Source organism: Oncorhynchus nerka, linkage group LG5 (assembly GCF_034236695.1).
Source record: "Oncorhynchus nerka isolate Pitt River linkage group LG5, Oner_Uvic_2.0, whole genome shotgun sequence".
Taxonomy (NCBI): domain Eukaryota; kingdom Metazoa; phylum Chordata; class Actinopteri; order Salmoniformes; family Salmonidae; genus Oncorhynchus; species Oncorhynchus nerka.
Genome location: NC_088400.1, coordinates 45623856 through 45878267, shown reverse-complemented (window position 1 = coordinate 45878267; position 254412 = coordinate 45623856). Strand labels below are relative to the sequence as shown.

The 254412-nt window shown below is 42.2% G+C and overlaps 3 protein-coding genes and 1 pseudogene across 4 annotated transcripts; 1 reads left to right on the top strand and 3 right to left on the bottom strand.

The window, feature by feature from the left end:
• Positions 1–60770: 60770 nt before the first annotated feature.
• LOC115129598 (large ribosomal subunit protein eL42-like) lies at positions 60771–65243 on the bottom strand. Its single transcript, XM_029660143.2, has 5 exons — positions 65140–65243; positions 64338–64443; positions 64189–64256; positions 61396–61518; positions 60771–60852 (listed from the first exon to the last, which is right to left on the bottom strand). Exons 1-5 carry the CDS (start codon positions 65206–65208, stop codon positions 60832–60834), a joined length of 387 nt encoding a protein of 128 aa, XP_029516003.1. The 5' UTR covers positions 65209–65243; the 3' UTR covers positions 60771–60831.
• A 7206-nt stretch (positions 65244–72449) lies between these two features.
• On the top strand, positions 72450–73886 carry LOC115129599 (mitochondrial import inner membrane translocase subunit Tim8 A). Its single transcript, XM_029660144.2, has 2 exons — positions 72450–72649; positions 73032–73886. The coding sequence occupies exons 1-2, from the start codon at positions 72533–72535 to the stop codon at positions 73191–73193; spliced, it is 279 nt and encodes a 92-aa protein (XP_029516004.1). The 5' UTR covers positions 72450–72532; the 3' UTR covers positions 73194–73886.
• An 18284-nt stretch (positions 73887–92170) lies between these two features.
• On the bottom strand, positions 92171–175942 carry LOC115129600 (mediator of RNA polymerase II transcription subunit 12). 2 transcript variants are annotated; one of them, XM_029660146.2, is made up of 44 exons: positions 175588–175941; positions 173579–173683; positions 173274–173465; positions 172832–172991; positions 172411–172586; positions 171239–171349; positions 170207–170479; positions 167401–167547; positions 166582–166681; positions 166183–166319; positions 165505–165636; positions 164977–165103; positions 164112–164335; positions 163766–163825; positions 163466–163600; positions 159029–159173; positions 158129–158247; positions 157720–157863; positions 157392–157555; positions 156793–156924; positions 156171–156398; positions 155851–155995; positions 148953–149073; positions 141557–141667; positions 141319–141432; positions 138730–138884; positions 127962–128141; positions 127498–127569; positions 126840–127000; positions 124782–124943; positions 124397–124508; positions 124087–124176; positions 122743–122852; positions 122438–122573; positions 119823–119972; positions 119010–119375; positions 99392–99542; positions 98780–98985; positions 98224–98298; positions 97793–98022; positions 96767–96926; positions 96175–96381; positions 92895–92976; positions 92171–92627 (listed from the first exon to the last, which is right to left on the bottom strand). In XM_029660146.2, exons 1-44 carry the CDS (start codon positions 175687–175689, stop codon positions 92590–92592), a joined length of 6447 nt encoding a protein of 2148 aa, XP_029516006.2. In that variant the 5' UTR covers positions 175690–175941; the 3' UTR covers positions 92171–92589. The 2 variants fall into 2 exon arrangements, with proteins under 2 accessions (XP_029516006.2, XP_064874765.1); XM_065018693.1 differs by lacking the exons at positions 92171–92627; positions 92895–92976; positions 96175–96381 and adding an exon at positions 96388–96534 and having other exon boundaries at positions 175588–175942.
• A 13713-nt stretch (positions 175943–189655) lies between these two features.
• On the bottom strand, positions 189656–232521 carry LOC115129169 (ATP-binding cassette sub-family C member 5-like; annotated as a pseudogene).
• Between the last annotated feature and the right edge of the window lie 21891 nt (positions 232522–254412).

Here is a 254412-nt window from a genome sequence, read left to right as displayed (position 1 = left end):
GTTATGTAAATAAAGTATTTCTGTTTTTAATTATCAATAAATGAACAATTCTAAAAACCAGTTTTCACTTTGTTATTATGGGGTATTGTTTGTAGAGTGATGGGTAAAAACAATTCTTTAAATCAATTTTAGAAGGTTGTAATGTAACAAAATGTGGAAAAAGTCAAGCGGTCTGAATGCTTTCCGAAAGCACTGCATGTCTGTTTATATATACATACAGTACCCGTCAAAAGTTTGGACAAACCTACTGATTCAAGGGTTTTTCTTTATTTTTACTATTTTCTACATCAAAACTAGGAAATAACACATACGGAATCATGTTAAACAAAACAACATATATTTTATATTTGAGATTCTTCAAAGTAATCACCCTTTGCCTTGATGACAGCTATGCACACTCTTGGCATTTCTCAACCAGCTTCATGAGTTAGTCACCTGGAATGCATTTCAATTAACAGTTGTGCCTTGTTAAAAGTTCGTTTGTGAAATGTCCTTCCTTCTTAATGCGTTTGAGCCAATACAGAAGCCCAATTTGAATTGATTAAAGAACAAATCCGTATTATGGCAAGAACAACAACCAAACAGCAAAGAGAAACGACAATCCATCATTACTTTAAGACATGAATGGTTAGAACTTGTTCTCAACTTGCCTAACTGGTTCAATAAAAAAAATACGGAACATTTCAAGAACTTTGAAAGTTTCTTCAAGTGCAGTCTCAAAAACCATCAAGCTCTATGATGAAACTGTCTTTCATGACTACCGGCACAGGAAAGGGACGTCTGCAGCAGAGGATAAGTTCTTTAGAGTTACCAACCTCAGAAATCGGCAATTAACTGCATCTTAGATTGAAGCCCAAATAAATGCTTCAGAGTTCAACTAACAGAGACATCTCAACATCAACTGTTCAAATGAGACTGTGTGAATCAGGCGTTCATGGTTGAATGGCTGAAAATAAACCACTACTAAAGGACACAATAAGAAGAAGAGATTTGCTTGTGCCAAGAAACACAAGCAATAGACATCAGACCAGTGGAAATCTGTCCTTTTGGTTTGATGATTCCAAACTTGAGATTTTTGGTTCAAACAGCTGTGTCTTTGTGAGATGCAGAATAGGTGAAAGAGTGATCTCCACATGTGTGGTTCCCACCGTGAAGCAATGAGGAGGAGGTGTGGTGGTGCATTGCTGGTGACACTGCCTGAGATTTATTTAGAATTCAAGGCACACTTAAACTGCATAACTAACACAGCATTCTGCAGCGATACTCCATCACATCTGGTTTGTGCTTAGTGGGACTATCATTTGTTTTTCAACAGAACAATGACCCAACACACTTCGAGTCTGTGTAAGGGCGTTTTGACCAAGACGGAGAGTGATGGAGTGCTGCATCAGATGACCTGGCCTCCACAATCACCCGACCTCAACAAAGTTGAGATGATTTGGGATGAGTTGGACCATGGAGTGAAGGAAAAGCAGCTAACAAGTGCTCAGAATATGTGGGAATACATCCAAGACTGTTGGAAAATCATTCCATTCCAGGGCATTCCAAAGCTGGTTGACAGAATACCAAAAGTGTGCAAAGCTGTCATCAATGCAAAGGGTGGCTACTTTGAAAAATCTGAATCTATTTATAATAAATAAATCTATTTATTGGTTACAACATGATTCCAAATGTGTTATTTCATAGTTTTGACATCTTCACTATTATTCTAAAATGTAGATATTTGCAAGAACAAAGAAAAACACTTGAATGTGTAGGTGTGTCCAAACTATTGCAAGTTCTGTATATATAGAGTTGAAGTCGGAAGTTCACACACACTTAGTTGGAGTCTTAAAAATCGTTTTGGTCCACTCCACAAATTTCTGGTTAACAAACTATAGTCTTGGCAAGTCGGTTAGGACTACTTTGAGCATGACACAAGTAATTTTTCCAACAATTGTTTACAGACAGATTATTTCACAATTTCAGTGGGTCAGAACTTTACATACCCTAAATTGACTGTGCCTTTAAACAGCTTGGAAAATTCCAGAAAATTATGTCATGGCTTTAGAAGATAGTCTAATTGACATAATTTGAGTAAATTGGAGGTGTACCTGTGGATGTAATTCAACGACTACCTTCAAACTCAGTGCCTATTTGCTTGACATCATGTGAAAATCAAAAGAAATCAGCCAGGACCTCAGAAAAAATTGGTAGACCTCCACAAGTCTGGTTCATCCTTGGGAGCAATTACCAAACGCCTGAAGGTCCACGTTCATCTGCACAAACAATAGTACGCAAGTATAAACACCATGGGACCACGCAGCCTTCATACCGTTCAGGAAGGAGACGCGTTCTGGTGCGAAAGGGTGCGAAAAGTGCAAATCAATCCCAGAACAACAGCAAAGGACCTTGTGAAGATGCTGGAGGAAACAGGTTATTATCTATATTCACAGTAAACGAGCCCATATATCGACATAACCTGAAAGGCCGCTCAGCAAGGAAGAAGCCAGTGCTCCAACTGAACATGGGGTCAAAGATCGTACTTTTTGGAGAAATGTCCTCAGGTCTGATGAAACAAAAATAGAAGTGTGTTTGGCCATAATGACTATCTTTATGTTTGGAGGAAAAGGGAGGAGGATTTTAAGCCCGAAGAATACCATCCCAACCGTGAAGCACGGGGGTGGCAGCATCATATTGTGGGGGTGCTTTGCTGCAGGAGTGACTGGTGCACTTCACAAAATAGATGGCATCATGAGGGGGGGAAATTATGTGAAAATAAGAATTTGTTCTTGACTGACTTGCCTAGTTAAATAAAGGTTTTAAAAAAGTCAGGAAGTTAAAGCTTGGTCGCAAATGGGTCTTCCAAATGGACAATGACCCCAAGCATACTTCCAAAGTTGTGGCAAAATGGCTTAAGGACAACAAAGTCAAGGTATTGGAGTGGCCAAAGCACTGACCTCAATCCTATAGAAAATGTGTGGGCAGAACTGAAAAAGCGTGTGCGAGCAGGGAGGCCTACAAACCTGACTCAGTTACACCAGCTCTGTCAGGAGGAATGGGCCAAAATTCACCCAACTTATTGTGGGAAGATTATGGAAGGCTACCCGAAACGTTTGTCCTAAGTTACACATTTTACAGGCAATAATACCAAATACTAATTGAGTGTATGTAATCTTCAGACCCACTGGGAATGTGATGAATGAAATTAAAGCTGAAATAAATCATTCTCTAATATTGTTCTGACATTTCACATTCTTAAAATAAAGTAGTGATCCTAACTGACCTAAAACAGGGAATTTTTACTCTGATTAAATGTCAGGAATTGTGAAAAACTGAGTTTAGATGTATTTGGCTAAGGTGTATGTAAACTTCCGACTTCAACTATATATATACTCCGTTCAAAAGTTTGGCGTCATTTAGAAATGTCCTTCATTTTGAAAGATAAGTACTTTTTTTGTCTTTTTTTGTAAAGGTTTTGTCCTTCAAATAACATTAACTTGATCAGGAATACAGTATAGACATTGTTAATGTTGTAAATGACTATTGTAGCTGTTTTTCTGTGGAATATCTATGTAGGCGTACAGAGGCCCATTATCAGCAACCATTACTCCTGTGTTCCAATTGCACGTTGTGTTAGCTAATCCAAGTCGATCCTTTTAAAAGGCGAATTGATCATTAGAAAACCATTTTGCAATTATATTATAACAGCTGAAAACTGTTGTTCTGATTAACGATACAAAATAAAACTGGCCTTCTTTAGACTAGCTGAGTATCTGGAGCATCAGCATTTGCGGGTTCATGTTACAGGCTCGAAATGGCCAGAAACAAAGCCCTTTATTCTGAAACTGATAATGGGCCTCTGTACGCCTATGTAGATATTCCATGAAAAATCGGATGTTTCCAGCTCCAATAGTCATTTACCACAACATTAACAATGTCTACACTGTATTTCTGATCCATTTGATGTTATTTCAATGGACAAAAAAATGCTTTTCTTTCAAAAACAAGGACATTTCTAAGTGACCAAAATACGTTTGAACGGTAGTGTGTGTGTGTGTGTGTATATATATAATGTATGTACAAATGTATAAACTGTACATAAACAGAGTTGTTCGTCGATTGCACAGCACAGTATTTCTTTTTGTCTAACATTTGAATAAATGGATATTCTGCCAGGAAATAGTGATTGCTTTTGTTCCTCTGTCCCTGAATCTTTTTTTGGCAGAAGATAAAATACCTATAATACACCAAAGATTCAAGTCTGACTTTCAAAACACATATTCAGGAAATTCCTCAACAGATTTACAGCATCATAGACAATTGCTTCTGTTATAGTCTTCCATTAGTGTACACCAACGGCTGGCCAAATTCCATTAGGCAAATGCAAAATAGAAAAGTGACTCCACTATTTTGTTAAATTGTACAACTATTCCTCCTTGCAAATTAAACAAATTATGTCAACAGCTCACATCAACTTTTCTCATAGAAACATCACTGACAGAATCCTTGAGCAAAAACGTATAAAAGCTACCATTCATTTTTCAGTCCCCAGAGTGGCTTTGGAGGTTTGGAGAAATGGAAAAATAATTTGGGCATCGCTGACATGGGAGGATGAATTCATATTTTAAATAGGTAATCAGAATGTGTTTTTATCAACTAATGAGTTTGAAAAGGAGTCGACGTTTCACCGTTAATGAAAATCAATTTAGACTTGCAGCTTCAGTTTACTGTCCTTTGTCTTAGGTGAGGCATTCCTAATCAACACCTCTGGATGCTGTGCTACCACTGGTGGGAGAAGGCTGTTTGTGATTTGTGCCTAAATGTCTATATTAATGTAAGGTTACCCTCTGAGTGGGAGGCTGTGAACCCTTGATGAACCCATTTGTTAATCGATGCATGTGGGCAGACCCATTAGCACCAACTCTGTCAACTGCTGGACATTTTGAAAACCAGTACGCAAACCAATCTACTTGGGGGATAGCTGCATACAATCTCCATACAAGCTGATTTTGAAGGGTTATTTTCCCCTCTGATAGAGCTTATGGTTCTGAAATGACATATACACTTCCACATGCCCACTGCAGATTTAATCCAAGATTGTCCAAAACTCCAATAAAAAACACTGTCCTTACACATTGTGACAAGTTATGGACGAGAGCTCAAATCCCCTTGGTCTAGATGTAAAGTCTGTAAAGAAACATTGCAAATGGGGGAAGGCGAGGCACATCGGCTCAAAGAGTTTAAGGGTTTCTGGACATGAGAATGAATATAGTGGGTTGACACATTCGTTTAAGCCCTGTATATTCGTCTCGGACAGCTTAAGTATATTTCTCAAAAGGAAATCTGAGGGTGATAGGCAAATGTCAAAAATATTGGTTATTGTGCATGACTGGGAATAAATTTGCCAGATCAGAACTCCAAAATGAAGATTGCTGTCATTTACTGTAACAACCTTTGCAGCAATAATGTCTCCATTTTTTATTGTAGCTTTGTATAACATGAGAAGGTATTGTCTTATTGTGTGGAGAAAAACAATGCTTTTGTATCAGTTTAAGAGGCTTTTCTCAATCTGCAATCCATGACTGACACGCACAAAATATGTTTTTTGGCGCATCACTCCCATTACGCTCCCTCGCCACCTCCTGAAGGGAACATTTCTCCTCAGGGTCCCTTTACACAGGGAAATGGAGAGAGATTGAGGAGTGGGGATTCCAATAAAGCAGAATCTCACGGATGCCCCTGTTCGATGGCTCAGCGGGCCTTCCTCTTGACAAGCAGCCGGTATTCATAAACTAACTCTCATTACACACTAAATCCCTGGGAGCAAGGACTTTTACAAATGCCGCTCTCGCTCTCGATGAGAGAAGAATGATTGATCTTGGCGAGGTGACCTCCCAGGTTCTCCAGATTGGCATCACGGGTAAAGGTGGAACCGCAGAACACTCTAACGGTCTAATCAATAACCTAATCTTCCATTGTAATGATGCGTTCAACTTAGAATATTCATTCATTCATTCACTCGTCTGACAGTAAAAGCCGCTTGACGATGTCACGTTGTTCGATGACTTCTGTAGTGAGGTGTTTTTTTTATTTTATCTTCAGTCTATGAAAGCGGATTTGGCTCAACGAGGCACTTGAGTAAAGGATATGGGCTGTGTGTTCGTTCATGGCAGGCTTTCTCATTTCCTGGTTGTCCATGAGCATTCAACAACACAGGTAAACAGAGGACAGAGCTGTTGGTTTGATGAAGGCGTTAGTCAGCCATATCTCTCCTTTGGGGATGTTAGGTTCTAAATAAACAGAGTAAAAACTCACAGACGATTATTAAAGCTCAAACCAAGTTTATTCCCCCAATGGGTCAGACAGCTGAACAGACAAAGACATATTAACACAAGCACTGGTATTTAACCCTTCTTCCTATGTTGAGTCTCCTCCTTACACATCTGAACAGCCAATCCACCTCTGTTGCTAGACAGGACTTTAGTGATATGTTCTTCCTCTCTTCAACTGACCTAACCTCGGCCCAAATTCCTCACTCCTCCCCAACTAATGGCTGTCCTGTTGACTTGTACCAGACTGTGGCCCTTCTTCCTTTCCATTGGATACCTGATGTCTAACAATAACATGTTCTGACAGAATGTAAACGTTCTACATTCCCCTCTCTCCCTCAGTGACATGAATAAGGATATTTCATATTTTCAAGTTAAGAAGTCAGAACCCATCAGGGATAATCAACATTCTTACTTCACTTTATCTGAGTAGAATGTCAATAGGAGCCACAGGTAAAAACTGATGTATGAGCCACAATGGAGCATCCTGAGACTGATTTAATCAATACCTTTATCCTTTCGTCTTTCTTTACCATTTCTTTCACACGCACAAACAGAAACACATGAATATGCACTTATCAAACCACATATGATAAAATAGTGTGTACAGAGAGAATGTACAGAGAGAATTACTCCAAGCAGGGTTTTTAATGCAGACCTTGAAAAAGTCACCAGTTCGTCAAATACAGATATCCATGCATGGTGAATATACTTTATATGTGGTCACTTCAATGGCTCCCTTTATCTAGGGGCCAGGAGAGAGAAGTGATCCTATTTAGCGGTTTCTCTTCCTTTAGAAGTACCCTGACAACCTTATGAAGGTCTGTCTCCCCAACAATATTACATTTACATTAAACAAAATAGTCAGGACTTGACACCTCCTGCAGGAAAATCACAGAAAATTCTGTGCTGAGAAAAATGGCGCAAACTCACAACCCTCTGCACTGTCGTGACTTCGCTTTCATTAATCTGATGACTGTTATTTATTTAAATCAATTAACTATGTTTAATTGTTACCCGATGAAATTAATCATGGAACAATTAACTCATTGGATTTGGGGCACCACGAAAGCGGTTCTTTAAAGAGTTACCATCTCCCGAATTAAACTCTATTTCATCCATAAACAGTCAACTTACTAATCATAACCTCATATCATCATTCTGAACAGTTGCATTGTCCTTGCATCTACAAAAACCCCAGCCTTACTTATGATTCAGTACTACGCAAATTGGTTTAATTATTTATTTACTAGTTAACTAGACGGTAACACAGGATAAACATACATAATACATTAGAAACAGGTCCCTAGCAGACTGACAACAATATGGCAGCTTATTACAAAAGACATGGAGAGTGCGAGAGAGAGCCAGAGAGGGACAGAGACACTTAATTAAAGTTGGTACATTTTGAAACTACTGTCACTCGAACCGCCGCATGCCAGGAGTAAGAAATCATGATTGTATTTACGTGGAAATGCCTTGGTTCGCCATGTATCTCTTATCGGAACCTGACATTCCTGGAAAGGGAGTTGGATGGGCATTTTCGCGGCACGCTTGTAAGGCTTTGATTGTCCAAAAGTGGTCCCCACCTATTTTCTACTGTTGCTCTCCTCTGCAGTCATCCGGTATCCGGTGACTTGTCATGTAGTCCTGTTCAGAACTACAGAGTTTATGCTTCTTCCATTTGATCTGGAAGAAGCCTATTTTAAGGTAGGCTAGCCAGCCGTGTCAATGGTTATCAGTGGGGTGATGAGAGTAGCGTACTACGGTGATTTGAGAAGAGTAGTAGAATGGTCCCACTTAAATTCATTTTTCTGGATACTTTATTTAGGATAGCTAATCTGCCGTACCAGTCATTGTCCGGGAGGGAACTTTATTGTCTCTACCTTAAGATTCAGAGTTTGAACTACTTTGGATGTGAGCTGAAGCTTCATGTCTCTCTGGTCTGACATGTTAATTCTTAACACATAATTTTATGCGAATCAAATCAAATTGTATTGGTCCATACACATGGTTAGCAGATGTTAATGTGAGTGTAGCAAAATGCTTGTGCTTCTAGTTCTGATCGTGCAGTAATATCTAACAAGTAATCAAACAACTTCACAACAACTACCTTATACACACAAGCGTAAAGGAATTAATAAGAATATGTACATGTAAATATGGATGAGCGATGGCCGAACGGCATAGGCAAGATGCAGTAGATGGTATAGAGTACAGTATATACTCTACATATGAGATGAGTAATGTAGGGTATGTAAACATTGTATAAAGTGGCATTGTTTAAGTGACTAGTGATACATTTATTACATCCAATTATTAATTATTGAAGTGGCTAGAGATTGAGTCTGTATGTTGGCAGCAGGCACTCAATGTTAGTGATGGCTGTTTAACAGTCTGATGGCCTTGCGATAGAAGATGTTTTTCCTTGTCTCGGTCCTTGCTTTGGTGCACCGGCAGTGCAGTGGCTCAGGTGGTTTTTGTCCTTGATGATCTTTTTGGCCTTCCTTTGACATCGGATGATGTAGGTGTCCTGGAGGTCAGGTAGTTTGCCCCCGGTGATTGTGTGGTGCTGACCGCTCTACCCTCTGGAGAGCCTTACGGTTGTGGGTGGAGCAGTCACCGTACCAGGCGGTGATACAGCCCGACATGATGCTCTCAATTGTGCATCTGTAAAAGCTCTTTTTTTTCATGGTATCCAATTGTTAGTAGTTTCTATCTTGTCTCATTTCCACAACGGGCTCGGGAGAGATGAAGGTAGAAAGCCATGCGTCCTCCGAAACACAACCCAACCCAACCCAACCAAGCCGCAATACTTCTTAATTAACACAGCGCGCATCCAACCCGACCTGGTTAGCATGCACTGCGCCAGGCCCGCCACAGGAGTAGCTAGTGCGCGATGAGACAAGGATATCCCTACCGGCCAAGCCCTCCCTAACCCGGACGACGCTAGGCCAATTGTGCGACAGAGCCTGGGCTCGAACCCAGAGTCTCTTGTGGTACAGCTAGCACTGCGATGCAGTGCCCTAGACCACTGCACCACCCGGGAGGCCCACCATCTGTAAAAGTTTGCGTGTGTTTTTGGTGACAAGCCATTTCTTCAGCCTCCTGAGGTTGAAGAGGCGCTGTTGCACTGTCTTCACCACACTGTCTGTGTGGGTGGACCATTTCAGTTTGTTTGTGATGTGTACGCCGAGGAACTTAAAACTCTCCACCTTCTCCACTACTGTCCCCTCGATGTGGATAGGGGGGTGCTCCCTCTGCTGTTTCCTGAAGTCCACAATCATCTCCTTTGTTTTGTTGACATTGAGTGTGAGGTTGTTTTCCTGACACCACACTCTGAGGGCCCTCACCTTGATTGAGTTGGAGGCTTGCATGGCCACGCAGTCATTGGTGAACAGGGAGTACATGAGAGGGCTGAGAACACACCCTTGTGGGGGCTGTGTTTTGAGGATCATCGGGGTGGAGATGTTGTTTCCTACCCTCACCACCTGGGGGCGGCCCGTCAGGAAGTCCAGGACCCAGTTGCAAGGGGCCGGGGTTATGACGATTTTGGAGGGTACTATGGTGTTAAATGCTGAGATGTAGTCGATGAACCGCATTCTTACATAGGTATTCCTCTTGTCCAGATGGGTTAGGGCAGTGTGCAGTGTGATTGCGTCTTCTGTGGACCTATTGGGGCAGTAAGCAAATTGGAGTGGGTCTAGGGTGTCAGGTAGGGTGGAGGTGATATTATCCTTGATTAGTCTCTCAAAGCACTTCATGATGACGGAAGTGGGTGCTATGGGGCGATAGTCATTTAGCTCAGTTACCTTAGCTTTCTTGGGAACAGGAACAATGGTGGCCCTCTTGAAGCATGTGGGAACAGCAGACTGGGATAGGGATTGGTTGAATATGTCCGTAAACACACCAGCCAGCTGGTCTGTGCATGCTCTGAGGATGCGACTAGGGATGCCGTCTGGGCCTGCAGCCTTGTGAGCGTTTAAATGTTTTACTCACGTTGGCTGTGGTGAAGGAGAGCCCACAGGTTTTGGTAGCGGGCCATGTCAGTGGCACTGTATTTTTCTCAAAGCGAGCAAAGAAGTTGTTTAGTTTTTCTGGGAGCAAGACATCGCTGTCTGCGATGGGGCTGGTTTTCTTTCTGTAATCCGTGATTGACTGTAGACCCTGCCACATACATCTCGTGTCTGAGCCCTTTGAATTGCGACTCTACTTTGCCTCTATACTGATGCTTAGCTTGTTTGATTGCCTTGCGGGGGGAATATCCACACTGTTTGTATTTGGTCATGTTTCCGGTCGCCTTGCCATGATTAAAAGCAATGGTTCGCACTTTCAATTTCGCGCGAATGCTGCCATCAATCCACGGTTTCTGGTTGGGGAAGGTTTTAATAGTCACCGTGGGTACAACATGGACTTGCTAATAAACTCGCTCACCGAATCAGCATATACATCAATGTTGTTGTCCAATGCTGTCCCGAACATATCCCAGTCCACGTGAACGAAGCAATCTTGAAGCGTGGTATCAGATTGGTTGGACCAGCATTGTACAGAACTGAGCATGGGCGTTTCCTGTTTTCATTTATGTCTATAGGCTGGGATCGACATAATAATATAGCAATGATCCAGAATTTTGCCAGCCCAGGTCGCGCATTCGATATGCTGCTAAAATTTAGGGAGCCTTGTTTTCAGATTAGCCTTGTTAAAATCCCCAGCTACAATAAATGCAGCCTCAGGATGTGTGGTTTCCAGTTTACATAGAGTCCAATGAAGTTATTTCAGGACCGTTAAGGTGTCTGCTTGGGGGGATATACACGGCTGTGATTATAATCAAAGAAAATACTCTTGGTAGATAATTTACATTTACATTTAAGTCATTTAGCAGACGCTCTTATCCAGAGCGACTTACAAATTGGATAATACGGTCGGCATTTGATTGTAAGGAATTCTATATCAGGTGAACAAAAGGACTTGAGTTCCTGTATGAACTCACACCACGACTCGTTAATCATAAGGCATTCTCCCCCGCCCTTCTTCTTACCAGAGAGATGTTTGCTTCTGTTGGTGCGATGCGTGAAGAAACCGGGTGGCTGTACCAACTCTGATAACGTATCCCGAGTGCAGTTCGTTAAAGGGGGGCGGTTCCGTCAGGCTGACACGCTCTCTGACCTCACTCAAGGGCGCGACTTGTCACTCGTAGAAAGTTATGTAAAACTATTTTCTCTTATGGTTTATAAAATCATGTACTTCTCTTAACAAAAACACTTTCATCATTTTTCATATAGCATGCACAACGCAGAGGATAGAAACATTATACATATAGTATACATACTTACATACAAGTTACAGTATTTCCTCTATAACATTTTTAATGACATCACTAAATAACAACCAAACCGACATCAGTGTTCTTTTAGGTCGCCTATGATCCTTCCCCATGTTCGAAGTTAGAAGTATTGTTCCAGTATTCGCTTTAGAACGTGTTAGAGTTTCGGCGGGAACAGTGTGCTGAAACAAAGGCAAGGCATGATTTATATTTTTATTTCTGTGTTTTGTGTCGCGCCTGCAGGGTTGAAATATGTTTTCTCTCTTTTGTTTACGGAGGAGCTATCCTCAGATAATAGCATGGTTTGCTTTCACCAAAAATCCTTTTTGAACACTGACATGTTGGCTGGATTCACAACACGTGTAGCTTTAATTTGGTATCTTACATGTGTGATTTAATGAAAGTTAGATTTTTATAGGAATTTATTTGAATTTGGCGCTCTGCATTTTCTCTGGCTTTTGGCCAAGTGGGACGCTACCGTTCCACATATCCCAGAGAGGTTAATAACACACAACACTCACGCAATACATTATTACATTTCTTCCCCAAATGAGCTGCGTTGTGGCACTAACTGGTGGTTGTATGGGGAACTTGTTTATGGCAGTATCACTTCCTATGTGTCAAAGAAAATGAAATAAAATCAATAAAAACAAACAAAGAAATATACAAAATATAGTTACCACACCTTAATCATCTAATTGGACTCTATTCTATATACATCCACCGTCTTGGCTAAATTACTCTATTAACTTGTTATGGCTGCAATCCCCCTATCGGGATAAGTGTCATCAACAACCGCTGAATAGCATAGCGCTACATTCAATAAATATTACTACAAATATTTATATTCATGAAATCACAAGTGCAATATAGGAAACACAGCTTAGCCTTTTGTTAATCCACCTGTCGTGTCAGATTTTGAAATTATGCTTTCCAGCGGAGGCAATCCAAGCGTTTGCAATCAAATGAATAATTTACCTTTGATGATCTTCGGATGTTTCCACTCACGAGACTCCCAGTTACAAAACAAATGTTCCTTTTGTTCCATAAAGATTATTTTTATATGCAAAATACCTCCGTTTGTTTGTCGCGTTATGTTCAGAAATCCACAGGAAAGAGCGGTCACGACAACGCAGACGAAAATTCCAAATAGCTTCCATAATGTCCACAGAAACATGTCAAACGTTTTTTATAATCAATCCTCAGGTTGTTTTTAAAATATATAATCGATAATATATCAACCGCAAATGTCTTTCACAGTAGGAGAGGGAAAAACAATAGCTGTCCAAATTCTGTTGCGTGAGCAAAACTCATGTGACCACTTGACGCGATGTTATCGTTCTGGCTCATTTTTCAAAATAAAAGCCTGAAACTATGTCTGAAGACTGTTGACAGCTTGAGGAAGCGATAGGAAAAGGAATCTGGTTCATATCCCTTTAAATCCAGCAAAGGGAGGCTATGGAACATGGAGTTTTCAAAATAGAAGCCACTTCCTTGTTTGATTTTCTCAGGGTTTCGCCTGCAATATCAGTTCTGTTATACTCACAGACAATATTTTGACAGTTTTGGAAACTTTAGATTGTTTTCTATCCAATACTACTAATAATATGCATATATTAGCAACTGAGACTGAGGTGCTGGCCATTTACAATGGACACCTTTTCATCCAAGCTACTCAATACTGCCCCTGCAGCCATAAAAAGTTAAAGCATTTTGTCTAATGCCACATCTAGGCTGATCCTATCCTATTTTGCTCAGACCCTTAAGTGATCATAATATAAATCCGCATTAGATGTTCCGTTGTGCATATGTGCGTTTTATGCTTGCACAAGCGCACATGCCAAGGGCAAGAAAACCCAGTATCCTGGTAGGCTGCAACCTGGGCAGAATGAGTCTGCCCTCATCAGATCATTTCCATGTCAATGACCATGTGTCAGTAAGAATCGGTGCCGACCTCAAGCCGTATGCCATGGGGACCTGTAGTGGTTTTACTACAAATCAATGTGTCTTACACCATTTTAGTAGCGATAGGTATGAAGGAGTCTATTTCATAGCTATGTTATCCACGGACGAGCTAACTTCACGATGGAAGTAGTCTATGAGCACTGAACCAGTCGTACGCGGTGTGATAATGGTTCATGACTTCTAATACGTTTCCTCCTGAATGGAGGGTTCTATTTATTTGCGGCATGTGTGTTAACCATCAGAAGAAATATTCCCTTCCACATGGTGCAATCTGAGTGACTACTACCTCTGTCACTGTTGTCAAGTGCAATTCAACTTGTTAGGTCTCTAACCTTCTTACTGACTGGCTGGACTGACTGTTTCTGGCATCGGTACTGGTACCCAGCTATCCTACCAATTTATTCTGTAATGTTATCCTACCGGAACACATGATTGGAGCATTTTACTAGTTGCATTGAGTTGAGACTACGCATGGCAAGGAGTGACTATTGTTTAAAAAAAGAAATTATGACCAGTGTGGGACACCTCTGTGATATCTGAGATGTATTCTAAGGTTATCCCGTTGAGGGGCTTGTCCGCTCCTTTGTTTGTCGTGGGGAAGTTTACAACTTGATTTGTATCCTAATCGGGCGGCCTCGACAGTGTTGCATGAAGCCATGACCCACCCACTGGCATCGATGAGGCTCGTCATGGGTCTGGGCTAGTATAACCCCTCTTTGTGTCTCGGGATCCCCCCCCCCCTCCCACCAGTGATTGGTGTTGCTGTCCAAAGGCAACAAGCAAAAGGTTGGACCCTATGGATGAGTTGTCAGCAGCCGCGTTGTTAGTAAAGTGGCTGTAACCTTTCAACCAAATCTCAAATCAAATCAAATGTATTTATATAGCCCTTCGTACATCAGCTGATATCTCAAAGTACAGAAACCCAGCCTAAAACCCCAAACAGCAAGCAATGCAGGTGTAGAAGCACGGTATCTCCTGGTATTTGTGCTTCAAAACGCTCAGTGGCTGTCGAAGCCTGCCATTCACCACAGCGTACACGTGTGGCAAACGTTCCAGTACCTGCAAACTGAGACAAGGATATCTTTCGCCGTTATCGCACAGTGTTTCACCAGTGGTAGTCACCGGGTCAGTGGCGGGACTGACACCGTTCGTTTTATTGTAGGGGGTTTCAGTTGTCCCTCAAAGCAGAACATTTATCATCAGAAACAGAGTCCACTCTGAACATTTATGCTTTGATTTCTGACGGCTACGGTGCTTGCGGAAGTGTCTGAAGGACAAGAGAAGTTAGTCATAGCTACAGTATCGCATGACTCCAAGGAGGAGGGAAGGTGCTCACTCACAGAGACTGCTGGCTCAAAATCATGAAAATAATAGTCTATAATAATAATCAGGTTTGCTGATTGAATGTGACGAGATATCGTAATATCTGCTTGAGTCGGATTCTGCACCAAGAGGTGTCGAAACGAGCTGTCGACAGACATTCCTTGTTGATGACTGTGTTACTACAGCCAGCATTAGAATAACAGTGTGGTCAGTTGAGATGGCACGGTTACCTGTGACCACAATTGGTTGTTTTTCCAATCCATCAGTGGGACCAAACGATTAATCAAGTCTGCTCCGAGTAGCAGGTGTTCAGTTGAGGCTGGTAACATTCACAGGGTGAACAAGCGATATGTTTCGGAAGTGTCGTTTCTGTATGAGTCGCATTGTGAGAGATCAGGTAGTCTGAGTGAAACCTCCAAGTTTAGTGTCGCATCAATCTGTTTTTAACCAATGTTTAGCTGGGTTCACAGCCCTTTAGAGATCATTGAACAATGTTTGAAAGATTAGCAATATTGTCGAGCCCGAATCCATTAGCACATCACAGGTTTAGCAGGCCTCCAGGACTGTTTCCAGGTAGCAACTTGGCGTCGAGGTAGCGTTTTGCGGTCATATTCCCCACAAAGTGGAGTGATTGTTTGCAACGGCGTGATGTGTCATTTTGGTTTAATGGTTAAAACAGATCGACTTATCAGAGTTTGACTGGAATGCTATTGGATGTTGTTTACCTTGTGTGTCACAACTTTTGTATCTGAGTCTATAGTCGAAGCTCGTGGGCTTGTTTCTTGATAGAGCGTGCCCTGGATATGGTTTCGAGTGAGAGCGGGAGTAGTTCAATTGTTTACATCTTCGCAAATGGTGTTCATTTTGGCGGACCTGTGCCCCCCGGCAATTCCACGCCTAGTCATGGTGACTTATCTTTTTTTTTGTGCTTTTGTACTTCTCTTAGCAGAGCTTCCAGAGAATATTAGTCTACGTTTTGATCGTCATTGAACCCATTCTTACCCTTGTGCCCTGACATTTTGTGTGGGTTGGGTGCAGGAACGCAGTGATCAGGTTGATTGCAGCAGTAGTCATTTCGCTGGCGACGTTATTTATAGTTATTTTGACCTTGGCAGTTAGTGGTATCGTGGTTTCGTGGTAGATACCGTTGTTGTGCGTCATCTCTCAATGCTCCTTTCCCTGATAATGCACCCTCTAACTGGAGTGAGCGCACCTGTTCGATATTGAAAACCGAGATGTCAGGGCGCTTAGCGTGGCACAATTTTGATTCCTCAAAAGCTGTGCTCGCTAGCTCTCTGAGTTCTGAGATTTGTAAACCAACGTGGGCTGTAGGGCCCAAGTAGTTAATGAAGTGGGGATACATGTTGGTAATAGTAAAGAATGGTAATAGTAAAGATGAAAATGAGCTTATCAAGGTGTCAAGCTCATTGAGGAACTCTCTAAGGGCACCTGGTGGGCAATAGATGACAACAATGTTAAGCTTGAGTGGATAAGTGACAGTGACTGCATGGAATTAAAATTTAGGAAATGGACAGGAGAGAGTGAGAAAAGAGAAAATCTCCATTTAGGAGAAATGAGTAGCCCTGTACCACCACTGCGATGACAAGATGCTCTCGGACTATGAGATAAATTGTAGTCAGGTGAAGAGAGAGCAGCTAGAGGGAAGGCAGTTAGCCTAGTGGTTAGAGCATTGGGCTAGTAACAAAAGGTTGCTGGATTGAATCCCTGAGCTGACAAGGTAAAAATATGTTGTTCTGCCCCTGAACAAGGCAGTTAACCCACTGTTCCCTGGTAGGCTGTCATTGTAAATAAGAATTTGTTCTTAAATGAGTTTCCTAGTTAAATAGAAAGAGTAGAAGTGTCCTCTGGGGTGATCCATGTCTCAGTCAGGGCCAAAAAGACAAGGGACTGAAGGGCAGCATAGGCTGAGATCTATTCAGTGTTCTTGACCACAGATCGGCAGTCCCAAATGCTACCAGAGACCAGGAATTCCACATGGGTTGTGCGTGCAGGGTACACTAAATTAGAAGGGTTGCAGCCATGGGGTGGAGAGCGTCTGTAAAGCCTACAGGGAGAGGAGTGAACTGAGATAGAAAACACACACATAGTTGCCAAAGCTACAAAAGAGCAAAATGCGAATCTGAAGTGAGAGTGTGGTGTGGAGCCTTCTCTTTCCTTCTTCGAATAACTCGGCAGAACCATCTTAGTTATGCAATGAGCTGCCGCTGAGAAAACAGGGGAGACTGAAGTACTAATACTAATTCAATTGCAAAAGGTGAAGAGCACACCTCCCGGTACTAATTTCTTATTGTCTAGGAGAAGAGAAACCACTCCTCCAACACAGCCACTGATTACGAAAACAACAAGTCACAAATTGCCCTGCCGCTTAATCCTGGTTGTGTGTCAACAATCATCGGAAAATTAACAGCAGTCAGCAGTTCACACACCAAGTAGGCTACTGGGAAGACAGGCAGCACTTAAAGTAGATGGACCAAGCTAACAACAACAGATAAAGACAAAACGTATAGTTCACTCCTGGAGATAACAGGAGTCCTCTGGCTATAGAATGAAGCACCCAACAGAAAAAACTAATCTGAAAAAGAATTGAAGAACTAAACAGAGCTTTTGACTGTTGTTGAAAGGCAAAATAAAGCTAATCCCAAGAAGAGACTAAATCTATTCTAATCTCATTAAAGCTCAAACGGAACTGGTAGATTTGCTGAACAAAAAAGTAACATTTTCTTTAAACTCAGATCCAAGAACTGTCATATTTAGGAGACAAAGCTGGTAAACAATTAGCTCACAGACTCCCTGCTATTTCATCCACTGATATGAATATACTCACAGATCCAAGCGTGATAGAAGATTTAAGGACTACCATGCAGACCTATTCAAAGCTGAATACAGTCCATCACATGTAGATTTAGATGATTTAAAAAAAAGAAAATCACCAAACTGCCATTTGATGATAGAGACACAGAGGGAGATAAATAGATTGAGGAGGTTACCAAAGCAATTCAATTACTCACTAATAATAAAGTCCCGGGTGATGACGGTTTCTCTGTTCATTTTTATAAAACCCTTATTGATACTGTAATTCCAGATAAACTACTCAAGGTATACCACAAGACTAAAGAGAGAGGCACTTTTCCAAAACCATTGAACTCCTCGATAATAGCCCTATTGCCCAAAACAAATAACAACCTGTTAGAATGCAGCAGTTACAAACCAATTAAACTTTTAAACATGAATAATAATATATTTGGGAAGATATTAGCTGGAAGATTAGATTTTACAGTAATTAATCCGATTAGTGTTCTTCAGGTCACTGCACCTGACCAAGGATCAGACTTTACAAAAAGCAGGCAAGGCCAGCAATACAGCCAGCCTGATCAAAGGCTCCCTGTTAACTAGCTATACTTTTGATTCAAGTTAGTATTGAACGCCCTCACCTTTTCATCTGCCTTCATGAAACTGATCTCAGGCAAAGGTCGACCCTCGCTTTTAATTCGCACATTTTTCTTGTACACCAGAGAATGAAAGGGGTTCTACAACACATATCACCCTCACAATGCTCTGTGGCACAATCCCAATATAACTCACTATGTTTGTTTTCTGATCCTAATTCTATGACTGGATGGACAACATGTCAGTTCATAATGCAAAAGCTTTGATTGGTTGGAGGACGTTCTCCTGAAGGTCATAATTACCATGTACACTAGCGTTCAAAAGTTTTGGGTCACTTAGACATGTCCTTGTTTTGGAAAGAAAAGCACATTTTTTGTCCATTAAAATAACAGGAAATTGATCAGAAATACAGTGTAGACATTGTTAATGTTGTAAATGACTATTGTACCTGGAAATGGCAGATTTTTTAAATGGAATATCTACGTAGGCGTACAGAGGCCCATTATCAGCATCCATCACTCCTGTGTTCGAATGGCACGTTGTGTTAGCTAATCCAAGTTGATCATTTTAAAATTGATCATTAGAAAACCCTTTTGCAATTATGTTAGCACAGCTGAAAATTGTTGGTCTGATTAAAGAAGCAATAAAACTGGCCTTCTTTAGACTAGTTGAGTATTTGGAGCCTCAGCATTTGTGTGTTTGATTACAGGCTCAAAATGGCCAGAAACAAATAACTTTCTTCTGAAACTCATCAGTCTATTCTTGTTCTGAGAGATGAATGCTATTCCATACAATAAATTTCCAAGAAACTGAAGAACAGCGCTAACTGGCTTTAACCAGAATATAATAGAAAGAGGAGTGGGAGGCCCCGGTGCACAACTGAGCAAGAGGACAAGTAGTGTATCTAGTTTGAGAAACATCACAAGTCCACAACTGGCAGCTTCATTAAATAGTACCAGAAAAACACCAGTCTCAACGTCAACAGTGAAGAGGCGACTCCGGGATACTGGCCTTCTAGGTTGAGTTCCTCTGTCCAGTGTCTGTGTTCTTTTGCCCATCTTAATATTTTCTATTTTATTGGCCAGTCTGAGATATGGCTTTTTCTTTGCAACTCTGCCTAGAAGGCCAGCATCCCGGAGTCGCCTCTTCACTGTTGACGTTGAGACATGTTTTGCGGGTACTATTTAATGAAGCTGTCAGTTGAGGACTTGTGAGGTGTCTGTTTCTCAAACTAGACATTTTTAACTGACCCCAAACTTTTGAACGGTACTGTATGTCTATGGAAGGGGGTGAGACCTATGAGCCTCTTAGGTTTTATGTTGAAGTCAATGTAGCGAGAGGAGGACAGATTGTAGATGTCGTCCGGCTACACCATGGTGCTACCCCAGACAGTGCTGTTGAAGTTACTGTAGACCTTCATTGCAAAACATTGTATTTTAATCAATTATTTGGTGACATATGAATATGTTTAGTCTAAAAAGGATAACTTTTTTAATGTTTCACTATTTTTATGAAATTTCACTGAGGAGGATGGTCCTCCCCTTCCTCCTCTGAGGAGCCTCCACTGGATGACAAGCATGCAGATGAGCTTCCCTGAGACAGTTTCTGACAGTTTGTGCAGAAATCCTTTGGTTGTGCAAACCCACAGTTTCATCAACTGTCTGGGTGGCAGGTCTCAGACAATCCCGCAGGTGAAGAAGCTTGTTATGGAGGTCCTGGGCTGGCGTGGTTGCAGTTATTAGGCCGGTTGGATGTACTGCCAAATTCTCTATAATGGCATGTATGGTAGAAAAATGAAAATTTTCTGTCAACAGCTCTGATGGACTTTCTTGTAGTCAGCATGCTAATTGCATGCTCCCTCAAAACTTGGCGCTGTGTGACAAAACTGCCCATTTTAGAGTGGCCTTTTATTGCCCCCAGCACAAGGTGCACCTGTGTAATGATCGTGCTGTTTAATCAGATTCTTGATATTCAATCAGATTCTTGGATTATCTTGGCAAAAGAAAAATTCTCACTAACATGGATGTAAACAAATGTGTGAACAAAATTTGAAAAAAGTAAGCTTTTTGTGCGTATGGAGCACTTATGTGTTAAACGTCTCCTTGCATTAAATTAGAAGAACATTGAAGTTGTTACAGAGGAAACATCTGAACCACATTACCTCTGTAACAACATCAATGTTCTTCTAATTTAATGCAAGGAGACGTTTAACACACATGCACGCAAGGGAGATCAACTTATTTTGTTAACGCAAAATGTAAAGTGCTAGTCCCATGATACAAGAGCTGAAATAAAAGATCACATTTACAGTTGAAGTCGGAAGTTTACATATGCTTAGGTTGGAGTCATTAAAACTTGTTTTTAAACCACTCCACAAATGTCTTGTTACAAACTATAGTCTTGGCAAGTCGGTAAGGACATCTACTTTGTGCATGACACAAGTAATTTTTCCAACAATTGTTTACAGACAGATTATTTCACTTATAATTAACTGTATCACAATTCCAGTGGTCAGAAGTTTACATACACTAAGTTGACTGTGCCTTTAAACAGCTTTGAAAATTCCAGAAAATGATGTCATGGCTTTAGAAGCTTCTGATAGTCTAATTGACATTTGAGTCAATTGGAGGTGTACCTGTGGATGTATTTCAAGGCCTACCTTCAAAAGCAGTGCCCCTTTGCTTGACATCATGGAAAAAAAAAAAGAAAAAAAAAAAGAAATCAGCCAAAACCTCAGAACATTTTTTTAGTCCTCCACAAGTCTGGTTCATCCTTGGGAGCAATTTCAAAACGCCTGAAGGTACCATGTTCATCTGCACATACAATAGTACGCAAGTATAAACACAATGGGACCACGCAGCCATCATACCGCTCAGGAAGGAGACGTGTTCTGTCTTCTAGAAATTAACGTAATTTGGTGCGAAAAGTGAAAATCAATCCCAGAACAGCAAAGGACCTTGTGAAGATGCTGGAGGAAACAGGTACAAAAGTATCTACAGTATATCCACAGTAAAACGAGTCCTATATCGACATAACCTGAAAGGCCGCTCAGCAAGGAAGAGGCCACTGCTCCAAAACCGCCATAAAAAAGACAGACTATGGTTTGCAACTGCACATGGGGACAAAGATCGTACTTTTGGAGAAATGTCCTCTGGTCTGATGAAACAAGAATAGAACTGCTTGCCAATAATGGCCATCGTTATGTTTGGAGGAAAAAGAGGAATGCTTGCAAGTCGAAGAACACCATTCAAACCGTGAAGATCGGGGATGGCAGCATCATATTGTGGGGGTGCTTTGCTGCAGGAGGGACTGTTGCACTTCACAAAATAGAATGCATCATGAGGGAGGAAAATTATGTGGATATATTGAAGCAACATCTCAAGACATCAGTCAGGAAGTTAAAGCTTGGTCGCAAATGGGTCTTCCAAATGGACAATGACCCCAAGCATACTTCCAAAGTTGTGGCAAAATGGCTTAAGGACAACAAAGTCAAGGTATTGGAGTGGCCATCACAAAGCCCTGACATCAATCCTATAGATAATTTGTGGGCAGAACTGAAAAAGTTACACCAGCTCTGTCAGGAGGAATGGGCCAAAATTCACCCAACTTATTGTGGGAAGCTTGTGGAAGTCTACCCGAAACGTTTGACCCAAGTTAAACAATTTAAAGGCAATGCTACCAAATTCTAATTGAGTGTATGTAAACGTCTGGTCCACTGGGAATATGATGAAAGAAATAAAAGCTGAAATAAATCTTTCTCTCTACTATTATTCTGACATTTCACATTCTTAAAATAAAGTGGTGATCCTAACTGACCTAAAACAGGGAATTTTTACTAGGATTAAATGTAATTAATTGTGATAAACTGAGTTTAAATGTATTTGACTAAGGTGTATGTAATCTTCCGACTTCAACTGTATGTTGGAAAACCTTTTCTGTAATTTGAATGCCGTTTATTCACGTGGTAATGAGACTTGGTATGCAATTTCAGGCCTGATTTATGATGCCCACCTCTTCTAATAACTGAGTGGGTTGATGTGTTGATGCCTGAGGGAAGGATTCCTGGACATGAATTGGTCCTGGTCTGAGAAGCACTCTGGAAACCTTCTTTGGATGTTCTTTCTCGCCCTTGGGCTACGCCTGGCCTGTGTCCGTTGGGACCGGCCCTGGATGTTTATGTATTTATATGGGTATTTATGTGCATGTATGTGTGAGCAGTCCTGTAGATGCTTTGAGCGTTTATGTCAATCTTAGGAAAAATCACCCATTCACCCCTTCCTTCTGTTGTGACGTATTACTGTTAAAGTGACATGCTATTTATTGAATAATTACCTATGTTTATAATTAAGTGATTAAATTAATCAGGTAACCATTAACGCTGTAACCTGGGGCACCACGGGAAAAGTTTGTTTAATGAGTTACCGTTTTCCGATTTAACTCAAAGAATATTGACTTCATAGCAGTCACCAATTCATTACTTTACTCATCAGTCTCATTCTGAACGTTGCATAATTCGTAAGTATGCACAAATCTGGGTCTCACTAATCATTCCGTACCACACAAATTGAGTTGATTATTTTTTCACTAACAAGCTAAATGATAACATAAGATACACATACACAAACAGTCTAGGTTATTGGCTAGAACTTAATACAATGGCAACAGGTCCCTAGAGGACCAAGACAATATGACAACACAAGATGGAGATTTAAAGAAAGAGAGAGAGAGAGAGAGCGAAAGTGCAACAGAGAAAAGCCCACTTGGATATATTTGTAAACTATGCTTAGTCTAGCCCTAACACCTTGCCCGAACTGCCGCTCTTATTTGTCAGAATTATAATGCATGTATTTACATGTTGAAGGTCTCCGTTGGGTATCTCTTTATCTGGCCTTTCGTCTTCATTTGTGAGTCTCTGAATGTCCACACGATTTCACAAGGTCCTTTCTCTTGGTTGTCTGTTTCCTTGCATTCGTTCTGTGAGAGGGGTCTTCTTAGGTGGCTAATCAGCCGTGTCGACGCTCCCAGCTTGGGTAGGAGGGCCGTGTAAGACAACCAATGATTTGAAGAGAATAACCGGTTGGTCCTTCTTGAATTCACCTTCTTAGATACAGTACTTAGATACAGAATAGCTACTCCACCATAAACTTAATTGTTCAGAGATTTTCTTTGTCTTTAACCTTGTGTTGCGTTTCGGGGTCAAGACTAGTCGTAAAACCTTGACTACAGTGCGTGGTAAACTTAGTCTGATATGTAAATTCTAAACTCATGTTTTATACCCTAGAGTAGAAAGGGGTGTTTCCGTCTTTATGATACGCTCTCTGGGTTCCCTGGGGCATAGCTAGTAGGATATTCGGATTTACTACGATCTCATTTAGACAAGTAAAATCACAATCTTATCGTCAGCAAAACATTCTCTTTCATCTGGATATTTTCTACACAACATAAAGTATGTAAACATCGCATATACACTACCGGTCAAAAACACCTACTCATTCAAGGGTTTTTCTTTATTTTTTTCTATTTTCTACATTGTACGAAATAACACATATGGAATCATGTAGTAACCGAAAAAAGTGTTTAAAAAATCCAAATGTATTTTATATTTGAGATTCTTCAAATAGCTACCCATTGCCTTGATGACAGCTTTGCATACTCTTGGCATTCTCTCAACCAGCTTCATGAGGTAGTCACCTGGAATGCATTTCAGTTAACAGGTGTGCCTTCCTAAAAGTTAATTTGTAGAATGTATTTCCTCCTTAAGGCGTTTGAGCAAATTATTTGTGTTGTGACAAGGTGGGGGAGGTATACAGAAAATAGCTCTATTTGGTAAAAAAAACTAAGTCCATATTATAGCAAGAACAGCTCAAATAAGCAAAGGGAAACAACAGTCCATCATTACTTTAAGACATGAAGGTCAGTCAATACGGAACATATCAAGAACTTTGAAAGTTTCTTCAAGTGCAGTCGCAAAAACCATTAAGCGCTACAATGAAACTGGCACTCATGAGGACCGCCACAGGAATGGAAGACTTAGAGTTACCTTTGCTGCAGAGGATAAGTTCATTAGTGTAACCAGACTCAGAAATTGCAGCCCAAATAAATGCTTCAGTGTTCAAGTAACAGACATCTCTAACATCAACTGTTCAGAGGAGACTGTGTGAATCAGGCCTGTTGGGGAATAATCAGAATTAGTTGGTAACATAGGTAAGATGTTTTATATTCATCATATGTTTGTAAGTTACTTCTCATCAGAATGTTATTTTTGTATAATACTGTGGCAGGGTTGCAGTATCTGTTCTATGTCAAGACTAAGTTGCTTGGGCCGGAGAGAGGGGAGAGGTCAAGTGTGTATCTCTTGGCTCCACAATGTCTGTGTGCCAGTCAGTGTGTCTCTGTGATCTTGTCAAGATAGGATGGATTTGATATATGCCTGTTGATATGGAGGATTGGTTTATGGTTTTGAGAAAAGGACATAGTTTAGGAGACAAAGCTGAACGATAAATTATGCCTATGCTGTCTGGCTATGTGTGTGTCTTTGCTATAAAGGATCTCAGTTACAATGTGTAAGGGACTCTCAGAGAATTCATTGATAGACACTGAATTGATCTGAGAGTCACAGGGTTGTGATAACGCTCATATAATTAAAGATGGACTTTGTGATAACTAACTCTGACTTGTGTGTGGTTTGCTCTCATGATTTGGTAAATAGAGGAAATTTCCACGACAGGCCTTCATGGTCAAATTGCTACAAAGAGACCACTACTAAAGGACACCAATAATAAGAAGAGACTTGCTTGGGCCAAGAAACACGATCATTGGACAATAGACATTAATACAATGGAAATTTGTCCTTTGGTCTGAGTCCAAATTTGAGATTTTTGGTTCCAACCGCTGTGTCTTTGTGAGATGCGGTGTGGGTGAATGGATGATCTCTGCATGTGTGGTTCCCACCGTGAAGCACGGAGGAGGAGGTGTTATGGTGTGGGGGTGCCTTACTGGTGACACTGTGATTTATTTAACAAGCATGGCTACCACAGCAGTCTGCAGCGATAGCCATCCAATCTGGTTTGAGCTTAGTGGGACCATCATTTGATTTTCAACAGGACAATGACCCAACACACCTCCACGCTGTGTAAGGGCTATTTTACCAAGAAGGGGAGTGATGGAGTGCTGCATCAGATGACCTGGCCTCCACAATCCCCCTACCTCAACCAAATTGAGATGGTTTGGGATGAGCCGGACCGCAGAGTGAAGGAAAAGCAGCCAACAAGTGCTCAGAATACGTGGGAACTCTTTCAAGACTATTGGAAAAGCATTCCAGGTAAAGCTGGTTGAGAAATGCCAAGAGTGTGCAAAAGTGTCATCAAGGCAAACGGTGTCTATTTGAAGAATCTCAAATTTAGAAAACATTTTCATTTGTTTAACACCTTTTTGGTTACTACATGATTCCACATGTGTTATTTCATAGTTTTGACGTCTTCACTATTATTCTACTATGTCGAAATGAGTAAAAATCAAGAAAAACCCTTAAATGAGTAGGTGTTCTAAAACTTTTGACCGGTGGTGTACATTATGAAAACTCTTCAAGTTACAATGTTTTTGTTATATCATCCTCATTTAACTTTTAATAACATCATAAATTATACATACATTTTCATATTCCATCCATCATTGTTTCCACCATTTGGCTGATGAAATATAATGTCCCAATGTCCATTTATTGCATGTTGCAGTTCTGAGGTAGATTCTCTATAAGGCCCAAACAGACATTCCAGTCCCAAACACTAAAGGACAAAGGATTCGTCTGCTGCCTCAAGTTTTACAATCTTAAGGCTGGAGGGAGTGATATCGCTGTAGATCCACTGTAACCTGATCCCCACAGGCCAGTTATGACAATTCCCTTTCCCATATTCTAGGATGTTAACCATATATGATGATATATGAGAACGTATGAAATGCTTTTGTTTTGTAAAGTGACACATTTATTGAATTTGTTGAGAAAACAAGATATACTACAACACAACCATTAACCTGTTAGCGTTAGCTAGCTACTAGGGGAAATAATTTCAGCTAAAAGTGAGCTATAGAGATTTGCAACCATGTCTAAGAGACAAAAACTGTCAGGAAGCTAATAAAAAAGAATGAGAAAAGAGGCACAATCTCTAAACAAAAGAGATTTGCTGCTGAAATGTATCAGCGTGCCACAATGTGGAGGTGTGGAGAACAACAAGCCTCCGAGGTCAGGCCGTTCATTCGCTGAGACGGACGAGACTCCCCCCGTTCGCTGGATCTAGCAGCGAAGAGGGCGAACTAGGAGGAGTCCGAGCCATTCACTTCCACCAATGACAGCTCTCTGGGTGGACAAGAACAGGTGGTTGCACCAGGCCTAGCCACACCTCCAAACAGAGCACTTACTGGAGTTGCTTGGTGCAACGGGGTCAGACAGAGTAGCTCATCTCAAAGCTACAGGAACATGGCATCGCCATCATGGACATAAGAGGGAATTGTTTTTGTGCCATGCAGCGCGAACTTGCGGAACATGGTTCTCTCTGATGCAGCATCGTGTTGCTTGGAGGCGGCTGAATTTTTAACACCATACAAGAGTTATACATTTTTATCCAGATATACAGTACACACCACTGAGATGTGCTGAAAGAGCACATAAAAGACTGACTCACAGTGAATTCCATCAGCACCACGAGATGGGAAAGCCGGGCGGAGCCTATGAAACCTGAGCGTTACAAAATCAACCTCCAAGTAGCCGTGCATGCTTTTGCTGCCAGGAAGGCCAGGTGAGTCAACTTGTCCTTGGATAAAAGGTAAGGGTTGATCATAAACTCGCATGAATTCTATCGCCAAGTCATTTTGTATTTTTATTACCCAATTATCTATCACCTGTTTACTCTATAATTGTTTTACTGGAATTCTCTTTATCTCATCGCTGACTGTAAAGCAGCACCACAGCAGGGGAAAGAGGCCACTAAGGCAGGCCACGAAATGTTGAAACTGATGTTGGATTAAGGGGTCATGCCATGTGTGATAACAGGTGTCATATTACTAATAAGAAACTCTGTTTCCTACTATAGGCCGCTGGCTGCATTGTAGTGATTGCAACATTGTAACTCTCCAATGCAGGGGTTAAAGTCAAATGTATTTCTGCCCGGTAAGGGACATCCTATATGTGCATGTGCGCACCAACATTTTGTATGGGCCTAATAGAATTAAAAAATGTTATTGTCCATCCAGGAGGAACATTTTTCTTTGGCATGACATTCCATTAAAAAGATCATATACACATTTAAACCAATCAGTCCATCATGTTGCATACACTAAAAACATAGAGGACATTGATACATTCACTCACAACTGACTGGATAGATAAGTACATATTCTGATACAATTTACTTTGCATTAAGTCGTCCAACAGCACAAGGAACACATTAATGTTTGAACACCTTCTTGGCCATGGGCATTCTGAAGAGCTGGCCAGAGGGAAGCCTCTCAAACTGAGGGTGTAGAGGGTGTGAGGGGTAGCCCATGACAACCAATGCCTTCCTTTTGGTTGTCTTGTGGAACAGACTGCTCAAATGTGCCTGTGGTCGACCAATTACTTTGCTGGCTGTGTTTACTATTCTTGTCAGTTAGCTTTTTCTCCTCCTGCTCAAATTACCATACCAGACTGTCATATTGAACATGAGGATGCTTTCTCCATCACCATGTTCACTAAGGTCATCCTCAGTCCCCCTCTGTGGCTTATAGGCTAACTGTAACGGGTCTAGTTGATCTGCTATGGACAGGGTAATGTGCTTACTAACAACCCTTTCCATGCATTTGGCCAGAAAGGGGCATGAGGGCTACAGGTCGAAAGTGATTTGGCCCCTGACTTTGTAGGCACTTGTACAATGGTCGACACCTTCCAGGAGTTTGGCACTGTACAGGTGCTCAGCAGGAGTTGAAACACTCGTATGAAGATTCCCTTGAGCTGGTCAGCGCAGACCTTCAGTACATTGCCCCGTAGTCCGTCTGGGCCTGGTGCTTTGTGTGGTTTAATATGTGGCAAGCATAAGGCCACCTCGTTCTCTGTTATCAAGACAGGGAGGAGTTTCTCCATTACAGCACAGTATTTCCTTTCAGGAATGCAAACTTCCTTTCATTGAGGCACATTTATAAGTCCGTAGACATCCAGGGCTTGTTGAGGGGAAATAATCTGTCAGTTTTTGTGTTAATGACAGTATCCTCGTAGAACTGGATGTATGATGTGATGCATTCTGTCAACTGCTGGGGATCCCTGCGCGAGTCAAAGAACACCTCCCAGTTTGACGTCAAAGCAATCTTTGAGCTCCTAATCATAGAATGACACATAGAATTGGAGCCTATTTCTTCCTATCCAAAAATGTGGTAGGCCTGCCTACGTGGTAGGCGTACCTGACAAACACAATTATGCTATCCATAGATGTCGGTATAGCCAAATTCTCCAATACTGTCGCATGCACTCCTTAATAAATACCTCATTGTCTGGGAAAGGCTTGGTGTGTTTGGGTGTTTTGTCTCGAATTGCGTGACGGGATCCCATACCCTTTGTTAAAGAAAAGGGCAAGAAGGATAACTATTGATAGTTTTATATTTACATTGCATTCGGAAAGTATTCAGACCCCTTTACTTTTTCCACATTTTGTTACATTACAGCCTTATCCTAAAAAGGATTAAATAGTTTTATTACCTCATCCATCTACAAAAATACCCTATAATAACAAAGGGGAAAAAATGTATTTCTTAATTGTTAGCAAATGACAAAATAAAAAAAAACTGAAATATTACATTTACATAAGTATTCAGTATGCAGTACTTTGTTGAAGCACCTTTGGCAGCAATGACAGCCTAGATTCTGCTAGGGTATGACGCTACAAGCTCGGCACACCTGTATTTGGAGAGTTTCTCCCATTCTTCTCTGCAGATCCTCTCAAAGTCTGTCAGGTTGGATGGTGTGCGTCGCCGCACAGCTATTTTCAGGTCTCTCCAGAGATGTTCAAGTTCTGGCTCTGGCTGTGCCACTCAAGGACATTCAGAGACTTGTCCCGAAGCCAATTCTGTGTTTTGTAGGCTGTATGCTTATTGTCATTCCCCTGTTGGATGGTGAACCTTCACCCCAGTAGGAGGTCCTGAGTGCTCTGGAGCAGGTTTTCATCAAGGATCTCTCTGTACCTTCCCTCGATTCTGACTAGTCTCCCGGTTCCTGCCTCTGAAAAACATCCCAACAGCAGGATACTGCCACCACCATGCTTCACCATAGGGATGGTGCCAGGTTTATAAATAGCTCTCTGATTATGCCTACCCAATTTGTGCATTCTACTATTACAGCTTCAAGAGTAAGTTGAAAGCCGGACCGAGTTCCTAAAAAAAAAAAAAAGAAGATGTGCACTACGTCATCACGCACAGCCTTTTATCCCCAACGAGTCAATCTGATGGAAACACATCTCTGGTTAGTGATAGAAACTTGGGTACGCCCTGCCGGAAGATTGACAGCAACATATCGTGATGCGCTAGAGACTAGTCAAACATGTTGCAACCGTGTCTGCATATTAACAAGGAAGCGGACTTCACAGGTGGGTGTCATGTGGTTGCTTGATGACATGGTTTGTAACAGAGATAGATCATCTTTGAATTACAAGCAGTTCTCTATTATAGTGGCCGCTCTAACGATGGAAATGCATGTCCTTAATGATTGAAGGCAGGTGAGATCAGGTGGGACCATTCTAGCCAATGAGAGGGCAGATATGCATGTAAACAAGCACAACAGTTGTTTTTCTCAAGTTACCAGAACGTCACATGCATCCATTTGTAACAGCCTTAACATTACAAAACTTGTATCCGATCGAATAAGATTAATGTAATTCGACACTCACAGACCTCCATACAAAAAAGGGCTTATCTCACGCAGACAGATTTTGGGCAGAGTAAATCATCTGGCCTTGCCTCTTCCTCTTGGGTGTAATTCAACATGTTTGCCTGTAACTTGTGATGTGGTCGTAGCCAATGTTCTCTAACAAATGTGACGTTATGAAAATGTTTACTGTGAACACTGTGGCTGGACCCGCTTTACGTTACAGTTTAATAAACAGTGGCCATGTAGACTACTGTGGCTATTTGATCATAATGTAGGCCTACCAGAGTGGCCTACTATCAAAAACATTAGAAAAAATGCATCCCATAACATTTTAACATGGAAATTGCTGTTTAGCCTACAGTAGCAGCCAAAGTGTGGTGTTCAATGTAGGCCTACCTTCCATGAGAAATTTTGAAAAACAAACATACAGGGCTTCTTGACACCTGTTTATCAAGTGACTGGAAATGTTGTTGTGTTGTTTGATGCAAGAAACCACTTTACAGAATAAAATAGATTATTATTCCCTTACCATTATTACAGATAATCAGACAAATTATGCTACCCTCTGCCTATTGGCTACTTAGCTTGTTCAAGCCTGTCTCAAAATACAATACTGCCCCTTTAAGACAACAAAAAAATACAGCTGGGCTAATAACTCACTAACTAGCAAAGGATATGAAGAAAATGTTACAGATACAGCTCTCGCTTTGATCTCAAAACAAGTTAATCTACTCACGACTGCTCATGCTGTTAACACATTCCAGTTCAAAGTAAATGGCACATATCCATGTATGTTATTGGTCTATTTGCATATAGGCCTACTGCAGCTCTGATATTGTGTTGATTTGATCACAATTGCCACAGTAAAGGAAAATGTTGATAGTGTTAACAGGGAAAACTAGAACAGTGGTCACCAACCTTTTCTGAGTCAAGATCACTTTGAGTCAAAATGCAAGTAGAGATCTACCGCTCACATTTATTTTTTACGTGACTTAAAAAACGTAAGCCTATGTAACATTGATCAATTAAAACAGTACTGTAGCAATGAGGTTTGTGCAGTAAGCTTTAGGCCCAATACATTATCACCTCTTATTGTCTTTGCTTGAATTGCCCTGCCAATGCATTGTTGTTTGGGCCAATTTGAGGTAGGTTATATGATCACAATGGTAACAGATCCGTTGTTGTATTACAGCTGAGTGAGCGTACATTTAAATAATTCAATTTTTATTTCATTGGGCTGATGGTGCCTGCATCTGATGGTCAGTCTCACTGGCAGGAGAGAGCAGCAGACTGAGGGTCCGCCTCTCAACATCCCACAACTCTCCCTTACCAAAAAGTGACACTGTCTTCCAGGTGATAGCGTAACTCGAATCGCACCACATTATTTCTGCCTCATGCACAAAGTCATGTTGTTACTGCTGTACAGACAAAGTGAAATATTCCTGGATACTATAGATATACTTCCTGACTCATTCATTAGTGCTGCAGTGCTTGTTGTAGCCCTGAGTGGAAATAAGAAGAATGTGCATTTTATGGCTTATAAAAGTGTTGACATTGCTGAGTAACAACTTAAACATGAACTCCCTCATAAAAACATGACGTCTCCCTCATGACAATCTCTCTCTAGTCATGGTTTTAAACGTTTTGAAATCTCACAGTATCAACTTTGCTGTAGCTTTCCTTCATGCCTGCTACATTACTGCAGACACGGTCAACTGAGCCATGCGATTGGCCAGCGGTAGGTCTATAGTGCACTTGAATCACTTTCTGGGCCTGCCAACACATGAAATGTTTCAAAGTGCAACAGTTCTCCTACCCGGCGCGCAGGGCAGCTGAATCGGGTGCACCTACAGCCAACAGCCCGAGACAACAAACAAATCTAAAATAGTGACACAAGGCTTTATCGTTGGGTTTTTTACAGAAATGTTCGGCGATCGACTAGGAATGCCTTGGAGATGGCGATCGACCGGTTGGTGAACACTGCTCTAGAAAGTTAAGGGGAAGTTCAATCTCGTGCTTCTCTCTGTGGGCTAATATTCATTTGTGGGCTAATATTTCTGCAAGGCAGTCCCGGGGCTACTGCGAGCGTGCGCAGCTTAGAGGGACCATTGCTCATAGCCATATCTTCCGAAACCTGTTGCTAGGTTCACAACGTATGATTTAATGTTTTACCAACCTCTCATGCGCATTTCAACGAGATTATAAATGTTCACACTTTGGCAGCATCAGAGAAGCAGCAGCCATACCCATGCGATGACGCAACTATTTAGCCGCTTTGGAATCTGAGGTCATGGAAACACACATTCTAAGTCAAACGCAGCATCAGCAAAGAGACCTTGTCCGACTGTCATCAGTCAGACAGTCAATATCATCTGTCATGAAAAATTACAAGGGTGCCTATAAATGTAGAAACAGCATTACTTGATTATTGCCTAGTGATATGGTCAAGTGCTGCAAGGAAGGACCTAGAAAAGCTGCAGCTGGCCCAGAACAGAGCATTCTTGCCCTTTAATGTACAGAGAGGGCTAATGTCAACAGTATGCATGTCAGTCTCTTGGCTCAAGGTAGTCCAAATTGTGCTCTGACAGACATACTTAACCCACCAGGGTTCTCTTCACAGTCCCCAAATCCAGAATGAATTCAAGGCAATTCACAGTTCTATATAGAGCCATGATCACATGGAATTCCTGTCCATCTCAAAACACTCAAACAAACAGTACAATTTGCTTTAAAAAAACAAAAAGGGAAAGGAAAGGGGGATACCTAGTCAATTGACCAACTGAATGCATTCAACTGAAATGTGCTAAAAGCATGACCCTCGTGATGAAAGTGTCTGCCCAGCCCCTGCGCCTGTGCGCTCGCTGGGGCCTGCTGCTGTAGCTTTCTGTATGTATTTTTATTTCTCAACATTCAGCTCAATAGCAACTATTTTACAACCAATATATTTAATATGGCTTTGAGATATGGAGCGGTGCACATGCGAGGGCATGTGTCTTATGGGTAGTAGCCTACAACTTTTTTTAGGAGATTACATTTACTGTTGGATGAATACATGGCTACTAGCAGTGGGTATGATATTTAGAGTTAGCAATCTAGTTAATATGTTTTGAGTTTCCACTTCCTCAGGTGTTGAACCCCAAATTAATTAGCCTATGATATTAGTTAGTGCACATAAAAATGTAATCAATTATGTCTATTGAACCCCAAAACAAATTCCTATTTTGACAGTAAAATATGGCAATTATAGTCTAGAGTGCGCAGTAATGTGAGCCGGTGTGGATAAAATGCCAGGGCCGAATTCTTGTCCCAGTCCACCCCTGAGGCTATCCCTTCGTTGGCCTATCAAGGGGCACGTATAACCTGGACTCGGGGGTAGATGTAACATAGTCCATTTTGATCTGGGACACTCCAATTAGTGTGACCTATTACGTTTCGTATGGTCTGTATCAATTTGTGGATGTCCATCATCCATTTCATATGTTAAGAATTTCAATTCGTACAATATTTTACGAATATCAGCTCATACAATATGTTATAAATTTGCAAAACGTATGATATGTTATGAATACCAATTTGTTGAGGCTAACATTAACAAGGTGGCTATGTGGCTAATGCTAATGTTAGCTAGGCTAGGGATTAGAGTTAAGGTTATAAATTAGATTAAAGGGTTCGGGGAAGGTGTTAGCTAACATGCTAAGTAGTTGCAAAGTAGTAAGTCGTTGAAAAGGGTGATAATGAACTAAAATGATGTCCTTGATGATATTAGAACAAACAACCTTTGGGTTGCTAGATGTTCGCGTTATATGCGCATCCATGACAACCAACCACCTTACCTTTATTTTTGCCTTAAGTAGCCTTCTGTCTTATTTAACCATACCAAATGTAACATACAGTATCATACTAATTTCATCATCATTGCCAAAATCCCAAATTATCCCTTTAAACATTTTATTTTATTTGTTTGAACAGGCCAAGGCCTACACAATGATCACCACCAAAAACACAATTACAACTTGACTGGTAAACACCCTACACTGTAAACAAGCAAGGTAGAATTCTTGAGATGGCATAACCCCAGAGGATCACAATAATGCCTGTCCCTGTGCTGCCATGGGTTTAGAAAGTGAGCATCATATAATGAACACAAAACCTGACCTTTGCAAATGACAAGGGGGTGTATTTCAATCCTAAACATCATCAGAGGCCATACGAAGAGGGACAGGCCTGATAAAAATAAAAAAAACTATTTGTCACTCGTTGTCGTTCATTTCAGAGAGCTTGGGCAAAGGCGTCAGATTTCAATTTGACTCGGCCCACCTGATGGATGGACCATTCGACTTACTTGGTTACAAATCTAGTTTCCTCACTGTAAAAAGGATCTCGTTCGCAGCCACAGCAGTGATAGATTCTCCAATTTTTTGTTTGTGGGATTTCTTGAAAGTTAGGGCGGGGGCCCTGTCCCGACTGGGTTTGTGATTGTTTGTCAGATGGGGAGCGCAGGTTGTCTGCCCTCCTCCCCAGATCAGTCTATCAATCTATCACACACCATTCTCCAACCGTGTCACATAATTGAAGAGATCGTCACTGCTGATTTATGCAGCCTAATCAACTTTGTTATATGAGGCCAGTGGGGACCAAATAAAAAAGAAAGATGTAGCTAATATGCTGCTCCCCAGAGGTTTCTCCTGTTTACATTATTGTAGCTATTGATCTACACCGGATTGATCCCTCCGCCACCCCCAAGACTTAACATATTCAATATTTCAGACAATGACCTATCAACCTTTTATCTAATGAAGTATGGCAAAGTGTAGACAGAGATTGAATCTTCATAAGCACTTTAAAGGCTTCAGAATTGTTTCAATTTAGTTCATGTTTCAAAAGTGTAGTATACCATTCATGACTTTCCTTTTTACATATGTGTAAAATGCCACCAAAATACTATTTAAAGTATTTATTCACTCTTAATTACTTGTCCATTTCGATAAAGAACAGATTGTTCTAGGGTCAGACACTTTCTGTGAATCAATTTTGTGTGGCTACACATGACTCCAACACCATTATCAAATTTGCTGACGACATAACGGTGGCAGGCCTGATCACCGATGAGTCAGCCTACAGCAGTGGTTCCCAAACTTTTTATAGTCCCGTACTCCTTCAAACAAACAGCTGCGTACCCCCCTCTAGCTCCAGGGTCAGCGTACTCTCAAATGTATTTTGCCATCATTGTAAGCCTGCCACACACACGTTATACGATACATTTATTAAACATAAGAATGAGTGTGTTTTGTCACAACCTGGCTAGTGGGAAGTGACAAGGCACAAATAATAATAATATAATAATAATCAATAATTTTGCTCTTTATTTAGCCATCTTACATATAAAACCTTATTTGTTCATCAAATATTGTGAATAACAATGAGAAGGGTATGCGAAGGGTATGCTTGAAAGAATGCACATAACACATACTGTACATAATTTTCCACACACAGTCTGTGCCTGTATTTAGTTTTCATACTAGTGAGGGCAGAGAATCCAGTCACATAGGTATGTGGTTGCAAAGGGCATCTGTGTCTTAACGTGATTTGCCAAGGCAAGGAACTCTGAGCGCAGCCCTATCCAAATCTGGCAGAGGCTTTTGAATTAAATAACATTTTCATAGAACCGTGTGTTGCAATTTCGATGAGGCTCTCTTGTTCAGATATCAGTAAGTGGCCTGGAGGCAGGGCATGAAAGGCATAACGAATCCAGTTGTTTGTGTCTTCCGTTTCGAGAAAGTACCTGCGTAATTGCGCACCCAGCTCACTCAGGTGCTTCGCAATATCACATTTGACATTGTCCGTAAGCTTGAGTTCATTTGCACACAAAAAAAATCATACAATGATGGAAATACCTGTGTGTTGTTCTTGTTAATGCAGAAAGAAAAGAGCTCCAACTTCTTAATCATAGCCTCAATTTTGTCCCGCACGTTGAATATAGTTGTAATCCTAGATTCAGATCATTCAGGCGAGAAAAAAACATCACCCAGATACGTCAGTTGTGTGAGAAACTTGTCATCATGCAAGCGGTCAGACAAGTGAAAATGATGGTCAGTAAAGAAAACTTTAAGCTCGTCTCTCAATTTAAAAAAAAATGTGTCAATACTTTGCCCCTTGATAACCAGCAGTATGTTGTAACACCGTTACATGGTCGCTGCCCATATCATTGCATAATGAAGAAAATACACGAGAGTTCAGGGGCCTTGCTTTAACAAAGTTACCATTTTCACTGTCTTTCAAGCTGTCAGCCATTCCCTTGGCAGCAAGAGCGTGTCGGTGGATGCTACAGTTGCACGCGCATTACCACTCCACTCGGTCTCCTTGTCATGGCTTTTGCGCCATCAGTACCAACACATCTTGACCACCAAAGTCCATTTGATGTCAAAAATCTGTCCAGTACTTTAAAATATCTTATCGTGCTGTCGTGGTTTGCAGAAGAGAATGTCTTACTTAATTGACCCCCATAAACATAATGGACATACCAGGAGCTGTTCCAAGCCCGCCATGTCTGTTGACTCATCCAGCTGTAAAGATTATAATTCACTGGCTTGTATGCGAAGCAGTAATTGTTTCAAAACATCTCCTGCCATGTCACTGATGCGTCGTGAAACAATGTTGTTTGATGAAGGCATTGTCTGTATAGTTTTCTTTGGCCTTTTCCCCCAGCATTGTCCCAGCCATATCTGTGGCAGCAGGAATAATGAAGTCCTCCACAATTGTATGGGGCTTGCCTGTCCTAGCCACTCGTAAGCTTACCATATAAGATGCTTCTAGCCCCTTCTTATTAATGGTATCGGTTGCTTTTATACATGTCTTACTACTCAAAAGGGGTATTTTTTCTCGCTCAAAAAAGTCCTGTGGCTTATTTTTCAAATTGTCATGTTTCGTTTCTAAATGTCTGTGCAAGAGTGAAGGTTTCCCGTGAGAGAGTAACGGTTAATGTGATTGGATGTTAATTATTTGACTAGGCTACCTGTATTTGACATTGTGTTGTTATTTTGCTTATTTCGGTATGACGGCTGAGCGGTCCCATGGTGTTTATACTTGCATACTATTGTTTGTGCAGATGAATGTGGTACCTTCAGGCATTTGGAAATTGCTCCAAATTGCTCCAAGGATGAACCAGACTTGTGGAGGTCCACAATTTTTCTGAGATCTTGAGTGATTTCTTTTGATTTTCCCATGAAGTCAAGCAAAGAGGCACTGAGTTTGAAGGTAGGCCTTGAAATACGTCCACAGGTACAACTCCAATTGACTCAAAGTATGTCAATTAGCCTATCAGAAGCTTCTAAAGCCATGATATCATTTTCTGGAGTTTTCCATGCTGTTTAAAGGCACAGTCAACTTAGTGTATGTAAACTTCTGACCCACTGGAATTGTGATACAGTGAATTATAAGTGAAATGATCTGTCTGTAAACAATTGTTGGAATAATTACTTGCACAAAGTCGATGTCCTAACCGACTTGCCAAAACTATAGTTTGTTAACAAGAAATTTGCGGAGTGGTTGAAAAGCGAGTTTTAATGACTCCAACCTAAGTGTATGTAAACATCCGACTTCATCTGTACTACCTCAACTAACTGATGCCCACGCACATTGACTCTGTATCGGAACCCCCCTGTATATAGTCCCGCTATTGTATTTTAATGCTGCTCTTTAATTACTTGTTACTTTTATCTCTTATCCATATTTTTTGTTAACTGCATTGTTGATTAAGGGCTCGTAAGTAAGCATTTCACTGTTGTTTTCGGCGCATGTGACTAATAAAATTTGATTTAATATCGATATATTCTTGAGTTAATTTAGGAAACGGTAACTCATTAATAAACTTTTTCCGTGGTGCCCCAAATTCCTAATGAGTTCATTCTTACATGAATAATTTAATAGAGCAATAATTAAACGTAGTAGGTAATTATTCAAAGAATAGCATTCGTCACGTTAATGAGTCACGTCACGACATTATGTTCCGGCCCCCTGACCATCCGCTCAAGAAAAAAATCACCTGCAGTTGAATCTAGTTGATCGTCCCTGCCATAAGTGCTGTTGGGGGAGAAGGGGTGGGGAGAAGAGGAGAAGTTGGAGAAGATGTGACTGGAACCATGCTGAATTGAGCTCATGAAACATTTCTTCTCCCCACTCACAATCCCCCATAGACAACCAAAATTCCTGACATCATCATCACCATCAACAATATTTGTCTCCACTGGGGCCTCCATCATAAAAGGAGGAGCCTTGCTGCACCGCTCCTGGTGTGTAGAGTGTTTGGGAGGAGGTGGAGGGCTGCGTAGGGGCGGGCTGGCCCACCAATTGGTGGATGGAGAGGCCCAGGAAGGCAAGGCTCCGGAGGTGCTCCTTTGCCCCATTATTCACAGTCTGCGCACTGTCAGAAGTGCCACATGCTGCTGGTTGCCCATCCAGTCTAGTCATCCCACTACTTGGCATAAAATCCCACTGACACACCATCTCATCGGACAATGTGTCAACTTAACTACCGGGCATAAAATGTGCTGTACAAACTAAAATTTGTCTGGGGCCCTACCATGGATCATAATGTACATAACTATCGCAGATGTAGAAAATGATGCCTTGAATGCCATTTGTCAAGCACCCAAGTTATAAAAGTTATTACTTTTCCCTAGGCTAAACAAAATGTTTGACTGTGTTCACTACTCTTCTCTACATTCTAGTACTTGAACTTAAACTAATTTAAACTGAACTGAATTATTCATTAATATATGTTTTATTTGTATTCATAGACAACAATAAGAGGTACCTGAGAACATTGTTTGACTGAATCAATCGTTTATAGGGCTTGAAGCGCCAGCCCTGGAATTTTCATTAATGAGAAACGTGGAGAGAATTGATTATCGGCATCAGCTTCCAAGCTCAACTTTTATGTTTACCATTGATGGAGCAAAATCTTGTCGGCTACATATTGTCCGTTTTCTTGTTAGTTTTCTGGCAGGGAAAGAGTTATTTACTGGTTTACTGGTGGTTGCAAATATAAAACCAGTTGTTGTTTTTTACAAGAGGTTTCTTACTGCTGAAAACCCCCTGAGCATGTTTGACGCTTCACACAAAACTCGTAAAGAAATTGAGGCACTCACACTTCTTAAAAACTGTTAGCAATTTATTTTCTTCTCCCCTCTAAGGACAGAGAAGAAATAGCACACTACTACATTGGATCTTGCTCTTTTTTCAAGAGAAAAATTCATACTGTACAAAATAATATTTTACCACCCCAAGGCAAGGTGTTATAACACGGATAATGGTTGCAGTTTTCAACATCACAGTCTTATCCCCATGTGTGTAATGCCACAAGAATGAAAATCAAATCATCAGCCATGGGGACAAACTGCTTCCATGGAACATACATTTCAATGATTTTACCTCCTCTAGTTTCCATAGTGATTTCCATTGTGATCCCTACTGTCATTATACCAAGTGCTATATAGGTCTATAGAGATATACAGTACACGTTCCGGATATATTTGTTGATGATCATTTGTGTTCTATAGTAAATAATTTTAGAACCTACTTACTCGCTCCTTCTCCATTTTACAACCAGTGTGTTGATTTACAAGGGCTATTGCTTGCACCATCATTTTTTATCTCAGAATGAGTACTCCATCACACGGATGCAGCAAACTGTTCTACGAATCATGAGACAATGAGTATCTTATTCTGGCAAAAATCACTTGCTTTGTGCCATATGGCAAGGTTAGGTGATAGAGGGACAGAGCATTCTACAGTGTGACCGCCGTCTCCGCTCTGTCAGGCAACACAATAATTATCCAATAAAAAAAATCACCTACGGATATTATTTATCTCATCAGTTAGTGAGCACAAAAACAAAGATCATGCTGAAGCAGCTTACTCAGCGTGAAGGACCAGTGGTGTAAAGTTCAGTTTGACAGTAGCTGGATTACACAAAGGACTAGGAAGTGATGCACCCATCAGTCTCCCATCAAAGCCTTCTGGCGGAAATATTTTTTTTCTTCTTCCGTTTCACATTCTTTGTGAAACATTAAAACAAGCATCACACAGTATAAGTGAGGTGGCAAGTAGCCTAGTGGTTAAAGTGTTGGACTAGTAACCGAAAGGTTGCAAGATTGAATCCTTGAGCAGACAAGGTAAAAATCTGTCTTTCTGCCCCTGAACAAGGCAGTTATCCCACTGTTCCTAGGCCGTCATTGAAAATAAGATAAGTTCTTAATTGACTTGAATAGTTAAATAAAGGTAAAATAAAAAAGTTGGTATCAGGTAGTTGCTAATCATGTTGAATTATTTGAAGTGAAATCCCTCAATGCCATACCAGGCACAAATACTACCTCCCTGAAATAGCAGAGGTCTAGGACTATAAAATAGTGTTACCAGTACCTGCAAATCTACCTGTCTATTCAAGTCCTACTTGGACAGAGATTATTTGTAACTGTGCTGGAGAACAATAAGCTCAGACAAACCTTGGAAGACTGTCTGCAGAGATCCTTGAGCTACTCTCTCCACCAGCCTGTCTGCAGCCTATTTCTGTGGGAAACATATTGCTTGTCGTTTGCTGTGGAGCTTCGTTTCCCAGCTCCTACTCCAGCAATAAGCAGTAATATGGAAATGTAATTATTACAGGAGGCATGAGATTTCCGTCAAGGCCCCTTACAGTTGAAATTAGTCATGGCAATCCTACAGTACAATGCTGCGAATGATAATCACTGTACTCTCACTCTTTAAGGGACTACAAGCTGAATAATGTATCGATTACACTATTAAAATAGATTTATATTTTTCTAATATACTAAAAGGCCCTTCACCGAGGCCTTGTAACTCTCCGTTGAGGTACAGTCTTTCGACTCGCTCTGCTAAATCATTACTAATAATATTTTAGATTATAATCATGAGAAAGACATTATTGAAAACCATTTTCATAACAGCGACCAATATAGAAGCGCATTCGGTCTTCAGTTTTAGAACTGTCAAGTTGGCATGAAGGATCGGGAGACAGGTGCAGGAATGCCTAAAAGTGTTTTTTATTTAGCCCAAATTACGGCGTGCCGTGCAAAGGCACAAGGACGAAGATCAAACAAACACGTAACAAAAACACAAGGTTGAAACCCAAACACAAGAGCGAGGAGTATCTTAAATTTAAAAAACAAATCAAATCAAATGTATTTATATAGCCCTTGTTACATCAGCTGATATATCAACGTGCTGTACAGAAACCCAGCCTAAAACCCCAAACAGCAAGCAATGCAGGTGTAGAAGCATGGTGGCTAGGATAAACTCCATAGAAAGGCCAAAACCTAGGAAGAAACCTAGAGGGGAACCAGGCTATGAGGGGTGGCCAGTCCTCTTCTGGATGTGCCGGGTGGAGATTATAACAGAACATGGCCAAGATGTTCAAATGTTCATAAATGACCAGCAGGGTAAAATAATAGTAATTACAGTGAACAGGTCAGGGTTCCATAGCCGCAGGCAGAACAGTTGAAGCTGGAGCAGCAGCACAGCCAGGTGGACTGGGGACAACAAGGAGTCATCATGCCAGGTAGTCCTGAGGCATGGTCCTAGGGCTCAGGTCCTCCAAGAGAGAGAGAGAGAGAAAGAAAGAAAGAGAGAAAGAGAGAATTAGAGAGAACATACTTAAATTCACACAGGACACCGGATAAGACAGGAGAAATACTCCAGATATAACAGACTGACCCTACTGCAGCATAAATACTGGAGGCTGAGACAGGAGGGGTCAGGAGACATTGTGGGGGGGGGGGGGGGGGGTAGCTATTTGAAGAATCTCAAATATTAAATATATTTTGATTTGTTTAACACTTTTTTGGTTACTACGTGATTCCATATGCATTATTTCATAGTTTTGATGTCTTTGCCATTATTCTTCAATGTAGAACATAACAATAAAGAAAAACCCTTGAATGAGTAGGTCTTCTAAAACTTTTGAACGAAGAGTTGGTGTCAAAAGTACATCATCACTAAGCTTCAGACGTGGCTTTCACCTACCCTGTTTTCAGATCTGTGCTGAATGAGTGAAGGAGACTAACGGTCGTCTTATGAAGGAGAGGACCCAAAGCGCAGCGTGGTAAGTGTTCATCTTGATTTTTAATACGAATAGTGAACACTGAAACAAAAACAATAAAACGACAAACGAACAGTCCTGAACGGTGAAATAAAACACAGAACAGAAAATAAACACCCATGAAACACAAGTGGGAAAAGGCTACCTAAGTATGATTCTCAATCAGAGACAACTAACGACACCTGCCTCTGATTGAGAACCATACCAGGCCAAACGCAAACACAACATAGAAAACGGAATATAGACACCCACCCAACTCACGCCCTGACCATACTAAAACAAAGACATAACAAAAGAACTACGGTCAGAACGTGACAGAGACGATTAAACGATGCCACTATTGAGACTCACTCTTGGTTGAAAAGCATGCGTGTGTGTTTCCGCCTACTACATTTGCATTGAATAATTGATACAAATGAATTGCCTGACAAAAGCAGAGGCAACACATCTGCAGTGTATTTGGGAAGTCACCAATAAAATATTGGAGACATTACCAACATTAGAACCAAAATCAAATTTTATTTGTCACATGCACCGAATGCAACTGGTGTAGCCTTTACTGTGAAACGTTTGCTTTCGAGCGCTTCCCAACAACGCAGAGTTTTAAAATAAAATAGTAACATGAGGAAAAAAATAAAATACACAAGAATGGGGCTACAGTATATACAGGGAGTACCAAATCAATATGCAGAGGTACAAGGATTATGTACAAGAAGGCAGGTTAAAGTGACTAGGCATCAAGATAGATAATAATAATAATAATAACTCATAATAATAATAATAAAAGTCAAATAAAGAAGTCGGAAGTTTACATACACTAGGTTGGAGTCATTAAAACTAGTTTTTCAACCACTCCACACATTTCTCGTTAACACCTTTATTTTACTAGGCAAGTCAGTTAAGAACAAATTCTTATTTTCAATGATAGCCTAGGAACAGTGGGTTAACTGCCTTGTTCATGGGCAGAATGACAGATTTGTACCTTGTCAGTTTGGGGACTTGATCTTGCATCCTTTTGGTTGCTAGTCCAACGCTCTAACCACTAGGCTACGCTGCCGCCCCAAACTAGTTTTGGCAAGTTGGTTAGGACATCTACTGTGTGCATGACACACGTCATTTTTCCAACAATTGTTTAAACAGATTACTTCACTTACAATTCACTGTATCACAATTCCAGTGGGACAGAAGTTTACATACACTAAGTTGACTGTGCCTTTAAATAACTTGGAAAATTCCAGAAAATGATGTCATGGCTTTATAAGCTTTTGAGTCAATTGGAGGTGTACCTGTGGATGTATTTCAAGGCCTACCTTTAAACTCAGTGCCTCTTTGCTTGACATCATGGGAAAATCAAAAGAAATCTGCCAAGACCTCAGAATTATTTTTTTAGACCTCCACATGTCTGGTTCATCCTTGGGAGCAATTTCCAAACGCCTGAAAGTACCACGTTCATCTGTACAAACTATAGTACGCAAGTATAAACACCATGGGACCACGCAGCCATCATACCACTCATGGTTTGCAAGCACTCCCAAATCCGACGAGCATCAGAGCCGGTGTTGTACGATTTGATCTTAGTCCTGTATTGATGCTTTTCCTGTTTGATGGTTAGTCAGAGGGCATAGCAGGATTTTATTATTACTTATTGACAAAGCCAATGACTGATGTGGTGTACTCCTCAATGCCATCGGAGGAATCCCGGAACATATATACCAGAACAGTCTGTGCTAGCAAAACAGTCCTGTAGCTTAGCATCTGCTTCCTCTGACCACATTTTTGTTTATCTAGTCACTGGTGCTTCCTGCTTTAATTTGCTTGTAAACAGGAATCAGGAAGATCGAATTATGGTCTGATTTGCCAAATGGAGGGTGAGGGAGAGCTTTGTATGTGTCTTTGTGTGTGGAGTATAGGTGGTCCAGAGTTCTTTTTCCTCTGGTTGCACATTTAACATGCTGATAGAAATTTGGATAAATGGATTTAAGTTTCCCTGCATTAAAGTCCCTGGCTACTACGAGAGCCGCCTCTGGCATTTTCTTGTTTGCTTATGGCGGAATACAGCTCATTCAATGCTGTCTTATAGTGCCAGCCTCTGACTGTGGTGGTATGTAAAACAGCTACAAAGAATAAAGATGAAAATTCACTCGGTAGGTGTGGTCTACAGCTTATCATGAGATACTCTACCTCAGGCGAGCAATAGCTCGAAACTTCCTTAGATATTGTGCACCAGCTGTTGTTAACAAAAATACATAGACCGCCGCCCCTTGTCTTACCAGACACCGCTATTCTATCCTGCCGGTACATCGTATAACCAGCCAGCTGTCGGTTGATATTGTCGTCGTTCAGCCACGACTCCGTGAAGCATAAGATGTTACAGTTTATAATCTCCCATTGATAGTTTAATCTTCCGCGTAACTTGTAGATTTTATTCTCTAAAAATGGCACGTTTGCTAGCAGAATGGAGGGAAGTGGGGGTTTATTCAATCGTCTACAAATTCTCAGAAGGCAGCCCGACCTTCGGCTCCTCTTTCTCCGCCTCATCTTCTCGCAGATCACTGGGATCGGGGCCTGTTCCCTAGGAAGCAGTATATTCTTCACGTCGGGCTCGTCAGAGTCATGAAAGGAAAAAAAGGATTCTGCTAGTCCGTGGTGAGTAATCCCAGTCCTGATGTCTAGAAGTTATTTTCGGTCATAAGCGACGGTAGACGCAACATTATGTACAAAATAAGTACAAAAATAAGTTATAAACAAACTAAAAAAAACATAATCGGCTGGGGGCACGTCTACCTTCTTCTGCGGCGCAATCATTCTGAATGTTGTTGACTTCATAAATCTGCACGAACCCTAACCTAAGTGATGAACCAGCGATACACAAATTTACTTAATTATTTATTTAGTAACTAACTAAATAATCACACAGAAATACATAAACACACACGGTATAGGTTATCGATTACTAACCAAATGCATTGAGCGCAGTCCCTAGTGGACTGACCCGATATGATGGCTTGTTGGAGAGGGTAGTAAGATTTAAGTTCCTCGGCATACACATCACAGACAAACTGAATTGGTCCACTCACACAGACAGCATCGTGAAGAAGGCGCAGCAGCGCCTCTTCAACCTCAGGACGCTGAAGAAATTCGGCTTGTCACCAAAAGCACTCACAAACTTCTACAGATGCACAATCGAGAGCATCCTGGCGGGCTGTATCACCGCCTGGTACAGCAACTGCTCCGCCCACAACCGTAAGGCTCTCCAGAGGGTAGTGAGGTCTGCACAACGCATCACCGGGGGCAAACTACCTGCCCTCCAGGACACCTACACCACCCGATGTTACAGGAAGGCCATAAAGATCATCAAGGACAACAACCACCCGAGCCACTGCCTGTTCACCCCGCTATCATCCAGAAGGCGAGGTCAGTACAGGTGCATCAAAGCTGGGACCGAGAGACTGAAAAACAGCTTCTATCTCAAGGCCATCAGACTGTTAAACAGCCACCACTAACATTGAGTGGCTGCTGCCAACACACTGACACTGACTCAACTCCAGCCACTTTAATAATGGGAATTGATGGGAAATGATGTAAAATATATCACTAGCCACTTTAAACAATGCTACCTAATATAATGTTACATACCCTACATTATTCATCTCATATGCATACGTATATACTGTACTCTATATCATCTACTGCATCCTTATGTAATACATGTATCACTAGCCACTTTAACTATGCCACTTTGTTTACATACTCATCTCATATGTATATACTGTACTCGATACCATCTACTGTATCTTGCCTATGCTGCTCTGTACCATCACTCATTCATATATCTTTATGTACATATTCTTTATCCCCTTACACTGTGTATAAGACAGTAGTTTTGGAATTGTTAGTTAGATTACTCGTTGGTTATTACTGCATTGTCGGAACTAGAAGCACAAGCATTTCGCTACACTCGCATTAACATCTGCTAACCATGTGTATGTGACAAATAACATTTGATTTGATTTGATCTGTTACACAATGAAAAGGGAGTGTGGAAAGATAAAAAGCGAGAGAGACAAAGAGAGTGGATTTATCGTACATACATTTGGAAACTACACTCACCGTAAATATTAATATTTAGCACCCTAAAAAAACGCTCATTTGGATTAGAAATGCAACATATATTTACGTCTAGAGGTCTTTCTCTGTCGTCTCTGTTTAAACCACTCAGTCTGTCTATGGTAAGTAGATCGGTGTAAGTCTCTGGTTGTCCACCAGAGATCATAATGTCCTTCTTAGTTGTAAACCGTTTTTCAATGTTTTGGTACTACTATTGGAGAGCCCTTCTTTGTCTACACCCATTCAGCATTGTTCACACCCTCTTAAGCCTTAGCCTCACCCATCTCTTTAAGGGTTAATCCAACTGTTCTGTACTAACTTGCCAGTTACTTCCAGACATCTAAGAGAGAGAGAACAGCTCACTGAACATTTCTCGCCCTATCTGGGGTTTCGCACACTGGTCGCTCTGGCCAATAAGTAGGGTTGTTCCGAAAGCTCTGACCTCACAACAACAGTCAAGCACCCAAGCTAACTGGCTAGCTACTTCCAGACACTGACTAGCTACTTCCAGACACATAATGAGAGAACACCCCACTCTGACCATTTTACTCGCCCTAGCAGAGCCGGTTAGGCTTTTTCATGTTATCCAGAGCATTGGTCACTAACTGTGATGCTGGCAACAATTGAATTACGCTTTGTTGCCATTTACTGACACCGGACATGTTCTGGCACACTAAGACGAGAGTCTTTTGTTAAGAAACTTAGCTAGATAGCGAGCTAGGTAAAGCATGAATCCCAATGCCAGCCAGCTAATGTTAGGTAGCTAGCTAACAGTACACTTTAACTTGAAATTAAAATACTTTGTCAAATTTAGAGTGGAGTCTTTTGATAAGACATGAATTTAGCTAGCTAGATAAACAATAGACCATAATCACAACTCACGACTTTACTGCCCTGCATGAATCTGCTGGTAGCTAACCAACCAGGTTCTATGGCTATAACTAGTCAAGCAAATGTGTCTGAGAAACGAAGAATAAGATTATACACATAGCGTTAGCTCGCGACTCAGTACACTTGAAATTAAACCACTTTCTGCCAAAATTAGAAACATGTAATATCTGAAACTCTTACCAGTATACATCATGGTTGGACGCGTCTCCTGTCTGATGCCATGAATGGTTGCCCTTAGTTTGACGATGTAATCCAGACTGGTGTTTTCTCCTTAGCTATCATACTCGAATTCCACTGATTTAAAAACTTGGTCCTCCAGAAAGTGGAGCGCATACACATAATGTTAGCTTGCGAGCCAGCCAGCTAATGTTAGCTTGCTAATAGTACACCTTAACTTGACATTAGGTTTATGCAGTTTTACCAGGTGATAGTTTTTTTTTAAAGCCACATTTGACACAATTACCTAAGCATACTGACCAGCTCCAATAGACAGACGCTGTAGCTAAACCAACTGGGCTCGTAATTTAACCATTTTAATCGTAATTACAGATGGCATACAAGTTTGATATTTAGGCACAAGAAAGTTCACATGTTCAAGAAGGCATTTCTGCAAAAACAACATATTTTGATGAAAAAAACATTTTTCACATTCAAACAGCTCTCCTGTGAAGTCGTGACTTGCAACATACGCCTAGTTTCCTGAATCGGGTCACATTTTCTGGTCTTGTAGTTTTAACCATTTCAACGTGTGGACCACATCTAAACGTTCTCTGGTCTATATTTAAATGATCAGCGAGTCCTTTTAAGCACTCTGGCCTCGGAGGACGTTCCATCCTGTTGACACAATGTCTGTGCTCACGTGGGTGTGGTTATTGACTGGCCCCAGGTTTATATGAAAAGCCATTTTCTAATTGAAAAGCCTTAAATCACATTTCTATCTTTTCAAAAGTATTCTTATAATTAATAATTTATTTTATACAACATTTAGATGCGAACCTGATGACTAGGATGTGTACACTTTCAGAGTTACAGTTATCTTGATATACATCACAAAATAGACATACATTTTCCATATTCCATCCCCCATCATCCCCAACATTTGGATGTTGAAATATATGGTCCCAGTGTCTGTTGTTTTGATGTTGAAGTTGTGGCAAGAGTCTCTCTCTACACAGAGCACATTCCTTTGTTCAATACTCCAGGGCAAGAGAGAGAAAGTTTACAACCAGCATTGTCATAAAACCAGCCCAACTCCCCCCTCTTGTGGGAGAGAGGAGAGTCTGGCTATCTGTCAGCTCTGTGCCGAGCTGATCTGGCGTCTTTGATCCTCACCAAGGAGAGATAGTCATGACAATAATTACAAATAATTTGTTAACAGCAAATTGACCACAAAAAGCCAAACAGGTAGAATATTTGACTAAAACATAATCATTTCAAACCTTGCTTACATTTGTATACAATTATATCTCTCTATTATGCATATAATACTCTGGAACAGATTTCCAAAATTAAAATCACTTGGAGCTGATTTGCTGGTGTTTTAAAGTCTTTTATGTTCAACAATAAAATAAAACCTTTTTTTTTTTTGCTCAGAAAACGTGTGGGGACAAATAAAATCACCTGTGGGCCTAAGAATTACTACCTCCTAGCTTCTTAGCAGGCCCTTGTTTCCAAGGCAACAAGATGTTGCCGTGTATCTGGGAGGCTTGTCTAGTCTAGACAATCATCATTATTTTGGTAACCACAGATAAGAGAAGCAAAGGCTTGATAGAGAAAATGAATGTTACAACTTTAGATAATGTTAAACAATACAAGGCATCTTACATTTCCAACTCTTTTGTCTTCTCTAATGACTCAAACCTCTTTTCGGTAGATGTATAGCTGCAGTGTAGATGAAGGAACGAGGTTCTTATCAATGCTCTTCCTCAATTAGTTTGACACTCGAAAAGAAAACCACCAAGTATTAGCTGGCAGGGGACTTCTCCAAACTTCCTTTATCAGAAAAACAAAGCAGCAGTTCAAATGAAATGAACAGTAAAAGAAATCAAAACAAACCATTAATCTTCTCATTAACGGAGTCCAGACGTTTTGATCTTCTGTAACAAACTCCTTTTCCTTGCAGAAGTGTCGATAGTTTTGTAGCAGAGAAGAGCAGAAGGTGAGAACAGGATTTCAAGACGAAGTGATAGGTCTTACAAAACTGATTAACTAACATGCTAATATTGTTGCATCTATGTGAGAAATCAGCTCATTAGGGCCGTGCCCCCCCCCCCATATCATAACATAATACAAATCACCCTTCTAAGTTTGACTCTTTTACCTAAAATAAGGGCTCTATTCAATCCGTATTGCGAAAGTTGAGCACTGAAGCCCTATTGAAATTTTAAGACAATGTTAACACGTTGATGGAAACTGCATTCACGGTAAACGCTGCATACCGTATGTCGGCTTAATCGGAAATGGCCTTCAAATGTATATCGCACAATCAGTAACGCTTCAGCCCTAAGGCTCAGTTTAGGAAAAACTCTCTCTAGATATTTTGGGCGAGGTCACACTAATTTGACTATCTTACCTAGATTAATTGCATGTTTTTCACTTTCCCAGTTCAACTTATTCCGAGTCCTATCTCAAACAAACAAACACCGTGTTTGGGTGACATTCGTTAATTAAATCCTCCTTGTGTATTGATTAAATGCAGGCAAGGAGTAAAAAAAATACCCTAGCTGAGACTAAACCTAGTATGAGAGGATCCTCTTCCTTATTGCCTCGCCTGTCACCTGTCTGTGGAAACAAGCATGAGGACGACGCGAACGGACAGGCTAACCTTAAGAAACATTGCCATTGCTCATTATCATGCAGTGTGGCATTCACAGGGATCCAATGTGATATTTAGCAGAGGGACTTTTACCCCCCCCCCCCAACCCTGGTAATTAGCATGGAGAAAGTGACTGAAAGATGCTTGTATGGCCACATCTTTTGAAAGACTCTTAGCATACTAAACCATTCAAGTACATGAAACTCTGAGAGAAGCCTGAGGAGTCAGACAGTCATCACTTTCACTATTAAGAGATTGAATATGCTGTTTTATACTTGATGAATAAGAGGTTTGAACTTTGAAGACTGCATTTAAAGAGCTGGGAATTGCCAGGGACCTTGCAATATTGCATATTCATGATACTTCAGTGCCGATACGATATGTATTGCGATTCTCATCAATCTCACGATTCTATATGCATTGCGATTCAATACTGTGATTTTGTTGCGATTTGATGTTCCAAACATATTGCTTACCATAGGTCTGCTGTAGAGGGACAAGAGGGAGCTATGAGAAAACAAGTTTTGATCAGTCATGGGAATAAAAGTGCTGAAGAAAACATATTGTCTCCCTATTTAAAAAGAAGATACTGGAGTTTTGATGCAGGTACAGCCAACTAGTGCAAAAATAATATTGCGATATTGTCAAAACGATACGATATATCATCAGAAATAATATCCCAATATGTAACTGTATTGATTTCCTCCCCCCATCACTATACATTTAGATGTCATTACCCTCTCTGTCTACTCTATGGTTATTGTACAGTAGGCAGGCAAGGTATGAACTTTTAAGAGAGCCCAACTGGCAAAGTATAAAGGATTGACAGTGTCCCTGTCCAGTCTGACAAACTCTGATGTGTACAGTATGTCTCGTATATTCTTGACACCAAGTCTGCCCCCGCAATAAAGGGAATCATAGAGAACGGTAGTCAATTGGAATCAAAGCACAGACATGTACCCTCCCTTCAGTGACCGACATTTGCCATTGTGAGACAGACAGACTGACACACTGTAATGGTCATCACTCAGTGGTGTGGTAATGAGAGGTGAGCCAGAGGAAGGGGGTGGGGGTGTTCTCCATATTTCCTTTGCAAGGAGGCAAGGTGTTTAGCTGTGTTACTTTAACCCTGTGCTGTGTGTCTGAGCTTAAGGAACAGTGAGCCACACACACCCATGCACACACACACACACATCTGTCCCAGGGAAATGATTATTTCCCCCCTTTGATCGCCTCTCTCTCGACCCAAACCTACAGCACTGAATCGTGTCAGAGTGTCAGTGGAAAGCGGCAAGGGGCTGTCTCACTTGCCCGTTCTCCTGGGCATTTACACCAGTGTGAGCGATGTCAGACTGCAGTGGGAGAGAGGAGAAGAACTGGTGGTAGACATAAGAGTGTAGGTGGATGAGGGCTGAGTTGGACACACTGTAGAAAGAGAGAGAGTCAGGCAGAGGCAGCAGCATATGCATTGTACCTGCTTACCTCCCCCTCCTTTCAAAACTGTCAAAGTTCCCAGGTCTAGCCACCTACCTGCAGGCTGCTTAAATAAGCTCAGTTAATAAAATAGTGCCTGGGCAGATGGAGAGAACGAGAGGAAAGAGGGGAATTAACCGACACAAGGGGAGGTGGAGGGAAGAAGGAAGGAAGGGAGAGATTCCGGAGTGCCGGTCCGTTCCTTGTCTGCATGGTTCAGCGTAAACAGATCCCCTGAGATTTGTTATTAAAAAGAGAGGATTTTTTCTCTCTTTTAATAATGTATCAGTTTGTTCAACTTCTGCTCTTTTCAGAGCCATGGGAGGAAGTTTGGAGAGGGGAGAGATGTGCTGTGAATCTAATTCAGTTAGAGGTTAGATGAATAAATGTAATCCCTGACATTGCATGCTCTCCCGTTCTACTTTGTGGCCTGTGAAACACGTTGACATAGCATCACCAAATGTTATCTGTCACATGCGCCGAATACAACAGTGAAATGCTTTACAACCTTACAGTGAAATGCTTACTTACAAGCCCATAACCAACAATGCAGTTTTAAGATAAATAAGTGTTAAGAAAGATGTAAATGTAGAAAAATGTATTTGTTGTGGAGGTGCTGACTAATGGTGAATAAACTATAAACTATCAAAATAAAGAAAGTCACACGTTCCATGCATAAACTCTCAGAAATGTATTGGGTATTTACCAATGTTTCGCACCACTGTGCCTTCCTCAGGGTAATGTCATGAATACTTAGGTTATGTAGACAAACAGTGCAATTAGTGCCAATGACAATAGTGACAATGGTGAGGGGTGTGTCATAATGATTAAGTTAATTCAAATGAATTAGTGACATTGTTAAAAAAAAACAATATAGTTTATGACATATTAAATATATTACGCTATTGTTATCATATAGAAACATGGTCAAAATATTGGAGATAGCTTGGTGAGATCTGACATGCCTCCTGAGCCCACTCAGACACTCTTGACACCTATCCCAAATGGGAACTACAAATGTGGCTCATGCGCACAGTGCATTAGCACTATAAAAACATATTTCGTCAGACACCCACATACAGGCCGAAAAATCCCTGTTTGGGGTATAATCTCATGCAAGTCCAAGGGAGTAATCCATCTCATCACCTGTTCATGTGGAAAAGCCTACGTAGGACAAACAAAAAGACAATTAAAACAACGCATAGCTGAACACCGCAGCTCAAATCAGGTGTAAGAACATTGACTATCCAGTAGCAGCTCACTTTTTTGAAGCTAACCATTCAATCTCCTCCCTCAAATACACAGGCATCGAGCATGTTGCTCTACCAAGGAGAGGAGGTAACGTCGAGATCCTACTACTACAAAGGGAGGTTTACTGATCTCAGGCCCTTCTTATGATCAAATCTCAAGTCTTATAAATTGATATATTCTTTCTACAGCTTATTAGCCAACATCAAATATGTTCCCCCTGTTGATGATGCTCATGATACATTCAGGTTGAACCAAAAGATTACATGTAACAAAAAGAAAAAAGAAATGAAAAGAAAAGAAATACGAAACGATTATGTGAAATTGAATGAAACAATAATGTATGTTGATGCTAATATGATGTACAGTATTCAATTATGTTTCTATATGATAACAATAGCGTAATATATTTAATATGCCATAAACTATTTTTTTAACAGTTTCACTAATTCATTTGAATTAACTTAATCATTGTCATTGGTTGCACTAATTGCACTGTTTGTCTACATAACCTGGTTCAAGTATTCATGGCATTACCCTGAGGAAGGCACAGTGATGCGAAACGTTGGTAAATACCCATTAAATTGCTGTTTATAGTTTATACATGGAGTGTCCGACTTTCTTAATTTTGATAGTTTAAAGAAGGTATTTGCTATAATAACCTGAAATAAACAATAAATAAATACAAATTAAATTGAAGAAAATAGAAAAATAATAAATCATTAAAGCGCAACAAAAAAATAACAGTTGCGATGCTATATACAGGGGGTACCGGTACAGAGTCAATGTGCGGGGGCACAGGTTAGTCGAGGTAATTGAGGTCATTCAATTACCTCGACTAGCTGGCCATTCAGGTGTATTATCAAAGGGATTTTTTGAGGATGGCTCAGTTTAGTTCTTGATAATATTGTGAATTTACATATCATGATAGTTGTGCTTTCCACATAGAATCCGTTTCTGCTTTGTTAGGTGGAGAGTTTTTACATTATGTGGGTTTTGTTGTCCATACCATGACCTACTCTCCTTATTTGGATTCAACTGAAAACAGATATTCCACCTAATGTTCTAGACTCTGCTCTCTCCCTGACTTTCATCATGTGAGGGGCCTGGCAGTCATTTTGGTGATTCTTTTCCACAACATTGAAGGATTTGCCAAGGTGCTAATTCTGCTTCTTTCCTGATCTCACACAAAGAGCGGAAGAGTAGTGGGAACAAATGCCTATAACCATTCCATGTAAACCGTGAAGCATATATACTGAACAAAAAAATAAACTCAACATGCAACAATTGCAAAGATTTTACTGAGGAAATCAGACAATTGAAATGAATTAATTTGGCCCTAATCTGTGGATTTCACAAGACTGGGCAGAGGTGCAGCCATGGGTGGGCTGGGAGGGCATATGCCCACCCATTTGGCAGCCAGGCCCAGTCAATCAGAAATAGTTTTTCCACACAAAAGGGCTTTATTACATACAGAATTACTCCTCAGCACCACCCCTGCCTCAGCCGGCTCAGCAGGCTCTCCTACCTCAGCCGGTCTGTCAGGTTCCTGCGTCCCAGCCGGCGTCAGGTTCCCGCACATCAGCAAGGGGTGACCGATCCACTCTTGTTCCCCGGGATAGTCCTTGGGTTGGCGTCCTGCGGCTGGAGCCGAACGTGCCGGGGAGGCGGTACCGTCACATATGCTCTCTCTCCAGCGTTCTAGGTCGCCATGCTCCCGCGTCTCAGCTGGACTGACAGGTTTCCCGCGTCTCAGCAGAGGTGACCGGTCCGCTCCTGACCCCCGGGTTTGTCATTTTGGTGGTCATTTTGGTCAGCGTCCTGCAGCCGGAGCTGCACGTCGGGAGGAGGTACTGTCACCTGTGCTCCCTCTCCGGCTTCTAGGTCACCAGGCTGCTCATTATGGCGCACCCCTGTCACCATTGTTACACGCATCTGCGCGTCATCACTCACCTGGACTCCCTCATTTTTTTGATTACCTGCCCTATATGTCACTCCCTTTAGTTACTTCCCCAGGCGTCATTGTTTCTGTTTCCTGTCTGTGAGTTGTTCGTGTTTCTTGTTTTATATTACGTTTCATTTATTTATTAAAACATTCATTCCCCGACTCTCAGCGCACATCGTTACAAGAGCCTCGAAATTGAGTTTCTGCCTCATTAATGGTTGTATTTGTAGTATATATTTTTAAACCATACAGTAGTTTATGGGAAGATTCATTTTTTATTAATGTTTCATAATTGGATAATCCCAGTGAACTTCAGGAGAAGTGGGAATGGGGTGGAGCAATGGCTGCAGCAATGTCTATGAGCTGATGGCTGGGGCACCGCCAGCGGTGTAGTAGCCAATCAGGGGCTCCTGAGGGCTGCAGCCAGTTTCCAAAATGCTGCTCCATATTCAGTGGTGCAGTCTAATCTTGCCTAATGGGAGGGTCTCGCACTCAAGCCTAAAATATGTGGGCTGCATTGGGAGAGATACATGTGCAATGTCGACTGTGACACGGGACCATAGTAATTGCATCAAAGGGTGGCTACTTTGAAGAACCTCAAATATAAAATATATTTTGATTTGTTTAACACTTTTTGGGTTACTACACGATTCCATGTGTTATTTCATAGTTTTGATGTCTTCACTATTATTCCACAATATAGTAAAAATTAATTAATAAATTCTTATTTACAATGACGGCCTACACCGGCCAAACCAGACGACGCTGGGCCAATTGTGCGCCGCCCTATGGAACTCCCAATCACTTCCTGGTTGTGATACAGCCTAGAATAAAACCAGGGTGTCTGTCGTGATGCCTCTAGCACTGAGATGCAGTGCCTTAGACCGCTGCGACACTCGTGAGCCCCTAAGCGAATGCCTCACAGATACCTTAAAAAAAGTAGGGGCATGGATCAGAAAACCAGTCAGTATCTGGTATGACCACACATCTCCTTTGCATAGAGTTGATCAGGATGTTGATTGTGGCCCGTGGAATGTTATCCCACTCCTCTTCAATGGATGTGCGAAGTTGCTGATATGGTTGGGAACTAGACACGTTGTCGATCCAGAGTATCCCAAACATGCTCAATGGGTGACATGTCTGAGTATGTAGGCCATGGAAGAACTGGGACATTTTCAGCTTCCAGGAATTGTTTACAGATCCTTTGGACATGGGGCCATGCATTATCATGGTGAAACATGAGGTGATGGCAGGGGATGAATGGCACAAACAATAAGACTCCGGATCTCAATAAAATGCAATTGTGTTCGTTGTCTGTACCTTATGCCTGCCCATAACATAAGCCCACCGCCACCATGGTGAACTCTGTTCACAACGTTGACATCAGCAAACCCCTCACACATACGTCTGCCATCTGCCCAGTATAGTTGAAAACAAGATTCATCTGTGAAGAGTACACTTCTACAGCGTGCCAGTGGCCATCGAAGGTGAGCATTTGCCCACTGAAGTCGGTTACAATGCCGAACTGCAGTCAGGTCAAGGACGATGAGCATGCAGATGAGCTTTCCTGAGACGGTTTCTGACAGTTTGTGCAGAAATTCTTCAGTTGTGCAATCCCAGTTGTCAGCTGTCCAGGTGGCTGGTCACAGACGATAACAGAGGTGAAGAAGCCAGATGTGGAGCTCCTGGGCTGGAATGGTTACACATAGTCCGCAGTTAAGGCCAGTTGGACGTACTGTCACTCACTAAAACGATGCTGGAGGCAGCTTATGGTAGAGGAATGAACATGAAATGATCTGGTGCCAAACAGCTCTGGTGGACATTCCTGCAGACAGCATGCAAATTGTACTCTCCCTCAAAACATCTGTAGCATTGTGTTGTGTAACAAAACTGAGTGGTCTTTTGTCCCCAGTACAAGGTATGCCTGTGTAATGATCATGCTGTTTAATCCATTCACCTGTCAAGTGGATGGATTATTTTGGAAAAGGAGAAACGCTCAGTAAAAGGGATGTAAACACTTGTGCACAGAATGAGAGAAATACACTTTGTGCATATGGAACATTTCTGGTGTATTTTAGTTCAGCTCATGGGACCAATACTTTACATGTTTACAAATGGTTTTGTTCAGTGTAATATCATGCATACAGCATTAACCTGTAGCGCAGCAACATCAAACATTCAAGCGGTCTTTGTATATACTGCCATCTATTGGCAATATGATACTGCCTATAAAGCACAGTACACTGTAAAATTGACAAATGCAAAAGTCGCATTCAGTGGCTTTGTAGCTTTTATTGTGTAAACTCCCTACAGTCCGTACTATTAACTCTTTTTTTTGGTGTCTGTACTTCACTATATTTTTGACAATTTTTACTTTACTACATTCCCTTAGGAAATAATGTACTTACATTTACATTTAAGTCATTTAGCAGACGCTCTTATCATTTTTCCTGACACCCAAAAGTACTCGTTACATTTGGAATGCTTAGCAGGACAGGAAAATGTCCAATTAAAATTCAAGACAACACATGGTCATCCCTTCTGCCTCTGATCTGGCGGTCTCACTAAACAAATGCATATTCTGTAAATGATGTCTTGAGTGTTGGAGTGTGCCCCTGGCTATCCATACATTTTAAAAATAAGAAAATGGTCCTGCCTGCCATAATAGAAGGAATTTGAAATTGTTCATACTTCCTTTTGATACTTCAGTAACTTTCTATTAAGGTATCTATACTTTTACTCAAGTATGACAATTGGGAACTTTTACACCACTGCCTACAGTTCACATCATGTGTATATACACTGCTCAAAAAAATAAAGGGAACACTAAAATAACACATCCTAGATCTGAATGAATGAAATATTCTTATTAAATACTTTTTTCTTTACATAGTTGAATGTGCTGACAACAAAATTACACAAAAATGATCAATGGAAATCAAATTTATCAACCCATGGAGGTCTGGATTTGGAGTCACACTCAAAATTAAAGTGGAAAACCACACTACAGGCTGATCCAACTTTGATGTAATGTCCTTAAAACAAGTCAAAATGAGGTTCAGTAGTGTGTGTGGCCTCCACGTGCCTGTATGACCTCCCTACAACGCCTGGGCATGCTCCTGATGAGGTGGCGGATGGTCTCCTGAGGGATCTCCTCCCAGACCTGGACTAAAGCATCCGCCAACTCCTGGTAGATGGAGCGAGACATGATGTCCCAGATGTGCTCAATTGGATTCAGGTCTGGGGAACGGGCGGGCCAGTCCATAGCATCAATGCCTTCCTCTTGCAGGAACTGCTGACACACTTCAGCCACATGAGGTCTAGCATTGTCTTGCATTAGGAGGAACCCAGGGCCAACCGCACCGGCATATTGTCTCACAAGGGGTCTAAGGATCTCATCTCGGTACCTAACGGCAGTCAGGCTACCTCTGGCGAGCACATGGAGGGCCGTGCAGCCCCCCAAAGAAATTCCACCCCACACCATGACTGACCCACCGCCAAACCGGTCATGCTGGAGGATGTTGCAGGCAGCGGAACGTTCTCCACGGCATATCCAGACTGTCTCGTCTGTCACGTGCTCAGTGTGAACCTGCTTTCATCTGTGAAGAGCACAGGGTGCCAGTGGCGAATTTGCCAATCTTGGTGTTCTCTGGCAAATGCCAAACGTCCTGCACGGTGTTGGGCTGTAAGCACAACCCCCACCTGTGGACGTCGGGCCCTCATGGAGTCTGTTTCTGACCGTTTGAGCAGACACATGCACATTTGTGGCCTGCTGGAGGTCATTTTGCAGGGCTCTGGCAGTGCTCCTCCTTGCACAAAGGCGGAGGTAGCGGTCCTGCTGCTGGGTTGTTTGCCCTCCTCCACATCTCCTGATGTACTGGCCTGTCTCCTGGTAGCGCCTCCATGCTCTGGACACTACGCTGACAGACACAGCAAACCTTCTTGCCACATCTCGCATAGATGTTCCATCCTGGATGAGCTGCACTACCTGAGCCACTTGTGTGAGTTGTAGACTCCGTCTCATGCTCCCACCAAAGTGAAAGCACCGCCAGCATTCAAAAGTGACCAAAACATCAGCCAGGAAGCATAGGAACTGAGAAGTGGTCTGTGGTCCCCACCTGCAGAACCACTCCTTTATTGGGGGTGTCTTGCTAAATGCCTATAATTTCCACCTGTTGTCTATTCCATTTGCACAACAGCATGTGAAATTGATTGTCAATCAGTGTTGCTTCCTAAGTGGACAGTTTGATTTCACAGAAGTGTGATTGACTTGGAGTTATAGTGTGTTGTTTAAGTGTTCCCTTTATTTTTTTGAGCAGTATATATATATATATATATAAATCAGGTGTGGGAGAGATTCTTGTCTGGCGGCCGGTCGGCTCTGGCAGTGATGAACAAGCAGATGGCGGTTCCAATGGCTCTCCCCACACCCTTCCCACAGTGCCTAGCTGGAAGATCTGACACCCCAGTGTGTCACCAGGTCCTGCCAAGCTACAAGGAGCTACGGGTCCTAACCCTCAGCAAACTGGTAGTGGTTGTCAACCCTTCTGGCAAAGCACTGTCAACTGTCACTCCCATCACGGGTGACTTCAAGACCCAATGGCAATTATGAAAGGACATGTCAAACACACAACTCAGTTCTTTAGTATGATCTTGCTAGCGGATAAGCATATGGGCCCTGGCTCAGCACTAACTCACAGGCACAGAAAGGCTGTGTTTACATAAGCAGCCTAATTGTTCCATTTCCAAACTAATTGGTCATCAGATCTTTTTCAGAGCTGATCCAACTGGTCAATTGAGAAAATATCAGAATCGGGGTGCCTGTGTAAATGCAGCTGAAGTTACATTGCCTTTTTATGTTGTTATTCTAGTTGGTGTTTACTTGCTAAAGAGACATGTATACGCCCTCTAGAATAGGTTATTTGTTGGAATCCCTGCCCTAGAAAGATTGAACCTCAAGTCCCGAGTAAAAAAAAAAAAAGCTACTTTAAATGTAAAATTAAGTAAATAAAAAATGAAGTACGGGATGAGTTAGTAAATTGTCCATGTCCTGTATTCCAATCGTTCTGGTCACAAAAAGGGAGATTTGCTGGCTGGCTTAACACCTGAATGTTCAGATATCAAATAACAGCAACAATTTTACCTGATTGAAATAACATGTTTTACTTTGGTATTAACTGTGTCTTGATATGAATCTGGAATTCAAATCTCAAAAGGTTGCCACCCTGACAAACTTTTTTGGTCAACTTGGGGATGGGCTAGAGAAATGTAATCACCCAAAATCACCCAAAGATCTGAGCATCCATCTCAAAATGACTGTATAGCTTTAAAACAAACTGTTAACTTAATATCTTGGGTTCTGATGGGGTAAGACGGCACATAAGGATATGATTCAGGCATGGTTATTCAGCAGAGTGAATATATACTGTAACTTGCTGTAACCACTTTTAGAAAGGTTATTTAGTTTGTGTTTTCTGGAGGGGTTAAAGACTTCGGTTGATGCCATTGTAACATGTATGTAACAAATTAAATTTGTACGTTTCTAATGGCAACAAAACATTTCCCTGGATGGCCAATTACATATCTATATTAGAGGTCGAATGATTATAAATTAACAGATATCGCAATGATTATTTGCAACATAGATAAACTAGTAATATCATCAACCATGTGTAGTTAACTAGTGATTATGTTAAGATTGATTGTTTTTTATAAGATAAGTTTAATGCTAGCTAGCAACTTACCGTGGCTCCTTACTGCACTCGCGTAACAGGTGGTCAGCCTGCCACGCAGTCTCCTTGTGGAATGCAATGTAATCAGAGTCCAAAATTGCAGATTACCGATTGTTATGAAAACTTAAAATCGGCCCTAATTAATCGGCCTACCTCTAATCTATATACACACCATCTTTAATTGCCACATTTTAACCACTAAGATACAGTTAAGGAGAGATTGCAGCGGATACAATTTCAATACATTTATTGAAAAAAGTGACAAGTCCACCCAACAAATCGAACCACAGCCTAGAACTGGATGACCTGGCCCTGAAAGGAGAAAATTAAAACGTTTTAAAAGGCAGCGCATAGATATTCAAACAGCACAATTAATCATTCACGTTCACCTTTCCAAAATGAAAAATACAAAAACTGCTTCCGAATCCAATCATCTTTAAATCTGACAAATTAATTAGAACTTGTTAACATTCTTTAGGGCATATATAAAAGGCAAACCGTTCCAGAGTAGCACACGTTTGGCCAGTGAAGGCCTTCAGAGTGCTATTGCCAATTCTTCTCTAGGCAGTATCTTAACCACAAAGACTTCTGAGGAAGCGTGTATATTTGGAATTGACTAAACCTTATGCAGAGGAACGATGTAAAGTGAATGAGCAAAGACGTGTATCAGTAGTTGAACCACATGTCAAATGTCACTGATTAACAATCAAATTAATTTTGACATCCACAAACCATATACGTTGCTATTTATGGTTCTGGAGCAAATACACAACCCTTTCCAGAAGCAGAATAAACATAGGCCAGGAAAAGCAGTGTTTCAGTACTTAGTTGGAATGAGAGTTTGTGCTTGCTTACCTTTCTCTTCTTGTCACCTCCCAGCTCAAAGTGTTTGCATCTCTTGATGGGCACCATTCTCTTGGCCCTGCAGTTGGGCTCCACGCACTCCAGCCTTAACACAATCTTCTTTGTCGTTTTAGCCTGAGGAGAGAATCCATGTAACAAATGTAGAAAATAATCCAGGATTCATGCACACATGACATGGCAGTGGCTGCATTTTGATTCTCTACCCTTAAATGTGTACTCGTTCACTCCCCGTCAGGCATTTAAAACCATCGGATTGGTGAAGTGGCCATTCCATTAAAATCCTTGAGGGGGAGTGTGCGAGTGTACACTTAAAGTAGTACCCACAAACAGTAAAATAAAAAATTTAAAAAGCTGTAAAAAAAAGGTTCAGACAATACTGTAAGTACACTACCGTTCAAAAGTTTGGGGTCACTTAGAAATGTCCACGTTTTTGTCCATTAAAATAACATCAAATTGATCAGAAATACAGTGTAGACATTGTTAATGTTATAAATGACTATTGTAGCTGGAAACTGCTGTTTTTTTGTGGAATACCTACAAAGGAGTACAGAGGCCCGTTATCAGCAACCATCACTCCTGTGTTCCAATGGCACGTTGTGTTAGCTAATCCAAGATTATCGTTTTAAATGGATAATTAATCATTAGAAAACCCTTTTGCAATTATGTTAGCACAGCTGAAAATTGTTGTTCTGATTAAAGAAGTAATAAAAACAGGCCTTCTTTAGACTAGTTGAGTATCTGGAACATCAGCATTTGTGGGTTCGAAGGCTCGAAATGGCCAGATTTTTTAAAACTTTCTTCTGAAACTCCATCAGTCTATTCTTGTTCTGAGAAATGATGGCTATTCCATGCAATAAATTGCGAAGAAACTGAAGATCTCGATTACTTCCCTTCACGGAACAGCGCAAACTGGCTCCAACCAGAATAGAAAGAGGAGCAAGAGGACAAGTACATACGATTGTCTAGTTTGAGAAACAGACGCCTCACAAGTCCTCAACTGGCAGCTTCATTAACTTCTTGAGGGCCAGTGGCAGTATTCGGTATTTCGGATGACTGACGTGCCCAAAGTAAATTGCCTGTTACTCAGGCCTAGAAGCTAGGATTTGCATATAATTGGTAGTATTGGATAGAAAACCCTCTGAAAACCCTCTTTTTCTAAAACTGTTAAGATAATGTATGTGAGTATAACAGAACTGATATGGCAGGAGAAAACCCGAGGAGAATCCATCTGGAATTTTTTCTTTTAGGTGTCAGCCCATCCAAATCCTTGTTTATGGGAAAATCAAAGAAATACCTCCCAGATTGCAGTTCCTAGGGCTTCCACTAAAAGTCAAGTCTTAAGAAAGAATTTCAGGCTTGTTTTTTGAAAAATGAGCAAAACATTTATAGTTTTTCTAGGTGGCTCCCATTTTGGCTGTAGTATTGTGACATGCGTGGATGAGAGTGCGCACTTTGTTATTTATCTCCGGTAATGAACATACTATTCTCAGTCTTCAATTTGATTGTTTATTTACATATTAGAGTACCTGAGGATTGATTAGAAACGTTGTTTGACTTGTTTATTGGTAACTTTTGAGATTAATTTGTATGCATTTTGAACGAGGGAAACTGGTGGATTACTGAATCAAGCGCGCCAACTAAACTGACTTTTTGGGGATATAAAGGACTTTTTCAAACAAAAGGACCATTTGTGATGTAGCTGGGACCCTTGGAATTGCAAACAGAGGAAGATCTTCAAAGGTAAGTGATTTATTTTATCGCTATTTCTGACTTTCGTGACGCCTCTGCTTGTTTGGAAAATGTTTAACGCTTTTGTATGTGGGCGCTGTCCTCAGATAATCGCATGATATGCTTTCGCCGTAAAGCCTTTTTGAAATCTGACAAAGCAGCTGGATTAAGAAGAAGTTAAGCTTTGAAACAATGTAGGACACTTGTATTTTCATTAATGTTTAATATTACGATTTTGTATTTTGAATTTGGCATGCTCCAATTTCACCGGATGTTGTCAAATCCCCACTAGAGGGATTTACGCACTAAGAGGTTCATTAAATAGTACCCGCAAAACACCAGTCTTAACAGCAACAGTAAAGAGGCGACTCCGGGATGTTGGCCTTCTTGGCAGAGTTGCAAAGAACAACCCATATCTAAGACTGGCCAATAAAAGGAAAAGATTAAGGCGTGATGGTTTCTGATAATGGGCCTCTTGTACACCAATGTAGATATATATTTTTTTAAATCAGCCATTTCCAGCTACAATAGTCATTTACAACATTGACAATGTCTTCACTGTATTTCTGATCAATTTGATGTTATTTTAAATGGACAAAAAAAGTGTTTTTCTTTCAAAAACAAGGACATTTCTAAGTGACCCCAAACTTTTGAACGGTAGTGTGTGTGTAAAAGTAAAGGAAAAAAACAGAAGCATTCATTAAGTTGTCTGAGGTTTACCTTGCCATGGAGGAGAAACAGCCTCAAGCCATCTCAATTATCTTTAGCGGACACTTTAGGAAAGGACAAAGTCACTACAGGCCAAGGCTCGCTGACAATGGCCTGCACAGCCTACATTTGTAGTATACATTATTGGATACATTATAGGGTACCTTATACCAGTGGTTCAATTCCTTTCCTTGAGTAACCATTAAAGTAGTTAGGTTGCCCCAGACCCACACTTGTGGTTGTCCACGACAACACAACTGTACTGTTGGGGTTACTCAAGGAAAAGTGTTAACTGATAAGGTACCCTTTGGTAATGTTTCCAGTGCACACAAAGCTTCACAAACTCACCTTTTTGCGGAAAATAGGCTTGGTCTGTCCACCGTAACCGGACTGCTTTCTGTCATATCTCCTCTTACCTAAAACACATATCAGTTATTTATCTTGGAACACATTGCGGTCCATGCTACCTGCCAATGCTCATTTTGAGACAAACTCACCTTGTGCATAGAGGGAATCTTTTCCCTTCTTGTACTGGGTAACTTTGTGAAGCTGGTGCCTCTTGCACTTCTTGCAGTAGGTCCTGCGCGTCTTTGGTACATTCACCTGAATCACACAAACATTCATTTAGAAAGATGTACACCGACAGTGCAGTAGTATGGTACGTTGTTATTTACAGTACCTCTGTATTCGTATTTATTCACTAAACACTGGGCATCAAAACAGATATCCAGTATGGTGGTCAGGTCACTACCATTCAACCTAAGGAGCTGTTACCCAGACAAGAGCCTTTTCCCATCTATGTGGCATTTTTGTTCAAAATACTAGTTACATGTGCATACTTTCTGCCACAAAGTTATATAATCAAGTCTATCAACAATCGGTTTGGTGACCGGCTGGCTCTAGAAGGTAACGTAGAGACACCATTGTCTCCTTAACGTGCACCACTTAGCTACTTGAAGACCAGCCTATAGTACATTTGCTACGTTTAAAAACGGTAACAAGTACTTAGCAATGATGCACATCTAAAATGGCAATACCAACTTAATTATGTTGCCAAAAATACAATAACGTGGGCGATGTCATGTTCCATGTAGCTAGTTATATCACCGATGTAATCATACGCTCGAGTTTTGTTATAGGCAACTATATTGGGATATACAGATACAATCACTAATAATGGGCTAAATGTGTCCCTAACCATTGCGTTCACACATTAGGCACTTTAGAACGTAGCTAGTGCATGTATATTTCAAAGATTACAGTAGATGTTTTAAGCGTATTCATGGTGAAGTTTCATACCATTGTGACGGCCCGATCCAGACGAAAAAAGGAAGAACGAAGCCGGTAGCACTCCTTCGTAAAGACCATTGGCTGATGCAGAAGTATAGGTCCTAATTTTGAACACTGCCACCTTATGTTTGGGAGTGTGGAATAGAACCAAATACTATATATTACAGAAGTAGGCCTTCGGTACAAAGCCTCAATATACAGCACGGGATCTGGCACCTCTCTGTTTTGGACTGTTTTGTTCCGATGTTGTGCCGAAAATCTCCCGGTGTCGTCCCCGGCAAGATGCTGCCCTGGGTGGCTGCCCATGTCGCCCGTACTTAAATCCGCTACTGATTTTGTATTAGTCTATAAATACATCTCTTTGCCAAAATTCGTAATCTCTCCCATATCTTATTCGACTAGTATTTTTGAAAATGTAAGGATACTAATTCAGCCAAAGTTTTTCTGAAATGTGTATTGTTTACCAACAGATTACTGCCACCTCTATGTTTAATATAACACACATACATTTATTATTAATTTCGGTTGCCTATCCTGACGTGAATTTTGTTCTATAGATGGTATTTGACTCTAGTCACACATTTAAGATAATTAGAAGGGGGGGGGGGGGGGGGGGGATCTGGCACAACACTGGAACCGATTTGGCCGGATCCAGTACCTCTCAAAATAATGTTAACTTTTTGCAATGTAATTTTTAAATAAAATCGAAATTCATTCTGGTTGACTCTTTGTTAATTCTCTTTTGTTAATGTGAACATGTAGAATTTCAGCCCTGGCCTGATATTCTGAGTTGATTCGGGTTGAGCCGAGATGGGTTTAGGGTTTGTGCAATATTGCAATCTATGTTGGAGACCAAAGCAAGGCTGCGTGAGAAGCCCGCCTGTATCTCTCACAGAACTAGAATGAGATTCACTTTCTACAATCTCTCTCCCTCTCGTTGCAACCTGCGAGAAGGGTTCTGGAGGAGCTGCAACAGCCCTGATGAATTGAAATACATTTGTCAAAGTCTGTTCAGAAACAAATTAAATCATTTACAATAGCCTACTACACGATCACTGGTTATCTCTATTGCCTCTGATCTCACTAAACAAAAACGCTTTGTTTGTAAATTATGTCAAAGTGTTGGACTGTGCCCCTGGCTATCCATAAATGTAAAAATAATAACAAGACAATTTTGTGGTCTGGTTTGCTTAGTATAAGGAATTTTAAAGGATTTACACATTTACTTGTGATACTTAACTAGGCCTATTTTAAAACCCAAATACGTTTAGACTTTTATTCAAGTAGCATTTTACTGGGGGACTTTTACTTGAGTTACTTTCTATTAAGGTACACCACATGACCAAAAGTATGTGGACACGTGCTCGTCGAACATCTCATTCCAAAATGACGTTGCCACGTTGAAAACCACTGAGCTCTTCAGTCAGGCCATTCTACAGCCTATCTTTGTCTATGGAGATTGTATGGCCGTGTACTCAATTTTATACACCTGTCAGGAAGTTGTGTGGCTGAAATAGCTGAATCCACTAATTTGAAGGGGTGTCCACAATAAATGTCCACATACATTTATTTACACAGTACCATTCAAAAGTTTGGACACACCTAATCATTCAAGGGTTTTTATTTATTTTTACTATTTCTACATTGTAGAATAATAGTGAAGACATCAAAACTATGAAATAACACATATGGAATCATGTAGTAACCAAAAAAGGTAAATAAATCAAAATATATTTTATATTTGACATTCTTCAAAGTAGCCACACATTGCCTTGATGACAGGTTTGCACACTCTTGGCATTCGCTCAACCAGCTTCATGAGGTAATCACCTGGAATGCATTTCAATGAACCGGTGTACCTTGTTAAAAGTGAATTTGTAATGCGTTTGAGCCAATCAGTTGTGTTGTGACAAAGTGGGGGAGGTATACAGAAGATAGCTCTATTTGGTAAAATACCAAGTCCATATTATGTCAAGAACAGCTCAAATAAGCAAAGAGAAATTACAGTCCATCATTACTTAAAAAACGTATTTGGGATCGGTGTCACGTCCACGGGATGGTTGAGCTAACGTAGGCTAATGCGATTAGCATGAGGTTGTAAGTAACAAGAACATTTCCCAGGACATAGACATATCTGAAATTGGCAGAAAGCTTAAATTATTGTTAATCCAACTGCACTGTCCAATTTACAGTACCTATTACAGTAATAGAATCCTATACTATTGTTTGAGGAGAGTGCACAATTTTGAACATGAAAAGTTATTAATAAACAAATTAGGTACATTTGGGCAGTCTTGATACAACATTTTGAACAGAAAATACAATGGTTCATTGGATCAGTCTAAAACTTTGCACATAAACTGCTGCCACCTAGTGGCCAAAATCAATATTGCACCTGGGTTGGAATAATACATTATGGTCTTTCTCTTGCATTTCAAAAGTACAAAAAAAATACAAAATAACGTTTTTTTTTTCTTTGTATTCTCTTTTACCAGATCTATTGTGAAATATTTTCATTTATTTAACACTTTTTTGGTTACTACATTTTTTGGTTACAACACTCCTGTGTTGTGTTGGCTATGTGCTTAGGGTCGTTATCCTGTTGGAAGGTGAAAATTCGCCCCAGTCAGAGGTCCTGAGCTATCTGGAGCAGGTTTTCATCAAGGATCTCTCTGTACTTTGCTCCCTTCATATTTCCCTCGATCCAGACTAGTCTCCCATTCTCTGCCGCTGAAAAACATCCCCACATCATGATGCTGCCACCACCATGCTTCACCATATGGATGGTGCCAGGTTTCCTACAGATGTGACGTTCGACATTCAGGCCAAAGAGTTCAATCTTGGTTTCATCAGACCAGGGAATCTTGTTTCTCATGGTCTGAGAGTCTTTTAGGTGCCTTTTGGCAAACTCCAATTGGGCTGCTATGTGGCCTTTTACTCAGGAGTGGCTTCCGTCTGGCCTCTCTACCATAAAGGCCTGATTGGTGGAGTTCTGGAGACCAAAGCCCTCACCTCCCTGACAAAGGGTCTTCTCCTCGATTGCTCAATTTGGCCTGCAGGACAGCTTTAGGAAGAGTCTTGGTGGCTCCAAACTTCTTCCATTTAAGAATGATGGAGGCGACTGTTCTTGGGGACCTTCATTGTTGCAGAAATGTTTTGGTACCATTCCCCAGATCTGTGCCTGGAAACAATCCTGAGCTCTACGGACAATTCCTTTGACCTCATGGCTTGGTTTTTGCTCTGACATGCACTGTCAACTGTGGGACATTATACAGACAGGTGTATGCCTTTTCAAATCAATTTAATTTACCACATGTGGACTCTAATAAAGTTGTAGACATATCTCAAAGATGATCAATGGAAACAGGATGCACCTGAGCTTATTTTTGAGTCTCAGAGCAAAGGGTCTGAATACTTATGTGAACAAGGTATTTCTGTTTTTATTTTTAATACATTTGCTAACATTTCTGAAAAACAGTTTTTGCTTTGTCATTATGGGGTATTGTGTGTAGATTAATGAGAAAAATGATGTCATCAATTTTAGAATAAGGCTGTAATGTAACAAAATGTGGAAAAACTCAAGGGGTCTGAATACTTTCCAAATGCACTGTGCTATAGGAAGCCACCCTTGTGGAATGGTGCATACAGTGTACTATGGCAGTGTCATTGTCATTCCCACCAACATTTTCTCGTGCGCGTCCCACAAATGTTTGGTTTTCCGTGTCTGCATTACTTGCCAGGGAAGGGAAACATTCTGTGAATATTGAAGCATTGTATCAACAAGTTGGCTCTGAGAATATTGATTTCAACATAGTAGCCAACAAATCAGCTCTGTCTGGTATTATCGTGTTGCCTATGCAGTAGTTGCACGATCTGTGTGATTATTGTATATTTTCAAAAGCCCTACATACACACAATAGCTAAGTAACTTAGCAATATTTAATTACGTTTTACCAGCAAGATTGATCTGTTAGAATATCTCATTTTAATTGAGGAAGATGTCAAAGCAAGACTGATAGAGTGAGAGGTGGAAATGCATTACACCAGAGGCGGGTAGACTACAGGTAGGGATTATGGATGCAGGTGAGGATGTGGATGAAGTAGGCCTAGAACAATATGTTTAATAAAATGTTTGCCCAACTTAATCATGAATGATTTTCATTATCTCAATTATCATTCTGTCACTGCATGACAATGTACAATTGGTTCTATTAGGGACAGATATACATTTACTGGGGGTGAGGGCTGTCTAGCAGTTGTTTTTTTGTTACTTTGGGGAGGCTTGTGTGTTTTTTTTTTTTTTGGGGGTCATAGGGGAGGGTAGTGCGTTGTTTTGGGGGGGGTTACATTTGTTCTTCTGCTCGTATTTACCCTATAAACAATGGCTTGACGTACTTTTGATATTACCCTAATAAAGTTTAGAAGCTTTTATGAAGGTTTGGTATGGTGTGGCTATTATTAAGCTTAAGCTACTGCAGGCACGATCTCTTTGATAAGAAGGCAGTGCGCCCTGGGGCTCCAACTGACTGACAGTTGAACTTGAGGCGAGGAAGACTGTTTCAGGCCTACCAGAGTTACTCCTATAATCTAACAATATAATGCTTGTCTTTATACAAAATATTTGGATAAAAAATGTACGAATTACCCTCCTTCTGTAAGTCTATATCTGTGTAGCCAATAAAGAAATGCATGTCGGTGTCATAGCATGCCACCGGCATATCTCTAAGGGGTTAGGCCTAACCTTCTCTTCCTTTATATAGGGGTATATATATTTATTAAAATATGAATATCATACAGTGGACTCAAACCCAGAATCTCTAGTGGCACAGCTAGCACTGCAATGCAGTGCCTTAGATCACTGCGCCACTCGGGAGACCAGAAACAACACCTTCTAATAAAATAAACAAACCCGTAACCCCTTTCCGGTAATCTAAATATTGCAACCTGTTGCATTAATTTAGTAAAAATATAAACCTGTTGTTTAACAAATGTAGAACCTTCAAAAAGTTGGTGCTTTCTCATCAGTTTAATAATCAATACTTATTTCAATCTACTTTAATTGCTGGACACTGTTCCATGTAATGGAAACAGATTATAATTTTAGAAATTCACTGGTGTTACCTAAACTACAAAACCAAGCAACAATAATCAGAAACGGTCAAATAACGTTTCTCATACTTCTACTTCAAATGTCCCATTGCCCGCTTGCTTTCCCATTGCCCGCTTGCTTTTCTCAAGGCTCAATCCCTCTACTCATCATTTAACCTTTTATTAAAACCTCAGCTTTTCAAATTACTAAGGTATTGCATCATTAGAGTGCTATGAAAAAAACCAAAACATGAATAACATTACCATTCACATACTGTCAACACTCATTAAGTTGACATCAACCCTCCTTATCAATGTCTTTGTCACTGTCACCCATCGCAAGGTTTATAAAATAAAATAAACCAAAGCATGATTATTCTCACCTTACTAGAAGGCAATGTTTACATTGTAGTCTACCCTAACAATATTACTCTATACTTTTAATACCAATTTCTGCTGGATATCCCCTTTCTGCTTCACACTTACTAAACGGCTATTATTTTAAGATTAACCAGTAACGCGTCAAATCTATAAAATACCTCAGCCAATTCTTAATCAATCCAAATTCAAAATTCTTACTTTCCAATTGACTTACTTTCCTTTGTTAACCTTCACTAATCTACATCTGTTTCCATAAACTCAGAAAGCCCTCCACAATCTCTACTATATTCTACCTCTGTCTTTCCACTACCTCTGTCTTTCCATCTAACGTTACTATACCAGGATATTTTTATTTGATTTATAATAGTCAAAACAAACAACTTCTGTTCACAGGGAGGCCACTTTAATTACTTGTGACCCCTCCTCCCTTCCATCAATTCAATAAATCTATTTTTGAAATAAACTAAATAAAAAGTGTCTCATGAGATTAATACCCCCAGGGTTTTCCTGAGTTGCATTGTTCTCAAAACACCCAAATATGTTATCTCTTGTTTCGCTGGTTGAACTTTCCCAACATAGGAGTTGGCTAGAGCAGACAGATCTGGGAACAGGCTACACCTATCCAGCCTTTATTCACAAACTATTTTATTCCGATGATGATAATTTAATACATATTGACAAGGTTAACTTGCTCTCCATAGGGGTCTTAATGTGGGAGGTCTACACCTTGGGAAAACTGCCCTACGAACGGTTAAACAACAATGAGATAGTGGATAAGGTTTCAAGAGGCTATCGCCTCTATCGCCCCCATATGGCCAATGACAGAGTCTTCACCATCCAGACCAGCTGTTGGCTGGATGTACGTACAGTATACAGAATAATGCCTGGTCCCAGATCTGTGTATTCTGTCTTTCCAACTTTTATGGTCATTGTCAAGCCAAACAGCACCGTTCTGGGATAAGGCTAGCTAAGTGGGGGTCAAAGATAATGGTCAGAGAAATGGACATACATGTCAGCTTGACAACTTGTAATCTAATTGTTTGCCCCACCCTCATGTATTGTATCTCCTCTTGCGTTGACTGGCAGAAGGCGGACGAGAGACCCACCTTTCAGGAGCTGTCGGTGACTGTTCAGGACTTGCTCTACGAGCTACAGTAGATCCAACCACCATATTCTGATTGAAACCCATTTCACAGACTCCCCCCTCTGGCAGATACACTTCCTCATGCAGAAAAGACTGAAGTCTTCATCAACTCAGGGCCTAATCCATTCTGGACATCATCCATTGGAGAAGTAGATGAAACTTAAACTTAAAGAATTCCTGTGAGAGAGCTGAGAGATGCGTTATGGTTGAACATGGGACTCTTATGACAAACTCCAGTAGTTAAATAAAATCTTATTTGAGGAATGTAACTGTTGGTAATTGAGAACATGATAGATATTAAATGTTTTTCCTTATTTATTTATTATGTTTTCCTTTATTACTATCATTGGTAAATTGCTTTCAATGAAATATATTATATAGTCCTATCTATTTCTGTAAGATTTCATATTTATTTACTGTCTATCCACTGAAATGTATGCTAAGTAGAAATACATTTTATCAACTGAAAATGTAGTTGTGGTTTTATAAAACTATTGAGAAAGAACAGTAGCCTACCTTGCATTGTCTGAGCCTCTATCTCAGAGAAACATTTTGCACATGACATTAATAAGGATAGTCAGGAAGGGAGACTCTGTATCTCTGAGAGGAAGTTGATCAAATGTATTTAACACGTCATTTTTGTTGGACCCAAATCCAATGAAATGTACTGTTATTAGGGGCGCACTTTCTGATTGGTCGAGCTCTCTTCCGTTTCCTGTGATGTGCCTAGCCTATCCACACACGTGAAGGTCTGTGAATATCTCTGTTCAATTTCTAAGCGATTTCTGCATGAACATGGAGAACCAAGGAGCAACAGCAGACCCTCAACTTCAGCAATTCATCGAAATCGAGTCCCAAAAACAAAGGTTTCAGCAGTTGGTTCATCAGATGACTGAAGTATGTTGGGTAAGAAACGTTTCCGCAATGATATCTAGCAAGCTAGCTAGCTACTTGAACATCAATTGAATGAATGGATAGACAGTTAGCCAATAGTACAATGGGCATGTAGACTCCTAATTGTACTAGCTAGTTTGTGTTTAGTAGCTAGCTAGTTGGTAATGCCGGTTTGTTACAGCATCCTCTGGACGTCCCAACTCTGACGTCACCCCATTAAAGTTGAAATTTCAATCGGTTAGGGTAGGGACGCACCAAGGATTCCAGATAACACTAGCCATAAAAAAAGGTGTTTAAATGTTAAGTTATTCATGCCTGATGCAATGTCCTCCACTCCATGCAATGACGTGATCCAACCAAAGATTGAACACCTGTCTCCTCTGCTTCTCCACAGGAGAAATGCATGGACAAACCTGGGCCAAAGCTGGATTCCCGGACAGAGATCTGCTTTGTGAACTGTGTAGAGCGCTTCATTGACACTAGCCAATTCATCCTGAACAGACTGGAGCAGACACAGAGGAGTAAGGGCTCCTTCTCAGAATCCATGTCTGAATAGTCTAGCAACAACCTCCTCGACTGGATGGACTGACAATCAAGATGTGGCTTACAGCAATACCAGCTTTCTATATGGTGCAATGAGAATACTGTCCAAAAACCAGGGTGGGGAAGAAACATGACGTTTTGATAAAAGTTCCTTGGTTTTGCACCTTGCATCATGTCACCGAGACAAATAAAGAGTCTTGGCCAATTTCTCTCACCTAGCAGGACACAAGATTAATGCCACGTTCACGTGCTAGTCAGACCTAGGAAACTCTAATTTCCGACACGCTAACTGGTTGTATTAATACATGTTCCGCGTTCATCAAATTAGCAAGTTGTACACTTCCGAGTTTCCGGCTATTATTTGGTTGATAGCAAATATCTTCGTATTGTTTTTCTGAAACTGTTGTAAATTGAATGAAAGAGCCTGTCGCATGTTGATCATATCATGATAACTGAGATGGGAGATCTTTCATTCGTCTGATTTGATAAAAATCTTGACCAGCTGTTGAGGTTGTGTCCTGGGGCATTGAAGAGAAGGGCCAAATAAATGGGACAGTCAATTCGCCACCGTCTCGGAAAGCCACTGGAACTCACTGCATTCAGTATCAAGTCAGAGTACAAACAATGTCTTGTTGGGAAAAGGGCATAATCTATAGCTGAAACAAGTGTTCCATTGTATATTTGCAATAAACAAATATATTGCCTACTTTGTCATCGTTGGCCATGACTTGAATACAATGTGGTCCCAGTATTAGGGTATTGCTGCGTAAAAGGTTGAAGATAATTGTTTATTCACATACTCAACTAAAGAATCAGCAGTATTTTACAAATAAATTATTAAGAAATACAATAGTATGGCACATGCGGTAGGAATGCATTTCAAAAGTGTTCTAGGAAAGAGCCTCAGTTAATACTGATTCATATCCATGATCAGTGAAATAATACAATTGAGGTATTACAGTAACTTGTTAGTCAGATTTTGTTCAATCTTCACACAACCAGTAACTTGTACGAAACACATAATTTAACTGCCTACACTAAGGTAAAAGCTGCATTGCCTTGATTCACAGTAGGTCTTGTGGCATTAAAGACATTAAAATCCAGGAATGAGACCAATAGGCCTATCAATAAGTCAGTGAAAAACAGAAGGCAGTTCGGTAAACTATTTGATCTCAAAACTAATATCAATACATTCAATTTGATCACACTCCGTGACTTCATATTTTAAAGTGTGTACCTTTAACTCATTCATAGCACTACATACAGTTGAAGTCGGAAGTTTACATACACCTTAGACAAATACATTTAAACTCAGTTTCACAATTCCTGACATTTTAATCCTAGTAAAAATTCCCTGTTTTAGGTCAGTTAGAATAATAAGTGATTTATTTCAGCTTTCATTTCTTTCATCACATTCCCAGTGGGTCTGAAGATTACATACACTCAATTAGTATTTGGTTGCATTGCCTTTAAATTGTTGAACTTGGGTCAAACATTTTGGGTTGCCTTCCACAAACTTACCACAATAAGTTGGGTAAATTTTGGCCCATTCCTCCTGACAGAGCTGGTGTAACTGAGTCACGTTTGCAGGCCTCCTTACACGCTTTTTCAGTTTGGCCCACAACTTTTCTATAGGATTGATGTCAGTGCTTTGTGATGGCCACTCCAATACCTTGACTTTGTTGTTCTTAAGCCATTTTGTCACAACTTTGTAAGTAAGCTTGGGACCCATTTGCGACCAATCTTTCACTTCCTGACTGATGTCTTGAGATGTTGCTTCAATATATATATATATATGTATATATATATATATTCATATAGATGTTCCACATAATTTCCCCCCTAGTGATGCCATCTATTTTGTGATGTGCACCAGTCCCTCCTGCAGCAAAGCACCCCCACAACATGATGCTGCCACCCTTGTGCTTCACGGTTGGGATGGTGTTCTTCGGGCTTGCAGGCCTCCCCCTTTTTCCTCCAAACATAACGATGGTCATAATGGCCAAGCAGTTCTATTTTTGTTTCATCAGACCAGAGGACATTTCTCCAAAAAGTACGATATTTGTCCCCATGTGCAGTTAAAAACCTAGTGTGGCTTTTGAATGGTGGTTTTGGAGCAGTGGCTTCTTCCTTGCTGAGCTTCTTCCTTGCTGAGCGGCCTTTCAGGTTGTCGATATAGGACTTGTTTTTGTGTGGATATAGATACTTTTGTACCTGTTTCCACCAGCATCTTCATAAGGTCCTTTGCTGTTGTTCTGGGATTGATTTACACTTTTCACAACAAAGTACGTTCTTCTCTAGGAGACAGAATGAGTCTCCTTCCTGAGCGATATGACGATTGCATGGTCCCATGGTGTTTATAGTTGCGTAGTATTGTTTGTACAGATGAACGTGGTACCTTCAGGCGTTTGGAAATTGCTTCCAAGGATGAACCAGACTTGAGGTCTACAATTTGTTTTCTGAGGTTTTGGCTGATTTTTTTTATTTTCCCATGATGTCAAGCAAAGAGGCACTGAGTTTGATGGTAGACCTTGAAATGTATCCACAGGTACACCTCCAATTGACTAAAATTATGTCAATTAGCCTATCAGAATCTTCTAAAGCCATGACATCATTTTCTGGAATTTTCAAAGCTGTTTAAAGGCACAGTCAACTTAGTGTATGTAAACTCTGATCCACTGGAATTTCGATACAGTGAAATAATCTGTAAACAATTGTTGGAAAAATCACTTGTGTCATGCACTATAGTTTGTTAACAAGAAATTTGTGGAGTGGTTGAAAAAGAGTTTTAATGACTCCAACCTAAGTGCATGTAAACTTCCGACTTCAACTGTACATAAACCAGTTTTATATACTTTAGAAACAACATCTAGAGATAAACGGGAGACCTGTTGAGTGGTTTAGGCGTACCCTTAAGTAAAAATGAAATGTAATAAATCAAATCAAATAAACAGAAATGTAAAGCTTGGCAATGGGCAATTGGTCTCTGAACATTTAGCCTTTGTCTAAGCAGGATTGAGGTCAATTCAGTTTAATTCAGGAAATTAAATCAATGATTTGAAAATTGCCTATTGTTTTCTGAGAGCATTTTTCGAGTCATGAATTGAGCTTCAATCATACTGAATTGACCCCAACCCAGGTGTTAAGTGGTGACAAAGCCATTGTTCCTCCACATGGAGCACTCTGGAGAATACCCACCCTTTGAGCTCCCCTCTCTGGGCAGGGCCACATAAGGCTGCTGGCCCCAGGGGGATCCTGGAGGCCCCTTCCTCAGGTACAGTGGCAGTGAGTCCCAGTTGAATGTGATGTCTTTACATGCATGAAGGAGGAAGATACCCAGGATGATTGTGAGGAACCCACTGATGGTTCCCACAGCTCATGCTCAGCCACTCCTTGAAGAGGATGGCCGAACACACCATTACGGAGGTGGTGAAGAACACTTTATAGATGGGCATGACAATGGACGTGTTGTAAATGTCCAAGGCTTTATTGAGATAGCTGATCTGGATGCGGACGCAGATCACCAGGCAGATGAGTAGACACCAAAACAGGGGTTCCGTTTAGGACAGTGGTGCCGGTGAATTGCTTGATGACAATGCACAACAGACACAACGCTTGAATGAGTACATTCTGGGAGCATGATGCAATAGTTTATATTCTTGCATTTTTACATATTAACAAGCCAATTATTTTATGGATCAGTGGCTCTTAACCGATGCTGAGTGATTTAGCATAGGTCACTATGAGACATTGATTTGACTGATGTAACATGTTTCTCAAATTATAATCTTAGTTCGTAGCAGGCTGCCGCCAAAAGATTGTCAGCGTTATCAAGGAGATTGGCCTAAAGAAGGCGCCGTACATATTTACTAATCGTAATAAAATTAAATAAAAATGGATTTGTCACGAGCGGCGAACACTGGGGCTTTATGGGAGAATGGTCAGACGGAAAAGGCACATGACAGCGAGCCTGGAGTTTGCAAAAATGCGCATGAAAGACTCAGTGCATAAGGTAAAAGAGCTTGTGGTCTTATGACACACATTTTACTCTTTGGCCTGAATGCAAAGCACTATATCTGGAGAAAACCAGGCACAGCCTATTATCTGTCTAATGCCATTCTTACCGTGAAGCATGGTGGTGGCACCATCATGCTATGGGGATGCTTTTCAGTGGCAGGGACTGGGAGGGAACAATGAATGGTGCCAAATACAGGCAAATCCTTGATGATAACCTGCTTTAGAGTGCAAACGACTTTAGACTGGGGGCGAAGATTTATGTTCCAACAGGACACTGTCCCCAAGCTTACAGCCAAAGCAACGGTGGAATTGCTTCAGAATAAGAATGTGAAAGTCCTTAAGTGGCCCAGGCAATAAAGAGACTTGAATCCCATTGAAAATCTGTGGAAAGACTTGAAATTGCTGTTCACTGCCGCTCCCCATCTAACCAAACAGCGCTTGAGAAAATATGCATGGAAGAATGGGAAAAAACAAGCAATGGACATTAGACCGGAGGAAATCTGTCCTTTGGTCCGATAAGTCCAAATTTGAGATTTTTGGTTCCAACCGCCGTGTCTTTGTGAGACGCAGAGTAGGTAAACGGATGATCTCTGCATGTGCGGTTCCCAGGAAGGGAGGAGCAAAATGGAGTCATGATCAGATTTGCCAAAAGGAGGGCAGATAAGGGCCATGAAGACATTTAGATTTTTTTTTACTGTAGCAGTGGTCCAAGGTTTTTCCAGCGCGAGTACTACAATCAATGTGTTGGTAGAACTTCGGTAGCATTTTCCTCAAATTTGCTTTGCTAATATCCGCAGCTACAATAAATGCGGCCTCAGAATTCTCTTGGGAAGTAATACGGTCAGCATTTGATTGAGGTATTCTAGGTCGGGTGAACAAAAGGACTTCAGTTTTTATATGTTATCACAATTACACCATGAGTACTTAATCATGAAACATACACCGCTCTTTTCTTCTTCCCAGAGAGTTCTTTATTCCTGTCTGCGCGATGTACTAAGAACCCAGCAGGCTGTATGGACGGGGACAGTATATCCCGAGAGAGCCATGTTTCGATTTAACAGAGTATGTTACAATCCCTGATCCCTGGAAGGAGATCCTCATCCTGAGCTTGTCTACTTTATTATCCAGAGACTGAACATTAGCGAGTAATATACTCGGAAATGGTGGATGGCGTGTCCTCTCCGAATACCTCTTCTCCGCCGACTGTGTTTTGGAGCAGCCTCTGGAATAAGTTCAATTGCCCTGGTGGGTACGAACAAAGGATCCAATTTGGGAAAGTTGTATTCCTGGTCGTAATGCTTGTGAGTTACCATCACTCTGATATCCAAAAGTTATTTCCGGCTGTGTGTAATAACCCCCCCAAAATTCTGGGCTAATAATGTAAGAAATAATACACACATAAACAAAATACTGCAAAGTTGCTTAGGAGCTAGAAGCAGAGCTTACATATCTGTCTGCACCATATTTCCACAGACCATACATGTGCACTCTCATTGGACAGTGGGAGGGAATAAAATGTCACAAACCTTGGGGAACGTGGTGGAGTGGACCCCCTGGAGAGGTCTCAGCGGTTCACCACAGACAGAATGAGGAACTTCTTCCTGCGCCAGGGGTCCCGGACACAGACTGTGACTATGACAATAATAAAGTGGACAAACTGCTCAACACTGAGCTGACAGATTCTCTGGGTGGCCTTTTAAACCACTGCACTTCCCCATCTCTCAACCCAACTCAGGTCTACCCCCATTTCTGCACTGACTCCTTCCCCAGTCAACGGACCGAAGAACACGAGGGGAGGGCTACGGATGAAGACTATCACATGCTGGAAGCTGTACATTCAACACCAGCTGTGGTGGAATAGCTCTACGAGAGAGTGCACTTATACAAAGCTCTGGAGGCCATTAACGGGTGTGTGAGGCAGACCAACGGCTTCGTCCAGCAGCACATGCCATGGAAGTTGGACAGGGTTGACAGTAGAGACCAACTATGGCTGGACACTATCCTCAGCATGTCTCTCGAGTATCTGAGGATATATGGGACACTCCTCCAGCCCATAGTACCAGAGATGGCAGATAAGCTTCTGTCCAGGCTGGAGGTGAAGGCAGAGGAGAAGAGCTGGGCTGCTCTGGACTTCCTGGTAAAGTATAAGGGAAAAAACTACCTCGTTGAGGGCAGAGCACTGGGTCCTGACATTGGAGTACTGTTTAATCATCTGGAGTGGCCAAATGCAAAGAAAGGGAAAGCTAAGAAAGACGCTAAAGTGAAATCGTAAACATGAACATTCTATTTGATACGAGTGGAAATAAATTAGATTGAATGTCACTTGTGTACTGCATTATTTTTCCTGCATGTTTGAGCTTGCTTGACTGCTGCTCATGTTTACAATTGATAATTGTTTTATCCTGTCACCACCCCCCTTCTGCTGACAACTTTATTATTGTTCTTTATTTTATCATGTTGAACAATTTACAGTTATAATTTGCATTACAATATTATGCCCCACCACCACACCACCACCTCCCATAGCCTCGTAATTACCAGACTGATGTCCATGCAGCGTCAGGCTGCTCATGGGATCAGGCAGCTCACGAGGCTACTGCTCCACCTCCTCGGAGGATAATTCAATTATTGTTGTCCGCTACAAGACCATGGTGCTTGCCTACGGAGCTGTGAGGGGAACGGCACCTCAGTACCTCCAGGCTCTGATCAGGCCCTACACCCAAACAAGGGCACTGCGTTCATCCACCTCTGGCCTGCTCGCCTCCCTACCACTGAGGAAGTACAGTTCCCGCTCAGCCCAGTCAAAACTGTTCGCTGCTCTGGCCCCCCAATGGTGGAACAAACTCCCTCACGACGCCAGGACAGCGGAGTCAATCACCACCTTCCGGAGACACCTGAAACCCCACCTCTTTAAGGAATACCTAGGATAGGATAAAGTAATCCTTCTCCCCCCCCCCCCCCCTTAAAAGACCTAGATGCAGTATTGTAAAGTGGCTGTTCCACTGGATGTCATAAGGTGAAAGCACCAATTTGTAAGTCGCTCTGGATAAGAGCGTCTGCTAAATGACTTAAATGTAAAAATGTAATTGTTCTTATTGTTCTTTATTTTATCAAGGCTAGGATTCAATCAAAGGTGCGTTAATCATGAACCCAGATCTTCCAGCCTGTAGGCAGACCTGCTAACCATCCCCTCAGTTCAGGAGAGTGTGTACTTACACTTCACTATTCTACAAACTCGGAAAATAGCAAGTCCTTCAAGTGTGAAAACCTCTCCAATGGCCCAAAGGGACGTTGCCATTAATGTAACAATTATAGCAAACTGTGACAGTGCAACCGTCCATGCGGATCTCGAATGCGGCTTATGCCTTTGATTTATTCCTAGCCCAAGTTACAATATAGTTTAAATTGATTTTGATTATTATTTATTGATGTATTGTTTTGTAGACTACTTTATCATACATGATTTATGTATGTAATCGCCTCACATACTTACCTGAATTTGATACTGATGAACACCGTGGTTCTAAATGAATTGATGTTTTGGTTTGTTTTTTAAGATAAATTAAAATGGTTCTACTTACTTTTTGTTGTCCTTTTCACTAATTTCCACAATCAGTGAATCCCTCTTTTCAACCAGTTTGCTGTAATACTCTCTCTTGATTTCACGAGCCTCATCCCTGCTCTTATTAGAATCCACAACAGATCTGTAAAATTACTCCAGAGACATGGTAGAGGCAAGAACATCCAAATCATACTCACTCTGGCTGCCAACACCGCTGTTAGTGAAGATCACAGGCTCATTAATATTATTTATATAAATGTTTTTGTACTTTGTACCTTTTTCGTGCTATCCAATTGGTAGTTACAGTCTTGTCCCATCGCTGCAACTCCCGTACGGTGAAGGTTGAGAGCCATGCGTCCTCCAAAACACGACCTTGCCAAGCCGCACTGCTTCTTGACACACCGCTCGCATAACCGGGAAGCCAGTCCCACTAATGTGCCGGAGGAAAAACTGTTCAGCTGGCGACCGACGTCAACGTTCATGCGCCCGGCCCCCCACAAGGAGCCGCTAGAGTGCGATGGGACAAGGACATCCCGGCCGGCCAAACCCTCCCCTAACCTAGACGATGCTGGGGCAATTGTGTGCCACCTCATTGGCCTCCCGGTCACGGGCGGCTGCGACACAGCCTGGGATTGAACCCGGGTCTGTAGTGACATCTCAATCTCCTTAGACCGTTGCACCACTTGGGATGCCCTCACAGGCTCAAACTTACCTATGAGAACTGTTTGTTCTTTATTTTTATTACCAAGTTGAAAACCATGTTTATAATGACCTTTTGTATAACTATTTTATGCCCAGCCACTACCGCCCCCATTTCAGAGGACCTTTATTATTTATTTATTTGATTATGTTGAAATAAAATGCCAAACCTTTTAGTTACAAATGTTATGTGGAGATCGCATTTACAGTAATTTCTGCAGAAATCTGGTCAGGGGTAAGTTACCTTTAAGAATCAAGTGCAGTGTGCTTGTTGAAAATAGACATTTGATTGAATCCTGGCTCAAATTATAATAGTTTAAATTATTATTACTCATGTATTACTTTTTCACGTTCTATGACATCTCCACTTTCCAAGAATATAGGACTTCCCAGGTATGGTTTGTTACACAATTCCCTCTGTTAGGGAGAGTGTGTCCACACGCTTCACTATAGCAAGTCCCTCACATGAGCACACCTCTCCAATGGCCCCCAAGGGATCATCCCACTGTTGCCACAAATGTAGCGATTTTAGTGAATGGCATCAGTGCAACAATTCTTGCTGATCTCGAACTCTGATTTCTCAGCCAGTAGGCAGATCTGCTAAGGGACAGTTCGAAATGTACTGGGTTAGGGGGTTGGTCCAAAGTATGGGAGGGTCACTTAACTTTTTTTTTTGCTTTGGGGAGGGTTGTGTGGTTTTTCCCTGGTTTACAATTGCCTTATTGCAGGTTTTCTATATAATTTCTTCCATCCTGACAAATTTCCTCATCTGCTTGCATGCGCCTCCCCTATCTCATCATTTAGCTACTTGATTTAGAATTTTAGGCCCACTTTAGGTATCAGAAAGAAAAAAAATAATAATAATTTGATGAAACATTGAATTTGCTGCTATTAGCCCATAGAAACAGATTCATACACAGAAAAACAGATCATCAAAAAATGTATCAAAAAGGAAGTGTGTTTTAATGTGTCTGTCCTATATCTGAGAGACATTAGAAAGATCAGGAAATGTAGTTGATTTTTTACCCATATTTAACCCATTTTTTTTGCACTAAACTACTTTCATATATATTGCCATTCATTTGTTTAACTGGTACCTGGCTACCTTTATACGGGCCATCTTCTCGTGTTTGTGAGACTCTCACCTTTCCATAGAGGGGTAACATTAGTTTGTGGGCAAAACCGTTCGGACACTACAGACGTTTTCGTGATAAGACCAATTTTCAAGACCTCATGGTCTGACAAACACCGCTGTAGCTCGGTCACGTTTCACCACACATGCGGAAGGCCGGCGGCATTGGCGGATGCGGTGGATTGAGACACAGCCCATGCAAAAAAACAGATATCTCTAGTTTAAACAGACGGCTTTTGATAGAGATTGTTTTATTATGCTAATTATATTAACTAGCTACAAGCTAGTTAGTCATTGTTAGTTAAAAAAAAACAAAAAAAAAACCTGGATAACACTCGCCAGCCCCCCTGCCCATCCACCGCTGCCCCCTGGACACTGATCTCTTGGCTACATAGCTGACGCACGCTGGACTGTCCATTAATCACGGTACTCCTTTCTGCTTGTTTGTCTTACCTGTCGGCCCCGTTGCCTAGTCAACGCCATTTTACCTGCTGTTTGTTGTGCTAGCGGATTAGCCTCGCCTACTGTTTTTAGCTAGCTTTCCAAATTCAACACCTGTGATTACTGTATGCCTCGCTGTATGTCTCTCTCAGATGTCAATATGCCTTGTATACTGTTGTTCAGGTTAGTTATAATTGTTTTAGTTCACAATGGAGCCCCTAGACCCACTCTGCATACCCCTGTTACCTCCTTTGTCCCACCTCCCACACATGCGGTGACCTCACCCATTACAACCAGCATGTCCAGAGATACAACCTGTCTCATCATCACCCAGTGCCTGGGCTTACCTCCGCTGTACCCGCACCCCACCATACCCCTGTCTGTGCATTATGCCCTGAATATATTCTACCATGCCCAGAAACCTGCTCCTCTTATCCTCTGCCCCCAACGCTCTAGGCGACCAGTTTTGATAGCCTTTAGCCGCACCCTCATACTACTCCTTCTCTGTTCCGCGGGTGATGTGGAGGTAAACCCAGGCCCTGCATGTCCCCAGGTACCCTCATTTGTTGACTTCTGTGATCGAAAAAGCCTTGGTTTTATGCATGTCAACATCAGAAGCCTCCTCCCTAAGTTTGTTTTACTCACTGCTTTAGCACACTCTGCTAACCCTGATGTCCTTGCCGTGTCTGAATCCTGGCTCAGGAAGGCCACCAAAATTCAGAGATTTCCATACCCAACTATAACATCTTCCGTCAAGATAGAATTACCAAAGGGGCGGAGTTGCAGTCTACTGCAGAGATAGCCTGCAAAGTAATGTCATACTTTCCAGGTCCATACCCAAACAGTTCGAACTACTAATTTTGAAAATTACCCTCTCCAGAAATAAGTCTCTCACTGTTGCCGCCTGCTACCGGCCACCCTCAGCTCCCAGCTGTGCCCTGGACACCATTTGTGAATTGATCGCCCCCATCTAGCTTCAGAGTTTGTTCTGTTAGGTGACCTAAACTGGGATATGCTTAACACCCCGGCAGTCCTACAATGTAAGCTAGATGCCCTCAATCTCACTCAAATCATCAAGGAACCCACCAGGTACAACCCTAACTCTGTAAACAAGGGCACCCTCATAGACGCATCCTGACCAACTGGCCCTCCAAATACACCTCCGCTGTCTTCAACCAGGATCTCAGCGATCACTGCCTCATTGCCTGTATCCGCCACGGAGCCGCAGTCAAACGACCACCCCTCATCACTGTCAAACGCTCCCTAAAACACTTCTGTGAGCAGGCCTTTCTAATCGACCTGGCCCGGGTATCCTGGAAGGACATTGACCTCATCCCGTCAGTTGAGGATGCCTGGTCATTCTTTAAAAGTAACTTCCTCACCATTTTAGATAAGCATGCTCCGTTCAAAAATGCAGAACCAAGAACAGATACAGCCCTTGGTTCACTCCAGACCTGACTGCCCTCGACCAGCACAAAAACATCCTGTGGCGGACTGCAATAGCATCGAATAGCCCCGTGATATGCAACTGTTCAGGGAAGTCAGGAACCAATACACACAGTCAGTCAGGAAAGCTAAGGCCAGCTTCTTCAGGCAGAAGTTTGCATCCTGTAGCTCCAACTCCAAAAAGTTCTGGGACACTGTGAAGTCCATGGAGAACAAGAGTACCTCCTCCCAGCTGCCCACTGCACTGAGGCTAGGTAACACGGTCTCCACCGATAAATCCACGATTATCGAAAGCTTCAATAAGCACTTCTCAACGGCTGGCCATGCCTTCCGCCCGGCTACTCCAACCTCGGCCAACAGCTCCGCCCCCCCGCAGCTCCTCGCCCAAGCCTCTCCAGGTTCTCCTTTACCCAAATCCAGATAGCAGATGTTCTGAAAGAGCTGCAAAACCTAGACCCGTACAAATCAGCTGGGCTTGACAATCTGGACCCTCTATTTCTGAAACTATCTGCCGCCATTGTCGCAACCCCTATTACCAGCCTGTTCAACCTCTTTTTCATATCGTCTGAGATCCCCAAGGATTGAAAGCTGCCGCAGTCATCCCCCTCTTCAAAGGGGAGACACCCTGGACCCAAACTGCTATAGACCTATATCCATCCTGCCCTGCCTAGCTAAGGTCTTCGAAAGCCAAGTCAACAAACAGGTCACTGACCATCTCGAATCCCACCGTACCTTCTCCGCTGTGCAATCTGGTTTCCGAGCCGGTCACGGGTGCACCTCAGCCACGCTCAAGGTACTAAACGATATCATAACCGCCATCGATAAAAGACAGTACTGTGCAGCCGTCTTCATCGACCTCGCCAAGGCTTTCGACTCTGTCAATCACCATATTCTTATCGGCAGACTCAATAGCCTCGGTTTCTCGGATGACTGCCTTGCCTGGTTCACCAATTACTTTGCAGACAGAGTTCAGTGTGTCAAATCGGAGGGCATGCTGTCCGGTCCTCTGGCAGTCTCTATGGGGTGCCACAGGGTTCAATTCTCGGGCCGACTCTTTTCTCTGTATATATCAATGATGTTGCTCTTGCTGCGGGCGATTCCCTGATCCACCTCTACGCAGACGACACCATTCTATATACTTTCGGCCCGTCATTGGACACTGTGCTATCTAACCTCCAAACAAGCTTCAATGCCATACAGCACTCCTTCCGTGGCCTCCAACTGCTCTTAAACGCGAGTAAAACCAAATGCATGCTTTTCAACCGATCGCTGCCTGCACCCGCATGCCCGACTAGCATCACCACCCTGGATGGTTCCGACCTTGAATATGTGGACATCTATAAGTACCTAGGTGTCTGGCTAGACTGCAAACTCTCCTTCCAGACTCACATCAAACATCTCCAATCGAAAACCAAATCAAGAGTCGGCTTTCTATTCCGCAACAAAGCCTCCTTCACTCACGCCGCCAAGCTTACCCTAGTAAAACTGACTATCCTACCGATCCTCGATTTCGGCGATGTCATCTACAAAATGGCTTCCAACACTCTACTCAGCAAACTGGATGCAGTCTATCATAGTGCCATCCGTTTTGTCACCAAAGCACCTTATACCACCCACCACTGCGACTTGTATGCTCTAGTCGGCTGGCCCTCGCTACATATTCGTCGCCAGACCCACTGGCTCCAGGTCATCTACAAGTCCATGCTAGGTAAAGCTCCGCCTTATCTCAGTTCACTGGTCACGACGGCAACACCCATCCGTAGCACACGCTCCAGCAGGTGTATCTCACTGATCATCCCTAAAGCCAACACCTCATTTGGCCGCCTTTCGTTCCAGTACTCTGCTGCCTGTGACTGGAACGAACTGCAAAAATCGCTGAAGTTGGAGACTTTTATCTCCCTCACCAACTTCAAACATCAGCTATCCGAGCAGCTAACCGATCGCTGCAGCTGTACATAGTCTATTGGTAAATAGCCCACCCATTTTCACCTACCTCATCCCCATACTGTTTTTTTATTTATTTATTTACTTTTCTGCTCTTTTGCACACCAATATCTCTACCTGTACATGACCATCTGATCATTTATCACCCCAGTGTTAATCTGCAAAATTGTATTATTCGCCTACCTCCTCATGCCTTTTGCACACATTGTATATAGACTGCCCATTTTTTTTCTTCTACTGTGTTATTGACTTGTTAATTGCTTACTCCATGTGTAACTCTGTGTTGTCTGTTCACACTGCTATGCTTTATCTTGGCCAGGTCGCAGTTGCAAATGAGAACTTGTTCTCAACTAGCCTACCTGGTTAAATAAAGGTGAAATAAATAAAAAAAAAAAAAAATATTTCAGAGGACATCGACTCTAGGGTTAAGTGCGTGTAAATGGAAATGAATTCCCTTTTTATGCACTTCTCTCTATTGTATTCTGACCTTGAACTTAATGGAAAAATACACCAAAACCACTTATTCCTATAATTTACAGTGTTAAATAACACTAATATGTGAGAAAAGAAATGTGTGAACATGTTTCCTTTTGTCTTTATGAGGTTGATAGCAACGTATGAAAATTATTGTGGAAATCTGTTGCAGCTCAACTACAAAACACACAATGCAATGCTCTCTCTAAGGGTTAAGCATACTTCGCTACACACAATAATACAAATTCAATATCAGAATGTGAAGTAGCTAGTTAGCTGGCAAACTGAAGTTATCGCCTACGATCATTACCTTACTTACTGTTTTGGTCAGAACTTGAAGCAAAAGCTACCTAAGCATGAGCAAGGTTGCAACTTGCAAACCAGTCTTTCGTGCTTCTCAACCATATTGCTGTCCAATGAAATCGTCTGTATCATCATAAAGATGTTAAGATGGGGCCGTGGGTTTGGACCAGAAGTCCCTTCAGCAGCTGAGCACATGCTGCAAAGATATGAATAATAACGAACCCGATACATGATTTTCTTGATGAGGGGACAGTTCTTTAGTGACCCATATTAAACACGGTTCCTATTCATACATTAAATCTTACATGATTTTCTACAGATAGTAATAAAAATGATAATGTACAAGCAACAGAAAAAAATGCCTCCGGCAGCTCCAATGTATTGAGCTGTTGTAGACTTCAGACCTGTGCATGGCAGTAATGAGTGATTTACATTAGAAGTGCCTAAGAGGCATTTTTTCAGTTGCTTGTCATTTTGTATTTGAACCTTTTTTGGAAGTACATACGACCATAACGGGAGTAAATGAAGATAGTTGCTTAGCGAAACTGCACATTTGGTGAGTGACAAATGTATTTTGACATAATGCTTGCAGAGCTGTCTAATGGGAGTTTGAATCAGAGCTTCCTGCGCGTTTGAGGAGACACGACATACTCATCGTCTACATCTCTAAACACACAGATACTGGGGCAGGTTTCAACCAGCTTCGCTGCTTGAACGCTGTCATCGCTGTCCTTTAAGGATCCAAATGGGTCAGATCAGCTTTGCAGTGGATGACTTCGGCCAGACCCCCTCTCGCCTGCAGAGGGGAGGAGAAGGGAGCTGGTGGGGGCATTGATGGTTCACACTCTGTTGTAACTCAAAGATTAGAACTTTCAGCTATCTTGCTCTCCAAATTCACACAGGAATGTGCCTGTTTCACAAACATTTTCACACCGAAACTCTAACACATTCTAAAGCAAACTTCTGAAACAACATTTCTAACATAGAACGTGGGCGATCTAAAGAATGTCATTTCAGTGATTTTGTGATGTCATTAAAAATGTTTAAGGAAATAATGTATTTTATTTTGTATTTATTTCACCTTTATTTAACCAGGTACGCCAGTTGAGAACAAGTTCTCATTTACAACTGCAACCTGGCCAAGATAAAGCAAAGCGACATAAACAACAAAGTTACACATGGGATAAACAAGTGTGTGCAAATGTCGTAAGATTAGGGAGGTAAGGCCATAGTGTCGAAATAATTACAATTTCGCAATTAAAAACTGGAGTGATAGATGTGCAGAAGATGAATGTGCAAGTAGTGATACTGGGGTGCAAAGGATCAAAAAATAAATAATATGGGAATGAGGTAGTTGGGTGGGCTATTGATAGATGGGCTATGTACAGGTGCAATGATCTGTAAGCTGCTCTGACAGCTGATTCATAAAGTTAGAGGGAGACATGAGTCTCCAGCTTCAGTGATTTTTGCAATTCGTTCCAGTCATTGGCAGCAGAGAACTGGAAGGAAAGGCGGTCAAACGAGGACTTGGCTTTGGGGATGACCAGTGAAATATACCTGCTGGAATGCGTGCTACGGGTGGGTGCTGCTATGGTGACCAGTGAGCTGAGATAAAGTGGGGCTTTACCTAGCAGAGACTTATAGATGACCTGGAGCCAGTGGGTTTGGCGACGAATATGAAGCAAGGGCCAGCCAATGAGAGCATACAGGTCACAGTGGAGGGTAGTTTATTGGTGACAAAACAGACTGCACTGTGATAGACTACATCCAGTTTGCTGACTAGAGTGTTGGAGGCTATTTTGTAAAAGACATCGCCGAAGTCAAGGATCGGTAGGATAATCCGTTTTACAAGGATATGTTTGGCAGCATGAGTGAAGGATGCTTTGTTGCGAAATAGGAGGCCGATTCTAGATTTAATTTTGGATTGGAGATGCTTAATGTGAGTATGGAAGGAGAGTTTACAGTCTAACCAGACACCTAGGTATTTGTAGTTGTCCATATATTCTAAGTCAGAACCGTCCAGAGTAGTGATGCTAGACGGGCGGACGGTTGCCGGAAGCGATCGGTTGAAGAGCATGCATTTAGTTTTACTTGCATTTAAGAGCAGTTGGAGGCCACGGAAGGAGTGTTGTATGGCATTGAAGCTCGTTTGGAGGTTTGTTAACAGTGTCCAAAGAAGGCCCAGAAGTATACAAAATGGTGCCGTCTGCATAGAGGTGGATCAGAGAATCACCAGCAGCAAGAGCGACATCATTGATGTATACAGAGAAAAAGAGTCGGCCCGAGAATTGAACCCTGTGGCACCCCATAGACTGCCAGAGGTCCGGACAACAGGTTGTCTAATTTGACACACTAAACTCCATATCTGAGAAGCAGTTGGTGAACCAGGCGAGGCAGTCATTTGAGAAACCAAGGCTGTTGAGTCTGCCGATAAGAATGCAGTGATTGACAGAGTCGAAAGCCTTGGCCAGGTCGATGAAGACTGCTGCACAGTATTATCTTTTATCGATGGCGGTTATATCGTTTAGAATCTTGAGCATGGCTGAGGTGCACCCATGACCAGCTCAGAAACTAGATTGCATAGCCGAGAAGGTAAGGTGGGATTTGAAATGGTCTGTGTAACTTTAAAAGTATACACACTATTTGTGTGAAGTGTCCATCCTCTACGTTATGTATGAAATATGAACAATTATGATTGTTTTATGTATGAAGTGTTTTTGTTGAGAGGGATATGATCTTAGAAACTATAAGAGGAAATTGTTTCTATAACTTCGTAAGTAGTCACCTCCCCCTTGAGTGAGGTCAGAGTGTGTCAGCCCCAAACTGCCCTCACGAAGTGTTTAAAACGATGGGTTAAGAATGAACATATCAGCCCAGAGGCGTGTAGCTGCAGCTCATGTCCAAAGTGGTTCAAACTCTGAATATCAACACGAGGTAGAGGCGAGAAGCTCACCTCCCGGACAATCACTGGTACGGCTGATTAGCTGTCCAAGTAATGTATCTAGAAAAGTGAACTTAAGTGTGACCTTTCTACTACTCTTCTCAAATCACCGCAGTACGCGACTCACATCACCCCACTGAGAACCATTGACATGGCTGTCTATCTTCAAATAATTATCTTCCAGAGCAAGTGGAAATAGAGTGAGCTCTGTAGTTCTGTTCAGGACTACATGACAGGTCGCCGGATGCCAGGTGATGGCAGAGGAGAGCAACAGTAAGAGACGGACGGGGACCCCTTTTGGACAAAGAGCCTTACAAGCGTGCCGCAAAAAGGCCCAACTCTCTTTCCAAAGCAGCCTGGTTCCGACAGAGATACACGGCGAACCAAGACATTTACATGTAAATACATCCATTATTTCTTACTCCAAACGGGCGGCGGTTTGTGTGCAAAGTATATGATTACTGTGAGCGTAGTTTCTAAATGTACCAAAGTGTTGCGTCTCTGTCCCTCTCTATATCTTTTGTAACAAGCCACCATATTGTGTCAGTCCGCTAGGGACCTGTTTCTAATGTATTAAGTGTGTATGTTTATCCTGTGTTACCATTTAGTTAGCTAGTAAATAATTAAACCAATTTGTGTAGTACTGAATCATAAGGCTCAGGTTTTTGCAGATGCAGGAGGTTACGACTATTCAGAATGATGACATGATACGAGGTTATGGTTTAATAAGTTGCTGTTTATGGATGTGATAGGTAAAGTCCTTTAGCGTTTAATTCTGGAGATGGTAACTCTTTCAAGAACCGCTCTCGTAGTGCCTCAAATCCTAATGAGTTAATTGTTACATGATTCATTTAAAAATCTGGTAACAATTAAGCATAGTTGATTAGATAAATAAGTAATCAGATTAATGAAAGTAAAGTCACAACAACCTCCAATTAGCCAATGGTATTCCTAGACTCAGCGCTGCTCAGTCTGTGGGTCAACCCATTTCAGCGCCATGGCGCTGTCCACCACCAACACATTCACTTGTCGAAATTTTGTCGACTCACACACACACCTACTTGCATTCTAACATCTGGCTTTGTGTCTTTTTTCATTCTGATGAAGGCCAAGATGGAAACGTCATTGATTTGAATTGTTCTAAATAAAGGACTTCAACAGTTTTGCCAGTTTTTACCCATTTAAATCCTATTCACAAAATAAAAAAGTGCATAATTGAGTTTACCCCATCGACTGGGTTCATCAGTGGTCATGACAACTCCGTTTGCATCGTCTCTGGTATTAGGATGGTAGCCTATGGCCAGTTAGAAAGTGGTTATAGAGCCTTCAAAATGGCCACCTATTCCCATTGTGCACTACATCTGACCAGAACCAGGGTGCCATTTGAGACAAAGCAATAGCCTTTAGTACATTAGCTTACCTTTTTGGTAAGAACTTGAAGCGGTGAGTCACCCACAGCCAAGTCTGCCATATTTCTCACTGCTCAACCACTTGTTGTTCTGTCCAATGAAAGCATCTGTCTCATCATTAAGGCAGGGGCATGGTTTTTGATCAAAAGACCTGCAGCTCGCATGCAGAAGAAAATACATCTTTATATTTTTTTGATTGGATTGGTCTTTTACAGTATATCTAACAGGGCTTTCATTGTTAAAATATTCCATGACTTTCCGTCAACCTTAGAATTTACATGACAATGGCCAAAAGCTCCCATTGTGTCTGGTGCAGTTGTAATGTGGAGAAAGAACTGGAAAAATATTAATTTCCAATTAGTTATCCATATACAAAATTATATGATTTACCATGATTGCACCAATTCCTCTATTACTTTCCCTCTGGAATGCTTATAATACAATTCCATGACATCCCAGAACCCTGATTAAATTAAAAATAAAGATACTAAAGACAATCAATAGTGGATAATAATGAGTCATTGCCTTTCAATATCATTAATAATATCCTGATTGTCACATTGACCCTTATCAGACATCTTCATCAAGATGAAGACTGCACCAGACACTAATACAAGACAAAAACTGACATGATATTTTAATGAGAAATACACTAAACTGAAAAATTTGACAAACTAAACAAACAAAAAAAGTGCATTCTTATAATTTCTTGTATTTTTTTTTTATACATAGACTCTTCCATTATTCTTTATGATCATAATATTTCACAGCACAATCCCTCCTTGGATTTTCAGAAATGACATGACTGAAGTTGAGAAGGTTTTCGAACGGCATGTTGAGCCTCTGTGGTTGAGTTGTGGGTTCATCTGTCTAGTCGTCCTTCTTGGCCAATAGCACCATTTCCCCCCTAAGAGCCTACACCTCTAAAACAGGGGCCTGCTGGGCATTGGACACATCTGCCAATCTATGGGCTGGCTGGGAACACTCCCATACACAGGGTATCCCTATCCTTCCACACACACTAATATACAACAAGCACTATCAGTAATATGAGTTGGTGTTCTGTCCAGGTTGTGTATCTGGAGAAAAGAAAAGCACTTGTTATCAACAGACCTAAAATGACTGGAAATTGTGAAAAAATGTCACATTTAGACTACAAAGCACAATACGCAATACAAGATAGAATTGTTGACAATATCAGCGGTTTCATTAGGGCACCCAACAGAAAACATTTTAAATGTGCACTTCTTATTGGACAAATCCAGGTAGTACCTCCCTAAACCTGGGGTTAATACAAGGCTGTAACAAATCTCACTAAAGTTAATTGACATGAGTGTCTTTCTTACTTGAGAGTTGTTGTTGGAGCTGCCTGACCAGTGCTGCAGTCTGCTGCTGCTGTTGAGTCTGTTGCATCCCCTGTCGTGGGAACTGAGACAAACACACTAACAATATTACATTTCGTTCGTTGAAAGTACAGACATACTATAACTTTTTTTCAATGGGAGTCTGTCGTTGACAAGATGATTGCCCGTCAAAAAACGCACAATATATGGGCCTTTGTGCGTATGCAACTCGTCCCAAAAATAGTTGACTCGAGTTAAACTTTGAAAGACAAAAACGGACAATATACAGTGTGGCAAAAAGTATTTAGTCAGCCACCAATTGTGCAAGTTCTCCCACTTAAAAAGATGAGAGAGGCCTGTAATTTTCATCATAGGTACACTTTAACTATGACAGACAAAATGAGGGAAAAAAATCCAGAAAATCACATTGTAGGATTTTTAATGAATTTATTTGCAAATTATGGTGTAAAATAAGTATTTGGTCAATAACAAAAGTTTCTCAATACTTTGTTATATACCCTTTGTTGGCAATAACAGAGGTCAAACGTTTTCTGTAAGTCTTCACAAGGTTTTCACACTGTTGCTGGTATTTTGGCCCATTCCTCCATGCAGATCTCCTCTAGAACAGTGATGTTTTGGGGCTGTTGCTGGGCAACACGGACTTTCAACTCCCTCCAAAGATTTTCTATGGGGTTAAGATCTGGAGACTGGCTAGGCCACTCCAGGACCTTGAAATGCTTCTTACGAAGCCACTCCTTCGTTGCCCGGGCGGTGTGTTTGGGGTCATTGTCATGCTGAAAGACCCAGCCACGTTTCATCTTCGATGCCCTTGCTGATGGAAGGAGGTTTTCACTCCAAATCTCACGATACATGGCCCCATTCATTCTTTCCTTTACACGGATCAGTCGTCCTGGTCCCTTTGCAGAAAAACAGCCCCAAAGCATGATGTTTCCACCCCCATGCTTCACAGTAGGTATGGTGTTCTTTGGATGCAATTCAGCATTCTTTGTCCTCCAAACACAACGAGTTGAGTTTTTACCAAAAAGTTATATTTTGGTTTCATCTGACCATATGACATTCTCCCAATCTTCTTCTGGATCATCCAAATGCTCTCTAGCAAACTTCAGACGGGCCTGGACATGTACTGGCTTAAGCAGGGGGACACGTCTGGCACTGCAGGATTTGAGTCCTTGGCGGCGTAGTGTGTTACAGATGGTAGGCTTTGTTACTTTGGTCCCAGCTTTCTGCAGGTCATTCACTAGGTCCCCCCGTGCGGTTCTGGGATTTTTGCTCACCGTTCTTGTGATCATTTTGACCCCACGGGGTGAGATCTTGCGTGGAGCCCCAGATCGAGGGAGATTATCAGTGGTCTTGTATGTCTTCCATTTCCTAATAATTGCTCCCACAGTTGATTTCTTCAAACCAAGCTGGTTACCCATTGCAGATTCAGTCTTCCCAGCCTGGTGCAGATCTACAATTTTGTTTCTGGTGTCCTTTGACAGCTCTTTGGTCTTGGCCATAGTGGAGTTTGGAGTGTTTGAGGTTGTGGACAGGTGTATTTTATACTGATAACAAGTTCAAACAGGTGCCATTAATACAGGTAATGAGTGGGACAGAGGAGCCTCTTAAAGAAGAAGTTACAGGTCTGTGAGAGCCAGAAATTGTGCTTGTTTGTAGGTGACCAAATACTTATTTTCCACCATAATTTGCAAATAAATTCATTAACAATCCTACAATGTGATTTTCTGGATTTTTTTTCTTCTCATTTTGTCTGTCATAGTTGAAGTGTACCTATGATGAAAATTACAGGCCTTTCTCATCTTTTTAAGTAGGAGAACCTTTATTTTTTATTTCGCCTTTATTTAACCAGGTAGGCTAGTTGAGAACAAGTTCTCATTTGCAACTGCGAACTTCCACAATTGGTGGCTGACTAAATAATTTTTTGCCCACTGTATGCAAAAACATTTCTTATTCTTAGTCTGGCTATGGCCTGAGAGTCCTGTACTAGTGAATCTCTGATATCAATTCTCTGCGAGGGCCACAACTGGCAATAAGGCAGTAGTTCCCTCTAGCCCTCCTTAGTATCTTAGTTTCCTCCATATTACTTATATTATATCCTTATACACTGATAGTGTGAGTGGATTGATGCTTTTTTGCACTAATCTCTTTTCTCATAACATATGCTGCTGTTACGGTTTATTATTCATTATGTTGCCTAGTCACTTTATCACCACCTACACTGAGTATACAAAACATTAAGAACACCTGCTCTTTCCATGACAGACTGACCAGGTGAATCAAGTTGAAAGGTATGCCTTATTGATGTCACTTGTTTTATCCACTTCATTCAGTGTGGATGAAGGGGAGGAGACAAATTAAAGAAGGATTTTATAACCTTAGGACATGCATTGTGTGCCATTTAGAAGGTGAATGGGTAAGACAAAATATTTAAGTCCCTTTGAACGGGGTATGGTAGTAGGTGCCAGGCGCAAGCAACTGTTTGTCAAGAATTGCAATGCTAATGTCTTTTTTTAACGTTCAACAGTTCCGTGTGCATCAAGAATGGTCCACCACTCAAAAGACATCCAACCAACTTGATAAATGTGAGAAGCATTGGAGTAAACGTGAACAAGCGTCCCTGTGGAATGCTTTCAACACCCATGCCCCAGCGAATTGAGGCTGTTCTGAGGGCAAAAAAAAGAGGGGAGGGGGGGGGGGGGGTGCAACGCAACATTAGAAAGGTGTTCCTAATGCTTTGTACACTATGAATAAAATCTATTTTCAATCTATCGTGCCGACCCCGACCTCTATCCGATAACACGGCTAGTGCCAACCCAGAGGGGCATAGTAGCCATGCCTTGCCTGAACCAGGCTGGACAAAAGCAGTGTGTGCTAACCTTAAACTTAACCATCCTCCCTGGAAAGTTAGAGTAGCAAAAACTGTTCAGGTCAGAGTGATAATTGGAAATAGATCTAGGTGTAGTAGGGCTGGGATTTTATTTTGTACTTGTGGGGTGTTCCAGCAAGCAGGATCATTAAGTTAAGTTAGCCAGCTAACATTGATACATCAGATCTCTTACATTTTATGGTTCATTTTGAAAGCTAAACTTGAATGTGTTTGGTGGTTGTCAAGTCAATTATACCATGCTAATTTCAAATATATATTTCTCGAAAACATAAAAATAATTCAGAATTTTTGGGACAGTTAGCTGGCTAATTTGATCCGTCCTTTTGGAACTGCCCCTTGGCAATTTGACTGTATCATCCTCTAAGTTGGACGTACCATGGGTTGCTGTGGGGGCATGGGCTGCATGCCCAGGGCCTGGTTCTGAGCCTGGGCACCGGAGGGCGGTGCTGACGCTACTTGCTGCTGTTGTTGTGGTTGTTGTTGCTGCTGCTGAACTTGTTGGGGCTGGACCTGATGTTGCTGTTGAACTTGCTGTTGTTGAACCTGTTGTTGTTGAGCTTGCTGCTGAGCCTGCTGCTGGGCCTATAGGAGACAGGGACAAATACAGAAACAGAGCAGGGTGACACCATAGTACAACTATACAGGAATTCTTACACTCACTATATGTCATGCTAGAGCACGGGTGGGCAAACTACGGCCTGTGGGTCCCGCGATCCCATTCAATCCGCTGGTCCTCTGAAAATAATTAAACAGAAATAGATATTTGCGGCACTCAGTTGAAATCCCAATGTGGCCCCTGTGCTAGACCATCAGTTGAATAATTGTGGAAGTGATTGTTTAGATCTAGACCGCATTGAGTGGCAATAGCAGTACATGTGTAGTTAAAATATAATCAATACACTGTTCCATGTTGGTCTGTAGTGTTAGATATTGCTAGTAGAAGACCTAGTAAATAGACAAAGCATACTCGGAGTGCCTGCTGTCTGAGGTACTGCTGCTGTTGCTGCTGGGCCTGCTGCTGCTCAGCAAGCATCTGGTTTGGTCTCATTCCCGGGTGGACCCCCTGCGTACCCATGTGGCTCAGGCCCTGCATGACGGGAGCCTGATGGATGGACTGGTGGGGAAACCTGGAGATGGTGGAAGAGATTCACATTCAGAGGACCAGTACATCATCAAATGTTTCACAAATACACCACTGTCTTGAATAAGGTCACTGTTGCCCATTACAGTGCTACAGAATGAAAGGAAAAAGTGTTCTGCGACTACACTGTCAAATGTTTGCATTCATGTCAAAGGAAATCAGAGTGCAGTTTATGGGTGGGGTTGACTTTGATAACTCTGTACCCAGATACTAGGCAGTGATGCTAAATGTGACAAAGTCTTGATATGTGCAAGAAAAAGGAGTGAAAGAAGGCGCTCCATGAACACCATATTAGCGAAGGCACGATACCAGTATTGGGATACTTGTTAGTATCGTGGCAAGGAAACAAAACACGAAACGTCTTTAACTTCTGTATGAAAACAGCCCTAATGTTGGAAACAAATAGCATTATGTTGTCATTTAAAGTCACATTTACAAATTCTCCAAGCTATAGCACACAATATTTTAAATACAGCATGTTTTTACATTGACATTTTAGTCATTTAGGTGATGCTCTTATCCAGAGCGACTTATAGGAGCAATTATGATTAAGTGCTTTGCTCAAGGGCACAGACACCTTTTTCACCTAGTCGGCCCGGGGATTCGAACCAGCAACCTTTCGGTTACTGGACCTACACTTAATCGCTACTCTACCTGCCACCCCAGGACCAAAGAGTTTGCTCTGCTTCATGTTTCAGGCTGTGACAATACTGGTATTGTCACAGCCCTACACAATATGAGACAAAAGTAGCCAAAATATCCTTGATAATGGACAGCAGACATCCCTGTGCTATTGGAGTGCAGTGTATTGTCCAAACCCCCACCACTCTTCAACTCTTCCCTCTTGCCCACCTCTGTGTGTTTTGCATGGTGTGCGAGTAGCCCGGTGCCTGCTGGTGAACGTAGCCGCTGGGCCTCTGTACCATCTGCCTCAGAGAGTCCACCACACCCAGGTTGGCCCCCGGGTGGCTTCCCTGGAAACCCTGGTTCCCGTACGACGGAGGGACTATACCACCCACCTGGGAGGGATGCGGCTGCATCCCCATGTGGGAGCCGTACGTGGTATAGCCCTGGGAGATGTTCTGTACATGAATGTTAATGTTAATGAAAATAATAGGACAAATATGCAGAGAGGAGAAAGAAGGAATAGAGGACACTAGTTTATGCATAGGGTCAAATTCAGTGTTGAAGGAAATAGAAGGATAAGAAAACAGGTTTTACAGGTACATCTGGAAAGAAATGACATGACATTTTAGCAAAAGTGTCTCATCTGAAAGACTTGCCTGAGTTGACTGCACGGAGCCGTATTGTTGGTTGGGAGTCATCTGTCGCATCTGTTGTCCAATAATACTCTGGTTCTGAAAACGGCAAGAGACAACGTTCCAACGTTCTTAAAAAGCAATGTGCTGCTTTCTACAACTGAAGTTAAACTTTTTTATTTTTTTCTTCACGGGTGGCAGGTAGCTTAGCGGTTAAGAGTGTTGGGCCAGTAACTGAAAAGTCGCTGGTTCGAATCCCTGAGCCGGCAAGTTAATCCCCAACAACAACTTCTCTCCGGGCACCGATGAAGTGGATGTCAATTAAGGCATCCCCCTGCACCTCTCTGATTCAGAAGGGCTGGGTTAAATGTGGAAGACACATTTGAGGTTGAATGCATTCAGTTGTGCAAATGTATCTACATGCGTACAGTGAAAGCCAGGTTCAAGATCCTATTCTATGAGCATGTTAATAACACATCTAGCAAACCCCTCAACACCACACTGGGGGAGGTCCAGTCGAGAATAACCTCTGTACTCACTACTGTCCCATTCCAATGGAGTCTAGTCACTGCAAACTCACCAGTCTGACCTGCAGATGCTGGCGCAGGATCTGGCCCTGCGGTATGTTGGGCTGGGGCTTATAGCCCATAGGGTACTGCTTTTCCATGCCAATCATGCCAGGCATGCCACCTGGCATCACACCCGGGTAGTTGGGCCGCGTGGGCATCATCTTGCCCATCTGAGGGTTCCGGGTTGGTCGGTACGGGGTGTCCAAACCAGGGCCCCCTGAAGGGGAAAAGGATGAGAATTTAAGTCAAAATGACAAAAAGCCACCACAGCATTAATATCCGTTTCAGATAATCAAGGTCTTGAAGATTTCGGTTGATAAGCAGAATCGTGTGTTTTAGTGCTGGGCTGTAAACTTAACATGGTGTCGATTGACCATGGTTGGTGATGATCAAAAGCTAAACACGCCTCACTTAAAACGGTCATGAGAGGAATACAGGTTCCAGAGTGTTTTTTCATGATATTGTGAAAACTAACTAGTAATAACTAAAACAGGGCCCATATTCATCAATATCAAAGTAGAGTGCTGGCCTAGGATCAGTAACTGTTTTCAATATGATTTAAAAGGCTAAACTCCTCATAAATTAGAACCCTGGTCTTAGACAATGATAATGTTGGCACTGACCTGGAGGTAGAGGCTGGTTCTGGGCATACATGCCCATGGCCTGCTGGCTGTAGCCTAACCTGTTGTAGGGGTGAGTTTGCTGGCCCATGAGGATCTCTGGGGGCAAACCTGTCCCATAAGGCACTCCACCCTGGGTACGTGTCACAAAGTCCTGGAGAGAGAAGACAAACACATTCTACGAGACACACTACACATATACTGTATAATGGTAATATGTGCAACAACAATATCATCCAGCTTTTGTACTTTTAGAATTAATATTATTAGACAAGACATACATTGTTGTCCTTCAAATCCCTCAAGATGACACTCATGAGTGCTCAGTGATTTCAGAGTCCTTAAATCTATGACTACTTTTACATTTCTACCATAACTAGCCTAATCCAAAAAGACCTATTCCTAGATCTGAAGGGATTGGACAGGTATAAGCAATATGGTTGTCACTCCATCTTGCCTTCTGATAGGTTAGGTGGAATTTGCACCATATTCTTCAGACCTATCCTATTCTTTATAGTCTACACAAATGCCAAGGGTACAGGGCCTAGGGATGTTGCGGTGACCACACCGACGGTCACGAGTCATGAAGGCATTCCACATGACCGCTTAGTCACGGTAATTAGGCTTCTCCAAGCTCTGATGCTGCTGATGGTAATTAGTAGTGATAAAATAATGTATATGTGAAAGATAATGTTAAAATAATTCCACTCTGAAACCTTATAACTGTATGAAATTGATTATAATCATAAAATTATAATCTGATGATGTGTGTAGTTTAGGTCGGAATTAGGTTAAACAATGTATAGTGGAAAAACACAGACTGTCTGAGCAAGGCGTAGCTTAGGATTTGAACTTGTGTGTGTGTGTGCCAAGTAAAATACCGAAGAACAATTCAAACTGTGTTTGGACCGACCTGGCTAAGCCTCTGAGACTTGGGAGAGGACAGGGAGTACTTCTCAAGGTCTCCCTAATCTCGGGGGAATGGAACTGTCGGCTAGTGATACAAAGTGGTGCGACCTGTGGAGAAGGATAACACTCACCTACTGTTTGTGTAGAAGTACAGTGGGGTAAAAAAAGTATTTAGTCAGCCACCAATTGTGCAAGTTCTCCCACTTAAAAAGACGAGAGATGCATGTAATTTTCCTCATAGGTACACTTCAACTATGACAGACAAAATGAGAAAAAAAAATCCAGAAAATCACATTGTAGGATTTTTAATGAATTTATTTGCAAATGTGATTTTCTGGATTTTTTTCTCTCATTTTGTCTGTCATAGTTGAAGTGTACCTATGATGAAAATTGCAGGCCTCTCATCTTTTTAAGTGGGAGAACTTGCACAATTGGTGGCTGACTAAATACTTTTTTGCCCCACTATGTGCGCAGCTATAAAATTGATGTTTTTGTATTCTTGACTTTACAACGTTCTCTTTTTGCATAAGCTGAGTCTTTGAATAATTATTATTAAACCCGTGGTCTTACAGATCCCGGGGATTGGTCAGAGCTATTGATTGTCAGTTGTTATCATTGGGATTGAAAATCCTCGTGACAAGTAGCCTACCAAATTTGCTAACTGCCTGGTACTCCGCACTCAATTTTACCTCTAACATCAACGCAAATGTCATCGAAAATCTAATCAAACACTTCATGAGAGCCCATGAGCTCATGTTGCGCAACATTTCAATAGGCTATGTAATTACTAGAGAAAACAGAGTGATAGCCTCTATTAAAAATTGGAGGATCCCATTAGCTTTCTATAGGCTTGGCCTACTATCATTATTTTTCAACTTTTCTAATACTAAGCGTATTGCTTATCTTTACAACAGGAGTATAGCCTACCTGGCTGGCATGAAAATGAACCACGGGAAAAGCGTCCTCTATTCTCTATTTAAGTGCATACAGTACCAGTCAAAAGATTAGGTGTATACAATCATTCAAGGGTTCTTTATTTTTTACTATTTTATAAATGGTAAAATAATGGTGAAGACATCACAACTATGAAAAAATATAAGGAATCATATAGTCACCAAAAAAGTGTTAAATCAAAATATATTTTATATTTGAGATTCTTTAAAGTAGCCACCCTTTGCCTTGATGACAGCTCTGCACACTCTTGGCATTATCTCAACTAGCTTCATGAGGTAGTCACCTGGAATGCATTTCAATTAACAGGTGTGCCTTGTGAAAAGTTAATTTGTGGAATTTCTTTCCTTAATGCGTTTGAGCCAATCAGTTGTGTTGTGACAAGGTAGGGGTTGTAAACAGAAGATAGGTCTATTTTGTAAAAGAACAAGTCCATATGGAAAAAACAGCTCAAATAAGCAAAGAGAAACGACAGTCCATCATTACTTTCAGACACGAAGGTCAGTCAATACAGAACATTTCAAGAACTTTCAAAGTTTCTTCAAGTGCAGTCGCAAAAACCATCAAGCGCTATGTTGAAACTGGCTCTCATGAGGACCACCACAGGATAGGAAAACCCAGAGTTACCTCTGCTGCAGAGTTACCTCTGCTGCAATCTGTAATTTGGTCTGATGAGATTTTTGGTTCCAACCGCCGTCTCTATGTGAGACGCAAAGTAGGTGAATGGATGATCTCCGCATGTGTGGATCCCACCGTGAATCATGAAGGAGGTGGTGTGATGGTGCTTTGCTGGTGACATTGATTTATTTAGAATTCAAGGCACACTTAACCAGCATCGCTACCACAGCATTACGCACCGATACACCATCCCATCTGGTTTGCGCTTAGTGGGACGGTCATTTGTTTTTCAACAGGACAATGACTCAACACACCTCCAGGCTGTGTAAGGGCTATTTGACCAAGAAGGAGAATGAAGGTGTGCCGGATCAGATGACCTGGCCTCCACAATCACCCGACCTTAACCCAACTGAGATGGTTTGGAATGAGTTGGACCGCAGAGTGAACGAAAAGCAGCGAACAAGTGCTCAGCATGTGGGAACTCCAACAGCGTTGGAAAGCATTCCAAGTGAAGCTGATTGATAGAATGCCAAGAGTGTGCAAAACTGTCATCAAGGCAAAGGGTGGCTACCTTGAAGAATCTAAAATATATGTTGATTTGTTTAACACTTTTTTGGTTACTACATGATTCAATATATTTTATTTCATAGATTTGATGTATTCACTATTATTCTACAACGTAGAAAATAGTCCAAATAAAGAACAACCCTTGAATGAGTACTGTAGATTATGTATTTTTCCCCTGCCCCTGTTTAAAGACAGGTGCATGATAATGGTCCCTTCTACAGTGGTTCATCCTTTAAAAGTTGTGCGCTTATGCCGCGGGACTTTGAGGTACCCAGCGCCACGGCTTCGTCGCTCCAGACCACCGCAGGGGAGCGTTCGGGCCCCAAGGTTATTATATGACCAATCATATCGAGTGGTTCCAATGACGAATTTGACGTTATGCCACACATCGCCGGCGACTTTCTTCAGGAAAAAATGTCTGACAAAAACATTATGGTGGAAGCAAATGTAAGTAATTATAACTTCATAACGAGTCCAAAAAAAATTACAATTGAGAGGAATATGTTAGTTAATGTAGAGAAACGATTGTGAATATTTTTTCATCATAAAGTTAATTTACAAAGTTTTTTTCAGTCATATCCAATACCAGGTGTATCAAACCCCATTCTTTGAATGATGCTGTGTCTGCATGTATGTATTACAATTATACACTTCAACAGTGTTTACCGCTCCTGGGACATCAATGATTACACATTGTAACTATGCAATAGACTAGAAACATGATTTAAGTAAAAGGCTGATTTGTAATTCATATATACAGAAAAAAACAGTACAATACATTTCCTATGCATATCTAACTCCCATTATCTGCATTAATCTGAGGTTCTCCCAGCCATGCAGACGATAGAAAACAGGGCAGCAAAGTTTATTTGTCACCAGAGTGGTTTAGAGCATTTTACTATTTGCATGTGAATAACCAGACCTTCATACAAACTTACTATGCTGAATTCTTGACGCACAACCGAAGGTGCTGCCATATCCTGCCAGCACACCCACAAGCAAACCACTCAGGCGGAGAATGACGTGTGGAAGAGTGTGAGGAACGACATGGGAGTAACAATCCGGGCTATTTGCAGTGAGACCGGCGTAATAATGTAATGAAACAAGCAGGGAGCAGGTTTCATACCCTCAACATTCTAGCCCGAAGTCCAGCAGGCTATCAACTGTGCCCAAATGTATTAATTGGGGTTGGGGACGATTGTGGCTAAAAACACTATCAATTGGAATCTTTAACAAGTGGAAAAGGGGAAAAAGTATTCGTTTTTCACAAGGGTAGCAGGATGTGAATTCTGCTAATAACATTTCTAGGATGAGCTAGTAGCTGAACAATAGACTATTCAACCTTTACTAAAGAATCGTCTAATAGCCAAGCTAGGTGTGAAACCCCCTCCAACTTGCAACTAATCATTTGTGTCAACCTTTCCACATCTACTGGGTATTCACTGCTCAAAAAATAAAGGGAACACTTAAACAACACAATGTAACTCCAAGTCAATCACACTTCTGTGAAATCAAACTGTCCACTTAAGGAAGCAACACTGATTGCTATAAATTTCACATGCTGTTGTGCAAATAGAATACACAACAGGTGGAAATTATAGGCAATTTGTCACGGTTCATGACCTCTCTCTCTCTCTCTCTCTCTCTCTCTCTCTCTCTCTCTCTCTCTCTCTCTCTCTCTCTCTCTCTCTCTCTCTCTCTCTCTCTCTCTCTCTCTCTCTCTCTCTCTCTCTCTCTCTCTCTCTCTCTCTCTCTCTCTCTCTCTCTCTCTCTCTCTCTCTCTCTCTCTCTCTCTCTCTCTCTCTCTCTCTCTCTCTCTCTCTCTCTCTCTCTCTCTGATTGTCTGCGCCAGCTGGAATCACTTATCTTCCCTTTATATGTTCTGTAACCAGTGTTTCTTGTTGTCAGATCGTTGTTACTTCCCTGAGGTTGTGTCGTGTGTCCGTGCTCATCTCTCGCCGCCCTTGTGTGGATTATCTGCTGTGCTCCTTCCTACCCATCCGGACACTCTCCCCTGGGTTTCTCAGCACGCTTTCATAGGAGGATGCGCCCTAGTCCCTGGGTCGGATTCCGTCTGAGTACAGTCTGTCTGTCCTGTTGCTGCTGTAACCTGTATTCATTAAACCATCGTTGCTTGCATCTTGCATCCGCCTCTGTATTGTTACACAATTAGCAAGACACGCCCAATAAAAGAGTGGTTCTGCAGGTGGTGACCACAGACCACTTCTCAGTTCCTATGCTTCCTGGCTGATGTTTTGGTCACTTTTGAATGCTGACGGTGCTTTCACTCTAGTGGTAGCATAAGACGGAGTCTACAACCCACACAAGTGGCTCAGGTAGTGCAGCTCATCCAGTATGGCACATCAATGCGAGCTGTGGCAAGAAGGTTTGCTGCGTCTGTCAGGGTAGTGTCCAGAGCATGGAGGCGCTACCAGGAGACAGGCCAGAACATTAGGAGACGTGGAGGAGGCCGTAGGAGGGCAACAACCCAGCAGCAGGACCGCTACCTCCGCCTTTGTGCAAGGAGGAGCACTGCCAGAGCCCTGCAAAATGACCTCCAGCAGGCCACAAATGTGCATGTGTCTGCTCAAACGGTCAGAAACAGACTCCATGAGGGCCCGACGTCCACAGGTGGGGGTTGTGCTTACAGCCCAACACCGTGCAGGACGTTTGGCATTTGCCAGAGAACACCAAGATTGGCAAATTCGCCAATGGCGCCCTGTGCTCTTCACAGATGAAAGCAGGTTTACACTGAGCACATGTGACAGACGTGACAGGGTCTGGAGACGCCGTGGAGAACGTTCCGCTGCCTGCAACATCCTCCAGCATGACCGGTTTGGCGGTGGGTCAGTCATGGTGTGTGGTGGAATTTCTTTGGGGTGCCGCACAGCCCTCCATGTACCGAGATGAGATCCTCAGACCCCTTGTGAGACCATATGCTGGTGCAGTTGGCCCTGGGTTCCTCCTAATGCAAGACAATGCTAGACCTCATGTCGCTGGAGTGTGTCAGCAGTTCTTGCAAGAGGAAGGCATTGATGCTATGGACTGGCCCTCCCATTCCCCAGACCCGAATCCAATTGAGCACATCTGGGACATCATGTCTCGCTCCATCCACCAACGCCACGTTGCACCACAGACTGTCCAGGAGTTGGCAGATGCTTTAGTCCAGGTCTGGGAGGAGATCCCTCAGGAGACCATCCGCTACCTCATCAGGAGCATGCCCAGGCGTTGTAGGGAGGTCATACAGGCACGTGGAGGCCACACACACTACTGAGCCTAATTTTGACTTGTTTTAAGGACATTACATCAAAGTTGGATCAGCCTGTAGTGTGGTTTTCCACTTTAATTTTGAGTGTGACTCCAAATCCAGACCTCCGTGGGTTGATAAATTTGATTTCCATTGATCATTTTTGTGTGATTTTGTTGTCAGCACATTCAACTATGTAAAGAAAAAGTATTTAATAAGAATATTTCATTCAGATCTAGGATGTGTTATTTTAGTGTTCCCTTTATTTTTCTGAGCAGTGTACACACACACACACACAGTTGAAAGTTTACATACACTTAGGTTGGAGTCATTAAAACTCATTTTTCAATCACTCCACAAATGTCTTGTTAACAAACTATAGTTTTGACAAGTAGGTAAGGACATCTACTTTGTGCATGACACAATACATTTTTCCAACAATTGTTTATAGACAGATTATTTCACTGTATCACAATTCCAGTGGGTCAGAAGTTTACATACACTAAGTTGATTGTGCCTTTAAACAGCCTGGAAAATTCCAGAAAATTATATCATGGCTTTAGAAGCTTTTGATGGGCTAATTTACATAATTTTAGTCAATTGGAGGTGTACCTGTGGATGTATTTCAAGGCCGACCTTCAAACTCGGTGCCTCTTTGCTTGACATCATGGGAAAATCAAAAGAAATCAGCCAAGACCCCAGAAAAGGTCTGGTTCATCCACGTTCATCTGTACAAACAATAGTACGCAAGTATAAACACCATGGGACCACGCAGCCGTCGTACCGCTCAGGAAGGAGATGCGTTCTGTCTCCTAGAGATGAACGTACTTTGGTGCGAAAGAGGAAATCAATCCCAGAACAGCAGATGCTGGAGGAAACAGGTACAAAAGTATCTATATCCACAGTAAAACGAGTCCTATATCGATATAACCTGAAAGGCCGCTCAGCAAGGAAGAAGCCACTGCTCCAAAACCGCCATAAAAAAGCCAGACTACGGTTGGCAACTGTACAAATAACATTATGACCACCATTATGTTTGGAGGAAAAAGAGGGAGGCCTGCAAGCTGAAGAACACCATCCCAACCGTGAAGCACAGGGGTGGCAGATTCATGCTGTGGGGGTGCTTTGCTGCAGGAGGGACTGGTCCACTTCACAAAATAGATGGCATCATGAGGGAGGAAAATTATGTGGATATATTGAAGCAACATCAGTCAGGAAGTTAAAGATTGGTCGCAAATGGGTCTTCCAAATGGACAATGACCCCAAACATACTTTCAAAGTTGTTGCAAAATGGTTTAAGGACAACAAAGTTAAGGTATTGGAGTGGCCATCACAAAGCCCTGACCTCAATCCTATAGAAAATTTGTGGGCAGAACTGAAAAAGTGTGCGCGAGCAGGGATGCCTACAAACCTGACTCAGTTACACCAGCTCTGTCAGGAGGAATGGGCCAAAATCCACCCAACTTATTGTGGGAAGCTTGTGGAAGGCTACATTAGACCAAAGTTAAACAATTTAAAGGCAATGCTACCAAATACTAATTGAGTGTATGTAAACTTCTGACCCACTGGGAATGTGATGAAAGAAATAAAAGCTCAAATAAATCACTCTACTATTATTCTGACATTTCACATTCTTAAAATAAAGTGCGATCCTAATTGACCTAGGACAGGGAATTTTTACTAGGATTAAATGTCAGGAACTGTGAAAAACTTGAGTTTAAATGTATTTGGCTGATTGCAAATAAGATTTTTTTCTCACCTGACTTGCCTAGTTATATAAAGGTTCAATTTAAAAACAACTGGCGGCAACCTCAGCACTATCGATAGGAGGTGAACAGTGGCTGGTGCTAAAAATATAGCTAACTTGTTATGCAAGTATTGCACACCAACAGATAGAGAAACAAGCCGAGCAATTCATTTCAACAATCTTCATTTTAATTTGACTAAAAAAAACAAGGCTTAATTGCAGTCTATTTCTTCAGAGCCTAAACCTATATAAAATAACTTAACTGGCTGTGGTAGACTATGAGGCTTAACAGCCTAACAGAAGTAGTATTTTTTTTTATTAGGCCTACTTACAATTGCAACTGGTCAAAAATGTAGCATCCTACATAAAACAATAATTTAAAAAAAAGTCTGCACATTCGAACTAAAACAATGTAACTAATAATGAAAAGCGCACATTTGTAAATCCCAAACTCTAAAATTAATTGGAAAGGTAGACAAATTATTTGTGAGATTGTGGTTACAATAAAGAATGTAAACAAGATGCTCTGTTTTATTTACAGTAGTGATGGACAACTGGAGGCATTTTGAAAACAGGTTTTTGAACACTTTTTCACAAGTGCACGGCAGGGTAGCCTAGTGGTTAGAGCGTTGGACTAGTGACCGGAAGGTTGTAAGTTCAAACCCCTGAGCTCACATGGTAAAAATCTGTCGTTCTGCCCCTGAACAGGCAGTTAACCCACTGTTCCTAGGCCGTCATTGAAAAAAAGAATTTGTTCTTAACTGACTTGCCTGGTTAAATAAAGGTTAAAAATAAATAAAAAACGGCAGCAGGTGCAGCCCATCATGCAAATGTTTCCTATTAGCAGGACAATAGACTTTTTATAGACCGGCTACTGTTGTGAAAATCCCTCAACTTGCAATGTATTCAATGCTTAAGCACTCCAAATTCTTACACTTCTAACTAAAAACAGCAGTAGAGTATTTCTTCAACATCTTGATGCTTTCGTTAATAAAATAATGAGAAAAAAGACACTTAAAATTTATTTAAACTACATTTTAGTCGCAGTTCCACCAAGCTCCACGACCACAGGTAAAACCTTGCTGAGATGATCAATGTTTTATTTTACCTTCGTTTAACTAGACAAGTCAGTTAAGAACACATTTTTATTTTCAATGATGGCCTAGGAACAGTGGGTTAACTGCCTTCCTTGTTCAGGGGCAGAACGACAGATTTGTACATTGCCAGCTCGGGGATTCGATCTTGCAACCTTTTGGTTACTAGTCCAACGCTCTAACCACTAGGCTACACTGCCGCCCCATGGTCTGCTAACTGCTAGGTTGCCTGACCCGGTCTGCTAACTGCAAGCTTGCCTGACCCGGTCTGCTAACTGCAAGCTTGCCTGACCCGGTCTGCTAACTGCAAGCTTGCCTGACCCGGTCTGCTAACTGCAAGCTTGCCTGACCCGGTCTGCTAACTGCTAGCCCCTGCTAACTGCTAGCTTGCCTGCCCCGATCTGCTAGCTTGCCAGCCCCGGTCTGCTAACTGCTAGCTTGTTTCAACCTCAGGAGGCTGAAGAAATTTGGCTTGTCACCAAAAACACACAAACTTCTACAGATGCACAATCGAGAGCATCCTGTCGGGCTGTATCACCGCCTGGTACGGCAACTGCTACGCACACAACCGTAAGGCTCTCCAGAGGGTAGTGAGGTCTGCACAACGCATCACCGGGTGAAAACTACCTGCCCTCCAGGACACCTACACCACCCGATGTCACAGGAAGGACAAAGATCATCAAGGACAACAACCACCCGAGCCACTGCCTGTTTGACCCTGCTATCATCCAGAAGGCGAGGTCAGTACAGGTGCATCAAAGCGGGGACAGAGAGACTGAAAAACAGCTTATCCTAAGGCCATCAGAATGTTAAACAGCCACCACTAACATTGAGTGGCTGCTGCCAACACACTGACTCAACTCCAGCCACTTTAATAATGGGAATGGATGGAAATTGATGTAAAATATATCACTAGCCACTTTAAACAATGCTACTTAATATAATGTTTACATACCCTACATTATTCATTTCATATGTATATGTATATACTGTACTCTATCATCTCTACTGCATCTTCATGTAATACATGTATCACTAGCCACTTTAAACTATGCCACTTTGTTTACATACCCTACATTACTAATCTCATATGTATATACTGTACTCGATACCATCTACTGTATCTTGCCTATGCCGTTCTGTACATATTCTTTATCCCTTTACACTTGTGTGTATAAGGTAGTAGTTTTGGAATTGTTAGGTTAGATTACTCGTTGGTTATTACTGCATTGTCGGAACTAGAAGCACAAGCATTTCGCTACACTCGCATTAACATCTGTTAACCATGTGTTTTGTGACGGCCCTGAATTTTTCTGAACCGTCTCAGTGCTTCTCCTTCCAATAGGGTGCTTTCCCTTTAATTCCCAATTAAATAGCCAGCATCAGCTGCGCAAAAGTGGGGTTGTGATGGAGACGTGAATGAGGATGTGTTCAACCCTCAGTTCCGAAGCTTCTCTATTCCGTTTGTTTTGTTGCCGTTAAACGTGTGTTTTGTAGGCTAATAGAGTTTACTCAGGATCGGATCCACTCTTTGCGTCCGTGGACTACACCTCTCCGTTCTTCGTGGCCTTTCTCCGCTGGAGATCTGTTGGTGGATTGGATTGTCTGACTGACCGACTGACTACCACCTTTTTGTATACGGTATTTCATTTGTTTTGATGTCATGTATACGGTGATGATTTATGTACTTAGTTGTAGTTGAGGACTTAGTAAGAGTTTATACGCTTTAAAGTTCTGTGGTAAAATTATTGTTATTGATTATATGATTAATACTGGGTTTACGCTACACAGAATGAACGGACAAACATTGCGTGACAAAAGTCACTTGAGTTCACTGAACTCCTTTACCGGGCTGGACTCTTTTTAGGCCTGAGGTACAGGACATTTCTGGAGGAACCAGAACTCATTGTGATATTATAATATGTGTGTGTAATCATTTATGTTGCTAATACAACCCACGCAAAATAATATAGTTGTTTTTGAAGTTCTTTCCTATGTTTTAAGGGTTTATGAAAAGTTTATTTCCATCCTAACTTTTGCATAAGTCCTTTGTATTGGTGTAGACTTGACGGACCAGATGGGACTCATTCCCTCCCAAACCAAAAGGAGAAACCAATGTTTTCTCTGGTAGGCAAAACCTACCTGGCACCCCTATAAATAATAACCTCAAGTCAAAACCGTTACAGTATGTGACAAATACATTTGATTTGATTTGATTTAGCCCCGGCCTACTAACTGTTAGCAGGCCGATGCTAACAAGCTAAGTGTCTGAATCGCCGTGTCCCCAGTCAGCCCAACCACTCACTGGACCCATATGTTCACTTGGCTACACATGCCTCTCTCAAATATCAATATGTCTCGTCCATTACTGTCCTGGTTAGTGATCACTGTCTTATTTCACTGTAGAGCCTCTAGCCCTGCTCAATATGCCTTAACCAACCATGTTGTTCCACCTCCTACATATGTGATGACATCACCTAGTTTAAACGTCTCTAGAGACTACATATATACATACATACATACATACATACATACATACATACATACATACATACATACATACATACAGTGGGGCAAAAAGTATTTAGTCAGCCACCAATTGTGCAAGTTCTCCCACTTAAAAAGATGAGGCCTGTAATTTTCATCATAGGTACACTTCAACTATGACAGACAAAATGAGAAGAAGAAATCCAGAAAATCACATTGTAGGATTTTTAACATGCATGTTAACATTAGAAACCTCCTCCCTAAGTTTGTTTTACTCACTGCTTTAGCACACTCTGCCAACCTGGATGTCTTAGCCGTGTCTGAATCCTGGCTTAGGAAAACCACCAAAAACCCTGAAATCTCCATCGCTAACTATAACATTTTCCGCCAAAGTAGAACTGCCAAAGGGAGCGGTGTTGCAATCTACTGCAAAGATAGCCTGCAGAGTTCTATATTACGATCCAAGTCTGTACCCAAACAATTCGAGCTTCTACTTCTAAAAACTCACCTTTCCAGAAACAAGTCTCTCATCGCTTGCTATAGACCTCCCTCTGCCCCCAGCTGTGCCCTCGATATCATATGTGAATTGATTGCCCCCCATCTATCTTCTGAGCTCGTGCTACTAGGTGACCTAAACTGGGACATGCTTTACACCCCGGCCATCCTACAATCTAAGCTTGATGCCCTCAATCTCACACAAATGATCAATGAACCTACCAGGTACAACTCCAAATCTGTAAACACGGGCACCCTCATAGATGTCATCCTAACTAACTCACCCTCCAAATACACCTCTGCTGTTTTCAATCAAGATCTCAGCGATCACGGCCTCATTGCCTGCATCTGTAATGGGTCTGCAACCAAACGACCACCGCTTATCACTGTCAAACGCTCCCTAAAACACTTCTGCGAGCAGGCCTTTCTAATCGACCTGGCCGGGGTATCCTGGAATGACATTGACCTCATCCCGTCAGTAGATGATGCCTGGCTATTCTTTAAAAGTGCATTCCTCACCATCTTAAATAAGCATGCCCCATTCCAAAAAAATTGAACTAGGAATAGATATAGTCCTTGGTTCACTCCAGACCTGTCTGCCCTTGACCAGCACAAAAACATCCTGTGGCGTTCTGCATTAGCATAGAAAAGCACCCGCGATATGCAACTTTTCAGGGAAGTTAGGAACAAATATACACAGGCAGTTAGGAAAGCTAAGGCTAGCCTTTTCAAACATAAATTTGCACCCTGTAGTACTAACTCAAAAAAGTTCTGGGACACTGTAAAGTCCATGGAGAATAAGAGCACCTCCTCCCAGCTGCCCACTGCTAGGAAACAATGTCACCACCGATAAATACAATATAATTGAGAATTTCAAAAAGTATTTCTCTACGGCTGGCCATGCTTTCCAACTGGCTACCCCTACCCCGGTCAACTGCCCGGCACCCTCCAAAGCAACCCGCCAAAGCCCCCACCATTTCTACTTCACCCAAAACCAGATAGCTGATATTCTGAAAGAGCTGCAAAATCTGGACCCCTACAATTCAGCCGGGCTAGACAATCTGGACCCTTTCTTTCTAAAATTATCTGCCGAAATTGTGAACTAACCTCTCTTTCGTGTCGTCTGAGATTCCCAAAGATTGGAGAGCTGCCGCGGTCATCCCCCTCTTCAAAGGGGGTGACACTCTAGACACAAACTGCTACAGACCTACATCTATCCTACCCTGTCTTTCTAAGGTCTTTGAAAGCCAAGTTAACAAACAGATTACCAACCATTTAGAATCCCATCGTACCTTCTCAGCTATGCAATCTGGTTTCAGAGCTGGTCATGGGTGCACCTCAGCCACGCTCAAGGTCCTAAACGACATCATAACCGCCATCGATAAGAGACATTACTGCGCAGCCGTATTCAACAACCTGGCCAAGGCTTTCGACTCTGTCAATCACCACATTCTTATTGGCCGACTCGACAGCCTTGGTTTCTTAAATGATTGCCTTGCCTGGTTTACCAGCTACTTCTCTGATAGAGTTCAGTGTGTCAAATCGGAGGGCCTGTTGTCCGGACCTCTGGCAGTCTCTATGGGGGTGCCACAGGGTTCAATCCTCAGGTCGACTCTCTTCTCTGTATACATCAATGATGTTGCTCTTGCTGCTGGTGAGTCTCTGATTCACCTCTATGCAGACGACACCATTTTGTATACTTCTGGCCCCTCTTAGAACACTGTGTAAACTAACCTCCAGACGAGTTTCATGCCATACAACTCTCCTTCCGTGGCCTCCAACTGCTCTTAAACGCAAGTAAAACTAAATGCATGCTATTCAACCAATCGCTGCCTGCACCTGCTCGCCCGTCCAGCATCACTACTCTGGACGTCTCTGACTTAGAATACGTGGACAACTGCAAATACCTAGGTGTCTGGTTAGACTGTAAACTCTCCTTCCAGACTCACATTAAGCATCTCCAATCCAAAATTAAATCTAGAATCGGCTTCCTATATCGCAACAAAGCATCCTTCACTCATGCTGCCAAACATACCCTCGTAAAACTGACCATCCTACCGATGCTCGACTTCAGTGATGACATCTATAAAATAGCCTCCAACACTCTACTCAACAAACTGGATGCAGTCTATCACAGTGCCATCCGTTTTGTCACCAAAGCCCCATACACTACCCGCCATTGCGACCTGTACGCTCTTGTTGGTTGGCCCTCGCTTCATACTCATCGCCAAACCCACTGGCTACAGGTTATCTACAAGTCTCTGCTAGGTAAAGCCCCGCCTTATCTCAGCTCACTGGTCACCATAGCAGCACGCGCTCCAGCAGGTATGTCTCACTGGTTACCCCCAAAGCCAATTCCTCCTTTGGTAGTCTTTCCTTCCAGTTCTCTGCTGCCAATGACTGGAACAAACTGCAAAAATCTCTGGAGCTGGAAACACTTATCTCCCTCACTAGCTTTAAGCACCAAATGTCAGAGCAGCTCACTGATTACTGCACCTGTACATAGCCCATCTATAATTTAGCCCAAACAACTACCTCTTGCCCTACTGTATTTATTTATTCAGCTCCTTTGCACCCCATTATTTATATTTCTACTTTGCACATTCTTCTACAGCAAATCTACAGTTCCAGTGTTTTACTTGCTATATTGTATCTACCTCGCCACCATGGCCTTTTTTTGCCTTTACCTCCCTTCTCACCTCATTTCCTCACATTGTATATATACTTATTTCTCTACTGTATTATTGACTATGTTTTGTTTATTCCATGTGTAACTCTGTTGTTGTAGGTGTCAAATTGCTATGCTTTATCTTGGCCAGGTCGCAGTTGAAAATGAGAACTTGTTCTCAACTAGCCTACCTGGTTAAATAAAGGTGAAATAAAAAATAAACTGTTGTATCGCCAATTTCTTTTGCCAAAACATCTTGATGGCCTTGTGTTTTTGCAGAGCTTCCAACTATGCCGACAACCATCTGTGGAGATCAGTGAACAAAGGGCTGGACAACGGGATCACCGAAAACGCATGTTTGCCAAGAAAGCAGTTCGTTTCGGTAGATTCTTAAAATGTGTACGGAGCACGTGTGCGTTGGAGTCACTTTTAATTCTTAATTGATCTACCGTTTTGATCATAGGCCACTCTGGGGGCTCAGGGCTGTACCATTCTGCTCATCTGATGAAGGTGCTCATGGATGTGATTCAAACTTTGAAGACCGAGATCGAGTCATTGAAGGCAGACCATACGGGTGACAGCTGATGCATTGGTCCAGAGCCAGGCGGTATTGGCGGAGAGTCACTCCTCATTAGTGAAGAGTCAGGTGGCATTGGTGGAGAGGCACAGCAAGGGCTGCCCGGACCGTTATGCTGTTCTGCTATTCCAAGGATGTGTAACCAAAGAGAGATACCACGAGTGGGCACAGAATACAAACTGAGATGGATCCCGAGGCAAATGTGGCTTACCAGTGAATTTCCGGGTGTTCATCATTAATACTGTGTCTCAGAAGTTTCTGTCCATGACTGATGCAACACGAAAAATTATTAAAAACATAGGAGGACTTGAGGTCACCGAGAAAGTCTGGACATGACCTGCTCTCCCTTATGTAAGGAATTATTCACTTTCCCATGTTTACTACAGTATGTACTGGAGGTGATGTTTACTTGTCAGACTGCACAGTAGCCTAATGAACAAATGCAGACGGCTTATATCTTCAAAATGCTTTAAATGCTTTATCCAAATGTAAAAGGATATACTCTATGCATTTCTTCATCAAGCATCTTTATGCTTTCGTTAATAAAATAATTATAAAAAATACTCTGTAAAAATGCTTATGTTTATTTAGTTATGGATCCATAATAATTTACTATGGGAATAAATATCACTGATTTACAGAAATATTGGAACAAAGTTGTCTAATGAAGGCAAACAATTTAGAATCCTCCAATCCTCTTATGCTGTAGCCTACTACCGACCGCCACATTGTACAGCGGGATATTTTCCATTCCATCCTAACAGAACCATAATATTAATCAAATTAATTAAGCCACATTTCTTGAAATCAATCCCGTATACTATGTTATTACAAAAAAGGTTTTAAATTCTCTGGTAACGCCAATATGGAAGACGATCAAATGCTTCTCAAAGATGCCCCCTGGTGGTCAAACTAGCACTAACTTACTATAACAGAAAATGGCTGACAATTAAATAACGTGCCACAGAATGGTGCAGCAGCCCACAATGTGTGCTGCAGTACGACGCAAATATGAAAGGAAGAACCACTTTAAATCAAAACACATTTCACACATACAGTGCCTTCGGAAAGTATTCAGGCCCATTGACTTTTTCCACATTTTGTTACAGCCTTATTCTAAAATGTATTACATGGATTTTCCCTCCTAAATCTACACACAATACCCTATAATGACAAAGCAAAAACAGGTATAGAAATGTTTACAAATGTATTAAATAAAAAACTAAAATATCACATTTATGTAAGTACTCAGACTCTTTACTCTGTATTTTGTTGAAACACCTTTGTCAACAATTACAGTTTTCAATTCTTCTTGGGTATGACGCTACAAGCTTGGCACCCCTGAGTTTCTCCCATTCTTCTCTGCAGATCGGGTTCAAGTTCAAGCTTTGGACATTCAGTGACTTGTCCTGTAGCCACTCCTAGGTTGTCTTGGCTGTGTGGTTAGGGTCATTGTCCTGTTGGAAAGTGAACCTTGGCCAGAGTGAGGTCCTGAGTGCTCTCAAGAGCAGGTTTTCAAAAAGGATCTCTGTACTTTGCTCCGTTAATCTTTGCCTTGATCCTAACTAGTCTCCCAGTCCCTGCCTCTGAAAAACATCCCCACAGCATGATGCTGCCACCACGGTTGACCGAATGGAGGGTGCCGGGTGTCCTCCAGACGTGATGCTTGGCATTCAGGTTAAAACGTTCAATCTTAATTTCATCAGACCAGAGTATCTGGTTTATCATGGTCTGAGAGTCTTTAGCTGCATTTTGGCAAACTCCAAGTGGGCTGTCATGTGCCTTTTACTAAGTAGTGGCTTCTGTCTGGCCACTCTACCATAAAGGCTTGATTGGTGGAGTGCTGCAGAGATGGCTTTCCTTCTGGAAGGTTCTCCCATCTCCACAGAGGAACTCTGGAGCTCTGTCAAAGTGACCATCGGTTTCTTGGTCACCACCCTGACCAATGTCCTTCTCCCCCGTTTGCTCAGTTTGGCCGGGCGGCCAGCTCTAGGAAGAGTCTTGGTGGTTTCAAACTTCTTCCATTTAAGAATGATGGAGGCCACTGTGTTCTTGGGGACCTTCAATGCTGAAGACATTTTTTGGTACCCTTCCCCAGCTTTGTGCGTCAATACACTCCTGTCTCGGAGCTCTACGGACAATTCCTTCGACCTCACTGACATGCACTGTCAATTGTGGAACCTTATATAGACAGGTGTGTGCCATTCTGAATCATGTCCAATCAATTGAGTTTCCAACAGGTGGACTCCAATCAAGTTGGAGAAATAGCTCAAGGAAGATCAATGGAAACAGGATGTACCCGAGCTCAATTTGGAGTCTCATAGCAAAGGGGCTGAATACTTATGTAAATAAGGTATTATCTATTTATTTTTTTATAAATTTGCAAAAATGTCTAAAAACCCGTTTTTGCTTTGTCATTATTGGGCATTGTGTGTAGACTGCTGAGGATTTTTACTTATTTAATCCATTTTAGAATAAGGCTGCAACGTAACAAAATGTGGAAAAAGGGGTCTGAATACTTTCCGAAGACACTGTATATTGTTTAGTACAAGACAATATTAAGTCAAGAAGTCTGATGGGTGACAATATCAGCCTTGCAAATGATATATTATCACTTGTGAAGGATGCACAGGGTAAGAATCATAGTCGCACACACCATGTAGCCAAGCCCATAGGCCTATATGTTTTGATAAGGTTTGTATCAAAACTAAAGTGGCCAAATAACTTCATAAAATTAAGCACATTAATCCACTTTACAAGGGGTGTAGAGCCAAACTGGCATTCAAAAGCAGCTCCTAAGTTAATTTTATCTTCCCCAATTTTGACCATAAAAATGCACCTTTATAATAAAATGATTACATGGATAATCACATTTGCGGTCACTTTTGATAATGATGCTTTCCCGTTAAAGGGGCGGCAGGTAGCCTAGTGGTTAGAGAGGTGGTCCAGTAACCGGAAGGTTGCTGAATCGAATCCCCGACCTGACAAGGTAAAAATGTCATTCTGCCCCTGAACAAGGCAGTTAAACCCACTGTTCTTAGGCCATCATTGTAAATCAGAATTTGTTCTTAGAACTGATTTGCCTAGTTAAATAAAGGTGAAATAAAATAAAATAAATAAAGGAACATTCGCGCTTATATCCTACTAGCGTGTGCACATTGCAGCACTTACACTAGGCTTTTGCTGTTTGTTAGGCCTACCCGTCTAGTTGGCTGACAAAAACTAAATGTGGACAGTTCTTCCAATATCTTCAATATGCACCATGGAATTGGATAAGAGTTGCATCCCTGATGTGTCTGTCTTCTCTTGTAGCCTGTGAGAAAGATCCAATCAAGTGATGGAGAGCCACGTGAGTGAGAGGTGCTTTGGAGCAAGCAGCACTCAGGGAGAAGGGCACAACGCAGCACTCCGGCAACAAAAGGCATGGATTTTTTTAGGGGGCATTACTGCCACACACAGGGGATGTCACCGTGAAATTCTAGGCATTATCAAGTGCTTGTCAAATTGTGAATGAGATATTGATGAAGTGTACAGGCTGAGCAAAAAACAAAGCAGAGTTAATGCCTTTCAAGCTACTTTTTTCAAATCATCATTGGATTCGCATCACAATGTATTAAAAATCTAAACATATAGCCCAACGTTTGTAGAATAACTAAAGTTACATTAATAACTCTAAATTAAGAATTTCTTTGTTTAACAGCTCAACACAGAATAGCAGCATGTGCGTACTCAAATCGTTTGGACAAAATATCCTTTCTATTTTATTCAGCTTTGTTCAATTGTATTTTTCATACTGTAAAATAATAGAAAATAATGCCACAGAATTCTAAGCAAATCTTGCCTGCTAAATTAACTTGTGTAGCCCACAGTCATTTGGCATAGCCAGATCAGGACCTAACATAAGGACAACTCAAGAGTATGCTATTCTGTTCTTCTGAAATAGAGTACATTTTCTTCAAATCATGCTTCTTTAGATCGGTCTAAAATATTATATAGATTTATTAAACTTTTTAAATACGAAGATGTTCCAAAGGTCTGCATCAGTGTGGAAGCTAGGAGATGCTAAATGTGTTTGTTAATTAATGGCAATTACTGGGAGACCAACAGTTATTTGCTTCACAATCACCCGCTGTGGAAATTTCATGACCGCCACAGCCCTAACAGGGCCTAGCTAGTAGTTGTTCCTGGACAAGACCTGTCGCAGTGTCCTCCCTCACCTCAGTTTTGCTGGACAGGACCTGTCCCAGTGTCTCCCCCTCACCTCAGTTTTGCTGGTGGATGGTGTCTTCTTCTTCTTGGGCTTCTTCTTGGTCACGTCGGACGACACCACAGGGACGCTCTTCTCCGGCTTCAATGCCTCCACCATCTTCTTCTCGAGCTCCTGGGGCACAGGTGTGGGCGGCTCCTCCTCCTCAGGTGGCAGGGGGAGGGGTTCCAGGTAGTAGCTGCGCGGCTTGGGCTTCAGGTGGGTGTGGTAGAGGAGGAAGCGCTGCTGCTCCTCGAACTTGGTCACCTTACGGTCCACGCGCACCGTCCCGAACCAGCCCCAAGAGAGAGGGGCAGAGTGCTTGAGGCCCTCGAACACGTCCCACGGTGAGATCTTCTGCTTGTTGGACACTTGGAGGCCCTGATGGAAAAGGAGAGGTGATTTTTAAATTGACATAGATCAATTATTGGAGACTGGTGTTGCCCCAAATTCATCATGAAAATTAAGATGTCTAAATGCATAAGTATTTTGTAGAGCTGAGTTCAAATACTATTTGTTTACTCTAATAAACGTTGAGCATTTGAAGGAGCCTGGAGTACCATATGGGCGTGGTTTACAGATTTGGGACAATTCCATTGGTTCCATTTCGCCAGGCAAGCTCAATCAAGTATTTTAAATAAAACACAGTATTTGAACACAGGTCTGCTATTTAGGGAAGACATTCATTCCTAGTGAACAGCTGAAAGACACGTTTATGAAGAACCATGCGGGCTAAAAATATTAAATATCTTAGTGACAGAGAAACAGTAATACCTTCAACAACTGAGTTGGCAATGTCTTCCAAGGGTAAAAGCTCATAGTACTCACCTCCTTCTCAAAGCCGGCAATCTTGTTGCCCTTGGTGTCGATGAGCGAGCCCTGAGGTTCACACGTGATGACATCACGAGTCTGCTTGGGCAGAGGGAGCAGCTGCCGCACCTTCTCCAGACTCTCTGACTGCCGGTCACCCAGCTCTTTCTGCAAATACACACCACAACAGTAGAGTTACGAGCCAAACACCTTGAAATAAAGATACAAATAGTATTGAATTGAGAACATTCCTTGTGTCTGTTTGATAGTTGCTCGACTGAATTCTAGGCGAGTGTGGACCTCTTGTGGTGAACACCGAGCATAACACCTTTCCGGACATAAATTGTTATATATTCCACATATAAACAGAGAGTACAAAACATTAAGAGCATCTTCCTAATATTGAGTTGAACCCCCTTTTGCCCTCAGAACAGCCTCAATTCTTCGGGGCTTGGACTCCACAAGGCGTCGAAAGCCCATGTTGACTCAAATGCTTTCCACAGTTGTGTCAAGTTGGCTGGATGTGCTTTGGGTGGTGGACCATTCTGATACAGACCGGAAACTGTTGAGCGTCAAAAACCCAGCAACTCTGCAGTTGACACACAGTGCACCTGGCACCTATTACCATACCCTGTTCAAAGGCACTTCAATATTTTGTCCTGTCCATTCTAGAGGTCGACTGATTAATCTGAATGGCCGATTAATTAGGGCCGATTTAAAGTTTTCATAACAATCGGACATCGGTATTTTTGGATGCTGATTTGGCCCATTTATTATTTTTTTTACACCTTTATTTCACTAGGCATTCAGTTAAGAACACATTCTTATTTTCAATGACAGCCTAAGTACAGTGGGTTAACTGCCTTGTTCAGGGGCAGAACGACAGATTTTGACCTTGTCAGCTCGGGGGATACAAATCTTGCAACCTTACAGTTAACTAGTCCAACGCTCTAACCACCTGCCTCACGAGGAGCCTGCCTGTTACGTGAATGCAGTAAGAAGCCAAGGTAAGTTGCTAGCTAGCATTAAACTTATCTTATAAAAAACTATTGATGATATTACTAGTCTATCTAGCATGTCCTGCGTTGCATATAATCGATGCGGAGCGCATTCGCGAAAAAGGACTGTCGTTGCTCCAACGTGTACCTAACCATAAACATCAATGCCTTTCTTAAAATCAATACACAGAAGTATATATTTTTAAACCTGCATATTTAGCTAAAAGAAATCCAGGTTAGCAGGCCATATTAACCAGGTGAAATTGTGTCACTTCTCTTGCATTCATTGCACGCAGAGTCAGGTTATATGCAACAGTTTGGGCCGCCTGGCTCGTTGCGAACTAATTTGCCAGAATTTTACGTAATTATGACACAACATTGAAGGTTGTGCAATGTAACAGGAATATTTAGACTTAGGGATGCCAACCGTTAGATAAAATACAGAACGGTTCCGTATTTCACTGAAAGAAAAAACGTTTTGTTTGAGATGATAGTTTCCGGATTCGACCATATTAATGACCTTAGGTTCGTATTTCTGTGTGTTATTATGTTATAATTAAGTTATGATTTGATAGAGCAGTCTGACTGAGTGATGGTAGGCACCAGCAGGCTCGTAAGCATTCATTCAAACAGCACTTTCGTGCGTTTTGCCAGCAGCTCTTATCTGTGCTTCAAGCATTGTGCTGTTTATGACTTCAAGCCTTTTAACTCCCGAGATTAGGCTGGTGTAACCGATGTGAAATGGCTAGCTAGTTAGCGGGATGCGCGCTAATAGCGTTTCAAACGTCACTCGCCCTGAGACTTGGAGTAGTTGTTCCACTTGCTCTGCATGGGTAACGCTGCTTCGAGGGTGGCTGTTGTCGATGTGTTCCTGGTTCGAGCCCAGGTAGGAGCAAGGAGTGGGACAGAAGCTATACTGTTACACTGGCAATACTAAAGTGCCTATAAGAACATCCAATAGGTAAAGGTATATGAAATACAAATGGTAAATAGAGAAATAGTCCTATAATTCCTATAATAACTACAACCTAAAACCTCTTACCTGGGAATATTGAAGACTCATGTTAAAAAGAACCACCAGCTTTCATATGTTCTCATGTTCTGAGCAAGGAACTTAAACGTTAGCTTTCTTACATGGCACATATTGCACTTTTACTTTCTTCTCCAACACTTTGTTTTTGAATTATTTAAACCAAATTGAACATGTTTCATTAATTATTTGAGGCTAAATTGATTTTATTGATGTATTATATTAAAATAAGTGTTCATTCAGTATTGTTGTAATAGTCATCATTACAAATACATTTTTTATTATCGGCCGATTAATAGGTGTCGGCTTTTTTTGGTCCTCCAATAATCGGTATCGGCGTTGAAAAATCATAGTCGGTCGACCTCTAGTCCATTCACCCTCAATGGCGCAGATACACAATCCAATGTCTCAACTGTTGTCTCAAGGCTTAAAAATCATTCTTTAACCTGTCTCCTCCCCTTAATTTACACTGATTGAAGTGGATTTAACAAGTGACATCAATAAGGGATCATAGCTTTCATATGGATTCACCAGGTCAGCCTGTCATGGAAAGATCAGGTGTTCCTAATGTTTTCTACACCAGTGTAAATCCAGTGTGATCTTACCCGAAGCTTCTTTACCAGGTTCATGTAAGCCCTCTTGTTCTCTTCCATGCTGCCCTGAGAGATGCTGGACATGTCAGCAGCCAGCGTGCCATTAATCAGCACACTCAGCATGTCCAGTACCGTAGTGAAGAGCTCACTGAGAGAGAAAAAGGAAGAGAGCGAGAGAGACGGACAGGCAGAGTGAGGGAGAAGAGAAATCACACACGTCAGTCAGGTACTTTAAATGTTGACGTTACAATCTTAACAAATGAACACAAGTAAAGTGATGAAGTAAAAAATGTGTGAGCAGGTGTGTTGGGACTTACTTGTTGGACTTCATGTCCACTGTACCGCTGCTTATGATGTCGAGGAGTAGCACGGCCCACTCGGTGGTCTGCTGTGTGCTGCGTTGTACCGTGTCAAACATCCCACCTACCTGGAGAGCAAAGACAAGACATCCAATTTCATTTTAAGCCTCGTTCACATTACCCATAAGCACTCCGTTACATTGCGCCGGATGTCATGCATTTCAATGGGGACATCCACAACGCAGTGGAATCGTAACGCCCTCTTGCGGTTGAAGGCTTGCTAGAAGGACGCTGCATTCTTTTACATTTTCCAAACTTTGCACCGTCTTCAGTCCAGCCAGAGCCCATTGAAGGACAGGAAGTCACCAAACCGTGGAAGATGAACATGTGGTTTTCTGTAATAGCTTCATGGGATAGCTAGCAGTTTATAAACAATTACCCATTCCTATAAGCCTTTAAGCCAATTATATGACTTTTCTCCCATTTAAGTTTATTGTGATGGTAATTGGTGTGTTTTTGATGATAATTATTAGGTGGAGGTCGCTAGCTACAGTGGTATCTTCCACCTAGCCTCGCTTTTAGCTATCTAGCTGCTTTACAGTGCAAGCTAGCTTAACTTGCTAGAACGTTATAGAAACAAGTTGAGGAAAAAGTAACTAAACAAAACATGTTTTATTATCACCTGAAACATTATATTTATCCTGTCTTGAATGAAAAGGTAATATTTTGCAATCTCTCAAAATAAATGCCATCTCTGATGAGAGACTCTCCTCCATCTTGTTTTGCATTGTGAAATCCTATCCTATGCTCTCCTTCCAGTAGAGGAACGAGATTGCATAAAGTTGACGTACGGCGTAATGAAATACAAATAGGAGCGGCAGGTAGCCTAGTGGTTAGAGTGTTGGGCCAGTAACCGAAAGGTTACTAGATCAAATCCCAGAGCTGACAAGGTCTGTCATTCTGCCCCTGAACAAGGCAGTTAACCCACTGTTCCTAGGCCGTCATTGTAAATAAGAATATGTTCTCAACTGACTTGCCTAGTGAAATAAAAAAAAATATTAAAACAACAATTAAATACGTCACGATGTAAATGGGGCATTAGCATGCAATTCAGAAACGTCCATGAAACTTATGTCAAGGCGCCAGAGAATTTGCATGTATTTTTCTTAATACATTCTCAACCTCTACATATCTTTGTACTTTTAATGGACAAAAACATAAGCAGTAACTAACTGGGTTTGATTTGTTTTCAGAGGTACTTTCTGTCCGTCTGGCCTTATCTGATATTGGACAATTTAGCACCTTCAGGCATAACAGCGAAATCACATGACTATGATAGTAGTGGTGACTAAGAAACCTCACCAGATTGAGCCGCAGCTTCAGTGCCTCGTGCATCATCTGCTTGGCCTTGCAGTCATCCTGGTACTGGTCCTCCCGCCAGTTTGTTACAATCTGGAAGATGGAAATGCAGTCATAGCATCAGTCAGCATGAGATGGCAGATATGGCCAACAGTGAGCACAAGGGCAGAATCCTCACTTGCGATGCACACACTGACTTTTGTGTAAAACGTGCAATGATGTCAATGAAACCATACAATCTCAAGTTGGGATTTTGGCCTAATAGAGGGGGTGTGGTGGGATAAGATGGGGGAGAGGCTGTGTTGGGTCTTACCTGCTGCACCTGGCTGTAGAGGGAGGTGAGGAGGCCCTCTCGCTGTTCGTCCTGGCCTTTTAGACAGGTTAGCACCAGAGATAGGAAAGGCTGCTGGCTCAGCAGAGACATGCTGGAGACAGACAAATGTGAAAGCTGGGGCAAAATATTATCATAATAGAGCGGAGTACTATGCTTTCTGGATGAGAGTACAACCGTGCTGATAAAATAAGCATTATTTACATAACCCAAAATAGCACCTCATAAAGCCCCTGTTTTTGACACCCACTAAAACAAACTGTTCTGAAAGAAGGGGTCTGTCCTTTGCTGTGTATTTATTGATCTATACTGTATATCTGTCGGGACCAGGACAAAAAAGGGGTTCCTCGGGTGTGAGTTGTCTGACCTTTTCTGTTTCTGCCGGTCCCTCTCCTTGCGTGAGGAGGATCCCAGATGCTGGCCCTTCTCCAGCTCCTCCCCTGCCGCCTTCAGGACGTGGCCCTGGACTGAGGTGGGCAGCTTGGCAATCAGTGGTGCCACCAGCCACACACCTGTCCGCTCTGACGAACTGGGGGGTACACAAACAAATATAAAAGAGATTTTACACTGAGGTTAGATTTCACCAACAATGAGAAAGCACTGCTTTAGCCATTTCAAATGGTTTTTACCAAAAGAGATTGTGAAAACAATGGATATTATCTGGTTGAAATTTGACAATTGGTAGTACCTATGATATATTCTAGTTTTAATGTATCTCACAGAAAAACTATTATCAAATAATTATATAGCAAATAACCATTTTACCATGTGATTTATCAGTGAACTCAGTATTTCTACATACAGTTGAAGTCGGAAGTTTACATACACCGTAGCCAAATCCTGACATTTAATCTGAGTAAAAAATCCCTGTTTTAGGTCAATTAGGATCACCACTTTTTTTTAAGAATGTGAAATGTCAGAATAATAGTAGAAATAATGATTTATTTCAGCTTTTATTTATTTCATCACATTCCCAGTGGGTCAGAAGTTTACATACACTCAATTAGTATTTCGTAGCATTGACTTTAAATTGTTTAACTTGGGTGAAACGTTTCGGGTAAACTTCCACAAGCGTGCCACAAAAAGTTGGGTGAATTTTGGCCCATTCCTCCTGACAGAGCTGCTGTAACTGAGTCAGGTTTGCAGGCCTCCTTGCTCGCACACACCTTTTCAGTTCTGCCCACACATTTTCTATAGGTTTGAGGTCAGGGCTTTCTGATGGCCACTCCAATACCTAGACATTGTTGTCCTTAAGCCATTTTGCCACAACTTTGGAAGTATGCTTGGGGTCATTGTCCATTTGGAAGACCCATTTGCGACCAAGCTTTAACTTTCTGACTGATGTCTTGAAATGTTGCTTCAGTATATCCAGATAATTGTCCTCCCTCATGATGCCATCTATTTTGTGAAGTGGACCAGTCCCTCCTGCAGCAAAGCACTTCCCACAACATGATGCTGCCACCCCCGTGCTTCATGGTTGGGATGGTGTTCTTCGGCTTGCAGGCCTCCCTCTTTTTCCACCAAACATAATGATGGTCATAATGGCCAAACAGTTCTATTTTTGTTTCATCAGACCAGAGGACATTTCTCCAAAAAGTACGATCTTTGTTATATGTGCAGTTGCAAACCGTAGTCTGGCTTTTTTTACGGCGGTTTTGGAGCAGTGGCTTCTTTCTTGCTGAGCGGCCTTTCAGGTTATGTCGATATAGGACTCGTTTTACTGTGGATATAGATACTTTGTACCTGTTTCCTCCAGCATCTGCTGTTCTGGGATTGATTTGCACTTTTCGCACCAAAGTATGTTCATCTCTAGGAGACAGAACACGTCTCCTTCCTGAGCGGTACGACGGCTGCGTGGTCCCATGGTGTTTATACTTGCGTACTATTGTTTGTACAGATGAATGTGGTAGCTTCAGGCATTTGGAAATGGCTCCCAAGGATGAACCAGACTTGTCTGCAATTTCTTTGAGGTCTTGGCTGATTTCTTTTGATTTTCCCATGATGTCAAGCAAAGAGGCACTGAGTTTGAAGGTCGGCCTTGAAATACATCCACAGGTACACCTCCAATTGACTCAAATTATGTCAATTAGACTATCAGAAGCTTCTAAAGCCATGATATCATTTTCTGGAATTTTCCAGGCTGTTTAAAAGGCACAATCAAGTGTATGTAAACTTCTGACCCACTGGAATTGTGATACAGTGATTTATAAGTGAAATAATCTGTCTGTAAACAATTGTTGGAAAAATTACTTGTGTCATGCACAAAGTAGATGTCCTAACCGACCTAGAAAAACTAATTTGTTAACAAGAAACTTGTGGAGTGGTTGATAAATGAGTTTTAATGACTCCAGCCTAAGTGTATGTAAACCTCCAACTTCAACTGTATTTGTAAATGGGAGGGAGAATTTAGAAACATCACACACACCTCAACACTGGTTTCATCTTGCTAGTGTTGTTGCTGTTGGAGGTAGAGCTTCCGGCGCCGGCCGAGCTGTTTCCTGAGGGGTTGTTGGAGTTCATCTCCGCTGACTTCTGGAACACCTCTATGGTGACCTTGGCGATGCTCTCCAATAGGGAGTACAGCTCCTGCAGGGAGACAATAAAGACGAGTTCATCCACTTGCACTCAATGACAGGGAATCTATCCTTGACAAAGATGGCTGCCATTACTAGCACATTCTACAGTTACGAAGGGTTTTGACATAAGCCACTTTAATTCTATATATCTCTATGGATTCAATTGAACCAGAGGCACACTTGTGAACTTTACAGACGGATTGTATTCAAAATCTATATTTTGAGCAATATCCTTGCAATATCAATGGGTGGCAGACCGCCTAGCGGTTATGAGGTTTGGGACAGTAACCGAAAGGTCGCTGGTTCAAATCCCGAGCCGACTAGGTGAAAAATATGTTGATGTGCACTTGAGCGAGGCACTTAACACTAATTGATCTTTTAAGTTCCTCTGGTTAAGAGCATCTGCTAAATGACTAAAATGTAAATGTAATATCATGCTTAATTTTGATTAAATGGCAGTGTTAGTGTCTTGAGGACCTTACAGGACACTGGAGTCTGGTTACGTACGTTGTTAGTACTCTGCTTGATCATGAGCTGCAGTTCCAGGGACGACTGTCTCATCGTCCACTGGTCCATGTTCTACAGCCGGGAGGATGGGACACAACTTTTAGATGTACACATCACAACAATCCCCAAACAGTTAAGTTGTCACAGAGAGCATCAAAGTTCACCACTTTACCTGTAGCACTGCTTTAGTCAGCAGATGGCAGTAATGACATTCAGAAAACTCATGCTTCCTAATGTGGTCTGCTGAGCTACAGCCAGGGTTCAGAGAAAGTTCACCCACTGATTAATTCTAGCACCCACAACCCCCCATTTGTAATGGATGTACCGTCTGCTGTGCTCTCTCCGCCATCCCCAACGATCTTCTAGGGCTGACACCGATTCACTTACAACTGGCCTCGATGGCTTCAAAGAAACCATTTCAAAGTAATTTCCAGAAAAAGGTTTTAGGTCTTGTGTGGGCTGACCTGGAGGATGCGTTTGATGCGTTGCCTCTGGGGATTGTCCCCCTCCTCACTGTCCAGCTGGCGGTGAGGGTAGCAGATGAGCTGCAGCAGCCGCTGGGCCTGGATGTTGACCAGCACCGGGTCCTGCAGGGCACTGCTGTCCTCCGACAGGGACTTGAGGCAGCGCTCGCCCACCCACTCCTGATGGAGGGAGAGATGTGTGATGATAGGTAGAGATCACCAAGGGGTATATACTGAGCATTGTTTGGCCCCATTCAGTTTTTAATTCAGTCAATGCAGGAAGTGAAACCGAAATTAAACTCCTAATTAGTTCATTCACTACTTTACCTGAATTTCTTTTTTTAAATACAATCTACTTGCAGTGAAGCTGCTCAACATCCACATCACATTAGTCATCTAACAGACTCCCATCCAGAGCCACAGAAGCAACTAGGGTCAACGCCATGCTCAAGTGCACGTCAACAGATCTCCCACAAGGTCAAAAACAGGGACCCGAACCAGCAACCCATCAGCCACCACCACCACCACCAAAACAAACCATAGAAAAAAAGATCAAGGAAAACAGGGAAAGAAATATGCAAAAATCATAACAGCAAGGCCAAATGAATATGTGTGAGTACATGTATGGCACTATTTACGTGTGTGTATGTGTGTTTCCATGTATGTGCATGTGTGTGCATTTAAATGAGCATGTGTCCAAACACCTGCACGGCATCAGCCTCAGGCAAACAGGCATTAGCAGTAACAATGCCCCTCAGTGTCATTCAAACTTAGTTTTTGATACGTTTTATTGACTTTATTTTTTTTACTTTTATCTTTGACTATCATTCTATCCCTCGCCCAGCAACTCCACTCCCACTTGTCTCCAATTCCCCATCCCAACCCTCAGTCCATCCTATCTAGCTCTACTGGCCAACGTCTTCAGATTTCTACGCACAATACTGTACATCTTTCAACTATGCTGTGATGTTTAACATACAGTGCCTTCGGAAACTATTCAGACCCTTTGATTTTTTCCCACATTTTGTTACGTTACAGCCTTATTCTAAAATTGATTAAATCTTTTTTTTTCTCTCAATCTACACACAATACTCCATAATGACAAAGCAAAAACATATTTAGACATTTTACTAATATATATATATATATGTTTTATATAAAAATACAGAAATATCACATTTACATAAGTATTCAGACCATCTACTCAGTACTTTGTTGAAGCACCTTTGGCAGCGATTACAGCCTTGAGTCTTCTTGGGTATGACACTACAAGCTTGGTACACCTGTATTTGGGGAGTTTCTCCCATTCTCCTCTGCAGATGCTCTCAAACTCTGTCAGGTTGGATGGGGAGTGTCGCTGCACAGCTATTTTCAGGTCTCTCCAGAGATGTCCGATCAGGTTTAAGTCCGGGCTCTGGCTGGGCCACTCAAGGACATTCAGAGACTTGTCCCGAAGCCACTCCATGTGTTGTCTTGGATGTGTGCTTAGGGTCATTGTTCTGTTGGAAGGTGAACCGTCGCCCCAGTCTGAGGTCCTGAGTGCTCTGGAGCAGGATCTCTGCACTTTTCTCCGTTCATCTTTACCTCGATCTTGACTAGTCTTCCCAGTCCCTGCCACTGAAAAACATCCCCACATGCTTCACCGTAGGGATGGTGCTTGGCATTCAGGCCAATCTTAATCTTGCTTTCTTCAGATTAGAGAATCTTGTTTCTCATGGTCTGAGAGTATTTAGGTGCCTTTTAGCAAACTCCAAGAGGGTTGTCATGTGCATTTTATATAGACAGGTGTGTGCCTTTCCAAATCATGTCCAATCAAATTAATTTATCACAGGTGGACTGCAATCAAGTTGTAGAAACAGCTCAAGGATGATCAATGGAACAGGATGCACCTGAGCTCAATTTCAAATCTCATAGCAAAGGTTCTGAATATTTGTATTTATTTGCTAAAATGTATTTTAAAAAAGAAAAGAAAAACTGTTTTCACTTTGTTATTGAGGTATTCTGTGTAGATTGCAGAGGATGTTTTTATATCTTTTTTAAAATATATAATCCATTTTAGAATAAGGTTGTAATGTAATAAAAAGGTAGAAAAAGTGAAAGTGTCTGAATACTTTCCGAAGGCACTGTACAATTTGAATCTAAGAAAAATATTTTTACTAACAGTATTACTATACTACTAATTGACTGACCCAGTCTCTACAGATCTCCCAACAATACTATTTATAGGGTCAACTTTAGATCAATGCAATACATTTTCACTCATTCCTTTTTTATTTACCAGTTATTTTACCAGGTAAGTTGACTGAGAACACATTCTCATTTACAGCAACAACCTGGGGAATAGTTACAGGGGAGAGGAAGGGGATGAATGAGCAAATTGTAAACTGGGGATTATTAGGTGACCATGATGATTTGAGAGCCAGATTGGGAATTTAGTCAGGACACCGGGGTTAACACCCCTCCTCTTACGACAAGTGCCATGGGATCTTTAATGACCTCAGAGAGTCAGGACACCCGTTTAACATCCCATCCGAAAGACGGCACCCTACACAGGGCAGTGTCCCCAATCACTGCCCTGGGGTATTGGGATACATTTTAGACCAGAGGAAAGAGTGCCTCCTACTGGCCTTCCAACACCACTTCCAGCAACATCTGGTATCCCATCCAGGGACTGACCAGGACCAACCCTGCTTAGCTTCAGAAGCAAGCCAGCAGTGGTATGCAGGGTGGTATGCTGTTGGCATTCCTAAACCCGAGACCAGAAACATGCAACCTGAGGGCAATACCAAAACAAATGGTCTATTGATTCGGTCTCCTCACAACAAAATCTGCAGAGCTGCAATTATTGTATACCAAAAAAATCCAAATTTTGTAGGTGGCAAGATTTCTGTACAATAATTTTAGCTGAGAAGCACAAAGTCTTGAATCCTGCACTGCTCTATATTAACTCAGACACCCTGTACCGTGGAATAAGTACATCAAAATTCACAGCGGCACAGCTGTCAAGATTCTGGTCCTCAAATGAAAATGGTATACTTAGCTATTTATGCTATTTTTATTCTTCTGCCAGTTTTGCACCTTTATATTGGGCAGACAGACCAGTTCCCTACCTCCTTCCGCTGCCATGAGCCTCCTCCATTTTTGGGGTAATGATGTAATCAGTTGCATGTAATCTTGGATTGAGCAGAACTTCCCATACAATTCTGATAAGTCCATGAAAGACATAACTCCACAATTCCAATATAATTTAAAAACAAAATACCCTCAAAACATATTTTCCATAAATACAGGTCCTTCATCAACCAGCAGATTTGAGTCAAGCCATAATATTGGTTGTAATATTTGTTCCATCTTTTCAGGGGGATGAAATTGAAATTGTAGCCAACTCTGCAATGCTTGTTTGAAAAAGAGAGATACCTTGAAAAAATAATCATTTTCAATTAATCGAAAATCAGACATGGCAATCTGCACAAAGGCAAAAAGGCAAATTTCTTAGTAATCTACTTGAGAACCATTTAGGGTTCAAATGAAACTTTTGCATAAGTGAAGCTTTTAGAGAGAGCTTTAGTGCTTTTATATTTAATAATCTTAACCAACCCAGTCCATATTCATTATATTGACAGGCACACTTTATCTTGTCTGGTTTAGCTTCCCAGAAAGCAAAATATTTTTCCCTCATAGGATTTGAAAAATGAAATCATCAGGAGTAGGGCTGCGCCGTAAGTAAATTAGTCCTATGGTTAAATTAGGGCAATTTTTCCATAAATAGACAGGTATTTGTCTATTTTTTACTAGTTTATTGAAATTCTTTGTGGAGAGCTCATTTATATTTTGTGATATGAATATCAAATATGTCTACTTCACCGTCAGCCCATGTTCTAGGTAAACTGTTGGGTAATGTAACAGTTGTATTTTTTTAAAGATCCAAAACGTAATACTGTACACTTATAAGGTTTTAGTCCAGAGAGTCTAGAAAAGCGATCTTCAATGATTACAGGGATCTAGCTTGAAGACTTAATATAAAACTTGAATCCGCGGCTTACATGGACACTTTTGTTTTTAAGCCTTGGATTTCTAATCCTCTAATTTGATTTGATCCGATTTTAATAGCTAGCATTTTGATGGCCATAACGAATAGATATGGTGACAGCGGATAATGGTGACACCCTTGTTTATCTCCTTTTGACAGTTTAGAACTCTGAGAAGTAGACGCTACTTACAATTTTACACCTGAGGTTGCTATACATTTACACATTTTACAAGAGGCATTTATAAATAAAATCCTGTCTTAATTTATCAAAGGCCTTTTCAAAAATCTTCTATAAATACTAGGTCTGGCTTCTTAGATGTTTCATGTTGTTCTATATTTTCTCCAATGTATCGTCCATGTAAAAAACCTATCCAATCAGGATGAACGATACCCTGGTAAAACCTTTTTCATTCTTAGTGCTATGCATTTTGACATCACAACACTGAAGTGTAAGAGGCCCTTTGTTTTAGATAGACTGCATCTTTATATTTGCCATCTGGGTCTTTTCTTAATAATAGTGAAATCACTAATTGACGGAGTTGTTTTCTTTACCATTGTACACAATCGGTTGACAAAGACTGGGCATACTCCCTTTTATTTATGTTAAGAGCACATTCTAATTTACAAAGAGTGCCTGTTAAAACTCGGCAACTTATTTACACAATATGCTTCTCTGTGGAAAACACAAGTAGTGGGCATGACTCAAGTCTTGTAAATGGTAGTGTTGTGGATGAAAGGAGTGGAGTAAGGGGTAGGTCAACCTTGACTCAGAGTATCAGGCAGTGGAGGTGCCTCAGTGGAAGGAGGACCATAAAAACATGAAATGTTAACCTTTTTAGATAAAACTAGACTAAATAAATTCACGTCACCAAATAAATTATTTAAAACACACAGTTTTGCAATGGAGGTTATAAGAATATTTTAAGATAATACACAACAAAGGACTAGAGGTCAATAGGGAATTAAAGATCAATGGAAATAGTTGTTCTTCAGTTCAACATCTGTTTAGAATCTGTGTAGGGGTTTCAATCCTGTACTCATAGCTACATGTGGCAAGTTCTCATTGGTTCAAATTGAGGACAAAGTGAGGGAAATCTCAAAGAAATTGAAGACGGACCACAGAAAGATTGAGGTGGAGCGTGCCCACAGGACGGGGAAAAATCGAACACCGGCCCAGGTGACAGGCCCAGGTCGATAGTTGTCAAGTTCCTGAGGTTCAAGTACAAGGTAGCTGTTTTGGAAAGAGCCAAGAACTTGAGAGGAAAGTATATATGTATTCCTCAACGAGGATTATCCTGAAGCTGTGCGTCAGAAGAGGAAACAACTTATCCCAGCAAAGAAAGCTGCCAGAGCGCGTGGGGACATTGCTTAGAAACGCTATGACAGGCTATTTGTCCACCATCCCAAACAGAAGCCCGGAAGGGATGAGGGAGACAAGCCTATGGGTTCGTAACTTCCACCCCACAGCCCGCATACACACACACTGGATTAATGGACTGCTGAATGTATATTTTTTCTCTCTTGCTTTGTTTTCTCTTTTTCATATTATTTCTCTCTCTAAAACGCTACCCAGTAAAGGGCCAAAAATAGCTCATATGTAGCCTTCAAAATAAGGTTAATGAAATCAATAACTTGCTAACATCAGATTACATTCATATATTAGCCATTTCTGAGAATCACTTAAATAATTAATTTGATGATAGAGAACTGGCAACACAAGGATATAACATATAGAAGCAACAGAAAATCGTATGGGGGAGGTTTTAATGTATATATACGCACAGTACTAGTCAACAGTTTGGACACACCTACTCATTCCAGGGTTCTTTATTTTGACTATTATCTACATTGTAGAATAATAGTGAAGTCCTCAAAACTATGAAATAACACATATGAAATCATGTAGCAACCAAAAAAGTGTTAAATCCAAATATATTTTATATTTGAGATTCTTCAAAGTAGCTACCCTTTGCTTTGATGACAGCTTTGCACACTCTCGGCATTCTCTCAACCAGCTTCATGAGGTAGTCATCTGGAATGCATTTCAATTAACAGCTCTGCAGAGGAGGACCAGTTCATTGATATGACGTCTGACTCCACATTGAGACTGAGGTTCACATCACAGACACTGAGTGAATTCTGGCTGAGTGTAGAGAGGCAGTATCCACTCTTAGGGCAGAGGGCCATAGGCATTCTTCTTCTTTTGCAACATCTTATCTTTGTGAGACTGGCTTCTCTGCTGTTGCTGCACTGAAGACCAAGTACAGGTCCCAGCTAAACCTGGCTTCTCTGCTGTTGCTGCACTGAAGACCAAGTACAGGTCCCAGCTAAACATTGAGCAGGAGCTGAGAGTTGCAGTATCATGCTTCAAACCCCGCTTCGAAAAGCTGTGCTCTGCAAAACGTGCTCATTGTAGCCATTAATCCTGACTTCATTTTGATTTAAAAAAATCAGCACAAATTGTTTTATTCATTTTTGTTTTATAGGTCAAAGTGTTTCATACATAGTGTGCTCCTGAGTTAATGTTGCTGATCAATTTGAATGTATTATTATTTATTGATTATATTTTATTTTTCAGTATCAAATGGTCCAATTTAAAATAAAATGTTAATAAAGATACAATGTTATTCAGAGGTGTACTTATAACAATTTTATAGACAAATTATACTATTTACAGTCGCGGCGGAGAGTTGGGGGCGCAAAATGTTTACTTCTTCCTAGGGGGGCATAACAGAAAATAATTGAGAAGCACTGGTCTAGAGGAAGGTGTTTATCCTCAGGCCTGGAGGGAAGCCAAAGCAATTCCGATACCCGAGAGTGGTAAAGTGGCCCTTACTGGTTCTAAAAGCTGACCTATCAGCTTGCTGCCAGCTCTTAGCAAATTGTTGGAAAAAATACAATGCTATTTCTCTGAAAAACAAATTAACAGACTTTCAGCATGCTTACAGAGGTCACTCAACATGTACTGCACCAACACAAATGACTGATGATTGGTTGAAAGAAATTGATAAGGATATTGTGGAAGCTGTGCTGTTAGATTTCAGTAGAACATGAGAAAGGGTGCAACACTTCCAATCTCGAGTCATCTTCATGACCACCACCCACTACTTTATAGCGAATGCAAGGTAAGCTAACTTTTAGCTCCATGCATATTGTGGGGACTTCGGAAATTGGGGAAAATGTGTTTGTGTGTCTAACTTGCTAATAGCTTGTCAATAATCTAAACTGAAGCTTTCAGTGTTACCTACGCTTGGAAAAACTGCTGCTGCTGTATGCGTTGTGTGTCTGCAGACTCTATTCGCCCATTGCACACGATAACACGTTATGTAGTTTAGTCACCCAACTAACATATTTTGTTAATTTAAAACCCGGCAGACGTCGACTTGGTTGTAAAAGTGTTCCAACAGGAGAAACACTATATACAAGACTCCTGTCAATTGTTGGGCTCATTGCAATTACCATCACTGTCTTCTCAACCTTTCTAGTGTCGGGGGCAGAATCCTGAATTTCCGCCTGTCTGACGTGCCCAAAGTAAACTGCCTGTTACTCAGGCCCAGAAGCTAGGATAATGCATATAAATGGTAGAATTGACTACCTGAGGATTAATTAGAAATGTCGATTGACTTGTTTGGACTAACTTTACGGGGAACTTCTGGGACTTCTTTGTCTGCATGTTGAACGGGTGTATTACTGAACTCAATGATGCCTTCTATACTGACCTTTTGGGATATAAAGAAGGACTTTATCGAACAAAACGACCATTCATTGTGTAGCTGGGACCCTTGGGAATGCAAACAGAGGAAGACCTTCAAAAAGGTAAGTGATTTATTTTTTCGCTATTTATGATTTTGTGACGCCTGTGCTGGTTTGAAAACATGTTGTTGTGGGGCGCTGTCCTCAGATAATCGAATGCTATGCTTTTGCCGTAAAGCCTATTGTAAACCGGACAACGCGGTTCGATTACCAAGATAAAGAATCATGTATGACACTTGTATTTTCATTAATATTTAATATTACGATTTTGTATTTTGAATTTGATGTGCTCCGATTTCACTGGATGTTGTCGAATTTGATCCCTCTTCACGCTAAGAGAACTCATTTGTATTTATGTAAATTGTGCATGGGGTCATTGCATATACTGAAAAGAAACACAGAAGATAGACTGTGTGGTGAGAGAATAATAATAATAATAATAATAATTATAACGTAACGACACCAATAATAATAATACATTTGCTATTCCCTTGTTTACAGAGTGGGTTTGCAGCAGGCAAACCCAGTGGTCCCTCATCTACAGTTGTGACACAGACACTCATTTACATTTACATTTAAGTCATTTAGCAGACGCTCTTATCCAGAGCGACTTACAACTCGAGCAAGCATTTAAAAAAAGGCAGGCTGCTTATGCACCCACATCAAAAAAATGCTCAAGACTTCACTGCAGCCCTTTTCATATTAGATTGCAAAGGACATGATGCCATGGGTTCTTTGGCCATAATTTGAACCTGGCCATCTCAAAGGCTCTGAAAATTCAGAGAGTTGACACAGCAGTCAAGGCCTGCCGTCATCTGGTCCAACGCTTCTCACGGAGCAGGAAGAGAACTGAGAGAAAAGCTAGCTGCCCTCAACATGCCACAGAAGGCTCTGATCCATGATGTGGTGACCCGATGGGGATCTACACACAACATGCTTAAGCATTTCCCCAGCCAACAGCAGCCAGTCTGTGTGACACTGGCTGGAGAAAGAGGAACATGGCACCTGATGCCCAAGGATGCCGACATAAGTGTCATGGAGCAAATGTGCCAGCTCCTTAATCCTCTGAGACAAGTGCATCTGTAAACTTGCTCAGAGACACGAGTGACACTGTCAGCCATCAAGCCTGTCCTGGACCACTTCACCCGTGATGTTCTGGTGGAAAAGGATACAGATCCATCCCTGACCAAAGAGATGAAAAGGGTAATGAAAGAAGGCCTTAACAACAGATAAACAGAGAAGGCAAAGAGAGTCATGCACATGGCATGTTTCATTGACCCCCGCTTCAAAAGGAGCTTTTTAGATGAGCCTGAGGCGGTAAAAGTTGACACTGACAGCTGTGTCCAGGAGGCTTTGAAGCTGGCAGCTGGACAAGTCAGGGAAGAACCACAAAGCACCAGCAGCAGCTCCACCACCAACATCCCCACAGCGGCATCGGAGGGGAAAGGCCTGGCTGGGTTGCTGAGAAAGATCACCTCTCTGTTGCCTTGAGGTAAAGAGGGTCAGATTCCGACCACCCCAGAAGAAAGAGTGAAAGAAGAGATCAAGGTCTGCCCGTCTCTGCCACCCATTCCAGCAGAAGAGGATCCACTGGTGTGGTGGAAGGGCCATGCATCAGAGCTGCCTCACCTTGCCAGTGTTGCCAGGAAGCTTTTTCTCAACCCAGCAACCAGCATGCCAGCAGAGAGAGCGTTCAGTGCCAGCGGGCACATTGTCTCCCGTCACAGATCACTACTTAAACCGGACAAAGTAATTATGAGGACATTTTTACTTTTCAATCTCAAGTGAACAAAGATGCATACATACAGGATGTTAGGCCAGCAGCACCTTATTTCTTTATGAAGGTGAGAACGGACATACAATCAGTGCTGTTCATTTGATTTGTTTCCATTTTGTGTGTTGTTATTTTAATGTCAACACCTGCACATTGGATGTGTTTACGTATTGTTCTTACATGCACATTGCTTTACTTGTGTTGCTTTTATATGCACATTTGATTTGCTTACGTAAGGTTGTGTTCATTAAAACCTGCACTAGGGAAACTTCTCTCAAAGCCAATATGGTGCCATCTTTAATGTTATTATTTTTATGTTTATGCACACAAAAAGTGCATAGTGCTGCTAACTTTATTTGTTGTTTGTTGGTTTTGTATATAAACCTTGGTGAAATGATTTCCGTTTGTGTATCAGTACATTTTCAGCACATTTTAACAATACCGTGATCATTTGTCACTATAATCAGGATATGAAATTTTCATACCGTTTCATCTCTAATCCAAAACAAATTCAAGAAAGCATAGTGCCATAAGAGCCATTATTGCATGGAACACCGTTCCATCTCATATTGCTCAAATAAACAGCAAACCTGGTTTCAAAAAACAGATAAAGCAACACCTCACGGCACAACGCCTCTCCCATATTTGACCTAGTTTCTGTATGTATTGATGTGTAGGCTGCGTGTGCCTTCTCTGTCCTTGGGCTGTTCTTGTCTAATAATGTTCTGTATTGTCATTTTTCATGTTTTGTTTGGACCCCAGGAAAAGTAGCTGTTGCTTTTGGAACAGCTAATGGGGATCCTTACAAAATACTAAATGTCAGGGGAATTTAGTGAAACAAGGTTGCTATTTTCACATCAGGGGAATTTAGCTTTAGCAGTAGCTAATGGGGTCCTAATAAAATACTAAGACTGATTCACTCCAAGTCCTAACTGAGCTGCAAGTGCATTGTCATTACCCGAAATGGAGTAATAAATTCAGTCAACTCAGGATTTGAACAGTTGGTTTTCAATTAGGAAATGTTTCACTTCAGTTTACTTTCTGGATTGACTGAAATAAAACTAAACAAATGAAATGGACTCCACACCTAGAAATGACTTGCATTAGGAAATATGCAGCTTCTGGTGTGTGAGGGAAACGGAAGAGAGAAAATATAGGAAGTCCCAAAAATTTGACCCTGGTGTGAAATGTCTCCTTTCACATGTTCTCACCTGTTGGCAGATGCTCTTCAGCACATACTTGGCGTACATGTCTAGGCTGGCCGTCTCTATAGAGACTGTGTGGCCGCCCGACTTCTTGGAACCTATGTCGTCGTCGTCGAGGCCGGCGGGGTGAGAAAATCCCGAGCCCTTCAGTTCTGCATCGCCTGGAGCGCGATGGAGAGAAAATGTTACAAAAGGTAGAACTTCAAGGTTCTGTGGTCTTACTGGTGACCAGTTGTAAGAGATAGACATGTATAGTGAAACTGACAGTGTTTTAAATACTTCGCAGATATGAAACAGACAATCATAATATCAGTACAAAATATCAAATTCCCAGTTTATGCTTCAAAACCAACTTTATATGAGCTTTTTAAAAACATGCTCTATTTGACTCAAAATGCCATGACGTACAGAAAAGGCATCGTTGGCAGAATAGATGGATGCAGTTCAACGCATGACTAATATGGTCACCAATACATTTCTTGTTAGTCAAAAAAAAGGATTGCTTTCAGGTTGTAAATTACAGCAGTCAGTCATGTGGCTAATAGGCGAACACATGTGTCAAACAAGGCCCACAAGCCAAATAGGACACAAAAGCAAATATAAATGAGACATTTGAGTCATCTACTTCATGGAATTACAGCCTGAAGTGATCGCGTCGGTAAATTCAACTTAAATTGCACCTCCGTGTGCCCCATTTACAGAGCACAGTGAAGGGAAAATACACAGACACATGCCACAGTCCTAGCTTGGCTACTAAAATGTTGCAGTCTGGGTTCAGGTTTTAAAGCTAGACAATGAACAATGAATAACCCCAAAAATAAAACCTGAAACAAAACAACATGCAAAGGAGAATTACAGCAACATTTGAGCAGTAGCCTAGGCTGGCTACTCAACTACAATACATTTTGAGTGCACCATACAGCAATGCTGCATTCAACCTCACCGGTGATTATTTGTAGTCGTGAAATGTTATGCACATCTGCAAGCATAGCAGCAAAGGCTGGAAAAATATTTATGTCTCATTTCGTTTTAATATGTTAAAATACTATATACAACGCATTTTTCCACATTTTGTTACAGCCTTATTCTAAAATTGATTAAATTGTTTTGTCTCAATCTACACATAATAACCCACAATGAAAAAGCAAAACGTTTTTTTGTGTGTGTGCAAATGTATAAAATACACAAAACTGAAATATTTAATTTACATACAGTACCAGTCAAACGTTTGGACACACATACTCATTCAAGGCTTTTCTTTATTTAGACTATTTTCTACATTGTAGAATGCCAAGAGTGTGCAAAGCTGTCATCAAGGCAAAGGGTGGCTACTTTGAAGAATTTCAAATATATTTAGATTTGTTTAACATTTTCTTGGTTACTACATCATTCCATGTGTCATTTCATAGTTTTAACGTCTTCACTATTATTCTACAATGTGGAAAATAGTAAAAATAAAGAAAACCCTTGGAATGAATAGGTGCCGAAACTTTGACTGGTACTTCTAAGTATTCAGAACCTTTACTCAGTACTTTGTGAAAGCGCCTTTGGCAGGGATTACAGCCTCTTCTTGGGTATGACGATACAAGCTTGACACACCTGCATTCAGGGAGTTTCTCCCATTCTTCTCTGCAGATCCACTCAAGCTCTGTCAGGTTGGATGAGGAGCATCACTGCACAGCTATTTTCAGGTCTCTCCAGAGATGTTCGATCTGGTTCAAGTCTGGGCCACTCAAGCACATTCTGAAACTTGTCCTGAAGCCTCTCCTGCGTTGTCTTGGCTGAGTGCTTAGGGTCGTTGTCCTGTCTGAGGTCCTTAGCGCTCTGGAGAAGGTTTTCATCAAGGATCTCTCTGTACTTTGCTCTGTTCACCTTTCTCTCGATCCTGGCTAGTCTCCCAGTCCCTGCCGCTGGAAAAATCCCCCCCAGCATGATGCTGCCACCATCATGCTTCACCGTAGGGATGGTGCCATGTTTCCTCCAGACGTGATGCTTGGCATTCAGGTCAAAATTCAACCTGTGCCGACAATCCTTTCTCGGAGTTCTACGGACAACCTCTTCGACCTCATGGCTTGGTTTTTGCTCTGACATGCACTGTCAGCTGTGGGACCTTATAAAGACAGGAGTGTGCCTTTCCAAATCATGTTCAATCAATTGTGGGAAATGGCTTATTTGCATATAGGCCAACTGTAGCTCTGATTGGCTATGGCGCACTGGTCTGAGTAGACTCCAGTCCTGGACAAGACAGTTTTATTCACTGCAGTGTCTATTAATTGTCCAAATGCATGGAAGCTTTTCCACTCTATATTGCTATAGAATTTTAACAAATGCCTTACTTTACATCATTCCCAAACATTCTATGAATTTATGAAAATGAAAATTTTATAGATATCTATGTGCACGCTTGTGAGAAAGTGAAAGTCATATTCTTCCTGGGTATGTATAAAAATATTTTAATACGATTTCATGTTGCTAAAACGCTGTCAGTTTCACTTTAATAACTATAAATACATCAACCTATTCACATTCAATTGTCAAATTGGACTCATACGCAACTTTAAGGACAAAATAATAGCATAATACTGAGTGTATTACCCAGCATAAAGACAGCCTTTAGGACAGCAAAGACAGCTCCGACCACTATGCTGTTCTGCGAGGAAGCCAGAAGGTGGCGATCACACGACGACCGGATCCCAACAGAAGATTTATCTGCAAAATATAAAATCATTAACAATTTCATTAAATTAAAAACATATATTAATTAATGGCATCAATCAATTAAAATAATATAAGATGTGGGATTACACTTGGAATTAGTTTGTTTTGTGAGTACCTGACTTGGCTCCATCCTGGGGGCAGGGGTTGCGCTGCGGGGTCTTGAAAAGGTGCAGCAGAATCCTGCAGGTCAGACGGGCTCCGGGCTCAGAGTCCTGCTCACTGCAGGCTGGGAGGAGAAACACACAGAGAGAGGTAGGTTAAAGGGTCACGCAGACAGCCACACACAACCACGACAACGAATCTGAAGGGGAATAAAGCTGCTTTAGCAAAGTCTGACAACCCTCCTACTATCTGCCAAATTCTTTCTCTCTGCTCTTGTTTTCCTAAATATGATGTCAGTGGGCGGAGCTGGGAGGGTTGTCTGTGAAATAGGACACCTGGGCTCGGGTGTGTCCCGGAGATAAATACACCTTCCCCCCCATACATTGAAGAGACTCCACTCAGACAGTTTTTTTGTTGTGGCATTTTTGGCCTCTGTTCGTTTGTTTTTGCACCTCTCAATACCCCTCATTATCACCATCTATGCACACATCCACTCACTTACACTACTGACTACACACTATTGTTACTTTATTTAATAAATATATATGTTTGTTGTTTCTTTATCTCCGCATTGCCTCCCTCTTTACTGTTTGACTTTGAGACTGGTGTTTTGCAGGTACTATTTAATGAAGCTGCCAGTTGAGGACATGTGAGGCGTCTGTTTCTCAAACTAGACACTAATGTGTTGTCCTCTTGCTCAGTTGTGCACCGGGGCCTCCCACTCCTCTTTCTATTCTGGTTAGAGCCAGTTTGAGCTGTTCTGTGACGGGAGTAGTACACAGCGTTGTACGAGATCTTCAGTTTCTTGGCAATTTCTCGCATCGAATAGCCTTCACATTTCTCAGAACAAGAATAGACTGACGAGTTTCAGAAGAAAGTTATTTGTTTCTGGCCATTTTGAGCCTGTAATAGAACCCAAAAAATGCTGATGCCCCAGATACTCAACTAGTCTAAAGAAGGCCAGTTGTATTGCTTCTTAAATCAGAACAAGTTTTCAGCTGTGCTAACATAATTGCAAAAGGGTTTTCTGATGATCAATTAGCCTTTTAAATGTATAAACTTGGATTAGCAAACACAACGTGCCATTGGAACACAGGAGTGACGGTTGCTGATGGGCCTCTGTACTCCTATGTAGATATTTAATTTTTAAAATAAATCAGCCGTTTCCAGGTTCAATAGTCATTTACAACATTAACAATGTATTTCTGATCAATTTGATGTTATTTTAAATGGACCAAAAAAATTGCTTTTCTTTCAAAAACAAGGACATTTCTAAGTGACCCCAAACTTTTGAACGGCTAGTGTATGTACTAAACAGCTGTTGAAGATAGCTAAGCACTACCAGTTTGAAATTAGTGATAAACCTCCCAAAAATTGTAAAGTTAATATTGAAGGCCAATCTAATGTAGAGTTGTATACGCGTAGTTACCACTGGGGCAGCCTCTGCAGAGGACTCGCCACCTCCCCAGCGGTCTCCCCATTTCACTCTGTTAGCCCTAGTAGTCGTTCTTTTGAACAGCAGAAAGAACTGCTTCTGTTACAGTCAGAGCATGATCGTGTTACGCATGATAAGGAATTGGAATTTAAACAGGAATAGGAACATGCTAAAATCAAGCTGCAACCAGCACGGCTAAACTTGTTTAGGGATGGAAAGCTGTCGGGGGAGGGGTTGTTTAGGGAAGTTTGACCCTGATTTCCCTAGGGGTCGCTCCTCTCTCGGCCGTGCCCCGGACACATTTTATATTGTTGGATACTTACGTCTGTTGCCAACATTTTATGAAAAGGACCCGGATGTTATTTTCATTGTTTGAGTGAGTTGCTGACGCTAAGAGTTAGCCTGATTCTGAACACACTTTAATGTTTATAGTGTGTTAACTGGTAAAGCGCGGGAAGCATATTCAGCTCTTTGTGTAGCTGACAGTGTCAGCTATGCTATGGTTATAATGGCTGTTTTACAGATTTACGAATTGCTTACTGAGGTTTACCGCCAACAATTTAGAACTTTAAAAAGGGCTGATAAAGACTCATGTTGCATCTGCACAAGAGTTATCTTCACAGTTTAATCGCATTCCGCCTCTGCGGTTAAGAGTTTTCCAGAGGTTGTGTGATCTGATTATGCTAGAGCAATTTAAGGACACAATCCCGGATCGAACAGCCACGTACATTAACGCACACAAAGTGAAGACAGTCTCTGAAGCTGCGGTTTTGTCGGACGAGTAAGTTTTGACTCGCAAAAGTAGCATTGAGGAGTCCCGTATTCGGTGTGAGTGGGGGCGTCCAGAGAGATTTGGGTCTCGCCCACCGAGACACTCTGGTTCACGGGCAGAGCTTCATTCATCTAGGGTTGAGCCTGGTTCCCATGGTAAAGCTGACTGCAGTCAAGAATGTCACTACTGTCAGTGTTCAGGTCATTGGAAAAACGAATGTCCTGTTCTCAGGGCTAAGGGTAAATTCAGTACTTGCGCTAACGTTAAACCTAAGCCTATGGCGTTAGCGTCGCCTGTCCCACATCCGTTCACTCCTGTCAGTCCGTCTCATGCCCAGGTGCATGTGGAAGACCCAATTGACCCAGATTATTTATCTTTCATGAGAGGGTTTTGTGTGTCTGTTAGGAAGTAATGACCCAGTGCCAGTGAAGATCCTGAGGGACACCGGTGCCTTTGAGTTGTTTGTGATAGAGTCTGTGTTACCCTTCTCTGCTGAGTGGAGGTGATATGGTCCTTGACTAGTCTCTCAGAGCACTTCATGATGACGGAAGTGAGTGCTACGGGGCGATAGTCATTTAGCTCAGTTACCATTGTTCCTGTTCCCAAGAAAGTGAAGGTAACTGAGCTAAATGACTATCGCCCCCGTAGCACTCAATTCGGTCATCATGAAGTTCTTTGAGAAACGAGTCGGCTTGATTACCAACAACGACGAGACGGCCTACAGGGAGGAGGTGAGGGCCCTCGGAGTGTGGTGTCAGGAAAATAACCTCACACTCAACGTCAACAAAACTAAGGAGATGATTGTGGACTTCAGGAAACAGCAGAGGGAATACCCCCCTATCCACATTGCTGGAACAGTAGTGGAGAGGGTAGTAAGTTTTAAGTTCCTCGGCATACACATCACAGACAAACTGAATTGGTCCACTCACACAGACAGCATCGTGAAGAAGGCGCAGCAGCGCCTCTTCAACCTCAGGACGCTGAGGAAATTTGGCTTGTCACCAAAAGCACTCACAAACTTCTACAGATGCACAATCGAGAGCATCCTGGCGGGCTGTATCACCGCCTGGTACGGCAACTGCTCCGCCCACAACCGTAAGGCTCTCCAGAGGGTAGTGAGGTCTGCACAACGCATCACCGGGGGCAAACTACCTGCCCTCCAGGACACCTACACCACCCGATGTTCCAGGAAGGCCATAAAGATCATCAAGGACAACAACCACCCGAGCCACTGCCTGTTCACCCCGCTATCATCCAGAAGGCGAGGTCAGTACAGGTGCATCAAAGCTGGGACCGAGAGACTGAAAAACAGCTTCTATCTCAAGGCCATCAGACTGTTAAACAGCCACCACTAAAATTGAGTGGCTGCTGCCAACACACTGACACAACTCCAGCCACTTTAATAATGGGAATTGATGGGAAATGTAAAATATATCACTAGCCACTTTAAACAATGCTACCTAATATAATGTTACATACCCTACATTATTCATCTCATATGCATACGTATATACTGTACTCTATATCATCTACTGCATCCTTACGTAATACATGTATCACTAGCCACTTTAACTATGCCACTTTGTTTACATACTCATCTCATATGTATATACTGTACTCGATACCATCTACTGTATCTTGCCTATGCTGCTCTGTACCATCACTCATTCATATATCTTTATGTACATATTCTTTATCCCCTTATACTGTGTATAAGACAGTTTTGGAATTGTTAATTAGATTACTTGTTGGTCATTACTGCATTGTCGGAACTAGAAGCACAAGCATTTCGCTACACTCGCATTAACATCTGCTAACCATGTGTATGTGACAAATAAAATTTGATTTGATTTGAGTCAAGGACCATATCACCTCCACCCTACCTGACACCCTAGACCCACTCCAATTTGCTTACCACCCCAATAGGTCCACAGACGACGCAATCACAATCACACTGCCCTAAACCATCTGGACAAGAGGAATACCTATGTAAGAATGCTGTTCATCAACTACCTCTCGGCATTTAACACCATAGTACCCTCTAAACTCGTCATTAAGCTCGAGACCGCCCTGTGCAACTGGGTCCTGGACTTCCTGATGGGCCGCCCCCAGGTGGTGAGGGTAGGAAACAACATCTCCACCCCGCTGATCCTCAACACTAGGGCCCCACAAGGGTGCGTTCTCAGCCCTCTCCTGTACTCCCTGTTCACCCATGACTGCGTGGCCATGCACGCCTCCAACTCAATCATCAAGTTTGCAGACGACACTACAGTGGTAGGCTTGATTACCAACAACGACGAGACGGCCTACAGGGAGGAGGTGAGGGCCCTCGTAGTGTGGTGTCAGGAAAATAACCTCATACTCAATGTCAACAAAACAAAGGAGATGATCATGGACTTCAGGAAACAGCAGAGGAAGCAGTTCCTTGGCGTACACATCACAGACAAACTGAAATGGTCCACCCACACAGATAGTGTAGTGAAGAAGGCGCAGCAGCGCCTATTCAACCTCAGGAGGCTGAAGAAATTCGGCTTGTCACCAAAAACACTCACAGACTTTTACAGATGCGCAATCGAGAGTATCCTGCCTGGTATCACTGCCTGGTACGGCAACTGCTCCGCCCACAACCATAAGGCTCTCCAGAGGGTAGTGAGGTCTGCACAACGCATCACCGGGTGCAAACTCCCTCCCCTCCAGGACACCTACACCACCCGATGTCACAGGAAGGCCAAAATGATCATCAAGGACAACAACCACTGAGCCACTGCCTGTTCACCCCGCTATCATCCAGAAGGCGAGGTAAGTACAGGTGCATCAAAGCGGGGACCTAGAGACTGAAAAACAGCTTCTATCTCAAGGCCATCAGACTGTTACACAGCCACCACTAACATTGAGTGGCTGCTGTCAACATACAGACTCAATCTCTAGCCACTTTAATATTGAAAAAAATAATAAATGTATGACTAGCCACTTTAAACAATGTCACTTTATATAATGTTTACATACCCTACATTACTCATCTCATATGTATATACTGTTCTCTATACCATCTACTGCATCTTGCCTATGCCGGTCGGCCATTGCTCATTCATATATTTTTATGTACATATTCATTCCTTTACACTTGTGTGTATAAGTTAGTTGTTGTGAAATTGTTAGGTTAGATTACTTGCAGAGCCTTTCTCAAGCTGGGCTTTTCCCCGTATCTTGGTCAGTAAACCAGATGGGACAAAGATTTTGTACGGACCACCGTAAGGTAAACAGTGTCACAAAGTCAGATTCATTTCCCCGGATGGAGGACTGCATTGATCAGGTTGGAGCAGCGAAGTTAGTGAGCAAGTTTTACTTGTTAATAAAGGGCTATTGGCAGGTGCCAATTATGCATAGGACACACAATCTCTGACTTTATTACACCCTTCTGTCTGTACTCTTATTCGGTTATGAGTTTTGGCCTGCGTAACACACCTGCCACTTTTCAGCACCTTATGAATAGGGTTGTCTCCGGTCTCGTCGGGTGTGCTGTTTATCTGGACGACGTAGTGGTTTATGCAGATACTGGTGGACACGCATTCTAATGCGCGTTGTCCCCGAGTGTTGTGACATATGCGTGTCGCTCACGTGATCTGACACTGTTCATTTAGTGTTGTCCTGTTGCTCCTGTCATCAGTCCCTGTTGTCCTCCTTTTGAAAAAAGTGTCATGCTTAAAAAGGTAGCTTAGGTCTGTGGAGGACGAGATTGGCTGGGGCAGCTTTAACCAGGGCAGCATGTTTGTTTTAGAATATTTAAAAACAATTGTTTTTTGGTTGGTGTGGTGTTCCAGGGTCCTTGGTGGTCCCCAGTTTTATGGGGGAGACCAAAAAGTTGGACCCTGAATGGACCCAAGAACAATCAGACCCAGACACGAAAACAAATAGACCTAGACAGTCCTATACTCAGCTGGCCCCTCCACCAAATGTGTGTTAAATGCACTACAACAAAGCTTTCTTAGTGTCTAACAGGCTTTCTCTACCCGTAAACTTGTTCTGAACACCTCCAAAACAAAGGTAATGTGGTTTGGTAAGAAGAATGCCCCTCCTCCCACAGGTGTTATTACTACCTCTGAGGGTTTAGAATCTGAGGTAATAACCTCATACAAGTACTTGGGAGTATGGCTAGACGGTGCACTGTCCTTCTCTCAGCACATATCAAAGCTGCAGGCTAAAGTTAAATCTAGGCTTGGTTTCCTCTATCGTAATCTTTCCTCTTTCACCCCAGCTGCCAAACTAACCCTGATTCAGATGACCATCCTACCCATGCTAGATTACAGAGACAGTTTACAGATTGGCAGATAAGGGTGCGCTCTTGAATGGCTAGATGTTCTTTACCATGTGGCCATCAGAATTGCCACCAATGCTCCTTATAGGACACATCACTGCACTCTATACTCCTCTGTAAACTGGTCATCTCTGTATACCTGTCGCAAGACCCACTGGTTGGTGCTTATTTATAAAACCCTCTTAGGCCTAATTCTCCCCTGTCTGATATATCTACTGCAGCCCCCATCCTCAACATACAACACCCGTTCTGCCAGTCACATGCACACACATCCCTGGTTCGCTCCTTTTTTCAGTTCGCTGCAGCTAGCGACTGGAACAAGCTGCAACAAACACTCAAACTGGACAGTTTTATGTCAATCATGAACACTCTTACTGACAGTTGTGGCTTTGTGTGATGTAATGTTTGTACCATGTTTTGACAACTTCACAGGGGACTTTGAAAACAAGCTGAATGAGGCCTTGATTGGCCATCACAGACAGACACGCACACTGTGCAGAGTGGGATCAGACACACTGTGGCGTTTACCTCCTGCTCAGACAGAAAAGACAAAAGTAATGCATTATGGGCATGGGAGTATCTTCAAAGCATAGAGAGGCAGGCAGACGCCGTCTGTGTACTGTAAACTCATTTATACCGAGATGGCAGAGAGTTCAGGCTAGATTAAATAGAAGAGACTGGGATCTAAGAATAAGGCCTGGGTGGTGTTCCTTAGGGCATGCAACAAAAACGCTTCAAAGCATTTAGCAACGGAAAACGAAAATAAACGTTCCTTATTAGACCGAGTACAGGTAGTCAGTCCATCCCTATTTCACGGATTTCTTTTGTTTGGTGCCTCAGGAACAGGACCCTGGCATTGGGTCTGGGGGTGAGAGACGGGCTCTTACCAGCGTTGAGGAGGGAAGGGATGGCTACGCAGCGGACCAGGTCCTCCAGGAGAAGACACTGACGGGCAATGAGGATGGCTACGAAGGTGGCCAGGGAGTCATGGAAGGAGAGATCGCTGACCTGATAGAACAGAGAGAAGGAAACAGAGAAGGACATTTTCAAATTTGAAGTGGACTGCTAATTACTCAACACGTATTGGTGTCGAGAGAAAGAGATGCTGGAATGTTACTGTGTGTGTTCCACTCTAATCGTGCCTCTCAGAGCCGGAGGAGCATTCAGCGGGTCGGACACGAGGGGCTCCTATCAATCACGGATAACAAAAACAAAGCCAGCCATGTCGCGGACACCAATGCTGCCCTACCGGACAAGCTAAACACCTTTTTCTCACGCTTTGAGCACCTCAATGACTAAGCAGCCAAGGAGAGCCCCAGAGGACAACGAGGGTTACATGGGTATTTTTATAAACTAGGGTCCTAGTGAGAATGTCCTATGCTGGAAAATATATTACAGCTGGTGATAAGTCATTGCTAATAATTTGCCAAAAGTTTTCATGTAATTACATTAAGATATAGCTACAACGCAGCTATCGGAAAGTATTCAGACCCCTTGACTTTTCCCACATTTTGTTAAATTAAAGCCTTATTTTAAAATTGATAATTGTTTTTTCCCCTCAATCTACACACAATACCCCTTAATAACAAAGCAAAAATTGTTTTTTAGGAATGTTTACAAATGCATAAAAAAAATGAAAACCTGAAATCTCACATTAATATCAGTATTCAGACTTTGTTGAAGGACCTTTGGCAGCAAGTACAGCCTCAAGTTCTCTTGGGTATGACGCTACAAGCTTGGCACACTTGTATTTGGGGAGTTTCTCCCATTTTTCTCTGCAGATCCTTTCATCCTCTGTCTGGTTGGATGGGGAGCGTAGCTGCACAGCTATTTTCAGGTCTCTCCTGAGATGTTCGATAGTTTTCCTCAAGGACCTCTGTACTTTGCTCTGTTCATCTTTCCCTCGATCCTGACTAGTCTCCCAGTCCCTGCCGCTGAAAAACATTCCCACAGCATGATGCTGCCAATACCATGTTTCACCGGTGGGATGGTGCCATGTTTCCTCAAGACATGAGGTTTGCATTCTGGCCAAAGAGTTCATGTTGGTTTTATCAGACCAGAGAATCTTGTTTCTCATGGTCAGAGTCCTTTAGATGCCTTTTGGCAAATGCCATTCGGGCTGTCATGTGCCTTTTCCTGAAGAGTGGCTTTCGTCTGGCCACTCTACCATAAAGGCCTGATTGGTGGAATACTGCAGAGATGGTTGTCCTTCTGGAAGGTCCTCTCATCTCCACAGAGGAACTCTGGAGCTCTGTCAGAGTGACCATCAGATCTTGGTCAACTCCCTGACCAAGGTCCATCTCGCTGGATTGCTCAGTTTTGCCGGGGCGGCCAGCTCTTGGAAGAGTCTTGGTGGTTCCAAACTTCTTCCATTTAAGAATGATGGAGGCCACTGTGTTCTTGGGGATTTTCAATGCTGCAGAAATGTTTTGGTACCCTTCCCAGATCTGTGCCTCGAAACAATCCTGTCTCGGAGCTGTATGGACAATTCCTTTAACCTCATGGCTTGGTTTTTGCTCTGACATGCAGTGTCAACTGTGGGACCTTATATAGACATATACAACTTAACTGTGGGACCTTATATAGATATGACCAATCAATTGAAAGATCAATGGAAACAGGATGCACCGAAGCTCAATTTCAGATGCTTCATAGCAAATGGTCTGAATAAGGTATGTTTATATTACATTTTTTCCAAATTTGCAAACAAATGTTTTTGCTTTGTCATTATGGGGTACTGTGTATAGATTGAGGATTTTATTTAATCCATTTTAGAATAAGGCTGTAACGAAACATAGTGTACAAAAAATATATTAAAAAAGGGGGTCTGAATACTTTCCGAATGCAATACAATTCATAGGTAAATCAACTCATGTTTAACCCTTTCTCATGGTTGGTGTCTTGACAGATTTGTTTAAAATTGTGTCACATAATACATTACTTTTCTGTTCTTGTATTTATGGCAGTGTTAAGTAGCTGTAATATCATGTTTTAAGCATTAATTAGTTAAGAATCCTGGATCTAGCTTTCAGTCAAATTTGTATATAGAGATCTAAGAAATTCAGTGTACCTACGTAACATTTGTCGTCTCTTTATGTCAGCATTTCCCAAACTCGGTCCTCCAAGGTCAAAGCTGGATGATTAGTTGATTATTTGAATCAGCTGTGTCGTGCAAAAATCTAAACGTAAATCCGGGGTCCCGAGTACAGTGTTTGGGGAAACCCTGCCTTATGGGCACACAAATACAAAATTATTTACTTACAGTATGCGAATGCAAAATCTAATGCTTCTAACTGAAAGAGTCACCTTGATACTTAAAACCTAAATCGATACGGTCATTAACGTGGTTCTTCAATAATTATGCATAATACTTGTTGGATGTGCATTTGGTGTCTGATTAGTTAGGAAGGAATTTTTATAATTGACAGTTAAATGATGAACAGCTGTTGTGATAGCACATGTGACGCAACAGCCCAAGTGCTAGATAAAAGGTGTTTGCGAGGAATGTCCAGAATATAATTTTTTTCTCATTCCTCACGCTGTTGAAGACAGTTGTGCCTGGATCTAATATCCCTATCGAATTGATGTTGAGGGCTTGCATTACAGCAGGGCCTCGTTAGATTTAACAGAGAAAGCATCAAGGTCATGGGTTCATGTTTTAGTGCCTCGGATTGGACAGTCTACTGTGCTCATTTATATATGATAGACTATGATGCAAAAACGCTATTCCTATTAATTATTCTGGATATAATTATAAAATAAATACACTACCGGTCAAAAGTTTCAGAACACCTACTCATTCAAGGGTTTTTATTTTTTACTATATTGTAGAATAATAGTGAAGACATTAAAACTATAAAATAACACATATGGAATCATGTAGAAAGCAAAAAAGTGTTAAGCAAATCAAAATATATTTCAGATTCTTCAAATAGCCACCCTTTGCCTTGATGACAACCTTGCACACTCTTGGCATTCTCTCAACCAGCTTCACCTGGAACGCTTTTCCAACAGTCTTGAAGGAGTTCCCACATATGCTAAGCACTTGGTTGGCTGCTTTTTCTTGACTCTTTGGTCCGACTCATCCCAAACTATCTCAATTTGGTTGAGGTCGGGGATTGTGGAGGCCAGGTCATCTGATGCAGTACTCAATCACTCTCCTTCTTGGTCAAATGGCCCTTACACAGCCTGGAGGTGTGTTGGGTCATTGTCCTGTTGAGAAAAAAAAAATGGATAGGCCCACTAAGCTCAAACCAGGTGGGATGGCGTATTGCTGCAGAATGCTGTGGTAGCCATGCTGGTTAAGTGCCTTATTCTAAATAAATCGCAGACATTGTCACCAGCAAAGCACCCCACACCATAACAATTCCTCCTCCATGCTTTACGGTGGGAAATACACATGCAGAGATCATCCGTTCACACACCGTTGGAACCAAAAATCTCATATTTGGACTCCATACCAGACACATTTCCACCGGTCTAATGTCCATTGCTTGTGTCTCTTGGCCCAAGCAAGTCTCTTCTTCTTATTGGTGTCCTTTAGTCGTGGTTTCTTTGTAGGAATTAAACCACGAAGGCCTGATTCACACAGGCTCCTCTGAACAGTTGATCTTGAGATGTGTTTGTTACTTTAACTCTGAAGCATTTATTTGGGCTGCAATCTCTGCAGCAGAGGTAAGTATGGGTCTTCCATCCCTGAGGCAGTACTCATGAGAGCCAATTTCATCATAGCGCTGGATGGTATTTGCAACTGCACTTGAAGAAACTTTTTTTTTTTTATATGAACAACTATATAAATTACACAATTACAAGAAAGTCCTTGCATTTGACTTGCCAATGACTGTATGAACCCTGCTTAAAAAGGATGTACAGTGCGTTTGGGAAGTATTCAGACCCCTTGACCTTTTCCACATTTTGTTACATTAAAGTCTCATTCTAAAATAGATTACATTAAAAATGCTTCTCATCAATCAATACACAATACCCCTTAATGACAGAGCAAAAACAGGTTTAGAAATGTTTGCATATATATATATATATATTTTTTATACATATATACATATACATATATATATATACACATCTATATATATATATATCACACACACACATATATATAAATAAATACCATACTAACGTAAGTATTCAGACCCTGCTATGCGCCTCAATATTGCACTCAGGTGCATCCTGTTTCTATTGATCATCCTTGAGATGTTTCTACAACTTGATTGGAGTCCACCTGGGGTCAATTAAATTGATTGGACATGATTTGGAAAGGCACACACCTGTCTATATAAGGTCACACAGTTGACAGTGCATGCCACTGCAAAAACCAAGCCATGCGGTCAAAGGAGTTGCCTGTAGAGCTCCGAGACAGGATTGTGTTGAAGCACAGATCTGGGGAAGGGTACCAAAACATTTCTACAGAATTCAGTGGCCTCCCATCGTTCTTAAATGGAAGAAGTTTGGAACCGCAAAGACTCTTCCTAGAGCTGGCCATTCAGCCACACTGAGCAATTATGTGAGAAAGGCTTTGGTCACTCTGACAGGGCTTCAGAGTTCCTCTGTGGAGATAGGAGAACCTTCCAGATGGACAACCATCTATCTCTGCAGCACTCCACCAATCAGGCCTTTATAGTAGACTCAAACCATGAGAAACAAGATTCTCTGGTGTGATGAAACCAAGATTGAACTGTTTGCCCTGAATGCAGAGAGTCACATCTGGAGGAAACGTGGCACTATGCATGGTGGTGGCTTCGGGACAAGTCTCTGAATGTCCTTGAGTGGCCCAGCCAGAGTCTGGACTTGAACCCTGTGAAGCGATGCTCCCATCCAACCTGACAGAGCATGAGAGGATCTGCAGAGAAAAATGGCAGAAACTCCCTAAATACAGCTGTGCCAAGCTTGTAGCGTCATACACAAGAAGGCTCATGGCTGTAATCGCTGCCAAAGGCCCTTCAAAAAAAGTACTGTGTAAAGGATCTGAATTCTTATGTAAATGTGATCTTTTTTTAAAACATTTCATAATAACTTTTTTTGCTTTGTCATTATGGGGTATTGTGTGTAGATTGAGGGGGGAAAAACAATTTAATCCATTTTTAGAATAAGGCCGTAACATACAATTTGGAAAAAGTCAAGGGGTCTGAATACTTTTAGAATGAACAGTATGGTCATAGGGTAGCCCACAGTTATGGGCCAATTTGCATATTTGTTCCTCAAAGTAAACGGGGAATTGCATGAAACTTCTTTTTATTTTTGTTTCAAACCATTTTTAAATGTTGATCCCAATGTCACACATTGGCCCCAATATTTATAGATTTACCCACTTACGGTCTCTCAAAGACCAACTTAATTCATTCAAACGTGTTAACCATCGTAAGGCTGTTGTTCCAAACGGCATCCCTAGCCGTGTCCTCAGAGTATGTGCATACCAGCTGGCTGTTGTGTGTTCGGACATTTTTAATCTCTCTAGCTCAGGCCGCTTCAAATGTCCAATATCATCCCCATTCCCAAGAAAGGGAAAGGAACTGAAAGACTACCGACCCAACACGCATTTCATCATCATGAAGTGCTTTGACGACCACATCACATCACCCCCCCCCCGACAGTCGACCCTCTCCAATTCCCCTACTGCCCTGACCGATCCACGGCCGACCCAATCGCCATTGCACTGCATACTGCCCTCACCCACCTGGACAAAAGGAATGCATATGTGAGGATGCTGTTCATTGACTACAGCTCGGCCTTCAATACCATAGTGCCCGCTAAGCTCACCACAAAGCTCATGGCCCTGAACTCCTAATGCAACTGGGTCCGGACATCCTGACAGGCCACCCCCAGGTGGTGAAGGTAAGCAACATTACCTCCGACACTGATTCTCCACAAGGGGGCATCCTCAATCCCCTCCTGTACTCCATGAATACCCGACTGCGTGGCCTCAAACGTTGTAGGCCTAATTGCCGACAACAATAAGACGGCCTACTTGGAGGAGGTAAACACTCTGATGCCGCGGTACCAGGTAAACAACCTCTTCCGTAACGTCAGAAAAACAAATGAGCTGATTGTGGACTTCAGGAGGAACCAGGCTGGGCACGCCCCCATCCTCATAAACTGGGCTGCCGTGGAGACGGTAAAACTGGCAAGATCCTCGACATACACATCTCAATGCTGAAGAAATTCAGCCCGTCTCCAAGGGCCTTCACAGTGTTCAACAGGAACACCATCGAGAGCATACAGGTCGGGCTGAATCACAGTCTGGTATGGCAACTCCACCGCCGTGGATCGCAAGGCACTATAGAGGGCTCAACCGAATACATTATTGGATGCACACTGCCTGCCCTCCAGGACACCTACAACACCAGGTGTCACAGGAAGGCCATTAAAATCATCAGGGCACCCAGCCACCCAAGCCATGGTCTGTTCTTCCCGTTTCCATCACTCAGACCGTTGCAGTATAGGAACATCATGGCAAAATCTGTAAGTCTGGCCAATAAATTCTACCCCCAGATCATCAGGCTGCTAAATAGCCACCACTAGTCAGCTATCTGCTTCCATGTCACCCCCACCCAGTCCCCCAACCCACCCTCTCCCCCTGCTGCTCCCCCTACTCCCCTCACCCTGCCCCCACCCCCACCCCAGTGGACATTATCATTGCCACAGTGAATGTATATTTTATATTTTTATTATTTTATTGTCCTGCATCGGAGCTCAAGAATTTCACTGAGCTGCAGGGCTATTGCGCAGTGTGCGCGTGTAGGTGTGCCGAGTGCATGTGAACACACTCACGTCCACGTTGCACAGCAGGTCATTGAAGCCACAGTTGCCATTGTTGGAGGAGCAGCAGAGGGCCTTGAGGACGCCCAGCCACTCAGCACTCAGAGAGCGACAGTACGCAGTCAGCTCCGCACACAGGATCCCAATGTCATTCACTCTGTATAAATAGACACACAGAGATGGGTATTAAACTCATAACACCTTACTATATAATGCATATAAGATACGCATAACTGGTTAGTTGACAGTCAAGACTCCTGAATTGTTTTAATGCATCTGGACATATCCGCAATCAATTATTGATAACGGTTTTATAGAAAAACAGTGCTTGCCTCTCGGGGTCCCGGTGGTCCACGCACACATCCATGAGGACATTGCAGACAAAACTGTAGCGATTGGCGGGGCTGTCGTTGAGGATCTTACCCACCATGCTGTGGTTGAAGTTGTGGGCCGACGGGTTGGCGATGGCCTCCATCATGAACACAGGGTCCCACAGCATATTGGAGTCTGACGGGTCGATGTTACAGTAGATGGAGTTCTTTACCTTGGAGCAGAACTCACTGGACCAGGGAGGGAGAGACATATATTTAGAGAGCCTGGACATTGATGTTTCTGCATTATGATTCATTTACATGGCACTACAACATTCTATGGCAGCAATGTTAGCTCCCAATTAACATTACATGGGGGATATGAAACAATGCAATGTAACTGAATGTCTAAAAAATGTAACAAATATTCAAAATTCTACAAGTTGCCCCAACTCTCTAAATACATGGCTCTGAGGGAGAGGAAGGACACGGATTGTTTTTAGAATCATTAGACGGCTACCATGTGGGGCCAAATATTTTGGTTTCAACACAATGTTTACTTGACTTGGCCCACTAAAACAACGTCATGGAAATGGTAGAATACAATAAAACTGCATTGAACAGTTGATGGTCCATGTTTAACCTGAAGATCTCTCCAAACTTGCTCTTGAGGTGACTGCAGGAGGTATAGAGGTCATACAGGTAGGCCAGGATGCAGCGCTCAGCTGAGGAGCAGTCTGCAGGATTCACCCCTGACTTCACCACGATGCGCAACCTGGTTAATTAAAATAATTCAACACATTAATGCAAAACAACAAAGGACAGAACACTTCCTGTACTAAATGAGATATGGAAGACAGGTTGAATTGAGTTTGCAGGATACAAGGTGACCATTGTAATAGTCCCAAAAGTGCAAACGCCAAAGTATTTGAGGGGTGCATTTGACTCCAAAGTATTTGCTTTAGCTATACTTTTTGATGACCTAGGTCTGAATAAAACAGAGACAGGTTTATTGTCAGTGAATAGCCTAGGTACCTGACTGTTTCTGCATTCAATAACGCCATGTCACTGCCTTGCCCATACAATGGCTAAAGTCGATTCAGACTGGCGACCAGGCTATATAATAGAGCTGAATGGCTAGGGGTTGGATAGCGCCCCAGGCTATTGATGTGAATGACTAAGGGTTGGATGGCATTAGCACCCAGGCTATAAAAGGTGAATAGTTAAGCTTGTGTGACTTACCCGTCAAAGACCTGCGCCGTCTGCTCGGGGTTGAGGATGAGGCAGGAGTGGTACCTCCGCAGCACGGCCACGATGCACAGACACAAGCCCGTGGTGTAGCTGCCCACCAGGCTGGACGACTTGAGCAGCAGCTCTGCCTCCACCAAGCTCAGCTCGTTCAGCAGCTAGAGACACAGGTACACACACACAGGCACGGGAGAGGGGAAGTAAGATAAGGTTAATTATACAAATATTAAAACCATTCAGGGAATAAAATAGAAAATATAACTACGAAAAGTGTAATTAAATGCTACGATTAAATGCATTGACATTAGAGATAAAGCTGTACCTGAATGGCAAAGTCGATGAGGCCACTAATGTTAAGGGAGTACTCCATGAGGTCAAATATGAACTGGATGTGTTGGACCAGGGGCAGGTGATAGGACATCCCTAAGGCAAAGCTGGTGATCTGTTCAAGAACATTCCTGGACACCTAGTCATAGAGAAGAGAAGGGAAACAGGCCTACTGTAAATACATAACTGTGAATATCCATAACATTGCAAACTCCAGTATCAAAATAAAAGTAATTGAAAACATCAGTTTGTAGTGAAAGATGTGGTTTTATAGGAATCATTTATTTAATTGCATATCATCAGTATCTATTTTTACTGAATAACTTCAGAGGATTCCACTAGCAAGTTTTGAAGCACCATTAAAAAAGGTGAGACTGGACTGCTATGGGAGGAGCGTCGCTCACCTGAGAGGTGACCTGGTGCTGGTCAAAGTGGGAGAGGTGCTGAAATTTGGAGAAGATGTCCTGTGCTGTGGGGAAGGCCTCGGGCTTACTCCTCTTCCTCTTCTGTCCTTCATCTCCTCCTGAGAGAGAAAAGAAAAATCGACTATTATATATAGGGCCATTCTCAAAGGTTAGAGCTCGTCTGATGACATGTTTATGCCCCAAATGGCACCCCATGCGCTTTTAAAATTCACATTATAAAATAGATTGTGCTCAAATAACACAATTCAAATATTAAAAGGAAAATAGAAGTTTATTGAACTATTAAAAGGAAAAGAGAAGAAATTACTTGAATGAAGTAAGCTAAAGCACTTCAGCCTGAGTAATTATCACTTTTCAAATAACTATTGTTAAGGTCACATGCTCTGAGAAATAAGATGGGTGGCAGCAACTGACAGCTATTAGCATAGAAATCGGACAGGATGAAAATTAAAATTGAATGAAGGTTGCGAGCTCTATGTAGGAATAGTGCGCTATTTGTGAGGTAGCCCAAGAGCTGAGTCAGCATTAAAAAAAAAGGGACAGCATCCATAAAAAAAACTGTTAAAAAGATAACGGCTTGCTGCAATCTACACAAACATTATATGCAGTGTGATATACAGGGAGCACATCTGCTGAGAGCTCCATAAATCTATCGTTGAACATCACGACTGGTGCGCAGTCATGTCAGAGTCTCGAGTTTCCAGAACGAGCATAGTCTTTCTTATCCCTCTATGTGAAACATGCTAAAAGCAACTGCAGAGAGAAATACATCAAACATACCATTTTGCACGAGGGAAAACAGAAGCCCCATAGATAAGATAATACAAGCAGTTACCATCATCAATCGTAAAGCATGTAAACCCCCATTAAGGGTCTTACCGGTCTCTGCTGTGCTTTTGCGGTTGAGCACCTTCAAGATGTCTTTGGTGATTTTCTTGATGGCGTGTCTTGCTTCGTCTCGCTGCTTTCCCACGCCGTAGAGCACCACCAGGCGCTGGTTGCACTCGTGACTGGCACTCTCCTCCTGGGAACAACAAGTGAGTCAATGTATGCACTACGCGTTGAGTAGTGGAAGTAGTTTATGTAGCCTGAGATCTGAAGACTTATGTTGGCCCTTAACGCTAATGCCTAGACCAGGGATGGGCAACTTTGCAGGGGCTGGGGTTACAAAAAATCTGAACTCATCATGAGTGGCCATACTGGCCCATGGGTCTGAGTACCCACAACCATACCCACCCAGAGCTAGCCCTAGCCCCCCCCCCCCCCCCATATTGACAGTGTAGAAGAAAGTTTGAGTACATTTTCTATAATTCTACACATTTTAACATGGGGCATAGAGAAAATGTTAAAGTTACAAAGCAAGTTTGCTGCAATTCATTATGCCATGGGGCAGATGAGATTTAGCACATTTTGTCATGGGACAGATTATTTTTTCTTCTTCAGTTTTACAGCAAATTTTCTGCAATTCTAGATATTTTGCCATTAGGTTGAGAGAAATGTTTGCAGTTTTTAATATGATATCTGAAAGTGTGACTAACAAAATCTAATTGGGGCCCCCGGTCAGATTACTACAAGTTAAGGTAGCTGGTAAGTCGCTCTGGATAAGAGCGTCTGCTAAATGACTTAAATGTAAATGTAAATGTAGACTAACTCGCCAATAAAAAAATATTTTTTATCTGCAGTTGCCCATCCCTGGCCTAAACTTTAGCTCAGAATGCTAACTGTGTCAAGGAGTGAGTCAACACATGCATAGTGGAGGTAACAAAAACAAAAAAGTAACACATTTTATAAAAAAGTAACAATAACGAGGTACCGGTACCGAGTCAATGTGCGGGGTTACAGGTTAGTCAAGGTCATTTGTACATTTAGGTAGGGGTAAAGTGACTATGCATGGATAATAAACATTAAGTAGAAGCAGTGTAAAATGTGAACAGTCTGACTTGGGTGACTAGAATTGTTGGTCCTTCCTCTGACAACGCCTAGTATATAGGTCCTGGATGTCAGGAAGCTTGGTCCCAGTGATGTACTGAGCCATACGCTCCACCCTCTGTAGCGCCTTATGGTCGGAGGCCAAGCAGTTGCCATACCAGGTGGTGATGCACTCGATGGTACAGCGGTATAACTTGGAGGATCTGGGGACCCACGCCAAATCTTTTCAGTCTCCTTAAGGGGGAAAAGGCGTTGTCGTGCCCTCTTCACGACTGCCTTGGTGTGTTTGGACCATGATAGTTTTTTGGGGACATGGACACAAAAGGAACTTGAAACTCTCGACCTACTCCACTACAGCCCCTTTGATGTGAATGGGGGCATGTCGGGCCCTCTTTTTCCTGTAGTCCCACAATCAGATCTTTTGGGTTGCTCACGTTGAGGGAGAGGTTGTACCGTGTTTCTGACCCCCTCCTTATAGGCTGTCTCATCGCAGTCAGTCAGACATACCACTGTTGTGTCTTCAGCCAACTTAATGATGGTGTTGGAACGGTGTTTGGCCATGGAGTCGTGAGTGAACAGGGAGTACAAGAGGGGACTAAGCATGCATTCCTGACTTGCCACCGTGTTGAGGATCAGCATGGCAGGTGTGTTGTTGCTTACCCTTACCACCTGGTAGTCCAGGATCCAGTTGCCGAGGGAGGTGTTTAGTCCCAGGGTCCTTAGCTTAGTGATGAGCTTTGAGGGCACTATGGTGTTGAGCGCTGAGCTGTGGTCAATGAACAGCATTCTCACACAGGTGTACCTTTTGTCCAGGTGGAAAAGGGCAGTGTGGAAGGCGATTGAGATGGTGTCATTTGTGGATTTGTCGGGGCGATACGCAAATAGGAGTGGGACTAGGGTTTCTGGGATGATGGTGTTAATGTGAACCATGACCAGCCATTCTAAGCACTTCATGGCTACCGACGTGAGTGCTACGGGGCAGTAGTCATTTAGGCAGGCTACCTTTGCTTTTTGGGGCCTAGGGACTATGGTGGTCTGCATGAAACATGTAGGTACTACAGACTCGGTCAGGGAGAGGTAGAAAATGTCAGTGAAGACACTTGCCAGTTGGTCCACGCATGATCTGAGTACAAGTCCTTGTAATCCATCTGGCCCCACGGCCTTGTGAATGTTGACCTGTTTAAAGAAGTCTTACTCACATCCGATGGCGCCGGAGAAGGCAGACGTTTTGCTCGCCCCCAGCCGATTGTGGTTTTTCGTTCGTTTATTTGCATTGTTTGTAACTTTTTTTTTTTTTACTTACAGTTGAAAGTCGGAAGTTTACATACACCTTAGGAATCGTGAAAAACGTATTTGACTAACATTTAATCCCAGTAAAAATTTGTCAGTTAGGATCACCACTTTATTTTAAGAATGTGAAATGTCAGAATAATAGGATAATTATTTATTTCAGCTTTTATTTATTTATTTCATCACATTCCCAGTGGGTCAGAAGTTTACATACACTCAATTAGTATTTGGTTGCATTGCATTAAATTGTTTAACTTGGGTCAAACGTTTTGGGTCGCCTTCCACAATAAGTTGGGTGAATTTTGGCTTGTGTAACTGAGTCAGGTTTGTAGGCCTCCTTGCTCGCACACGCTTATTTAGTTCTGCCCACAACTTTTCTATAGGGTTGACGTCAGGGCTTTATGATGGCCACTCCAATACCTTGACTTTGTTGTCCTTAAGCCATTTTGCCACAACTTTGGAAGTATGCTTGGGGTCATTGTCCATTTGGAAGACCCATTTGCGACCCATTAACTTCCTGACTGATGCTTAAGATGTTGCTTCAATATATCCACATCAATTTCCCTCCTCATGATGCTATTTATTATGTGAAATGCACCAGTCCCTCCTGCAGCAAAGCACCCCCACAACATGACGCTGCCACGCCCGTGCTTCACGGTTGGGACGGTGTTCTTTGGCTTGCAAGCCTCCCCCTTTTTCTTCCAAACATAACGATGGTCATTATGGCCAAACAATTAATCTTCACAAGGTCCATTGCTGTTGTTCTGGGATTGATTTGGACTTTTCGCACCAAAGTACGTTAATCTCTAGGAGACAGAACGCCTCCTTCCTGAACGGTATGACGGCTGCGTGGTCCCTTGCGTACTATTGTTTGTACAGATGAACGTGGTACCTTCAGGCATTTGGAAACTGCTCACAAGGATGAACCAGACTTGTGGAGGTCTACAATTTCTTTTCTGAGGTCTTGCCTGATTTCTTTTGATTTTCCCATGATGTTAAGCAAAGAGGCACTGAGTTTGAAGGTAAGGCCTTGAAATACATCCTCAGGTACACCTCCAATTGACTCAAATTATGTCAATTGCCTATCAGAAGCTTCTAAAGCCATGACATCATTTTCTGGAATTTCCAAGCTGTTTAAAGGCACCATCAACTTAGTGCATGTACACTTCTGACCCACTGGAATTGTGATACAGTGAATTATAAGTGAAATAATCTGTCTGTAAACAATTGTTGGAAAAATGACTTTTATCATGCAAAGTAGATGTCCTAACCGACTTGCCAAAACTATAGTTTGTTAACAAGAAATGTGTGGAGAGGTTGAAAACCAGTTTTAAAGGATTCCAACCTAAGTGTATGTAAACTTCCGACTTCAACTGTATTTTGTACATAATGTTGCCGCTACCATCTCTTATGACCGAAAATAACTATGACATCAGGACTACGATTACTCACATCAGCTACGGAGAGCATGATCACAGTCGTCCAGAAGAGCTGGTGCTCTCATGCATGCTTCAGTGTTTCTTGCCCCGAAGCGAGCATAAAAGGCATTTAGCTCGTCTGGTAGGCTCGCGTCACTGGGCAGCTCGCGGCTGGGTTTCTCTTTGTAGTCCGTAATAGTTTGCAAGCCCAGCCACATCCGACGAGCGTTAGAGCCGCTGAAGTACGATTCAATCTTTGACACTTTGCCTGTTCGATGGTTCGTCTGAGGGCAAAGCGTAATTTCTTTTAAGTATCCTGATTAGTGTCCCTCTCCTTGAAAGCGGCAGGATGTTATGAGTTATCTGAGATCTGCAGACTTGTGTTAACACCCTTAGCGAATGCCTAGTCTTTAGCTCAAAGGGATAACCGTGTCAAATAGTGAGTACATTTGTGCATAGGATATGTAGTGGAGGTTGTGTGAAAAGCATTACGAGAAAACCTGTAAACGTTTGTTTCCAATGTAGCGAAAGTATTTCACAAAGCTTTACTGGGTGATGAGTAAACTTCACTCCCAGAGCCTAGGCTTTTGCCCAGAGGGCTAACATGTCTAGAGTTGCACTGCTAACCCAGAATTAAAATCCATCTGAGCTAGCAAAAACCTCTCTCCGGACTGCTTACCTGGGGGATGGGGAAGTGGGTGGCATACTGGATGTGGCGGGGCTGCTCGTACACCAATGGAAAGGCAGGATCCTGGGCAGTCTTCTCGGGGGAGGGGCTGCCCTTTGACTCACAGTGCATGGGGGGAGAAAACATCTACAAAAAAAGAGACAGCTAAAATTACACAGGATGGAAAGGTTATCCAGAGGTCAATGGGAAAGTAGGATGAAGTACAGTTAAGAATACTATATAGTTGTGCCAGGGAGAATATTCACTAGTGCACATTACAGAGGCTGCCAATTTCTGAGACATGATGCTTACCTCATCGAAATTAGTACTCGAGTTGTGATCAATCTCCATTGACTCTGAGAGACCAGTGTCCTGCGAAAAGAAAAAAAAGACAATATTTATTCCCCAAATTAATTCAAAAGCAATTAGTTATTACTGATGGGGAGGCAGGTTGGGCCAGTAACCCTAAGGACGCTGGTTCGAATCCCCGAGACGACTATGTGAAAAATCTGTCAATGTGCCCATGAGCAAGAGACTTAACCCTAATTTCTCCTGTAAGTTGCTCTGGATAACAGCATCTGCTAAACGACTCAAATGTAAATGTAGGGTGATTCATCATGCACAATAAAATAACAGCAGCCGCCTCCACATAACATGCCTCATTCTTGACACTGCTGCCAGCCTCCTTGCGCTCTGATTCATCCGAGGGCTCATCGCTAGGGGAACGGGGGCGAGGCAGGTGGGAGTCAGAGGCAAGGTCGCCGCGGGAGATGAGCGTGCACATGTAGATGTTGTGGGAGAAGACATCGTGGCGGATGAGCTCGCAGAAGAGCAGCACCTGGTTGGAGAACTCCACGCGCTCGCTCTCGTTGCTCGGCTCAGCTAAGGAGGAGAGACAGAGGGAGATAGTTTGTCACTATACACTCCAGCATTAGCAGCAGTAACAGAAAGGTTTATAATATAATATGACATTTAGCAAACACTTTTATCCAAAGCAACTAACAGTAGTGCACGCATACATTTTTGTATGGGTGGCCCAAGCAAGAATCAAACGTATTATCCTGATGCAAGCGCCATGCTCTACCAACTAAGCCGCACAGGACCCTTATTAAGTTTAGCAAACCCAATACCCATTCCCCACTATCGTGCCGACTTGAACAATACTGTGCTGTTGCGGATATTTTCTTTTCACATTGTCCTTTTCAGCAATAGGGTGGATGTGTAACTAGACCAGCGCAGTACAGCATAGCTCAAGTCCCAGAGACATAGTAGTGCATAACAACGGGAGACGGTAAATCCAAAAGGGTGCTGGAATAAGGAACAATATCAAGAGATGCAGAGAGCCAAGCTGGCTCTTAAACGGCACCCTATATTGCATTTATAGTGCACTACTTTTGACCAGGGCCCTGGTGAAAAGTCGTACATGATAGAGAATAGGGTGCCATTAGGGACAGAGCTGCAGACAACCAAAATAAGGGAATATAATTAAATAGTAGTATGAATGAAGTGAAGGGCAGACTCACTGAGCACGGGGGCCTGAGTGTCCAGGAACTGTAGGAGCACGTCCTGAAACACAGGCAGGGTGGCCGCCGAGAGAGAGCCCGATGACACCGAGCCTTTCTCATCCACCACCTCTGACTCACCGCACCTCTGTGAACTCTCAATCATACGCATAGTGTGAGAACCACTGCAATTGAACAAATATACCTTACAGGGGTAGTACAATTTCATTAAACAATTTAGACAACATTGCAAAGAAAAATAGCCTTCTGGAAATACAAAAACCTATACCTCATCTTATGACAGAATGTAAAATCTTGTTATTTAAAGGGGTGTGGCCATCTTCATCCTTTATGTAATCTCAAGGTAAAAATCTATTTTGCATGAGAGACATGTTTTCAAGAGGCAACAAAGGAGAATCCTCAGGAACAGCTGTGGCTGAGTGAGTCATGGGCCCGTGTCATTATGGAGCAATCACGGTGCTTTGTGCTTTTTGTGTGTGTGTGCTTTTTGTGTGTGCTTGTGTCTGTGTGTGTGCGCCTCTCCTTCACCTCGGCTTCGATCTCCGCCTGTCTCTTCTCCAGTAGCTTGGCCACCACCATGGCCCTGTGGCGGCCAGACCTCTTGCAGCACACCGCCCACTCACACAGCAAGGTCACCACTGCGTCGTCATCAGGGGACATCTACACATAGAGAAACATGTCAGGGCAAAGACCATACAGCACGGAAACCTGTGTCTGGAGAATTATACGTAGTGTTTCTAGAATGTAATAAAATAGAAAAGAGTCGAATAGAACACAGTTAATTGTCCACAGAAGAAGAAATTATGTGTTATTGGGCAGGTAGCTTAGTGGTTAGAGCGTTGGGTCAGTAACTGAAAGGTTGCTAGATCAAATCCCTAAGCTGACAAGGCAAAAGTCTGTCGTTCTGCCCCTGAACAAGGCAGTTAACCCACTGTTCCTAGGCCGTCATTGTAAATCAGAATTTGTTCTTAACTGACTTGCCAAGTTAAATAAAGGTTCAATAAAATAAAAAATATACTGTAATGACTAGGGCCAAATGGAATCTGAGGAAGCAGATTTTCTTTTCGCCGCAGTGTTCGTTGGGCTCTTATTCAAACTTTACATTTTAGCTTTTCATCTACAAGTGCAAATCATTAGTCTTCAGATTGACATATGCAGGAGTTCTCATCTTAGAGACCACTACAATATTGATTGGGAAAAAATTACCTCGTGACCGTCTTTGTTCTGGCCCGAGCCAAAGATGCGGTTGTAAAGGGAATCCAGGGAATTGCTGAAGTCTGACTTCTCAAAGCTGTGGTTGTCTAGAACCTCCAAGGTGTGTAGGACCCTCCCAATGGTGAAGCCTGGTGAAAGAAGAAAAATAATTGTGAGGTAAAACACTAAATGTTGCTCATTTCCATTTCCCTTACGCACCTAGGGCTGGATAACCCAAACACAAGTCAAGCCTAGTGCTGGACAAAAAGCATGCTCAATGGAGAATCTCCATTGAAATGGATTTTTAGTCCAAGACTAGTCTCAATCTTTATGGGCTGTTTTCCCTGACAGAGTCATTTTCTGGATGTATTATGTCATTTTATAGGTGCCTCTTAACAGCGGTTTCTTTACCAGCAGTTGTCTCCTGACATTTATCAAAGGACCAGCGGAACTCCACAGCCTGCCCTCGGTCCTTGACCTGCTCCTCTATTTCTCGCACCTTTGCGCGGACCTGATGTAAAAGCATAGATAAGACTGAGATAAGCAGATATGGATGTAAATATCTCATGGCTCAAAGTGGAGGAGAGATTGACTTCATCACTACTTGTCTTTGTAAGTGTTGACATGCTAAATGCACGACGTGTCTGTTTAAAATACTAGCACACAGCTCTGACATCCATGCATACCCCACAAGACATGCCACCATAGGTCTCTTCACAATCCCCAAGTCAAGAACAGACTATGGGAGGTGCACAGTACTATGTAGAGCCATGACTACATGAAACTCTATCCCACATCAGGTAACTGATGCAAGCAGTAGAATCAGATTTTAAAAAACAAATACACCTTAAGGAACAGCAGGGCCTGTGAGGAGACGCACACAGGCACAGACACATGATAAGACACCCACTTTTCATACACGTATACAACGATTTTGGATTGTAGATATGTGGTAGTAGAGTAGTGGCTGAGGGAACACGCTTAATGTGTTATGAAATGTAATGTCATGTAATATTTTAAATTGTATAGAACTGCCTTAATGTTGCTGGACCCTACCTTGGCAGCAGCTAATGGAAATCCTTAATACAAATACAAATCTCAATCTAGTAGGCAAGAGGCATGCAATGATGTTAACCTTTCAATCAATCGACAAATGCATTAGTCTCAAAGTGCTGCGCAGCAAACAGCAGGATCAAGAAACCTTGACAAGAACCAGACTCTGGGCCTTACCTGCTGTGTAAAGGTGCCGTTGCCCCCTGGCATGGGCAGGTTGGAGGGGGAGATGGGCAATAGGTCCAGTGGGGAACCAGTCTTGTTCCGGCTATCTGTCAGAGAGTAGTGCCACACCAGGGCACTGGGACAGCACAGCATAATACTCTGACGAAACCAAGACGAGGAGAATAAGAATTTAGGGATGTGACTGACAATAGGGCGGCATATAACCTAGCTGTTAGAGCATTGGGCCAGTAACTGAAAGGTCACCAGTTTGAATACCCGACAATGTAAAAAAAAAAATCTGTTGATGTGTCCTTGAACAAGGCAGGTAACCCTAATTTCTTGGAGACCTAAGCATTGAAGGTCAACAAGAACACAGTGGAACATGATAGTTTGTTGGTGATGTGGACACAAAAGGTACTTGAAACTCTCGGCCTGCTCCACTACAGCCCCTTCGATGTGAATGGGGTCATGTTGGGCCCTCTTTTTCCTGGAGTCCCACGATCAGATATTTTGGGTTGCTCACGTTGAGGGAGAAGTTGTTGTCCTGGCACCACACTGCCAGGTCTGAGCAGACCTACCACTGTTGTGTTGTCAGCCAACTTAATGATGGTGTTGGAGTCGTACTTGGCCACGAAGTGTGGGTGAACAGGGAATTACAAGAGGAGACTAAGCAGATTGCGTCATCTGTGGATGTGTTGGGGCGGTATGCAAACTGGAGTGGGTTTAGGGTTTCCGGGATGACAGTGTTAATGTGAACCATGACCAGCCTGTCAAAGCACTTCATGGCTACCGACGTGAGTAGTAGTCATTTAGGCAGGTTACCTTTGTTTTCTTGGGCACAGGGACAATGGTGGTCTGCTTTTAACATGTATGTATTACAGACTCGGTCAGGAAGAGGTTGAAAATGTCAGTGAAGACACTTGCCAGTTAGTCTGAGCATGCTTTGAGTACACTTACTGGTAATTCGTCTGGCCCGTGGCTTTGTGAATGTTGGCCTGTTTAACCTCTCTTGGGTATTTTCACCTCCGGATGAAAAGCGTGCCCAAAGTAAACTGCCTGTTACTCAGGCCCAGAAGCTAGGATATGCATATCATTTGGATTTGGATAGAAAACTCTAAAGTTTCTAAAACTGTTAAAATAATGTCTGCGAGTATAACAGAACTGATATGGCAGGCAAAACACCAAGGACAAACCATCCGGGGGGGGGGAATGAGGTCATAGGATTTTCAATTTTTTTCCCTATGGGATACCCTTATTATTAGGAACCTGGCTGCAGTTCCTATGGCTTCCATTAGATGTCAACAGTCTTTAGAAATTGTTCAATGTTTTTCTTTTGAAAAATGAAGAAGTAGTGCTATTCATTGTAAGTGTCACTCCAGGTGGACTCTACTGTTTTGATGCGCGTTTATTAGATACTTTGTAGGCATGTCTGAATCAAATGCGCCAAATAAATGGACATTTTTGGGACATGAAGACGGATATTATCGAACAAAAGGACCATTTGTGATGTTTCTGTGACATTTTGGAGTGCCAACAAAAGCAGATACTCAAAAGTAAGGCATGAATTATATCGCTATTTGTGACTTTTGTGGTGCACCTGCATGGTTGAAATATGATTGTGTGTTTGTATGCGGGGCGCTGTCCTCAGATAATCGCATGGTTTGCTTTCGCCGTAAGGCCTTCTTGAAATCTGACACCGCGGCTGGATTAACAAGAAGTTAAGCTTTATTTTGATGTAAAACACATTTTTTTAAAGAATGTTAAATGTTATTTTTGAATTTCACGCTATTTCACCGGATGTTGGCTGGGTGGGACGCTACCGTCCCACCTGCCCATAAGAAGTTAAAGGTCTTGCTCACATTGGCTACCGAGAGCATGATCACACAGTCGTCCGGAACAGCTGGTGCTCTAATGCATGCTTCAGTGTGGCTTGCCTAGAAAGCGGCAACTGTTGGCTGCCCGGCCAAACTGAGCAATTGGGGGAGAAGGGCCTTGGTCAGGGAGGTGACCAAGAACCCGACGGTCACTCTGACAGAGCTCTAAAGTTCCTCTGTGGAGATGGGAGAACCCTCCAGAAGGACAACCATCTCTACAGCACTCTACCATTCAGGCCTTTATGATAGTGGTGGCAGACAGAAGCCACTCGTCAGTAAAAGGCACATGACAGCCCGCTTGGAGTTTGCCAAAATACACCTAAAGGACTCTCTGACCATGAGAAACAAGATTCTCTGGTCTGATGAAACCAAGATTGAACTCTTTGGCCTGAATGCCAGACGTCACGTCTGGAATAAACTTGGCATATCCCTACGGTGAAGTATGGTGGTAGCAGCATCATGCTGTGTCAGTGTTTTTCAGCGGCAGGGGAATGAAAGACGAGTCAGGATCGAGGAAAAGATTAATGGAACAAAGTACAGAAAGATCATTGATGAAAACCTCAGACTGGGGCTAAGATTCACCTTCAACAGGACAACAGCCATAAGCACACAGCCAAGACAGCACAGGAATAGCTTCGGGACAAATCTCTAAATTAACTTTAGTGGCCTAGCCAGAACCCGATTTAATCAATTATAGAAAAAGGCTGTAACCTAACAAAAAGTGGAAAAAGTCAAGGGTCTGAATACTTTCCGAAGGCACTGTAAATATAACATGGAAAATCAGAAACAATCATAACACTGAACATTTTACCAAAGCTAGTTCACCAACTTAGTCATGTACCATACTAGCCTGATGGCTTAGCAGTACTATTAATAGTACTGCAGTAGCAGTAATAAGCAATCCATTCAGTTCAGTGGGAAGGCTATTGAGCGTGTTTGTGTACCTGTAGCATGCAGCTGAGCCCAAACACCAAGGGCCTGTGTTGAGGGCATATGTAGAAGTCTGTAAATGGGGTCTGGGGCTGATTTCCCCCTGCGGGCTGGGAGGTGGGCATGGGGGGCAGGGCGTTCCCTGGCTGTGCCAGGATGCTGTGGGCCGGGTGTCCCCCGGCGCCGGGCCCCAGGCTCCCGTCACTTAGCAGCAGGTTGAGGCGTCGCGTGCAGAAATAGGCCAGCCTCCGGGACAGGTAGGCCGACTGCACAAATTCCCCTAAGTACTGAAGGAGGGGACATGACTCACAAGGTCAGTACACACTCTTCAGAGCTGATATGTGATCACAACAATAGAATACGGGGAAAAAAAAATAGAGGAGAGGGTAGATAAGTCAGCTTCGATGACTAACCTGTAAAAGTTAACCTGTAACACAGTGCAGGTAAATACATTTACTTCCAAGTGGATTAAACTGCACCGCCAGGGGAATATTACTGAAATGTTGTTCGTTACTTAGGTTATTGTTAGAAGACTGCTAATAAACTTGGTGCTTGGCGTCACCCTGAGAGTGTCATATTAACAATGTACAATTTCTGCACAAAAGTTAGTTTTAAAAAGTTATAATGCCCCAAATGTATAATTAGAAGATGCCAGAAACCCTGGAAATTTCCTGATTCTTGAAGATAAATTACATCTCGAGTGTCTCCTTAAGTTACTCTTTCCACGTGAAATGTGTGGTTTGTAACATGGAGAATGAAATCCATCACTGCAGTAGGAGAAAGATAGTCTAGGAGAAAGGTCGCTAGTTTGAATCCCTGCACTGACAAGGTAAAACATCTGCCGATGTGTTCAAGCAAGGCACTTAACACTAATTGATAATAGCAGACCCTGGCCGTGACCTCAAGTCTCCAAAGGTGCCTCAGGGGGAGCTGGGATATGCAAAAATACACATTTCCAATACACACTTGTGTGAAATAGGAAAAACATAAGCAACCACCAAATTATTAAGATGATGGGTGCTGTATGAATGGTATATAGGCATTACCTGTAGCAGGAGGGGCAGTAGCAGCTTCAGAAGCTCGTCCTCTCCAGGTCGGACCTTCTCGGAGCATTCCAACACCCACGTGAGGAACTCGTGTCTGTCTAGCATGCCATCCTGGACGCAAGCAAACAACCGTTTGTTATTGCTTGGTCTTCTACAACAAAGTATTTAGCGTAAGTTAATCCTATGAAATTACTCCATTTCACTATTAATTCAGGGAGGTTTTAAAATGCCTCGCAAAGAAGGGCACCTATTTGTAGAAAAAGCAGACACTGAATATCCCTTTGAGCATGGTGAAGTTATTAACTTTGGGTGGTGTATCAATACACCCAGTCACTACAAAGATACAGATGTCCTTCTTAACTCAGTTGCCGGAGAGGAAGGAAACTGCTCAGGGATGTCACGATGAGGGCAATGGTGATTTTAAAACAGTTACAGAGTTTAATAGCTGTGAAGGGAGAAAACTGAGGATGGATGAACATTGTAGTTACACCACAATACTAACCTGTACAGAATAAAAAATATTCCAAAACATGTATCCTGTTTGCAATAAGGCACTAAAGTAATACTGCAAAAAATGTGGCAAAGAAAGGTACTTTTTGTCCTAAATACAAAGCATGTTTGGGGAAAATCCAACATCACCAAGTACCAATCTTCATATTTTCAAGCATGGTGGTGTCTGTATCATGTTTTGGATATGCTCGTATCCAAAGTGAACCGTTTTTGATTGTTTGTGATGCTATGTTTGCATCTGGCCTTAATCATAAAATCCATACATTGTCTTATTATTACCTCATGGCTCTTACATTACCTAATGGTTTAGTTTAACAAATAAATGACTGGCCCTCTAACAATAAGCTAACTTGCTAGCAGTTTCATGACATTTTCCCCTTCAACGAACCACTAATTACACAGTGACATAGTGAAATAGGACTATACTATCACAACAGCCATTGCAGACAACTGTGTATAGCTAACATCAAAGTAACAATTCTAACCAAGTAACAACTCAATTTCAAACTGTTCAGTGAAAAATATTGCAGTTTGCTTATCACAAACTCATCAGACATAGGTCCCTGGTTGAGGCAGGCAGACATATGAAAACCTGATGACAGACATGCAACCCGACACAGACAGACAGACAAAAAAACAGACAAACCAAAGGACCATCCAACCTGGAACATGAACATGGCCAGCTTCTCATTGTACTCCCACTGCTTCATGGCCGTGTCCACCTCGGCCGAGGTGGCCGGGAGATGAGAGCCACAGCCCTGGCTGGGAGACTGGCGGTAGAACTCGGCCACCTTCTGCAACTGTTCCCACAGGTACTTTGTGATGATCTGAGTCCATTCTGCAGTGCAGACAGAAAGAACAGTTCAATTCCTAACAATGACATATGCTCTTGTTAATGCAGCATGACTGAGCAAAATTCTAGAGATAAAGCAGCCTATCTTTTCTAAATGGCAGTGAACACACCCAGGATATTGGAATGTTACATTATTGAGGAGCTTTGGCTGGAAAATGCTCAATCATAAAAAACTGATGTTCCTAGGAGGATGGATAGGCTATATATTATTTTAAGGAGTGTTTGCTTACCTATGCAGGGGTCAATCACGTGCCGCTTCTTGACTTTTGTTTCTGTAATGGCGGCGTGATACGCACAGGTCATCTTGATCATCCATGCTGAGCGCATCACAGGTACTGTGTACTTGGCCAAGTAGCCAAAAACCTCCTCCTTTTTACTAAAGATCGGCACCTAGCACACCAACACAATTTAACAAAACAAGTTTGATGGAGGATGTTGCTGCAGAATATTTTTTCGAATTTTGAGTTTGTGAGGGTGCTGTTATAATTTGAAGTGAGCTATTTTAAGAGTGCTGAAGAACAGTGAGCCTGATTCGAACCCATACTGACATGTGCTCCAGAGGCAGTGCATAGGTCGGTAGACCACCCCAGGCCAGAACACAACATATTTCTTTCACAATGTAGTGCTCTGCTGAATGTGCACCACAGGGATGTTTTTGGTACAAAGTCCTACCTTCTTTGCCAGCTGGGTGAGTGGTTTAGTTCCGGCCAAATCTGTAAACCAGTTGTTGATAGAGCTCTGTGACCTGGCAGTAACGAGCCAGAAATTGTCCTTCTGGTTAACCTGCGGCTTCCGTTTGCCTGTGTCTGGAAATGTGTTGTAGCGCAGCTTCTCTGCAATGATGCTGCTGAAATTTGAACTAATCTGTTGGGGTAATAGGGAAGTATGCAATGAACAAGAGATCCTACTATACATACAACATGAATCATGATTCACTACATGTGATACAAAGAGAAACATTACGAGTAGAAGATCACCTTTGAGGGATTAAAGTTGACATTTTTAGCACTTCCATGTTCATCCCCTGACACTGCCGGTTGATTATTAAATCCTTGCTTCACATTCAACGCAGTCAATTCATCCTGGAACAGAAATTGACATTAGATCTCGTGAAATTCAGTCCATGCAGTTGATGAAGTCACACAATGAACACCTGAACACAAAACAAATTGTGAATAGCTCATTGGGGGATTGAGTAGCTAGATAATAAAATTGAGTTTACAGTTTTACATTTTACTCATTTAGCAGAGGCTCTTATCCAGAGCGACTTACAGTTAGTGCATTCATCTTTAAGAGAACTTGGTGAGACAACCACATCACAGTCGTAGTAAGTACATTTATCAGCATTTATCAACAAAGATGTGGCGACATCCAGAATGTCTGAAACCCTCCCCTATTTTATATATGACATCAGTCATTGGACTTCTCGGATTGGAGGACTTCTCGGCGAATGAGTTACACAATAGGCTGTGACGAGCTGTACTGCCCTATCAGGCCCCATAGCTTGAGTGCAGAGAAATGGAAATTTGAAGAATGGACGAAGTGGGAGTTTGTTTTGTTGACTATTTTAGTTGTGAGGAGTGAGTTAGATTACCAATCAAGTATGGTTTTATTTTTTACTTTGAATCCAGTAGTGGGCGGCAATACAACTTTTGGGATGTAATCCACCCTAAAACCTCACCGAAGGTGGTCATGTCTATATGGGGTACAGCTTTTGTCAAAATTGCTGCGTAAGTTCTTCTAGACCTGCTACGAAAAGTCAATTGACAAAAGCTGTATCCCCTCTAGACAAAACCGAAGAAGAGCTAAGGTTTCAGATGTTTCTGGAAGATGGGCAAGGACTCTGCTGTCCTAGCATCAGGGGGAAGCTAGTTACACCATTGGGGTGCCAAGACAGAGAAGAGCACTAACTGCTGAGCGGGAGTTGATCTCCCATAGGGGTGGGGACTGCCAAGAGACCAGAGGTGGCAATTATTTTTACTAAGTCTAAGGATCCTATGCCAAAAATGCCTGGAAAGTGAACTAACATGTCACTGTAATTAGTAGAAGCTACATCATGACCAATAGTTTCCCACAGCAATTTGTACAAAAGTAGTCTCCTGGCACAGTAAATGAGAACTCCAGACAGTGCTAGCTAGCTAAAATTATATGGCTAACGTTATCTAGCTATGGTATTGGTAGCTAAACTAGTAGTTCACGTTTGCTAAACTGTATAGCTAGACAAACATTGTAGATTATAATAGCTAGACACACACATGCTAACATTAGCTATGTTAGCACAACATGCAAGGCTTCTCCCCAAAGAATGTAAAGAGGCGATGCGCCACCTTCTGGCAATTTTTGGGCAGTTACAGGTGTTCAAAAACACAAAAATCTCTTGAGTCCTCTGGCTGAACTCAGCAGCACCACCTTGTTAAATCCTGGGGAGAACCCTCAATGGTAACATTAACCGTTTGCCAATTTGTGAAAATGAAGGCATTTAGCTAGCTAACATAGCTGCTAAATATGCTAGCTAAGTAGCTACCTAGTTTGTTATCGATCAAGCTTCTCCTAAATGAATCCGAGTTGTGTACCTAGCTAACTAACGTTACATTAAATGCAAGCAAGTTTACCTAATCTGCAACCATGCAAATAACGTTAATGGTTAGTGCACTAATTTGATAACTTGAAATATGGCCAAATTATCTCGTAAAGTTTACATTTTGGTTACGTCAGAAAAGGTTGGCTAGCTAACTACGAGCTAGAATGCTACTGTTATCAAGCTAACATTACCTGGTTGATGTTTAGCAAACTGAAAAGCCAAGTAACGTTAGCTGTTCATTGTTATTGCTAGAGAGACTGGCTTGGGCCTGTGATAGCCGTCTGTGACTAGCTAGCAACCGTAGTTAGTTAGCCAATGGGACTCCTTTCCAAATAACAGTAGCTAGGCTCTTTGTGTCAATTTGTCTTTGCAACGTTGGTTTGAGAAACGATTTAAGTTTCTGACCTCTTTTTGCTTTGGGTCTTGAGGATAAACGTCCGGAGGTCCGAGTCGTGGCCGCTTCAGTGGCCGGTGTTCGTAACTCAGGATCCCAAAAGCAGCCATCATTCACCGGCATCACAGCCAAGGCTTTTCTCTTTCCGTTGGGCTCACTAGTTCCCACAGCCACAAAGTCACAATTATGGCTAAATCCCTCCTATTTCTCTTCACATAGTCTGTTTTTTAAACGTAACCACACTGTTAACCTCACCTTAAATTAAGGCCAAGAAACGATTCCCCCCACGTTATTTTTACGATATAGTCCATTTTGACATTGTGGCTGTAGTAACTAGAGACAACCCTTTTTCGGTCTGAGTCTTGGAAGCCGGAAGGACGCTGATGCAGATAAGAGAACTCAAAATACGGTCGTCACTAGTTACCAAAGACACAAAGTCATACACCCCGCCTATTTCTTACATGTATCTTCTTAAAATCTGTTTTTAAACCTAACCCCAAACATTTTTGCTATTTTTATACCTAATCCTAACCATAGATTAAGACAAAAAAACACATTTTGTTTTTTATACATTTTTACGATATAGCCCCTTTTTTAAACTTTGTACCTGTGGTAATTACATGTCATTTGTAATGTGCCGACTATACATTCATTCACATTCTTCAAAATAGCTAATAATATTCTTTCTTTACACCCATTTTTATTCATGCTATAGGTTTGTTTATGAACCGGGTAGTTTAGATCCTGGATGTTGATAGGCTGAAACAACCTGCATAATGCATAGTTTGTGTGGAATTTACTCTTTTATATTGCAACAAAGTATAAATGTCCACATGACAGATCATGAAATCATTAGCAGTTTAGCAGCGAACCTGGTGAAACCTAATTGTGATTGTTGGCATTAATTATTATTATTAGTAGTATTCCTCTTCCTCCCCATAAGGCCAAATTAAAATGCAAATTCCCATGAAATGGTGAGGCCTTGGAAGGTGCAATTAAAGACAGTATGAAGATAGGAAAAAACTGCTTCTCCAATAGAAATACTCGATAAACACTTGTAGGCCATGTCATGGCAATGTAGCACCAGCTGCATACCACCCCGCAACCCACTGCTGGCTTGCCTCTGAAGCTAAGCAGCGTTGGTCCTGGTCAGTCCCTCAATGGGAGACCAGACACTGCTGGAAGTGGTGTTGGAGAGCCAGTAGGGGACATTTCCAATCGGTCTAAGGAGATCCCCAAGGCAGTGAAGGGGACATTGCCCTGCATAGGGTGCTGTCTTTCAGAAGGGAGGTTAAACAGGTGTCCTGACTCTGTGGTCATTAAAAATCCCATGGCTCATATTTTAAGAGTATTAACCCAGGTGTCACGCCTAAATTCCCAACCTGGCCCCATTCCATCATGACCGCCCCATTCCATCATGACCACCTACAATGCTACACATTGATGACCTGAGTTTCCCCCTACCATTTAAAGTGCTTTGAGTACCTCAGTTGCTAGAAAAGCGCTATATATATATATCCAATCAATTATTAAACTTGTGGAGAAACACGTAATTGGGTCTTGCGCCGAACTGCGCATATGCTGGTTGTCAAATCAAAGGCACTCCTTCAATACGAAGTTGTTTTTGATTCAAATTGAAACGGGTCACTTTTCAATCAAATGCCGACCTTGTGACTGTAATATTTGTGTTGTGGAGAAATGACCAGGCAGGAGACGGGAGTACAGTTAGGTTTTCGTTTAGTAAAAAAGAAACGTGCTCTACAGCCCCCGGCACAATAGTGCGCATGTGCATTTCCTATTAGTTTTTTTTTTTTTTTTATTATAATTTTTTTTTTTATTAACAACAAATCAATACATAAAGCACATGAGGGAACACAAGCATACATAGATTACAAACAATGGACAATCGAGCTAGGGGGTACAATTTCACATTACAATTACACAAGGACCTTAAGGGACATGCATATACTTACAATTCTAACAGCTTTTTTGTTAGTAGAGCATTTAACCGTCTTAAAATACAGTTCAATTTCTTTTTGTAGGATACGAAAATGTGGTTTTCTGTTTGTAAATTTACATTTGTGTATATGAAATTTGGCCAAAAGAATAATGAAATTAATTACATAAAAATGATTCCGCTTATTTCTATTGTATGTAAAGAATCCAAACAGTACATCTCTCCACAATAGTGTAAAATCTTCATAAATGTGTTCAATTATAAACCTACTGATGTCTTGCCACAGTTTTCTTACATGCATACAATGCCAAAAAAGATGCACAACTGTTTCTGGGTGGTCATTACAAAAGGAGCAATTTGAGTTGATGTTTTCCTTAAACTTCTTCATATAGTGGTTGGCAGGATAGTATTTATGAATAATTTTAAAGGAAACTTCCTTAATTTTGTTAACAAGTAGGTATGTTTGTGGCAACATCCAAACTTTTTTCCAACAGATATTATCAATAAATCCATTCCAGTAAGGCATGACATAAGGTATAGATACAACATCCTGCTGAAACAAGGATCGTATCGCTCTGTTGTTGAATGGACCAAAAGAGAAACAAATCTTTCCTACTGATGAGTCAACAGGGTCAATAGAAGGTAGGGCATTTCCTATTAGTTGTAGTAACGTAACACTGCAGTAATACATCACTGCTTAGTAACAGCATAGTAACTAATATAAACAGATGTCGATCACAGATACTACACTCCTCCCCCATAGTGTTTAACTCCCAGAGAAAGAGGTAAATATGTTAGGGAACTACTAATGCAATATCTGAACAATGCATTCTTAAACATTTTTCAACTACTGGGTTGAAGCAGACTTTTCAGAACCCAGCACAAATCCAGGGGATTATTCTGCCCCGAAGATGGAATTTGTGTCCTAATTACTAACCCAGGTAATGTCCTTTTTCTTTCCTTTTATCTAGGACATATTAAAAAGTGTTTGTTTTACTGTCTGTTACCTCCCGAAACAGCTCAACTCACAGGTAGTGAGTTTTGAGGTGCCCTTCACTGTCGAATAGGATACCTCCGCTCCTCCTGGGCTTCCAGTGGTGGGCCAGGTTCGGGTGGAAGGTCAGGCTCTGTCTCTCCCGTACATCCACAGTCAGAAGAATAGTCCTGGAGGTCGTTATTATTCTTGTTCTCTCACCATGTCTCTGCTGGGGCGTTGGACCGTAGCAGATGATCCACATGAACGTTGACATGGCGATGACCAATTTGGACTTGGTAAATCAAAGGTCCTCTACGTTGCAAGATCACACCTGAGTTCCACAGGCGCTTGGGGTGTCTGAAGTCACATACCATCGCCTTCTCTCCCTCTTTGAATTATCTGACATTCTTTGAGTGTCTTTCTTTCTTCTGCTGTAGCTGGTGCTTTTCCACAGTGCTTGACAAGTCTGGTTTCAACAATGTCAGGCGGGTACGTGGTTGGCGTTTCAGAAACAGTTCAGCTAGTGTACATTCCGTTACTGTGTGTGGTGTGTTACGGTAAGTAAACAGTAACGATTCAATCGCTATCGCACTGAACACTGCCTTATCCCATCGGGACAAGAAGGATACCTAGGTCAGAATGCTGTTCATTGACTATAGCTCAGCCTTCAACACCATGGTACCCTTCAAGCTCATCATTATGCTCGGGGACCTGGGTCTGAACTCTGCCCTGTACAACTGCTTCCTGGACTTCCTGACATGCCGCCCTCTGGTGGTGAAGGTAGGAAACAACACCTCCACTTCGCTGATCCTCAACACAGGGGTGCATGCTCAGCCCCGACTGCATGGCCACACACTCCTTGAACTCAATCATCAAGTTTACAGATGACACAACAGTAGTAGGCCTGATTATCAGAAATGTATTATTATTTATTGATTATATTTACAAGACAGCCTACAGGGAGGAAGTGAAGGCCCTGGCTGAGTGATGCCAGGAAAATAACTTATCCCTCAACATCAACAAAACAAATGAGTTGATCTTAGATTTCAGGAAACAGGAGAGGAAGCACGCCCCTATCCACATCGACAAGACAGCAGGGGAGAAGGTGGAAAGCTTCAAGATCCTCGGCGTACACATCACTGATAATCTGAAATGGTCCACCCACAAAGACAGTGTGGTGAAGAAGGTGCAACAGAGCCTCTTCAACCTCAGGAGGCTGAAGAAATGTGGTTTGGCCCCTAAGACCCTCAAACTTGTACAGATGCACAATTGAGAGCATCCTGTCAGGCTGTATCACTGCCTGGTACGGAAACTGCACCATCCGCAACCGCAGGGCTCTCCAGAAGGTGGTGTGGCCTGCCCAACGCATCACCGGGGCACACTGCCTGCCCTTTAGGACACCTACAGGATGTCACAGGAAGGCCAAAAATATCATCAAGGACATTAACCACCTGAGCCACGGCCTGTTCACCCCGCTATCATCCAGAAGGCGAGGTCAGTACATGTGCATCAAAGCTGGGACTGAGAGCCTGGAAAACAGCTTCTATCTCAAGACTGTTAAAAAGCCATCACTAACCAGCTTCCACCCATTTAAGCATCCCTGCACCTTAGAGCCTGCTCCCCTCTATACATAAACTTGGAATCACTGGCCACTTTAATAATGTTTACAGACTGCTTATCTCATCTCATATGTATATACTGTATTCTATTTTAGTCAATGCCAGTCCGACATGGCTCGTCCTAATATTTCTATATGAATTCCATTCTTTTACTTTTATATTTGTGTACTGTTGTAAATTGTTAGATAGTACTGCACTGTTGGAGCAACACCCGCAATAACATCTGCTAAATATGTGTATGTGACTAGTCCAATTTTATTTTATTTGAGTGATGACATCTGATTCCCAAGATGGCATAGCAGTTCAGACGTCTTTTGTCCTCGTCTTGTCGTGTCCTGTATATATATATATTTACAACTTTTTTCACATACATTTAATTTTTATTTTCCATCAACTCATCTTCAAAACACTCTCCTGCAACCCGCCTCACCAATTTATATTTATAAATAAGTATTATTTACCTCAAATCTGCAATCCTCCAAGAAGCTAGCCAGAAGCTAGCCAGAAACTCCAAGAAGCTAGCCAGAAACTAGCCAGAAGCTAGTCAGGAGCTAGCCCAGAAGCTAATCCAGAAGCCAATCAGAAGCTAGTTCAGAAGCTAGTTAGCTTCTTTACTGGCAAATCGTTAGTATTCAGCTAACCACGGTTTGTGGTCATCCGCTATCCTTTAGCTCGAAAATCTATCGCCAGTTTTGTACGGCGCAGCGCGGCTCGGAACGGAACATACCGGACCAATTTTTCTCTCCATGTCCCTGGATTTCAACTGCTCTCTGGACATTCATACCCGGATCTCACAGCTAGCTAGCTGCTATCCGTGTGACTATCGGCTTTCGTCGATTCCGGAGCAAACATCAATTACTCCGGAGCTAGCCAGCTCCGTCAATCACTCCTGAGTTCCATCAATCACTCCTGGGCTGCAGTCACCTATCCGGACCCGTTTTACTGCCTACGCGGAGCCCCACCGGGCCTTCACAACTGGACTGCCGACGTTATCTACCCGAAGGAGATCCGGCTGGCTCCTCCGTCGCGACGTTACCTGAACGCCCATCTGCGGCCTGCTAACCGTTAGCTGTCTTACCGGCTGCTCTCAGAATAGACAATCGGACAATTTATTTATTTTTATTATTATTATGTTTCTTCTTGGGCCTCTATAACTATATCTATTGTTTTTATTTTTTGTTGTGTGATTTGGATTAATCCCCTCTACCACACGGAACCCCACTAATCTACTGACGGAACGCAAGAGGTGGCTAACAACAGACCTCCATCCTATGCTAGCTTGCTACCGATGGCCTGGCTAGCTGTCTAAATCGCTGTGACCCCCAACCAACCTCTCCACTCACTGGACCCTTTTGATCACTCGACTAAGGATGCCTCTCCTTAATGTCAATATGTCTTGTCCATTGCTGTTCTGATTAGTGTTGATTGGCTTATTTCACTGTAGAGCCTCTAGTCCTGCTCACTATACCTTATCCAACATATTATGACATCTCCTGGTTTCAATGATGTTTCTAGAGACAATATCTCTCTCTTCATCACTCAATACCTAGGTTTACCTCCACTGTATTCACATCCTACCATACCTTTGTCTGTACATTATACCTTGATGCTATTTTATCGCCCCCAGAAACCTCCTTTTACTCTCTGTTCCAGACGTTCTAGACGACCAATTCTTATTGCTTTTAGCCGCACCCTTATCCTACTCCTCCTCTTTTCCTCTAGTGATGTAGAGGTGAATCCAGGCCCTGCAGTGCCTAGCTCCACTCCTATTCCCCAGGCGCTCTCTTTTGATGACTTCTGTAACCGTAATAGCCTTGGTTTCATGCATGTTAACATTAGAAGCCTCCTCCCTAAGTTTGTTCTATTCACTGCTTTAGCACACTCTGCCAACCCGGATGTTCTAGCTGTGTCTGAATCCTGGCTTAGGAAGACCACCAAAAATTCAGACATTTTAATTCCAAACTACAACATTTTCAGACAAGATAGAACTGCCAAAGGGGGCGGTGTTGCAATCTACTGCAAAGATAGCCTGCAGAGTTCTGTCCTACTATCCAGGTCTGTACCCAAACAATTTGAACTTCTACTTTTAAAAATCCACCTCTCTAAAAACAAGTTTCTCACCGTTGCCGCCTGCTATAGACCACCCTCTGCCCCCAGCTGTGCTCTGGACACCATACGTGAACTGATTGCCCCCCATCTATCTTCAGAGCTCGTGCTGCTAGGCGACCTAAACTGGAACATGCTTAACACCCCAGCCATCCTACAATCTAAACTTGACGCCCTCAATCTCACACAAATTATCAATGAACCTACCAGGTACCCCCCCAAAGCCTTAAACACGGGCACCCTCATAGATATCATCCTAAACAACTTCCCCTCTAAATACACCTCTGCTGTCTTCAACCAAGATCTCAGCGATCACTGCCTCATTGCCTGCATCCGTAATGGGTCAGCGGTCAAACGACCTCCACTCATCACTGTAAAACGCTCCCTGAAACACTTCAGCGAGCAGGCCTTTCTAATCGACCTGGCCGGGGTATCCTGGAAGGATATTGATCTCATCCCGTCAGTAGAGGATGCCTGGATATATTTTTTAAAATGCCTTCCTAACCATCTTAAATAAACATGCCCCATTCAAGAAATTTAGAACCAGGAACAGATATAGCCCTTGGTTCTCCCCAGACCTGACTGCCCTTAACCAACACAAAAACATCCTATGGCGTTCTGCATTAGCATCGAACAGCCCCCGTGATATGCAGCTGTTCAGGGAAGCTAGAAACCGTTATACACAGGCAGTTAGAAAAGCCAAGGCTAGTTTTTCAAGCAGAAATTTGCTTCCTGCAACACTAACTCAAAAAAGTTCTGGGACACTGTAAAGTCCATGGAGAATAAGAACACCTCCTCCCAGCTGCCCACTGCACTGAAGATAGGAAACACTGTCACCACTGATAAATCCACCATAATTGAGAATTTCAATAAGGATTTTTCTACAGCTGGCCATGCTTTCCACCTGGCTACTCCTACCCCGGTCAACAGCACTGCACCCCCAACAGCAACTCGCCCAAGCCTTCCCCATTTCTCCTTCTCCCAAATCCATTCAGCTGATGTTCTGAAAGAGCTGAAAAATCTGGACCCCTACAAATCAGCCGGGCTAGACAATCTGGACCCTTTCTTTCTAAAATTATTTGCCGAAATTGTTGCCACCCCTATTACTAGCCTGTTCAACCTCTCTTTCGTGTCGTCTGAGATTCCCAAAGATTGGAAAGCAGCTGCGGTCATCCCCCTCTTCAAAGGGGGGGACACTCTTGACCCAAACTGCTACAGACCTATATCTATCCTACCATGCCTTTCTAAGGTCTTCGAATGCCAAGTCAACAAACAGATTACCGACCATTTCGAATCTCACCATACCTTCTCTGCTATGCAATCTGGTTTCAGAGCTGGGCATGGGTGCACCTCAGCCACGCTCAAGGTCCTAAACGATATCTTAACCGCCATCGATAAGAAACATTACTGTGCATCCGTATTCATTGATCTGGCCAAGGATTTCGACTCTGTCAATCACCACATCCTCATCGGCAGACTCGATAGCCTTGGTTTCTCAAATGATTGCCTCGCCTGGTTCACCAACTACTTCTCTGATAGAGTTTAGTGTGTCAAATCGGAGGGTCTGCTGTCCGGACCTCTGGCAGTCTCTATGGGGGTGCCACAGGGTTCAATTCTTGGACCGACTCTCTTCTCTGTATACATCAATGAGGTCGCTCTTGCTGCTGGTGAGTCTCTGATCCACCTCTACGCAGACGACACCATTCTGTATACTTCCGGCCCTTCTTTGGACACTGTGTTAACAACCCTCCAGGCAAGCTTCAATGCCATACAACTCTCCTTCTGTGGCCTCCAATTGCTCTTAAATACAAGTAAAACTAAATGCATGCTCTTCAACCGATAGCTACCTGCACCTACCCGCCTGTCCAACATCACTACTCTGGACGGCTCTGACTTAGAATACGTGGACAACTACAAATACTTAGGTGTCTGGTTAGACTGTAAACTCTCCTTCCAGACCCATATCAAACATCTCCAATCCAAAGTTAAATCTAGAATTGGCTTCCTATTTCGCAACAAAGCATCCTTCACTCATGCTGCCAAACATACCCTTGTAAAACTGACCATCTTACCAATCCTCAACTTTGGCGATGTCATTTACAAAATAGCCTCCAATACCCTACTCAACAAATTGGATGCAGTCTATCACAGTGCATTCCGTTTTGTCACCAAAGCCCCATATACTACCCACCATTGCGACCTGTACGCTCTCGTTGGCTGGCCCTCGCTTTATACTCGTCGCCAAACCCACTGGCTCCATGTCATCTACAAGACCCTGCTAGGTAAAGTCCCCCCTTATCTCAGCTCGCTGGTCACCATAGCATCTCCCACCTGTAGCACACGCTCCAGCAGGTATATCTCTCTAGTCACCCCCAAAACCAATTCTTTCTTTGGCCGCCTCTCCTTCCAGTTCTCTGCTGCCAATGACTGGAACAAACTACAAAAATCTCTGAAACTGGAAACACTTATCTCCCTCACTAGCTTTAAGCACCAACTGTCAGAGCAGCTCACAGATTACTGCACCTGTACATAGCCCACCTATAATTTAGCCCAAACAACTACCTCTTTCCCAACTGTATTTAATTTATTTTGCTCCTTTGCACCCCATTATTTTTATTTCTACTTTGCACATTCTTCCATTGCAAAACTACCATTCCAGTGTTTTACTTGCTATATTGTATTTACTTTGCCACCATGGCCTTTTTTGCCTTTACCTCCCTTCTCATCTCATTTGCTCACATTGTATATAGACTTGTTTATACTGTATTATTGACTTTATGTTTGTTTTACTCCATGTGTAACTCTGTGTCGTTGTATCTGTCGAACTGCTTTGCTTTATCTTGGCCAGTTCGCAATTGTAAATGAGAACTTGTTCTCAACTTGCCTACCTGGTTAAATAAAGGTGAAATAAAAAAATAAAAAAACATGTTCAGCTACTTAAGACATTTGCTCCAATCTAGGTTGTACCTTTAGATGTTGAGAAAATGAACAGCTAAGGAAGAATTTTTCACTTCTCTACCTATGTTTCCATTCAGCCATTTTACTCGGATGAATTACCCAATGCATTAAAAAAGTCACCACCGGGCTGATGGATTTTTTTAAATGAATGGCAACAGACAATTTGTTTGTTTGACATTGGGGGGTCTTTTTGTGTCAAAATTCATTATGCAAGAATTGGAGGTGGAAACGCCTTAATGAGCAAATATTGATATAATAAACATATTGATGTAAACTTGGACTGAAGCGATGATATGTTGTGCGGTAATCCCACTACACCTCGGGAAAGCATGAGGTTTATTAGGCAACAGATGAAATAAATGATGATGAACTTCACAAGGTGGTAAATGTGCAAGGTGATGAGCTTGGAGCTCCTTTCCAATTAATATCGAGGGTCTTTTTCTGGTGACATGATGATCGACGCTTGACAAATACAAATAATATCTCTGTTATCCATAATAATCTCATAATGTAGGTGCAAACTGTTGGCTGGAGCGAATGTGCTTGAACTGGAATTGGCACATTTGCTATATAACGCAACAGTTTTTGAGACAAAACCATCAGAGTTAAAAATGCGATGGAAACCCATTTAACGTGTATTTTTCATTCGATACATGCGAATTTAAAACCAGTTAATGTAACTAAATGTAATCGGAAAAAGTAATCCCCAAAAGTAGTGATTTATCATGAGTGCCATAAAAAATAACTAGGAATGTTGCATACTCAAAGGTTAAAATCTCACCTTTCTGGTAAAAATAGTTAAAAATGTTTGAGGTTTAGTGAGTTGAGGATATATGTATATATGATAAAAATATGAAAATGTAATATTTTATATGACGCATTTCCTATTCAACAAAACTGTATGAATAAGGCTTGAAATTACTTACAGGCTTTCTAAATATAGCGTAATCAAATTATAAAACGTCTAACAAACTATTCAGACCCCTTGACTTTTCACATTTTGTCACCTTACAGCCTTATTCTAAAATTTATGAAATTGTTTTTTTCCTCATCACTCTACACGAAATACCCCATAATGACAAATCAAAAACAGGTTTTTAGAAATGTTTGCAAAAAAACGGAAATATCACATTTACATAAGTATTCAGACCCTTTACTCAGTACTTTGTTAAAGCACCTTTGGCAGCGATTACTGCCTTGAGTCTTCTTGGGTATGACACTACAAACTTGGTACACCTGTATTTGGGGGGTTTCTCCCATTCTCCTCTGCAGATGCTCTCAAACTCTGTCAGGTTGGATGGGGAGTGTCGCTGCACAGCTATTTTCAGGTCTCTCCAGAGCAGGTTTAAGTCCGGGCTCTGGCTGGGCCACTCAAGGACATTCAGAGACTTGTCCCGAAACCATTCCTGCATTGTTTTGGCTATGTGCTTAGGGTCGTTGGCCTGTTGGAAGGTGAACCTTCACCCCAGTCTGAGGTCTTGAGCAGGTTTTCATCAAGGCTCTCTCTGCAGTTTGCTCAGTTCATCTTTCCCTCGATTCTGACTAGTCTCCCAGTCCCTGCCGTTGAAAAATATCCCCACAGCATGATGCTGCCAACACCATGCTTCACCGTAGGGATGGTGCAAGGTTTCCTCCAGACGTGACGCTCGGCATTCAGGACAAAGTATTCAGACCCCTTGACTTTTCCCACATTTTGTTAAATTACAGCCTTATTCTAAAATTTATAATTGCTTTTCCCCCCCTCAATCTACACACAATACCCCTTAATAACAAAGCAAAAACTGTTTTTTAGGAATGTTTACAAATGCATTAAAAACATTCCCACAGCATGATGCTGCCAATACCATGTTTCACCGGTGGGATGGTGCCATGTTTCCTCAAGACATGAGGTTTGCATTCTGGCCAAAGAGTTCATGTTGGTTTCATCAGACCAGAGAATCTTGTTTCTCATGGTCTGAGAGTCCTTTAGGTGCCATTTGGCAAACTCCAAGCGGGCTTTCATGTGCCTTTTACTGAGTAGTGGCTTCCATCCGGCCACTCTACCATAAAGGCCTGATTGGTGGAATGCTGCAGAGATGGTTGTCCCCCTGGAAGGTTCTCCCATGTCCACAGAGTAACTCTGGAGCTCTGTCAGAGTGACCATCGGGCCCTTGGTGACCTCCCTGACCAAGGCCCTTCTCCCCTGATTGCTAGGAAGAGTATTGGTGGTTTTAAACTTCTTCCATTTAAGAATGATGGAGGCCACTGTGAATTCTGCAGAAATGTTTTGGTATACCCTTCCCCAAATATGTGCCTCGACACAATCCTGTCTCAGAGCTCTGTGGACAATTCATTCGACCTCATGGCTTGGTTTTTGATCTGACATGCATTGTCAACTGTTGGACCTTATATAGAAAGGTGTGTGCCTTTCCAAATCATGTCCAATCAATTTAATTGACCACAGGTGGACTCCAATCAAGTTGTAAAAACAAGTCAAGGATGATGAATAGAAACATGATGCACTAGTTTTAATCTCCAACCAAAGTGTACAGTGGGGCAAAAAAGTATTTAGTCAGCCACCAATTGTGCAAGTTCTCCCACTTAAAAAGATAAAGCCTGTAATTTTCATCATAGGTACACTTCACTATGACAGACAAAATGAGAAGAAAAAAAATCCAGAAAATCACATTGTAGGATTTTTAATGAATTTATTTGCAAATGATTCTGCTGATGATTCAGCCATACTGGTATCAGGGAAGGATATAGTTTACATAGATGAGACCCTGAGGAAGTAATTTCATTTTGTTAGAGATTGGTTGTCTGACAACAAATTGTCACTACATTTGGGAAAAACTTTATCAATTTTGTTTGGAACAAAACTTAGATTGCTTAGGGCTGACAAAATAACGGTAACCTGTGCAAACAAGGAGATTGAATCTAAAACAAGTGTATCTTATCTTGGTGTTTCCCTGGAGACCCGATTGCTGCTAAAATTCTTTCTAAAATGGTGAACAAATTGACATGTTTATATCGCAACACTAGATATTTGAACATTAAAGTTAAGAAACTGCTCGTCTCAACCTTAATTTAGTGTAATTTTGATTATGCCTGCTCTGCTTGGTATAGTGGGCTATCATAAAAGCTGAAAAAGATAATGCAGGTCATGCAAAATAATGTTATCAGGAGTTCCCGGTGGGCTCGTTGCCTTTGGAGTTCAGAGTGGACCAACTTAAACTTGACATCTTAAATTATTGTGCCCCAGGTTACATGACAAAAACACATTGATATGGTCTATAACCAACACAGTCACAATACCAGAGCTAGTGTTATGTCTTGTAAAATGCCAAGAGTAAACAGTACTGCGAGGAGCATGTTTTTCCATAGAGGCAGTTGTCTATGGAATAGCCTTCCCTTGGAGAGCAAGCAAAGAAAAAGTTAAATTAGATTTAAAAAGCAGTTAAAGGTTTCCATTTGGACAAGTTTGTCTCAGTAAGAGAAACCACTCCACTGCCCCTTGTGCCCCCTACTGCTGGGCAGGTGTATTTATGTGAAGGTATGATGTGCAATTAACAGATTGTTTTAATGTGAAATGAATAGGGTTGATTTTTAAGGTTAGGGAGAAGTGCAGTGAATAGTGCCACTTTTTAGGATGTCAATATAAATGAATGTATTTATGTTTTTTTGTAATTTTGTCTTGCCTTTTAATCATTATTAGTGTTATTGTTTTTACCATCGAGGACCACTTTGGAAACAAGCGTTTTAATTAATACTTTCAATAATACAATGTGGACCTCGGGTTCCACATTGTACATTTTGTTGTATATGTCTGTTACTCAAAATAAAATCAATTATATAGGAGTCTAACTAACCTGTAAAGTATGGTTCAGTTTGGCTGCATGGTGGCGCTGTTGGACGGGAAGAATCATCACGGCCATATTGTTTGAGTCTTGGAAAACACAACATTTGGTGCTGATCGGTTCAGTGGTTCTGTAGAAGAATACGTTTTAAAAGTAGTCAACATCATTGAAAATGGTCCAAAATACATCATAAACATATTATATTGCATGATCAGTTTGATTTCTGATATTTGGCAAGCGTGGTAAACAGTACCGAAATAAATTGTCCTAGGGCAGGCAATGTCTCCAATTTTTCCTGATGATGGGTAATTCATTATCAGAGCACCACGCAAGCCAGGGAAGCACCATATCCGAGAACAATGAATGCAAGGACAATATTTCATGTATAAAAATCATAAAACATTTCAGAATATACAATATTTCAAGGCAATCTTTACAATTTATCTAGCAACATATTGCTTATTGCACACCATGTTTGCTCAGTATATTAAAATTGTTCGTTTTTAAGGCATCTAGATGTTTAGAATCCTAAACTTTGTCCAAAAACAGTTGCAGTCATGGTTTGTGGTTGTTTAGAACTAAAACAATACCTTTCATTATTTATTCCACAACTGCTGTTCTGCATACTCATGAATATAACTGTGCTTTATTCCAATACACAATAGAATGATTACACATTGATATACTACATTCCTGCAACAATACAAGAGACTATATGCAGATACAGTTTCAACATACCAGCATAAGGATAGAATACCCTAAACAGAAGGTTAACGCAACAAAAATGCTAATCTTGTGCCATAAAAGGCATAAGCTACAACATCACTACACTACACAATGACTGATAACTGTAGAGGCACATATATACACTGCATCTGTTAGGATTCACCAAAATGATTACAATATAATAAATTCTGATTTAGTATTGACACATTTATTATTATTACTCAACACATAAATCTGAGAATATATTCCTGACAGTGCTTATGTGGAATGGTTGCTTTGGTATCAGTTGTCCAGTGATTTGACTGAGTCATGTAATTTTGACTAAATATATCGTTAAAAACATGTAAATTTCGCCAACCAGCATTGTGGTTTTTTCATGTGATCAGGGGCGCAACTTTCACTGGGGACCGACGGACGGAGGGGGCATGGGGGGCATGTCCCACATTCTGGAGTTGCATTTTTATCCCCTCCAGTTTTCGATCGGTCTGTTAGGAGGTTTGGAGTGTTTATCCGACTGGATCAAAACATGTATATTGTCCCCCCCACTTCTAAAACCAAAAGTTGCATCCCTGCAAGTGATATACATCTAACTGAAAAATAAAGGAAACCCTTGAGTAAATAAGGATACAAAGTATATTGAACGCAGGTGCTTCCACACAGGTGTGGTTCCTGAGTTAATTAAGCAATTAACATCCTATCATTCTTAGGGTCATGTATAAAAATGCCCAGTTGTCCATTATTTTAGCTACCATGGCTAGAAGGAAAAATATCAGTAGGCAAGTTTCCATTGACAAAAGCAATGTCGCAAAATAAATAAAATGTGTAATGGAAACGGCAGACATAGGAGACATTTTCTGAAGATCAACATTTTTATCCGTTCGACAGAGGTGAATTTTTCTTCAGTCGAACTTTATTTATTAATGCACAATTTGCCTAAATGGGTAATGAAAATACTTCAACCACTACATTTTTATTCCACACTGTAGGTTTTTGCAGGAACATTTTTTTTTTTGGGTGTGACATCATCATGCCCAGCTGTTTGTAAATCAACAAGATAGTTAAATGGCTAGGCACCCTAGCAGACAATCGTTGCATCTATTTTCAATGCAAACTTTCTAAAAGTCGACCAAAGAAAAAATATATATCACTGGACAAGTTAATGGAAACATAGCTACTGACTTTGAAAGAGGGGTCTCAAATGTGCATAGCGGGTTTAAAAGTGTGTGCGTGTGTGTTTCAAGTTAAAGTTTCAAGTTGTATTAGTCGTATGTATACTAACGTACTGTATACTACATAATGAGTATATACTACATACTATTAGTTAATTTTAGTATACCGTAAACGGCACAGTATCCTTTCAGATATGAGCGTACTTGCTCTTCACCTGTCTACCAGAAGTTGATGCTGTTGCTATGCTAGCTAATTAGCATAACAAATTACTAGTTAGACATTTTATGACTTCGGGTGTGTTCTTAAATCCAATATGGAGTGCCAGAGTGCACTCGTAAATTCAGAGCGTTGTCAGATTGTCCATTTGGGAATTCAGAGCATTTCGCTCTCGGAGCGTACAATGAAAGCTCGTGCAGAGGAGTAGGGTTGACTTGAGCGTTCTGACCTTACAACGGCATTCAAGCACCCAAGCTAACTTGCTAGCTAGCTTGCTAGCTACTTCCAGACACAAATGAGACAAATGACCATTTTCCTCGCCCTAGAAGAGCGGGTTATGCAGTTTTCATGTTATCCAGAGCGTTGGTGACTAACTCTGCTGCTGGCAACAATTTAATTATGCTTTTTTTGCTGACACCGGCCATATTCAACGGGTGTTGAGCACTCATTTTTCTGTGCTCTGAATTTACGAAAGCACCCGAATGTCCATTGAGACATCCAGGAACTTAGGCATAATAACTATAGCCATACTATGACCAATAAGCATACTACAGTCGTGGCCAAAAGTTTTGAGAATGACACAAATACTAATTTTCACAAAGTCTGCTGCCTCAGTTTGTATGATGGCAATTTGCATATACTCCAGAATGTTATGAAGAGTGATTTGATGAATTGCAATTAATTGCAAAGTTCCTCTTTGCCATGCAAATGAACTGAATCCCCCAAAAACATTTCCACTGCATTTAAGCTCTGCCACAAAAGGACCAGCTGACATCATGTCAGTGATTCTCTCGTTAACACAGGTGTGAGTGTTGACGAGGACAAGGCTGGAGATCACTCTGTCATGCTGATTGAGTTTGAATAACAGACTGGAAGCTTCAAAAGGAGGGTGGTGCTTGGAATCATTGTTCTTCCTCTGTCAATCATGGTTACCTGCAAGGAAACACGTGCCGTCATCATTGCTTTGCACAAAAAGGGCTTCACAGGCAAGGATATTGCTGCCAGTAAGATTGCACCTAAAGCAACCATTTATCGGATCATCAAGAACTTCAAGGCGAGCGGTTCAATTGTTGTGAAGAAGGCTTCAGGGCGCCCAAGAAAGTCCAGCAAGCGCCAGGACTGTCTCCTAAAGTTGATTCAGGTGCGGGATCGGGGCACCACCAGTACAGAGCTTGCTCAGGAATGGCAGCAGGCAGGTGTGAGTGCACCTGCACGCACAGTGAGGTGTAGACTTATGGAGGATGGCCTGGTGTCAAGAAGGGCAGCAAAGAAGCCACTTCTCTCCAGGAAAAACATCAGGGACAGACTGATATTCTGCAAAGGGTACAGGGATTGGACGGCTGAGGACTGGGGTAAAGTCATTTTCTCTGATGAATTCCCTTTCCGATTGTTTGGGACATCCGGAAAAAAAGCTTGTCCGGAGAAGACAAGGTGAGCGCTACCATCAGTCCTGTGTCATGCCAACAGTAAAGCATCCTGAGACCATTCATATGTGGGGTTGCTTCTCAGCCAAGGGAGTGGGCTCACTCACCATTTTGCCTAAGAACACAGCCATGAATAAAGAATGGTACCAACACATCCTCCAAGAGAAACTTCTCCAAACCATCCAGGAACAGTTTGGTGACAATCAATGCCTTTTCCAGCATGATGGAGCACCTTGCCATAAGGCAAAAGTGATAACTAAGTGGCTCGGGGAACAAAACATCAATATTTTGGGTCAATGGCCAGGAAACTCCCCAGACCTTAATCCCATTGAGAGCTTGTGGTCAATCCTCAAGAGGCAGGTGGACAAACAAAATCCCACATATTCTGACAAACTCCAAGCATTGATTATGCAAGAATGGGTTGCCATCAGCGAGGATGTGGCCCAGAAGTTAATTGACAGCGTGCCAGGACAAATTGCAGAGGTCTTGAAAAAGAAGGGTCAACACTGAAAATATTGACTCTTTGCATCAACTTCATGTAATTGTCAATAAAAGCCTTTGACACTTATGAAATGCTTGTAATTATACTTCAGTATTCCATCTGACAAAAATATATAAAGACACTGAGGCAGCAGACTTTGAAAATGTATATTTGTGTCATTCTCAAAACCTTCGGCCACGACTGTATATACTCAATTCACGTAACAAATAGTATGGTTAGTGCGGTTAACATGAGTATTCGAACACAGCGCTGGTATACAGTGCCTTCGGGAAAGTATTCAGACCCCTTGACTTTTTCCACATTTTATTAGATTATAGCCTTATTCTAAAATTGATTTAAAATAAATGTTTACCTCAATCTACACACAATACCCCATTATGACAAAGCAAAAACAGGTTTTATAAATGTTTGCTAATTTATTAAAAATGAAAAACATATATTTACATAAGTATTCAGACCATCTACTCAGTAATTTGTTGAATCCCCTTTGGCAGCAATTACAGCCTTGAGTCTTCTTGGGTATACATTTAGAGTCCTGAACCCCCTCCTGCGTTATCTTGGCTCTCTGCTTAGGGCCGTTGGGCCTTTGCTCTGGAGCAGGTTTTCATCAAGGATCTCTCTATACTTTGTCTCGATCAGGAGTAGTCTCCCAGTCCCTGCCGCTGAAAAACACCCCCACAGCATGATGCTGCCACCACCATGCTTCACCATAGGGATAGTGCCAGGTTTCCTCCAGATGTGACGCTTGGCATTCAGGCCAAAGAGTTCAATCTTGGTTTCATCAGACCAGAGAATCTTGTTTTCCCGTGGTCAGAGTCCTTAGGGTGCCTTTTGGCAAAATCCAAACGGGCTGTTGTGCCTTTTACTGGCTTACGTCTGGCTACTCTACCATAAAGGCCTGATTGGTGGAGTGCTGCAGAGATGGTTGTCCATCTGGAAGGTTCTCCCATCTCCACAGAGGAACTCTAGAGCTCTGTCAGAGTGACCAAAGCCCTTCTCCCCTGATTGCTCAGTTTGGCCAGGCAGCCAGCCCCAGGAAGTGTTGGTGGTTCTAAATGTCTTCCATTTAAGAATTATGGAGGCTACTGTGTTCTTGGGGACCTTCAATGCCCCAGATCTGTGCCTCGACACAATCCTGTCTCGGCGCTCTACGGACAATTCCTTCGACCTCATGGCTTGGTTTTTGCTCTGACATGCACTGTCAACTGTGGGACATTACATAGACGGGTGTGTGCCTTTCCAAATCATGTCCAATCAATTTAATTGACCACAGGTGGACTCCAATTATGTTGTATAAACATCTCAAGGATGACCAATGGAAACAGGATGCACCTGAGCTCAATTTCAAGTCTCATACCAAAGGGTCTGAATTCTTATTTAAATAAGGTATTTCAATTTGTAAGTCGCTCTGGATAAGAGCGTCTGCTAAATGACTTAAATGTAAATGTAAATGTCTGTTTTTGCTTTGTCATTATAGGGTAATGTGTGTAGATTTCTGAGGACATTGTTTTATTTAATCAATTTTAGAATAAGTCTAATGTATCAAAATGTGGGAAAGGTCAAGGGGTCTGAATAGTTTCCAAAGGCATTGTACACCAGGGATGGGAAACTCCAGTCCTCGGGGGTCAGAGTGGTGTCACTTTTCCCCCCATCCGCAGCAAACACAGCTGATTGAAATGAATTTCGTTCAAAACTGAAGATCATGATTAGTGTATTATTGGTGTAAGGTGTGTTAGCTGGGGCTGGGGCAAAAGTGTGACACCAATCAGGCCCCCGAGGAGTGGAGTTGCCTATCCCTGGTATACACCATCCAACTAAATGCTTACTTTCAGGTTCCTTCAACAATGCAACAAAAAACAAGAAATAATAAAATATCAAAATCCGAACAATGTAAATGTAGAATAGAAGAAACATTTTAGCATATGTATAATAAAGGAAGGCACAATTTATAGTGAAATATTTACACGTATTTTGGGGAGATTCGGGGGAAAATGTTAAATTTTGCATTATCTAGCAATCATAATAAAAAGGTCTGGTAGCAGCAGTTAGCTTGTATAGTGCCTTCAGAAATTATTCACACCCCTTGACTTTTTCCACATTTTGCTGTGTTATAGCCTGAATTTTGAATGGATTACATTCAATTCTTTTGTGTAACTGGCCTACACAGTGTCTAGGGCGGCTTGTGGTGGCCCTAGACACTTAAAGTAAGTGTTTCCTTTATTTTGGCACTTACCTGTAGGTTTCCTTCTAATTATATCAGTAAAACACATATAGAATGTTCTCTTCTGAGTCTCATTGATAGCCCTGTAGATCAACATTATCATGGAATTTAAAGTGCCACTGTAGTGTCATGGATATGTTCCCCTTTGTTTGCACTTGCTTTTTTGGCCTCAGAGAAATTCTCTCTTTCCACACATCAGCAAAAGTCAGCAGGTATGACACTCCCAACTTTCCTTAGATCCACATATTTGATGCATCTTTTGGAACATTGTCATCATTGTCATGAAGCCATCATTTGTTTTTGATTTCGACAGACTTCTCTAGATTTAGCAGTAATTGTAAGAACCTCTACTAATTGCCCTTTAAAATAACATATTCCTCGCTTCATGGAAAGATTGAGATGTTCATCTTCAAAGTTTGTGCAAGTGAGGTCCTCTGCTGCATTGCCTGTTTTATAAGAGCTCCTTTGTACCTATTCGACTGTGTTACTGAGCTTGCCGTCAAATGCCTCAAACATGGCCCGGAATCTGGAGTTGACGTCTGCCAGCAGAGCAGCAGGGGTGTCGAATTCCAACATCTGTTGTGGAATTGAGAAAATAAATAAAGTATTTTATGACCAACAAAGTCTTTTGACTCACAACATAAATGTGCCCTTAAGTATAATATAGTATATCAAATATTTTGTTTAGTATATTAGCCCACCTTTCATATGATTCAATAGATTTGAGCTACTTTTGACCAGAACCCTATAGTCCCTGGTCAAAAGTAGTGCACTACATAGGGAATAGGGTGCTATTTGAGACACATTGTATATTTCTATGGTGCAGAAGACCCACCTGTCCCTGGTCCAACACCATGATCCTGTTACAGTTCATCACAGTATTGAGGCGATGGGTGATGATTAGCGTGGTGCAGCTGCTGAACGACTCATGGATGGTGTCCTCAATCAGCCGGTCTGTCTCTGTGTCAATGGCTGCCGTCGCCTCGTCCAACAGCAAGATCTGGCAACCCCCAACACATGTCACATTTAAGCACACTTTGCAGAGAATGGTTCAATCTCTAAGGTTGGTAGAATAAGGAAGTAGTAATATTGGAAAGAATGGAAAAACAGTGTTGGTTATTTGAATATGGACATAAATATTATAATCTTAATTAAGGAGTGTTATAACTAATGTAAGACTAGTCCCTAAATGCAACATATTTTGTCATCCTCAGTTGTTTGTATTTCCAACTGCATTCTACAGAATCAAAGTGAAATAACAATAGAAGCCATGTGGTGGCAATGTTACGCCTTTGGGAAGTTGCTGCCTTACATTCTCAATGTTCTTATGTGACAACCTCAAAAAGTAGGATGTGATGCACACAAGCTTTCCTATGTGGTAACATAAAATAAAATACATCTAACTGCCCTCATCTGTTGTACTGTGTGTCTGTGTGTGGAGAGAAAGAGACGTGACACTGGTGTGTGTGCGTGCGTTTACCTTGCTGTGTCTAAGCAGTGCTCTTGCCACACACCGTAGTTGTCTCTCTCCGTTCTCTGTCACCTCAGACTGGAGGGAAAGGGGCAGTTGGCTGATCTGAATATGATGGTAGACAAAATTAAGTCAAAACACAAGCCACAGATATCGTTTTTCAACTGTTCAAACAACTCTAGAGGGGATTTTTAATCTTAAACAGGTCTAGGATTTGTTATCAATTCCTCTCAGCAGTAATAACACTTTATCTGAAGATGTATAAGGCAATGCATACATACTATGATGCCAACATAAAGACTACTAGATTAATAAGAAAAGCTCATTCATTGTTTAAAAATGGCCTTTTTGCCTTTGTGCAGATTACCATGTTTCATTTTCGATTAATTGAAAATGATACTTTTTTCAAAGTATCTGTCTTTTTCAAACAAGCATTGCAGAGCTGGCTATAATTTCAATTTCATCCCCCTGAAAAGATAGAACAAATATTATGGCTGAACTCAAATGTGCTGGTGGATAAAATACCTGTATTTATGGGAAAGATTTTTGAAAAGGGTATTTTGTTTTTAAATTATATTATAAATTGTAATGGTAGAGTTATGTCCTTCATGGAGTTATCAGAATTGTACGGGAAGGTCTGCTCAATCCACGAGTACAACCAATTGATTACAACATTGCCCCAAAAATGGAGGAGGCAGGTGGCAGTGGGAGGAGGTAGGGAACTGGTCTGTCTGCCCAATGTAAAGGATCAAAACTGGTGGAGGAATAAAAATAGCATAAATAGGAAAGTATACCAGTATACCCTTTCATTTGAGGACCAGGATGTTGACAACGGTGCCATACAGATTGAAAAATATTGAGATGTACCGATTCCATGGTGCATGGTGTATGAGTTGATATATAAAACAACGCACGATTCAAGACTTCGTGCTTTTCAGCTAAAATTATTATATACAATTCTCGCCACCAACAAAATGTTGAATATTTGGGGCATAAAATCATCAAAGCTCTGCAGATTTTGTTGTGAGGATACAGAATCAATAGACCATTTATTTTGGTATTGCCCTAAGGTAGCCTGCCTCTGGTTTCAGGTTCAGGAATAGCTGAAAATGCATAGTATTGATCTAAAATTGACCCTAGATATAGTACTGTTAGGAGATCTGGAGAGACCGAGTCAGTCAATTACTAATATACTAATATTCTTAGTAAAAGTATTTTTCTTCAACACGCAATCTATAGATTCTATTCAATTAGATAGATTGAAATTGTACATTAAACATCATAGCATAGTTGAAAGATATGTGTTGCGTAGAAACACGAAGTGGGTGGCCAGCAGAGATAGATGGGATGGGCTGAGGGAAGCTGAGGTGTAACGATCGTCGTTGGAATGAGACCAAAGCGCAGGTGTTTGTACACATGCATATATATACACATATATATACACACACTCTCAAATAAACACATACAAGAACACACACATACATCTTGGAGGGTTTGGGTTTCACAAGGTTGTGACCATGATCAAGGAAACTATGACATATATTTTATATCACCCTCACACATAAGTATGGCTCTGTTGCAGAAAGACTGATACATGTTTGATAGTGTGTTGATGCTGTATTGTTTGTCCTTCATGTTCTAACACTTTAATGTTACCCCTTCCTTGTGTTTTTTGTAATAAATAATAAAATAAAATAATTTTAAAAAATGACTACTTGAAATTTTTAAACAGACATTTATCATTATATTTGTGGTCTCTATTTATGTTTCCATTGACCATCTATCCCTACTTACCACCTCCCTTTATACGTGTCTTCTCAAGTGCATCCCAGATCTGGGCATCTGAGTATTTATTCCATGGGTTCAGATTGGACCTATTTGGTAAGAAAAAATAAGTGTAAAGAATCAGACACTGATCTGGAGTCAGTACATTTTCCCACTAATGGTTAAGGTTAGGATTGGGGGAGGGGAAGCTGATTCTAGATATGTACCTAGGGGAAACTTCGGTAAATCATTCATACATACCTGATGGTGCCAATGAAGAGAACGGGCTCCTGGGGAATGATTGACAGCTTGCTTCTCAGGTCGTCCAATCCAATCTGGGCAATGTTGATGCCGTCGATGGTGATGGAGCCCCCAGTCAGCTCCACCAGTCTGAAGAGAGATACGCCCAGTGAGGCCTTCCATGGACAGATAGTAACGGGGTTGTGAGTGAACTACTCAGCATACCTATGATTAGTTCAGATACATGATAACTGTAATCTTCACATTTTGATGTGATTCAACTGGATAAGGATTACTTCTTTGCTTCTATGAAAATCATTCAAAAACAAAAACACCAATACAATGAATTCGATACCATCGTTGTTACATTATTTCTTAGTAAATACCAGGTAAACACCAGCAGGGAAATAGGACTATAAAATGAAACAGTACTGATGTAAAATGATACACGGGAATAAAGGATGGTGAGTATCTGAGCCTGTGCGACCCACAATGCCGATGGTCTCCTCTGGCAGGATGTTAAAGGAGAGCTTCTTGAGTACCAGTGGCAGGTTGTCCTGGTAACACATCTCCACGTCCTGGAAGGAGATGTGTCCCTTATCTGGCCAGCAGGGAGCAGGAGAGGATGTCCCACTGATCTGTCTTGTTGCCTCACCCTCCAAGCTCTGACAGATTTGAAAAAATCCAATATCAAATTTGATTTGTCACATGCGCCGAATACAACAGGTATTACAGACCTTACAGTGAAATGCTTACTTACAAGCCCTTAACCAACTATGCTTTAAGAAGTTAAGAAAAACAAGTGTACCGTAAAAAAATGGAAAATAAAAGTAACAAATAATGAAACAGCAGCAGTAAAATAACAATAGCGAGGCTATATGTAGGGGGCAGACGGACAGAGTCAATGTGCTGGTCAGTCAAGGTAATATGTACATGTAGATAGAGTTAAAGTGACTATGCATAGATCATAAATAGAGAGTAGCAGCAGCATACCAGAGGAGTCTGGGTAGCCCTTTGATTAGCTGTTCAGGGGTAGAAGCTGTTAAAAAGCCTATTGGACTTAGACGTGGCGCTCCAGTACCACTTGGCGTGCGGTAGCAGAGAGAACAGTCTATGACTAGAGTGGTTGGAGTCTTTGACAATTTTTAGGGCCTTCCTCTGACACCACCTGGTATAGAGGTCCTGGATGGCAGGAAGCTTGGCCCCAGTGATGTACTGGAACGTATACACTACCCTCTGTAGTGCCTTGCGGTCGGAGGCCGAGCAGTTGCCATACCAGGTAGTGATGCAACCAGTCAGTGCTCTTGATGGTGCAGCTGTGGAACCTTTTGAGGAGCTGAGAACCCAGGCCAAATCTTGTCAGTCTCCTGAGGGGGAATTGGATTTGTCATGCCTTCTTCACAACTGTCTTAGTGTGTTTGGACCATGATAGTTTGTTGGTGATGTAGACACCAAGGAACATGAAGCTCTCAACCTGCTCCACTACAGCCCAGTCGTTGAGAATGGGGGTGTGCTCGGTCCTCCTTTTCCTGTTGTCCACAATCATCTCCTTTGTCTTGATCACGTTGAGGGAGAGGTTTTTGTCCTGACACCACACGGCCAGGTCTCTGGCCTCCTCCCTATAGGCTGTCTGATTGTTGTCAGTGATCAGACATACCACTGTTGTATCATCGGCAAACTTGATGATGGTGTTGGAGTTATGCATGGCCATGCAGTCATGAGCGATCAGGGAGTACATTAGGGGACTGAGCATGCACCACTGAGGGGCCCCCGTGTTGAGGATCAGCGTGGCGGATGTGTTGTTACCTACCCTTACCATCTGGGGGTGGCCCGTCAGGAAGTCCAGGATCCATTTGCAGAGGGAGATGTTTAGTCCCAGGGTCCTTAGCTTAGTGATGAGCTTTCAGGGCATTATGTTGTTGAACACTGAGCTGTAGTCTATTAAATAGCATTCTCACATAGGAGTTCCTTTTGTCGAGGTGGGAAAGGGCAGTCTGGAGTGCAATAGAGATTGCATCTTCTGTGGATCTGTTGAGACAGTATGTAAATTGGAGTGGGTCAAGGGTTTCTGGGATAATGGTGTTGATGTGAGCCATAACCAGCCTTTCAAAGCACTTCATGGATACAGACGTGAGTGGTACTGGTCGGTAGTTATTTTGGCAGCTTACCTTAGTGTTCTTGGGCACAGGGACTATGGTGGTCTGCTTGAAACATGTTGGTATTACAGACTCAGTCAGGGACAGTTTGAAAATATCAGTGAAGACACTTGTCAGTTAGTCAGCGCATGCGTGGAGTACACGTTCTGGTAATCTGTCTGTCCCTGAATGTTAACCTGTTTAAAGGTTTTACTCACATCGGCTACGGAGAGCGTGATCACAGTTGTCCAGAACAGCTGATGTTCTCATGCATGTTTCACTATATGCTTGCCTGGAAGCGAGCATATAAGAAATGTAGCTGTGCTTCCCTTTGTAGTCTAATATTTTCCCAGCTCTGCCACATCCTACGATCTTCGGAGCCGGTGTAGTACGATTCAATCTACAGTGCCTTGCGAAAGTATTCGGCCCCCTTGAACTTTGCGACCTTTTGCCACATTTCAGGCTTCAAACATAAAGATATAAAACTGTATTTTTTTGTGAAGAATCAACAACAAGTGGGACACAATCATGAAGTGGAATGACATTTATTGGATATTTCAAACTTTTTTAACAAATCAAAATCTGAAAAATTGGGCGTGCAAAATTATTCAGCCCCTTTACTTTCAGTGCAGCAAACTCTCTCCAGAATGTCAGTGAGGATCTCTGAATGATCCAATGTTGACCTAAATGACTAATGATGATAAATACAATCCACCTGTGTGTAATCAAGTCTCCGTATAAATGCACCTGCACTGTGATAGCTCTCAGAGGTCCTTTAAAAGCGCAGAGAGCATCATGAAGAACAAGGAACACACCAGGCAGGTCCGAAATACTGTTGTGAAGAAGTTTAAAGCCGGATTTGGATACAAAAAGATTTCCCAAGCTTTAAACATCCCAAGGAACACTGTGCAAGCGATAATATTGAAATGGAAGGAGTATCAGACCACTGCAAATCTACCAAGACCTGGCCGTCCCTCTAAACTTTCAGCTCATACAAGGAGAAGACTGATCAGAGATGCAGCCAAGAGGCCCATGATCACTCTGGATGAACTGCAGAGATCTACAGCTGAGGTGGGAGACTCTGTCCATAGGACAACAATCAGTCGTATATTGCACAAATCTGGCCTTTATGGAAGAGTGGCAAGAAGAAAGCCATTTCTTAAAGATATCCATAAAAAGTGTCGTTTAAAGTTTGCCACAAGCCACCTGGGAGACACACAAAACATGTGGAAGAAGGTGCTCTGGTCGAACTTTTTGGCAACAATGCAAAACGTTATGTTTGGCGTAAAAGCAACACAGCTCATCACCCTGAACACACCATCCCCACTGTCAAACATGGTGGTGGCAGCATCATGGTTTGGGCCTGCTTTTCTTCAGCAGGGACAGGGAAGATGGTTAAAATTAATGGGAAGATGGATGGAGCCAAATACAGGACCATTCTGGAAGAAAACCTGATGGAGTCTGCAAAAGACCTGAGACTGGGACGGAGATTTGTCTTCCAACAAGACAATGATCTAAAACATAAAGCAAAATCTACAATGGAATGGTTCAAAAATAAACATATCCAGGTGTTAGAATGGCCAAGTCAAAGTCCAGACCTGAATCCAATCGAGAATCTGTGGAAAGAACTGAAAACTGCTGTTCACAAATGCTCTCCATCCAACCTCACTGAGCTCGAGCTGTTTTGCAAGGAGGAATGGGAAAGAATTTCAGTCTCTCGATGTGCAAAACTGATAGAGACATACCCCAAGCGACTTACAGCTGTAATCGCAGCAAAAGGTGGCGCTACAAAGTATTAACTTAAGGGGGCTGAATAATTTTGCACGCCCAATTTTTCAGTTTTTGATATGTTAAAAAAGTTTGAAATATCCAATAAATGTCGTTCCACTTCATGATTGTGTCCCACTTGTTGTTGATTCTTCACAAAAAAATACAGTTTTATATCTTTATGTTTGAAGCCTGAAATGTGGCAAAAGGTCGCAAAGTTCAAGGGGGCCGAATACTTTCGCAAGGCACTGTAGGTCCTGTATTGATGCTTTGTCTGTTTGATGGTTCGTCGGAGGGCATAGCGGAACTTCTTATAAACTTCCGGGTTAGAGTCCCGCTTCTTGAAAGTGGCAGCACTACCCTTTAGCTCAGTGCGGATGTTGCCTGTAATCCATGGCTTCTGGTTGGGGTATGTATGTACAGTCACTGTGGGGACGACGTCATCGATGCACTTATTAATGAAGCCATGTGACTGATGTGGTGTACTCCTCAATGCCATCGGAAGAATCCAGGAACATATTTCAGTCTGTGCTAGCAAAACAGCCCTGTAGTTTAGCATCTGCTTCATCTGACCACTTTTTTATTCGCCGAGTCACTGGTGCTTGAGTGTTGATCTCTGTAGCTCCAATCCCAAGAAGCGAAGCCACCTCCTTTTTAACAGAAAATGTATTTATAGATCTCCAAAAGCTTGTTGGCGCTATAAGAAAAAGTTTACCTTATGATGGGTAGTGTGAAACAGGTCCTGTGATGTTTGACGGGCCACACACTGGGTTCTATATCTGCTTCCTGCTGGGATGTCATTGTGTTATTGGGATGTTGTGTTGGTGCACCGTACGCAGGAATGTGTATCGTGTGTGTGTGCCTACTTGCGAGTATGCTGTCTCTGTGTAAGTGTGTGTGTTGTTGCTTCATCTGTGCTTGTGTCCTGCTGCGTTAAATCTATAGGTGTGTGTTTGTGTCAGACTCATGGGTGTACTTTCGATTCAGCCACACATGGTTCAGCCAATCAACAATCTTCCCCCGACTGTTGGCAGCACTCCCTGGTGTCATTAGGCCTACCTACCTACCTTTATATAATGATTGATCCTCTCCACTGATGTGAAGCGAGTCTCAGTCTCTGACAGCAATCTCACAGTGAACTGAAAAAGACCAGTCAGCTGAAGAGGAGAGAGACAGAGAAGGAGATAGAGAAGAAAGCAAGAGAAGCGATAAGTCAATGATTAACACCCGCACACCCTATTACAATCAACCTAGACCCACGTCAACACTAGTGTTCATCCCAGTTTGCAATGATACCCTATGAATTAAGGAGCATCACAAACCATAAACCTTTACGACCCCTATAGACAGACATGCTGATAAGGCTATACTTCTCCATTCAGCTCAATCAATTTCAATTCATAGTTCCCTAAGAGGGAGCTCCTTCCCACGCCTGTAGTAATCCCACAGTGAAATGATAAATAAGACAGCAAAAAGCCTTAATACAAACCTTTCCATTAAAGGGGAAGTCAAAATAATTAAACCATAGTAAAGATAAACCCTAACATTGTGTGTGCATTTGCATGTGCGTACGTCCATGCGTGTGTGTGTGTCTGTGTGTGTGTGTACCTGCATGGCGTAGCATATGGCCAAGCCTGCATAGGCTGGGGGGATGTGATTGTGCATGAAAACGATGAGCAGGGCTACGGTGGTGACGAGAGTAATGCTGATCAGGTCCAGTCGAACAGCCAGCCAGGGCATAGCATAGCTAAACAAGTAGTGGGAGGCCTGGTTGGTGTCTAGTAAAACCTGGTACCTGAGATACACAGCGACAAACCACTAAGAATGGTTAGTAACAGTCAACAGAATAATAACAGACTTCGTGGAACAGAGCAATAACAGACTTATTCAGAGTCAACGGGCAAATAGCAGACTTGGCGAGAGTCAAAGGGCCAATAACAAGGGACTTGGTGAGAATCGAGGGAGGCCAGGCCAAACATGTTGAACCAAGGACACATGCATTAAAGGGATACCTCGGGATTTTGGCAATGATCATTTTTATGTCTCTGTCTAGTGTGAAGGAAGTTAGAGGTAGTTTCGCGAGCCAATGCTAACTAGCGTCATTGCGAGGAACTTCCTTCAAAAATGTTTTATCCACGAGTTCATCTGATCTGGAGGAGTAAATATTCCGAAGTATCCCTTTAAGGGGCTGGTAAACTGGACACGTACTGTGCTAGCCAGGATTCTACTCTCCTCACCTGTAAAGCCTGCCTGGCACACATCAGTTTCAATGGGAGGCAGGCTTCCCTAACCAACTTGTATGATAGAGGCTGCCCAGTACCCACATTAGCTCAGCAGAAATGAAATGCTACTTAACTCAAACTCCAGGAAATGTTACCTAGGGACGTTAACTCATTATTAATTGTGCCACTTGGTAGACTTCTGGTGGGCTAAGCTCATTGGAAATGAACTGTCAAAACCAATATCTTAACAGTGTTTGAACAAACGTCCTGTGACAGACAAAGGAAGTGTCTTCCTAGCAATGCTATATATTAGTGTACTGTTAGTGAGACATACATTAAGTGTCTAACTATCAATGTTATATATTAGTTTACCACTAATGACAGATAAAGGAAGTGTCTTCTTATGAACACTATACACTGAGTATCAAAACATTAGGAACACCTTCCTTATATTGAGTTGCCCTCAGAACAGCTTTAATTCGTCGGAGCATGGACTCTACAAAGTGTCCAAAGCGTTCCACAGGGATGATGACCCTTGTTGACTCCAATTCTTCCTACAGTTGTTTCAAGTTGGCTGGATGTTCTTCGGGTGGTGGAAACATTTTTGATTACACAAAGGAAACTGTTGATTGTGAAAACCCCAGCAGCGTCAGAGTTCTTGACACACACACCGGTGTGCCTGGCACCTACTACCATACCCCGTTCAAAGGCACATAAATCTTTTGTCTTGCCAATTCTGTACTCACCTGTTCAAAAAGTCATCCCCTCTGCTATAGGCGTGAATGGTGGACAGCCCCTGGAGAGTGCTGGTGATGTGCGAGGTGAAAGGTGACTGGCTGATGTTCTCTAGACACTTTAGTTCACAAATCAGAACCCTAGTCAGACAAACAGGAAGTGGAACGTCTATTACATATAAACATACCAGAGCACCACTTTAGGGATGGTAAAAAAAGTACATTCACTCAGCATTTCTCAAATCTCTACTCTGTGTCTCTGTGACCCCCAGCCAACAATGTTGTTTGAGAACGAAACACCCTTTTTTCTACAACAGCCTTGTGAAATATCTAGGGATGGTGATCAAGGAGAGGATTGAGAAACACTGCGTTATACAGTTGAAGTCGGAAGTTTACATACACCTTAGCCAAATAAATTTAAACTCAGTTTTTCACAATTCCTTTAATCCGAGTAAACATTCCCTGTCTTAGGTAAATTAGGATCACCACTTTATTTTAAGAATGTGAAATAGTAGATTTATTTCAGCTTTTATTAATTTCATCACATTGGGTCAGAAGTTCACATACACTCAATTAGTATTTTGTAGCATTCCCTTTAAATTGTTTAACTTGGGTCAAACATTTGGGTAGCCTTCCACAAGCTTCCCACAATAAGTTGGGTAAATTTTGGCCCATTCCTTATGACAGAGCTGGTGTAACTGAGTCAGGTTTGTAGGCCTCCTTCCTAGCATACGCTTTTTCAGTTCTGCCCACAACTTTTCTATAGGATTGACGCCAGGAATTTGTGATGGCCACTCCAATACCTTGACTGTGTTGTCCTTAAGCCATTTTGCCACAACTTTGGAAGTATGCTTGGGGTCATCGTCCATTTGGAAGACCCATTTGCGACCAAGCTTTAACTTCCTGACTAATGTCTTAAGATGTTGCTTCTATATATCCACATAATGTTCCCCCTCTTGATGCCATCTATTTTCTGAAGTGCACCAGTCCCTCCTGCAGCAAAGCACCCCCGCAACATGATGCTGCCACCCCTGTGCTTCACGGTTGAGATGGTGTTCTTCGACTTGCAAGCCCCCCCTTTTTCCTCCAAACATAATGATGGTCATTATATTTTTGCTTCATCAGACCAGAGGACATTTCTCCAAAAAGTATGATCTTTGTCCTCATGTGCAGTTGTAAACTGCTTTTGTATGGCAGTTTTGGAGCAGTGGCTTCTTCCTTGCTGATCGGCCTTTCAGGTTATGTCGATATAGGACTCGTTTTACTGTGGATATAGATACTTTTGTACTTGTTTCCTCCAGCATCTTCACAAGGTCCTTTGCTGGTGTCCTGGGATTGATTTGCACTTTCCGCACCATCATCTCTAGGAGACAGAACGCGTCTCCTTCCTGAGCGGTATGATGGTGTTTATACTTATTATTGTTTGTACATATGTACTGGTACCTTTGGCATTTGGAAATTGCTTCCAAGGATTAACCAGACTTGTGGAGGTCTACAATTATTTTTCTGAGGTCTTGGCTGATATCTTTTGATTTTCCCATGTCAAGGAAAGAGGCACTGAGTTTGAAGTTAGACCTTGAAATACATCTACAGGTACACCTTCAATAGACTCAAATTATGTCAAATAGCCTATAAGAAGATTCTAAAGCCACAACATCATTTTCTGGATTTAAAAAAAAACTTCTGACCCACTGAAATTGTGATACAGTGAATTATAAGTGAAATAATCTGTCTGTAAACAATTGTTGGAAAAATGATTAATGTCATGCACAAAGTAGATGTCCTAACCGACTTGCCAAGACTATAGTTTGTTAACAAGAAATTTGTGGAGGGGTTGAAAAACGAGTTTGAATGACTCCAACCTAAGTGCATGTAAACTTCCGACTTCAACTGTAACTCTAATGACGGTGTAGTTATCTGACAGGTTAGTGGACTATGATATGATGAGAGGACACAGGGAGTCAGAGTATAATTCTGCCCAGGACAACCATTTCCTGGCAGGGCTCGTGACATTTCTGGGCTCCGCTAGAATCATTTCTGATTTCTGTTTGATTTTATGAGCTGCACACCCACACAACCACAACTACGACGCAAGAGAGAGGGGTTGATTGACAAAGGTGGGGTGGAGTTCTACTTTTAGGTCAATAGATAGGATTGGCTGCACTTGTGAATAACAAATCTGTCCATAAATGAATCATCCCTTTTTCTCATAAAGCGGAGGGAGGGAGGCAGGAATAGGACAGAGCATGAAACAACATGACACTTGTCCTTGTTCTGAGGTTTCCTAGGTAGTGCACTATATAGGGAATAGGGTGCTTTTTGGGTTTGCTTTTAAATGAGGTAACCAGTTTGATGCGATTCAGATGAGTCATGTTGAATATCAAATCTCGAGAAGTCGTTGAGTTGTGACTTTGCACGCCATTTCATCACATTTACTTCTTCGCATTTATTTCATCACACATTGCGGGGTAGTAGGCTAGACGTGAACCACACAAGCTGCACTTTTTATATCTTGTGAATCAAACATGGTTTTCTTCCCACTGATTTTGAATATTACCCAAAATACCTACAGAACCCTAATCCATCTCTACACTTCTTCTATTTTAATCAACACACGTAGGCATGCACACTCACACACTCACAGCCAATATAATCCCGCTCGTCTAAATCGATTGGTTGGAGCCTGACCTGGAGACACGGTTGACAATGAGGAGGAAAGCTCCCAGGGGAAAGAGGAAGAGCAGAAACCAGGGCAATACGATGCACACCATGGCCAGGCAGAAAAGCACCATGGTCAAGTTCTGGAGCAGCATCTCAACATATATGGCCAGACGGACGTCCACTGTGGATGGAGAGGGAGAGAGAGATAGACAAAGAGATCGAGAGAGAAAGGGAGATAGAAAGAGATACAGAAAGAGATACAGAGAGGGAGAGAGAACTGTCAGATTGTCAGATTGTCTGTGTTGTATGGGGACCTCAATGCGCTGAGTATGAAGTCTAGGCAAATCATTGGGTGCCTCACCCTTGTCCATGTCACGGGAGAAGAGGGTGAGGATGCGGCCCAGAGGTGTCGTGTCAAATAAGCGCATGGGGCACAGGATGAGGCGGTGGAATGGCTTGTTGTGGAGCACCAAGGCAGCCCGAACAGTGCATGGTCAGACAGAAACACAGATGTGTTCGAACACGGAGCCAGACACAACATAAACATAACAAATACATCGAAACAGCTGTAACTCTGGTAAACAGATTGTCGGGACTCAGGAAAGCTTTACCAAACACCCAGATGCAGCAAATGCAAAACATAACAGCAGTAGAGATTAGAGAATCGTTGCCAGCATACACAGCTATGTAAACATAGTAACACTCATATGACGCATATGCTATGTTGCTAATGCTAGCTAGCTTGTTCTTGGATGCAAACATTGGTGAAATGTCAAAACAATTCAGCGAACACAACAGGCCCTGTGAGCATTTGACCCAGAGTGCCATGACTTTCTAAACCCAGGTTAAAGAAACAAAACAGATTTGACGGTCGCTCGGCAGTTTTTGTAGACAGAAATTGCCCACTCCGGCTCCAATGAGGACGAATGGACTTCACTTGATCTCCTGCAACGGTACTCTGGGCATTTTTCCACTATGCCAACTGTTCTGACCACACTGACACATGGATTGACTTTTGGGGCGTACACAGCTACATGCGAGAATATATTTCTCACTTTGACAAACGTGTTCAGTCATGACAGAAAAAGCATGCTACACCCGAGGAAAGCTCAACAAATCCAGCTGGCATTTGAGGGGGATTTTACAAGAAGATTTCAGGGAGAACGTTATGATCGATTACCCAGGAAGTCCCACAGAGCATCAAGGAGTCTGAAACTGTTTTGAAAAGGTAAGAAAACGAGCTGGTTGTTTTTTATCCAAATCTTAGTGGCATAATTTCAGCAAAAACCTAGGGTATGGGATGGCAAAATGACATCCTTAGCCAGTCTATAGGCCTACAGGTTTTCAATGGCCTTGCTTTAGTGTGTAGGGCACCGTCCATGGTACCGATAGAACGCAACAGCAATTTTGTGCATGCCTGTCACTTCACACTCAATGTTCTAGGAATTTGAACTTATTGTGATATAGCGTAGAGCTGTGGCATCTTGACATTTTCTCAGCCGGTTATTGTCATACACAAGACTGCCGAGTCTCACGGTAATTGACTGCAATTAACGTCACAATAAATCCATTATTTATTTTAGTCAGGTCTAAAGAAACATTAGGAAATGAAAAAAAAATATTTCAGAAAAAACAGAATATTAGTTGGCCTACATGGATGGCTATTCTCCATGCCATAGGCTGTAGATGTGTTCATTTAGCTGACAAGATATACTTCTAAGTCCCATTACATTTGATATTATATGATTTTATAGTAACAAGAATATGATTGAACTTCGCTGAATAGAACAGAAAGGATATTTTTCCCATTCCGGAGAGACTGCGCATATGAAACGCCTATGTTGAGCGTAAAAGTGATCGTTTGAAAAAGGTAGTGTACACTAGATTGAGTTATTTGGCAACTTTAGTTGTGAATGATACGAACCTCAATGTCTTAGAGACCAAAACATATATGGGCTGCACGATGCGGCTATAGGCTATTGATTTGAGAAAGTGGCAAAAAAATGATTGCTTCTGGCTGCACAGCTGTTCTCTTATCAATTGATCAAATGTTCACCCATCAGACTATTCACAATTTAATCGAGTCTTCACTCACTAATAAACTCAGCAAAAAAAGAAACACCCCTTTTTCAGGACCCTGTCTTTCAAAGATAATTCGTAAAAATCCAAATAACTTCACAGATCTTCATTGTAAAGGGTGTAAACACTGTTTCCCATGCTTGTTCAATGAACCATAAACAATTTATGAACACGCACCTGTGGAACGGTCGTTAACCTCTTCAACCTATGGGGGCGCCATGTCATTATTGGATAAAAAACGTGCCCGTTTTAAGCGCAATATTTTGTCACGAAAAGATGCTCGACTATGCATATAATTGGCAGCTTTGGAAAGAAAACACTGACGTTTTCAAAACTGCAAAGATATTATCTGTGAGTGCCCCAGAAATGATGCTACAGGCGAAACCAAGATGTAACCTCAAACAGGAAATGAGCTGAATTTTTGAAGCTCTGTTTTACTATCGTCTCCTTATATGGCTGTGAATGTGCTGTGAACGAGCTTATGCTCTCTGCCATTTGTCCAAGATGTCTGAGGCATTGTGACGTATTTGTAGGCATATCATTGGAAGATTGGCCATAAGAGACTACATTTGTCCTTTGTCTAAATTGGTGCGCAATTGTCAGTGGCACTCATTTTACCATGCGATACAGAGGGAGAAGCAAACTTCCAGGAATGATACATCATTGAAGAGATATGTAGAAAAACACCTTGAAGATTGATTCTAAACAACGTTTGTCATGTTTCAATCGATATTATGGAGTTATTTTGGAAAAAGTTCGGCGTTTTTATAACTGAATTTTCGGGTTTTTTTGGTAGCCAAACATGACGCAGAAAACGGACCGATTTCTCCTGCACAAATAATCTTTCAGGAAAACTGAACATTTGCTATCTAACTGGGAGTCTCCTCATTGAAAACATCCGAAGTTCTTCAAAGGTAAATGATTTATTGAATGTTTTTGCGAAAATGTTGCCTGGTGATGCTAACGCTAAATGCTAATGCTAAATGCTAACGCTAAATGCTAAATGCTAGTTTTGCTATGGTAGAGAAGCATATTTTTGAAAATCTGAGATGACAGTGTTGTTAACAAAAGGCTAAGAATGAGAGCTAGCATATTGATTTAATTTCATTTGCGATTTTCATGAATAGTTAACGTTGCGTTATGGTAATGGGCTTGAGGCTGTAGTCATGATCCCGGATCCGGGTTGGCTCGACGCAAGAAGTTAAGACACTAACAGCTTACAGACGGTAGGCAATTAAGGTCACAGTTATGAAAACTTAGGACACTAAAGAGGCCTTTCTACTTTCTACTGACTATGAAAAGCACAAACAGAAAGATGCCCAGGGTCCCTGCTCATCTGTGTGAATGTGCCTTAGGCATGCTGCAAGGAGGCATGAGGACTGCAGATGTGGCAACTGTGAGACCTACTGTGAGACGCCAAAGACAGCAATACAGAGAGACAGGACGGACAGCTGATCGTCCTCACAGTGGCAGACCACGTGTAAGATGGAGGATCGGTACCTCCGAACATCACACCTGAGGGACAGATACAGGATGGCAACAACAACTCCCCGAGTTACACCAGGAACGCACAATCCCTCCATCAGTGCTCAAACTGTCCGCAATAGGATGAGAGAGGCTGGACTGAGGGCCTGTATGCCTGTTGTAAGGCAGGTCCTCACCGGCAACAATGTCGCCTATGGGCACAAACCCACTGTCGCTGGACCAGACAGGACTGGCAAAAAGTGCTCTTCACTGATGAGTCGCGGTTTTGCTCACAATATGTGGTAGGCTATGTATTGTATAGGCACAATTTACATTTACATTTAAGTCATTTAGCAGACGCTCTTATCCAGAGCGACTTACAAATTGGTGCATTCACCTTATGACATCCAGTGGAGCAGCCACTTTACAATAGTGCATCTAAATCTTTTAAGGGGGGGGTGAGAAGGATTACTTTATCCTATCCTAGGTATTCCTTAAAGAGGTGGGGTTTCAGGTGTCTCCGGAAGGTGGTGATTGACTCCGCTGTCCTGGCGTCGTGAGGGAGTTTGTTCCACCATTGGGGGGCCAGAGCAGCGAACAGTTTTGACTGGGCTGAGTGTGAACTGTACTTCCTCAGTGGTAGGGAGGCGAGCAGGCCAGAGGTGGATGAACGCAGTGCCCTTGTTTGGGTGTAGGGCCTGATCAGAGCCTGGAGGTACTGAGGTGCCGTTCCCCTCACAGCTCCGTAGGCAAGCACCATGGTCTTGTAGCGGATGCGAGCTTCAACTGGAAGCCAGTGGAGAGAGCGGAGGAGCGGGGTGACGTGAGAGAACTTGGGAAGGTTGAACACCAGACGGGCTGCGGCGTTCTGGATGAGTTGTAGGGTTTAATGGCACAGGCAGGGAGCCCAGCCAACAGCGAGTTGCAGTAATCCAGACGGGAGATGACAAGTGCCTGGATTAGGACCTGCGCCGCTTCCTGTGTGAGGCAGGGTCGTACTCTGCGGATGTTGTAGAGCATGAACCTACAGGAACGGGCCACCGCCTTGATGTTAGTTGAGAACGACAGGGTGTTGTCCAGGATCACGCCAAGGTTCTTAGCGCTCTGGGAGGGGGACACAGTGCAGTTGTCAACCGTGATGGCGAGATCATGGAACGGGCAGTCCTTCCCCGGGAGGAAGAGTAGCTCCGTCTTGCCGAGGTTCAGCTTGAGGTGGTGATCCGTCATCCACACTGATATGTCTGCCAGACATGCAGAGATGCGATTCGCCACCTGGTCATCAGCAGGGGGAAAGGAGAAGATTAATTGTGTGTCATCTGCATAGCAATGATAGGAGAGACCATGTGAGGTTATGACAGAGCCAAGTGACTTGGTGTATAGCGAGAATAGGAGAGGGCCTAGAACGGAGCCCTGGGGGACACCAGTGGTGAGAGCACGTGGTGAGGAGACGGATTCTCGCCACGCCACCTGGTAGGAGCGACCTGTCATACATAAGCTCCACTATGCATATGTGTATTTTGAAATAATCATCACCTTAGAAAATGCTGTCCATTTTGTTGTGTTACACTTTGAAACAACATCCACAATGACCATGTTTTACATTTCTTTCTTCAAATTGATCTGAGCTGCAAAATCTGGACCCCTACAAATCAGCTGGGCTAGACAATCTGGACCCTCTCGTAAATTATCCGCCGCAATTGTTGCAACCCCTATCACTAGCCTGTTCAACCTCTTTCGTATCGTCTGAGATCCCTAAAGATTGAAAAGCTGCCGCGGTCATCCCCCTCTTCAAAGGAGGAGACACTCAAGACCCTAACTGTTACAGACCTATATCTATCCTACCCTGCCTTTCTAAATCTTCGAAAGCCAAATTAACAAACAGATCACCGACCATTTCGAATCCAACCGTACCTTCTCCGCTATGTAATCTGGTTTCCTAGCTGGTCATGGGTGCACCTCAGCCACGCTCAAGGTCCTAAACGATATCATAACCACCATCGATAAAAAGACACTACTGTGCAGCAGTCTTCATCAACCTGGCCAAGGCTTTCGACTCTGTCAATCACCGCATTCTTATCGGTAGACTCAGCCTTGGTTTCTCAAATGACTGCCTCGCCTGGTTCACCAACTACTTTTTGGATGGAGTTCAGTGTGTCAAATCAGAGGGCCTATTGTCCGGACCTCTGGCAGTCTCTATGGGGTTGCCACAGTGTTCAATTCTCGGGCCGACTCTTTTCTCTGTATACATCAATGATGTCGCTCTTGCTGCTGGTGAGTCCCTGATCCACCTCTACGCAGATGACACTATTCTGTATACTTCTGGCCCTTCTTTGGACACTGTTAACACCCCTCTAGACGAGCTTCAATGCCATACAACTCTCCTTCCGCGGCCTCCAACTGCTCTTAAATTCAAGTAAAACTAAATGCATGCTCTTCAACTGATCGCTGCCTGCACCTGCCCGCCCATCCAGCATCACTACTCTGGACGGTTCTGACGTAGAATACGTGGACAACTACAAATACCTAGGTGTCTGGTTAGACTGTAAACTCTCCTTCCAGACTCACATCAAACATCTCCAATCCAAAGTTCAATCTAAAATTGGCTTCCTATTTCGTAACAAAGCATCCTTCACTCATGCTGCCAAACACACCCTCGTAAAACTGACCATCCTACCGATCCTCAACTTCGGCGATATCATTTACAAAATAGCCTCCAATACCCTACTCAATAAATTGGATGCAGTCTAGCACAGTGCCATCTCTTTTGTCACCAAAGCCCCATATATTCCCCACCACTGCGACCTGTACGTTCTCGTTGGCTGGCCCTCACTTCATACTCGTCGCCCAACCCACTGGCTCCAGGTCATCTACAAGACCCTGCTAGGTAAAGTCCCCCCTTATCTCAGCTCGCTGGTCACCATAGCAGCACCCACCTGTAGCACGCGCTCCAGCAGGTAAATCTCCCTGGTCACTCCCAAAACCAATTCTTCCTTTGGCCGCCTCTCCTTCCAGTTCTCTGCTGACAATGACTGGAACGAACTATAAAAATCTCTGAAACTGGAAACACTTATCTCCCTCACTAGCTCTAAGCACCAGCTGTCAGAGCACCTTACAGATTACTGCACCTGTACATTGCCCATGTATAATTTAGCCCAAACAACTACCTCTTTCCCTATTGTATTTATTTTATTTTATTTATTTATTTAGCTCCTTTGCACCCCATTATTTTTATTTCTACTTTGCACGTTCTTCCACTGCAAATCTACCATTCCAGTGTTTTACTTGCTATATTGTATTTACTTCACCACCATGGCCTTTTTTGCCTTTACCTCCCTTATCTCACCTCATTTGCTCACATCGTATAGACTTATTTTTCTACTGTATGTTTGTTTTACTCCATGTGTAACTCTGTGTTGTTTAATGTGTCGAACTGCTTTGCTTTATCTTGGTCAGGTCGCAATTGTAAATGAGAACTTGTTCTCAACTTGCCTACCTGATTAAATAAAGGTGAAATAAAATATATATACATATTTTTTGAACTTTATGTTTATTGTGGTAAAGCATGATATAAGCACAATGCAATTGAATTCAAATGCAAGAATCCTGGAAAATGTTTCCCCATTGTCAATTTCAAATGCCCCCTGGCGCCAGGCCTGGTCACTGTGCAAGTGGAATGTTTCTTGTGTCAGCCCATCTGTCAACGACTCATACATAAATGAATGTCTGGCAGGCTGACACAGAAAGGTTATGACCGTATGTCTAAGTTAACTCAATGAAAAACGTCTGGCCAATTGTACAGAAATTACTTTTGGCAGGAGAAAACACAGTAAATCTATTAATGGAATATCCAACACCCACACATTCACGTCACAGCTAGGGGTAAAAAAAAAAAGATAGCCCATCTTTGGGAAGTTAGTGGCACACAATTACGTGGGGACATGACCTCTGTAATGGGCTGTCAGAAGAATTTAGCAAAGAAAAGGGGACATATATCCAAATGGACTGGGAAACACAGAGGAGCACGCGCACACACACAGAGGCGCACACACACACACACATGCACGCGCACACAGAGGCACACACACACACACACACACACACAGAGGTGCACACACGCACACAGAGGTGCAGAGGCACGCACACAGAGGAGCACATGCACACGCACACAGAGGCGCACACACACAGAGAGGCGCACACACACAGAGGCACGCACGCACACACACACACACACACACACACACACAGAGGCACAGAGGCACAGAGGCACAGAGGCACAGAGGCACACACAAATTATAGTAGAGCAACTCATGAAAACGGCTGAAAGAATAAGACAATTAGAGGGAGTCAAGGTTCTACCACAACCACTTTGCACCTCTTTCCTTTGAAAGGGCCTGAGTGTAAATCAATGAAAACCTGATTACATTCCAAATGGTACCCTATGAGCTCGTCAAAAGTAGTGCACCATACAGGGAATAGGGTGCCATTTGGGAAGCACCCAGTGATGCACTCTCCTTTGACATGCCAATGAATGGTCAGGACATCGAGATGGGAGAACAATCCACAAGAACCACTCTAAAAGACATTTGAGCTTGACCTTGACAAACACTAGCCCCCTCATTGTCTTCAGGAAGAGAGCGGCTGCCATGGTCAGCACATAAACTCTTGAGTAGTATTGAACATGAGGGTTGAGCCTCATGCTATCGTTTGCCAACGCTGCCACCGTTTCATTGGTTTTGTTCTCCAGGATTAATGATGTGTTCTGAGAGCAGATGAGAGCAACAAATCCCCATGAAGGAAACACACACAGGGCCGCCTCGGAAAAAACAGAATTTATATCTAATGAATGAGATAAATAAAACAAAGTCAGCTGAGTACTGAATCCAATATAGAATACATGAAAGAAGCAGCCATTCGAATGATGTCGCTATTCCAAACGCATTCTTCAAATTTGACATGGACGACAGCTTTGCAGCACAACTCTTTTTCGGTGGCTCGTCCCTTGTTTTTATTATGTTTACCGCGTTTCTTTTTTAATTACTCGTGTTAAGATTAATGCTCTCACTTTCCCCAATACAACTCAGTGATGCGCAGAAGTAGTGTTTCTTGTGGTAGGCATAGCCTCTACAGTGTACTGAGACATCCCTCAAGGTAGGCAGAAGTTGCCCTTTGCCACTTGTTTTTCATTCTAATGTTTCTAATAAGGATTGGGGGTATGGTAATCTGACCCTAATTGTGTGTCTGTGTGTAAGGCCATCATTTTGATCGAGTGGATCATCATTTGAATCCAGTGGATGATCATTTGGATCCAGTGGATCATCATTTGGATCCAGTGCAAAAAAAATAAAAAATAAAATAAAACTCACCCCGCTGCCCTGGCGGATCCAGTAGCTCAGCCAACAGTTATTGAAGGCGATGCAGCCGGTGGTGAAGAGGTTGATGATGAAGGCACAAGGACCTCCAGCTGCTTTGATGAAGGCCTTGTACACATCCCAGGCCACGGCGTCAGAGCCCTTTCCTCCGCTTTCATGAGCTGGTCTGGAGAGTAAAGAGCAGGAAAGAAAGGCGGAAGGGAGGGAAGGAGGGAAGAAGAAAGAAAGGAATAAAAAAAAAGACCCATGTGAGTCATTTCCTTATTTCAAGCCGACTGTTTTGGATGGAACACATTAACACATTCTATCCATAGCGGTCGAGTCTCACCTTTCTGTTTCTCCATCGAAGGTCTGGCGACTTTAGCGACAATTGCGGTGGACTCAACCTTTTCCTCTCCCTCCTTCTCCTTATTTTTCAGGTTATTTTTCACCAGGTTCTAGGAAAGAAAGCCAGAGAGAGCTACAGCATAAGACCCCACAAATCCTGGCGAAGCCATAACAATGGCCAGTAAGTAATTCAAACAGATATCGGTGACAGGGTCTTTAGCGGTGCGACACCGGTAAATCAATGCACGCATAAATAATAAAAGGCCTTGTATGCGCTAACATTTCCCAGCCACCCGCTTGGCTTCTCCTGTCTCATGAATTATGCAGGATGGATGTATGATGTCATTGTGTAAAGAGGGATGACAAAGGTGTTTTTACATAAAGGAGAGCTGGAGCTGGACTAGCCTGGTCCCAGATCAGTTTGTGCTGTCTTGCCAACTCAGACTAGCCTAGTCATAGATCTGTTAGTAAAACAGCACAAACAGATATGTGATCAGGCTAGTTGGACGTGCGCCGTGTGTTTGGCATTACCTTCTGCTGTACACTGTTTAAGGGGTGGCGTAGTCACGGTTTCTTCCCATGAGCTGGTTGTGGGTGCCATGCTCTGCAATCTGCCCTTCCTTCATCAGAATCACGTCGTCACATTCTGCCAGGTACTGAGAGAGTGTCAACACCAGTGATATGTGATTCTCCTGTTGCACAATGATCACTGAGCTACTGTATCTACAGTGGGGCAAAAATGTATTTAGTCAGCCACCAATTGTGCATGTTCTCCCACTTAAAAAGACGAGAGGCCTGTAAATTTTCATCATAGGTACACTTCAACTATGACAGACAAAATGAGGGAAAAAAATCCAGAAAATCACATTGTAGGATTTGTTATGAATTTATTGGCAAATTATGGTGGAAAATAAGTATTTGGTCAACTACAAACAAGCAAGATTTCTAGCTCTCACAGACCTGTAACTTCTTTAAGAGGCTCCTCTGTCCTCCACTTGTTACCTGTATTAATGGCACCTGTTTGAACTTGTTATCAGTATAAAAGACCTGTCCACAACCTCAAACAGTCACACTCCAAACTCCACTATGGCCAGTCTGCATCTGCAATAGGTAAGCAGCTTGGTTTGAAGAAATCAACTGTGGGAGCAATTATTAGGAAATGGAAGACATACAAGACCACTGATAATCTCCCTCGATCTGGGGCTCCACGCAAGATCTCACCCCGTGGGGTCAAAATGATCACAAGAACGGTGAGCAAAAATGCCAGAACCACACAGTGGGACCTAGTGAATGACCTGCAGAGAGCTGGGACCAAAGTAACAAACGCCTACCATCAGTAACACACTACGCCGCCAGGGACTCAAATCCTGCAGTGCTAGACGTGTCCCCCTGCTTAAGCCAGTACATTTCCAGGCCCGTCTGAAGTTTGCTAGAGAGCATTTGGATGATCCAGAAGAAGATTGGGAGAATGTCATCTGACCATACGACACCAAAATATAACTTTTTGGTAAAAACTCAACTCGTCGTGTTTGGAGGACAAAGAATGCTGAGTTGTATCCAAAGAACACCATACCCACTGTGAAGCATGGGGGTGGAAACATCATGCTATGGGGTTGTTTTTCTGCAAAGGGACCAGGACGACTGATCCGTGTAAAGGAAAGAATGAATGGGGCCATGTATCGTGAGATTTTGAGTGAAAACCTCCTTCCATCAGCTAGGGCATTGAAGATGAAACGTGGCTGGGTCTTTCCGCATGACAATGATCCCAAACACACCGCCCGGGCAATGAAGGAGTGGCTTCGTAAGAAGCATTTCAAGGTCCTGGAGTGGCCTAGCCAGTCTCCAGGTCTCAACCCCATAGACAATCTTTGGAGGGAGTTGAAAGTCCGTGTTGCCCATCAACAGCCCCAAAACATCACTGCTCTAGAGGAGATCTGCATGGAGGAATGGGCCAAAATACCAGCAACAGTGTGTGAAAACCTTGTGAAGACTTGCAGAAAACGTTTGACCTCTGTCATTGCCAACAAAGGGTATATAACAAAGTATTGAGAAACTTTTGTTATTGACCAAATACTTATTTTCCACAATAATTTGCAAATAAATAAATTAAAAATCCTACAATGTGATTTTCTGGATTTGTTTTCTCATTTTGTCTGTCATAGTTGAAGTGTACCTATGATGAAAATTACAGGCCTCTCTCATATTTTTAAGTGGGAAAACTTGCACAATTGGTGGTTGACTAAATACTTTTTTGCCCCACTGTATATAGGAGAAAGCAAAGTCTAGATAGGGTTTTTCTCATTTCCTTTCACTAGTAGTCCTTTCAGACTAAGCATCCCAAAGATATACAAAAGAGACTAGCTAAGAAAGCCCTTTCAGATCATTAATGCATTATACAGGAATAAAACCATTTCCGATGATGTCGCCATATTACACAAGTCACTTATTTGCTGCAAATCATTCTGAATCTCACATCATTCAGATGATCAGTAGCTCATTTTACCTGAAGCTGCTGTGTGACAAAGATGGTCTTGCCCTTGGACACTGTGCGGATGGCGTTGTGGAAGAGCTGAGAGCCCACGTGGGTTTCCACGGCACTGAGAGGATCATCTAGGAGTAGAATGGGTCACTCGCTGTACACGGCACGTGCCAGGCTTACCCGCACCCCTCTCCCCGATCTAGAGTGAGAACATTGAGACAACGTTGACAAAATGTATCAAGGATTATTTCTCAATACATGGGCATCATAGGCCAGAACAGATAAGGACATAAAGATAGTTACATAAACACTTGTGTTTCCTCATAAAATACTACAGTGCACCCCAAAACATTCCATCTATAAACGCATGTACTACTTACTAGCCTTGTACATAGTTATTCCACTTTCTGCTACTTTGGTATACTGTAAGGTCTATGCATTGTACAGTGTGGCCATAGTTCATATTGAGAGGATATCCAACAGAGAGATGTAATAGAGGTCTGATACATACCTCAGTCATATCCCCACAGGGCAGCTCTGTCAGATCAGGGATCAGGCAGCAGGCATCGAGCACAGAATTATACCTAATAAGGAAACACTGCCATGGACATGAGTTAACATGAGAGGGAAACAGTCATTGTCGAGAGAAATGAGTAAGCCATGAGTTCGAAATGTCTTTGGCCCTTGTCAATGTGAAACTATCAAACTATGACATCCAACTGTGGTTTGTCATGGACTACAGACAATTAGCTGTTGATTTTATATACACAAAATCAATCAATCTTACTTGTCTTCATCATATCCTTTTCCAAACAGGATGTTCTCTCTCAGTGAGTCGTTGAGGATCCAGGCCTGTTGAGCGACATACGCAAAGCCACCACTGGCTGCCACGTTGACCTCCAGCAGGGTCATCTGTTAAACACCAGGGATAAGACTCATGTTAATACATACTAGAGGTAAAGCTGACCTGGGCCAAAAGTCAAATACTTTCAGGGAAATACTTGAGCAGCGTTTGACTTCCTTTTCCCAGTACAATGGAACCAATGGAATAGCCCCAAAAGTGCGAATTTCAGGCTTATTTTTTATTTTTATTTTTTATTTTTATTTCACCTTTATTTAACCAGGTAGGCTAGTTGAGAACAAGTTCTCATTTGCAACTGCGACCTGGACAAGATAAAGCATAGCAGTGTGAACAGACAACATAGAGTTACACATGGAGTAAACAATTAACAAGTCAATAACACAGTAGAAAAAAAGGGGAGTCTATATACAATGTGTGCAAAAGGCATGAGGAGGTAGGCGAATAATTACAATATTGCAGATTAACACTGGAGTGATAAATGATCAGATGATCATATACAGGTAGAGATATTGGTGTGCAAAAGAGCAGAAAAGTAAATAAATAAAAACTGTGGGGATGAGGTAGGTGAAAATGGGTGGGCTGTTTACCAATAGATTATATACAGCTGCAGCGATCGGTTAGCTGCTCAGATAGCAGATGTTTGAAGTTGGTGAGGGAGATAAAAGTCTCCAACTTCAGCGATTTTTGCAATTCGTTCCAGTCACAGGCAGCAGAGTACTCGAACGAAAGGCGGCCGAATGAGGTGTTGGCTTTAGGGATGATCAGTGAGATACACCTGCTGGAGCGTGTGCTACGGATGGGTGTTGCCATCGTGACCAGTGAACTGAGATAAGGCGGAGCTTTACCTAGCATGGCCTTGTAGATGACCTGGAGCCAATGGGTCTGGCGACGAATATGTAGCGAGGGCCAGCCGACTAGAGCATACAAGTCGCAGTGGTGGGTAGTATAAGGTGCTTTAATGACAAAACGGATGGCACTGTGATAAACTGCATCCAGTTTGCTGAGTAGAGTGTTGGAAGCCATTTTGTAGATGACATCGCCGAAGTCGAGGATCGGTAGGATAGTCAGTTTTACTAGGGTAAGCTTGGCAGCGTGAGTGAAGGAGGCTTTGTTGCGGAATAGAAAGCCGACTCTTGATTTGATTTTCGATTGGAGATGTTTGATATGGGTCTGGAAGGAGAGTTTGCAGTCTAGCCAGACACCTAGGTGTCCACATATTCAAGGTCGGAACCATCCAGTGTGGTGATGCTAGTCGGGCATGCGGGTGCAGGCAGCGATCGGTTGAAAAGCATGCATTTGGTTTTACTAGCGTTTAAGAGCAGTTGGAGGCCACAGAAGGAGTGTTGTATGGCATTGAAGCTCGTTTGGAGGTTAGATAGCACAGTGTCCAATGACGGGCCGAAAGTATATAGAATGGTGTCGTCTGCGTAGAGGTGGATCAGGGAATCGCCCGCAGCAAGAGCAACATCATTGATATATACAGAGAAAAGAGTCGGCCCGAGAATTGAACCCTGTGGCACCCCCATAGACTGCCAGAGGACCGGACAGCATGCCCTCCGATTTGACACACTGAACTTGTAATTGGTGAACCAGGCAAGGCAGCCATCCGAAAAACCGAGGCTACTGAGTCTGCCGATAAGAATATGGTGATTGACAGAGTCGAAAGCCTTGGCAAGGTCGATGAAGACGGCTGCACAGTACTGTCTTTTATCGATGGCGGTTATGATGTCGTTTAGTACCTTGAGTGTGGCTGAGGTGCACCCGTGACCGGCTCGGAAACCAGATTGCATAGCGGAGAAGGTACGGTGGGATTCGAGATGGTCAGTGACCTGTTTGTTGACTTGGCTTTCGAAGACCTTAGATAGGCAGGGCAGAATGGATATAGGTCTGTAACAGTTTGGGTCCAGGGTGTCTCCCCCTTTGAAGAGGGGGATGACTGCGGCAGCTTTCCAATCCTTGGGGATCTCAGACGATATGAAAGAGAGGTTGAACAGGCTGGTAATAGGGGTTGTGACAATGGCGGCAGATAGTTTCAGAAATAGAGGGTCCAGATTGTCAAGCCCAGTCAATTAGTCAAACACACCTCAAATGCTTTCAAGTCTGGTTTGTAGGGGAATCCCCCAGTAAGCTGGTGATATTTGAAGGCCAATGATCTAGATCCTCACCTGTCCCAGTAGAGCAGACAGAAGCTCTTTCCACTCCCCACACCTCCACAGATTCCTACCAGCGTCCCCTGCAGATTAGAATGATACCAGTGATGTAATATTATGGATTTGTATTGAAATGTCCATTTCAAAGGAAAGAAGTGCAAAGTTGTGGTACAACCTTGACTCCCTATAATTGTCTATTCTTTCAGTCGCTCTCTTTTTTCCATGAGTTGAACTACTATATTTGAAAGTGCCTGCAGGCTAAATCCATTTTTCTGTCCAGTGCCAGTGTCTCAATGCTTTAGAGTGTGTTTGTTTATGTGTATATTTGTAAATGAGCCGTTTACCTTCTTGACGCACAGATCGATTCGATGCCGGGTCTTGTGCAGCGGCAGGCGGGTGGTGGAGCTCTGGGTGGAGGAGATGGTGCTCTGGGGGCTCTCCTGTTCCATGTGGGTGAGGAGCTTTTGTCCGTTGGGACTCTCGTTGTTCCCCTTGACCTTCTCTGCAATGATATACAGGCTCAGTTTCTCCTTGCGCAGTACACGTCGCATCCCGCCTCTTTTCTTCTTGTGGACAGTGATGGCTTTGGTGGGAGCTTTGGCCTTCTCCCAAGCCAACGTGGCATCACGGAACTCCACGGAATTCATAGGGCTGTCCGTTTTGGCCATCACCACCTCTCGGTCCTCCATCAAAAAGAGTGTCTGTTGACACAGATATGATAAGATGGACATTGAACATTTGCATGAGGAGCTGATTAATTAATATGTCCATTTTGAAGTGCTGACAACAGTCCTTGCTGACTGAATGCTAGCTGACATCGTGCCACAATCATTCCCAATTTTTGTACAACGATCTCATCTGTCTTTTTTCTACCCGAAATCGGTTGACTGCCACAACACCCTCTGATAAAGCTCGTACAGCCAAGAGCGTGACCTTGAGGGCAAAGGTCATTGAGTTGAAGACTGTGACAACAGTGAAGGCCTGAAAGGTGAGGAGGGGTCCAGCATAGTTAATTTAGTGAAATTCCACCTCTTTAAAAGCTACTGGTAGCTATTCGAAGCAATGAAAAGAGCACTCAGTTCCTGAAAAAGCACTTAATTCTTTAAAAGCTATTGACAGAGGGGCTTACCTGGGCTGCAGTGAGGTCATAACCCAAGGCCACGTGTAGAGTGAATGTGCAGACACTGGAAGTCACCACGAATATGGGAGCCACGCCCACTGTGAGGCTCTGAACACAAGCAGCCCTCTCCAATATCCCCCTCTCCTCTGAACACAACGAGAGAGAGAGAGAGAGCTTGTATTACCACTAGAGTCTTTCAGGAACTTAGTCTGACACTGTACATTTTGTATTCATCCTCAAACATTAGAGACACACTTACAGACATGGATAGAAATAAAAGAGACATGTTGGGCCTCGCGGCCATAAATGGTATAAAATGTACTTTTAAAATTGTGGGCCATTGGCAGCTGTCCAAGTCAAGTGCCCGTCTTGCCCTCCTTGTGTTCATGTATGTGTACATCTCCCAAATGTACAGTACCTTGTCAAAAGTTTGGACACCTACTCATTCAAGGGTTTTTCTTTATTTTTTGTATTTTCTACATTGCAGAATAATAGTGAAGACATCAAAACTATGAAATAACACATATGGAATCATGTAGTAACCAAAAAAAGTGTTAAACAAACTCTTCAAAGTAGCCACCCTTTGCCTTGACAGCTTTGCACACCCTTGGCTCTCAACCAGTGTCACCTGGAATGCTTTTCAAACAGCCTTGAAGGAGTTCCCACATATGCTGAGCACTTGTTGGCTGCTTTTCCTTCACTCTGCGGTCCAACTCATCCCAAACCATCTCGATTGGGTTGAGGTCGGGTGATTGTGGAGGACAGGTCATCTGATGCAGCACTCCATCACTCTCCTTCTTGGTCAAATAGCCCTTGCACAACAAATGATAGTGGGACTAAGTGCAAATCAGATGGGACGGCAGTGTCGCTGCAGAATGCTGTGGTAGCCATGCTGGTTATGTGTGCCATTAATTCTAAATAAATCACAGACAGCGTCACCAGCAAAGAACCCCCACACCATCCCACCTCCTCCTCCATGCGTCACAGTGGGAACCGCACATGTGGAGATCATCCGTTCACCTATCCTGCGTCTCACAAAGACATGGCAGTTAGAGCTAAAAAAAAAAAGAAAAGTAGACTCATCCACCTGTCAAATGTCTATTGCCTGTGTTTCTTGGCCCAAGCAAGTATCTTAATATTATTTGTGTCCTTTAGTAGTGGTCTCTTTGCAGCAATTTGACCATGAAGGCCTGATTCACACAGTCTCCTCTGAACAGTTGATGTTGAGATATGTCTGTTACTTGAACTCTGTGAAGCATTGAAGCATTTATTTGGGCTGCAATTTCTGAGGCTGGTTACTCTAATGAACTTATCCTCTGCAGCAAAGGTAACTTTGGGTCTTCCATTCCTGTGGCGGTCCTCATGAATGCCAGTTTCATCATAGCGCTTAATGGTTTTTGCGACTGCACTTGAAGAAACTTTCAAAGTTCTTAATATGTTCCGTATTGACGGACCTTCATGTCTTAAAGTAATGACTAGGACTGTTGTTTCTCTTTGCTTATTTGAGCTGTTCTTGCCATAATATGGACTTAGTTTTTTACCAAATAGAGCCATCTTCTGTATACCTCCCCCACTTTGTCACAACAAAACTAATTTGCTCAAAAGCATTAAGGAGGAAAGAAATTCTACAAATTAACTTTTGGGAAGGGACACCTGTTAACTGAAATGCCTTCCAGGTGACTACCTCATGAAGCTGGTTGAGAGAATGCCAAGAGTATGCAAAGCTGCCATCAAGGCAAAGGGTAGCTATTTGAACAATCTCAAATGGGGGGGTGCCTTAATCGGCATCCATGTCTTCGGCGCCCAGAGAACAGTAGGTTAAGAGCCTTGCTCAGGGGGCAGAATGACAGATTTGTACTTTTTTTTCAGCTCAGAGATTCAATCCAGCAACCTTCCACTTACTGGCCCAATGCTCTAACCACTAGGCTACCTGCCGTCTATTTTTATCAGCAGGTGTAATATGGATGTCAATTAACAATAACTAATGAAGATAATGATATCACAACTCTTGATATTAAACAACTGATGTCTCTTAAGATGAACGTCCAATTAATCATCATAATAATAGGTATGATTATTATCATCATCATCCAAACGGTCGACTGATATGAGGATGAGTCCCACTTGTCTAATTACAATCATGTTTAAAAGCACCAAACGCTTCTTATCAACAATGTAAGGAAGAGCCTCGTGAGAAATGGCCCCTCTAATTCTTCAATCTCCTCTAAGTGGAACAACCCTCTGCAGGTCTTTAGGTATCAAAGATCTTTAAACACTTTTTTAATTAACCTTGGGGCGCAGGGATTAATTCAGGGCTTGCGTAATGCTGGAGGACAGGGAGGGAATCTAAGCCAATGGAATCTAATGGGAACGGAGTTGCATCAATTGCGGGGATGAGTCTAATTTGAATTGATGATTGGAGGATTTAATGAAACTAATGTGTTTCAGGTAATGGGTTGAATTTATTGGACTGACTGGAATTGAATTGGCCTAACCGAGAGGAAAATGTCAATATTAGTCAAATTAAGGAGGTACAAATAGAAGAAGAGGCACATTCTCAGTTGGAAATAATTATCTTAATCCAGATGCAAAACAGGAAGTGAGTCACTTATTATGATTTTTGCTGAGTCACAGGCCCCGTGCCATAAACGTGATGACTCGGGCCTTGTGTTTTTCCTGACCAAGTGACCTGACCAAAAAATTAATGAAATACAAGCTGTGTGTGCGTGTGCAACCAGTCACTCACTGTGGATGTTCTGAGCAAAAGCGTTTTCCCAGCAGTACATCTTGATTAACTTGATACAGACTAGGATCTCATTCATGAGTCTCAAGCGCCGGAGCAACAAGATGGAGTCATGGTCATATTTGCCGAAGAGAGGACGGGGAGGGCCTTGTATGCATCGCGGAAGTTAGAGTAGTACTGGTCTAGTGTTTTGCTCGAGCAGGTACGACAATCAACATGCTGGTAGAATTTACGTAGCCTTGTTCTCAAATTGGCTTTGTTAAAATCCCCAGCTACAATAAATGCAGCCTCAGGATATGTGGTTTCTAATTTACATAGAGTCCAGTGAAGTTATTTCAGGGCCGTCGAGGTATCTGCTTGGGGAGGGATATACACGGCTGTGACTATAATTGAAGAAAATTCTCTTGGGAGATAATGCGGTCGGCATTTGATTGTAAGGAATTCTAGGTCAGGTGAACAAACGGACTTGAGTTCCTGTATGTTGTTATGATTACACCATGAGTCGCATATCATGAGGCATACACCCCCGCCCTTATTCTTACCAGAGAGATGTTTGTTTTTGTCGGTGCGACGCATGAATAAACATGGTGGCTATACCGACTCTGACAACATATCCCGAGCGAGCCATGTTTCCATGAAACAGATAATGTTACAATCTCTGATGTCTCTCTGGAAGGCAACTCGTGCCCTAATTTCGTCCACCTTGTTGTCTAGAAACTGGACATTGGCGAGTAATATGCTCGGAAGCGGTTGATGGTGTGCTCGCCTTCTGACCAGGAGTCTGTTCCATCTGCCTCTCCTGCGGCGACGATGTTATTTTGGGTCGGCCTCTGGGATTAGACTCAATGTCCAGGGTGGAGGTCCGAACAAAGGATATGATTTGGGAAAGTCGTATTAATACATAAAAAAAAAAAAAAATGACTGCATAGTTTCCTAAGGACTTGAAGCGAGGTGACCATCTGTCGGCGCCATCTTGATTTGGTCCGCCGTCACACAAACACCCTGTTCCCAGATCTGTTTGGGACCAGGCATGACAATGAACAGAGAAGTTGGCTATACAGCCAAATTGATCTGGGATCTGGGACCAGGCTAAAAATACTCACCTCTCCGGCACTGATGTCTTTGGTGCTGCGAAGGCAGAGGATCTTGTGAAAGGCTAATGTGAGCGCTGCGGTGCGGTAATTGACAGCCCACATGAGCACCAGGGACCAGGAGCGCATCAGCTCCATCAAGAAGATCCCCGCCACCAGGGAGAGGCCGTAGGGCAGCCAGCCCTCCACACTCTGAGAATACTCTAGCAGGGCATGGACCAGGAGTGCCTGGGATTGGGAATACTGGTGAAGGTGGGAAAGGGGGGAGGTAAGAAAGGAGGAGGAGAGGGTGGATGAGAGAAAGAGTGAGCAAAAGAGCATTTTGAAGTCAAAAATGTTGGAGGACAGAGGTAGAGTGAACTGGAGAATGTATTATGACTGAATTGAAAAGATAGGCACAGTCTAAAATATTGACAGTGAGATTACCAGTGCGCACTATAGTCCAATCTATGCCAAATAAATCTATACAGTAGGCCTACATAGCACCCAGACAGGAATGTGAGACAAACAAGTCATTGTGTAACTAGTAAATCCAGTTAACGCTATTAGAGGGGAATGAGGAAAGCTGCTAGCACGTATCACACCACACGTAGCCCTAGCATGACATTCAAATAAACAGCTAGAAGTGGTGGAAACAAAACATCCACTCAATAATATCGCAGTTGGGGAACTCAAAACTTAAATGCCTTTCATCTGAAATGTAATTTAATATGGCTGTAATAAGCGCCCGCATTGTACTGCACTATCAGCACTTTTGCGTTTCACTGCCGGTCGATGCTAATTTGGGGTATTTTAGTTATGAGGAGGGGGGAAATTAAGCCCAAAGCGTGGCAGTTGGAAAATAACTGTATATTTCTGGGCCAAAGTGCGACCATGGTACACACTGGCTAATCTGGAGGATTAATATGGGTTTCACCATCGAAGGCTTTGTAATCTTCTGCTATGTTTTCATAAATATTTTCAGACTAATGTGAAATGGGATAGTACTTCCCAGAGTACCTCCCAAACGGCACCCTATTCCCTGCAGAGTGCACTACTTTTTACCAAATTCCTACGGGTCCTGGACAAAAGTAGTGCACTACATTGGGAATAGGGCATTATTTGGAACGCATCCCCAATTTCTGAGCCAGCATGAAGGCCGAATGAGGACTGCCAATGTTAGGTGAATCAGCAGAAAAGAAAGAAAGCAGATTTGAAGTGTATTTTTAGGCCCCACAAAGCCGGTGACCATGGTGATGAGGAGGGAGAAGATGGCTACCAGCATGCGGGTCTGGCAAAACCTCCAGAAGACACGGGATAGGGATGCTTCTTCTTTCCCCTTCTGTTTCAGCTCATCATGCCACAGGCTCTCCAGTCTGACCGTAGGGTAAGAGTAAGAGTGAGAGAGAGTGAGAGAGAGATTAAGATTAAGACATTTGAGACCACTGACTCAGCAATAGTTGCTCTTGATCACAGATCTAGAATCAAATTAGCCTTCACCCAGTCCTAGCCTTTTCCTATTCGCGGGATGACAAAAACACCCGACCCTGTATCAATGGTTACGGAAAACTTACGCCTACTCTGTATAATCATTTACATTAGCTTCTTGAAACAATCCATGTAAGCGTATTGTAAACCAAGATAGGCATGATACAGAAAGTCAATGGTAGACCTACAGTATCTCTTTCCAAATTAGTATGCACTACGCAGACATACAGTAGGTGAGGTGATACATCAGCTAATATTATGTTGGTGATTGAAATGAGCATTTTTGGAGTACAAATTATAATCTTTACACAAACGCACATTTCATACCAGTATTTTACACTAAAATAGACTCATTATGTGGAAAACCATTGCCAAAGAACTGTAGATCACTTCATTTGTTTTTTTTGTAATTCAAAGCGACTTCAAGATTAGACTTCTAATAAAAATCACTACATAAAATAAATCCATTATTATTAAACGTTGTGGTTCAGCTTAATTACAGTAACAGGCAACGAGCCCAATGGGAGGTGAGAGTGGATGGCACGTAGGATAATCGCAGTGTGAGCAATACACGCCAACATGCTAAATATGTGCTAATGCACTTTTTTTACCACCATGTAAATCCCCATGAAGAAGGAAAAGGCCTTAATGACTAAATGGATCACTCCTAATGGCTTGAAAAGAGAGAGAAGGAGCAGCTGCCGCATCTAATTTATGTCTTAATGGGTTTATTAAAAACGTATCAGAGATATAAAGTGCATTAACCCGAGCACGTGCTCCCGCAGGCTGATAATTACTACTTTAATTCACATTACCTGCAACCTGAGTGAGATTTTACAATTAACACAATTAAGCAGTCTCTGCAGAGCGAGTGAAACATTCATTCAAAGTTTAGTATGAATAATATATCTCCTTTTGGAGTTTTTGGTTTGAACTGATATCAATGGTCTATACACCAAGCAGTTTAATTTCGAGAGAAGCCTTTTGGAGTTTTCAATCCTGTAAAAGGCCCCGAAAGATAGTGATTCTACAAGCAAATTAAATCCAGTTCACGGTCTGTAATTTTGAAAACAGTCGTCTAGTAGGATCGCACTATGGAGTATAATTGCACATAAAGCAACTATTAAACAACTACAAAAAAACGCCAACTTATAAATACCCCCCCCAAAATGTTAACGTAGTGCTGAAAGATGTAGGCCTAATTGCCACATTTTATACTGGCAAGCCTAACAATAAACGTGCCTAAGAAAACAAATGTGGTGACTGAATGCAGCTAGTGGATAGCCTGCTGGTGTTTCATTGATAGCACCTGTCAACTCTCCCAGGGGGCTCTCTGGCTTCTCTCCGGTCCCCCTATCTGTGGGAGTTGTGTTGCATAAGTGTTCTAGCCATTTAAACACAAAGTTAAACCCTCCTCCACTCTACCTCTTCTTTTCAGACGCAGCACACACATACAATGCATGTGGCCGTTTTCAGGGCCACGTTTGGCCCCAGGCTAGGGACACACTTCTTATGCGTCCCTCCCCTATAGCATGTTATACGCCTAGGTGACAGGAATTTCTGCTTATGATCAAGATGTGGAAGTCATGTCGAAAATGAGCCACAAATGCTCCACCAGTTAATATGTCCATCTTTTGTTAATTCATTCCATCCATCAATCTACTCATGAATAATAACAGATTCACCTCCATAAGGGTGAGGACACAAGCCATGAGCAGGAAGGATTGCTTGAGGTGATTTTGGCAGCTAACAAATAAGAGGTGTGTCTCCAGTCAAAGCGAGACATGGAGAGACAGGCTGTCCCGAGGCGAGGATGAGGGTTAATGACATAACCGCTCTCTCCGTAGGCAGGACTGAGCAGAGCTAGTCCCTGCTAACTCTAAAAACACCCTAATCCCAGGTTATTAATACAATCTTCCCTACCGCCAGATCTCTATGGAGACAGGATGTTCATCATTCAGTCAATCAACCCCTGTGGAGGGTGACTCTTGGAAATCAAGGGAATACCACATTAGGCAACTGCAAAGGTCCACTCAGCAATTACCCACAATGCACCTGGCTGTTAAACCTCGGCCGCACTTCTGTTTTCTAAGCCTACCGTCTGTGTTTGTCCAATGTTATTTGAACGTTGGTTGGTTTAACTTGCAAAGGGACAGGAAATGTGATTCATTGAATGTTTGCTGAAGGGGAAAACATTGAGTTCCTTGAATGAATGTTGAAGAGGAAAACAATAACCCTGTTGAACCTATGGACAGTGGGTGCTTAGGGATTGATGTTTGACAATAGTCTCACCTGTGGCAGTTGTATTCAGAGCTCTTGTGGCAGGACAGGCCCCATACATTGTCTATGGAGAGGCTGGATGTCTTGTGGGCCCTCAGAGCGAGTGGGGTGAGCCAGTGCAGAATCATGAAGGAGAAGAGGCCAGAATTGTCGACCGGGTCCTGGTGCCTGTGAGAAAGACAGTAAAAATCGAGTCATGATTTGGGTGTTAGAGAGAGAGAGACAGAGTGCAAGAAAGAGCGACAGCAAGAAAATAAGAAAGAGGCCCTGAACCTTCACTGACTCGGCAAAGTGGAAAAATGAATCATGAACAGCCGTTGTTTGAACAGCAGTTTGCAGACACTTCATAGAATTCTTGGGAAGCAGTGGAAAAAAAGTTGCATTCAAATGCAGAGCCCTCTGTTAGCGATTCTCTTAAATGGCACCCTTTTCCTTTTCCTCACAGTGCACTAATGTTGACCAGGACTAATAGGACTCTGGTCAAAAGTAGCGTACTATGAAGGGAATAAGGTGTCATTACACACAACTCAGCAGGGCACACTGTCTCTTTAGTCTCAACATTGCAGTATTGCAGATTAGGAGCTGAGTAAAGGCCCTAGAAAGGAGGGTGCTTACTTGTGTGTTATCCTGAAGGGATTCATTATCTGCAGGCTGTGACTGTAGCGGCCAGATCTCCGCCTGGGACTGGTCCTCGCCACCACCTCCCTCTGACCTTTCTCTTCATCAGGGTCAGGTAATGTTGGGGTTGCGGGGGAGGTCAGGGGCAAGCCTTCCACCTGGCCAGCTGCTTCTAGGGAATCAGGGAACATGGCTGCCCTTCTGTAGAGGGGAAAGGCAAACACAAAGGTTAGTTGACATGTAAAAGTGTTCGAACTGGACCTTTCTGTGGGAATGTGGGTTGGAGTTGAATTATGGTAATAATAATAATTTATTACAGTTGTAAAGTGCTTTTCATTTTACAGAATAATCTCATAAAACATTTTTTTTAAATTAAGAATTGACAAGTAGACAGGGCAACTGACACAAAGAACACAGCTGACACTACAAGGGAAAAGGACACCAAGGAGCACAGCTATCAACAGAAAGAGAAAGGTCATTAGGCCCATTTTAAAGGAGCCCATAGTCTGTGCTTCTTTCAGGTTGTCCGGGAGGGCATTCCAGAGGATGGGGGCAGTCGAGCTGGAAGGAGCGGAGGTTGGTCCTGGGGGCTTGGGGGAGCAGGCTGTCGCTTGACCTGAGGGTGGGATTATGGAGGGAGAGCAGTTCTTTGAGATAAGGAAGGACATTGTCATGAATACACTGGAAAGTCAGCAGGAGGGTTTTGAATTCAAACCAGAATGAGAGGGCGAGCCAGAGCAGAGATGCCAGGATGGGGGTGATATGATGGTGTTTCCTCACTCGCATCCAGGATTCTGGAGACTCCTGCCAGGGATCCCGATGAAAAGTGCATTGCAGTATTCCAGCCTTGAGGAGATAAAGGCATGGACTAGCTTCTCTGCCTCAAACTGTTTTATATGTGCAGAGACACTTGATGGCCTAACAACAAGTTTGAGTGCAGTAGTTTCAAGCACTTTAGAGTTGAAAAGCCCTCAAATTCATGAATTTCTCTAAATTTAACTGTATGTCTGTCATTCAATTGCCTTACCACACACACACACACACACACACACACACACACACACACACACACACACACACACACACACACACACACACACACACACACACACACACACACACACACACACACACACACACACACACACATTGCAAGAGTCAGTTACAGTGATATGGGAGCCAAGGTAAAGTTAAGCTTGACATGTAAATCAGAAAGATAACAATACATGTGCTGAAAGCACTGTTCAAGTGTCAGTACTGTGAGAACTGCAGTGAAGTGAGACGTTTCACTTCACATACACAAGAAAGATCCACTTCCACCTTTATCATGTGAAGTTTGTCACCAGGCCACCAGGCTGATAACTTTATAGAACCCGGTGCTATAGCAGAGACCAAGCCTAAACAATTCCAAAATAGAGGCCCTGTCAAGGAAACATCCCCTGGACTACACTGCCCAAACTTGAAATCAATGATTTCCTTACAGTGTGTTAATTCAGACTGGTCTCATACACTAGACGTAACATAGTACATGTATTAGTATGATATGTGACACCACCTGGATTTGGTCTTATGTAGCAAAATTTGAAATGGTGTTTTTTTACATTGGACAAAAGTAGAGACTCAGAGCTACAAAATGGTATATCATACACTGCATTTGAGGAACAATGGGAAAGTATTCCTGCTTTTAAAGTTGATCAACTTGCTGGGAGCTAACCAACCTGGTTCAATGTTCTCTAACATTTGGCTCTAACTAGAAAAGCAAACGGCCCTGGAATACGGATAATAACGTCAGCTAGGGAGCCAGCCAGCTAATGTTAGCTAGCTAGTGTTAGAGGAAATTATGGTTGAAATGATTAATTATGTATACATTATTGATTAGAACCATTTATTCTAATACTATTATGTTATGGTATGAAAAGTAAGAGTTATTGGTTAAACTGTTACTGAAAATGTAAGCAGAACGAATTAATTGTCTGTGCCTCTTGGGTGGTTAAAGGGAGAGAGATGCTATAGCTTTTCAGACAGATAAGAAATGTTTGGGTGGTGTTCCATTAGTGGTTGGAATGTAGTTTTATGGGAGGAGCAGAAAGATAGTTCCAGACCTAAAACAATGGGCTCTTGTGAGAATCGGAGAGAGGGTGGGAAACTGATGATGTCATGTTCAGTTTATAACCTGTGGAAAAATGTGTATGCGTTTAGTACTCTCTTGTAATAAACGCTGTTACTTTTGGCTTTTAAGACTGGTCTCAATCTACTTCATGCATAATTAATGAACTTACAATTCATTAATGAATTAGAAATGAGTGCGAATTGGTTTTGGCAATAAAACATAAAGGAATTTAGAATTCCTCTATCAGCTAGTTAACAGTACACTTTAGCTTAAGACATATAGCTAGCTAGGTAAATGGCTCGCCTGTGAAGCCATGACTTGCGACATATGCCTAGTTTCCTGAATTGGGTCACACATGGTTACATAAGGCAGGTGGTTACTTAAGGCAAAACCAAAAGTAGGATATTTGGTTGGGGTGGATGGGAGGCGTATAACGCAAACCTTTAGCAATCTAAAGGTTGCGAGTTTGAATCTCATCATGGACAACTTTAGCAACTTTTCAACTACTTACAGTTGAAGTCGGAAGTTTACATTCACTTAGGTTGGAGTCATTAAAACTCGTTTTTCAACCACTCCCCACATTTCTTGTTAACAAACTATAGTTTTGGCAAGTTGGTTAGGACATCTACTTTGTGCATATGACACAAGTCATTTTTTCAACAATTGTTTCACTGTATCACAATTCCAATGGGTCAGAAGTTTACATACACTAAGTTGACTGTGCCTTTAAACAGCTTGGAAAATTCCAGAAAATTATATAATGGCTTTTGAAGCTTCTGATAGGCCAATTGACATCATTTGAGTCAATTGGAGGTGTACCTGCGGATGCATTTCAAGGCCTACCTTCAAACTCAGTGCCTCTTTGCTTGATATGTTAAAATCAAAAGAAATCCGCCAAGACTTCCACCAGTCTGGTTCATCCTTGGGAGCAATTTCCAAACGCCTGAAGGTACCACGTTCATCTGTACAAACAATAGTATGCAAGTGTAAACACCATGGGACCATGCAGCCGTCATACCGCTCAGGAAGGAGACGCATTCTGTCTCGTAGAGATGAACATACTTCGATGCGAAAAGTGCAAATCAATCCCAGAACAACATGGTGAAGATGCTGGAGGAAACAGGTACAAAATAATCTAAATCCACATTAAAACGAGTCCTATATCGACATAACCTGAAAGGCCGCTCAGCAAGGAAGAAACCACTGCTCCAAAACCGCCATAGAAAAGCCAGACTACGGTTTGCAACTGCACATGGGGACAAAGATCGTACTTTTTGGAGAAATGTCCTCAGGTCTGATGAAACAAAAATAGAACTGTTTGACCATAATGACCATTGTTATGTTTGGAGGGAAAATGGGGAGGCTTGCAAGCCTAAGAACACCATCCAAACCGTGAAGCACGGGGGTGGCAGCATCATGTTGTAGGTGTGCTTTACTGCAGAAGGGACTGGTGCACTTCACAAAATAGATGGCATCATGAGGGTGGAACATTATATGGATATATTGAAGCAACATCTCAAGACATCAGTCAGGATTTTAAAGCTTGTTTGCAAATGGGTCTTCCAAATGGACAATCAGCCCAAACATACTTCCAAAGTTGTGGCAAAATAGCTTAAGGACAACAAAGTCAAGGTATTGGAGTGGCCATCAAAGCCCTGACCTCAATCCTATAGTAAATTTGTGGGAAGAACTGAAAAAGCGTGTGCGAGCAAGGAGGCCTACAATCCTCACTCAATTACACCAGCTCTGTCAGGAGAAATTGGCTAAAATGAACCCAATTTATTGTGGGAAGCTTGTGGAAGGCTACCTGAAATGTTTGACCCAAGTTAAACAATTTATAAGGCAATGCTACCATATACTAATTGAGTGTGTGTAAACTTCTGACCCACTGGGAATGTATTGAAAGAAATAAAAGCTGAAATAAATCACATTCTTTAAATGAAGTGACAATTTTTACTAGGATTAAATGTCAGGAATTGTGAAAAACTGAGTTTAAATGTATTTGGCTAAGGTGTATGTCACCTTCAACTGTACTACTTTTTAGCTACTTTGTAACTACTTTGCATGTTTGCTAACCCTTTCCCTAACCTAACCTTAACCTAAATCTTAAACTTAACCCTAACCTCTAGCCTAGCTAACGTTGGCCAGCTAGCTAACGTTAGCGACCTAGTTAAAAATCATAACATTTCATAAATTTAGGAAATTTGTTACATATAATACAAATATATTTTGTAACATCACATGCATGGGCGATGGACATCCAGAAATTAATACAAGCCATACGAAACGTAACATATCATACTAAACGGTGTCTCGGATTTACACACAGAATAATACAAAATGCTCTGAGACCAGGTTGGTCAGTCCTGACTTTCTGCTGCAGGGCTAACTGTGGGATTGGTAAATGTATGAACTCAACAAAAGACAAAAGGGCAACAAAATAGATATGGAACTAAGCCAAAACTGGTTCATATTCATTTAAGATTACGTACAATTGTCCAAAGGAGGTTAAGAGGGTGACCTGAGAATAAGCAGACATAAATGTTTGTTTACTCTACATTCTGACATCTTTGTTTGCTGATAGTGTCATGTCCAAATAAATGGCAGGTATTACAATACAAAAGCTATTTGACAGATAGCATGTGATTTGCATGGAAGGACAGTGACAGAATAAGAATCTAATGTAACATGGTGGCTTCAAGCATGCCTGCATTGTAATCATGCAAGTATTGCCAAAGTGTTGTAAATAAGGTATATTGTGCAAAAAGCTCTGTTGTTGATTAGAGGCACATTGATTCCTTATGAAAAGTAATTCATTATGCAATACTGTATGTTTAAACAATCCATCTCTTTTGCACCATTTATTTCAATAAACTATTGTGTTATAATTTGGTGGGTGCTTATATTTGTCCCATTTCACGTATAACTATGTATTTATACGCATGTGTGATTTGGAAATGTTTTTTTTGCAAATCCCAACTCTCTCTGAGACACAGTCTGAGAGTGTGGCCACAGCCAGGGTCTTCCATTAATAAAAAGTGACCCTGGAGCAATTAAGGTTAATTGCCTTGCTCAAGGGCATGAGCAAGGCTGTGTGGGTGTGTGTATATGTATTTGTGTATGTAAGTAAACAGGTGCCCAGGGTGTTCATTAGCATTGTTGCAGTTAGTGCTAATGGCCAGGCAATAGATGGTAGTAAGGATGTCTACAGTATGTTGGAACAGGCTTTGTTATACCCAGCTGGCAGGGGAGTGGGTGGTGGAGACAAAGCAATACTTTGCAAATCAGTAGTCAGTCGGCCCGTGGCAAGAATGGATGATTTGAATTGTAAAAAGCTCATGTTTCAGGTAGATGTATGAATAACAATAAATAATACAACTTTTAAGACTCACCTTGAGGGCTTGAGAAAGTTTAAATACCCATAGGGCTTACTGCAATTTTGGCCTTGGTAGGCTACACTAGTTTATTAGGTATACTAACACCTCAGCTATAAAGGTTTGGTCTAATCAAGTCATTCTGGCCAACATCCTTTTCTATTCAGAATCCACTGTTATCTAATAGAGAAGTACTTGATGACACGGCTGCTTCTTGGAGAGATCCACAGGGTGGCCAATGGACTCCATCGTCTCACCTCTGAATTAGTCTACAGTGACACCTGTTGGCACGTCAAACTCTTCTGCATAGCAAGTGCTTCTTAACTTCTTAACCTTGGTCAGTGATGTGATCTACCCAGTACTAACAAGCTTGTATAAATCTTCTTATGGCTGCAGGGGCAGTATTGAGTAGCTTGGATGAAAGGTGCCCAGAGTAAACGGCCTGCTCCTCAGTCCCAGTTGCTAATATATGCATATTATTACTAGTATTGGATAGAAAACACTCTGAAGTTTCTAAAACTGTTTGAATGATGTTTCTTCGACCTGTAATATAACTTTTTGAAGTTTTCGTCCGACATTCGGATGGACCTGCACGAGCGTTTGGATTTGTGTACCTAACGCCCTTACAAAAGTAGCTACTTGGACATAAATAATGGACATTATTGAACAAATCAATCATTTTTTGTGGAACTAGGATTCCTGGGAGTGCATTCTGATGAAGATCAAAGGAAAGGGAATATTTATAATGTGATTTCTGATTTCTGTTGACTCCAGCATGGAGAATAATTGTATTTATTTTCTGAGCGCCGTCTCAGATTATTGCATGTTTTTTTTTCTGTAAGGTGTTTTTGAAATCTGACACAGCGGTTGCATTAAGGAGAGGTATATCTATAATTCCATGTGTATAACTTGTATTTTCATCTACATTTATGATGAGTATTTCTGTAAAATGATGTGGCTCTCTGCAATATCACAGGATGTTTTTGGAACTAGTGAACGTAACGCGCCAATGTAAACTCAGGTTTTTTATATAAATATGAACTTTATCAAACAAAACACACATGTATTGTGTAACAAAGTCCTATGAGTGTCATCTGATGAAGATCAAAGGTAAGTGATTCATTTTATCTCTATTTGTGCTTTTTGTGACTCCTCTTTGGCTGGAAAAACAGCTAGGTTTTTCTGTGAGTTGGTGGTCACCTAACATAATCATTTGTGGTGCTTTCGCTGTAAAGCCTATTTGAAATCGGACACTGGTGGGATTAACAACAAGATTACCTTTAAAACGGTATAAAATACATGCATGTTAGAGGAATGTTAATTATGAGATTTCTGTTGTTTTGAATTTGGCGCCCTGCACTTTCACTGGCTGTTGTCAAATCATCCCATTAACGGGATTGCAGCCCTAAGAAGTTATATAAGCCTCTTTAGGACAAGATAAACATTGTTGTTACAGTATGAACAATGTTAAGAAACCATAACAGCTTTACAATTACCTATATGGGTTTTGTGAGGCAGCACAGGCGTTTCTTCGTCCTATCCAGCCCATACAGTGCAACCACTGAAGTTAACACTGTTGGATAGGTCAAAATCAAGCGTTCACTGCATAGGCTAATCCAGTCATGACATAACATTGGATAGGTACCATTAAAGAAGTGAGGAAGGGAGGAAGAAAGGAAGGATGCATTGTAAAGTATTTAGAATAGGGCCCAGAATCTTAGTGAGATAAGCACAGATATAGCCGAGGGAAGTAGGGGTGCTCCCCCTGATACATTTGAATAATAAAAAAAATATTTAAAATACCAACAAAACATTTTCCCCCCAATAATTTCAAGAGATTTGCAGATCTGCAAGTTTTATTGTCACGTGCACAAGTACAGGGAAATGTCTTTCTTGCTTGCTCTTTCCCAACAATGTATTAATCAATATCAGTAGTACTATTAAAAAAAAGTAAAGTAGAACAAAAACTAGAAATAGAAATAAGAAGAACACAAGAAATAAGTAAGCTAAATACTGGGTCAGTTCCAGGGTCAGTGCCAATACCATATTTACAATGTGCAGGGATACTGGAGTAGATATGTATAGGAGTAAGTTGACTAGGCATCAGGATATATGATAAACAGAGTAGCAGCAGCATATATGATTATTACATGTGAGTGTGTGTGTGTGTGTGTGTGTGTGTGTGTGTGTGTGTGTGTGTGTGTGTGTGTGTGTGTGTGTGTGTGGAGTCAGTATGAATGTGTGCGTTTGTTATGTGTGTGTGAGCAAATGAAGTGTGATTGTGTGCGAGTATAGAGGGTGCATAGAGTGGGTGTGTGTGTGCCTAGAGTCAGTGCAATGTTCTTTATAAAATAGAATGGTAAATAGTCTGTGTAGCCATTTTGTTAGCCATTTAGCAGTCTTATGATTTCAGGATGGAAGCTGTTCAGGACCCTGTTGGTGTCAGACTTGTTGCTCCGGTACCACTTGCCGTGGTGAAACAGAGATAACAGTCTATGGCTTGAGTGGCTGAAATCTTTATACATTTCCAGGCTGTCCTTTCACATCGCCTGATATAGAGGTCCTGGACGGCAGGGCGTTTGGCCCCAGTGATGTATTGAGCAGTCTGCACCACCCTCTGTAGCGCAATGCGATTGAGGGCAGGGCAGTTGCCATATCAAGCAGTGATGCAGCCAGTCAAGATGCTCACAGCCAGTCAAGATGCCTTCTTCACAGCTGTGTGTGTCTGTGGACCTTTTTAAGTCCTTAGTGATTTGGACACAGAGGAACTCTTGACCCGCTCCAATGCAGCCCCGTCGATGTGAAGTCAATCACCACCTTCCGGAGACACCTGAAACCCCACCTCTTTAAGGAATACCTAGGATAGGATAAAGTAATCCTTCTCACCCCCCCTTAAAATATTTAGATGCACTATTGTAAAGTGGCTGCTCCACTGGATGTCATAAGGTGAATGCACCAATTTGTAAGTCGCTCTGGATAAGAGCGTCTGCTAAATGACTTAAATGTAAAATGTTAAATGTGGATATGCCACCCCCCTTTCCTGTTGTCCACGACCTTGGGTCGGCCCATCATTAAGTCCAGGATCCAGTTGCAGAGGGATATGTTCAGTCCCAGGGTCCAAAGCTTGGTGACGAGCTTGGAGGGGTCTATGGTGTTGAACGCTGAGCTGTAGTCAATGAACAGTATTCTCACATAGATATTCCTCTTATTTAGTGTGGAACGCAATTGAGATTGCATCGTCTTTCGATCTGTTTTTTAAAATTTATTTAACTATGCAAGTCAGTCAAGAACAAATTCTTATCTACAATGACGGCCTACCCCGGCCAAATCCGGACGATGCTGAGCCAATTGTGCGCTGCCCTACGGGACTTCCAATCACGAGTCAAGATCACTTTCTGAATCAAAATGCAATCCGAGATCTACAGCTCCGATTTAAAAAAAAACATGGCTTAAAAAATGTAAGCATATGAAACATTAACTAATTAAAAACAGTTCTGTAGCCATGAGATTTGTGCAGTAGGCTATAGGCCCAATACATTATCACTGCATGCGGCACCACCCTGTTGTAACAGATCATTTTATTATAGTGGTTAAAACTTACTTTCATTGTGTTCCATGGTGTTCATCGCCTGCTAGGGGAACTTTCTGGTATTTAGAAAGACTGGGAAGTAGAGTAGAGTAGTCATTCCGCATGCAGACAAGCAGCTAAAACAGCGCTACGGTGCAGTTCTTTCAGTGCAGCTATTTCTTGTCGCTCTTCAGCCTCGGAAAATATTTGTTTGTAAGTTCAATTCAAGCATATTGCTAGTGATGATAATATTGATAATTGCTTACTTAGTGTTAGTTGGTTACATTTACTAACCAAATTGCCTTGCATTTCAAGTAAACCATCAGCTGTATTAGTTTGCTCATGCGAATTGTAAAACATACTATACTATAGTTTTGTTACTGTTCCTAGTGTAATATGCTTTGTTATTGTACAGAGGTGTTTGCACGTTATTAGAATAATGAAAATAGTTATCTAGTTGTTACTGATATGGTAATGATCTATCTGGTTTGGCATGATGCCAGATACATGGTTCCTTCACAACAAACGTTTTCAATATATTAATTCCAGAAAAGTCCTGCCTTGGGAGTTTTATTGAAGACTCAGTTGTTAGCCATCTGTCTAGTTTTGCATAGGAACGTAATTCCAGTGCAGAATAGTGAAAAAACATAATCACGGCAGGCTCAAGCACAAGAATAATCGCACATGGTTATGATTCTACGTTCATCAGCCAACAAAGTCTCTGATCCTAGGGAAGACCAGCAGTCTACGATGCAGCAACCAGAGCCAAGTGTTCGACAGAAAGAAGAGCGAGTAGGAGATGGAGCCTCTTCAGCACATTGGGACCAAGTCTCAGTCTACAAGATCAAGGTCATCAAAACAGTCAAGCAGATCCTCAACGGTGAATTCTGCAGCCATCAAAGCACGTGCCAAGGAGAATGCAGCGCGTGCTCAAGTCTCCTAATCTGAAAAGGAAGCTTCTGTGATGAAACAAAAGGCGGAACTGGAGGCCAGCTTGTTGAAGCAAAAAGCTGACCTCGATGTAAGTTTATATGTTCTCCAAGTTGAGAGAGCAGCTGCGTTGGCTGAAGCTGCAGCCTTTGAAGAAGCTGTAGAATCAGAACACAGAGAGCTCCGCAAACTAGACCCAGGGACACAGCCCTTAAATCCAATCCAACTTACTTGTGAGTATGTGCAACAACATGCTAGGCCCTACTTTGCTGAAGTACCATTTGAAGTAGAGAAACAAGCTTAACTAGTTGCTCCTACCCTCTACTTTTTTGAACATTTTGTTAAAAATCGCGCAACATTTCAGCGCCCTGCTACTCATGCCAGGAATATAGTACGTTCATATGGTTAGAATGTGTGTATAGGAAACCCTCGGACGTTTTTAAAACTGGTTAAATCACGACTGTGGCTATTACATAACGTGCGTTACATCGGAAAGCGCAGGAAAACCTGATCACAGAAAATGGAAATAAATATCCTTGCGCCACTTCCAGCAATTGTTAACAGTGAGCCGAATTAGATAAGACCGAGCATTCAACTCCCACAGCATCCCCATGTAGTCGAGTATCTTGTGAATTTAATCCTCTTTGATTCTTGGTTGAACCGAAAGAGGGGCACGACGTACCTCCGGTCTCCGCCCAGATCATTCCGGAAGAGCTCTCTCCTGAAATTTTTTCCAAGACGACAGCTAATGATATGTACATCGCCTACGGATGATTTTTATCGCTTATTAACGTTTACTAATACCTAAAGTAGCATTACAAACGTATTTCGAAGTGTTTTGTGAAAGTTTATCGTCTACTTTTTGAATTTTAAAAAATGACGTTACGTTGTGAAATCGCTGTTTTTTTCGTTTATCACACAGTCTACATATAACGATATCTTGGCTTTATATGGCCCGATTGAATCGAAATAAAGACCCAATAGTGTTTATGGGACATCTAGGAGTGCCAACAAAGAAGATGGTGAAAGGTAATGACTGTTTTCTATTTTATTGTGCGGTTTGTGTAACGCCGAAATGCTAATTATTTTGTTTACGTCCCCTGCTGTGCTTTTCTGTTGTAGTGTATTGGTGCATGCTATCAGATAATAGCTTCTCATGCTGTCGCCGAAAAGCATTTTAAAAATCTGACTTGTTGCCTGGATTCACAACGAGTGTAGCTTTAATTTGATACCCTGCATGTGTATTTTAATGAACTTTTGAGTTTTAACTAATACTATTAGCATTTAGCATAGCGCATTTGCATTTCCAGAGCTCTAGTTGGGACGCAAGCGTCCCAGGTAGAGGTAAGAGGTTAATGTTGACCCAGCTATTACACGCCACAATCCAGAAAGTAGCAAACAACGGGGCATGAGTAAAGACTCTCCGTTCAAAAGAAATGAACAGAAGCATGGTAGAAATGGAAAACAACCTCACTTCCAGTCACCCGCACAAAGCTTCCCTGAGTCACAAGTGGCATCAGATCTCACCACGTACCTCCTGCGCCGTGAGGTGGTGAGTTCCCGGACTCCTGAAGTTTTATGAACGTCCTGAAAATGATTGGGCATGGAAATAATCTTTTCTCAATGCAACCAGAGACTTGAACCTATCAGCCAGGTAAGAGTTAGATCTAATTACCAAGTGGCTAGGGGCAGAGTCGTCTGAGCAAGCAAAGAGAATTAGATCTGTCCATATTCTCAACACAACAGCAGGGCTTACCATGGTCTGGCAATGACTCGAAGAGTGCTATGGTACACCCGAAGTGATCGAGAATGCACTATTGAAGAAAATGTATAATTTTCCAAAACTGTCTGACAAAGACAATCACAAGCTAAGACAACTGGGTGACATTCTTCTCGAACTGGAGTGTGCTAACGTAGAAGTGTACCTTCCAGGCCTCGCTTATCTGGACACATCTCGGAGGGCAATGTCACGGCAGTCTTCCTGGAAGGAATAAGTGGACCAAAGCGCAGCGTTGTGAGCATACATTTGATTTTTATCAGAATGTCGCCAACAAAACAAAGGCACGACCGTGAAGTTATGCATTAGGGGGCGTTATTAAAATTTTGGGATGAAAAACGTTCCCGTTTTAAACGAGATATTTTGTCACGAAAAGATGCTTGACTATGTATATAATTGACAGCTTTGGAAAGAAGACACTGACATTTCCAAAACTGCAAAGATATTGTCTGTGAGTGCCACAGAACTGATGTTACAGGCGAAACCCAGATAAAAATCCAACCAGGAAGTGCCGCATTTTTTGAAACCGCCTCATGCCAAGGACTCCTTATATAGCTGTGAATGAGCTACGAATGAGCTTACGTTTTCCACGTATTTCCCAAGGTGTCTACAGCATTGTGACTTCGTTTTAGGCATTTCCATTGAAGAATGGCCGTAAGGGACCATATATAGCATGTTAGTGATGATAATATGGTAATATTGATATTGATATTGATACATGGTGTCTCCCGCAGAAAATCTTGCGTAAAATACTGAGGTAGCCATTTTTCCAATCGCTTCTTATGAGAAACCAATTGCCTCAACGTATATGTTATCGAATATATATGTTAAAAAACACCTTGAGGATGGATCCTAAACAACGTTTGCCGTGTTTCTGTCGATATTATGGAGCAAATTTTGAAAAAAGTTTGGCGTTATAGTTGTAGCATTTTCTGGTCGATTTCTCAGCCAAGCATGATGAAGAAACGGGAGCTATTTCGCCTACAAAAATAATATTTTTGGAAAAAAGGAACATTTGCTATCTAACTGGGAGTCTCCTGAGTGAAAGCATCCGAAGTTCTTCAAAGGTAAATGATTTAATTTGGTTGCTTTTCTTATTTTCGTGAAAATGTTGCCTGCTGCCAGCAGAGCTAGCATAACATTATGCCATGATAAACTTACACAAATGCTTGTCTAGCGTTGGCTGTAACGCATATTTTGAAAATCTGAGATGACAGTGTTGTTAACAAAAGGCTAAGCTTGTGTTTAAATATAGTTATTTCATTTGCGATTTTCATGAATAGGAAAAGTTTCTAGGGATATTTATGTCCGCTGCATTATGCTAATGCATTTGAGGCTATGATTACACACCCTATAGAGAAACTTCCATTCGGTTTACACCAGAAATGGATAGCACAGGGATCCAAATACAAGGACTATCGGGTAGCATTCTCACCATTCTCATTTTTCTCGAGATTCATCAGGAACCAGCCAAAAACTAGAAACAGTTTCACCCTCTACATCTCAACTACCCAGGTGTCTATGAAAAGTGAGAAACCTGTCAGGTACAGCAGCAAGACACCTGTGGCTGTACACAAAACAGACGTGTCATCTGAGCCCTCAGACCACCAAACCAAACCCAGTACGACAAAGGTTGAAAGCTCTGACCATCACTGCCCTATACATAACAAGCCTCATCCTCTTAAAAAGTGTTGTGTGTTTCGATTGTTTTTAACTCTAGATGAGCGCAAATCATATCTCAAAGAGAATGTAATTTGTTTCCGATGTGGTGGGTCAACTCAGCACAGAGCTAAAGACTGTAAGTTGTCAGTCTATAGACAGACAATTGCAGCTCACTCTCCCTACTTTGATAGAGTGTGACATTATGCCAGACAATAGGGTGGACAATTCCCTCCCCCTTCATTGCGCAACATCATCCCCATCTGCAACCAGTGGCAGACAAAATTCCAGCTGTGGACCCAGAGTCTCCCATCCTCCTGCTTTTAGGACAAGACATCTTAAGGGTACACAAGGTACGAGAGCGAATCAATGCGCCCCACGACACTCCTTATGCACAGCGACTCGACCTTGGGTGGGTCATCGTGGATGAGGTCTGTCTGGGAATGGCTCACCTACCAGCCAGTGTTACCGTGTTCAGGACAAACACACTTCACAATGGTCGCACATCCTATCTGAGCCCTTGCCCCGACATCATCCAGGTGAAAGAGAACTACAGCAGCATAGCTCAGCAACACATCCCTTTCTCTACAGTGCACTTAGACTTAAAAGACCTGGACCTCGGAGTGGAACCTCTCCCCTTTTCAATGGAGCCTGGCACTTTCTTGGAACCTGGAAACAGACAGCTTCACATTCCAGGTGTCCCACAATGAGAAGCCTTTTACGCGGAGAGGCATCCTGTCTACAGTGCAAAGTCTTTATGACCCCCTTGGGTTCGTGGCTCCAATAACAATGCAAGGTAAAGCCTTAATCAGAGAACTTCTGATCAGAGTGAGTGGGATGCCCCTCTTCCCACAGAAAAACAAGAGGAATGGAAAATGTGGAAGGAATCTATGAAGGAGTTGGAACATCTGTATATTCAGCTGACCGACATCCCAGTCGCTTTGTGCAGCTTTCTTCTTTGAGTGGTAGACGTCTTCTCGGATTCCTCTACAGTAGCCATAGGAGCGGTAGCCTACCTGAGAGTTATTGACTTGTAAGGGAAGACCCCCCTGTATTGGACAAAAATGAATGGGAAGTCATTGGCATCGGACAAACCATATACACATTGTCCAATACCACCTAATTCGGCGTTGATTCATGCAAAGTGTATTGCAAATGCCATATGGCCAGTTGTAACACTTTAAAAATTCAACAGGTGGCGAATCCGCTCCACCATGGTTTTTCATATTGGAAATGTAACCCAAGTCAACGTACAAAAGCAAAATTTTGAAAAAATGATTTTTTTGTCAAAAACTTATCACCCTTTAAAAAAGTGCTTTCGGGACCGTTTTTTCGAAATTCTTTCGATTTTTTTGTCAATTACACATGTGTAAGAACTGTATGAATATACTTTTGTCCAATTTTATTATCATATATATATATATATATTTTTACATGCGCATAAGTAATATGTTTTGTCCATTTTCAATATGATTTCATAGGAAGTCAAAAGTCACTTTTTTGGGGGCCAAATGCCATATGAAATTTGACATGCTCAAAAATGCAAAATTGACTGGCCTGATGAACACAGGATGGCCGAGCAGTGATAGTTGTACCTTTCCATCACTCGTTGTGTTGATTTCATCATGTCCATTTGTTTATGTTTTCTCACTTTTGCAAAGTCACTGTGCATTTGCAATATGGTTCAATGGGCATGTACCATCACGATTTTGTCATGCTATAAAAATAATCTGCAATATATATCCATAAATCTCTGTTTACAATGACGCATCGTTCAAAAAATGCTACTACAATGTCAGGAGAAATGAAATAGCTCCGGCAGATAACGTCAGCTAACAAGGAATACACATCATAAACTTTGACTAAATATGCCTGTTTTACATATGTATAGCAAGATACACTTCTTCTAAATGCAATCGCTGTGTTACATTTATTTTTAACGTTACAGGTTGCGTTCACTAGGCTATACTAGGAGTCGGCGCTCCAACATTAGCAGTATCCCTCCTCTATCTTGGAGTCGACAGAAACCCAAAATGACCACATAAATATTCCCTTACCTTTGCTGTTCTTCCATCAGAAGACCTGGAAGGGATTATACTTACAAAACCAGCGTTTAGTTTTCAAGTCTGTCTTTCGGTTCTCAAAATAGCCACATTTCGGTCGAAATGCAGGCAAAATTCAAGTGGATGCGCACCAAAATGTCGAAAGTACACATTATATGTCGAGTAAACTTGTCAAACTGTGTTCATAATTAAGCTTTAACATGTTATAAAGGTGCACAGAAATCGTGAGGGCGAACAGAAACACACACGTCGTTTAATCGATCCTGAGGAAAAGAGAGCACCCGAGCAGAGCGCGCATAGGTGTACACTTTTTTTTCGCGTGACCGAGACCTTTTTGGCACGATCAAAGTCTCGTGAGCGCGCGATTCTCACAATGACAAGCCCCGTTGAAAGCAGGCTTCGCGCTGAACACGTAGAGACTGTTCCCAGAGCTGTAACTGCGTGGGAAGTGCGTATACGATGACGTCAAAGTGGGGCCAACTTTTTCCATGACAAGAGAGACTTTGGGAGAATGCATGCCCTGAGACTTCTGCTTTACAGAGAGACACAATTTTAACGGTTTTAGAAGCTTTTGAGTGTTTTCTATTCGATAATATTTTTTATATGCATATATTAGCAACTTTTGACAAAAATGTATCATGTTTTATATGGGTACCCAATTCCTCCAGAAGGGGCAGTAATCAGCCCTAGCCCTAACAGGTTATATAAGGTATGGAAGGGCAATACCATGTTGGATTTGTCATGGAGAAATCTAAATTGGCTCCGACTGTCCCACACTATCCCACTCCTAGTACTGTGTGCGACTGTGCTAGATGTTGAGATGTATGAACTGATCGGAGACGAAATGGACCTTGATGTAAATGCTGCCGAGTTCTACACAGACAGTAAGATAGTTCTCTCTTACATCCACAATGTCACCGAAAGATTCTATGTGTATGTTGCCAATAGGGTAACTCGCATTCGGACAATTTTTTTCTTTTTTCTTGGGCCTCTATAACTATATCTATTTTTTTGCGAAATGGATTGATCCCCTCTACCACACGGAACCCAACTAATCCTACCGACGGAAATGCACGAGGTGGCTAAAAACAGACCTCCATCCTATGCTAGCTTGCTACCGATGGCCCGGCTAGCTGTCTGACTAGCTGAATCGCCTTGACCTCAACCAACCTCACTACTCACTGACCCTTTTGATCACTCGACTAAGCATGCCTCTCCTTAATGTTAATATGCCCTGTCCATTGCTGTTCTGGTTAGTGTTTATTGGCTTATTTCACCGTAGAGCCTCTAGTCCTACTCACTATACCTTATCCAACCTATTAGTTCCACCACCCACACATGCGATGACATCTCCTGGTTTCAATGTTTCTAGAGGCAATATCTCTCTCATCATCACTCAATACCTAGGTTTACCTCCACTGTATTCACATCCTACCATACCTTTGTCTGTACATTATACCTTGAAGCTATTTCATTGCCCCCAGAAACCTCCTTTTACTCTCTGTTCCAGACAACCAATTCTCGTTGCTTTTAGCCGTACCCTTATCCTACTCCTCCTCTTTTCCTCTAGTGATGTAGAGGTGAATCCAGGCCCTGCAGTGCCTAGCTCCACTCCTATTCCCCAGGCGCTCTCTTTTGATGACTTCTGTAACCGTAATGGCCTTGGTTTCATGCATGTTAACGTTAGAAGCCTCCTCCCTAAGTTTGTTTTATTCACTGCTTTAGCACACTCTGCCAACCCGGATGTTCTAGCTGTGTCTGAATCCTGGCTTAGGATTCTGAAATGTTCATCCCTAACTACAACATTTTCAGACAAGATAGAACTGCCAAAGGGGGCGGTGTTGCAATCTACTGCAATGATAGCCTGCAGAGTTCTGTCCTACTATCCAGGTCTGTACTCAAACAATTTGAACTTCTACTTTTAAAAATCCACCACTCTAAAACAAGTCTCTCACCGTTGCTGCCTGCTATAGACCACCCTCTGCCCCCAGCTGTGCTCTGGACACCATATGTGAATTGATTGCCCCCCATCTATCTTCAGAGCTCGTGCTGCTAGGCGACCTAAACTGGAACATGCTTAAACACCCCAGCCATCCTACAGTCTAAGCTTGATGCCCTCAATCTCACACAAATTATCAATGAACCTACCAGGTACCTCCCCAAAGGCGTAAACACGGGCACCCTCATAGATATCATCCTAACCAACTTGCCCTCTAAATACACCTCTGCTGTCTTCAACAAAGATCCCAGCCATCACTGCTTCATTGCCTGCATCCGTAATGGGTCAGCGTTCAAACGACCTCCACTCATCACTGTCAAACGCTCCCTGAAACACTTCAGCGAGCAGGCCTTTCTAATCGACCTGGCCGGGGTATCCTGGAAGGATATTGATCTCATCCCGTCAGTAGAGGATGCCTGGTTATTTTTTTTAAATGCCTTCCTAACCATCTTAAATAAGCATGCCCCATTCAAGAAATTTAGAACCAGGAACAGATATATCCCTTGGTTCACCCCAGACCTGACTGCCCTTAACCAACAAAAACATCCTATGGCGTTCTGCATTAGCATCGAACAGCCCCCGTGATATGCAGCTTTTTAGGGAAGCTAGAAACCAATATACACAGGCAGTTAGAAAAGCCAAGGCTAGCTTTTTCAAGCAGAAATTTGCTTCCTGCAACACTAACTCAAAAAAGTTCTGGGACACTGTAAAGTGTAGGAAACACTGTCACCACTGATAAATCCACTATAATTGAGAATTTCAATAAGCATTTTTCCACGGCTGGCCATGCCTTCCACCTGGCTACCCCTACCCCGGTCAACACAACAGCACTGCACCCCCCACAGCAACTCGCCCAAGCCTTCCCCATTTCTCCTTCTCCCAAATCCAGTCAGCTGATGTTCTGAAAGAGCTGCAAAATCTGGACCCCTACAAATCAGCCAGGCTAGATAATCTGGACCCTTTCTTTCTAAACATTATCTGCCAAAATTGTTGCCACCCCTATTACTAGCCTGTTCAACCTCTCTTTCGTGTCGTCTGAGATTCCCAAAGATTGGAAAGCAGCTGTGGTCATCCCCCTCTTCAAAGGGGGGAGTACACTTGTTAGTGGAATTTTAAATTCCTGTATGTTTTGTAGCCAAAACCAAATTCGCACTCTTTCTAATTCATTAATGATTTGTAAGTTCATTAATTATGCATGAAGTAGATCGAGACCAGTCTTAAAAGCCAGGTAACAGCATTTAATTCAAGAGAGTACTACCACATACACATATTTCCACAGGTTATAAACTGAAAATGACGTCAGCGTTTTCTAAACGTTCACCAGTAGAGGCCCTCTAGCTCTCGAGCCTTCGCTCTACGCCTGAAGTCAAGGTCAGTCAGTATAAATCAGCATTCTAGACAGTCTGGAGATAGGCCGTTCCTGCCACCTGGAGATTGTACAATTGAATGAACTAAGGAACAGACCTTCATTGTTACTAAACTCCTGACTACATTATATACAATTGGGAATGGGAGCAAGAGAGAAAATTCATATGTACAGTACATTATAGCATTTGGACTAGTTAGTTCTGATTGGAATGTATACATAGTCATTTCAACCATAATTTCCTCTAACAACACTCTTAACCCAAACTGCTACAGACCTATATCTATCCTACCCTGCCTTTCTAAGGTCTTCGAAAGCCAGGTCAACAAACAGATTAACGACCATTTCGAATCTCACCATACCCTCTCTGCTATTCAATCTGGTTTCAGAGCTGGTCATGGGTGCACCTCAGCCACGCTTAAGGTCCTAAACGATATCTTAACCGCCATCGATAAGACACATTTACAAAATAGCCTCCAATACCCTACTCAACAAATTGGATGCAGTCTATCACAGTGCCATCCGTTTTGTCACCAAAGCCCCATATACTACCCACCATTGCGACCTGTACGCTCTCGTTGGCTGGCCCTCGTTTCATACTCGTCGCCAAACCCACTGGCTGCATGTCATCTACAAGACCCTGCTAGGTAAAGTCCACCCTTATCTCAGCTCGCTGGTCACCATAGCATCACCCACCTGTAACACGCGCTCCTGCAGGTATATCTCTCTGGTCACCCCCAAAACCAATTATTTCTTTGGCCGCCTCTCCTTCCAGTTCTCTGCTGCCAATGACTGGAACGAACTACAAAAATCTCTGAAACTGGAAACACTTATCTCCCTCACTAGCTTTAAGCACCAGCTGTCAGAGCAGCTCACATATTACTGCACCTGTACATAGCCCATCTATAATTTAGCCCAAACAACTACCTCTTTCCCTACTGTATTTATTTATTTATCTCCTTTGCACCCCATTATTTTTATTTCTACTTTGCACATTCTTCCACTGAAAATCTATCATTCCAGTGTTTTACTTGCTATATTGTATTTACTTTGCCACCATGGCCTTTTTTTTGCCTTTACCTCCTTTATCTTACCTCATTTGCTTACATCGTATACAGACTTGTTTATACTGTATTATTGACTGTATGTTTGTTTTACTCCATGTGTAACTCTGTGTTGTTGGATGTGTTGAACTGCATAGCTTTATCTTGGCCAGGTCGCAATTGTAAATGAGAACTTGTTCTCAACTTGCCTACCTGGTTAAATAAAGGTGAAACATTTTTTTTTAAATCAGGAAGTCTACCCATCCAGACCAGTGGTGTTATGTAAACACTGCCAGCAATCCAGCAGACCATGCAACCAGGCCCATACTAAAAGCACTCTTAAAGCACACCAGTTGGTTCTCAGGTCCACCTTTCCTGGCCCAAGCAAACTCAGGTGAGCCTGAGACCATCACTTTTGACTTTGTAGGGCCTGACGTAGACGCAGAGTTTCAACCAGACATCACTTCCTTTTCCACTAAGGTTTTTGGAGCTCAACTCGGCTCCCATCCCTTTGAGAGGCTCTCAATCGAGGCACAGTGAGACTCATTCATGTTGCCAGATCCTTCCATGAAGGTGCGGACGACACCAACTGCAGAGGCTGGCATCACAGTAATAAACCAATGCATTACAAGTGAGTTGTCACAAGCCAAAACAACAATCATTCACCGTGTGCAACATGAAGCCTTCAACGAGGAATTAAAATGCCTTGAGAAGGAAAAGAGTTCCCTAAACAAAGTACACTCAAGCTGAACCCAGTAATTGATGAGGATGGGTTGCTGAGGGTGGGAGGCCGCTTATCCTCCGCTTGTCTTCTGCCGACCGGTCACCATGTCCGCACTCTGCTGGTATGACATTATCATGAGCAAGTGGCTCACCAGGGTCGTCATTTTTCAGATGGAGCTATTTGAGCACCAGGCTTCTGGAATATTGTCTGGTCTCTGGTATCATCCACAAGTGTGTCACCTGCCGCAAGGTTAGAGGGAGGTTAGTTGACCAAAATATGGCTGACCTGCCTGCCTGTCAGCTGTTTTGCTCATGCTTTGAGAACTCGCCCTGGAACACCTGATTTAAAAACCTTACTCACATGGGCATCGGAGAGTGAGATCACCCAATCCCCTGGGTCGGCGGGGGCCCTCGGTGTTGTTTTTGTCGAAGCATGGATAAATGCATTGAGTTCGTCTGGTAGCGAGGCATCATTGGGCAGATCACAACTGGGTCTTCCTTTGTAATCCTTAATGGACTGTAGCCCCTGACACATGCGGCTGGCGTCGGAGCCTGTGTAATATACTGTATATTATATACTGAACAAAAATATAAACGCAACATGTAAAGTGTTGGTGCCATGTTTCATGAGCTGAAATAAAATATCCCAGAAATGTTTAATACGTACGTACAAAAAGCTTCTTTCTCAAAAATGTTCACCACAATTTATTTATTTTTTTTCACATTTTTCCTTTGCCAAGATAATCCATCCACCTGACAAGTATAGCATATCAAGAAGCTGATTAAACAGCACGAATATTACACAGGTGCACCTTGTCATGACTCTCTCTCCTTGGTGAGGATCAAAGGTGCCAGATCAGCTCGGCACATGGCTGACAGCCAGACCCCCCTCTCTCCCACCAGAGTGGGGAGTTGGGCTGGTTTTATGACTTAACAAAGGTAAAAATTCCTGTTACCGAAAGACTCCTGCCACCAAAAACTTCAACATCAAACATTGGAAACTGGGACAATACATTTCAACATCCGAATGTTGGGAATGATGAGAGATGGAATATGGGAAACTAATGTATATTTTGTGATGTTATTAAAATTATCAGAAAGAAGTTAGAACGGAAACTTTGTAACTTAAAGCTTTCACACTGTATACAGTGCCTTGCGAAAGTATTCGGCCCCCTTGAACTTTGCGACCTTTTGCCACATTTCAGGCTTCAAACAAAGATATAAAACTGTATTTTTTTGTGAAGAATCAACAAGTGGGACACAATCATGAAGTGGAACGACATTTATTGGATATTTCAAACTTTTTTAACAATTCAAAAACTGAAAAATTGGGCGTGCAAAATTATTCAGCCCCTTTACTTTCAGTGCAGCAAACTCTCTCCAGAAGTTCAGTGAGGATCTCTGAATGATCCAATGTTGACCTAAATGACTAATGATGATAAATACAATCCACCTGTGTGTAATCAAGTC

Excerpts from the sequence above, each read along its gene's own strand:
- LOC115129598 (XM_029660143.2), bottom strand. The coding sequence starts at position 65,208 with ATGGTCTTTACGAAGGAGTGCTACCGGCTTCGTTCTTCCTTTTTTCGT. Across the intron at positions 64,444-65,139 it reads TGGATCGGGCCGTCACAATG|GTGAATGTACCAAAGACGCG; the intron begins GTATGAAACTTC and ends TGTGTGATTCAG. Across the intron at positions 60,853-61,395 it reads GAGGTGACAAGAAGAGAAAG|GGCCAGGTCATCCAGTTCTA; the intron begins GTAAGCAAGCAC and ends TTCTCCTTTCAG.
- LOC115129599 (XM_029660144.2), top strand. The coding sequence starts at position 72,533 with ATGAACATGGAGAACCAAGGAGCAACAGCAGACCCTCAACTTCAGCAA. Across the intron at positions 72,650-73,031 it reads AGATGACTGAAGTATGTTGG|GAGAAATGCATGGACAAACC; the intron begins GTAAGAAACGTT and ends GCTTCTCCACAG.
- LOC115129600 (XM_029660146.2), bottom strand. The coding sequence starts at position 175,689 with ATGATGGCTGCTTTTGGGATCCTGAGTTACGAACACCGGCCACTGAAG. Across the intron at positions 96,382-96,766 it reads TCAGACAGCAGGCACTCCGA|GCCCAGCAGCAGGCTCAGCA; the intron begins GTATGCTTTGTC and ends TGTCTCCTATAG. Across the intron at positions 92,977-96,174 it reads TGCCCCCACAGCAACCCATG|TTCCCACGACAGGGGATGCA; the intron begins GTACGTCCAACT and ends TGTTTGTCTCAG.